Here is a 286915-nt window from a genome sequence, read left to right as displayed (position 1 = left end):
GATGGGTGGCATCGTAAAGGCTTCCAGGGATCTTTATTTGGCCAGGACTTCAGGACAGACGTTCCCTGAGGAAATGACAACTGAGGCATGACCTGGAGTGGGCACAGGAGCTAACCGGTGACGAGAAGAGGGAGGGGCGTGCTGGCCGAAGGAGTGTGTCCAAAGGTCCTCCTGGGAAGGAGGCGCGCCCAAGACACGGGTCTAATAACCAAGGCGATGCTAAGGGGGGAAACTGTCATAATTCAAAGAGACTTGGTGGTGTAGTGGTTACGAGTTGGGTTTCTAAACCAAGGTCAGCCCATGGAAGCCCCCAGGAACTCCACGGGAGGAAAATGGGGCTTGCTAACGAGGCACAGTCTCAGAAACCCACGAGCAGTTCTACCCCGTCCTCTAGGGTCGCAATGAGTCTCAATCGACTCAAAGGCAGTGAGTTTTGTTGTTTGTTTTTTAACAGTATTGCTATAGTGCAACCATAGGCAAACTGCCCGGTACAAGAAAAAGAGGGGTCCAGAGTCCGACCCACATAGGAGAGGGATTCAAAAAGTTCATGGAAAAAAATCCATTATCGTCTAATTCCATTTTCCCATGAACTTTTGAAGCTCCTCATATATCAGATTGTCCGATTTATGACAAAGGTGACGACGAAGAGCAATAGAAAAGGGATGCTCTTCAATAAATTGTGCTAAGTCAATTGGATAGCCATATGAAAGAAAAGTATATCTTGACTGCTACTTTATGTCATACATAAAAATCAATTCCAGATGATTTGCAGAGCAAAATGTGAAAAGTTAAACAATAAAGCTTTCAGAGAAACACCTAGAAGGACAGTCTTGTGATCTTGGAATAGGAAAATATGTATTAAACAAGACCCCCAAAAAAGCTAGCTGCAGAAGGGAAAAAAGACTACAAAAGAACAAAGTAAGACCAAGAGCTTCTGCCCCTGATAGACGCCAGCAGGAGTATAGAAAGGCAGCTTAGGGGAGGGAGGAGAGAGAGCTGCAATTCATGTCTAACAACTTGGGATCAGAATATATATATCTTTAAAACACTCCTACAAGTCCATAAGAAAAGGACAATCGAAGGAGAAAAATGGGGAAAGGATTTTAATAGGTACCTCAGAAAAAGCACGCTCAATAAGCCAATATGACAAGATGCCCAACTTCTTGAGCCATCAGAGAAATGAAAATTATATGGAGACTATGATAGGATATAGAGGAAGTCTAAAATTCATAAGAAAAAAAATAACAATTCTGGAAGAGGATGTAGAACAACTGGAGCTGTGGCACGTTGTAGTGGAAATGTGCGGTGGAAGGCTACTTGGCATTGCCCACTAAAGCTAATCATATACACGGCCAATGACCGAGCAATTCTGCTGGGCATGTGCCATATGAAAGATTTAAATAAACGCATGTGTAAAATTGTCATGTTTTTATTGCTGATATAGTAAAAACATCAAAACGATCTGAACTTCCATAAACATTGGAATGGGTAAACTTATCAAATAAATAGCTCCATTGTGTTGTGTACCTGCACTGACAAACTATATTCTCCACTGCCATTGAGTCAATGATGACCCATAGTAACCCCCTGTGGGTTTCTGAAACTGTAATTGTTTACATGGTAGAAAGCCTGGTGCAAATAAAACTGCTACAACAACCACCAGGGATGAATCTCACAATTATTTATGAATTTTTAAAAATTCCAAGGCAAAGGATATTAGGATATATAAGCACAGATAAATATATATGTATATGCAAGGGGGTGCTCCCCCCTTAAAAAAGATGCTCATTTGTTGTTTTGATGTGAGGGGGATAGTGCATTTGGAGTTCATTCCACCAGGTCAGACTGTTAATCAAGCTTTCTATTTAGAGGTTCTAAAAGATTGCATAACAGTGTGTAACAAAGAAGGCCTGATTTGTGGCATACCGGGGGGACTGGTTTTGCCACCACAACAATGCACCTGTTCATGTAGCCATGTCAGTGGGCCACTTTTTGGGGGAAAAACAGCATGCCTCTCTCACCCCATGCACCTTACTCACCTGACCTCCCTCTGTGTGACTTCTTTTTTGTTTCTGAGAATGCAGAAGGACTACAGGGACAGCAATTTGATGACTTAGAAGAAGTAAAGAAAGAAATGAAGGAGGTGTAGTCAGCCACCCAAACAAGTGAATTTGAGAAATGTTTCTAAGAATGGAATCACAGACTTGACCAATGTACTAAGCGTAATGGATAGTACTTTGAAGGTGATAAGGTTGTTTTGTAAAAATAAACAAAACAAAACTTAAATACCTAGCTTTGGGAAAAAATTAGTTTATTTTGGGTCCCCCTCGTATACTCAGAATTGACCTGATGGCAATGAGCTTGTGCTTTTGTTTGTGCCCCTGGCAAAAGAAGACCAGGCAGCTGCTACCTGCAAGGTTGGTGGTTCAAAACCATTAGCAACTCTGAGGGAGAAAAGAGGAGGCTATCTGCTTCCTTAAGATTTATAGTTTCAAAAGAATATATATATATATGCCCCTAATAAAGTGATTTTTTAAAAAGAATATATAAAAATTAATTTACAAAGAGATTTGCATGTACAACTCTTCTGGATGATGTGCTTGGACTATTGCATTGTATGGTATATGAATTAAATGCCAATAAAATGGTTTAAAGTATTAAATGAAAGTTTTAAAAGTATATAACGTGTCACGCATTGTTTTTAAAAGATCTTCAGTTTCAGAAGCCCTCTGTAGGGTTGCCATAAGTCGGAACTGGCTCAGCGGCCATGGGCTTGGTTTGCTTTCACCTTGAGAAAAGACACGTGGGGGTTGTGGAGTTTCGTGATCTTCTGATAGCATAGGAGCATTCCGTTAGTTAACCTTCTTTGAAGCGCCCACCGAGGGTATGGTGACTGTTTCTCCATATATGTTCTACTTCCGCCACATAGCTGTTCGATTGGTGCTGTGTGGAGGCTTGCATGTTGTGCTGACGCTGGGAGCCATCCCCGGTCAGTCAGGTTTCAGCGGGGTTTCCACACTAAGACAGACTAGGAAGAAGGGCCTAAAGATGAACTTTTGACGATTTGCCATCGGAAAACACCTAGGGCTCACAATAAAGTACTGTCCAACATAGTGTGGAAGATGAGCCCCTTGGCTGGAAGATGCGAAAAAGCAGTGTCTCCAACGAAGGATTCGAGCAGACCGTGCATCTTGAGGATGGGCCAGCAGCAGGAAACACTGCATATCATTGTGTATGAGGTGGCCAGGACTCACGATGACGACCGCAACCACAAATGTTATATTGAAATACAAACTTTACAAGAAGGAGTAGGATCAAGATGCGGCCAAGGTGCCTGGAGCAGAACCCATGGAAAGGAAACCATGAGGCTGAAGAGGTAGGAAGGAAACACACACACACGCACGCGCGGTTAAGATCCTAATTGTCAATAAGTTGTACACGTGTAAAAGACTGAATCGGCAAAAGCTGTGTGATAGATATATTTACAACAATGACCCAAAACAAAAAACAAAAGAGCAACTATTGAGGTTGCTTATGTGCAACACAACACTATGAAATCTGGTTCCTTGATTTGGCAGTTTCATGAGACATCCCAAATTAACTGACCTAATATGTTTAGTACTTCTGTTCTGCCTTCCCAGTTTGTGACAGAGTGCCTAGGGTCTTAAAAACGTCCTAGTGACATCCAAGGCACAACGACTGGTTTCTATTCAATTGGCACAGCAGAGGAAGGAAGAAAGTCGCAATGAGGAAGTAGCCTGTGTGACCAATGGCCTCCATAAGCAACTGCATCCTTTATCACGGGGCTAGATGATCCTCATGGGGTCCAGCTGAACAGTCTGAACAAATGTTCTGTCCAATCATCAAAGTGGGGGAAATGTAGAACAGAATTTCAAATTCTCATGCACCCCAGACTTCGTGGATATGGGCTCATGGAGGCTGGATAAACCCCCCAAGACTGTTGTCTGAGATCATCTTTAAGCCTTAAACCAAGATGATCTCCTGAGGTCTCCTTAAAGCAAGCAGGTGTTCAGCTGAACTGCATGATGTTGTTTGAAGATACAGCTGTAGGGGATCAAACGGCCACAGCCATTCAAAATTTAGATAGGAACCGTAGGGGGCAGAGAGCTCATGCCAAGGGAGGGCGAACAACTCCAGGAAGGAAAGTAAGAAACGTTACACAACCCAAAGAAGGCCATCCACATCACTGAACTTACTGTAGGAACTGTTAATTTGCTGCGTTTTTACTATGTGTATTCTCAGCAACAAAAATATATATTTTAATGGTTTTATACTACAGGACTTTGCAGAGACTTGACCTCCAACGTACCATATGCAAAGCCAGGTGAAAGCGACACAGGAGGCTTTAGGAAAAGGAAATTAACCAAAAGCTGGTAGATAAAGCCCTCATCTGCTGTACTTCCGAACCACAGCCCGACACTCGGGATCCACAGAACCTCCGGGAAGTTCAGCCACAGGACGGAGAGCAGAGGTCCCTGCAAAATAACACCTACCTCAGCCGGCCCTTCGAGGCTCTTTGACATAACCACACAAAAGCCATACCTATGCATGCGGGGCTCTCTCAAATCTAAACAGAAAGATAAGATAAAACAGAGAACCCAACATGTATAAAGGGACAACACGGCCCAGAGGCAATAAAGACCGCACGCCAGAGAGAAGAGCGTCTGTAGAGAAACTCATGGGTGTGTTCAGAAAAAATTAAAGAAGCCTTTGAAACAAGACGATACTATCTATTTAAAAAGGAGAAACAGAAAGAACAGAGGAACCAAACATTGAGTTTTTAAACTGAAAAAAATCAATAAAATGAAAAGAGAAATTCAGAGAACTCTCCCAGAACACATGGTCAAGATAAGAGGCAGAAGACATGAGAAGAAAAATAAGCACGTTCTTTAGGAGTATCCTTAACTAATAGTCATTCCAGAATAAAATTCTTTTAAAAACCTGCATTGTGGGGGTGAGTGGGAGGGGGTAATAATTAACAAAAAAAATACAAGAAATTTCCCCACAGTGAAATGACACCATCAAAAGCAATCCCCCATGACTGCTGCACAGAGATAAAGGAGAAACGGTCACAGGTAGACCTGGAGTCGTGAAATGTCAGAACACTAGAAACAGAGAAAAGATGCTCAAAACTCCAGGAGAGGAAAATATGTACAAAGGTCAATTAAGTAGAAAAATGACCTCAAATTTATCAAAAGCAAGAAGTAGACGGGAAATCTCCATAACTGTCAAAATAATTTTCAACGAGAATTTATATGCCCAGTCAAACTACTGGATCAACATAAGGTTAGAAGAAATAGTCTTGTGAAATTTAGTACCAAGGCTCCCTTTGAAAAGAGTGTTACTTGAGAATATGCTCCAGCGAAATGAAAGCATAAACCAATGACACGAAAGGCCTGGCCCCCACATAGCAATGACTCAACCCAGAAAGACAGCAAAAGAAATCCCAGAAGAGAAGCCAGCCCATATGGGACAGGAAGTCTTGTTGAAAGGAAAGATGCAATAGAACACGGAACTACTGAAGACAAATGAAAATATGCTCATGAAAATGATATAAAAAAGGATAATGAAAACCAAAAAATACCCCAAGCGCACTGCCATCGAGTCGATGCACCCTATAGACCATTAGGAATGAAAACCAGCACAGCTCATGGCAAAGAGCGGGCAGAAACTCGAGGGGGCAAGAAGGCTTCAAAAGAGAAAAATATAAGCATCGTATATGAATTTGCTCTGAAATGAACAATATTTGCATAATATTTTTGAGCTAAGCTCTCACCTATCACAACCAAACCCATTGCCTTCAAGTTGGTTCCAATTTAAAGCAACCACATAGGTCTCCATTACCAGGTGTCAGCTCTCTGGAGGCAAACCGCCACGTCTTCCTTCCCCAAAGCAGCTGGTGGGTTTGAACCACGACCCTTTGCTGGCAGCGACTGTAGCCATGGTGCCACCAGGGCTTTGCTAGCATGGCAGGAATCCCATCAACGATGCCCCAAAGACATCAGTCAAGATGTGGGAATGGACACAGACAATTTCAATATTTGTGGATGGCTGTTAAAGATAGCTAAAAGCTTTAGAAGGCGCTTCTAGAACGAGAAACAGGGAGCTCAAGGAAAATGAGTAGAGAGTTATAGTTTTTAACACGTGTGTAAATAATCTTATGTAATTTTTAGAATGATGTTTCGCTCTTATTTCAGAGTAGAAAATGATTGGCAGAGGTTCAGAATAGATGCCAGCAGACAGTGATGACTTGGAGAATATCGCAGCAGGGCAGACAGGACACAATGGTGCTTAGACTAGTTTGGTGGCAATGGATATGAAGAAAGGACACTTTTAGGAGTTCAAATTGACCGGGTTTTATGATGAGCTGGATAAAGTCACGATGAGGAAGATAGGGGCCCAGGGAATAGCAACTAGCTTCTCTTTCATCCATTTGAATGGATCATGACGATATTTACTGAGAGATCCCTGGCAGAGCACCAGTTTGTTAGAAGCTCAAGATGTGCTGTGTTGAACATGCCTTGGTGAGGTCCCTCGGAGACATCAAAGAGAAGATGTTGGGAAGACCCCTGTACACACAGCTCTGAGCTCATCAAATATCCAAGGGTAGGTAGTAATTAAAGCTGTTACTGCAGATGAGATCTCCCAGGGAATAATAAAATTGAGTTAGTGAGCCTGGAACTGAGCTATTGAGTCACTGGACATGGGATCTGATATAACCCCTTGTCACCATGACACAGAGACAGCCCCAACAGGAGCAAATAAGTTTGGGACTGGCCTGCGAGGTGGCAGAATAAGGTACCCTGAACTGTTCATGACCTAATCCCTCCAATAGGATGATTTACATGGAAAAAGAATGTTGTGAATGCAATTAAATGAAGGATCTTGATAAGGGGAGATTATCCTGGGCTACCCAGATGGACCCAAGGATTCTTCTAAAAGGAGGCAGGAGTCAGAGAACATGGCATGACAATATATTGCTGGCTTTGAAGCTGGAAGAGGGCCCACGTCAAGGAAAGCAGGCAGCATTTAGAAGCTGGAAAAGACAAGGAAAGGATTGTCCCTAGAACTTCCAGAAGAAATAGAGCCCAGCCAATACCTTGGAGTTAGCCCAGTGAAACGTCTGACCTCCAGAACAATATCATTATAAAGGTTCATTGTTTAATCCACTAAGTTTGCATTTTGTTGTGGCATTAACAGGAAATGAACACAGGACCTGTCGATGTTGTCACCTCTTGGAGGCCAAAGGTCAGGAAGCATAACTGGTGAGAAGGGAAGGACAGGTGGTACCTTTGGGGGAACTCCAGGAGGGACCTTCCTTAGCTCAGAGTGGGCTTCAGAGGGCCAAAGGAGCAGCTTTCAGATGGCATGATCTGGCAGCAGAAGAAAGATGAGAGACTCTGGAGAAAGCCAGGTGCCATCCAGCAGCCCCTCTCCCAGAGCCTTTTATGCTGTAGGTAAGCCTGGAGTCTATTGCTGAAGATGAAGTGAGCATCGGGTCTTTTGGCCAATGGCAGCCAAACTATGACCTCGAAGATGGATGAGTCAATCCCAGGCTGGTATTTATTTAACAGACAGGGAACTACTGCTTCAAGGGCAGGTCTGTGTCCGAACCATCTCTACAGCTCCTTCCACGGCCAACCATGTGGCAAGTAACCAAGAGTAAGGATAGGGGCCAGCAATGGAGCTCCAAGAAAGAAGATACTTTGGGGCTCTATGCAAATGATCCAACCACATTCCTGGACTTTCTGAATGGAAGATTCCAGAGAGTTCTGTCTTAGCTACTAATATATCTGGATGAGATCCTGAGTGTTTTTATAGACTATATTGCAGAATTCCAAGCCAGGGTTCTCCTAGACTATCTATGGAAGCATGACCTACAGAATAAGCATAGAAGTGACCTTGAGCAAATTTGTCTTGAGGTCTCTGGTTCTCATTCTATTACTCTGTAAAATAGGTCAATAATAATATCAAATCCAAAGAAATTTTTGTGAGGATTAATCGCCCCAAAGAGTATAAAGTGACGGAATATAGTAAGTGTTCAAGGAAGGCTACTATTTTATATCTTTGATGGCTTAGAGAGCAACTTTCTGGATCGCACTTTGGCCTAGCACTATTTGATGCTCCTTAGGCATTGCTATCCTAGAAAGGCAAGTACCTGAGCTGCCTAAAAATGTCTAGGATTGCAGGTGGGCAGACCCAACCTCCCCATTCACCCCACCCCCAAGTTCTCCATTTTTCCAATTCCCACTGTCTGTTGACAAAGTTTCCCAAGAAAATGTGGAAAAACCTAGAAACTACCTCTAAGAGTGACTTCTAAGAAATTACTTCTAAGCTTCTGTGGAGCTGATGGACAAATGAGCAAAGTTTATAATAGTACCTATAATGGTTAAAAATGAAATAAATGCAAGAAAGATGTTGTTTTTAAAAATGGATTTGTTATGTATAATGGAATATATTCATATAAAAAAATCTATGCATTTTCCAAAATTACAGATAAATGGAAATGTATAGATGTTCCTAATATATCATGTTTAAGAAGTCCAATTCTTTTAAGATATAATAGTATGAACCAGTTTGGGCATCTATACCCATATATATAGACTATATAGAATATTATACATACATACGACATATATATGTACACACACATATATCTGATACAGGATTTCAAAGTTAGTGGAAATTTTTGAAAATATTTTGAATTGCAAAACAGTAGAATTGTTTTCACCAACTTTTGAAGCCTCTTGAAATATGTTCGGTGTTGTCAGACTGATCCAACTCAGAGTTGACCCACAATCATCACAATGCCCAGTGCGGTGCCATTCTTACACTCACTGCCATGTTCAAGTCCTGTGTTGGAGCACTCTCTAATCCGTCTTGTTGAATGCCTTCCTCTGCTAGCAAGGACACTGTCCTTTTCCAAGTTGTTAATGAGCCCTCCTTCCATCCTGAGGCCACACAGCCGCTTCTCAGAGTCCAACTTCTCCGACTGTTTGCTCAGGATACAAATTGACTAAGTATGTATGGTGAGAGGACACAACCCTGATGCACACCTTTCCTGATTTCAAACCACACTGTTTCCTGGGTACAGATTCTGCATGCACACAAGGAAGTATTTGGAAATCCCCATTCTTGGCAATGTCACCCACGCTTTGTTGTGATCCATACAGTTGAATATCCTTGTGTAGTCAACTAAACAAAAACAGTATCTTTCTAGTATTTTCTGCCTCTACCCAAGATCCTTCTAATATCAGCAATGATAGCCCTCATTCCATATCCTCTTCTAAATTTGGCTTGACTTTCTGGCAGTTCTTCCCCACTGTACCAGTGTAACCACTGTAAATTTATTCTTTCACTCACTCACTGCCATTGAGTTCATTCCAACTCATGTATGATCCTATAGAACAGGGTAGATCTTCCCCAGTGGGTTCCTGAGGCCGAAAATCTTATGGCAGTAGAAAGCCTCATCTTTCTCCCAAGGAGTGGCTGGTGGTTTTGAATTGCCAACCTTATAGTTAGCAGCCTAATATGTAGCCCACTGTGCCACCAGGACTCCTGATTTATCTTTAGCAAAATTGTATTTGTGTGTGATACTAATGATATTGTTCAATAATTTCCATATTCTGTCAGACCATTTTCTTTGGACACAAGTTTGGGTCTCATCCGGTCACGTGTCCAGATAAAATATCTTGGCATAGAACACTATAACTTAAATTTACTCACTAACTAATGCCAAAGATGAAAAGTAGATTTTTCTGAAGTCTAAAATTGATCAAACATACAGTAGCTCCACAGGAGTAAGATGGGGCTTTCCACTCTCATAAAGAGTAGGGCAGGTCTCAGATCTCATTTATCCAGCAAGATAAACCCCTCAGGACCAATTAGGGAGTACTGATAACAGGAGGGTAGGGGGAAGGTGGGAGTAGAAAGGGGAAACTGATCACAATGATCTACATATAACCTCCCATCTCCCACTGGGGGACAAGCAACAAAAAAAAATGGTGAAGGGAGAAAGTGGTCATTGTAAGGCATGGAAAAATAGTAATTTATAAATTATCAAGGGATCATGGGGTGGGGGGAGGGGACGAAGAGCCGATACCAATGGCTCAAGTTGAAAGAAAATGTTTTGAAAATGACGATGGCAACATATGTACAAATGTGCTTGACACAATGGATGTCAATAAAATGATTTTTTAATTATGCAGCAGAGGCTGTCGCAATAAAGTACAGCAATAAGTACTTACATTTAAAAAGAAGAAAGATCTCTGATTAAACCGCCTAATTTGACAACATCAGGAACTAAAAAGGGAAGAGAAAACTTATCAGAAGAACAGAAATAAACAAAGTAAAAGACAGAGAATCAATAGAATCATTAAAGCCAGAAACTGATTCTTTGACAAGATCAATAAAATTATAAACATTTAGTTATACTGAGGTAGGGAATATACATTAACCCAAAATTTTAAAAAATCAGACAAGGAGACAATACTACTGACCCAATGGAAATAAAGAATTGTGACAGAAGATAATGAATAACTACACAGCAACAAACTAGAAACTTAGATGACATGGACATAGTCTTGGAATCTCACGCCTAACCAAACTGACTCAAGAGGAAATAGAAAGTATCAGCAGACCCATAACAACAAGGGGAGAGATCAAATCAGGGATCACAAAGCTCCCAAGAATAGCAATGACAATAGTCCTGGACCAGGCGGCTTCGCTGCAAGTTCTACCAAACATTTAGAGGCTGAGAAGGAAGGAATACGCCCTAATTCAGCCTATGGTGCAGCCAGACCCTGATACACAAGTCAGACCGAGAAATGACAAAACCCGAAATCCTTAAGAAAATAATCGTGAACAGCGTCCGACAGTGCAATGAAAGTATCACACACCATGACCAAGTAGAATTGATTCCAGGAATACTGGATGGTTCAACATTAGAAATTCAACCAACATAATACACCACGTCAATACTACCACGGAAAAGAGCCACATGATCCCGTGGATGCATGCGGGGCGGCGGGGGGGGGAAGATGGGAGGGGAAGGCATTTGATAAAATTCAATACCTTTTCTTGATGAAAATCCTAAAGATCATTGGAATAGAAGGGAAGTTCTTCCACAAAGTTTGAGGCATCTATGAAAAATCAACAGTCAACATTATATATAATAGAGAAAGACAAGAGTTTTCCCCCTTGAAATTGGGAACGAGAAAAGGGTGCTGACTCTCCCCATTTCTACCCAATATTGTTAGAATTACTAGCCATAGCAAAAAGAAAGAAATAAAAAGTACCTAGATGGGGAAAAGAAGTAAAAAAATGTCTGTTTGTAGATGATATGATTCTATAAATAGAAAGTCCCAAAGAATTCACAAAAAACCTTCTAAAGCTACTAGAGGAATTAGCAAGGTCAACAAGCAAATATCAATTGGTCGCCTCAAAATGAAAAATCTGAAAGGACAGTTAGGGAAACGATGTTGTTTACAATAGCATCTAAGGGAATAAGCTATCCAATAATAAAAGCAACCAGGGGCATGAGGGGTTTATACAATGCAAACTATAAAACATTGCTGAAAGAGATGTTTATATATTTATGTGTGTGTGTACTTGTAGAAATAGAAACATATTCTAGAATTAAATAGACCCCAAATTAGCAATTAGATAATTAACACTTGTTAAGGAACTTCAGATACCATTTATTTTCTTCATTATAGATTTACTGCACTGTCTGAAAATCCTTTTCAGTGTGTATATACTACATTTTAAAAATATAGTATTTTAGACATATAAACAGAATTGACAATATAATGACACATCATGAAGGCGTGCATATGTATCAAGTTAAGCTATTGATTTTCTTTAAAGAATTATTTTAAATTATTTCTGAAGCATCTGTTTATTATTACTATTCAACAATACAGAAGTGTAAAATCTAAACAGTCAACCTCCTGAAACATTGAATTATGAAAATAGAATGAAAAATTCCAAAAAACAATATAAAGAGATAGATAAGTATACTATGTTCCTTTGTAGAAAATCTTAATACCATAAAAATGCCAGTTCTCCCAACATTAATAGATAATGCAATACCATTCAAAGACATGTTGTTAGGAATTGTCATGGCCAGATGAACAAAACACCACCCAGTCCTGCGCCAGCCTCATCACTGTTACGTTTGAGACTCTTGTTGTCACCGCGGGTCTTCCTCTTTTCGTTGACCAAGCATCACGGCCCTGTCCCGGAACCGGGCCCTCCTGAAGACGTGTCCAGAGGACATGAGGCAAAGTCCTCCCATCCTTGCTTTAGAGCATTCTGCTTGCACTTCCTCCAAGAGAAATGTATGTGCTCTTTTCATAGTGCGCGATAAAATCCACAGTCCTCACTGACGCCGTGGCTCAGCTGCCCCATTGAGTCTTCAGGCTTTCTTGTTTCTTAGGCAGCTTTCACGTGCACCAGGCCACTGAAAGTACCACGTCTTGGATGAGTCCATACCTTAGTCCTTTTAGCGTTGTCAAGGGGGCTTTGGCAGCGACTTCGCCAAACGCTGGGCATCCTTTGATTTCTTGACTGGTGCTTCCACAAGCGTTGGTTGTGCATCCAAGAAAGCGAAATCCGTGAGAAGGTCAGTGTGTTCTCATGATTTTATGCATTGGTCCGGGGCTCAGGAGCTTCATTTTCCTTACACGAAGGAGTAATCCATGCTGACGGCGGTTCGTTGATCTTCATCAGTGAATGCTTAGAGTTCTCTTCCTTGTCAGTAAGCAAGGCTGTGTCCTCTGCAGGGGTGAATGAGTTAAGGCTGTTAATGTCTTCCTCCAATCATGAGGCCACATTCCTTCTTCCGTAGTATGGCTTCTCAGAGCGAAGAAGAATGGTGACAGGGTACAACTGGGACACTCACCTCTCCTGATTTTAAATTATACAGCATCCTCTTCAACAGTCATATGGCGGCTTCCGGTCCAGGTGAATGCATAAGCACAATGGAGTGTTCTGGCATGCCCATTCTTTGGAGTTGTGACAGGTAGGTTTTGTGTCAACTGGCTGGGCCAGGACCCTCCGTGGTTTGGCAGAGAGGCCTCTTCCATAAGGGGTAGGTCAGGACCTGATGACTTCTCCTTGAGGGCCTATTTCAAATCTATAAATGAAAACTGGAGAACTGGCTTGCCCCTTTTCCCCACAGCAGGCCTCAATCTTTCATCTGGTTCCTTGGGACTTAAGCTAGTTGCCCAACATGTGGTCTGCCAGCCCTGGGAGCCGTTGGTGGCCTACCATGTTGCCTGCTTTAGATCCACTTAACTCGGCTGCTTTCTCGATATAAATTTCTTTCTTTCTTTTTTAAAAAAATCCCTTTATTGGGAGCTGTTACAGATAATGTAACAATTCACAATTCAATTAGATGAAGCATAATTGTACACTGGCGGCCACCATCCGTTTCAAAACCTTTTCTTTCTTCTTGAAGTCTTTGATATCAGCTCCCCTTACACATTTCTTTCTTGGACATGCCCGAGTGTCGCTGGCTGTGCTTCTCTAGACGACCCCGCCTGACACAGCAACGCCATGCATAGTCCGTTATGAACTACACAGTCAAGTGCCTTTTCATAATAAACAGAGCCCAAGTCAACATCTTGCTGACACTCTCTGCTGTCAGCTAAGAGCACAAGGAAACATCGTTCTGTTCTGTGACATCAGCAGTGAGACCTCTCGTCGCACGTCCTCCTCTAAATCTGGCTTAAAGTTCTGGCTGCTCCCTGTCCATGTTAAGAAATAGAGCACCATGCTGATGACATAAAAGGATAACATAGTTCATGTAAAATAAATGAATGTCCAAAGAGCCAAAATTGTAAGCTTTAAAGGAGGAGAAGCCCTTGTCTTGACTTACCAATATTAAAACTTACCAACACTGTAAGCCATCAGAACCCAGCATATTGCATTATGATCCAGGGATTAGGGAGACATTTTTTGCCCAGACAAGAAATCTAGAATCAGGGAAACAAAGTCATTTTTTACAGTGCATAAAATAGAAATGTGTGTTTCTGTGTGTCAGGGTACATTTCTATATGTAAGCACATCCATGTATTTGCAACTGCTTTCATAAAGATTATAGACAAGAAAACTCTGTGGAGCTGTTCCCTTCTGTAACAGACGGGTCACCATGAATCAGAATGGCAATAGAGTTTGGGTCTTTATAGGCACATAAACATACACACACATCACTCTCACACACACATCTTCAGACATACATCCACTCATTCATATACATACAAACATTGGCATACACCCAGACCCACACAAACACACTCACACATGCGTATGTGCATGCACACACTGCCTGGCATCGGCTTAGATCCTCTTGCTAACTAGCTTGGTGGACGGTTTTGGGCTACTCCATGGGGACTGTGGGCAGCGGGGTTTCAATCCTTTGCCAGCGCTCCCTCCCAGGACAGAGGGTCTGGGGAGGGGTGGGAGCTACTGGGCAGGCGTCTCCTGATTGATGATGTTCTGAGGCCAACATTTGGATCAGCAATATCACCGAGGCCATTAGCTGCCTGGGAATAGCTGTAAAACACGCCTGGCTTGGCACCCTCTGCTCCAGCCATGCTTGCCCCCTGCAGTCACCCTGCCTCCCAGGACAGTTCCTGAATACCAAAGGCAGCGTCTAAGGAGACAAGGACAATAGGAAAGGAACACCCTTAGGACTCCACATGATGAGGGCGGGTGTTCTACGGAGGAGGAGTTGTCTGTAAGCTAAGGCAAATTGGAATACGCTCTGCCAGCACATAGCCACAGCAGGGCCTAAGGGCGTGGAAAGGGCTATGGCTCCTCAAGGAGGGCCTGAGAGAGCTACACACACACACAGGATGCCAGATCCCACCCTGCACACTAAAGCCAGAGCCCAGAAGCTGGTTACGCACGGCTACCTGTGTGGTGTGCATAGGACAATCCTGAGCTCGTAGAGGCTTCAGTGGGCTGGAGGCTCCCCTGTCCCAGGCACCTTGGTGAACTCCCTGGAAGAATCCTACAGAACATTCCTTTCAGTAGCCTCCTGCCCATGCAGAGAGCCTTTGAGTGACACCCTCTGCTGGGCTCAGGACACGGAGGGACAGATCCCCCAGAAATCCTTCTAATCCCAAACTGAAATAGCCAACTCACTGCCATCGAGTTGATGCCAACTCATGGCAACCCCATAGGACCGGCAGAACTGCCCCCATGGGTTTCTCAGGAGCAGAACGCCTCATCCTTCTTCCTGAGAAGAATGGAATTGACCCAGAGAGCTTTTGAAGCTCCCTCCTGGAGGCGCCCAAGCCCGCCTTCCATCCTGAGCAAGGAGCGACACGAATGTTGCTGAGGTGCAAGAGGGCCTGGCGTGGGCAACATGTCGAAGACACCCATGCCAACTGGCAGAAAGGCATGCAGGTGAGTGGTAGGCGGTGAATAATGGCCACACCTGGCAGCTTCAGGACCAGGATTTGGGGGTGTCATTGAGGGCACTGGGGAGCAACAGAACTTCAGGAGAGGAATGATGTACTTTGACTTGATCCCATGTCCCTGGCCACCTCATGTAGCACATGGCTGTTACTGCAATAGAGAAGAGGGGGAGCAAGGGACAGGGACAGGAAAAGAGAGGGAAGCACTTTAGAACATGTCAGAGACTGACTAGCAGCCCCGGTTTGTTCCAAGAACACTGTCTGCAGCCAGGGTTGAACCAAGGGCGCGGGGTTCGTTCATTCATAGGTTGTTCATGTCCAGGAGTGTACAGATCAGTCGAGGGGGAGAAAAGGGAAGTCCAGGGAGCTGGAATCGGCATTGGTAGAGCGCCTGCTGCATGCCAGGCCCAGATTTGGGTAGCCAGCATTTAGGATACCATTTTGGCTTCGCAAGCATCTGGCAGAGGAGGATTTCTGATCCCATTAGACAGCCTGGGAAACTGAGACTGAGTGTAGCTGGGCGGAGGGTAGTGAACATAAGTCTCTTGCACAAGTTCTCATGAAGGGCTCTCGGCCCAGGCGACAGGCTTCATAGTGACAGAGAGCAGGCTGAGGTACTTCAAGGGTAATTTCCATCCTTGTCTTCAGGCCCGGCTAGTTTCTGAAGTTCCCAGAAAGGATGAGACCCTGGGGGATTGGACCAAGGGCCCAGCAGTGCCTCCCCCGCAGCCCGTGATTAATGCCTGACAGTCCCTTCAGTTGCAGGGAACTCATCAGACTAATATTTCCTGATGTGAACTCGGCGTCGCCCTAGAATGAGAAATCCCAGCCCCCTTGGCGTTCTGTGCCCCAGATGAATGGGCTCCCGTCCCGGAGCCTGTGAGTGATGCCGCCCGACAGGGAGGTCGATAAAGGCCCTTCATCAGCAGAACTATGGCCTCTCCCAGCCCTGGCTTCCTCTCCACACTGTTCCCTTGGGGCTGCCTGGCCTGGCCACCGGAGAGAGGGAGAAAGAATCCCCATAAAGTGACGGGTAGGCCTTTCTTTAGCCCTGTGTGCGGAGGGATCAGAGAGAAGGCTGGGTCTGCCTTGATTCTGAAGCTCTGGAGATCCCCACGAGGACAGATGCATGTAGCCTGAGGCTGTGAGCAAACATCTGCTTAAGGCAACCAGGATCTTGAAGTTTTCGTGGAAGGGAAGTGGGCCGTTCGTAACCAATTGGTTCTAGGAATAAAACAAACTGCAAGCTTTCCCAGTGGCAATCACCACCACCACCAAACACACTGCCATCAAGTCAGTGCCGGCTCACAGGATTTCCAAGACTGCAACTGTTTGGGGGAGGAAAAAGCCCAGACTTTCTCCCAAGGAGCGGGTGGTGACTTCGAACTGCCCACCATGCGGATCGCAGTCCAACATGTAAGCCCGACATCGACTGGGCTCCTTGTGGTAGCAATAGATAAGAAACAGAATAACCGGTACTGTTTAATGAGCACTTCGCATGTGCCAGGTATGGGGTATTCCATCTTCACACGATCACATTCAACTTGTACCATGCTACATAGAGCGCAGAGATATTATCTCATTCTGCCCACGAGAAAGGTGAGACCTAGAGCAGGTAAAATGATACCCAGTAAGTGGAAGTGGTGGGGGGATGGACCCCAGATTTCCCTGTCTTCAGACCTGTGCTTTGCACCCCGCAGCATCTAGCCATTGAAGCACCCTCTGGAAACAGTGACTGGCTGGGCTCTGGGCTGAGTGTGGGATGCACGGGACCGGCATGGCCCCTGCTTTCCTGGAGCCTTTTACAGGGGTGATTGGGTACGTGGTTACAGGAAGGAAGCAAAACGGGTGAGTTGTAACAATCAGACAGAGATGGTCTTCTTAAAGCACCGAAACTTCAGGGCGTAGCCAGGGCTATTTGCTGGTGGTTCTGAGATCCACTGGGAAGGGCAGGGAAGGCCTAGCGGGGCTGCCAGGAGCCCATAAGAGGAGAAAGTAGAGGCAAGCTACTGCTGTCCTTCCTCCTAAAGGACCCCTCCTCTTTCGGCAAGTTGCCAGTGGCTTCCTTACTTGTTCAGCTTCTTCAAGCATCAAGTATGAATTTCCTCAGCTCCTCTCAACCGCTCCCCAAGCCCCTCTCCATCCCAGCTCCCGTCTGCTGCTCAACTCTTGCTGAGCCTGACCCGCCCACAATATTCATGCTGACCCTGAGCGCTTATTCCTGAGCCTCACCCCATTCTGAACCCTACCTCATCCTGACCCTTCCTTCACTCTCGACCTGACCCTGGCCAAAGCTCACCCCAATCCTGAAATTTCTCCGGTCTCTGAGCCTCAGTCCCTCCCTGGACATTATCCCTTGTTTATCCCGCTCCAGCTCTCTGCCCCACCACTCCTGATCCATCCCTGCCCATCCCTTACCCATCTCAGATCCTTTCCAACCTTCAGGTGGGCCCTGCTTCTGGAAGGGGGCCAGGGGGTCAAGCTCATGCATGGGTCTAGGAGATGAAGGCATCACCTGCTCAGATTCCTTAGAATTGGTTTTAAAACCAAGGGACCGGAAAGCAGAGGGGATTTCAAAAGGATCACATTCAAATACCAGGTACAAACAAGTTATGGCTTGGGGCATCAGAAGAGCGATCCCCTCAATGGGACAAGGGAGGGTGAAGATGGCCTGAGGGCCTCAGGGTGGGTTTCTAGGACCTGGTGACCCTCCATTCCCTGAGTCGGTTGTGGGTCACCCCCACTGTATCTAGTCGCTGAAGATTAAATAAGCCACCTATGTATGATCTATGCACATCTCTGTCTGTGTCAGTCTTCAACAAGAAGTTGGTAAAAATGTCCCATGGTACCTGGAGGGACAAGGCCACCTTGGAGGGTGGTCAGCCTGGCTCTAACTGGCACAGGCCCCTTGGGAAGCAGTGTGACTCTCAGTGTTCCCAGGCCAGGCATTTGCCCCCACTAGACACCGACAGTGAGCCCCTCAATATGCCCCACTGTCCACTGGGACCCTGACTCAGTGCCAGCTGCCTTTCCTACCCCAACAGCTGTATTTTTCAGGTCCAATATGACAGGCTCAATCTATTCCTGTTATATATTTCTCGGTAAATGGACAAGGTGAAAGCGGTGTCAGCTCAAATCACTATCATGACACTTAATTCTGATTTACTGTACCTTTTGCTGCAATCTTGAAAGGGCCTGCGTCCGGGCAGAGCTGGATTGCCCAGCCAGGCCCCACGGGGTCGACGTTAAGATCAGCTTCAATAAAAGAATTTAGGGGAAGGCAGCCCCAGGTGAGCAGGGGGCAAGCTGGGGCCCAGAGGACGAGCCTGCAGAGATGCCGAAGCGGCTGCACGCCCATGCCCCCTCCCACCGCCTCTTTGTCCCCAGCCCTGTGTGTGCAGCAGCTGGGAGATTTATGGAGGCCCCATAAACGGGTTTTACAGACAGCTGTTAGAGCGTGCGGAGCAAGGCTTGGCTGTCGGGGGACCTCGTCGCAGGCTTACAGCCAAGACACTTAAATATTATGGCTCCCACATATATAAAAAGTGTGCTGCGCCCGTCCTCTGCACCTCCCTTCTGACCCAGGAGTGCCGGCTATGACCAGAGAACAGCCGCGCTCTGCAGACATAGGATGCCTGCAGTTCTTTGGGCTGGCCCCTGCAAGCCAGGCCCCTGCAAGCCAGGCCGAGAGCCTCTGGCAGGGCTGGCAGCACGGGGCAAGGACACTCATCTAGACCCTAGCGCCTGGCATGTGCTGACCCCTCCTGCTCTTGCCCCTGCCCTCCTGGCTTGTGGGGTCCAGAATAGCTCCCCATGGTCTTTTACCTCAGGATCTTGATCCGGCTGTTTCCTGTGCCTTGACATCTGTACCCCTCAGGACCCTCTCCCCCACCTTGGCTTCACCTGACCAGTTGGTACCCACCCTTCCAGAACTTAGCCTGAATTGTTGCTTTCTCAGAGGTATCTTGCTGATCGACTCCAGAAGCAGGTCCCCTGTTAAAGAAGGCTCATAGCTACTCCCCCCAGGACTTCTTCATAACATTTATAACAATTGTAATTAAATAATTATTGGTGTCATTATCTGTTTAATGTCTGTCTTCCCTGCTGGACGATAAACTCAGAGGAAGCAGGGACTGTATCTGAATACATCCCGAGCGCTTTTGCAGGGCCCGGCACTCTAGCAATGCAATGTTCGCTGGATGAATGAATGATGAAGATGCGGTGACAAGTCAACACAACCTTCAGTCACAGCATACGGCAAAATGTGCTCGGTCCCCACCAGTGGCAGAAAAGTCTGTGGGTGTCACGCAAAGGAAAGCCCCTTTGGCAAGGGCGTGCAGCAGCTCCTTCCAGGAAGGTCAATGTCGTGGGTAAGTGCTTTCATTCCAAGGTTGGTCCTTCAGGGTTGAAGCCCCAGCTATGATGCTGAAGATGGCAGGCATTCATTAGGCTAGTCTTTCCATCTTTCCGATCCTCGGCTGGCCCATCTGCAAAATGGGACTGATGATGGTGCTTACTTGATGGGATGAGTGTGAAGGCTCAGTGTGCTTAGCACAAGCCATGTAAGAATTGTTCGTTGCGCCACATTGTTACTGAATATGGCCAGAACTTGATCCTTCTGGGATCAGGGCATGGCATGTGTGGAAGTATTGGTTAGGTGCTGCTGGCTGGATGCTGTCAGGAAGACCTCGTGTACAAAATAGAATTGCTCCAAGGGGTTTTCAAGGCTGGGATCTTTTGGAAACAGATCAATCAGGTATCTTAGTTACCCACCTCTTCTCGAACAGAAATACCACAAGAGGATAACTTTAATATACAAAAATGTATTCTTATCATTTAGGAAGTTCAAAGTCCAAATTAGGAGTCTCAGAGCTAGGGGAAACGTTCCCTCTCTTTCAGCTCTTGAGGAAGGTCCTGGGCTTCTATCAGCATTTGTGGACCCAACATTTCCTCGTCTGCAAAACAGGAATCATAAAAAGTGGTTCAGGTAGTTAATTGTGCCAACCTGGCCGATAAAAACAGGTGGGGTTAATTGAAGGGCAGAGGTATAAATGACTTGGTGAGCCTCACCTTTTAAGTTCTCGGGTCTCTTGCTTTGTGATGGTTGGACCAGGGTGCAGCTGCCTCAGCCAGTGCCCTGCTTCAGCTGGCAAGGCTCACTTCCTGCAAGACATCCCCAAGGAGAAGCCGCATGGACCTACCCCGATGCAGCCCTGGGTGCTGGAGAAGCCGTGTGGAGACCCCTGCCAGCGCTGAGATGCTTACACGCTCACTGACTCGGCTTTCCTCCTGCAGTTGGCATCATTGAGTGTGTTTTGTGAGATGGAGGAGGACTTTGTGGATTGGTGTCAGACATATGGGTTAATGTTGGACTGTGGGCTTGGGCAGCACTGGGTTGGGATGTTTTCTTGATGTGCACTTAACCTTTATATAAAACTCTCTCTTATACATGAGTTTCTGTGGATTTGTTTCTCTAAAGTACCCAGACTAACACAGTGGTTCATGTGAGGTAATATGGGAAATTGTTCACCAATGTCGTCCTCATTGGCCAGCCTGGTCTAAAAGATGGCATGGCTGTTTAAGATTTCATTCTCTTCCCACAAGATCACTGAAGACAAAGTGGGTGCTTAAGCAAATGTGGTAAACAAAGTGTATGGTGCCTGGCTATCAAAAGATATAACATCTGGGGCCTTAAAGGCTTGAAGATAAATAAGCAGCCATCTGGCAGGGAAGCAAATAAGTCCACATGGAAGAAGCACACCAGCCTGTGTGATCATGAGGTGTCAATGGGATCAGGCATCAGGTATCAGAAGACCCAAACAAACAATTATATTGATGTGAATGAGGGGGGTTGGAGTAGAGACTCAAAGCCCATCTGTAGACAATTGGACATCCCCCTACAGAAAGGTTACAAGGAAGGGACGATTCAACCAGGGTGCAGTATAGCTCCGACGAAACACACATCATTTCTCTAGTTCCTGAATGCTTCCTCCCCCTGCCCCACTACCATGACCCAGTTCTACCTTACAAATCCAGCTAGACCACAGTACACACATTGGTACAGATAGGAGCTCTCCACACATGGAATTCAGGACAGAGAAAATCCTCAGAAACAGTAGTGGGAGTAGCAATATCATGAGGGTAGCAGGATGGTGGGGTTGGGGGACTGGGAGAGGGAAAACGGTGGAAACTCATTGCAAGGTTGAATATATAACCCACTCCCCTGGGGGATGAATAACAGAAATGTGGGTGAAGGGAGACAACAGAGAGTGTAAGACGTGAAATAACAATAATATATAATTGATCAAAGATTCACAAGGATGGGAGGGCTGGGAAAGGTGGGGGGGGGGGGGAAGAGGAGCTGATACCAAGGGCTCAAGTAGAAAGAAAAGGTTTGGAAATGTTGATAGCAACAGATGTATAAGTGTGCTTAATAAAATTGAATGATGGATTGTCACAGATTTTTAAGAGCCCCCCAATAAAATGATTAATTAAAAAAATTAGTCAAAAGGTATGAAGACTTATTTTAAGGCCATGATCATTGCCTGTTTTTATTCATGTGTATTCCATCACAGTGAGTCCCCAATTTATAATGGATTCTAGCTTCAATAAATGACACTGTAAAAAAAATTCATTCTATCTTTATGCCTTTAGAGCCCTGGTGGCGTGATGGCTATGCGATAAGCTGCTAACCACAAGGACATCAGTTCAAACCTACCAGCCTCTCTGCAGGAGAAAGATGGGGCTTTCGACTCCCAGAAAGAGTTACAGTCTCGGACACTCACAGGGGTAGTTCTAGCCTATCCCAGGGGGTCACTATGAATCAGCATCAACTGTATGGCAGTGAGTCTGGGTTTTGTTTGGTTTTCGTTTAGTTTTTAAGCTTTTTGTGAGTTGAAAGGGGGCAAAGAAAGCTACTCCGCTCCCTAACTGGGCGCACACTCCCGTGCTCTCGTCATCTGTAGAACAAAGGTAAGCTCGGCTGTTTGAAGTCACCACCGTTCAATCCTTGGCCATATAAAAATGGATTTCCATAAGGGTGTCATTTAGTTAGAGAGGAGTTGGGAAATGGGTTCCCCAAGAGCTTGGAGAACACTGGCCTGGGGCATGTCTGAGGAGTTGGGATCAGAGCCAGAATGAAGGAACATTCCCCATGCCTAGACTAGGAACTCCTCCAAACATGTTCCCAGCATAACCAGCATTTCTACTGAGCTGTGAGTGTCATGTATCTCCTATTCATCTGTGATTGCCCTGTCCCATTTTACTCCTGTGTATTGACTGGGCCTGAGCGGGGGTAGGGGGGGGTTCGGGTACGGTTGGCCTTTTAGGTTCATAGATCATTGAAACATGATGAGCTGGAACTTCAAGTTGCTTCGGCAACCCAAATCACGTTGAAGGTGATCTACACATAGAGGGTGGAGGGGCTGACTGTGTGGCAGACAGAAAAGTCGAGTAGAGTCGATGATTTTGTTGATCACCAAAGCTCCATGACCTTGAAATCAGTCTTGGCCATGTGATTTGCTGTAGCTGCTGGTTTACACTTGGCCACTCGTCCCTCTGGTGTAACAACTAACAAGGTTCCTGATAGACGCTCTTCCAGCAGCCTGAGTTCTAGAAGAAAGGAACTGTGCTGCCAAGTCACTGGTGACATGTGTTGGGCAGGGACAGTGAGTGAAAAATCCACTTTGATCATTGTAAGAAGGTGCGAACTTGAAGTTTGGGTTACTGCTACACAACCTGGTGGATATTGGCTCATAAAATGGTATGCAGACAGCTTAATACAGAGCCTGACTCAATCATTATGTTTCTGTGTGTGTGTGTGTGTTTAGTCTGAAGAATCATATGAAAACCTGGAGACAAAAATACCTCCAGTTTAGTTCAGTCAAGAATTCAGTGTAACTAGAATAAAAGCTACATAAAGGGAGGTGATTCACCATGAAAATTAAAAAGGTTATGAAAGACTTGGAATAGAACCAATATATCTGCTGGGCCTGTTTGGGAAATGCAAACGTATGCCCTCTGTTAACATTCCAAGAGGAGCCCTGGTGATACCGCAGTTACAAGTTAGGCAAGGTCAGCAGTTTGAAACCACCGGCCACTTGGGGAGAAAGATGGAGCTTTCTACTCCTGTAAAGAATTTCCATCTCTGAAACTCACAGGTGCCATTCTACCCTGTCCCAGAGGGTCGCTATGAGTTGGCATCAACTCGATAACAGTGAATGTGGTTTTTTATTTAACATCCCCCAAATAAGCATTAGTGGTTCAGTGGTTAATGGCAAGATCAGTGGTTCAAACCTACCAGGTGCTTCCCAGAAGCAAGATGACTCTGTCTATTCCTGTAAAGACTTCTCACTGCCATAATGCCAACTCATAAGGACCCTCCAGGACAAAGTAGAACTGCCCCCTGTGTTTCAGAGACTATACATTTTTATGGGAGTAGAAAGCCCAGTCTTTTTCCCTCAGAGTGGCTGGTGGTTTTGAATTGCTGACCTTGCAGTTAGCTGCCCAACCCTTAACCACTACACCACCCTAAGGAGCAATTCTACTCTGTCCTATCAGGTTGCTATGAGGCAGAACCAACTGGATGACAGTGGATTTTAATATTCTAGTGGTTCTAAGACCCCATGTCCCCATAGCAAGGGTATTGCTTTTTGTTTTTCTTCCCTCTTGTCTCTGATTCTTCCCCAACTGTACTCCCTCCCTCCTCACATCTACATGTTAAGACTGAGACCCTCGGCCAGCCCCTGCGATTACTGGTGTCTCACAGAGTGAATCAGAAAATCTCATCTGTCCACCAGAGGGAGGACCTGTGTTCCTGGCTGCCGGTCTCTCTCTGACTGCAATGGCACAGCTGAAAGCAGACTGGCCCAAAGCAAGCAGTGTGAAAGGAATAATTGATAGATTTTACTACACCAACATGTAAAACTTCCGAACGACAGCAGACACCATAAACAAGCTGGAAACAAGCTGTACCCTGGGAGAAAATATTTGCCATTTATATAACAGATAAGAGATTAACATCTAGAATATATAAAGAATTCTAACAAATCAATAAGAAAAAGACAAACAGCCCAATAGTACATTGAGCAAATGATTTTTTAAAAAAAGTCAATTTATAGAAAAGGAAATTCAAATGGGCAATAAACTTGAAGAATGTTCAATTTCATGAGTAATCAAGGAAATAAAACATTAAACAACCATGAACTATATTTCATGCATCAGGTTGGCCAAAAAGAAATAATATTAATAGCCGGTGTGAAGACGTGTATAAATTGAGAGGACCACTTTGAAGGCCAGCAGGCTCCCACGTAGTGTCTGTCCTGAAGAAAGCATTTGCACACGAGCACAAGCAGCCGGCGTGAGGATGGGCACTGCTGTGTGGGAGCTCAGAGTAAAACCAGGCAGGTGAGGGAAATGTCCATCCAGAGGGAATGAGCTAATAAACTGTGATATGACCATGCCCCAAATTCTGTGACTCAGAGTTGACTGATGGCAATACATTTGGTTTGATTTATGGACGTACTATGATGTTGAAAAGAATGAGGTAAGATAAGTGACCGCTCACCAAAACATGAAGTGTGACACCTCTTATAGAGACAAAGTGGGAACCACGTGAACCAAAGCCACACTCACTGCCAGAGAGTCCCTGCCGACTCGTAGTGAGCCTCTAGGACAAGGAGAGAGCATGGCCACCTTGGGTTTCGGAGACTGTCCCTCTTTACAGGTGTGGAAAGCCTGACTTCTTCCTACAGAGCATCCGGCGGTTTCAAACCGCAGACCTTGTAGTTAGCAGCTCAACACGTAACCACTGTGCCGCCTGAGCTCCTTGAAAACCACCCACAGGTTTCGAGTTTTTTTTTAAGAGGATAGATGCATCTTTAGAAGATGTGGAAGGATGGTTCAAAAGTAAGTACGAGTAGTAAAGCGTGAGCCTGCAGAACTAGAAGCTGGGTGTTCAGGTGGCAGGAAGGGTCAGAGGAGATGTTGGCTTTCCTGGTAATATTTCTATGCTTTTTTACAGAACAGACAAAGGAGTGGAAATGCATAGACTGCCTGTGTAAGTAGTTGGTTTGTGTAGTAAAAATTAATTATTTACAGAAAAGAACAGACTGTCCGGCAACTCAGGGAATGCCCCTCCACTCACAGAAACGTATTGGTGACCCAGAGCCATATTTCAGCCTGGAGAGGGGAGAGAAGCAGAAGTCTTCAGGAGAAACGGTAACTGACTGACAGCACCAGTATCTCAGTGCCTTAGCACAACAGAAAGGCATTCATCACTCAATGCGCAAGTCAATGCATCTTTGAGAGGACATGATGGCCTGGAGTCTGCTTTGTGTGGTCATTCAGGGATGGAGGTCCTCGCTGTGCTGTTTCTGTCATCTCTGGTCTTCTCTCCTCTGTGCTTGATTGGTGAGTGGGGAACAAGAGAGGCTTCCTCAGAGAATCTAAAAAACTAGGAAAACTAGGCCTGAAAGTAGCCTGTACCTCCTTCCCCTCTACATACATTCCATTGGCAAGAACTTCATCACATGGTCTCCTTTAACTGCAAGGGAGGCTGGGAAATGTAGTCTGTGTGCTCAGGAAGAGAAAACTGGCTTCGTGATGATCCTAGGGAGGCTCTAGCTCCTTATGCTTTTTGTTCAGGACACAGTCCTGCCCACCCTCTCCCTCTACCCAAGCTATTTCCGCCAAGACACACTGGCACTTGTCAGATTAGGACCATCCTCTGAGCCCAGACTCACTGCCCACGTCCTGAAGAGCAGAGGACATTCTCCCCCACCTTATGCCTACATGTCCATGCTATTTCTAGTCTCTGGGGTAACTCCTTTCCTCGGGGCCAAGTTCACATAGTCAGATAGGACTTAGGGAAGTGTATTCCACCAGAAAGCAACAAGAAGCTCTGAGAAGATTGAACAGTGTACGGACATGACAAAATTTGCGCCTCAGAAAGGGATGATGGACTAGCAGAGAGGTGGGGGGCAGAGGCTGTGAAGATGTACCTGCTCTGGTCTCAGTAATGGAAATCTGGGCCACGGCAAGAGATGGGGCTTAGAAGGAAGCCAGGAGCAGACGGAAGAGGTCTTACAGAGGTAGGCACTTTAGGATGCGGGGACAAGGTGGGGACATAGGGGTGCCTCCCAGGTTTGGGGTTTGACCATCTGAAAGGGCTGTGGTTCCTGCCATTAAGAGAGGAAACGGAGTAAGGTAGGGGGCAGGTCGGTGACTCTGTGGATATCCAGAGAGAAATGTCCTATGGGCAATTGAACAAACAGGTGTGGAACTCAGAAGCAAGGTGAAGCTACAAGTAACTATCTAAGGATTATAGATGGTAGCTGAATGAATGGGATCGCTCAGGGTCGGTTGATTGTTGAGGGGCTGGGGGCAGAAGAGAACTTTCCTCAAAACAGGCAAAGAGCTTGTCCTTGTACTTCCCAGGACCTGAACATTGAACTAGATATGGGCTGGTCTCTGATATAGGGCAGAGGAGCTGGACCAACTGAGGGATGCCTTGCAAAGCCTGGCATCTTCCTGGAGGAGGAAGCCATAGGTTGGGCCACGGCCTTTCTGAGAGAGAGTGACTGGGCCCGTGGAATTATAAAACTCTGAGCAGAGCTGTCTTGGGACTGGAATATGGTCAGGGCAGGCAGAACTGGTGTCTTGGGCACATGACTTATGCAGTTGTTGAGAACATCATACTTAGAAACTCCCATGGTCAGTTTGACGCTCTGCTCTTGGCATTTTGAAATCCATAAGAATTGTATCTCCGGACCTGAGTTTTGTAAGTGAAGTCCAATGGGACCATGGAGCACATGCATGAATGGAGGAGTTATACACAATGTGGGCACAGATCCACAGGCTCTTGCCTCTGCATTTGGATATAGCATCATGATGCCTCTTGAGAATAGAATTCAGCGAGACTCAAAACAATTACAAGGCAAGTGTGTTCCCTCGGTGACCGAGCAAGTGGGGTTTCAGAAAGAAACCTTCTCCTCCCATTAGAATCAGGGCTTCCCTTCAAATGCAGGACGGAAGCAATGGCGCTCCCAGAAACTCAAAGGCCCTAAGAGCCCTATCATACCTGTAGCAGTTACATAATCTCCTGTCAACTTGCGAAAGGGGTGGAGTCTAGCCTGTCAATCAGGTCTCAGTTGATGACCTCATTTGGAGGCGAGCGGGAGATGAATACCTCACTGGGCCAGATACACACTCTCTGTGAGACATTCCTGTTGACAAGACGCATGAAGCTATGGTGATGGAGCCAGAGCCCTGGAGCTGGAGGAGCCACATGGGGACCCACACCAGCAACGGAGATGCTTCCATCACCACTGGATCCATAAGACTTTCCACCTATTGGCCTGTGATCCTCCTGTATTCGGCATCATTGCATAGTTGTGTGAGTCTGAAGAGGAATCATGAGACTAATATCAGACTATGAACTAACATCGGACTTATGGACTTGTTCTTGACTGGGCTGGGATGTTTCCTCAATATACAATTAGCCTTTATATAAAGTTCTTTCTTATACACATATGAGTGTCTATGAATTTGTTTTTCTAGTCAACCTGGACTAACGGTTCCCTTTCTTACTGGTAATACTTCTCTGTGCTAGCCAAGGACTTATTCTGAAAATGGTCCCGAGAAAAGACAGAGCAAGGAGAAGCCCTTTCCACGTCCTACCATCAGTACAGCAGAAGTGGAGCACAAATTGGCAAGTAAAATCAAGATACGAGTTTTATGTAACATCTCTACTGTTCTGGTGGGAATAATATGTGTGCGTGTGTGTGTGTATTTATATGAGCCACAACATTTGTGCATAATTTTGCTGATTCTGCATTTGAGTTAACAGCTCATATTTGCATTTAAAGTTGGCATTGTAAAATAAAAAGATGAATGGTGAAAGTCATAATCATAAGTTAAAATTTTAATATTTCTTTACCAAGAGTGACATTAAATCTCAAATTGAAAAGGCTACAGTAAGTCAAGAGAGAGGCTGGGGAGTGGGGTGGGGGGTGGGGAGGTGCGAAGCTTTCTACTTGGATTTTACTACTTAATGTCCCTGGTGGACGGTGGGTTAAGTGGTGGGCTGGAACCACAAGGTCAGCGGTTCCAAATCTCCAGCTGCTCTGAGGGAGAAAGATGAGGCTTTCTGCTCTGGTAAAGAGTTACAGTCTCGGAAGCTCACAGGACAGTCTCCCCTTGTCCTATAGCAGTGGTTCTCAACCTGTTGGGTCGCAACCCCTTAGGGATTGAATGACCCTTTCACAGGGGTTGCCTGATTCATCACAGTATCAAAATGACAGCGATGAAGTAGCAATGAAAATGTTACGGTTGTGGGGTCACCACCACATGAGGAATTGTATGACAGGGTCGCAGCCTGAGGAAGGTTGAGAACCAGTGTCCTAGAGGGTGGCTAGAAGTGGGAACTGACTCGATTGCCGTGAGACTAAGGAAGGCACGTTTTCATTTTATACTGAGCCCTGCCAATTCGGTATGAGCCTTGGGGGCAGGCTTTCACTTGGAATCTCAGGACCCAAAAAGAGGCTGCATCCCAGGAAAGCATTTTGGTTGTCTTGTGCCTGAGCTCTTCTGGAAACTGGCTCTGCTCTCTGTCGCTGACCCGGTACGCAGACTGCCCAGTGGTTAGGAGCTGGATTTTACCCAGTCTGCCTTGATGAAAGCCCCAGCGCATCCTCTGCTGGCTGTGTAGCCTCTCTGGACCTCCCATTTGCAGTCTCTTGAATGGGGATTTAGATAATGGCCTCGCAGGGCTGCCAAGAGTTTGCAACAGCCCTGGGACCCTGTCACCGGGGCTCAGGATCCATGAGCTAGCATTGTTACAGCGGCTCCCTCTCTTACAAATTGTGAGGGTTAAAGATTTGGCCCAACTTGGTCCTGGTGTTGAGGAAGGGGCTGTGTTCAGTGGAGCTCACTCGCCTCCCCTGGGCTGAGCTGGTTCCTGGGTTCTGGCCATGCCTGTGAAGGCCGCAGAGGTCTGGGGGCAGTTTGGGAGGGGTGGGTGAGAGCATCCATTGGTCTCCATGCCCCTGAGTGCATGTTCTGTGGATTACTGTGATTCTGTGTCAGGAACTGTGTGTGTGCCCAGCAGCTGGATGTCTGGCCGTTGGGCACTCTGTTCTTGAATCTGCAGTGACGGGGCTCCTGGGGCTCAGGGTATTGTGTCCAAAGACCTTGACGGTGTTCTGGGCCCACCTAACCCTGCCAGGAGTTTGTCCGTGAGCTGGTTTGTCACTGGGGATGTGGTAGGTCTGGGGGACTGGGATCCGGGCATGTCTAGGTCTTTGTGACTGTGGGTCCTGGCGTGTGCATCTGTAGATCTGAGATCCACCTGTTTCTGGGCCTGTGTCTTGAAGGCAGGATTTGAAGGGAGAGGGGAAGGATCATATTAATTTGCAATGTGAAAGAAGGCAGTGTGTTTACAAGAGCGAAAGAACAGCGGGTTCAACATATGTTGGCGGTGACGGTGAGGGGACAGCTGCTGAGGCTGGGCTGGCTCCAATGTGAATTCTGTGGCATGTTGGTGTCTTCAAAACTGTCACAAAGCCAGAGACAGAAGTAAAACAATGGGGTGGTGGGGGGGAATCTGTGGGTGGGGGTGGGGAGAGGAGGAAGCACTAGGGTCCGGGAGGGTGGAGGCCTCATTCAGGCCTCTTTGTCTCTGAGACATAGCAGAGCCTTTCAGCCCCAGACCCCTTCTGTCTCTCCGCCCAGTACTTCGCAGCTGAAATGGATCTGCAGCCTGAGACCCGGAGCTGTGGGTCGGGTGACTCAAACAGAGCCAGAGCTGTGTACAAGCACTTTACAAGCGTCTTCCCTGTTCCTCCCCCGGACACTGCCAAGGAGTAATGCTCATCCACATTCAAGACTTGAGAACCTGAGAGCCAGTGAGACACAGGGGCTTGTTCAAGGGTACAGCAGACAGGCCTTGCACAGAAGACTATCTGATTATGCCCAGGGTTCCTGGGATGACGTTTAATGAAGAAGCAATGAATGGTACCTGCATGAATGCATGAACTGAATCAAATTGAATGATAACATGTTCTCAGTGGTTTGAGATAGAATCTATGTCCAGACCCTTGTTAATCCTTAGTTTGTCCGTGGCGTCTGTAGCTCCTGCAATCCATGGGACAGATCGTCTTAATCTGCTCTCTTTGGAAAACCAGTGGCTCATGGGAAAGAGGTTGGTAAGGATGAACATCCGGTGAGTTAGGTTCAGCTGCGGCCCAGGCTCGAAATCTAGCTCTGTCTCACCCTTGTTATTGTAGTTTGAAGTCATCAAGTCCATTGCAACCCTGAGGGGCCCCAGGTGACTGAGTGTCCTCAGCCACTGAGGGTGTTCTAGAATGCAGTCTTTACAGGTTGCTCACCCACAGAGCTGCTGGGCGGGTTCCAACTGTCTACCTTTCAATTAGCAGAACACATCACACTGAGCTCGCCTGTGCTTTCCCTTCTTCCCCGCTCTGCTCTTCTTGCCTGCAGTTCCTGTTCCTCCTTGTCCTCTAGTCCACAGGCTTCCACACAGCTCTTCCGGTTTGCCATTTCCGCCCTCAGAAGTACTGGCCCCTTTGGTGGCATGCACATGGTCTTTCTCTTGGTTCTCGTTGTACCTTTTTGTCTGTAAACTCACATTCACCAGGCCTTGTTTTGCCTGGGGGTCCTGGGCACCCAGATGGTGTCAAGGGAGCATTTTAGAGTTTGTCTCCACTGAGGGAGACGTGCCAGGAGCTTGGGGTGCACAGGGCATCCTCGCGTGTTCATTGGTCCCACAGGAAGTGGCTTATTAATTTCTCAGCACAGAACATGGGGCAACCTGGGTCTCCCATTTTCATATCCCATTCCTGATGCCCGTGGATGACAAACCTGTTTGCTTCTTTTGCATGAGAGAATTTTGAAAGGCAGCATCTAGTCTCGCTTATTTGCAAGCATTGCTCTTCCTGGTCTTCATCCTGTCCCCTTGGGCCCATTGGAGCACCTGGAAATATCTTCATAGCTAGTTCCATTTTTTTCTTTCTAAGTTTCACGGTTGTCTGTTTTCCTACCTGCACAGTACTGTGTAGCATCCACTTCTCCTGCACAGATTTCTGTGAGGGTACAACTGCCCTCTGGCTCTGACTGTGTCCACGATCTACACTTCTGATTACAGGACGCTTCTCATCTGGGCCATTGTAGGGTCCACTGCCATTTGTCTGGGTCCTTCATGGATGTGGGGGTATTTGTTTACTTTCCAAATGTTCCTTCTTCTTCTTCTTCATCCTATGCCAATGTGAACAGAACCGGAGCGTGGTGTGTTAGGCTGGGCTGGCTAGCGAAACAAATCCATGACAGCCACAGGGGTCTACGAGCTTTAGATCGGGATGTAATGTGATATCCAGAAAGCATCCGAACCCCAAGGGTCTGATGCTAGCCGGAGCCCTCTTCAGACTCAAGTTACTGCAGGTTGACGATACAGAAATACAAAGCAGGACGCTGCAGAGAGTTCACAGGCTGATGGGTAAAGAGTACCCTGGGTCCAAGGACAGCTGGGACATGGCAGGGCACCTACAGCTCTCTAGGCTGGAGTCCCATAGGAGCCACACAGGGTGCCAGTAAGCAGGGAGGGTGAAGGGCAGGGAGAGTGAGAAGTTCCCAGTGTCTCTCTTATAAAAAGGTCATCCCCTCCCCCAAGGAGGCATCAGCAGGCTGTGACCTGATTAATAGGTTGGATTCCACCCACAGACGTTCACACAAGTGCAAGTGGACATAAAATTTAACTGCCACAAATGGACACTAACTAGAAAGGAGAGCTAGGAAAGGGTCAAGAAATAGTTTATTGAAGCGGAATTGTTAAATGAATGGGCAGCCATTGTTTGGGGAAGACTTGTCACCCAGGCATAGGCAACATGAACACTGTCCTGCTGTTTACTGAGCACAGCAACTCCTTGTTACATGAGGACACGTAGCACTGAATGATGCACTCATTCATGCACTCAACAAATATAGATTGAGCCCTTCTTTCTGCCTGATGATCTTGATCACCTCTCAAAGGTGATGGTGCCCACAATGTGGTGAATGTGAGAGCAAGGGACAATAGAGCAGGTTGAAGAGGCCAATAGGGCCACAACACTCAGGACTTGGTAAGCCATGGAAATGATTATAGACTTTTTACTGAATGCAAGGGGGAGGTACTGATGAGTATTTTAGCGAGGTGATTTATGAGTCAGAATAGGATAGGCTATGATGCAATAACAAATATGCCTTAAAATCTTGGTGACTTACCATAATAGAAGTTTATTTTTCTCTTACATCACAATCTATGTGTGTCTGGAGAATATTCAGTAGATGGTAACTAAAGGACTAAGTCTGCTGCCTTCTGTAGTCTCAAGGTCACCTTGATGTCATCTATCTGGCTGGTCAGGGGAAGATGTGCCAGAGACAGAGCCATATTAGCCTGAACGTAACACAGTCACTTCTGCTCACATTCCATTAACCAGAACTCATCATATGCCCGCCCGAACTATCAGAGTCTGGAAAGTGTAAAGAAGCACACAGACATGCTGACGGTGCAACAGTCTCGACCACAGAGGGCACTGTCATCTGATTGATACTTGTTAGCATGTGGTTACGACATGAAAAATAGAGATCCTCGGTAGTGGAAGTCCAGCTATGATTGGATTCGGGAATTGTGTCTATGTTAGTTTGGGTACTTTAAAGAAACAAACCCACAGAAACATGTATAAGAGTGAGTTTTATATAAAGATTAAGTGTGCATCAAGGAAACATCCCAACTCAATGCTGCCCAAGCCCACAAGTCCAATGTTAACCCATTAACCCATATATACACAAAGTCCTCCTCCAACTCACAAAAACAGATGCAATGATGTCGACTGCAGGAGGAAAGCTGAATCAGTGAGTGTGTAAACATTTCAGCGCTGGCAGGGGTCTCCACACAGCTGCTCCAGCACCCAGGGCTGCATCGGGGTAGGTCCATGCGGCTTCTCCTCGGGGAGGTCTTGCAGGAAGTGAGCCTTGCCAGCTGAAGCGGGGAACTGGCTAAGGCAGCTGCACCCTGGTCCGACCATCAGAAAGCAAGAGACACGAGAACTCAAAAGGTGAGGCTCACTGAGTCATTTATTCCTCTGCCCTTCAATTAACCCCACCTGTGTTTCTCGGCCAGCTTGGCGCAATAAACTAACTACCTCAGTGTCCTAACTCCTTTTGAGCTTGCCCCTCGTGGCTTTAAATGCCGGCCTAATTTGACCTCCTAGAACAAAAAGCAAATATTGGAAGTTGTGGCCTGAAAGGGAGCTCAGAGCAAAGCTGGAGTGAGGCATTCAAACCAGCGGTTTAGTCAAGCAGGCCATGATTTTGAGATTTGGGATTTCGTAGACAGGTACATAAAAATGATAATAATAATTTGGAATTATTAGCACCTACAAAGAAAATAACCAAAAAAGGGTTTGTATGATAAATACATATAATAAAGGGTATCAACATGTACAACATGGATGGAGATACCAGCACAATAAAGAATACATGCACGCATGGACACACTCACACTCTAGCTTGATATGCTCAGGGACTGCACATTAGTTGGCTTCCTACAGTTGCCCACATGGATCGTTTTACTATCATTAAATAAGCGAATCTGTGTTGTGACCCAGGAACCTGGGTGGTTAGACTGCTAACCAAGAGGTTGGTGTTTGAATCACGCTGTGGGAGAAAGACGAGGCAGTCTTCTTCTGTACAGATGTGCAGCCGTGGAAACCATACGGGGCAGCGCTCCTCAGTCCTGGAGGGTCGCTGTAAGAGTTGACTCAGTGGCAGTGGGTTTGGTGTTTGGTTTGAGGGCTACGCTATGACGCACTGTGGAGGTGGCGCTGAGAAGTGGCTTGGTGGCAAATGACTCCCTGCTATACAAAGACTTACCTTTGAGACTTTCAATCCGGGTCACATTTAAAATCAGGGTTGTTTTCTTTAACCATGATTTCTTACTAGACTGTGTCCCTTCCCGGGGCTAGTCACACCAGCCTTTTATTCTAAAACTGCTTATGTGTAGAAAGTGTTTCTCTCCAAAGGGCCCCCTAGAGAATCGTGTGTACACCATATAGTTTAAATTTTAAGTGAGGCCCTTTGAAACATACAAGTCAATTGATCCGTTCTGCCATTTTCTGTGATATGGTAATTGTCAGAAGTGCAATTCCTACCATGCCACATTGTCTTTATTTTTCTCATGTCCTATTTTGTGTCTTATGAACAGGAGTTGGTTCATGAATGGGCATTTGGGCTGCAGGGCTGGATGAGCTGCAGCAGCTAAAGCTCTGGTGGCAGCACGCGGGGCTTAGGCTCCAGTTAGCCATCCGCAGTGCACTCCAAGATGCCCCTGCTAACACCAGGAGGGGTTAAGAATGGGAGGGAATGTTTGGTCAGGCGGAGCCAGACAACTAGGATGCTAATGGCAGAGCAGGTGAAAGAGAGACGAGACAACCATCCTTCCTCCCTAAGCTTGGCGACCAGGCGGGTTGGCAGGAAGATGGACATGGAAGTGGGTTTCAAAACAGTCGTGGAAAAAATACCTTCTTTTTGACTTCCACTTTTCCCAGGGACCCTTCAAAGCGCTCTCGTATAAAGAATCATAGTATCACGTGGCTCATGTTCCCAGGATCCCTCATTTTCCTGGAACAAGTTCTTCCTGTCGGACAATTGTGTTCTTTATTATTCCGACTCCTTAATCGAGCCAGGGGATATTCCTTGACCATTTATAGGCCAATCAGAGTCCTTTCCCAGGGTTTGAACCATGAACTTCAGACAGACAATTCCCATTTTGTCGTGGAAGCAGTGAGAGGTAGACTGCAGCTGTCTGCTTACGTCACAGAAGGAGGCAGGTCTGCGGCAAGCTAAGGGAAGTCTGGGAGGGGCCTGGGTCTTTTGTTTCAGGACATTTTGAATATTATCACTCACCTCGTATTCCTGAGGTACGCACCTCTCAGCTTTAGCTGTGGGTTGGCACAGTGCCCAACCCATGGGAGTAGATCAGTAGATGTGAGCCTGCCCTGGGTCCCTAGTGTATTGAGCCCACACACTAGAAGTGGAAACAGAAACTAGATCTGGCCATTACTGGATCTATCAGATGGGGACTTAGAGATGCTGGCCAGTGTCTGCGGATTACTAGAACTGATGTCATGCCGACTGACCACTGAAGATGCCATCCTCCTGGCCACTTTAGTTTGTGCGGAGGGAGAAGAACAGGAGCCATGACTTCTGTTAGGAATGGAGGAAAAACAAAAGCAGATGGGCAGGGAGGTGGAGCAACAGGAGGGCACGTGACCCTGGAAAAGCCTGGACATTTTCTTATCTTACTACCGATTTCATGAGACTCCCAGGTTGTTCCATAGGATTCTCGTGTGGGGCCAAAACTGAGTGGGAAAGGACATCTGTTCAAGACACAGAAGGACCGCTGACCGGTGGCGTCTGTAGCCTGCCCCCGGGCTGTGAGCATCCTGAGAGCAAAACTGACAGCGCTCGTCTCTTGACATCCAGAAGCCTGACCAGGCCACTCCGGGAGGGACAAAGGGCCTGTCCTCTATAGAATACAGAACTCTGTCTGCCCAAAGTGTGTGTCCCCTGCCCACACACCAACAAAACAAAACAAAAGCTCACTGCCATCCAGTCAATGACCACTCATAGCGAACTTATAACCACTGAAAATGCCAATCAAGAATTTTGTACATAACATTTCAAGCATTTGCTTGGGAGATGTTGCTTTCAGTCACCGTGTGACTTCGGAAAGTCATTTTATCTCTCTAGAGGCTGTTTTTCCATAGCAGTAACACAGGGACCAAAGTCTTATTAATTCATAGGATCAGTGTGGGTGATGGGTGAAATAATTAGTGCAGAAGGGAATAGCCCAATGCTTAGCCCAGAGGATTACACTGTGAATGGAAATTACCACGAGTACGTACCGCCTCCGTTGGGGACTGACGTTGTTCATTCAGAAACAACGTATTGAGTAGCTGTTATGTGTTAGAGAGACAAGGATCCTGAACTGCCGCTTACCATTTAAAGAAAAAGAAATCACTTCAAAATGGCTTTGTGCCAAACTTCCTGGGTGACAGCTCTTCTTGGTTAGAGAGGGCATTGAAAGAGCCTTCCTCTGAGTCTGCCATGTGGCACCCTCGATGCAAGCAAAACAAGTCTGCCTGCTGACTATGGCTCCTCGGTTTGAATATGAAGCACTGTGTTTGTTTCCCACCTGTGCCCAGCCAAGCTCTTGGGAAAGAAAAGCAGGCACGTGTACATACCCACAAGCACGGTAATACCCCCTGCCTGCCTTCTGCTCCGACCAGCATCTGTGTTCAGTTGGAGAGCGCAGCAGAGATGGGAAACGGTGCAGATCAGGGGAAAGTTCTGTTTAGCCAGCAAGACTGATAACGGATGTGATTTTACCCTTGCTGTCTCAAGGTAGAATCAATCCATTCTAGTCCCCACGGATCAATAACAGAGAGCAGCCACAGGAGTAATGATGTATTTATTAATTGAGAGAGCCTTTAGGGAGGCCAAAGGTAAAAACTATGCAGCGGCAAGCGAAGCTTCAGGAAGCTGCTGTTGTTGGTCCTTGACCTAGGTGTGTGAGACCAGGTAAGCCTTGAGCATCTGCTCTCCATTCTCACCCACCTCTTTGAGGAAACAGAAAAAAAAATACTCTGTGACCACCCTCTAGAATTTCATCAGGTGTGAAGTGCACTGGTTTCCCCCTTCATTGTAAAGGTCATATATATTTATTATTTAAAATGCTTGAACACCTAATTGCCTCTTTCCCAGAGAAAAGTACAGTGATTTTTATTGACCTGGCAAATGATCAGTCCCAGGAGGTGATCATGAGGGGCAAAGTCTATTCCCCAGTCTCCTTACCCTTAGGCGTGTCCAGGGCACCCATTTCTGGCCAATGGGACCTTAGCAGGTCTGCTGGGGAGTTTGGGAGAAAGTGCTTTCCCTATACACGTCCTGCTTTGAAAGGAGAGGCCGTGATAGATGAAGCTGGAGAAGTCTTCTGGGCCCATGAGGCAATAAACACAGGAAGAAAAGCCATCAGGCTGAGAAGGTCAGAGGAGCATGGAAGGACCTGCGCTCCTGACGGCTCCTTCTCACACAATGAAAAGAAAGGCAGGTGGTTGTGGTCAGTAAATCAGTGGGTTTTATTTTGTCTACAGAGGATTGGGCTTTCTGTTATTGGCACCTGGTTTTTAATGAAAACAGATATGCTAAATTAGAAAGGATAGGTCTCTAGGTAACTTCTCCTCCCCAGACTTCCCTTTTGCTAAACCATTGCCCTCCACTGGGACGTAGCCATGGTCTCGCTTGATTCAGAGACCAGAAAAAGTTGGACTCACTGAACACAAATGATGGAAAACTGGATGAGCTGCGAGCTGATATCAAGGAAAACACCCACGAAGAGAGCAAAATGCCATTTAAAACAAACCAACCGAAAAAGAAGACTAAAATGATGTCAGCAGAGACGGAAAGTTGTTCTTGAATGTAGAGTGGCTGAAGCAAATAGAAGAAACGATGATGTCACAGAGCTGAAGAGCAGGTACCAAATGGCAGTTGAAGAAAGCAAAGTGTTATAATGAAATGTGTGACGACATGGAATTAGCAAGCCAAAAAGGAAGAACACATGCAGTATTTCCTCAGGCTGAAAGACCTGAAGGGAAAAAATTCAAGCCTTTGGTTGAAATATTGAAGGGAATATTTAATAGGGAAAGAATTAAACCATGTAGGAAATATTAAAAGAAGGTGGTAGTATAGGATAGTGATACCAAAAGGAATCGGTCGCCATTCCACTGTTTGAGGAGATAGAATTTAATCAAGAATGGATGGTACTGAAAGAAGCAGCCCAGGCTGCACTGAAGGCATTGGCCAACAAACCTCCAGGAAGTAAGTGATGAATGCCAATCGAGATGTTCCTACACACCGATGCCATGCTGGATTTTCTCATTCCCCTATGCCAAGACATTTGGAAGCTAACTACTAAGAGATGCACATTTGTGCCCATTTCAAAGGAAGGTGACTCAACAGAGGGCAGATATTTTCAAACAACATCATTAGCATCATATACAGGTAAGATTTTGCCAAAGATAATTTCTAAATGTTTGCCGCAATACATCAAGAGGGACCTGCCAGAGGGTACGAAACAGACTATCATTACTGTCGTTGGACTAATTAAAGCGGAAGGCAGAGAAAGCCAGAAGGATGTTTGCCTGTGTTTCACTGACTTTGAAAAGACATTCAACTGTGTGTGGATCATCATAAGTTATAGATGACACTGTGAGGAACAGGAATTGCAGACCCTTCATTGTGCTCCTGTGGAACCTGCCCACGGACCAAGAGGCGGTCACTCAAACAGAACAAAGGGACACGGTGTGGTCTAAAATCAGAAAAGGTGCGTCTCAGGGTTGTATCCTTTCCATATTTATTCAGGCTGCGTTCTGAGCAAACATGCAGCATTAGGGTTGGAAGAAATCTCAAGAACAACCCGCAATCTTCAGATGACACATCCTTGCTTTGCTGAAAGTGAAGATGACTCGGGGCGCTTACTGGTGAAGATCAAAGGCTACAACTTTCAGGATGAATTACACCTCAATAGGAACAAACAAGCAAATGAGTAAAACAAATCATTAGCATAAATATCATTAGCATATTTATCTTGATCATTAACATAAATATCAAGATACACACAGTGATGAAAGTGGACCACAACAAACGAAGAAAAGATGGACATTGTCCAGGAGCCAAGGGTTTCATTTCACTCAGATCCACAACCAACATGCATGGAAACAGCAGCCAAGAAATCCAGTGATGTACTGCACTGGGCACATCTGCAAAAGTGTCTCAAGAAAGCCAAGATGGCACTCTGAGGACGAAGGGGCACTGGACCCAAGCCATGGCGTATTTTTTTTTAAGTTCAAGGATCGTTTGTTGGCCTTTGGGCGTGTTTTCCAGTCCAGTCTGTTGGGACACCATGCCCTGGCTCCAAAGTCCACCCTCAGCATTCCCCAGGGGACCTTGCCGCTCCATTCCCAGGCTGTTCCGCTGCACTCCCCCAGTGCTTTGCCTCGGTGTGGTGGGATCAGGTCGGGTGCAAGTCCCACACTGTGTCTCCGGTGCTGTCCCCTGCAGGGACAGGGGTCAGTGAGAGGCGTCACGTCTCATGTGGTCCTCTCTGTGGACTGGCTGCTCCAATTGGGGTCATTGTCCTCAAGCCCTGGTGGGTGCCATGGCATTTTTGATGGTCCCACCGGCATGCCAAAGCTGGACAATGGGGAAGGAAGGCTGCAGAAGAGGGGACGTCTTTGAATCACGGTGCTGGAGAAGACTATGAACTACTAGGGGCTACAGGAAGTGAGTGGAGAGAGCCAATTATCTTTTCTTTTTATTTTTCTTTGAACTTTTAAAATCCCTCTGTTCACCATGCACAGGCAGAAGAACAAATAAATCCGTCTTGGAAGAAGTACAGCCAGAATGTTCCTTAGAAGCAAGGATGTCCAGACGTTAAGTTACCTACTTGGGACCTGTTAGCACCAGGAACTAGTCCCTGAAAAAGAACACTGTGCTTGATAAAAGTAGAGGGTCAGAGAAAAACAGAGGGCCCTCAGTGAGATGGCTGGTAGAGTAGTTGGCACAATGGAGTCAAACACTGCATGGCACAGGACCTGCCTGCAGTGTGTTCTGTTGTCTATCTGAGTCACAAATGACCCCATAGTACCTAACAACAACAAACTATTAAAATTCGGTGTGTGCTTTTCCAGGTATTTTATGCATCTGTATTAACACATATAAATAATCACAAATTCATGTGAACTTGATGGGTTCCCATAAGAAGTGTACATTGTTCTGTAACTTGCTTTTTTACTTAACTCTGTACCTTGGACAGAGGAGTGCTAGTGGTGCTCAAATGCTAATCCGAAGGTATGGACCCGTCAGCCACTCCGAGGGAGACCTGCTTCCTTAAAGATTCACACTGCCATTGAGTCCCTTCTAACTCATAGGGATTCTGTTGGACAGGACCCTGGGGGTTTCTGGGACTGTCCCTCTTTAGGGGAGTAAAAAGAAAGCCCCAACTTCCCCAAGTAGCTCCCTGGTAATTTCAAACTGCTGACCTTGGCAGTGGCAGCCCATTGTGTAAAGCACAGCCTTGGAAATCCCATGGGGCAATTCAACTCTGTCCTATAGAATCACTACGAGTCAGAATCAACTCCACAGTAGTAGGTCTGATTTGGAGTTTGTTGTCTATGTAATGGTCTATTTCTATGTCAGCACAGGCAGCTAGCCCCCGAGTTACCAATGCAACCCGCAGGTCAAGACCAGGTGCCCTGGTGGTTTAAAAGAGCCCAGCTACTAACCAGAAGGGCTGGGATTCAAGCCTTCCATCGGTCCTGTGGGAGAAAGATCTATGAGCTGCGTCAGTCAAGATGAACAACCTTGAAAACCCAACGAGGTAGTTCTACTCTGTCCTACAGAGTTCCTCTGAGGCAGAATCAACTCAACAGTCATGAGTCTGGTTGGTTTGGAGGGGTTGATTCAAAATGAGGACAAACGTGCTTCATATAAAAGGGCTAGTATCAGTTGTCCAATAGGCTCGTGTTTAATCAGGAGACTTGCTGTACAGTTTTTAAATGACTCAGTCTTCTCTGGATAGACATTTAGAGCAGGTCCAATATTTTCTCATTATAAGCACTACTAAAACAATCATCCTTGAATTTATATCTGTGCACTTGTTAGATTGTTTACTTTGGATAAATTATTGGACAGGAACAAAGAGTATGTACATGTTCTACGTTGATACATCTGTTTTTAGACAAATATCTTAAACAAGCAAACCAAACCAGTTGCTGTTGAGTAGACTCTGCCTCACAGTGACAGTGGTGCCATGTGTGTCGGAGTAGAACGCTTCTCCATAGGGATTTCCATGGCTGTGGTCTTTCAGCAGTAGATCACCAGGCCTTTCTTCCGAGGTTCCTCTGGGTGGATTTGAACCACCAATTTTTTGGTTAGTAGCTGAGTACTTAACTGGTGGCACCACCCGGGGACCCCAACAAATGTTTACTGAGAGACCAGCGTATATAGTGCAGGTAAGGCTTGGTGAAGCTTCTACTCTGGTAGGGAGACTGACAGTTGAATGGTCAGTTTAAATCGCTCATAAAGGCAAATAGAGACTAGGATCCAATGGTGACGAACTATATGAGGGAACTGAACTGCTGTGGTCTGAAAACAACAGTGGGGAAAGTCCTGAGCGTCTTTCAGCAAAGGCATGACCCGGCGTGTTTCTTTCTTTTGGAATGATCACCATGGTAGCTATTTCCCAGTATTTGGATGGCAGCAAAACTAGGAGACCACGGCCCTTGACATGCTTCAAGTCTTGAACTGAACTTACCTACCTCTGTGGCTCAACTCTCAGCCAAGTGATAGGCAGGCCTGTACGGTGAGCAATTACACCCAGGAGGTACCACCATCACAGGCCAGCCAAAGGGCAGCATTTTTCCAGGGCCAGAGCTTAGGAAACAAGGAGGTAGAGGGAAGAAGGCTGAAGGGAAATAGTGCACGCAGGGAGGAAGTGGGAAGAGGATCATTCATTTTGTGAATTGTAATTCATGTAACTAAACAAAATGTGTGCGGATTGTTGAATGGAAAACCAATTTTCTCTGTAAACTTCCATCAAATAACCATTAAATATACATACATTATAAATATAAAAATAGTTATATTTTATAAATGTATTTTATAGAATATAAAAATGTATAAAATGTGCATTATATAATATATAATGTAAATTATATTACATAAACTATAATATTACATAATAAAAATCTGTAAAATATTGTATATTAGGTATACTTATATATCTACAGATACACATATATATAAGGGGGGGTGACAGTGGTGGAATTTAAATAATTTAACAACTGGTTCGCTGCCCTAATGACTGTTTTAAGTATTAAAAAATTATATACAGAAAGGTAATTTATTATTTCATGCAGTTAATACTTAAGTAAAAACAACAAAAGAGGTACAAAAACTAGATTATAAGAGTATTAAAATAGTAATTAAAATATTTCCATATTCCTTCTTGAATCAAGATCAGACATCCCGCTTTTGGTGGGACAGTCCCAATTTTTAACAATTTTTCCCGTGTCCCGCGGCGTTTTTAAAAGTCTCGATTTTTTGGAAAGCATGCACAACAAGCTAGGGTATGCGGTTTTCGGCTGCCACGTGGCTATTTCGCCAGGCTGTGAGTTTTATCAATGGTGTCCCGCTGGTGTCCCGCTTTACCAAGGTTAAAATCTGGTCGCCTTATTCTTGATGGGCACCCCACTCACAATATTCTTCGCTTTGATCTGAGCGTCATTGGCTGTGTAATTTATCTTTAACCATCTCTAAACTGTAAGGGGAGGACCCCATTCCTTTAGAGGCAGACCCATTAAACGGTAGCCGCTGTGTTGATATATGGGAACAGGCGACTCTCTCCCCTGAATAAATGGTGTACATCTTTGGAAAAACTCCTTTCTTCTGATGAACCTACAGCAATTGTTCTGGCAGTATTTTTAAGCTCTTCAAATTCTTTCAGAAATTGCATCATTTTGGAAATCCTTAGAAAGGTTTCCCCTTAATTGCAATAATCATTAATATCAATTTGGTAATTTAAAATGTCATTAAATACAAGCAATTTTTCTTCAGTGCTTTCCATGGAACTAGGGCTTCTTCAAAATTCCAGTAATCGGGCTCCAAAATCGAGTAATTGTAAAGTATTCCTACCTTGAAAGTGGCGACAACTGACTTTCCAATGTTCACAACCCTAGTCTTGTTGTTATTATTACTTAGCAAACTCAGTATGATGTTTTCGAAAAGTCTTTCCCAGGGAAGCTGGACAAATCTATGGGTTTCTACTAACTTTGTATTTTTGAAGGTTTTTAAGTAAATAAGCCATCAATGTTTTTTTCGTAGGGACCCTTATATTTCTACTGGTTCGTGGTGCTTGGCTTTCAATTGGTTTTCCGATTGGAGAACACCAGCACGCTCCGAATGTCTCATGGGGGCATAACACAAAGCAGAAAGGAATGACAGCGTGTCACCCTCTGGTTGCCTGGCACTTTTTCTCTTAAAGTTACGTGTCTGATCCCTAAGTCACAAGTGCAAAGGAATAAAAACGTAATATTTCCTCAGAAGTATGGCAAGCTTTATGAAATGAATAGATTAATATTGCAGGCATAGTTCTGTCTACTTTTTGATACCTGTGAATGGGATGAACATAGCTACGGTGCTTAGGATACGATGTTGAGCAGGTGACCATTAAAAAATGAGTAAGGGATGTCCATGTGTGCTTTCCATATTGGGTGGCTGCCCAGCCACTAACCTTAGAAAGAATCCTGATTGCAAGTGCCAGTTTAACAACCCGTTCACTGAATTTGACCCAAAAAAGTAGGTATTGCTTCTACAATTGGCTTGGGGGTGCCGGGGAGCAGGTTGAGCTAGCAAGCAGCAAGCAGAGCTGGAGGAAGATCTACACCAGGCCATAAAAATCGCCACGAAAGCAAGGAACAGAACATGAAAAGAGACAAGAACCTTGCCCCAGAGCCAAAAGCCTTCCCATGGTGCTTGTGCCCTGAATGTGGACTTCTGGCTTCTTCAGGGCGAGAAAATTAATTTCTATTTAGTAAAGGGAAAACAACCACAACTAAAATCTTCGAGACTGGATAGTTATTGGAGTGATCTGCACATGAGAATATGGTGGGTTGGAAGAAGGAATTAGGAATCTCCAGACAGTTTAGTGGGTAATAGAAAGTGTGTATGAATAAGGGAATTAATATCTTATAAATGTAGTGGATACTAGTCCATGAGCACCATCACTCTGTCATTAAGGTGACCTAGTGGGTTAAGCATTGGACTGCTAATCACAAGGTTGGTAGTTCAAGCCTGTCTTCTACTCTGAGGGACAAAGATGAGGTTTTCTGCCCCATGTGTTGGAATGGACTCAGTAGTCGTGAGAGTTGTCTTTATTGTTGCTGTTGGGTTACAGTGGAGTGCACTCAGACAGAGCGAAGCTGTGACACAAAACTGCCCAACCCGGCACCAGCTTCGCAACTATTCTTAGGTTCGAGCCCATTGTTGCAGCCACTGTGTCAATCCATCTCATCAAGAACCTTCCCCTTTCTCCAGGGACGGCTCTCTCCTGATAACATGGCCAAAGTCTCATCATCCTTGCCTCTAAGGAGTACTCTGACCATACTTCTTCCCAGACCGATTGTTGGATCTTTGGCAGTCCACAGTACTTTTGATATTTTTCACCAGCAACATAATTCAAATGCATCAATTCTTCGGTCTTCCTTATTCAAGGTCCAACTTCCACATGCATTTAAGGCAGCGGTTCTCAGCCTTCTTAATGCTGTGACCCTTTCATACAGTTCCTCATGTTGCGGTGACCACTCCCCTCCCCAACCATAACATTATTTTTGTTGCTACTTCCTATCTGTTATTTTGCTACTGTTATGAATCAGGCAACCCCTGTGAAAGGGTCATTTGACCCCCAAAGGGGTCACAACCCAGAGGTTGAAAACCGCTGATTTAAGGCAACTGAAAATACCGTAGCTTGGGTCAGGTGCACCTTAGCCCTCAAAGTAACATACTCGCATTTCAACATTTTAAGAGGTTTTGTGTAGCAGATGACTGCTGCTTCCATGATTGTGGATCCAAGCAAGACAAAACTTTTGACATCTTCAATCTGTTCTCTGTTTAGCAAGATGTTACCTATTTGTCTAGTTGTAAAGATTTGGGTTTTCTTTACACTGAGTTGTAATTCACACTGAAGGCAGCAATCCCTGATCTTCATCAGCCGATGCTTCAAGTCCTCCTCACTGTCAGCAAGCAAGGCTGTGTCATCTGCATAGCTCAGGTTGTCAGAAAGCCTTCCTCCAATCCTGATGCCGCATTCTTCTTCATATAAGCCAGCTTCTCTGTTTATTTGCTCGGCGTACAGCTTTAACAAGTATGGTGAGAGGGTACAACTCTGATATCCACCTATCCCGATTTTAAACCACGCAGTATCCCCTTGTTCTCTTCACACAATTGCTTCGAGATCCATGTCTGAACACAACGAAGTGTTCTGGAATTCCCATTCTTCTCCCGGTTATCCATAGTTTGTTATGATCCCCACAGTCAGATACCTTTGTATAGTCAATAAAGCACACGTAAACATCTTTCCAGTATTCTCTCTTTCAGCCAAAATCCATCTGATGTCAGCAATGATATTCCTCGTTCTGTGGCCTCTTCTGAGTCTGGCCTGAACCTCTGGCATCTCCCTGTCAAGGTGCTGCTGAAACCATTGTAGGACGAACTTCAGCAAAATTTTACTGTGTACGATTCAATAATGTTGTCCTATAATTTGAGCATTCTGTTGGGTCATCTTTCTTGGGATGGATACAAATATGGATCTCTTCTGGTCAGGAAGCTGTCTTCCAAATTTCTTGGCATAGACAAGTCAGTGTTTCTAAGGCTTTATCAGTTTGTTAAAACATTTCCATTGGGATTCCATCTGTTGCTGGAGCCTTGTTTCTGGCTAAAGCTTTCAGTGCAGCTTGGACTTCTTCCTTCCGTCGATTGGTTCTTGATCATATGCTGCCTTGTGGAATGGTTGAGTGGTGGCTACTTCTTTTTGGTACCACGATTCTGTGTATATTCTTTCCATCTCCTCTGGATGCTTCGTGCAGTGTTCGATATTTTGCCCATAGAATCTTATACTGTTACACTCTAAACTTGATTTTTTTCTTGAGTTCTTTCAGTTTAAGGTATGCCGAGCGTGTTCTTCCTTTTTGTTTTCTGACTGAGTGAGTGTGAGAGTGAGAGTTAATCTACACTGTTAGCTCATGGCTTTATTTATTATGGTTTTGCATTATATTTTATCATCCATTAGAACAATATTTTTATTCCTCAAATTTTTCATAGGTATTTTCATATATTTGTTTATCAAATTAACATTAAATTTCCCCCATTTTATCCCACCCTATATCCCATATCATAATGGTTCTTCGATATGAATTCCATTAAACTTATAAATTGAGTTAGAGGAGAAGACATTTTAGCAATATTGAGATTTCCTATCCAGGGATTTTGATATTTTTTCCATTTATTAAGGTCTTCTTTTTTATGTTCTTCAGTAAAGTTTTATTGTTTGCTTTCTATGGATGCTGTCATTTCTTAAGTTTATGCTTACATATTATATGGTATTCATTACTAATATGACTATAATCTTTTTCTATTCCCATCATACTTTCAAAATGGAAATTACTGGGATTTCCTGTTGTATTTGGAGCACCCTACAAGGAGTCCTGGTTAGGCATTGGACTGCTAACTGCAAGGTTGACAGTTCAAACCCACAAGCCACCCTGTGGGACAAAGAGGAGGCTATCTGCTCCCATCAAGATTTAGTCTCAGGAAACTCCCCCCAAACAGCTTTACACTGCCCCACATCTTTGCTATGATTCGGAATCTACTCGGTAGTCAGGGATACAAGGAGCCCTGGCGGCTGGCACAAATGCTAACCAAAAGGTCTGAAGTTCAAACCCATCAGCTGCTCTATGGGAGAAAGCCAAGGTTGTCTCGGAAACTCTCTGGGGCAGTTCTAGTCTGTCTGATAGGGTCACTGTGAGTCAGCCATGGGGCTTGGGGTTTTGCTTCACAACTCTATACCTCTCTTCCTGAGTTTGGAACTCAGAATGTATATTCAAGAAAGAGGCATAAAGATGTAAAAATATTGTGTTAGTCTGCGTGAACTAGAGAAACAAGTTCATACACACTCATATGTGTATAAGAAAGAGCTTTACATAAAGAGTAATTGTATATTAAGAAAATATACCAACCGAATTTGGATCAAGTCTGTAAGTCTGATATTAGCTCATATGTCTGATACCAGTCTATAAATTCCTCTTCAGACTCACGCAACACATGCAATGAAGCTGAATGCAGGAAGATCACAGACCAGTGTGTGGAAAGTCTTACGGATCCAGTGGCGGTGGAAGCATTTCAGCACTGGCAGGGGTCTCTATGTGGCTCCTCTAGCCTCAGGACTCTAGGAGCTCCATGTGTCTTGTCAGCAGGAGAATCTGTGTGTATCTGGCCTGCAGTGAGCTATTTATCTCCGTCCTGCCTCCAAATGAGGTCATCAAGCTGTGGCCTGGTTGACAGGCCAAACTCCACTCCATCTCAAGTTGACAGGAGATTATGTAACTGCCACAAATACTACCTTTAATATTGATCAAGGTGATTGGCAAATGTGACTTTTGAGCTTCAGCCAAGTGGACTTCCAGCCAGCTAGCTATCCTCTTGATAATGTGATTTACTGTCCCCTAACCTACCAATGAGTGCCAATGAATTTACAGATTCCCTTATGAACTATCCCTCTACTTCGGGAAAGCATCTGTTTTGTTGTGCTTTACGACAAGGTGGGATGCCAATGGCCAAAGCTTTATTTAGTAGTTTTATAGCAACAGTGCTCATGAGTGAGTTGGTCTACAGAGGCTGATGAGCCCTGGAATTAGGGGGTGGGGAGTAGGGGGGTGGTGGTGGGGTGGAGTATTGTTGGGTCCAATCTTAACTGTTAGGTCAGCAGGGACCGTGGGGTCTCTTGGGCTGGAGTGAGTTGAGTTGAGGGACTGGCCTAGGATTCAGTACGGTTTTGGAGGGCTCTGGGGTCCCTGCAAGAAGCCAGCTTGCAGGGGCGGGGGTAGGGTAACTGAGCACCGCTTAAGAGAGGTCTTGGGACTCGCAGGAGCCTGAGGCTGAGCAGAGGGACTGGTCTAGGGCATCGTGAGGCCTTGGGGAGCCGAGGGGGCTTTGGGTTTCCTGGAAGAGACCAACTTGAGGGGGAGGGCTCCTGCAGGCCTGGGGCCGCCTGCGGGGTCGCAGGGGTCCAGCTAGCGGCGCCCCGAGGCTCCCAGGGCGAGGGTGCGCCGGGCCCTGCCAGGGGCTAACGGGCTGGGTGGCCAGGAGGCCGACAGGCGGCGGCTTCTCGCTCCCTCCTCCCGCCTCCCCCGGAGCCAGAGCCTGGAGGCCAGGAGCCCGGACCGCCGCCGCCACTGCCGCCGCCGCGGCCCGAGGACGGAGCCGCCGCCGCCACCGTTGTCGCCGCCGCCGCCGCCAGGCCGCGCCCAGCCCCTCCCGCCGCCGCCGCCGCCGCTCCCCGGCGAGGCTGCGCTCGAGCTGCGGCGCCGGCTCCCGCCGCCTGGGCCCCGGGCCCGGCCCCTCCCGCGCCGCCCGGGCGATGAGAAGCTGCTTCTGCGTGAGACGGAGCCGGGACCCGCCGCCGCCGCCGCCCCAGCGGGGAACAGTTAAGTGAGGCCCGGGCGCGGAGGCTCGGCCGCGTCGGCCTGCTGCTGGCCGGGCGGCGGGCGCGGGCCCCGGGCCCAGGGGCGGGCGGGCGGGCGGAGCCGGGCCGCGCCGAGGCCTGCGGGCTGGGCGCCCGGCCCGCCGAGAGGCAGGCCGGGCGGGCGGCTGCCCGGGCCTGCGAGCGCCGCGGCCGCCCGGCCCGGGGCTTGGCCTTGCAGCAGGCGGGCAGCTCGGGACCGAGGGTCAGCCCCACCCGCCGGGCCTGGGCAGGTGAGGGGCCTGGGGGAGCCTGGGGACAGTGGCTGGACCCATCTGGCCTGGGGTCCACCTCTCTGTGGTCACGTGGGCGTGCACCAGCGTGCACCTGACTCTGGGGTATCATCTGGCTTGTGGCCTCCTCGGTGACCTGGGTGCAACAGAGAGGACATCCAGGCCCGAGGACCCCTGAGACCCCGAGGATCCACCCAGGAAGGATGGTGGGCATGTTGATGAGAACCCTGCAGTGGGCCTCAGTGCCAGGGAGGCGCGAGTGCCAGGGGTAGGTGCGAAGGTGTAGGGCCACGGGACACAGGACAGGCTCTCCACAGCAAACCGTCAGAGGCAGGCGCAGGTGAAGATAGAGCCACAAGCTTCTTTGTTACCAACACACGCCGGTCCCTATCTAAAGTGTGACTCTTCTCTGCTCCCAGCAGCCTTGGCAGCAGAGGAAGACCACGACAGGGCAATTGGCTCTGGCCGGTCCTCTGCTCCCTGCCCCCACGCAAGGACAAGCCAAGCGCCCACTCAGATTCCTACCACAGAAGCAGACGGCAGGCCGGCTCCTCTTTGGGGGCTTTGTCTCTGGTGGTTCCTCCTCAGTGTAATCTCATTGTACCTTTCTGGACAGCTGGCTGGATCGCATCTCATTTTAGCAGGGCTAGAAGATCTTATCAGCGGCACCGGAGAAAGTCTTAGAAAAATTAGGAGATAGCTCCGTGGAAGGCTGGAGTAACTGTAAATCCAAGTCTGTTTGAAAACGACGGGTGACACCTCTCTTGTGAAATCACATGGGGTATTTTGAGATCTTGTGCCAGACTGGGAATACTGAAGTGTTCTCTGAATACTGGGCATCCAAGAGCTGGGCGCCAAGATCTGTCCCCAGTGGTGCCTGTGGCAGTTATTGGTTGGTTGGACCAGCCACTTCTTTTCACTCCTCTGCTCCTTTTGTCCGGCATCCTTAGTTGGAGTCCGCAGGCCACATTCCTGGTGTATAGTCAAGACATTCTCCTTGCCCTGCCGCCATCCAGCTGGAGGACTGTCCCCGCTTCTAGCTGGACAGTTTCTTGGCACGATACTGCAGTGGAAGGGCTTTAGGACTTGACCTCAGAGTGAGGCCAGGTTTGTTTGTTTTTTACTGTTGGGTAAATTAGCTTTGCTGAACCTCCATTACCTTGCCAGCCAGGTGATGCTAGTGACAGTGTCTGTCACATAGGATCATCTAGTGCTATCCAGTCAGTTCTGATTCATAGAGACCCTATCAGTTAGGGCAGAACTGCCCCCGTGGGTTTATGAGACTGCATCTCTATGGGAGTAGACAGCCTCATCTCTTCCCGAAGGGTTGGCTGCTGGATGTGCACCTCAGACCTTGCGGCTAGCATCTCTGCGTGTAGCTGACGGTGCCTCCAGGGTACCTTCTACAGGACTGTAGAGAGACGTATATGAAAGAGTGCAAGGAAAATGCTTAGCTCAGCGCCTGCCATGTGGACAGTGGTCCAGAGAAGCTAGTGGCTATTATTAAGGGTTTTTGTTGACCAGGTAATCAGAGAAGTGGATTCAACTTGTAAATTATTTTTCTGCTTGTTTCTGTTATTATTGAGCTCTTGTCAGAAGAACTAGGAAATGGCAGTCTAGTCAAAAGAACAGTGGACTTGGCTTCAGGACTTGGGCTTTGAACCTCTTAGAAAATCTTGGACGAGTTGTGGAATTCGTGGAACGTCTCGTGACACCCATTTGTAAAAGCGACTTAAGAAACTCACACCATAAGGTAGTCCGGAAGGCTGAATAAGATGGTGTATGTGGCTGTGCTCAGTACAGTCAGGGATGGAGGTCCCCCCTAAATCAGGGTTGTGTGGGCCCGCCACACAATTGGGGGGGTGTCTTTATGACAAAAAGAACATCTTATAAAATCATAAGACCTTATGAACCCATGGACCAAGCCTGTCCCAGGGCCTTGGCTGGGGCACATGCAAGAGAGGGGTCCCGAAGCTTAGGTTCTGTTCAGTGGCCTTGCAGCATCTCTGAACCCATGCGGTGGAGACCCCTCTGCCTTAGGCTGCGAGTGCCGAGTGCTTCCTGCTCAAGGAGCGATGATATCCTTACCACCCCGGAAAGTAATACCTGTGTTGGAGTACAGAATGAGAAGCATCAAAGGTGTCATGATGATGATGACGATAACAAATGACTACATGGCTGGATGTGGTCGGGCCCAGAACACCATTTAGTTGGCTGCGGTTGAGCGAGCGGAGTCTCCTTTGCTAGTTGGGGTGTGGAAGAGGAGACTTGGGTCCCTGAATGAGCTGCCTTTCCCTAGCCTGGTCCCGTTCTCTGGGAGGCCCTCCGTGGCCAACGTTTCACTGGCCCTGGTGGCTTGCCTTGGCCGTCTGCTCGCCGGGCTGCCCTTGGGGACTGTGGTTTGCCTGCACTGTCTGGGCTGTTTTGCAAGGGGTTTGCCTGCAACAGATGGCCTCCCTCCAGCTGCTTGGGAGGCCGGGGCCACTGTGGGGTGTGCTGAACATTCTCTCCCTTGTCGGAGACATCCTGTGGGCATGTGTTCGGTTTACTCAACATACTTCTGGCGACATGCAGAGCTTGTCCAGGCTGAAATGTGAGAGGCCCGTGGGCCTGGAGCCCAGGGGTCACACACAGGAGCTTTGTCGCTCCTGCTCTGCTGAGGCCTGGAGGCCCTTTTGGGTGGACTTGTGGCTAGAAGCAGCACCAGTTCTCTTTCATCTGCTCGCATGCTCGCTCTCTCTGTATCGCCGTATCCGTGGACAACTGGAATGCAAAGGGAATGGAAGTTTCCCACTGACTTTGGAAGCCATTTTCATATATGTGAGCATACATAGCATCGACATGTGTGTGGTGTATGTGTATGTGTATACCATCTTATTTGTTTGTCAGATACTGGTCAGCAGAGCAGAATGTTCAAAAGACGATCCTCTGATCCTTTAGACGAGAGGGATCAATGATTCCTAAATGAGCGAAATGTGCCTGGGGTGTCGATGAAATTACAGATTCCAGGGCCCCACATCCACACCTCACTGAGCGGAACCTTGGGGTTGGGGTGGTGGGCTTTTCCTGTTGCATACGCCACACCTTGGGTTGTACTTACGTTTGCTGAAGCGAGAGCTACCCTTCCCCCAAGCCCAACCAAGTCGATGCCCACTCAGAGTGACCCTGATAGGCCAGAACTGCCCCTGTGGGTTTCTGAGACTAATTCTAATTTTTTATTAAAATATAATTTTATTAGGGGCGCTTATAACAGTCCATACATCAATTGTATCAAGCATATTTGTTCACTTGTTGCCATCATTATTTTCTATACATCTACTTCCTATTGAGCTCTTGGTATTAGCTCCCCCCCTCCCGCCGTGACCTCTTGATAAATTATTATTTTCATTTCTTACACTGACCGCTGTCTACCTTCCGCCATGGTTTCTGTTGTTCGTCCCCCTGGGGTCAGGGTGTGTGGTTATGTGTCGCTCATTGTGATCTGAGACTCGTGTAAGAGCCCCGCCTCTCTCCCTTGGAGTGCCTGGTGTTTTAAAACTGCTGACCTTGCAGTTTGCAGCCCAACTCAAAGCACCAACTGCCAGGGCTCCTTTTAGATGCTTTATGTCTATGAGAACTCCGTAGCGGAAATTTCGGGATCCATCATTTCAATTCTATAGTGATAGAAGCTTAAGGCCCAGCTTAGTTAACTTGCTTTGGAGGGTCCCGCAGCTGTAAACTTGAATCCAACCTGGGGTTCAAGCTTGAACCCCAGGGACATCAAAGCTTGTGTTCTTTTCGTTCCTTTGCTTTTTGTTCAGTCCTCCCACTGAGCTCACGCCAGCGGAGGCCCCGGAGGGCCGGGGTTTGAGGAGGTAAAATGGGATGAAAGAAAACCTGCATGGGAATTGCTTTCTCCCGATGCCTGGGGTTCTTTCTCCTTCTGTAGATAGCCGTCCTTGCTTCCTAAAACCCCAAACCCACAGCCACCAAGGCCACTCTGACTCAGAACGCCCCGATATCGGGCTTCCTGGACTATCCATCTTTGTGGGAGCTGAGAGCCTCACCTTTCCCTCTGGGAGCGATTTGTGGGCCTTGAGCAGCTGACCTTGCCGTCAGCAACCAAGGGTTGTACACGACACCACCAGAGCGCCTTACATCATTGCGTAGGCCTCAGCAATGGAGAACTGCCGGTGAGCGTTTGTTTCGTTATGTTCTGTTCGTTTGTTTGCCTAACCCTTTCCAGCCCAGCCGCAACTCGCCATTCCCAAGCAAGCCATGTGTTCTCACAGCACGTTGCTGTGTCTCCGGAGTACCTCCCTGCTCCTCTCTCAGACGAGGCCAGCGGGAGTGCCATCCCTCCTCTTCCATCTCCCTGACTCCCCAGGCAGCAGTCTCATTCTTACAGGGTGTTTCTCCAGCCTGTGAACTCCTCAGGTGGAAAGCTGGGCCCTGTTTGTCGCTGCATCACTGGACACAGTGGTCCCTGCCCTGGGCTACACATTATCCAGTCCCAGCCCCAACACAGATGAGTGGACACAGAACCTGGCGAGTTGGGAAGGGGGGGGGGGGTAGCTGTCATTTTAAAACCTCCCCAGGGGATCTCCAGAGGTCCTCTGCTTGTACCAGGCACTCAGCCAGTCCCAGTTGAACAGAATCAAGCCCATGCCTGAAACTGGGAAATGGTATACTCCCCCCTCTGTTCTGCTTGCTGCAGTTGGCTCACTCCTGGGGTTGTGGTGTTTATCCTAAGTGGGCCTCTTGCTGGAAGGGGCCTGACTGGTCTGGTCTCACTTATGCACTTCCGCTTCATGTGCCTTCCCTAATCCAATAGAATACATTGCGTTTTAAAGGAGGATAAGAATTTAATTTATCTACCCATTCATCTGCCCACCCCCTCATCCATCCATCCATCCATGCATCCATCCATGCATCCATCCATCCATCCATCCATCCATCCATCCATCCATCCATCCATATCATCCATTTATTCAGTACCACTGTGAGCTATACACTATAGTGGGCATAAAACCTGTGAAGAACTTACATATATCCTGCTAGGGAAAGTGTGTGCCGTGATTGTTGTTTGGTGCTGTGTGAGTCTGGGTAGACCAGAGAAACAAATCCAGGGAGACTCATATGTGTGTAAGAGAGAACTTTATATACAAGAGCAATTGAATATTGAGAAAACAGCCCCGTCCAGATCAAGTCCATAAGTCTGATGTTAGCCCATATGGTCGATACCAATCTATAAAGCCCTCGTCAGACTCGTGAAACACAGGCATTGATGCCGAGTGCAGGAAGATCACGGACCAGTGGGTGGGAAGTCTTGTGGATCCCGTGGCGGTGGAAGCATCTCAGTGCTGACAGGGGTCTCCACGTGGCTTCTTCAGCTCCAGGGCTCTAGCACAACTCCATGTGTCTTGTCAACAGGAATGTCTCTGCAGGGAGTGTGTCTGTGTCCCACCGCCAGCTAGCTGTTTATCACCACCGTGGCTCCAAATGAGGTCATCAAGCTGCAACCCGATGGACAGGCTAAACTCCACCCCTTCACTCTTAAGTCTCAAATTCACAACAGACTATGTAGCTACCACAGGTGCCATTGACTTGGCTCTGACCTCTAGTGAGCCTGCGCACCCAGAACAAAACACTGCCCAGCCCTGGGTCATCCTCACAGTTGTAGCTGGGCTTGTGGAGGGCCGTGCTCTTTGTTGGACTGTCAGGATTCTGAGGGAGAGCATCTGTTGGATGCAAGTGGGCAAGATTGGGGGGGGGGGCTGGGGACGTGACCAAGGTTTTGACTGGGGAGGTAAGTGGGTGCTTTTGAATGGGGAGGTAAATTGGTTGACCTGTGGCATGGAGGCGAGGACCTTGGATGACTCGTTCCTAGGCTGGTGCTTGGGCTTTTTATGTGAGCTGATTGAGACCATAAATGATTGCTGAAAATCTCCCACACTGAACACTCTTTCTGGAAGAAAAGGCATCCTCAGTAGCTCCTTCTCAGGGTCTTCAGCCTCTGGTTAGGCTTTGTTCCTTTAACAACTAGTGATGATTGGGCCATTTTCTTCCTTCAAGACAGTATTATTTCCCCATCCTCCCTGTACCTGCAGGGTAAATATTCTGGTTCTACAAACAAGGCTCTGACCAGATTAAATGTTAAATGACCAGATTAAGAACCCACCAAGTGAGTACTGAAACAGGAAGTACGGATTCCAGGCCCGCCCGCCCTCCCCTATCTCAGTTGGCTCGGGCCTCTTCTCCACGGAAGATTAGCTGCGGGTTCCCTCACTCCATTCATTTGCTCCTTGGATCGCTCATCCAACATTGGGGAGCACATTGGATCACAGCCAAAGATTACCTTCTGGAGAAATTCAGTGCGATGACACACAGGGTTACCATGAGTAAGAATGGGCTCGACCCCAGGGAGTTTTTTCTTTGGTTTCTGTTTCCCCTGGCCCGTCGACAAAAGTCTGTTGAAGGAGAGGACGTGGGCCGCTCTCACGAAGCTGTACAGCCTCGGGTACCTGAAGGAGCAGTTCTCTGTCCCGTTGGGACGCTGTGGGTCAGAATCAACTTGCTGGCAGTGGGTTTGGTTGATTTTTTTTTTTTTTGTACTCAAAATTTAGATTGTGGACCATCCAGTTACACATCACCGGAAGCTTGCTGAAAATCCAGGTTCTCGGGCGCCACCCAGACTTATTCAATCAGTGTTTCTCGAGGTGGGATTCAGGGGTCTGTTTTCACAGCCTCTCTAGGCGTGCTCAAAGGACTGCTCCAGAAGGTAGAACTTTTTCTTGACAGCCTTGTCGTGCCCTCAGCACAGAGCACCAAAGTGCTCCATCGACATTTACGGCCACACTGCCCTGAAGTCCCGGGTCATCTTACGTAGTAGGAATGTGGGAGCTTACTTTGGGGAAGGAAGGCAAGGCCAGCCAAATTTGAGGTACTCATAGGTCAATGTGCCACCAGAAGTGTACCTCTGAGTTTCAGGGCTGCAGAGGTATTTTGGAAGGATACAGCAACCAAATGCAAAAAAAAAAAAAAAAAAAAAATGAACTCTCAAGGCAGGTGTAAAAGTCAGGGAGGGCTGTGGACAGGCAGTGGGGCTGTGGACAGGCCATGCGTGGCTGACTTGAAGTCAGGTCTAAAGTAAGACTGGTCTGATGATTCTGGCCTGTGGACCCAGTGATAGGCCATTACATGCAATCAAGACATTTTCTCTCTGCAGGCTCAGTGGCCATTTAGGACCATGGTGCCACTCATCTTAGATCACTGAACACTCTTGTGGCTCCCTGGGAGTGGTTTCTTTTGCAAGGCAACATGGTCCTAGATGTGGCACTTGCCTTCTGATGGGGCCCTCTTTTTTCCCCTGTTACCCAGGGGACAACCCAACACAGCCAGGCAAGGCCTGATGGGAGTAGGCAAGGATACCCCTCATTCAGGGTGGGCTTCACACGTGTACCGGAGAGTTTGGCTTCCCTCCCGAGAGGCCCTGGTGTCATCAGACTCCAGTCAGTAAGGTGCAGGGCTTGGCCAAGGCGGCACTGTGCCTTTCCATGCCACATTCATTTCTGGGGCATGGGTTTCAAGATCTGGCCACAGAAACCTGAGCCCTTAGGCCTGCCACATGTAATTTATGGGAAGTTTTATGTTTGGTGATGAAATGGTTAATATAAATCCAAGTGTAGGATGGATTGAATTGTCATATTACTATACCACAATAATAATACAAGGTTCTTGTATCAGGAGAAACAGACATTTACTAGGGCAAAAGGATGTGCTTGCAATTGTTAGTTTTCCCACCAGGAAAATCCTTTGTGATCTACAAGCACTTAGAAAAACATTTGCTTTAGTTTCCCCAATAACTGACTGGCCCTCCCAGAATTCCAGGGCCCAATGCTACCAGAGTGCTTTACAAGCTATGAAGTGACCAGATTTTAACATTGGTAAAGCAGGACACCATTGATAAAACTCATATCCTGGAGAAATAGCCACAGGGCAGCCGAAACCCGTGTACCCTGGCTTGTCGGGCATTCTTTCCAAAAATCGGGATTTTTAAAAAATGCCTCAGGACGCGGGAAAAACTGTTAAAAATCAGGACTGTCCGCCAAAAGCGGGACATCTGGTCACCTTATACAAGCAGGAAGTCCCAGCCTTCTCCCTATATTTTGAATGGCAGACTAAAGGAGGTGGAGATTTTGCAGAATGGTAGGATTGGGCCAAGCTGAACCTAAGTCAGAGTTGTGCAGATCAAAGTGCAGGAGGCACGGGGACACTTCTGAGATCCAACAGTGGCCACCCCACAGCCTGGGCAGTTGTCCCCCACAATGGCCCTAGAGCTGGCTGGCTGTTCTCCTGGGTGCTATGTGAACCTTGCCCTCAATTTGCTGCACGGCCTCCCTACCCCCACCCCCGGAACCTTTGCTGCATGGAACTTCATGAAGGTACCCCAGTTTGTGGGTTTGTATGCACCGGGCTGTGTACTGGGGGAGCCTGGCCACAGGCTCCCTCCAGTGAGAACCAGACAGTGTCCTCCTGTCCCTTGCTTGCAATGTGTTAGCAGAAAGATGTCAGTACCCAGAGCTGCATGGGTTCCCGCAGGCCATTGCTGGGCTTGGGAAACTGGCAGAGATTTGGCCCAGGATGGGCAGGGCTGCAGCTGGTGGGGGTGGGGTGGGGGGAGCAGCCCGTTTCCAATGGCGACCCTGCTCTTGAGCTTTTTCCCACAGCAATTGAAATATTCACTCACTTCCCTTCTCCAGCCCCACAAGCTGGTAGATGAGGGCAGACAGTTTATGTCTTTTGTGCCCTTGACTTTGGATTTAAAACCAGCAGATCACAAGTTGGTTCTTCTGTGGGGACTTAATTAACCCACTGGTTTTGTCATTTCAATTACAGTAGCCCTATTTAACCTTCCTTCCCCCACCCTGCCTAAAGTAATTTGAAATTACTCTCCACAAAAGTTGTGTGCAAAACGTGCCTTTAGCCTTGGCAGCAGCTAGGTCCCTCTTCTGACTCCCCACTGCAGGGAGGGAGGCCGCTGTGGCCTCATCCTTCTGCCGCATCTCCTTTGAAGACAGTGCCCCTGCTGCTGTCGCCCTCACCCCTCCCCCGCCACCCACAAACACTTTAAACTCCGCAGCCCGTACCCCACCGCTATAAGGGGCTCAGGGAGAGGAGTCCGAGTTTTGTTAGCTGGGTTTTGATTGCAGTACGGGAGTTGATAAAACGAGATAAACTCCAGGCTCATGAGGGCTGTGGAAATTAAACAGAGATGATATCAAAGTTCCCCTGAGTTTTCAACTGTGATACAGTAGCTTAGCTTTCTCCCAGACTGGGGCCGGGAGGCTCGCCTTTGATTGTGAAACAATGTTCAACATCAGTTAAACCCAGCACTGCTGACTTTTAGGGATTAAGCACACTGTTATAGTAATTCTTTGATCAGCTACAAGGGAGCAGTGCGCTGTCTGTATAAAGGGGTGCTTTATAGTTAAAGTTCATTTCTCTATGAACCTGGGCTGACAGCATCAGTGAGGGGCTGCAGTGCTGGGAGCCAGGGCCCCCCTGAAGCATTCTGTTTGCAGCATGACTAGCAACAGCAGGCTGCAGGCTTCCTCCCACCAAGCACCATTGCATAGTATTCATTGAGCATGGCATGTTGGGAAAGTCTTCCTTCATCCGAATCCTTTCCCTTTTAATCCCAGTACACACATAGGCATGCACACCAATACAGGTGGGGTGTGTGTGTGTGTGTGTGTGTGCATGTCTGTCTCCTGTTTTGTGGTGGAATTCTTGGCGCAGACAAGAACAGGAACAGGATGTGCAGTCGGGGGAGATACTGGGATGAGGAATGGGAGCGATGACCTGTGAGATGAAAGAGGACTAGCTCAAGGTCCAGAGCCCTGGTGGCGTAGTGATTACAAGTTTGGCTGTGATCCTCAAGGTTAGCAGTTCAAAACCACCAGCCACTCCCCAGGAGAAACACTGGGCTTTCTATTTCTGTAAAGAGTTTCAGTCTCTGGGAAACTCACAGAGGGGCCCTTCTACTCTGTCCTGCAGGGTCTCCGTTTAGACCCAATGTCAGTGAACGTGAGAGAGAGAGAGAACGCGCTCAAGGTCAATATCACCAATGACATTTCCCCAGGCCCACCATGCACCCTCTCCACTGGCATTTGTGGAGAACCGAGTTTGAGTCCATGTCCCCTTAGGTTAACCTTAACCTTCTGAGAAATCTCCACCTGCAGTACTTGGTCATAGAAAACTCTGGGGCAGTCTTTGGCTTTTCAGATCTGTCCCTGCTTGCAGGCGCAGCCTGGAGGACAGAAGCTACCTCAAACTGCCCTCCCTGGGGGTGGGCTGCCTGTTGACCGAGCATGGCCCGGTGCTGTAGATCAGCCTGTTCCCTCCGGTGCCGTGCTCAGAGCTCCCTCATTAGGCCTAAATTTACCTCTGTCCTACACAAACATAGCCTTAGCTCATTTTTATTGTTGTAAATTATTTATGAGGGAAATGTTGAATCTTGAAACTGAGGTGTGAGGAAAATTAATCCCATGTTACTTTTATCTTTCTGTACTTTACTCCTGCTGGCTTGACTTATTGGGCTATGGCTAGAGACCGCAGAGCAGTGGCATTTTAAAGCATCATTAGTGGTTGACGCTGCCTTGGATGGGACCCTGACTTCCCTCTTGGTCGCCTGAGGGAAAGCCAACCAGGCTGAGGAGGCTCGGCTGACCCCCTGATACTAAGCCCCTCAATGTTCTCACCCATAAAATGGGAATAACAGCACTTACCTAACCACCTCCTAGGTTTGGTCTGAGCATCCACTGAGATGAAGCACAAGAAAGCTTTTGGAGAATTATTGCAAAGTGCCCTACAAAACACCAAACCAAATCCAACTCACTGCCATCAAGTCAATTCTGACTCACGTCGAACACAGACAACAAGGTAAAACTGACCCTGTGGGTTTCTAAGACTAACTCTCTACTAGAGTTCGTAAAGAAACCTCATCTTTCTCCCTCCATGTGGCTGGTGGTTTCGAACTTTGGACCATGTGGTTAACAGACAAACACATAACCATTACACCACCAGAGCCAGGGAAGCTTGATAGATAGTGTGTTTTGTGTGGAGGCCGGGTTTTGGAAGCGGATGTTGGGTGAGACGTGCCAAGGTTGGAACCAAGGGTTGTTGCCAGGAGGCCTTGGCGACTCCGTCCATACCACCTCTTGACAGACGCGTTAATGTCGATTTTAAATGCCCTGCTCCCTTCTCCACCTCTCCCTCCTCGCTGGCTCCCATTAATGGCCTCTTCTCCCTCTGGCAAGGGCCTGGCCTGTGACCCTGGGCGGGCGCACGCTCCGCAATGCCATCCCTTCTGGCCGGAGGCTCCACACGGTCCGGAAAGCGTGGAGTGCGAGTTAATAAATGGCCTTTTGTTAGGAAGGTCAATTGAAGTGACGGTAGAGACGCTGTTAAAAGTAATTTGCAGTCAGAAAATATGTAATTCAGGGCAAGCTTCTTTGAGTGATTGCCTCTGCCATGGATATCTTGGGCGGTTCTCATGAAAAGCTTCCTTAGCTGGCACTGGTGCTTCCTCGGCGACAGCGGAGCCCAGCCGCAGCCCGGGCCACGAGGAGTCATTTGTCTGTATTTCACAAAGGCTGCCTTGATCCCCAGGGTACAGCTCCTGGGGCGGGGCGATGCGGGGGGGGGTGGGGGTGGGGGGGGCAGGCCTGCATCTGGGATGCTCTGTGCTAACTCTCTGTATGCCAGGCCTCACCCAGCAGGCTGGGGGCCGAGCAGGCCCAGGCCCGGGCCGCTGCCTCCTTTGTCTGCCGCGGCTGGGAGGCAGCCTGCAGCCATCTTGAGGTGTGCTGCTGGGCTGCTTTCTCTGGTGCATTCTGGGAGCAGCATCGCTCCTCTGCGAGTACGTTTCCCGGACTGCAATTGATATCAGTATGCTTCAGAGCGAACGAGGAGCGCCGAGGATATTGTGACCCGAGGACACGAATCTATCAGCAAATAAAATCTCACTTATTCCAATGCTTTCTCCTCCTCTCTTCCCTCTCCTTCTTTCTGAGAAGGGGAGAGGCAGTAGTACTATCTTGATGGGGGAAATCCACCTCACATGTTCTTTATTAAATACACAGCATGATATTTTAGCACTGGCAACATTGGTACATTCTGTTAATGAGTTGCTAATTGCAAAGCATTTCGGTAACCAACAGCAGATACTGATATTTTGCAAATGGCAGCAATTACCAAAGACAGGGGATTTTTTTTCACGTGAAGATGCTTTTTGATCAGGGCTTGCTTTCGATTGGGCGGAGGTGGATAATTTAATTAGACGCCCCCTTCTTTGGGGGCCGTGCACACATACTCATGCAGTCAATAGATACACACTGCATACTGTGTACCGAAAGCACCGAGCCCCGAACTTGATGGAGACAGCCTGGACATGAGCGATGACAGCAGAAACCGACGCTGTGGTGCCTCTGGGTGGCCTACCTGCTGCCCTGGCCTCCCAGTAGCTCATGTGCAGTGGAATTAAGTAATGCAAAATTTTGTTGAGACTTTGTTTTAAATAGAAGCCCATGGTGCTGCTGGTGCCAGGCGCTTCCTGGCTTCGATCAGAGGTTGGCTTCTGTGTTTGGACTAATCTGTTCCTGGAGCGCGCTCTGGGTTCCAGGAGACGCTGACTACCACGTGGGTGACAAGCACACAGTGTTGTGATTGTTCCCAGTTAGGAGGTTACCATCGTTTCTTAATGGCCTCTGCCTTTTCTGATCATCTCCTGAGCAGTGAGGCTATTCCTCTTGCCCGCCTGGTTAGGCAGCCTGTTTGGTTTGCTTTCGAAGCCGGGACCAGCCTTGAGAGCCCTGCCAGTGGAATTTAATTGCTGTGGAAGAGGGTAGAATTTCACTCGCTCTTTCCCCCAGGTTGCCCCTTTCAAAGTGCTTGAGATCATTTACATAAGGTGTTGCCTTTTTTATTTGCTTTCTGGTACCTGGCCACTCTGGCCGCCCGGCCCCAACGCTCCCTATATTCCTCCTGTCTCCTCTAGTTGCATCAAGAGGCAGTCAGCAGCAGAATAATAATTCGGCCCCCCTCCCTTTTTCTCCCCAAGTGCCCAGCAAGAATTATGGTCATTGTTCGTGTTTAGCTTTGAGTAAATGCCCACACGACCTGGGGGTTTAAACACACAGAAGGATCCGCCAGGCCTGCAGGAACTGGTTTCCGAGCACGTTTCTGAGCAAGTTCTTCTGGGGGCCCCCGTGTATTCTAAACCTGGATGGTGTCATCAGCAGTGTGTTTAGTGCCTGCTGCATGCCAGAAACAGCTTCAGGCCCTTCAGTTACATGGACTCGCTCCGGCCTTAAGATAGCTCCTCAAGTGTCTCTGTATCTCAGCCTCTTTTTGTAGATGGAAGAACCGAGGCTCCAACAGGTGAAATCACTTGTTCAGTCACTAGCTAGTGTCGCCGAGCCTGGATTTGGACACCCTGCCCACGCCTCCATATGTGACTGCCAAGATCCTCGCTCTTTTGCTAAGTTTCCACCTGCTAAGTAGTCTAACCTTGGTCTTGGTAGAGGCTGTGGAGTCAGAGGGCTGCGTCTCCACCAAGAGGGAATGCGAGGGAAAGAATCGGAAGGGGTTGGTAGATTTCGTCCTGGCGGGTGTAGCCTCCGAGAAGCTGCTGGTAAGGGTCAGAAATCAGGCAGTTGGACTGTAAAGTGGAAGCAATTAGCTCCAGGATTTGAGTGAACATCACCTCCTTCGAGCAGGGACCAGCCCACAATAGCTACGTTCCTCCACCAGTTTTCACAGCTAACTTCGGAAAAGCAGGGGCCAGAGGTGGTTTGAATTCTTGATCCCAGGACAGGGTTGGCCCCTTCACCCAGACCATGTCCTAGCCCAGGACATTGGCCCCAAGATTCTGGTTCTGTCTGAAATTTTGCTTTGCTCCCTTTCAACGCTAAATGTGAACGCTGTGCTTTCTTTTTCCTTCTCTGAACCAGGACCAGTCCACCATGCCTGAAGTCAAGGACCTTTCTGAAGCCTTGCCAGAAACATCAATGGACCCCATCACGGGAGTGGGGGTGGTGGCTTCTAGGAACAGAGCCCCGACAGGCTATGACGTAGTAAGTCAAGATCCTAGTTTGTACTTTTAAAATTTAACTCCTGTTTCCAAGATATTCTCCACCTTGGGTGTGAGGTGTGGCTGCAGCGGTTAGGTGCCTCACGTGGATCCCCATCCATGGCGACGGACCGAACAGGACTAAGTGGAATGCCCCCCGAGGGCTTTCTAGGGATGTGATCTTGATGGGAACGGATCTCCAGGTCTCTCCCAGGTCTCTCCCAGGAACTGCAAGATAGGCTTGGCCCACCAACCTTGCAGTGGACAGCCTGAAGCTTAACATAGGGCTGGGTGTGTCCTGGTTTGGGAGTCAGAAGACCTCCTGGAGTGGCAGCTGTCTGGGCTGCCCTCTGGCCTTGCCGTGGCTATGTTACTTGACCCCGTGTAGTGGTCATTCTCATCTTCTGGAAAAGTACTGCGTGGGCTAATTGATCCCGAAGCGACTTTTATTTCTGATACCTTGTGAACAGGACCCAAGAGTCTGTGACAGACCTACACATAGGTGATCTCCACTTTTGCTGATAAAGAGCCCCAAACCTTCCATAGCACTAATCCTCCCGAGTGGGGAAGCAGCCCCGCCCCCCTGGCTGACCCCACCCAGCAGGTGGGCGGAGCTCTGCCCTGCTCCCCTGAGCAGCAGACAGCAGTTACTGTTATGGCAACAGGTAACTTCTGCTTTGGGTGGGCCTTGGAAACTAGAGCAGCTTTCCCACTGCCCCCAGTCAGTCCATTGTGGATCACGGTGGCCCTGTAGGGCAGAGGAGAACCTCTCCTCGCAGTTTCCCACACTGGAACTCTTTGTGGGAGCAAACGACCCTATCTTCGCTCCCTCCGGAGGAGGAGGAGCAGCTGGTGGGATCAATCAATGGGCCTTGAGGCAGACAGCCCAACACCTAACCCGTGCGGGGGCCAGGGCTCCTTGGGGCCATTAACAGTGCCTATTAATTGTCACGTATTCTGAGGCACTGAGTTATCTTCCTTCCGCTGGCCTCGTTTTTCTTGATGGCAGCATTTTACTCGCACTCACTGAAAATGTGTCCCAACAGTGCACCTGCCACCTGACCGGAACGCTCTGCTTCTAGGGATGGGAGGGAAGCCCTGGGCAGGCAGGGTTCCCTAACCTTGGCCTCTGGACACCGTGGACCAGATATTTCTTTGTAGTGGGGACTGCCCTGTGCTCTGTAGGAGATTTCACAGGGATCCTGGCCTCTGCTAGATGCCTGTGGCATCGCCCCTCTAGCTGTAACAACCAAACATGTCTCCTGACACTGCCATAGTCCCTAGGAGGAGGACGCTGTGGGAGAAGCCAACCTCACCTAACCTCCCCCCCCTCCCCCGCCTGTGTAGCAGCCGATATAGACGGGCTCACTCATTGAGGGGTGCGGTGTGAGGGAAGAAAAGCCGGTTCAAATGTTCCCCATCACTTTCCTCACTGTTCGAAAGCTTATAAGCAGTTTTAAGAGTGAAAGAATGGGGAATCTTTTCTGACAAAGATGTGAGTCTTACCTGCTGCTTGACTTCAAAGCACTGTTTGAACTTATCACTTTCCATAAAATAGAATCATTAGGAATGGCTTTGTGCCATAAAACTCTTGGGGAAGCTAATAAAAATGTTCCTGATTTGAGAAGCCAAAGTGTCTTTTGATGAATTAGAGATGAAGTAGCAAGTCGTGAATCAAGGCTGGGAGCGCATGCTGAGTGGGAGGGCGGGCTGCGGGGGGTGTCTCTCCCTCTCTCTCAGGAGGGCTCCCGCCAGCAGTTGAACCCCAGGGCATGCTGTTGGGCGCCCTCTCAAGGGGCTCTGGTGTGGAGCGCAGCTCTCATGTTCTGTGTGTGCCTCGGGGTCATGTGGCCTGCTCTGCGAGGGGGCGGTCGGTGGCCTTTGAGAGTCTGGTTTTCCTGAAAGTCTCACTAAGTCTGACAGGGGCAGAATCTATCCCTATCATTTTCTCCTAACATCGCGCTCAGGGCGGGAGGGCAGAGTGTCAAATGAGTAAAATTAATAAGCACATTCCATGATTATGCCGCACCATGCCTGATCATGAAAGGTGAGCAGGGCAAGGGGCCAGCCTGGCAATTACCCAGCCTCTGGGAGGCCAGAGCCGAGTGTCCGCGAGCTCCCTCTAAAAGCCCTTTCAGGCAAAGTGGTGGGAGTTCTTCTTTACCCTGACCTTTGAACGCTTCTCAGAGAAGCATCTTGTTCCCTAGGGGCCTGATCCCAAGTTCAAGGGGAATGGGCTGGGGGGAGGAGGAGAGACACGTCCCGTTTCTTTCATCTGGAGTGGTGCATGAAGGCGACATTCCGCCCGAAGATACAAGGCGCTTTATGGTGACCAGGCTGTGAGAGCAACGTGCAGACAAGGGCTCAGCTGGAGGACGACGCCCAGCTGCGGGGTCTGGCGAGACCTGTATGTGTGGCACCCACTGTAGGATTAATCCCTATCTGTGCAGCAACACCTTAAAACCCTGCTCTCTCCCAACCCAGCGAGCTCAGCCCCCACCAGCTGCTGACCGAGTCACACAACTGTTGTCCAGTGAACGTTGGCCCCGCCGCAGTTAGAAACAGTAAGATGCCAAATGTTCCTCCCTAAAAATCACACTGAATTACATGCCTTCTCTCCAGGTCAGGGAAAGCTTCTTAGGCTAAACCCAAATAAACTCACTGCCATAAAGTCAATTCCAATTCATAGCGACCCTAGAGGACAGGGTAGAACTGCCCCTCTGAGTTTCCCAGACTATAGCTCTTTGTGGGAGTAGAAAGCCCCTCTTTCTCCCGCTGAGAGGCTGGCGGTTTCTAGTGGCTGATCTTGTGGTTAGCAGCCCAATGTGTAACCACTGTGGGACCAGGGCTCCTGCCAGCTAAGAGGCAGGCGAGGGGTTATTTATTAAATATCTCTATTTCTATTATTTTCTCTGAAACAACTCCCCCCCCCCCCCACACACACACATTTCCTATTGGTTGTGGGGGTGATTGCCAGAGGGTGGGGTGGATCGCAAGCGCCCTTGAAATGAATGCCACGGTGTCTGGCATGGGGAGTGTTGCAGTGAACTGGCCTGGTTGAAGGCCATGCTCGCTATTTTATCACATATGTGTGATCAGTTTTCAAAGAATCGAATGCTACAAGAGGCATGTCATGCCAAAACTCCCCCTGACCCTCATTTAATCTTTGATTTTGGAGTCACCTGGGACTTGGCAGATCTAAGGGTCATCACATTGGGCCATGCAAATCACCATTGCTGGATGAACATCTCTGTATTTCCAGCGAATGGCTTTTACCCTACATTCACTTACCTTCCTAAACAAGCATTTATAATTCAGCAACCAAACCCACAAGACTACATTTTTGAGATGACTCTTTCCAAGAAAGAAAATATGATTTTCCTCGATAATATGTATGTGTGTGTGTGTGTGTGTGTGTATCTCTAGACTTCAACTGTGAAGAGAAAGTGAAAATAAGCATACGCACCACTAGGTCTTAATTTTAAAATGATTATTTCTTCAGCCTTTTGATTTTGAGCACCTATTAGGTGCCAGCATGAGAAAGGCCAGGCTTTCTACTCCTGAAAAGAGTTACAATCCCAGAAACCCACAGGGGCAGTTCGACACTGTCCTATCAGGTGGCTATGAGGTGGCATCAACTTGATGGCAGTGAGTTTGGTCTCCTTGGTTTACCAGGTTCCAGCTAGGCTCTGGTGTTACAGTGGTAAACCAAAGCCTAGGTAGGCCCTACATTTAGGAAGCTTACAATGACGGGAGAAAGAAAGATCACCAAATGATCGCACAGATAGTGTAACATACTATGATGGTCTGCAGGGAAGTGCTTACACATCACTTATCTTCAGCATCTGGCCACCTCGAATGCTCAGTCCCTGATTTTGACAGCAGGAGCCCCTTGAAGTTGTTCCCTTCCTGCCTAACCCGCCTGGCCGAGTGTCTGCCGTCCAGCTTGTTCTAAGAGTCCCCCAGGGAAGTTCATTAAGTGGACTCAGGGTGATTCCATTCCGGCCTTGCTCCCCTCCTGTTGTCCCCCAGTTGTTCTTGTTGGTGCCATCCCTGAGCCCTCCCCTCGAGTCATGTAGCTCCCTTCCTGGCCTGGCAGCTGCTGCTCCCATCTTTGGCCTACCTTTCGTCCTCCCGGAGTCCTGGTACCATAGTGGTTACATGTTAGGCTGCTAACCACAAGATTGGAAGTTCTAGACCATCATCCAGCTCTTCGGGAGAGAGACAGGGCTTTCTACTCTCGTAAAGAGTGGCTTATTGGGGCTCCAGAAGGGGAGCTTGGAGGGCAATGGGGAGCTCATAATGAGGACGAGGAGGAAGAAAATGTTCTAGAACTGATATTGATGATGAATACTCAACTCTTTTTAATACGACTGAACTATGGACATGTGTGACATGTATTACATCTCAATGGCACCATTATTTTAAATTATACTCTCGGAAACTCACAGGAGCAGGTCTGCCCTGCCCCATTGGGTCACGATGAGTCAGAATTGACTTGATGGCCATGAGTTTGGTTTTCATTCCTGCAATCCACGAAGGCCCAAGGGCTGTTACACCTTAGAGTCCAGGACAAAAAGAATCTTAGCCTCAGAAGGAGATTTCTTTTTTCCCCTTTTCCTCACTCCAACCTAAAAGCACCCCCATTTCCTTCCTGAGAAATTCCACCCTGCACACAAGAGTCCTTTTGGCCCTGTGACCTGAAGAGACAATGACTGGTTCCAAATTTAGGTGAGGCGCTCCTGAGACTCAGTAGGCCTCAGAATCATGGCAGGGGCCTGTTGACACGCAGGTTGCTGGGCCCCACCCCCAGTGTTTCGGGGCGGGGTCTGGGATGGGCCCCATGGCATGCACGTCTAACCAATCCCAGGCAGCAATGTTGCTCTCAGCAAAGCCATTCTTGGTCTGAGTGCGTGCGGATGCCGAGTATGTGGAAAGGCAACCAGAGGAAGCCAGTGACGTCAGGTATACACAGTGAAAAAATTCGCTTTTTTTCGTCTACTGCATGCTTGTCCAGAGATGAGAAACTCAAGTGTTGGTCACCAAAAAAAAATCTACTTCAGGAAGGGCCGTGCCAGCTTGTCTGCTTGTTTTACAGCCTCTCCTGGTGTGGAGTCAAACAGTCATTTGGAATGTGTGTGTGTGTGTGTGTGTGTGTGTTCATTTGTGTGCATGTGTGTTGTTGATACCTTTCCCTCTGTAGGGAAGTTTCGGTTTACAGAACAATTGGGGAGAAAGTGCAAGCTTCACACGTGCCGTTTTTTCCCCTTCACGGTTTCTCTCTTGGTAACAGCTTGCATTGACGTGGCATGTAGTTGACAACTGAAGATCCAATATTGATACCTTATTATTACCCCTCCAGTCCACAAGGGTTCATGATAGTGTACAGGTCTGTGGGTTTTGACAGATGTAGAATATCATGTAGGATAGTAATAGAATCATACAGAACTGTGTCATTGCCTGAAAGTGCTCTAGGAGCCCTGGTGGCCTAGTGGGTTGCGTGTTGGGCTACAACTAACTGCAAGGACAACCGTTTGAAGCCACCAGCTGTCTGGGGAGAAAGAGGGGGCTTTCTGCTCCTGTAACAGTTACACAGGGACCGTTCTGCGCTGTCCTTCAGGGCTGCGATGAGTTGGAATCATCTTGACGGCAGTGAGTCGGTTTGCTTTTGGTGGGAACGTGCTCTGTGCGCCACGCAGCCATCCCCTCCTTTCCTTCTCAACTGGCACCCACTGACCTTGGGAGCGTCTTTATAATGATTAAAAAGTTGGAATCAGACAGCATGTCGCTATTCAGACTGGCTTCTTTCACTTGGTAGCATGCACTTCTCGTTCCTCTGTGTCTTTTTGCCCTTTGATAGTTCATTTCCCTTTATTGCTGAATAGACTCCATTGTATGTTTGTAACCAAAACATATTTGTCCATTTATCTGTTTGAGGGCATCTTGCTTGTTTCTAATGTTTGGCAAGTATTAATACAGCTGCTGTATATGTTTGCATGCAGGTTTTTGAATGGGCTTCAGTTTTCAGATCGTTTGGGTACATAGCTAGGAGATGATTGCTGGGTCATATGGTAGACTCATCTTTAGCTTTAAATTCCATGTGTGTGTGGATACCATTTTTAAATGGGATGCACTGTTCACACTCTCTTGTAGCTTTTTTAATCTTTTTTCATTGTGGCTCTCATTCTCTATCAGTACATACATAACATCTTATCCTTTTAATGAAAAATGTTTCATCATTATCTGACTTACCGAAATTTGGCTAACAGCCCCATCTTGAAGGACAGTTAGGTCGATTCTGTTCTTTTTCTTCCTCATTCTGAACACTATCCTTTAGCACAGCCCATCCTTCCTTAGCATGATGGTCCTCTTGGCTCCACTGAAGAATTTCATAGGCTGGAATTGCTGGGTCAAGAGTATTCACATTTTAAATATGATAGATATTACCAAATTGCCTTCCAGAAAGGTTGTGACATTTTGTCAGTTTATATGCCCACTGATGGTGTGATTGGAAGGGGTTTTAGGGGAGGTTTGACTTGATTGAGCTTCCCTTTCCCCTGAGCTTTGAGCTTGATTTTACCTCCTATCTTTCTGTCTCACTGCTTCTTCACAGTTGGGCATGTTTATAAAGCGAATGCCTGGTTGAAAATATTCACGCTTGTTTCAGCGGCAGACACGGACCTTGCCCTCAAGAAGTCTCCCATCTCATAACCAAACACAGACCCCAAGTCCACTTTGGTTCGGCATACTTAATTTCAATGTACTTCAAACTCTTTCTCTAGTTTCATTGAACCTCTGTTTTCTCATTTTTGGGATAAGTGGGAACTTTGTACTTTCATGCCTTTGAACCTGCTTTCCCTGTGCTTTCAGAATGCTTGCCTGCCCATGTACACACACACACACACACACACACACACACACACTGTTAAATTTTTACTCATCTGTCCAAACCCAGGCCAAATATCTTATTATTGAAAATTTTCATGACCATGTATGTATTCACGTTTGGGTTTCACAAATGCTTATTGGCCGTCTAGTGCTTCGCAGGGCACTGGGAATCCGGCATTCTGTGAGGTGGAAGGTGAGAGGTGGGGATGGAATCGCGGTGGGAAGGCGCAGGTCAGCTTGCCGTGATGAGGACTCTGGCTCCTACCCTAGGGGAGTGGGAACCATTACTTTTCCTCCCCTCTGAGATGTATTGACTTGTTTTCTGCTCTGACTTAAACAAACAAACTTGTTAAGAACATGCACAACAAAGCATACACTAGCTCAACAAGTTCTACACATACAATACGGTAACATTGATCACGGTCTTCAAATTGTGCAACTGTCGTGGCCCTCCCCTTCCTCTTTGTTTCTTCTCTATTGACACAGACTTGCGTGTCCCTAGATTCCATCTAATCTTCTGAATAGCTGTTAACAGTTTGGCCCATTGAGTAATTCTTTAAAGAGCACAGTGGCCAGAAAGACCGTCTGGACTAGTTAAGCCGGACTGTTGCTTGGTTTAAAGAAGCTTTCGGGGGACACTTTTGGTTGATGGCTTCAGGGTTAAAGATTATCTCAGGGCAGTAGCTTCAGGGGTTCATCCAGGCTCCATGGCTGCCATTAAGAGAGGCAAAGGGGTTCCCATTCGGATTTCTGTTGCTCAAAGACCACCGTGCAGTGAGGAGAGTCCTGGAGATGATAGACACGCGCAGATAGATAGATGCGTTTGAAGGCCCTGCAGTAGTGCAGGGAGAGAGGCAGCAGCCCCAGCCAGGGCATTGGCAATGGACAGGGACAAAAGTGATGAGATCTCAGGGACATCGAAGAATTAGATAGGACAGCAGAGGTGAGCAAAAGGAAGGATCAGGGCCTTGCAAGGATATCTTGCTGGGCAGCCGGGGAGATGCTGATGCTCGTTTGTGAGGTTGGAACTTAGACAACCAGGCAGGGTTGGTCATGGGAGCAAAGTGATTAGTTCCCTTTGGGACACATTGAGTTCAATGTGTATGTGTGGTGTCTAGTTAGAGGGGTCAAGAGAGGCCAGAAGGTCTAGGTGTTGCTAAATGATGGGGCTTTCCAATGGTTCATGGGAAACTGCATTAAAAGATAATGGACTTTTTCCTTGACCTTCTCGAAAGCCCCTCACATAGGAGGAGTAATGGGCCTAACACATCATCTAAAGGAACCAGAAGATACAGAGTTTGGTCGTGCCAGACTCCACGTCAGAACGTCAGGATCCTATGGAGTACGCTGGCGAAGGGCGGGGGCGAAAGGGGAGTCTTCACCAAAGGGTCCTGAGGTGCGCTTCCAGATGCACGTAGAAACGTATCAGGAAACTTAGGGAAAAGGAGGATTTCTAGAAGGAGCAGTGATTTGAACAGAGATAATGTTGGGCATTGGTAATGGTCCGAGTTGGCTTAGGGTAAATAAAATGAGGTTTAATTTAAGTAAAATAGAAGGTTCCTGTTGTGAACTTCGTGGGTGCAACTTCATGGCGGGTAAGCAGAGAGGAAACTCGGGCTGTGTTGAAGACTAAGTGGAAAGTGGTGAGGGGAGGCTGGGACTGGACACAGCTTTTGGCAGAAGACAAGTGGAGAGAGAAGGTAGTAACTAGAAGATGACCTATTGGTTGGGAGCCTCTTTTTCGTGGTTTACAGGTAAGGAAGTTCGGAATACATTTAGTTGCTGATGGGGAGGAATTTACCGCGAGGCAGGGCCAAAGAGACTGGAGTGACAGGGAGTGCTTGATAAACCCAGGCCCACCCATGAGAGGACAGAGAAGTTGGGATCCAGAGTCCATTCATATTGAGACCCAAGAGGTTATATGAGTGTCAATCTTGGTCTTTCCTGTTACCGTGTGCTGGGAAGCCAGCCTTGGTCATCTCTGACCCCCGAGGGTGTGTCAGGTGACAACACCTGGATGCTTCCTTCTCACTGCTCCTTACTTTCTTTGTCCTCTCCCGGGTCTCCCATCGCCTTTTCAACACCGCTTTTTGTTTCTGAACCTCGACAATACAACATTTCTTAAAACTTTTCTTGGGATTGCTGTGTCCCCGTGAGTCCATTTCAATTCATCGGGACCCTGTGACAGAGTAGAACTGCTCCATAGAGCAGTTTGATCTTTCTGGGGGACAGATTGATGGACCACTGCTCTTGTGGAGTGGCTGGTGGTTTTGATCAACCCAAACCCAAACCAAACCATTGCCACTGAGTTCATTCCAACTGAGAGCAACCCAATAGGACAGAGTAGAACTGCCCCGCAAGATTTCCCAGGCTGTAAATCTTTGCAGAAGCATCTCATCTCCTCTTGAGAGGAACTGCTAATATCTCACATAACAATCTAAAACTTAACCCTGTGTACCACCACCAAATCCACCGCCACCAAGTCCAGGTTGACACACAGTGACCTTATACAGGGTTTCCAAGACCCGTCTGTACAGAAGCAGACAGCCTCGTTCTCTCAGAGTGGCTGGTGGGTTTGGACTGCCAAGACCCATGGAATTTCATTATGCCCAAAATGGATTTAATGCATCAGATGCTGCAACTATCCAATATGAGGGACTGTAGAGCTCCTTTGAGCTCCTCTCTGGGCCACTACACTGGTTACAGGGGGCAGAGGGAGGGAGAGATTAAAATCATAAGCCTGCAAAGGAGGCCTTCCTTTCTAAGCACCTAAGTGGAAAATGCTACAGAACCCCACTTATTAAATACTGATGAACCTTTAGATTAGCTACCATGTTTGCATATTACATAAGGAATGCAACAACCAATCCCATCATTGTGGGAAGCAACATGAGAATGCATGTCAATGCAAAAATGAAAAATCAATCTGACAATGATGACAGTCTTATTAAAGCATATGGTAGATATTAAATGGAAACTGTGGGGTATAACCATCAGCTGTTTGGTTCGGTGGTAGCTGGCACGTGGACCTCCCCAAAGCTGCCGTTGTGGTGGGAGACCGAGAGCAGGGCCAGGAAGAAGAAACCACGCCGGTGCTTCAAGGGCCAGGCAAGCGCTAGGCAAGTGCAAGACCCACAGTCTCCTGAAGCTGACCCATCCTGAAACTGCCTCCACTGAGCAAATGCAGAAACCAGGGCAGCAGCTTGCTCCGGCTGAAGGCAGTTCCCTGTGCACGTGGCTGTGCTGTCCAGTGCTCCTGCGGAAATGAGCAGACTTGAGTCCTGTCTCACACAGATTGGTTTATTTTTGGAGCCAGAGCTTGTTTTGATAAAAGGCACCAGGTGTTCCTCCTTTTTGTTTTGTTAGAAAATACATTAAAGTGAGATTTACTGGAAATGCGGAAAGTGGTTTTATGACCAGCCCTGAGGCCTTTGTTTCCTGTGGACAAGATTAGCAAATATTAGTTAACTCTCCTGTGTCTTCCCTCCACGGCCCCCTTTGTCTTGCCAAGTCCTGACCCCAAGGGAGTAGAGCCATGCTTCAGGAGCATGCGAGATCCTCTGCCGAGGGCCTGGCCTCGGGAAGTGTGCAAGCGGCAAATGTCAGCTGGTCTTAGCATGAGGCCACCCCATCGTGGTGCAGTATGCCCGGAGGTGCTTCCTGAGGGGCTGGCTTGTATCTGCCACTCCTCCCTCCCCTGCCTTTCATGGGCTTTGAGCTTTGACCCAAGAATGTGATTCCAAGTCTACCCCAGAGTTGCTTCATTGTGCAAGTCGAATGGACTGGAAATGGGGTGGGGTGGGGTCCGGGTTGGGGGGGGAGGGGCGTGGAGACCATGGTGTTCTGGTACTTCTCCTTGTTCAGCCAAACTTCCCACTCATGGTTTAGAAAAGCTTCCAACACCAGGGGCAATAAGACCTCGAGGCACTAGATTAATGGGAATACTTATGTCTTCTTTTCATTTTTCGGTCAATTAAGGCAAAATTCACATAACAGACAACCCTTTTAAATTGCACAATTAAGTGGCATTTCAAGTATTTACAGTGTTGTGCAAATATCCCCTTTCTCTGGGTCAAAGCATGTCAGCACTCGAGAACACCCCCTACTCCATGACTAGTCACTTCCCACTCTCCCCTGCCCTGGCCTCCTGGTACCCACCAGTCTGCTCCGTATCCCTCTGGTTCTGTCTGACTATCTCATGTAAAAGGAATCCTACAATGGGCGACCTTTCACGTGTAGCCTTTTCCCTTAGCATGATGTTGCAGCACGTATCCGCGCCTCATTCCTTTGGATAGCTGAATAGTATTCCAGTGCTTGAGTATGCTGCATTCTATTAATCAGGAAATGAGTTGATGTATGTTGGGGTTGTTTACACCTTTGGTTAGATTTCTCCAGTGACACCATTTGGGCCTGGAGATTTTCTTTTGGAAAGGAGACCCAGATTACTGCTGGGGTTGAGGGGGCCACTCCCTAATAGGCCCTTATATCCACCTCTTTGGAAAGACTGCCTTCTTGTAGCCCCCACTGATACCATAGGCTGTCAAGAGCCTGGGATACCTGGATAGTAGCCTGGTTCATGCTCCCCTCAGGGTGTCCACTGGCACTGGTAGGGGTGGGCGGTCTTATTACAGCACAGTGGCGTGAAAGTACAGGCCTTACTTGGCCTTCTCTGACACTGGGCGGGCAGGGATGTGGGGGTACCTTATTACAGCCTAGTGAGGATATAATTCTAAGCCCCCACTCAGGCTTTCTGGTATTCCCCTAGTGTTTGACAGGAGTAGATTGATATTAATTGTCTTAATAATTTCTATCTTGCTTAGATTGGCTTTTTCCTGGACTTTGGCTAGAGAGAGCTGGCCTTTGCCAGGACTTTTTGTTGCGTGGACATTGATTTTTTTTCCAGTTACAGGCTTGACTTCTTTAGTCTGATATGTGTGGACAAGAAGAGCTTACGGAACTAACTGCCGCTGCTGCTCCTTGGGTCGTATGTTTGTTCCACAGACAATGGCTGGGCTTTTCAGTTGTACTTAATGGAAGCAATAGGAAAACAGATGCTTCCATCTTCCTGGAAGCAAATGCTTGATCTGCTATACAGTTATGTTAATTCAGGATTAACCGGAGAATATGTTTATTTTCATGCCTGAGAATATGTTTATTTTCTTTTTTTTTTTTTGTTGAGAATATGTTTATTTTCATGCGTGTCAGAAGAAGTCTTTCAACAAGAAATCTTTCCAAACTATTTACATTTCAGCCATCACAAAAGTATTTCTAAACATTTGGAAAGTTAAATCAATTTAGGTCAAAGGGAAAATAAAATATACTTAAAGATTATTTAGAATGAAGAATACTAATTGGTTATATTTATTATTTAGAGAATGAAAAACTAATGAGTATGTCTATAGCTGTACTCAAGGCAAATTCATGGTCTTCATGAGTTTTTCCCAATGTTTTCATTTCATTTTAGCATAGCATGTGACTAAGCACTGGGACTCTCGATCCTAGCTGCTTATGGCTAATTATTGATATATTTCAGAATAGCTGTGTGACCATAAGACAGTTGATTGCCCCTCTTTTCCTCAATTTCTTTATACCTACAATGAGGAAAATGTATCTACCGCAGAGGCCTCTTTACAGAAATAAATGACTTAATATAAGAAAACTACTCAGACTGGCATCTGGCCCTTAGAAAGCATCATGTAAGACTTTGTCATCATTGTTAGCAAATAAAAAAGAATGAAAATGAAATAATTACTCTCAAGTAGCTAGCAAAAATACATGGAAGGAAATAAAAAAACCAGAATTCGACTCAAGATATGGGGAGGAAGATAAGTGAAATCTGATTTTTTAGAGAACAAAACAAAACACAATCTATGAGGGTGAGTAAAAAAGAGAATCCTTGGATGCGTAATGGGTTACATGTTGGGCTGCTAACCAAAGGTCAGCAGTTCAAATCCACCAACCACGCTGAAAGAGAAAGATGAGACTTTCTACTCCTATAAAGATATTCATTCTCAGAAACCACAGAGGTAGTTCTACTGTGTAGGGTCACTATGGGTCTGAATCAACTTCCTGGCAGTAAAATTAGTGAAGTCAAAAGCTATATCCTCTAGAGTTCAGCTCATACATGTATGGACTTATTCCAAACAAAATGCGTTTAAACATGTCTTTGTGATCAGTGGTTGGCTGCAGACAAATTCTCTCAGTAATGTACTTGTCTTCATTTTGTGCCTGCCCCCAAAAGGTCCAATCAAACAGTGACTTCTGAGGTCATCGACTAGGCCAGTTACATTCAAGGCAGAGAGGTCAGCTCAGAAAGTTACAATGATTGTTTTGCTTGTTTGAAAATCATGATGACTTGGGTGATTTCTGGGAGTGGTGTCCAGCGACAGCACTTTTCCCAATCGTAACTGCCTCCAGGCAGCATCACCTCACACTGTCAGGTCCCTTCTACATTGTGTAACTCTCCTACAGCTCCAAAAGATGGCAAGCTTCATGGTGAGCGTGATGGAGCTGATTTAATCTCGATTATTGGCATTGCTATTGTGAATGGTACCGGTTATTGGTTATTGTTTGTACATTTTGTGTAATGGAAATATTATTTTTGTAGGCCCGTATAACATACGTGAGAGTTTGTCATCATCGTTAGTAAGTGAAATGAAAGAAATTTGTGTGTGTGTGTGTGTGTGTGTGTGTGTGTGTGTGTGTATCGTGCCCCATCACCTCATTGCATTTCTTGTTGTATCTGATTTATCCCCTTCTTTTCTGTTTTCATGACCCTGTGCACCACAGTTCAGCATGGCCGGTTTGCATGGTTTATGCAGTGGGAAGTTATGTGCTCACAAGTTCCAGTCTGTTACTGGAGAGGAACAGAGGAAACAGAAAGCTCGGGAAGAGATCGACCCAGTGACTAGACAAATATCTTCCAGCTCGATTCTTTGTCAAGGCCTGTTGAATTGACTTCTGGTGGCTCTCCCTAGCTCCATTCTAACCACTGCTAGTCTTACTTTATTGCCAGTAGACTCTTTTAAGAGAAAACAGCTCATTCACTTGCTTAGAATTGTTCTCTGGTTATGAGGGCAATGAATGTACAAATGTGCTTTACACAATTGATGTATGTATGGATTGTGATTAGAGTTCTATGAGCCCCTAATAAAATGATTTTTTTTAAAAAAGAATTGTTCTCTGATTCTCCCTTTTTGGATTCAAAGGCAAATTCACTAGACTCTAACTTCCGTTAGGGGTCAGGTCTATTTTATCCACCATTAAATGCCTAGCACGTGACACGCTGTAGGTGTTTATCAACTGGATGAACTTCCATGATCAAGAACCTTCCTTGATCTACCCCTTGCCTACCTTTCTCGTCTTCATTTTGCCCACTTGAACTCAGCTTGGTTCCCTGAATGTGCTGTTGTCAGCCTGGGCCTTTGCGCATGCAAGGCGTTCTCCCCCCTCCTTGTACAACTGAGTTCTGGTTCCTTGTGTTTTCATAGTGCCTTTCTTTTCTTTCTTTTTTTAATAAATAAATATTTATTTATTTATTATTTTTAGATCATTTTATTGAGGGCTCATACAATTCTTGTTACAATCCATACATACATCCCTTGTGTCAAGCACATGTGTACATTTGTTGCCATCATCATTCTCACAACATTTGCCTTCTACTTGAGCCCTTAATATCCGCTGCTCATTTTCCCCCTCCCTCTCCACTCCCCCTGCCTCATGAACCCTTCATAATTTATAAATTATTATTCTTTTGTCATATGTTACCCTTCTCTGCTGGCCATCCCCCAGGGAGGAGCCTATACGTAGATCTTGTATCGGTTCCCCCTTTCTTCCCCACGTTCACTCCACCCTCCAGGCTTCGCCACTCTCACCACTGGTCCTGGAGGAGTCATCTGCCCTGGATTCCCTGTGTTTCCAGTTGCTATCTGTACCTATATACGTCCTCTGGTCTAGCCAGATTTGTAAGGCAGAATTGGGATCACAATAGTGGAGGGGAGGAAGCATTTAAGAACTAGAGGAAAGTTATATGTTTCATCGTTGCTACCCTGAACCCTGACTGGTTCATCTCCTCCCCACGACCCTTCAGTAAGGGGGTGTCTGGTTGGCTACCGATTGGGCTTTGAGTCTCCACTCTGCACTCACCCACATTTACAATGACATGATTTTTTTGTTCTTTGATGCTTGATACCTGTTCCCTTCGACAGCTCGTGATCGCACAGGCTAGTGTGCTTCCATGTGGGCTTTGTTGTTTCTGAACTAGATGGCCACTTGTTTATCTTCAAGCCTTTAAGACCCCAGATGCTATATCTTTTGATAGCCGGGCACCATCAGCTTTCTTCACCACATTTGTTTATGCACACATTTGTCTTCAGTGATTTTTAGTTCTTTGATGTTTGATAACTGGTCCCTTCTACACCTCATGGTCAGACAGGCTGGTGTGCTTCTTCCATGTGGGCTTTGATGCTTCTCAGCTCGATGGCTACTTGTTTATCTTCAAGTCTTTAAGACCCCAGACGCTATATCTTTTGATAGCTGGGGATAGTGCCTTTACTTTCATCCATTGTAGCTCTTATCACTTTTTAGCTACAGTTGTAGGCTAGGTGTGGACTAAGGCCCCTGGAGAGCAACAGCTGTGTCTTAGGCATTGTGGTTCCCACAATGTCCAGCACAGTGCCTGGGTGCATATTTATTACACCAGACATGCAGTGAGCGTTTGTTGAATTGAATTAGCTGGTGCTTTCTATGTCTAGGTTATTGGATGCCAACATCTAGCTGAGTTATGTTTGTGTTAAACATGAATTGAAATGCAATCACAGCTGGCAGTGTGGTTAGAGAGCTGAGTCATAGAGTCAATAAGATGGGTGACTGAGTCACGAGCACCAGTTCGTCGCCTTGACTCTCTTGCCTCCTGTCATTGAGTGTGACTCATGAGCAGCCCTAGTTCAAGTTGTCTCTCTTAAACCCCATCATTTTAACTCGTCCCATCCTCTTTGTCTTGTTGGGTCTCTTCTGGGGCCCCTGTGCTTCAAACCAGCAAGGAGCCCCGAGCTCAACCTTGTAGTTGGTTGGCTCCAGGAGGAGGCTGTACTTCACACGCTGGATGATCTGTCTAGAGAGTCAGCAGTGCTCCTGATCCACCCAGGACAAAATTGACTGGCGATTGATTACTCTGTGCAAGGAACAAACCCAGCTGCCAACCAAAAGGTCGGCAGTTCAAACCCACCGGGCACCCTGTGGGAGAAAAGTATGACAGTGCATTCCTGCAGAGATGGCAGGCTTGGAACCCTTAGAGGGAAGTCTGACTATGGCCACTCTGGCTTGATGGCAGCAGTTTGGGGGTTGTAGATCCCTGGTACTGCAGACCAAGAGGTCAACGGGTTGAAAACACCTCCTGCCCCAAAGTCGATCCTCAAAAGAAAGATCTTGCAATCGGCCCCTGTTAAATCCAAATCCAAACCCAAACTTCTTGGCTTGGAGGCGACTCCAGCTCATAGTGAGTCTAGAGGACAGAGTAGAGCTGCCCCGCGGGCTTTCCGAAGCTGGAAATGTTGACAGCATCCCCCGCCGCGTTTCTCATGTCGAGCGGCTGGTGGGTTGGAATCGCCACCTTTCCAGTTAGCAGCCGAGCACCTAACTGGGGCACCACTGGGGCGCCTTGCAAGCCCGATGGGGCAGCTCACCGGGGTGAGGGCAGTGTTTGAGAATTTGAGGTTTGTGGTGCTAAGGCAGTTTTTACCTTGTACCCCAGCCACCCGGGGAGCTTTGCCTGGCGACTCTGCCAGTTGTTTTCCTAGAAAATATACTCGACGAAAGGACTCTGTGAAGTTACTATTCGAATCTCATTTTGCAATTAAGTGAGTGACACCCCAGAGAACTCAGGGGCCCATGAGGTGAGATCAAGCTCAAGGCCCCTGCCTGTGGGTTGACTGCCACTGAATGCCACCTGCTGATTCACCTTACCTACAGGGCTCTTCTGAGCAAGGCAAGGGGCCTTGCTTGTGATTGCATATGCTGAAGCGAGTGGGCAGTGCCTTGCACCTCCTGAGTGCTTAGTAAATATTTGCTGAAAGAAAAGTAAAGATTTGGGACCTGGGGAGGTGACTTGAAGCCTAGGGATGGCTGCACATGTAGGTAAACTGCTTCAGGCCAGGTCAGCCTGCATCCCTGGGCATGAAAGACCAGCGGTGCTTCTGGTACATCAAGCTGGTAATGAGTCCCTCCGTGCCAGTGACTGTGCAAAGCAGCCTGTTTGTGTTGCCTGCCTCCTCACAGTGAAACCGAAGAGCTGGGATGCGCAAGCGTGCCACCTTTGACAGGATGGCGTCTTCCCTGCTTCCAGTGAACAGGAACTAGCTGAGTATTCCTCAGTTTCCAGACTTTGCTCTGTTCTAGCAGCTCCACAAAGCCATCTATTGTTTCCATTTCACGGCTACAAAAAAAAAACCAACTGGGATGTAGAAACGTTAGGGGACTTAGGAAGGTCACACAGCTCCAAAGGGGTGACGCCAGGACTCGGGCCCACTGAAAGCCCTTCTCTTAACTGCTGCAGGATGCTGTTATCCGGGTCAGATTAACCTTTCCGATTCCAGCCAGAAAGGGTGCCGTTGTCAGCGGGGCCATAGAGGGTGGTCTCAGGAAACAGATCGGGACCGTAGACGCGTCTCGCTTCACCACTCCCCTGCTACGCGGTAGTAGCTTCCTCTGTAATGAAATGCTCACTGGTTCTCGGGATGCTGGGTCGGTGCAGAAAGGACTCGAGAGGCCTGCGCTCCCAGCGTTGGGAAAACTAAAAACACCTTCATGGCCTTGAAAATCCTGTCAAAGCTCATCTCAGGAAGCCCAAATCACAGAGAATCATAAAATAAAAAAGTAAAAACACTGCCTTTCTTTGCCGCACACACTGTTGATGGTTTGCAAGTCCCATTCTATCTAGCCTGGTTTTTAATCTCCCCTTTTGTACATATATCTTTGTTTTTAACTACACAAGGAAGAGTAACCTTTTTCTTGATTATTAAAGAATTCAAATAACACAGACACGCCTCAAGTACCCTTCCGCTCTAGCCATGCTTCCGCGCCTCATCATAGACACCCTGATCATTTTCCTCTTGTCCCCCTGCCGCTCTTTTCCTCTGGGTTGACTAAGTGGACGGCTTCTAGAAAGAGGCCCTTGAGATCTGTGTTTTCAGTATAAACTAGGCAAGGTCACCCACTCTTGGTTTCTCTGGAATCTAGGTGCACAGGCTGTAAAGTTCTTTCTAGAAGTCCAGGTCATCATCCGCAGTCCGTGTGTTCCGTGCTTGTGGGGGTTTTATATATTTGTTTTCTCATTGCCATTGAGTCCATGCAGGCTCATAGTGACCCCATGGACTGGATAGAACTGCCCCAGTGAGTTTCAGAGACCGTCCCCCATTACAGCAGTCGAGGAAGGTGAATTCCGTTCCTGTCAACGTGAAGGCTTTTCCCCAGCTTTCTTCCCAAAATAAAGTCTTTGTCTGTGCCTCTTTGGCAAGATTTCCAGATTTAGTCAATAACAGTGCAGGATGGCGGTGCAATTTGCATTTCAGATAACCAACATGTATAGGTACTTTTCAGTATCCGTGTGTCCCATGCTACTTGACCTTGAGTCATCGTTTTCCAGTATTACTTGAACTTTAGTGCAAGTTTGTCCTATAAGATTTGGAACATGCTGGCACTTAGATTTTACAAATGCAACATTGCAAACACACCTACTCCTCCTTCCTGACCACTGCGTGATCCCAGATTGTGAATGTCCTTCTTTGTCTGCCTTCCCCCGCCAGCAAGCACAGAGCCAGGGGGCTTCCGTGGGGAGAAGGGCCGTGCTTTCTCCCACCCTGTCCAGACTCACAAGTTGCCCTCTCTGTGCTGCCGTGTCCAAGGCAGCTGTGCATCAGGTAGAATGAGTTGTCTCGTGCCACCCCTGATGTGCCAGACCTGAGTCTTTTTGCTCTTCTCACACTGGACATTCTTTTAATTGGTCCTCCAGCCACTTGGCCAACATCTGACTGTACGCTGCAATCGGGGCTTTGTGTTATGTTTCTGAACAACGCCCACCAAATAAAACAGGGCTCTTACTCTTAGACATGGAGAGAGTAAAGAATCCCTAGCATTTTGCTGAGCATCTGCCACGGGCCAGGTCTTATACTAAGTGTTTTAAAAACCAGAGCGCTCCAGAGAGATATAATTCACATATCATAACGTGCACTCCTTTAAAGAACACAGTTCAGAGGTTTTAGTATATTTACAGAGTTGTGTAATCCTCACCCATCACATAAATTTCAGATCATTTTTATGTCTATACCTTCCCCCACCACCCCACACACATATAAGAATCTCCATATGTATTAGCAGTCACTTCCTGCTATGGATTGAATGGTTCCCCCCACCCCCAAATATGTGTTATAAATCCTAACCGCTATGCTTTTGCTTATGATCCCATTTGGGACTGGGCTGTGTGTGCCATGTTAATGAGGCGGGATTGGGGTAGGGTGCATTTGGATCAGTCTCTTGCAAAATATCCAAGGAGCAGATTAAGCAAGTAGAGATGGGAGAAGATCAATGCCAAGCCACATGGAGATCTCCAAGGAGCCAGGAGCACAAGCTAGAGACAGAAGCACCCTCCCTCAGAGCCGACGGAAAGAGAGCCTTGTCCTCAAGCAGGCACCTGAACCCCTCCTTCTAGCCTCCTGCACTGTGGGAAGTTAGATGGCTGTTTGTGAAAGTCATCCACTTGGGCTGTTTTTGTTATCACAGCTCTAGGTAAGGGAGACACTACTCATTTCCCCGTCAGCTCTTGGCAACTGATAATCTACTTCCTGTCGATGGATTTGCCTCCTCTGGGCCTGCATTACATACCTAGGATCACATATTTTGTATATGACTTCTTCTGCCTAGCTTCTTTCACATGGCATCATGTTTCTAAGGCTTATCCATGCTCATACCACGCAGTATTAGTACTTTGTTTCTTTTTATGGTTGAGTAATATTCCCCTGCATGGATATACCACATTTGATTTACCCATTCATCAGTTGATGGCCATCTGGGTTGGTTCCACCCTTTGGCTGTTGTAAAGAATGCTGCTGTAAGCATTCATATACAGCCATGCTTGCTTAACATGCCTACTGGCAACGGCCAGCTGCGTGCAGTTCATCATCCCACAGATTTGTTTTTGTGAAAGGGAAGCAGCTCTCCTTTTGTCCACTCAGACCTCAGACCTCGATTCTGGTAGCACCGCACCCTAGGCGGGATATAGGTGAGCAAAGGTCAGGCCTGTGAGTATGGGTTCTCGGGCAGGTGGGCACTGACAGCAGGGCTCTGAGGAGCCAAGGCCGCTTTTACTGCTCAGGCAGAAGGCGAGGATGGGCACCCTCCGCTCCGTCCTGCTCTCCTCTTGCTCTCCTCCAGCTACTGCACTCGGGGGCCCTGTTCCCCAGGCTCTGTCAGCAGCTCCAGCAGCAGCAGCGGCAATGACAGGGGTGATCGGAAGCATTCTTCCATAAGGCTTTTTGGTTTGTGCTGTTTATTGACCTTTCCATTGTGATTTGAGTGGAAGATTACAGAGCAAAAGAGTTTTCCATTCGACAGTTCATACACGGTTTCTTCCCTAACACAGATCCCAATCCCCACAATGTAACAGCATGCTTCCCACTTCCTCCCTGCGTGTCCTGGTTCTATGCATCCTTCTTCCTTGCCCTTTCCTGCCTTCTGGGAGTTGTCCCTGGACAGACGTTGCTCTGTGGCTCTCAAAGCTGATGGTTCTGAGGACGGTGTGCCACCCTGGTGTTGCTGTGCCTCTTACAGGCCTGGAGGGTCCTTGCTGAGCGTCGACTCGTGGGGGTTAGTGTGGTTTGAAGCGTGGAGGGTGATGACGGCACGTAGTCTGTCTGTGGGGTTCCACCAGTCCTGACCAGCAAGGAAGCCTGGTCTCTGTGACTTTGAGTTTTGTTTACATTACCCTCTCACCCCCCACTCTGTCCAGAACCTTCTACTGGAATCCCTTATCAGAGGTGTCGGTAGCAATCGCCAGGCACCCTCTAGTTCTTTTGGTCTCAAGATTATGGAATCCGATTGTTTTCTGCATCTTTGGTTTTCTTTACTCATTTTGCTCTTGACAGGAGAGACGAGTGGCTGCACTTTAGTGGTTACTTACAAGTTTAGAGACCCCAGTGGCCAGTCACCAAAGGGGCACGTAGAGGAGTGTCTCTATGGACCAGGGCTACTTGATCTTGGTGTCCCCGGAGGGAGACCATCCCATAAGGTTTTACTGTGGCCTTCACAGACTATCCAAAACCTGTAACATCCTATTTCACACAACTTCTCGTGAGCATTAAGTGATGCAGACCTGTATGTAGTAGTCTTTGTGTTCATGTTTCTTGAGAATACTACCCAAGAGAGAGATTGCAGGGTCTCATGGTAACTCTGTGTTTAACCTTTTGAAGAACAACCTGACTTTTCTATTTTCCATTCCCTCCAACAATATAGGAGTCTCTACATCCTCCCCAACACTTGTTATTATTCATTTTTGTTTTGTTTTTAAGTTTTACTCACCCTAGAGGCTACATGGGGAGAAAGATGGGGCTTTCTATCCCCATAAAGAGTTACAGTCTTGGAAACGCACTGGGGCAGTCCTGTCCTGTGCTGTAGGATAGTTAAGAATCGGAGTGCAGAGAGTTTTTAAAGTGGCGATTCATTATGGCACAATCATTTTTTGCATGTTCTATCTTCTCATTCTCTCAAGAAATCCTCAGCGGTAGGTATTATTATTATTTCTATGTTTTAAATGAGGCTCAGAGACGTGAAGGGCCACTTGGGGAGACCCTCCATATGTAAATGGCAGAGCTAGGACTTGAACTTAAATTTTTAATCCCAAAAGCCAAGTTCTTTGCTCTGTCGTGTGACTTCCTCTGGATTGAAGTTGGTTCCAACACGAGATGCTGTTGGGAAGGAGAGCTGTTGGGCTGCCTCTAATCAGTTTTATCAGGAGAGTTTTCCAGCGGCAGGGTCCCTTCCGCCGGAGTAATGTTTCAGCACAGCAAAGATGCTAGCGGGAACAACACAGGCAAAGAGTAGAGCAGAAAGTTTGGGGTACACTGAGGCTAGGGATGCTGGAGAAGTGCATGACGCTGCAGGAATGGGCCATCCATGATGTTCCCGAGAGAACGACCCAGAGTCCGAGGGAGATACAGCTGACTCGGGTGCAGAGACATGCATTTCGTTCCTTTTCCTTAAATAAAATAAATAAATAATGATTCCAGCTTAAGATCTATGGCAAATGTCAGCTTCCATATCAGAATATGAAATGGTGCAGATCACGAGTTCCTAGGCCCGTCACCCAATGAGCGAAAGGTTTTCTTTCACTTTACACCTTTCAAAAGCCGGGGACCACCTCTCCTGTGCTCTGTGCCATGCCCAAGTTGCCTCTGATAAAGTGTTGAAGTGGCTCCGTGTTTGGCCCCTGCCTGACTTGAGTCAAGTGTTTGTGTTTCCACACCTAGCACCAGTCCTTTGAACTCCATTCCTGTTCATGGCGGCAGCCAGATATTTCCCCAGGAATTTCTGCAGATTTCCTGACCCCTTTGATTGCGCTCTGTCTGCTGAATATACCTTTGGAATGTGGCGGGCTCTCTTAAAAACGCCAGAGTGTCGAGGGGATGATGAAACTGGTGGTGAGCAGCGCTTTTCAAGAGCTTCTCTTTGGGCCAGGACCTGACAGTGGCAACGATTTACTGCACAGCCACTCTGGAGAAGGCTCAGTGGGCCGCTGATTTACACAGTATTTCTCAAGTTTAAATCCAGGAGATTTTCACTCCGCACCCCATCAAAGGAAGTCTCCTAAATTGTTGCTTTACTTAGCATAACGTGATGTGTGTTCCTCACCAAAGCGTGCCAACGGGCCATTCGAGAAAAAGAATAGCCATCGTGTCAACTCTGTGTTGAGTTTGCCACAGTGATGTGAAGTTTCCAGTTGTTACCCAAAGGCTGAGAACCAGGGTCATTCCTCTGCCTAGCAAGTCCCTCTTCTCTCGCAGAGGCTCCAGCATCTGTGGAAGAAGCGCTAGGAGAGAGAGAGAGAGAGAGAGAGAGAGAGAGAGAGAGAGAGAGAGAGAGAGTCCAGGCGTACATGTGCCCATGGAACAGACTCCGGAAGCATGGCAGCTACTAGTCACAAAAATTGGCCATGCCCACTGCATTTGGGGAACAAACACCAACCCACATCACTGCCATTGAGAGTGCTGCCACCAAAGGAAGGGTAGACCCGTGGAGTTCTGACACTAACTCTTTAAAGGGAGTAGAAAGCCGTGTCTTTTCTCTCACAAAGCAGGCTACAAATAATTCAACGTTGAAATGGGCAGGAGGTGGCAATTCTTAAGATGATGCACTGAGCTCAATGGATTAAATCCTGGAAAGTGCATTTTAAAAAGTTCTCTCAACTTTTTTGAGGGAGCTAGCAGGGTAGGTGGCTTTCCATATCTTTCTCATGATTGACTCATTCATTCCTTCACCCCATTTTGATGGAGCACATGCGTATAGGGCACTGTGCTGAGTGCAGGGGATAAAATGGCCATCAGAACAGGTAGCTCTTCCTCCTTCCGAAGCCCGGCAGAGGGCCAGTGCACAAAGGTCATGAGGGGCCGTAGTTTGCACTTGGAAGTGCAGTGCTGGGAGAAAAGAGAGGAATTGAATGTAGTCACCAAATTCCAGGATGGCATCCCAGGGGAGCAGAGGTTCGAGCTGGGTCCCGATATGCCCATTTCAAGCCTGTAGCCTACCACTTCCAATAGTAGAGTCTGCTCGCAGGCCAGATGTTCTCGCCTCTGAATGCCTTCATTTCTGGAGTGCTCACGAGCTGGCACGGGGCAGGTGCTCGACTTGCGTCATCTCCTCTTCCCTCTGTGATGACCTCCGGAGGAAGCTGGCACCATGTCCACTTTACAGGTGAGAGAGGAACTGGCTCAAGCCAGCCATCATCAAGTTTCAGATTCAGGTTTGCCTTTCCACTTCACCCAGCCTGTGGTGCCTGTGGGTTAGGCATCTCCCTGCTAGCCCAAGGTGTTGGGCTGTCAACTCCCCAGCTGCTCCTCTGGAGAAAGAGGATGCTGTCTTCTCCCAGGAAGTCTTGCATCAGTCTCAGAGGCCCCATAGAGGGTTGCTCTGAGTAGAAGAGACTGGATGGCAGCGGGTTGATGCTGCACCGTGAGGAGTCCTTGTGATTTAATGGTGAAGCGCTTGGTTGATTCAAACCCACCAGCTGTTTGGTAGGAGAAAAGGCCTGGCAGTCTGCTCCCATAAAGACTCCCACTGCTCCCACTACCATCAAGTTAACTCCAACTCATAGCTGCCCCGTGTAGAGTGTCCAAGGCCATACATCATCATAGGTCAAGACAGCCTCATCTTTCTCCCAAAGAGCAAGTGATGGGTTTGGACCACCAACCTTGTGGTTGGTTGTCCCTGACAACACCACAGCCTCGGAAATCATAATCTCCCCTATGTTGGCATTGACTCAGTGGTAAACAATTGCAGGGCACATAGATAACTTCTCCCCACTCCCTCCACCTCTCCTTTCTTTAACCTTTAGGATGGGGGGTGGTGAGGGTGGGAGGGGCTGCACTGTCCATGGAGAGGGAGTTTTTGCAGAGGTGCCCTTGGGAGGGAAGAGGGAGTGGACTCTGACTTGAGACAGTTGCAGTGTCTTCACATTGAATTGTGAATTCTCAGCCACCACCTGAGTTAAGTCACCTTTTCAGACTAATAGCAATTAGAAGTCAAGATGGGAAGAATTTAGTCTATTCGAACCATTATATTAAAACAAAAAACACAAGAGCACCGTGGGTGGCTGAAGCAAGGCTAGGGACTCACAGGAAGGTAGAGGGACGCTCCCTGAGCTGCGTGTAAGCACGTGGCTTCTTTCCTCTTTAACCCTCTCATTGGTACACAATCCACACAGCCTACGATTCAGTGGTTCAGTCGTATCAAGAGCTGTACCATCATTGCCACAATCAGTTCTAGAACATCTTCTTTCTTGTACTCGGTTATTAGCTCCCTATCCCCCCAACCTCCACTGCTACCCCCCCCAAACCTTTAATCCAGTTACTGTCTCTATAAAGTCACCCCTCCTGGATCTCATATACCTAAAAATATACAAAAAAGCCAACAACAATAACAAAAATAAAACAGAAAAACCTCAATCGAAAAGAAAGCCAAATATTTTTTTGAACGTCGAATAGACATTTAATGAAATTAAAGGAATTATTGCCAAAGTATTTTGAGAGTGATAAGAGCTGAGATGATCTAATCTTTGATACATTTTGAATCATTCATAGAACAAATGCAAAGACGTTGTGATTTGTCTGTTAGCCCAGAAGGATCCGGAACAGACCGGGGGTTGCTGGAGGTCGAACTGCCTGCCACCCTCTGTCCTTCGTGTTAGTCTTCAAGTTCTTCCCAATTCAAAATCCAAAAAGGGGATTTGGCCAGGTCTGACTGCCTCTCTTCCAGGAGTCTCAGCCAAAATCTTCTTGGCTCCTCCCATAATTTGGGGAGCATTCATATGGTCCTATTCTCCACCCAAAAAGGGGTGGGGGGCGTGCCAGAAGCGGTCCAAGTTGGGGAAATGCTGGGGTGGAGGTCTCGTGGTGGTTGCGAGCTCCTCAGTGACTCCGTGATTTTCGACCCTTGAGCATGTGGCAGAGGATGACCTGGACACCGGCCGCTGTGCTCAGACGCCGGAAACACCCGTGCTTGTGTTTGCGCTTGATATTGCTCGGCTGGTACTCGTTCCCGCGCGCCTTGCCCCGGGCTGGCTGCAGAGTGGGGAGGCCCCAGGCACCCGGGGGTCCCAGCCGCGCCCGAGGCTGGAGCAACCTGCCCCCCAGCAGTGTCGTCAACCTGGCAGCGAGGCCGCACAGGGACCCCAAAGACCCGGTCAAGGCAGCCATGTCCAGCGGCAGGTCACGCCGTTCAAGTCTCCCAAGAAAGCCAAATATTATTAAAAACTACAACAACTTTAAAATGAGTGAAAAGGGACATCAGATGATGTGGTGTGAAACTTTAACCTAACTACATCTGCCGTAGTCGGCCTTGCAGTGTGCTCACATCCCCCGCCTGTAGTCAGGGGGCATCCACTGGAGGCTTTTCCAGAGGGCGGGACTCCTTAGTCCCTGGACACTAAAGACAAGGAACGGAGTCTTTATTTTTGTGTGTGTCCTCGACTGAGCCATAAAGTGGCTACGGGAGTCGTCTTTCTACTCCAGTCCGTGGTGCTGGTTCCTCCGGAGCAGATCCAGCCTGCGGGCTGCAGCTCCGGGTGAGCCTGCTTTCTGCCCACTTCGCCTCCCTCCTGCCCTGCCTGGCTTGCTCTCTCTTCTGGCTTCCTGCTCTGATCACACAGTCTTCCTCCTGGGAAAATGAGTTGTAGCCTTAGGGAAAAACTGGGCCTTCTGGTTGTCAGATTTTAGTATTTCATTTGACAAGGGTGGGTGGACTTCATGGGGGGGGGGCTGCCCAGGGGAGGGGCAGGCCCACACTTCGCCCTCCTTCCTTTCACGCTCCTCTGAGACCCTCTTACTAGAGCCAGGGATCCTTTATACAGAAGTGATCATTCTAGCCGTGGGTGGAAGAGGGGCTCTTCCTGGAAAACCCTGGATACCCTTCCTTTCCCGGTGGAGGTGAAAGACGCCCTGTGCTGCTAAGGCTTGTGGTTCTGTGGCTTTCCTTCAGGTGCCCCCAAGGCTGGCTCTAGTTCAAAGTTCCAGAAACGGTGCGTTTAGGAGAGAAATGCTTTGCAGGGGCGTCAGAAAGTTTGTGGGGAAATGGAATTGACAGATAAGGCTCCCTCATCAGGTATCAGGCACCATCAGAACAAAAAATTATATCATAGTGAATGAGGTGGGGAGTACGGAGTGGAGACCCAAAGCCCATTTGTAGGCCACTGAATAACCCCTTGCAGAAGGGTGTCAGGGAGAAGAGGAGCCAGTCAGGGTGCAGTGTAGCAACGATGAAACATACAACTTTCCTCTAGTTCCTAAATGCTTCCTCCTCCCCACTATCATGATCCCAATTCTACATTACAAATCTGGCTAGACCAGAGGATGTACACTGGTACAGATAGGGAATCCAGGGTGGACCATCACTTCAGGACCAGTGGTGTGAGTGACTATACTGGGAGGGCGGAGGGAGGGTGGGTTGGAAAGGGGGAACCGATTACAAGGATCTACATGTGACCTCCTCCCTGGGGGACGGACAACAGAAAAGTGGGTGAAGGGAGACATCGGACAGGGCAAGGTATGACAAAATATTAATTTATAAATTATCAAGGGTTCTTGAGGGAGGGGGTAACAGGGAGGGAGGGGAAAATGAGCCGATGCCAGGGGCTTAGGTGGAGAGCAAATGTTTTGAGAATGATGAGGGCAATGAATGTACAAATGTGCTTTACACAATTGACGTATGTATGGATTGCGTTAAGAGTTGTATGAGCCCCAAATAAAACGATTTTTTAAAAAAGATAAGGCTCCCTTACTGGTTCCTTCAGCTTTCTTCCTTTTACCTCTAATGGGTCTGAAATCGGGGTGCGTCTTGAATAGACATACACATTCTGATATGGTGGTATTTCCCTCCTCCCTTCTTGCCTCTTCCTGGGGGATGGATTCCCCAAAAGACTATCTCTTACCATTCAGGACATACAGTGAAAACAAGAGTCTTTTAAAACATGGAGCCCCTTGGGAGAGCACAACTAAACGAATCCCCAGGAATGCTGCAGTGGGACCCACCGCCTTAAACCCCACATTATCCAGAAACAATGCAAGGCCCGCGGGGGCGGGGCGGGGGCGGGGCCCTGACAGGGAGGGCGCAATCCCTGCTTCCTCCTGCTTTGACTTGTGTTGTTTTCTGTGGGGGTGACATATTTGAGCAAGCCGTTCCTAAAAGGATCCCTCTTGCCATTCCTCCTCCAGCTTTGAGGTCACGCATATTAGCATATTTAGCAAGAGAAGCTTTCCTTTCCGTTGTGGGATTTGCTGGTGTGCGATCGTTCCTCTGAAGAAAGCCCTTTCCTCGTGCAAGTTGGTCCTGCAGCCTTTCTGAGGCAGCATCAGAGGGGGCGGCGGGCTCGGCTCCTTGGGGAGGTCCTGGCAGCACTTGGGCACACGCTCTGCTGGGGTCCGCACCCCTCAGCCTCTGCACACCTCACGGTCCACGGCACTGGGGACTCCCTGCGGAATTACGGTGGGTCCTCTGTGTAAATAACACAGGTGCGTCTAGCTGTTTGTCAGAATGGCTGGAAGCTTGTCAGATCAAGGACTGGCCTCCCCAAATCCAAATCTCAAAAAGGACAACCAAGAGGCCGTCCGAAAGCTCTTTGCTTGAAGGCTACCTTCAGAGTGTGGCCTGAAGTGTAGCACTCACTGCTCCCCCACTTTTCCTGGCTGCCCCCACCCCATCCCTTAATCATGTTGGCTGCAGGTGGAAGGTTGACTAAGGGACACGATATCGTTGTCATATTAGAAAGCCGACCAGGCCGTGACAGTCCATTAATGGATCAGTCTGGAGAAAAACTGGAAAGCCACCCTCCTCTTCCCCTCTTACACCAGCTCACTGTGCATGCCTGTCCCATAAAGCATTGCTCCTCACACTAATCATAGCACTCCCCCCATCCACCCCTCAGCCGGGCCCCTTAAGACTCCAGTCCTAGTTTCAGCCTTGAACGAGAATATTCCTTCCGCAGCGTGTGAGAAGGTGGCTTCTAAGTGAGACTCTGAACAAGGAGCTAAGCCTTTGATTTTTCTATCATGGTCTAGTTTCTGACTCTCAGAGTCTGTGCCAGGAGCTCACGGTGAAGCACAAGCCTTCCTGGTGGCCCCGACAGTGGGTTCTCGTGGACCTGAACACTCGTCCTGGTCCCCAGGCCTCAGAGCAGGAGGCCACGTCACTGTCCCCACAGGCGCTGCCCCTCTCAGGTGGCATTTCACACCCCATTGGACTTCTTGCTGCCCCTTGTACTGTCCCCCAAGCAAGTGTAACGAGCAACGTCCTGTGCTGACTCTCCAGCCTGCCTGGTCCGTTACAACAAAAGTTGCTCTTTTCTCATTAGAACCGCTTTGTCAGGGTGTCTTTAATCAAGGGCTTCCCAAGGGACAGTATTTTTAGAAGTTGTATTTTTCACACTCGCTCCCTTCCCCTTTTGGAAATGTTCTTCCCGGGGCCGAGTGAAAGGAACTAATGAGATGCCAGGAGAGTTGGGGCCAGTGTTAATTGGAGCAGGTCTGAAGGAAGCCGCTCACACCCCTTAAGCCATCCTGCTTACCTTGTGGTCCCTTTCTGTCTCTGTGCAGGTTGCCCAGACAGCAGATGGTGTGGACGCTGACCTCTGGAAAGACGGCTTATTTAAGTCCAAGGTTACCAGATACTTGTGTTTCACAAGATCATTTTCCAAAGAAAATGTAAGTCGAGCAGTGGCTCCCATTTGCTGAGTGAGCACGTATAATTTACATCCTTGTTTCATGTGTGTGTGTGTGAGTGAGTGAGTGTGTGTGTGAGTGTGTGTGAGTGTGTGTGTGTGTGAGTGTGAGTGAGTGTGTGTGTGTGTGTGTGTGTGTGTGTGCTGGTTTGGTTGTGGTGCTTTAATTATCTTCACGGTCATATCAGCTTATCTTTGGTTTCCAGGATGTGAGCAGACTCAGCAGCGCACACCGTGTTTCATTTACTAACAGTATTATTAGCCACATACCCAAGTGTACAGTGAATCCCATTAAAATGCCTGTTCTCAAAAGGAAATTTCCCTCTCAGCTCTCATTTGCGTACCTTTCCCCCAAGCCACAAATCACTGTGTCGTGGAATGTTCTGGTGAAGCTTGAGGCACAGCTGGTCCAGCGGAAGCCTTCCAAGAGGAGGATCCGAGTGCCTGGCCCTGTCTAAAGACATTGGTTTTGTTTCCAGTCTCTCTCACTCTCTGTCTACACACACACACACACACACACACACACACACACACACACACACACACGAGCCTGTCTATGACATATGACAGCTGGTTGGTTTTACAAGTGGAGATCTGAGTGTGCAGACTTCTTTTAGTGTGCTGTTGTTAATACTTGGGCACATCCCTTTGAGAATTTGAAAAGATTCTGTGTTAAGCTGGGTTTCCTAGAAAAACAAACTAGTGACCCTCATCTAGGTAAAAGAAAGAACTTGCTCTTCAAGACATGATTGTATATCGAGAAGGCGTCCCAGCCCAGTTAAACGCAAGTCTCTCAGTCCGATGCTCTTCAGATGCACACAGCTGCAGGCCGGTGACGCAGAAAGCTGGAGTGGGAAGCAGGGAGACCGCAGGCTGGGGGGTGCAGCGGCATCTGGATTCACGGTTGGTGGGAACATGGCAGGGCGGCGACAGGTCTCAGTGTCCGTCAGACAGCTCACATGGGGCTCCCTCTGGAGCCCCAGCAAGGATGAAGACAAAGGGCCAGTGAAAGAGAGAGAGAAGTGCCCAGTTTCTCTCTTCTAAAAAGGCTATACCTTCCAAGAAGCACCGCATCAGGCTGTGACCATGATCGACAGGCTGGCCTCCACCTCTGCAAGTGCAAGTTGACCTAACAGCTACCTGCCAGGGATCCCTGCTGAGGCCAACAGCTGGCTTAGGAAAAAGGGAACTCCCTGTGGTGAGGCTCCATTACCTTCTGAGGCCAATCTAGCTTGTCCAGTGCTCAGAAGAGTTTAAGTGAATGTCCAAGGTCACTGTCGTATCATTGTCCCTGCCTCCACCCCCACCCCCACCCCATAGAGAGAGCCGTTTTCACTTTCAGGTTGTGACATTTGATCTTTGACTTAGGTCTCTTGAGTATCAACTTTTGCTTTCTGAAATATTTTTCTTTAATTTGTTTTCACAAATTTCATTTTAACGGTAATGCACGTTCTTGGTTTTAAAACATAAATGCAATATCTCTAGTTCCAAGGTATCCAAGGGGAAAGTAACAGCCTTTCTCTCCACCAATAGCCCCCACAGGCCTGTGTCCTCAACTAGCAGACAGCACCTACTTTTAGGGCTATGGAAATTTGCCCTGACTTTAAGAAAAAAGACGAAACCAAAGGGAACTTGCAACAGTTCTTCACTATCATCTTCACTTGCTGCAGGTGCAGCTTGTAAGTCATTGAAGGCTTTTCTTGCCTGGAAGGCAGGTACTTACAGTTTGTGGGCACCTGGTCCCCCTGAGCTACAGACACAGGAGTGGATGGCCCAGTGGCCCGGGGCCTATGGGTGCTGGCTGTTGCCAAATCCTGAGTAGGGGCAGTCTAGAGGTAGTAAGTGTAGAAGTAGGCTTCTCTGGCACGCATTCTCCCATCAGTCCACGGACTGTTGTTCTTTGTGATGCTTTACTGGGAGATCGTTCCTAATATATTCAGGCCTAAGGGAGAAGCCTTAATCCCCACCCCCACCCCCACCCCACTCCCATAATTTCAGGAGTAGTAGATGCTTAATGGCAAGTACTGAGTTTTGTAACAGAGTAGGGGGTGTCCTGGTGTTAAAACACAGAAAACCTTTATAAAGGGTTTTTAAAAAAAAATTTTTTTTAGGCACTATAGCTTACTGTGGAGCCCTGGTAGCAGAGTGATTACACATTGGGCTGCTAACCGAAAGGTCAGCAGTTCAAAACCACCAGCTCCTCTGCAGGAGAAAGATGAGGCTTGCTACTCCTGTGAAGATTCCGTTTCAGAAGCTCCCGGGGACAGTTCTATAGGTAGCTATGAGTTGGAATGATCTTGAAGCAGTGAGTTTGGTTTTTGGTTCATAGCTTGCTGAGTGGCAGATGGATCCCATTATTTCTTGTCCAGATGACAGTGGCATGCTTACAGTGTCCTTGCTAGTTGCCATCCAGTCTTTTCCGATCCGTGCCTCAGGAGAGCTGGGCGCTAGAGGGTGTTCAAGGCGGTGACCTCTGAGAGCAGAGCACTAGGCGCGTTCTCTGAGAAAGCGCTGAGTAGGATCAAATGGCCAAGCCTTTAGCCAGTACTTGAATGAGAGCTTAACCATTTGTGCCACCGAAAGATTCCTAAAAATACTTTTGTGATGGTTCCAGCAGAGCTCTGGGACTCATTGTCCTGTCAGCAAACAGCTCCACATTAGGGAGCCCAGGCCCCACGGTGCCCACGTGGTACACTCTCCCAGCCCCTTGGTCCCTAGAGTCAACCTAAACTTTTCTGAATTCACTTTTAGCTTTTGTAATCTCTCCTCTGCTCGTGGGCTGCCTCTTTCTACAGAAGGTCAGTGCATTCATGGCCACACAGGGCCACAGGGATGGACTCCTGTGTTCACACCGTCTCCACCCTAAGTGGCCCCCTGGGAGTCACTACTGCTCTCTGCTTACTTGGCCTCTGTCTTCCCTGACTGAAGAGGCTTCCTATGGGAAATAGGAGGGCAGCCACAGTCTCTGTGATTGGTGTATTCGTTTTGTTGGACTTTTCTCCAAAGGCTGTAGCCTAGAAGAAGCCAGCATGCCTGTGAACAATGGCAGGTCTAAACATGGCAAAAGCCCCTGGTACATGTTCATTTGGGGTGTTACGGTCAAGTTCAGTCTAGAAAATGTGTTTACCGAATGCTGGCATTGTGTGTCTTCTTATCCCTGAGCTGGACAAGCCAGGAGTAGGCAGAGATGAAGGCATGTAAAGGGACCAGGGCAAGGGCCAGGGGCTGGAATCTGTGCCTTATTTGTTTGGAAGCAGGGGAATAAGGGCATTTTGTGTTCAGAAAGTGAATGACAGGACGGACCTACAGCAGGCCCCAAATGCTCTAGATCCAGGAGGAGGGGGAGGCTCCACTTGCCAGTCCAGGGGCGGAACAGGATGTCCTATGGTCCTGTCTCTCTATCTGAGCCAGGACTTCGCATAACATTTTTTTTAAAGCTGTACAGGGAGGGACATGGGATCTCAAGACTAGACAGATTCTTAATTAGGTGTCGTGAGCCTCCCAATGTAGGAGTTTGGGGAGACTCCTTAGGAACCTAAATTTCTTTTCCCCAATAATGCTATTAATCTAGGAACCTGGCTTTGGAGTGACATTGCTTCCTGTGGAAGGGACGAGATTAATTGCACTTTTCATGCCTTGTACTTTCTGCATTACCTGTAATAATAATGTACATAGATTAGGTAGGGAGGATATTAAACAGAAGGATTTATGAACATTTGAATATTAAGTTGGTTATCTGTGGCTACCTTAAATGCAAGGTTGTCAAAAATAATTACAGTATACTAGCAAATACTGGCTACCAGAGACAATATAAATACCCCGAGTCAGTGCACCTCGGGCTTCTGGCATGAATCATTTGCTCAACAAGGATTGGGAATACGTTCTTCATATTTATGAGGAGGAAATGAACGAGAGCCTGGGATGGGGTGGGGGAGGGGAGAGGAACAAGTGAAATTAATGGTGTCACAGACCTGCTGTGTGAAACCAGTGCGGCGGCGGCTCAGTGCAAGGAGGGCCCTCCCGGACTGCGGGAGGCTTGGACAGCGCAGCCTCCGCTTTGTATGCACGGGCCGGCCCTTCCCGCTTCCCTTAATGGCCACACCACTGACGCGCTGGTGATCAGGGACATTTTCAGAGAGCGTGGAGGGTGAGGTCGCTAAGTGGTTTGCAGTTGACTTCTGGAAAGCCCAACATGTCAAGCAGAAGACATGTGAGAAGGAGATTGATGAATGCCCATCCATCTGCAGGGCAGGGAAACATACCCAGTTGTTCATTTCTCAACCCAGAAAGCAGTGATGACATGGAAAAGCGACTACCAGGGGGGGGGGGGATTTATGATCGATTAGATCAGGCACTTCTGCCAGCAGCTGATGTTTGCTGGTTAGCATACCAAGTCCAAGTCCCTCCTGCCCAGGCAGATGCGTAGTTCACCAGAGAGGAGCCTCCACTTCCCACTTGCCGCGCTGTGCAGGGCCTTGGCTTCCTGAGACCCAGACAGCTGAACCGTGGCCGTGTGGATTGTTGGCCGGCCTCACCGCCCTCTCTGGGAGAAAGCAGTGCTTTGTGATTACACAGCCCTCCTAGCAACTGGCCTTAGGCGACAAATGCCGTTCTGACCTTTGCCGCTGAATCCAAGAGTGTATTTCATTTGTGAAGTGGGACTTACCAGGAAGGAATCATGAGCATCTACTACAGGCCGAGTGAGGCTCAGGTTCACGGCAGGAACAGATGTGGCCGTTGCCCTCACGTTTCTTGGAGGCTAGGAAGGAGGCAAAGACTAAACAAGTAATCGCACAGACTGAGAAGAAGAGTAGAGTACGCCGGGGAGAATAGCGTGCAAGAGTTAGGGGTCCTGTTGGCATTTTTTATGTCCAGGAGGTCGGTGACTTGGTTCCCCTGTGCCCAGAGAGAGGAGGAGGAGGAGGAGCTTCATTTGCTAAGCAAACCAGAAAGAAAGGCCTGAGGACAGGAGCTCACATGCAAAGTGATGGGCTGCCCAACTGGCTGTTGCCCAGGGAAGCAGGACAAGCCAGCTGAGAGAGTGCTCCTGCTGGCCTTTATCAACAAGAAGCTTCTGGAAACGGGGCATGTGACGTGCCCGGCAGCAGGGATTCAGGATTGGAACCCATAATTCTTTCCTTAACTGGCTCTGACTAGAGAGAAGGAGCGCTAAGCCTCCAATTACTCAGAAGGTTCTAATGAAATCTCTAAGTAAGACGGCCCCGTGTATTTAAGTTCAGCTTAGCAGCTCATTGCCAACGCAAGACTCAGCTGTGAGTGGCAGCACGTTTGCCGAGAATTCGCTCTCGCAATTAGAGAATGGTGTGCTATCGCGGCGAGCTATTTCCATCCTGGTTATGGCTACCGCGAAAGAGAAACTCTAAGAGGCCCTTTGTGCACGTCATTTTAGAAGATGTGTTATACGGAGGCAGCAGGGCTTTCCCTCTGTGTGAGTTTATGATTCTTGGGATTTTGTAAAATGGATCTAGCCACTGAAGTGTATGTCAGTATGCTGACTGGTGATCATTCAGAAGGATGATTGGTTCTCTGCTGGATTTAGATGCACCCACCCCCCCCAACACACACGCGCCCAGGAGCTCCACAAGGATTTTCTCTGCCCCTAAGTTCCGGCGCTGATCCTCAGACTGAGTGGCAGCCTGGGTCTAGGCTCTGTCTGCACAGCCACCCACTGCTAGGCTGGGTCTCTGGGCCCCCACCGTCTAGGAGCTGCTCATCCGGGTAACCCAGGCCAAGTCGAAGTGCGTTTCTTTGAAGTGCCACAGATAAAGCTCCTTCCCAGGAGCCCTGGAGCCCCTGTGTGATGGCTGGGGACATGACGTGGCACCTACTCTAATTAACCTGCTCTCGCAAAGCTCCACAAGTCACCGTGCTACGTATGCATCTTGAAGTCAAAATGGCAAAGTGACCACAGTCGTGGCTTAGATTAATAGTGTCTCTTTCCTTTCTTCCCAAGAGTCACTTAGGGAACGTGTTAGTGGATATGAAGCTCATTGACATCAAGGACACCCTGCCCGTGGGCTTCATCCCAATCCAGGAGACGGTGGACACACGTGAGTCACCCTTGGTCCTGCTCAGCACAGTGAGCGTTTATGTCCTGCAGGTAGATTTCTTTTTCACAGGGGTTTTCCTTCAGAAGTAAGGGCGCCACAGTGTCCCATGGTCAAAAGAAACAAGCCACGCTCACTACCACTGCTCGATGCTGACTCATAGCGGCCCTCCACAGCAGGGGCTAAAACTGCCGCCTGTAACTGTGACCGGAGCAGAACGCCTCATCTTTCTTCTGCAGGCTGCCTGGGAGTTTCCAACTGTTGACCTTGTGGCTAGCAGCCACTGCACGACACTCCCAGGGCAATTTGCTCTTAGCATGGCGCTCCCCAGAGACGCCACTGAAGTGGCTTCCCAGAAACAAAAGGGCGAACCTGGTTATAGTGCCTCTTTAGTCCGTCCTCCGGTTCCCCCAAAACTACACGGCACGAGACCTAGAAGAAAAAGAAAGAGAAGAGAAATCAATCAAATGATGTCCAGGGAATACAAGTGCAACACCACTGCCAGTTTGGGCTCTTTAACTGACCAGAAAATCCAGAACCAGCCAGACCACCAGGTGGAGCACACAGAAGATGGTTTGACCAGATGTCCTGGCCATGGGGAAGCAGGAGCTCCGAGGTCTCTGCCACACACACCAGTGAAGAAATAGTGCGGGACGTCTCTGGACATTTGTGCCTCTTCATTTCAACATGGAGAACTTACAGTGTTCTTTCCTTTTTAATTACTTGTTAGTCCACTTAAGCATACCCCCTAGAGTCAAGCCATACAGGAAAGAGAATCGGGCTACGTGGTTGGCTTGTGAAATCCTGCATCTCATTCTCTGTCGCAAATACTTTTTTCGATAATTGATCCTGTTGTAGACCTCTTGCTTTCTGCTGGCTCTTTGTTTGCTTGCTTTACATTTTTTAAACTAGATTTCACACAGACCAGGCTACCCCTATCTAGGCAGAGCCCCATACCTGTTATCTTAAATGAGTAGACTCCATTGTGTAATGCATTTTTCCAAGAGGACATCAAAAAGTTTGTGGCAATTTTTCAGTATCCTCTAGTTGAACTTTTCCACGAACTGTTTGAAGTCCCCTTGTATTTTTAAGTGGTCTTGCTCCCTTTGGGACATTGGGTTGCCTTTAGTGGTTTGTCGGAGCCCCAGTGGCGTCACGGCTTTGGGTTGGGCTGCTAACCACAAGGTCAGTAGTTTGGAACCCCTAGCTGCTGGGAAGGAGAAAGACAAGAACTTCTATTCCTGTAGAGTCGCAGTCTCAGAAACCCACAGGGGCAGTTGGACCCTGTCCTACAGGGTCACTAGGAGTCGGAATCCACTTGATGGCAGTGAGTTTGGTTTGGCCTTTTGGTGCAGTGTGTGTATGTATTGACTGCTAATCATAATGCCTAAGGCTTAGCGTGTATTGACTGTGTGCTGAGCCCGATGATAGCTACTTTACATACGACTGTATGCTCTCAAGATGATGTCAAGTCACCGCAACCCTACAGGATAGAGGAGAACTGCCCCCACGGGGTTTCCCAGGCTGAAACCACAGGCCTTACCCCCCACGGGGCAGCTGGTGGGTTCCAACCGTCGCCCTTTCATTTCGCAGTGGAGTGCTTAACCCCCGCGCCACAAGGATTCCATCGAACCTTCGGAAGGCCTTATTTACAAGTGGAAGTTATCAGCCGCTATTTCCCTTAGGTGGAAACTGAGGCACATAAACTTCTTTGGGATTAAAGAACTAGCCCAGGCCACACATGCAGAAGGGGAGAGTAAGAACGGGGACTAGAATGCACGCAAGGCTTCCTGGCGGCTCCTGCACTCTTACCCACAATGCCATGCCTGTTATCCGCCATCTACTCCCTTTGCAGATACGCTGTACTTACAGGCGTTGCTGATGTTTTTGTTAGGTGCCCCCGACTCTTAGCACCCCTTTGTACCACAGAACAAAGCGGCTGCCCTGCACCATCCTTCCACCAGTTGGCTCTGTTGGCGCCCATTGTTTTAGCTGCAGCGTCAGTCCATCTTATTGGTTGATGGTCTTCTCCTCTCTCACCGACCTTCTACTTTACAAGCCTAGGGCTTTGGAAGCAACCACTTCACGGACGTGTAATCTGCATATCATGCAATTTTCCCATTTAAAGTGTCCAATTCCATTTTAGTCTATTCACAGAGTTGAACAGCCAGCCCCATAATCCATTGTAGAATATTTCATCCCCCTGAGAACCATGCCCCCCATACCTGGGCTCACTGACTGCTGCCCCATACCTGGGCTCACTGACTGCTGCCCCATACCTGGGCTGACTGACTGCTGCCCCATACCTGGGCTCACTGACTGTTGCCCCCATACCTGGGCTGACAGACTGCTGCCCCCATACCTGGGCTCACTGACTGCTGCCCCATACCTGGGGCTGACTGACTGCTGCCCCATACCTGGGATGACTGACTGCTGCCCCATACCTGGGATGACTGACTGCTGCCCCCATACCTGTGCTCACTGACTGCTGCCCCCATACCTGGGCTCACTGACTGCTGCCCCATACCTGGGCTGACTGACTGCTGCCCCCATACCTGGGCTCACTGACTGCTGCCCCATACCTGGGCTCACTGACTGCTGCCCCATACCTGGGGCTGACTGACTGCTGCCCCATACCTGGGATGACTGACTGCTGCCCCATACCTGGGATGACTGACTGCTGCCCCCATACCTGTGCTCACTGACTGCTGCCCCCATACCTGGGCTCACTGACTGCTGCCCCATACCTGGGCTGACTGACTGCTGCCCCCATACCTGGGCTCACTGACTGCTGCCCCATACCTGGGCTCACTGACTGCTGCCCCATACCTGGGCTCACTGACTGCTGCCCCATACCTGGGCTCACTGACTGCTGCCCCATACCTGGGCTCACTGACTGCTGCCCCATACCTGGGCTCACTGACTGCTGCACTCAGGGCCTTCGGAGGCCGGGCCATCAATACTCTTCCAGATGCCTGGTCACACAAGGAGGGTGGGCTCAGGGTGGTCTGTCTCTCCATTTTAGTTGCCGACTCACTTCCCGGAAGCTTTTACCCAGAGAGGGCAAAGCCCAGTTTGACCAGACACACCACGTGGTCAGGTCTGTGCAGTGTGAGAGCAGTTGCGGCCCTGGTTTTATAAAGTCAGCAACAAAGACGAGATTCCTGTCATTAATTTAAAGTGCAGTTTGCTTGCTGCAACCCATAGCACTTAAACATGGGGAGACTGTTTGTTTTAGTAAAGCGCTCTGTACTTTCTGTGTTCATTAGCATGACTGAACACATTCCTATTGACTCTGTATAATATGTTTACTTAACATTAGGCCTGCTTAAGCAAGTGTAATTAGTGGCTCCATTTCCTACCCCGAGTTTGCTGTAGAGAAAGGACGAGAAGGGTGTAGCAAACACAACAAAAGACCTGCATCAGAATTTACCTGGAGGAAAGCTTTTCTCCGCTTCATACTTTCAAAGGCCCGATCTCATCAACTAATAGTTTAATGTTTGAAGGATATCGCCTCTGCCTTGTTAGAGACCATCATATTTTGGGTCTGGATTCAGAACATTATTAGCCACAGCTTGCAGGTCTGTTCAAGCCTCCAGACTATTCGCCTGTGAAACAAAACCACAAAGTTTCTGGGAAAACCTCCAAAAGACTCAAAACCCATTCCCTCTCTGCTCCCATACCCCCCAAAACCAACTACTACCCGCAAGATAACACCAACGATTTGAATTACTTTCATGGTAAAACCATCCAAAATCATCTAATAAGTGGGAGGACGGGATTACCCTCCCCCTTCCCATCCTCCTCTGATTTGAAGGTACTGTTGAGTCTGTTGTGTTAGCTCATTTTCATATTTCCTGCCACAGAACTGAAAGCTCTTGAAAGTCAACACCAAAAACTAAGATAAAGCATGTGCCAGAAACTTACTTGTAATAATGATGATGATAAGAACAAGTCTAGCCATTCTTTCTTGAACACTTAGTGGTGGCACACATGGTTAAGCACTCCACTTCTAACTAAAAGGTTTGTGGTTTGCATCTACTTAGCGGTGCCGCACAAGAAAGGCCTGGTCATCCCCCCTGAAAGTCTGTAGCCATTGAAAACCCTGTGGAGTGAGGCTGTGCTGTGAAACCCATGGGGTTGCCAGGAGTCAGGACCAGCCCAGTGGCGGTCACATTTGGCCTCCACCCTTCCTGTGGGGTGTGATCCCAAGAGCTCCTTTACCGATCATGAAATGAAGGGTCATAGAAGTCACACTTAAGGACCCAATGTCAGAAAACGATGAAGTTGGAATTCCAACTCAGATCTGCCTAATTCATGAGACTGATGGCAGTTGATAGAAACTCATGCTTAAAAGCATAAATGAACCAACAAAGAGCATTTGACTGGTCACAACTGGGGGTTGCAATGGTGCCAGCTCTTCGTTCGAACGCTCGGTAAGAGAAAAGAACCACATACCGATCTTTCCTTCCCTGTACAAACCACGCAGGGAGACGGAAACTGAAGAGGGCAGACTTTTTCATTTCAGCAGGAAAACACTCTGGCTAATCCATGCAGAAGGAAAGACAGAATTTTAAAACTTGCCATACTGCAACCTTTTGTGGACGTGTGGGTCAGTCATCGGGGGTGAGGAACCGCTCAGGGAAGGCGTTGGGAGGTTGCGCCCATGTGGTCAGGCCCCAGCAAGAGTGACACAGGCCTTCTGACTTGATGTCATAACAGGGGTCCTCAAACTTTTTAAACAGGGGGCCAGTTCACTATCCCTCAGACCCATTGGAGGGCTGGACTATAGTTTTAAAAAAAACTATGAACAAATTCTTATGCACACTGCACATATATTATTTTGAAGTAAAAACCAAAATTGGGCAAAAATACCCAGCCGGCCGGATAAATGTCCTCAGCGGGCCGCATGTGGCCCGTGGGCTGTAGTTTGAGGACCCCAGCCATAAGAAGTACAGGAACCCCTTATGAAGTGTTTGAGCCCAAAGTGTCGCACCTGAATCTTGTCAAGCCTTCAGCTCCAGCCCCCAGTTTATATGGCATGCAAGGCCAAAGCAGGGTGGGGTGGTTGGGGAAGGGCAGTTAGTGAGTCAATTTGGCATAGTGGTTTAAGCATTGGGCTGCTAACTACAAGGTCAGCAGTTTGAATCCAGCAGCCACTCCGAGGGAAAAAGTTGAGGCTTTCCATTCCATCAAAGAGTTCCAGTCTTGGAAAGCCCCAGGGGCAGTTCTGTCCTCTCCTACAGGATCTCTGTGGGTCAGCATCAACTTGAGGGCAGTGAAATCAGTGCCCTGAAGGAAAAAGGACAAGGCTCTGTGGGCGAGAGGTGCCTGCAGAATACAAAGGGTTTCAGAGCTAAACCGCAAAGTGCAGCATGGACACATTGCCTAACTCCTGATCCAGACACGCCAACAGTAAAAGGACACTGTGGAGATTCAGGAAGGACATTGGAATCTAGCCTTATCCATTGGATGGTATTAAGGAACGATAACTAACGGTGTGTCACCTACTGAGGTGTTTATGGTGACATGACCTGGTCATCAGGGACTCATTTTAAATACTCCAGCAAAAACAAAGGAGTGGGAGTCAGGGGGTGGAGGGGCCATGCATGTGGCCATTGCTGGTAGTGGTCCAAACGTGGAACTATCAGGACCCAGAGTGGGTAGGTAAGGTGCCTGGTGGCTTGGGCAAGTAAGAGGAGATTTGGGTCATGGTGCTTGGGAAGCAGGCCGGGGGCTCATTAGGAGGCTGCCCTTCTTTGAAGAGGTACGGGTACTCCTGGGAGCCCCTGCTTGGCAGGGGGTGTTTGAGGGCAGCCACTGACCGATGCCTGTTCTGTAATGGCAGCCTGCCCACTGTGGCCCTAAGGTTGGCGGGGCAGGTAGAGCCCAGCCCTGCTGTTGGGGTCCAGATGGACAGTCCCTTCCACTGCGGAGCAGGCAAGGTGATAGGGAGCCAGGGTGAGATCTGGGCGTCTGTGGAACCCTCAGACCTTCTCTGTGTCCTGTTCTTCAGAGGAAGTGGCTTTCCGCAAGAAGAGGCTATGCATTAAGTTTATCCCACGGGACTCAACTGAGGCTGCCGTCTGTGACATTCGAATCATGGGCCGGACCAAGCAGGCGCCCCCTCAGTACACTTTTATCGGGTAAGTCTTCACAACACAGAGCTCATTCGCGTCTCACAGGGAGGAAGTTGGAGAACTTTCAGAGAGGCCCAGAGGCTCTTTGTGGTCTCAGTCTCTCTCTCTCTCTCTCTCTCTCTCTCTCTCTCTCTCTCTCTCTCTCTCTCTCTCTCCAGTCTCTCTGGCCCTCGCTCTCATCACTGCTCTTCCCACTTATGTTGCAGCAGGTCCAAGAGGCCATGGTTGCAGACCTCCCATGCCTTTGTTCATACAGTTTGCTCCTCCCCCTGTCCCGAGTGCTTATTCTCTAAGCTCCTCTGGAGCCTTCTCAGATGCCTCAACATCAAGATCAGCTCTTGTTGATACTCCTGGGCCTCCACTCTCCACAATGTTTATTCACCCACTTGGATGGTCTTAAAGGAGCTCTGGTGGTGTAGTGGTTATGAATTGGACTGCTAACTGAAAGGCCAGCAGGTCGAAACCACCAGCCAGCTCCAACAGAGAAAAAATTACTCTCATAAAGAGTTACAGCCTCAGAAACTCACGGGGACAGTTCTACCGTGTTCTGTAGGGTCACTCTGAGTTACAGTTGACTTGATGGCAGTGAGTCGATTTGCTTTTGAATGGGTGAGAGTTTGACTGCTAAGTGCAGGGCTGATGCTTCAAATCCGCCAGCCACACCACAGGAGGAATCTCCTCCCTTAAAGATTTATAGCCTCAGAAACCCTCTAGAGAAGTGGTTCTCAACCTGTGGGTCATACCCCTTTGGGGGTTGACTGACCCTTTCACAAGGGCCACCCGATTCAGAACAGTAGCAAAATTACAGTTATGGTTGGGGGGTCACCACAGCATGAGGAACTGTATGAAAGGGTCACGGCCATAGGAAGGTTGGAACCACTGCTCTATAGAGTCTATGCGTTGGAAGTGACCTGGTGGCCATGGGCTTGGTTTTTCTTTTTCTTTTTTTAAAACCATTTTATTAGGGGCTCATACAACTCTTATCACAATCCATACATGCATCAATTGTGTAAAGCACATGTGTACATTCATTGTCCTCATCATTCTCAAAACATTTGCTCTCCACTTAATCCTCTGGCATCAGTTCCTCATTTTCTCCCCTCCCTCCCCCCTGCCCCTGGACCCTTGATAATTTATAAATTATTATTCTGTCTTATCTTGCCCTGTCCGACATCTCCCTTCACCCCCTTTTCTGTTGTCCGTCCCCCAAGGAGGTCACATGTAGATCCTTGTAATTGGTTCCCCCTTTCTAACTCACCATCTCTCTGCCCTCCCAGTATCGCCACTCACACCCCTGGTCCTGAAGGGATCATCCACTCTGAATTCCCTGTGTTTCCCGTTCCTATCTGTACCAGTGTACATCTTCTGGTCTAGCCAGATTTGTAAGGTAGAATTCAGGTCATGATAATGGGGCAGAGGGGAAGCATTTAGGAACTAGAGGAAAGTTGTATGCTTCGTTGTTGCTACACTGCACCCTGACCTACTTGTCTCCTCATGGGCTTGGGTTTTTCATTTTTGTCCCATTGGACTGAAGATACTGGGTGAATTGGTGAAGATAAGCAAGGATCCACCTCTCATGGGTTTTATGTTCTAAAAGGGAGAGACAAGCAATAAGCAGGAAATAAATCAGACAATGTATCTAGTCGGAAGGAGCCCTGGTGGTCTAGTGGGCTCCGCGCTGGGCTGCGGGCCATGAGGTCAATAGTTCAAAAAACAAGCTCTTCTACTCCTGTAAGAGCGAGTCTCAGAAATGCACCCTGTCCTGCAGCGCTGCCCCGAGTCGGACTCGACTCGATGCCAGTGAGTCTGAGTGAGGTCATGGGGAGATGAAGCACAGCCGTGGCATGTCAGCTGCTCTGGCTGGGCTGGTCAGGAAAGGGTGACATTTGAGTAGAAACCTACATGTCAAGAGGAAACCAGCCAGGCAAAGATCTGAAGACGGAGCCTTAGTCTAGATAGAGCAGACAAGCAAGTATAACACTGGGAATGAACCTGGTGTTTTTGGAAAACAGACCAGTGTGACTGGGGAACCAGCCAGGGAAAGAATGTCAGGGATGAGAGGCCACCTGAAGGGACCCAGTGGCAGTTGAACTTTTCTCCTGGGTGCACTGGAAAGGCGTTGGTGGGCAATAAGGAAGAAGTGAATATCACATGATTACATGGTAACTCCGCGAACACTTCTTGGTCTGGTGCAAACCTTTCCTGGCCACTAGTAAACTAGAGCTTAGATCTGGGTTCTTACATGCCGTGTCGTTTCCACCCTGTTTTCAGAGCGCAGGGGCTGGTGTTATATTTGCTTCATAAGCTGCTTCATAGGACACTTAGCCTCTCATGCCAGGCTCTTTTGATCATAAGTGACAGGAAGCTCAGCCTACTGGCTGGAACAAAAAGAATTTATTGGCTGACGTGGATTCAGGGGAGGGGGTAAGATTGGTTTCAGGGGTGGATGGATTGAGATGCTCAGAGAAGGTCACAAGGATCCAGTTTCTCCATCTCTACTTTCTCGCTGCAGTTCTGCCAAGGTGGCTCCATTCTAAGTCACATTTTCCCCAGGGGGTGCATGGCAGTACAATCGCTCGCCTACTGCCCATGCAGGCTCAGGTTCTCCGGGCAAGAACAAGTCTATGTGCCTGATAATGCAAAGGAAAGTTCTGAAATCCAGTCCCACTGGTCTTCCTCATTTCAGCTAGGGTCTTGTGTACTCTGTTGGGAAATATCATTCTGTAGTCAGCCAGACCTGAACTGGCAAGCTGGCAATAGATTGATTAAGATAGATAGATAGATAGATAGATAGATAGATAGATAGATAGATAGATAGATAGATAATCAGAAGTGGATGATGCTAGCTATCAGAACAGTAGCCAATTTCACTATGATCAGTTAATAGACTTTTGAGTCTGCCCTGTCATTTCATGTGGGAGGTGGTGCTTCATCCCCCAGCTATTCTTTCCAGGCACCGAGTTTGTCACTGTGGTTCCCAGGGATGGGTCCTCCTTCCCTTTTGAGGTTGGCATCCTGGATCTGGTCTGTGCTCTGTTTGGATGGTTGGTCTTTTGAGCCCGGAGCCTCTTTTGTCTTGACTTTATCAGCCAGAGCCTTTCCTCTGACACTGGCCACGATTCAGGCAAATAGACAAGAGCTGTAGCATTTTCTTGAAGCAGTTAGTAGCAGGTATCACAGAAAGACATGCTTTTTAGCATGGCCCTTGGACATTTTCTTGAGATTCTTTAGTGATGGAATCTGGCTGCTCTGTCTCAAGAATCTCTGCTTCTTTGGACCTCTGTGATCATTTCCTTCATACTTGCTCCAAAAACCTGTTTTACCACATTGTTTAATTATGTAAACAGGATTATAGGAGTAGGAAACAATTAAGAGAACAACCATAGTTCCAGTGCCTTAGAAGCAGCTGTTTCTTTTTGGTTTTGTTTTTATAAATCATTTTATTGGGGCTCATACAACTCTTATCACAGTCCATACATACATCAGTTGAGTAAAGCACCCTTATACATTCATTGCCCTCATCATTCTCAAAAGTCACCTTCCACTTGGGTTCCTGGAATCAGCTCATTTTCCTTTTTTCTCTCCCCCTCCCTCCCCACTCCCCCATCCCTCATGAGCCCTTAATAATTTATAAATTATTATTTTATCTTATCTTACACTGCCCGACATCTCTCTTCACCCACTTTCCTGTTGTCCATCCCCCAGAGAGGAGGTTAAATGTAGATCCCTGAGATCAGTTCCCCGTTCCTATACCCCCTTCCCTCCCAGTATCGCCACTCTCACCGTTGGTCCTGAGGGGTTCATCTGTCCTAGATTCCCTGTGTTTCCAGATCCCAAATGTACCGCTGTGCATCCTCTGGTCTAACCAGGTTTGCAAGGTAGAGTTGGGATCATGATAGTTGGAGGGGAAGAAACGTTCAAGAACTAGAGGAAGGTTGTGAGTTTCATTATTGCTACACTGAACCCTGAGTGACTCATCTCCTCCCTACTACCCCTCTGCAAGGGATGTCCAGCTGTCTACAGATGGGCATTGGGTCCCCATCATGCACTCCCCTCATTCACGATGATATGATTTTTTTTCCCTGCCTTTGTTGCTTGAAATCTGGTCCCTTCGGCCCTTCATGATCACACACGTTGGTGTGCTGAGAAGCAGCTGTTTACATGCAAACAGTAGAAACCAACAGTTTAGTTCAGAGCTTTTAAAGTCTCATTTCAGTTATTATGCATATTTTTAATGACAAATAATACCATTTTTAAAGTGATCTAAAATTCTAAAGAATAGATTTTTACCACGTCTTGATCATCAAAACTAGAAACCTTTTGCTTTTGAATCCTGTTGAAAAGGTTGCTGAATAAAATACGTTTTCGTTTCATCTTGGCACAACAATCCTTTCCCAGATGTGGGGGGATATCCAGTGTTATTTTTAAGGAAGAAAAGAGAATTCAGTCCTCAGAACTCGAAGTCACTTGTTCTTTGAAAGTGGCACAATTCCACACGCATGCTTGGCACATCAGCCGGAGAAACAGAAGCCTTGGGCTCAGAATGGCGCCTCGGAGGCCTGAAGCCTTGGAGCCACTGACGAAGATGCAGTGGACACAGGGAAGCTGGCTGGACCCGTGCTCTAGTAGACTTCATTGTGGTTTCAGAGCAGATCTTATGGTGTGCTGCACAGCCTACTAGAAGTGACCACAGAGGATATCTGTTTCCAAGTTCCAAAGAGAGGACAACCTTCTCCACCAGACCTGAAGGACCCAGGTCTATGGAGCAGTGGAGAAGGTCAAAGCCAGAGGGGGCTGAGACCACCCTGCTGCCATCCTGAAGGGAGGACCTGCCTCAGTCACTCACAACTGTGAGATAGGGCCCGGTAGTCGTGAGCATCTGAGACCCTCTGGGGGGTCCTTTCTTAGTTGAGGTGGTTGGTGAGGCATGTACCTGGGGCTTTGTGGTTTGAAGATGCCCCGGAAACACAGCAGGAGATTTGTTGACCTTGAGGATGAAGCCAATCGTAGGTAACATCTTCGCTTTAAGGGACTCTCTCTTGAAATAATCAGTCCTCGGGAGGCACGAACATTTCGAACTCAACTCTTCACCTACCCACCAGTGGCTCAGTGGCAGAAAGGCTTGGTGACCCACTTGCACAGCGATTAGGGCCAAGCAGACCCCATGAAGCAGCTCTGCTCTGTAGCACATGGGGTCGCTGGCAGTCCAATTGAACTCGGTGGCTGTGGGCTTGGGGTTTGTTGTTTGGATCCTGAAATGGGTGCGTGTTGTAGAGTAGGGCAAGCCTGATTCTTCTCCTGGTGGAAAACCAGGCATGCCTGTCTCTCAGTCCGTTTACCCATCTGCCTCATCCCAATTCCACAAAGGATTTGAAGTAGATGACCACACACATAAACACCTCCTACAACGCAGTGGCAAAGAACATTAAAAAAGTAAGCCAAGAAGCATGGCAGTCGGAATAAATTTCTCATCGTGAAGAAGATGGCTGGGCCGACAAGTCCTGCCTCGATAAGAGAGTTGCCCTCCCACTAGACCCCGAACCTCCCAGGAGACCCAGAGAACACCGGAGGGTGATGTTGGTGATCGTGTGTGGGCAGGGATTGAGTACAGGCCTCTGCTTCTTGACGCTTTCAAATGAGTTGGTCTGCTTTGTCACTGTGGCAAGTGCTTTGGGGTCAAAGCTGCACCTTAAAGATCTCTCTTTTCTCCTGAAGGGAACTGAACAACATGGGGATCTGGTATCGAATGGGCCGAGTACCAAGGAATCATGATTCATCTCAACCCACGACGCCTTCCCAGTCATCCGCTGCTTCCACTCCAGCCCCCAACCTCCCCAGGTGAGGCCTTGCCCTCAGTGCCCCTTGCTGTCCCCTCATGCCACAGCTGTGTGGTCTGGAGTCCCCGTGTCACGTTTCCGAGTACCTTCACAGAACACCTGCAGCATCTAGCTGAAAACCCAACCAGGCAATCTCTCCTTTGAGAAGGTTGTGACGAGACCGTGCATGTGTCCAGGCCATTCTCGATTGTTTTGTACATATTCTGCCGGCCCCTGCGGTAGGAGTGGAGACAGCCCCAAACCGCCTACCGCAAAGGGCTCAGGGCTCCACACACAGAGAAGACAGGCTTGGTAGCCGTGTAGTTTGGGGTCAGAGGCCTGAAGAAGGTGGGATTTCTCCTCTGCCTCGATCGGCAGCTCACTTGGAGCCCAGGAAGGCTGGTAAGTAACTATGCTCATTTTCACAGGGTTTCTTTTCTCAGAGAGCCAAATCGATTTAAACAATGGGTGCTTGGGGCACGAGAGAGTCGTGGGGAGCTTTTCAGAGATGTGTGTTTTAATAATCGTCACCACAAAGGAACCTGGCCAAGGAACTGGCTTATCTCTACAGCCGGTTCAGGCACAGTAAAGGTAACAGCAGCTCCTACGTCGTCGCAGAAAGCAGATGGTAAGAACAGTCTCTGGTGACAAAGAGCCTGGCATCGCCAGGAGCACACTGACGGCAAGGAGCACACGGCAGTGATGGACCGAGTTTGAGAAAAGGCATTAAAAAGTAAATAATCTAAGTAAGAATGGGTGAGACAGCATCTTGGAGGGTCTGATGTGTGAGAATGAGCCTAGAAGCTTCCATGTCAAGGAACAACACTTAGCAGGCTCTGTCTGGAATAGGGGAGTGAAGGGGGCACCAGCGACTTCCTCCTCCAGGCCACACCAAGCCCACACCCCGCCCTCGGGCGGCAGCAAGTTGGGGTGCACCAGCTCTCAAGCTGTTCTTCGGCACACAGCACCCTCCCCACCCTCCACTACGTGCTGTCGTGAGCCGCCACCCAGAGGACACTATCCTTGGGAAAACCCCTCCTATTAAAACTATCTGGACCCAGCGTGAGAAAGACTTTGAGAGTTTCAGGCGGTTCCCGGGCTGGTGAGCGTCAGGTCCTACTCTCCAAATGTTTTCAGTTCCACTCTGGCATATAAAGACAGGAGTGGCCACGAGCTTCCCGGGGATGCAGGCTTGGGCAGCTGGGCTGCTTTTGTGCTCCAAGCATGAGCATGGCTCAGGTGCACACTGGCCTGTTCCTTTCTCATGGACAAGAACCCGTCACAGCTGGGCGCTGGAGAGCACTGCTGAGGGTCACCGGCACCTGGGCTTACCGTCTGTAAGCCCAGCCCTGTCACCTGTACTCAGGCCCATCGTCCATGCAAAGGTCAGCTCAAGTCCACTTTGTCTGCCCAGGGTCAGTGTAAGCCCATCATCAGCCAGCACTCACGGTCATTGGTTGTTGTCTTGGGCGTCTGAAAGTCCTTGTTGCCTGGAAGTAGTCACAGTTGCCTCCTGTTGCCCATGTATGATCTGAGGTGGTCAGAAGTAAGTCCCACCACAGGGCAGGCGAGAACATCCCATTGGATGGAGAAAGAACAGTGCTGATCCTTGCAGCCGAAGCGTGGAGCTTGATCTCCCAGGGCTCTTCTGACGCTGAGGAGATGGTCACTGGCGTCTGAACAAAGGGCCTGTGTGTTTGATAAGCTCCTGTTTGAAGGTTTATGGTTTACAGTGGCTGCAGGGAAATTGCACCCGTTCTGTTTTACTTGCCAAATAAAACAAATGTCAAAATAGTCAACATAAAATGTGTTCTAATTTGGCTGAGTTAAGCCAGCCAGTATGCAGTGGGATAATTGAATGTTACATTAAGGCTTCCCAGTAAAAGCCCCTGGTCTGCCCCAAGCTTGCCTCTCTTGTACAGGTAGCTAATCTACGGGTCGTGTACCCGCACCTACGTTAGGCTCCTAACTCATTCACCGTTTGTTTTGTTTTCTCTGTTGTTGTTAGGGCTTTTGTTTTCCTTTTTGCGTAATTAGATTTTTTTTAATGAAATTCTAATGATTGACTCGAGTGTTAGGATTCATTCCCTCACTGCCTTTGAGTCAATTCTGACTTATGACCCTGTGGGGCGGGGTTGAACTGCCCTGTGGGTTTCCAAGAATGTAGCTCTACCAGGAGTAGAAAGCCTCGTCTTTCTCCCTCCGAGTGGCTGGTGGTTTCTAACTGCTGACCTCCCGGTTAGCAGCACAATGCATAACCACGACGGCTGGCCACTTAAAATGCCACGTGATGCTAATCATCTCCACAGGAGCAGTTGTCCCTCCAGTCGGGACGGACGAGGAAGGGAGGGGCAGCAGCTCCCGGAGAGACTCAAACTGCCCGTGAGCAGACACTTGGCCAGGCACCGAGTTTTAACCACAGCCTCACAGCACTGGAGCTCAGTGAAATGGCAATGGGCCCTCCCAGTTCACGCCGTATTATTCCGAGGTCAGCTGCAGCCTAGGTGCAGATTTTCCACTGGGTGGGAGGTGGACGACCCTAACCACCCCAGATTGTTGTTCAAGGGTCAACTGTGCCTTCTTTCCATAGATGCAATGAAAATCCAGCTCCTTTTAAAATTAGGAATCCGTGCAGTGAGTGTGAGTTTCCTGGGACTGGTGAAAGTTGCCAGTTGATTGCAGAAACCATCCACCTGCTCTTGTCCTCCCCGCTTCAGATCTGACCTTGGCGCATCCCTCAATAAGTTCCCTGGTTTATGAGCCGTACGATCAAGGCCAGGCTTCTCCGGAAGGCAGGTCAAGGGGAGCTTTGACGTTCAGCTCCCCAGATTTCTCTCCTGTCTCTCAACCTCCAACTTCAAACTTGAGGCTGTAGCTCCCCTTCCTGTTTTCTGCTCCTGTGTCCTTGACACGTTGATCCGTATGCATCAAAGGCATCTTGCACCCCTGCCTGACTCCTCCCAGGCCATCCTTTAGATTTCTGCTCAGATGTTCCTCTTCCAGAAAGCCTTCCAGAAATCCCTTGGGTCTGCACCTATGCTGGACTCTTCTCTCTGAGCATGGCCATCATTATGTGCCAGGTGCCGTGGGCATCTCTCGCACCTGCAGTTCTCCCAGAAAGTGGGCACAGGCTCTAGCACTCTGCCCAGACCTAGGCACATGAAAATAATCACTTAGAATCGAAGTTTCTGGAGCAGGCCAGGACCCCGAGCCTCAGCCGCTCCAGACTTACACCTGGTCGCTGAGAGCAAGAGTCATTCAAGTCTGTAAAAGAGTCATAGACTCGAAAGTAATTCAAAGGCAGAAACCCCTTCTCCGGTGAGCAAACATTCACAGCGCTGTCTTCAAGTCCTCTTCTAAACTTGTGGTTTGGGTGCGAGTTTACAGAGAAAATCCGTTTTCCATTCAGTGATTCGCACACATTTTCTTTCCTGCCATTGGCTGCAGTCCCCCCACTGTAACAGTGAAAGTGCTTCTCCCTGCCCTTTCCAGACAAACTCTTCCAGCCAACCCTGGATCCAGGGCATCCCCACGCATACCGGATCAAAGTGATGCCTGGCCCTGTGGTACAGGACCATTTTGATCCAGACAGCGTTCGTGGTCTGATTTGGGGGAAGAAGATTGCCAGGTCTGTCTCCCTAGTCTGTCTTAGTGTGGAAGCTCCGCCAAAGCCTGTTCAGTGTCATAGCAGCCCACAAGCCTCCACTGACAGGTGAGATGCATCATCCGGGACCCGATCCTGGGTCTCCCACATGGAAGGCAGGGATTCTACCGCTCAACAGCCGATGCTGTTTCACATAGGTGATGGCATATTGTATAATAGCAGGCTTGCATTCTGCTGGGGTTTTCTTTTACGTGATATAAGCCACAAGCAGAAGAAACACTTCTTAAACTGTGGTCTTTGTGTAAACAGGGATCCAGTTGCTCAGGCCAAGGCTTGAGTGGGAAGAACAGTGACCCAGCGCCCTCTACTGACCAAACTGGGAAGCGGCTGGGAGGTGGAATGGGGTGCTGGTTCCCTGCAAATCCTCCAGACTAAGGAGGAACATTGCTAACCTGCCTTTGGCTTCTGTCTCAGAAACTAAATGTTTCTGGCACCATTATTTCAATGTTGTCACATGAGCTGTTATCCCCAACTTTGTTTGAGAGGAAAGGAACATTCGGTGGCCCTCATGGACCTGGCAGGCCTTCTTTCTCTCACCAGAGGTGGGTATCCCCCTAAGAGTCAGCCCCGCTGATGCTGCCAGAGGTGCCTGTAGTCGAACTGGCTATGCGGTGGCCTTTCAGAGGGGGCCGGCCCTGGTGAATGGACTGTTGAGAGAGGTTGATGGCAAAGACGCAGCTTCCCCCTTGCTCAGTGAGTCTTCTCCCACGCACACTGCGCATGCACGCTCCCTGGAAGTTTCTAAGTGAAGAAAGGCTCATCCCTGCTTCCAGCAGCCGGGATCCTCTGTGTTCCCTGTGGGCAGGCAGCAGTCAGGCCACACCACGCACAGCCCCTCCGACAGCCTGGCCTGCAGCTCTGTCAGCAGCATGGGCCCAGCCTGGCAGGGAGGTCCCATCCCATCTCCCCATCTCTCGCCCAACTGGCCTGCTTATAAGTCAGCCTGTGCATGTGAGCAGCCCCTGGGGTTCGTCGTTGGCATTTCCTGGTTCTCTGGAGCCTCGCTGGGGGCAGAGGTGGGCAGAGAAGGCTGCGTCCAGAGCAGGCTCTGCCCTCCTCTCTTATGCTGGCTCTCACACGTGGTGCTGCTGGGAAGGAAAGATGCTGCTGCAGCCAGAGCATATGTTTGGGAAAGCTCTGGAAAGGAGGACTCACCGCTGACCAAGCAGCAGGGCCCACCCGGGGAGGGAGGAGGCCCCCGGTGCCCTGCTGGCCCGGGCCTGCTGACGAGTGGCATGCATCGTCGGCTGGATAAAGACATCAGAGACATGCTTATCAAATTTGCAGATGACACCGAGTCATTAGGGAGAGCTGATGTGCTGAAAGACAGAATCAATACTCCGAGTCTCCTGCACAGGGCAGAATGAGACCCAGCTGCAGCCGAGAGGTGGGAGGTGATGGGTGTACACAGAAGGTCACCACCGCCACCATTGAAGTACAGAACATCAGTGGCCATCGGGACCCATGTCAGGGTCCCTGGCTTGGTAGCAGTTTGTGTGAAGTGATGAGGATAGTTGGGAGGTAGGTGTTGTTCGGGGCAGCGGGCGTATCCCACTGTGTCCCTGCCAGGCCTCCTGCTGAGCACCCCTAGGATCTGCGTGCACTGCACCCTCGAGTGGCGACCGAGGAGAGGCCCGGTAGTGTACTGCAGATGTTCAAATGGCCAATGTGTAGACAACAGAGGAGGAACGTCTTAGGTGGGGGAGTAGGGAGCTCTTAAGACAAGCATAGATCAGGTGGACTTGAGTTTAGCATTAAAAATAAAAATCACGTTACAACTTTCCAAAGATTAAAACTTCGACGTCATTGAAGAAGCTGGCTTCAGGGGCGACGAGCCCCCATTGCTGGAGGCACACAAGCATTGGGGTTTTTCAGGGCTTCGGTGGGGTTGAGGTAAATTGAGGGGCCATGGAGTCACCGACCGACTCAGCGGCCCCATGTGCCCTGAGGAGAGGACCGTGCTCCCGGGGTGTAGACGCCAGTCTCCCAGCCTTCCCTCCCAGGTGCCCCTCGGGGCACTTGAACCCCCATCCTTTGGTCTAGCAGCCAAGCACATTGACCACTTGCTTCCATCCGGGACGCCAGTGCTGCTTATACCGTGTTTTCAAAACATGTCCTTTTGACAGCCCCCGCCCGACCTGCAGACTGAGATCAAGAGACCTCCAGGCTAGGGATGCAGATATTTTGCCAAGGGAACTTGCCACCAAGACCTCCTCACGCTGCTCTCTGGACGTGATGGCACTTGCAGCCCTGACCATCTGTCACTCACCAGGCAGTGGGTCATCCAGAAGGCCTGGCTGCCTGGTGATGAGACTCCCCACTCCTGTGTGCCTGGGACCCTCTGCAGGGCTGACACCATGAGTGGCCCCAGGGTTGGCACCCACAATCTGACCATTGTGTGTGTGTGTGTGTGTGTGTGTGTGTGTGTGTGTGTGTGTGTCCCTTTCTGAGTCAATAGTTAACTGGATTCCAGAGAGCTGGGGTTTCCAAAGCACTCAGGTCTATGTGGACACTGGGATGTGTGTGTGGGGGGAGTTCAGTGGCAACTTCGGTCCCAGACCTTGAGTTGTGCCCAGAAAGAAACAGCCGTCCGAACCACTTTCCACAGCCCTCAGTCCGTGGGCACGCGGGGGCATCCTGTGACACCGGCCTTTCCCTCGGAGTCACACGGCATACCACTCCCTGCACCCTCTACCTGCCACCATGGCCCGTGAGGGGCAGCCCCCCAGGACCCTCCTCCAGGTATCAGTCCAGGGCCCCAGGCTTTCCTTCAGAGGTGGGGGGACCCTCCTCTGAATTGTTCAGTCATCTTGCAGTAATTTGTCAGCTTCCAGCAAATTGTCACTCACAGGTTCCGAAGTATGTTTCCTGGTGACAGACATAATTGTACTTAACTTTTTGCATGGATGTTATCAATCTGTGACAGATACTCTGGGAAATGGGGCACTTTTGAGTGTAGAAGATCTGTCACATGCATTTGGTCTTCCTCGCAGGGACATGAGGTTCAGTCACAGCTTTTGCCTGCCGATGTCAGGTTTTGAGAACATCGAACCTCGCTGACCTCAAAAAGCGCTCCGTCACTCCGCTTCCAGGCCTGTCATCGGAAAGGTTAATGGCTCTTCCTGAAAGAGAGAAGCTGGGCTTTGGTGGTTTGTACGTGCACAAGCTTGACACCCATCACGGCCATTGTCAGAAGCCCACAGGCCCCCCATTCCCTCCAGGCCTCTCTGATCCCACCTCCCTGCCCACCACAGCCCAGGCACCGCTGCTGCCTGATCAACTCGGAAAATAAGTCGGCAACCGGAGCTAGAGCCCGAGGTCACCAGCTAGCATCCTCTCGTCGGCCCTGACAGTCCTCAGGCTGCCTTCTGTCAGCTTTCAATTATAAGATGGTCTCTGGGATGCAGATTATATCTGCCACCTGCGCTGCTGTTGCAAGGCTTGAATGAAAGGCCGGGAACGGCCCAGCACGGGAGGGTGAGTCTTCCTTCCCCACTCAGCTGTTTGCTCCCGTTCCCAGTCTGCCTTATTGCTGGAGGCACTGGCCTGTGAGAAGGCCCAGCAGCTTCTCCTCAGTGATCACTAAGGAGGAGGAGGAGGAGGCTTAGCCCGGGCCACCCCCGAACAAGGAGGTCAGTGTTTGGGAGAAGGCCAAAGGACTTCCGGGAATTCCATTTCAGAGCTGAAAGCTCCAGCTTAGTAGAAGGTTCATCTTTGATTAGGGCGAGGTCCTTCAGGGTAGCCATGATCTTTTTTCTCTTTTTTTGATTTAGAGATGATCTGGGGGGAGATTTGGGGAGAGAGAGTGGGGGTCCTGGGAGCTGCTATGGCTCCCGCCCTGGCATGACCAGGTCCAGGCGGGCCTGGCTTCACAGAGGATAATTGAGTCCCTTTTCCTTCGCACTAAACTCACATGTGTTGTTGTGGAACTCTGAAGACATGGTCCCTTGATGTGACGCTCGCTCCTTTGAAGACGGAGGCTTCAGTGCAGTTGTGGGGTTTTGTTTCCATTTGGGGCTCCCACTGGGCTGGTGGACATTTGAATCAGCCCCTCTCTGATAGTAGTGCCCCCCTCCACTCCAGTCAAAATGACCAGCAGCCAGAGGGCGTCTCGGAAAAGAGCCCTTGGGAGGGGGAGGACCAAAGTGAGTGAGGGCGGGGTTCCTGCACCCCTGGTATTATTTAAACCCCATGCTGATTGTCCTTGTGGGTAACTTCAAAGTCTGAGGCTGCCTGCCATCCATTCCACTGATGTCCCCAGGCACGGAGACCCTCTTTCCTCAGTCTGGAACCTTCGCTCGCTTTCTGGGATCTATCTGCCCACATCATCTGACCCTTCCCTTAATTGGATGAGTCTCCTCCTGGCTCCTGAGCATTTGCTTATCATTCCACGAGTACATCTGGACACTTAATCTCATGCCAGCCCTTCCCATCTGAGAGGGAAACTGGGCTCCAGAGGGCTCCGGACTGGTCTTTGTAGTCTCTAGACCTGTTGCAGCTCTTGCCTCTCCTAGAAAGCGTTGCTTTCTCCACTGCCTCTCCTCCAGGTGCCTGCAATATGGGGTTCAACAGCTCGAATTTCCCTGTCCCTGCAGCATAACTAACGTTGATAGTTTATTGAAACAAGGATTCTCGGGCTTCCTGGAACTTGACGGCCCCAGAAAGGCCTAAAAAACAAAACAAAACCTCGCTGCCATCGAGTCGATGCCAACTCATAATGACCCTACAGGACAGGGTAGAACCACCTCGTTGGGTTTCCGAGACTCTAACTCTTTAAGAGAGTAGAAAACCTCGTCTTTCTCCTATGGAACGCCTGGTGGTTTAGAACTGCTGACCCTGCGGTTAGCAGCACAATGTGTAACCACTCCACCACCCGGGCTCCTTCAGAAGAGACTAGTTACCCCAAAATAGCATTGATGATGATGATATTGCCACACTGTGCGTTGAAATGTAGCACGTCTGTTCAACCATGCCATCTCATTCAATGCAGTGAATGTTTTGTGGAAATTTTATGGCCCAGAGATGGTAAGAGCTCTGAATTCCAGGTGTCTGGCACATGGTAGACACCCAGAAAAAGTGACTGGCTGTATAAAGTGAAATGGTTTGATGCATAAGTCCAGGAATCATATATTCTCCATCTATTCTTGGCACCGGCCCATCTACCCATCTGATTGTCTTAGACCCTTAGATCGCGTTCACTGAGACTCCAGGCACCATAACTAGTGCTTTCCAAATAGTAAGTCACTTTGGCCTAATCACACAGGCCTGTGAGTCTGGCGCTGTTATCGTCCCCGCCTTATGATGCATAAACTGAGATCGAGGTGGTTAAAGTAACTGCCCAAAGTCACAGACCTAGTAAGTGTCTCAGCCTGGATTTGAACCAAAGCAGCCACTCAGGAACTGCTTGGGGAACTCGGAGCATTGGGTCTCCAGGTTCTAGTTGTGGATGAGCTATCTTCAGGGTGCACAGAGGTATGCTTGTGGTCACAGGGTCACTGCACATTGGTCATTTCATTGGGAACACAGCCCACCCAGGAAGCCAGCTCTCTTCACCTGCATCCCCTCCGTTCCCTGACCAACAGCTCCATGGGGCAGGACTTTCCTAGAGGGATGGGAAGTTAGGGACATGCCGCCCAAACACTCTGCACTCTGGTGCTTGCAGGGAGACCTATAGGGTGCTGGCCGGAGTCCAGTCCACTCGAGTGGGGGATGATGGCCGAGCAAAGCATGTGGAGGCCAGACACACTAGAGGGCCCAGCCTCCCAGCGCCCCTCTTATGGCTTCAAAGCTGCCGGTGAAGCAGGGTTACAAGCAGTTTGATTTATTCAGGTGATTACGAGGGTGGTGTGAAAGAGACCTACGGAGTGAGGTTATTTGAATATCTTCAAAATGCTTTTGAACAGATCTCTGACTGCCTTTGTCACCGAATCAAACTTAGTTCTGGTGTCAGGGTAATTTTGAAGGCAGAAATTTCATTAGAATGCAGTTTGGTATTGTTAGATATGAATGATGAGTTGAGGCTGAGCAGTACACTTTTTGATATTAATTTTTAATATGGCTTCTTGGGAAGCCAGACCTTCTATTTAATGAAGAATTGACTATTAGTCAATACAGCTTCCACCTCTAAGCGGGCCTTCCTTGCGTTCACGCTCACACATCAGATTTTGACAAGGTATTTGCTGCTTGTAAAAGCGTTATCTTTGTAATTGTTGTGACTTTGTGAGTGTCTTATTTTTCTTGGTGGTTATGGTGGTTAGGTGTGCTTTTATTATTTTTTTCTAGTCTGGAGAAGCAGGGTTATAAATGTGGAATTATTTCCCACTGTGCCTGGTTCTCCAGTGTGTGAGGGCTCTTTGTGCACTTGGCTTAAGCTCCAGGGTTTGGCGAAAGGCCTTTTTCAGGATTATGAAAGTAGTTTTTTGTGTGTCAGAACAGATTTATCAGTTCACTTTAGGGCTGTTTTGTGAACCAGACCATTTAAAAAAGGATATTTTACCTTTTATCAGAGTGGAAGCTGACAGTCTATTTGGAAGTCGCTCCATGGAATATTTCATCTATGTCTTTCAGTGTAAATCTACTTGCCAAACAAAGTAAAAATGGGAATTAAGCTGGTGATGTGTTCTGGGCTTCAACTGCGCCCCCGCTCTGGGCTGCTGTACTCTACGGCAGGGTTCCGATGATTGATTTGGATATTTAATAAAATCCTGTGCTGAGAGTAACTTTTAAAAGCCCAGCCACGTTTAAAAGCCACCTTTACTTGGGCAGGGTATTTGCACGTGTAGAGGTGGATGAGCTTGAACCTGAGTAGCCTTCTTGATTAACAGATGTTTTCTTTCTAGTTGGATAGCACTATTAATCATTATTTTTATTAGAATAAGCCCAGTCCTCACCATTAGTTCAGCGACAGTTTCTGTAGCTTCTCATATCATTGTTTGAATCTCCATGGATAATACTGTTCTTGTTGGACCAGATGAAAACGTGGACGTTTAGGGAGAAGGACCATATAAGGGTTAGATCAGTGGTTCTCAACCTGTGGGTCGCAACGCCTTTGGGGGTTGAACGACCCTTTCACAGGGGTCGCCTAATTCATAACAGTAGTAAAATGACAGTGATGAAGTAGCAATGAAAATAATGTTATGGTTGGGGGGTCACCACCACATGAGGAGCTGTATTAAAGGGTCGTGGCCTGAGGAAGGTTGAGAACCCTGGTCTAGAGGAACCTGCGTTTGAGCTCAGGTGCCGCCCTCCCACCCTGCCCACCATTAGGGAGCCTGGAGGCTTCCAGAGTTTAGGACTCTCTTCTCTAGTATTGCCAGCAGCCACTCAGCCAGCCAGCCAGCCGCCCTGGCCTTGGTCAGACCAAATTATAGCAGCAATGATTCCACACGGTAGCCCACATGTCTCACCTCCTTATTCGTCATTGCTGCATTTTGCTAAACAAATTGTTTTCCAGGGCTTTTCAGATGGATTGAGCAAGAAGGCAAAGAATTTTGCCTTGGGCCCTTTGTTGGGGGGATGAGGTGAGGGGGAGTTGGTTCTCAGCTCAAAGCCATTCAAGCTGTGCCCGCTCGCTCTCAGCACAGCCCCTTTTATGGCGCTGGGTCTGGCAGGCCTGCTGTTTTCTTAGGCTGGAAGAAGATGAAAAGCTAGCGGTGCGCATATGGTCCTGGTTTTTGAAAGTAAGGTCAGTGAGGTTTAGGGACTCTTTAAATATTTTAATTTATAAGATTAGACTAGCTCATCTGGAATGGTGGGTGGGGCTGCCCTCAGTCCCAGACTGTGCTTCGACTTCTTTCTTTCTTTCTTCTTTTTTTCTCATTGCAAGAGTTCAAATGTAATAAAACTTAACTGTTGTGAACGGATACCGTGATGTGGCATTCTTCGTCTCACGTCACCAGTGACTTAAACAACAGCAGATTGGTACATGGCTGGTAACTCAAGGAGACATTTCCATAACTCAATTAAAACTTTCAACCTTGAGTTTAGACAGCCATCTAAAGTGTTCATTTGGATAGGCTGAAACTCAACAGAAGTGTGTGTTTTCAGTTCAGACAGCGCCATAGTGTGCCCTCCTTCCCCCCTTGAACTGTGGCTGGTAAATGACATGATAATTATTTTTCTTGATTCCAAGATATTTACAGAAGCCCAGATTATGAGCAGCTGTCTAGGCCAGCCTCGGTGTCAGTACGGGGCAGCTGATGGAGGGGACACATTGACGCCTCCCTGGGCTTGAGTCCCCCTTGCCTCTCAGAGTGCCTAACCGTTTATGCATTTCACAGCAAGGAGAGACGCAGTGCACTCGGCCGTCAGTATGAACGGGAGATGCCTGGGGAGGGAGACCTGTCATCACCACCATTGCAGAAGGACTGGAGGAGGGACAGTGGCCCTGACTATTTTTTTTAAGTCTCTGCCCTTTTCCTAAGGCGCTCTGCATTCATTAAAACACCCGGGCTGCTAACTGAAGCCACCAGGCAATCCACCAGAGGACGGTGAGGCAGTCTGCTTCAGGAAAGATTTACAACCTTGGAAACCCCTATGGGGCAGTTCCTCTGCCCTGTAAGGGTCACAGTGAGTCAGAATCCAATCCGCAGCATCCGGATAGGTTCGCTTGGCCCTACTCCCTCCGCTGCGCCAGCCGGGCCTCTGGGCCCAGTGGCACTTCCCATCAGGTACTGTCCACTTTGTTGCTCAAGTGCACAAGCGATGTGTCACTTGAGAGCAGATGGTCATTGATAAGCAGTATTTGGAACTGCCGGATCGTGCGCATGCCTGCGTGTGTGTGAGAGACAGACAAACATAAACCAACCAGACCCACGGCCGTGGAGTCCGTTCTGACCAGCAAGGACGCTACAGAACAGAGGAGTGTGTGCCGCAGGGACCCCCCGGCTGCAAGTCTCTCGGAAGCAGACTGCCTCTCTTTCTTCGGAAAGACTGCCGACCTTTCCATTCACAGCCGAGCGCGTAACCACTGCACCCCTGGAGCCCCGGGGGTGGCGCACGGGGCTCTCCGAAGTGACAGATCCCGACTGCCCCCCCCCCCCAGCTGCCGGCCGGGCTTGCCGCGTGGCTGTCTTTAATCACCGAGAGGGTGGTGACAGCGTGCTGGAAGCCCGTCCTCGTCCTCCTGGAACTCATTAGTATTATTAACCAAGCCCGTGTTGTAAATTGTTGATTTTTTTTTAACTGCTTGGAAAAAATTTCTCTAATTATTTCATTTTTTTCGTACTTGAGCCAATATATATGTAGAGAGGGAGAGAGAGAGGTGTGTGTGTGTACTTGTCAAACATTCTGAAACCATGTTCCGAAGCCCTGACTTCCGATCCCACTGGGCGTGCACTCTGAGCGGCTGTGCTTCATGAAGTTGGGGTCCTCACTCGGCACTCTTGGGCCGTGGGGTGGGCACAGAATGAGAACCCCAAAACCGTCGAAGGTGGTTGAAAGAAAGGATTGGCATTCTCATCTGTTAATGCACATTGTTATTCTTTAACATTAAAATTCCACTAAAGTACTAATAATTACTGTTAATATCTTTCGATGGAAACTTGCAGTAAAGGAGCAGTAGTAGAAACAGTATTTAAGGGAGAGCTGCCGGCATGATAAGAATGCAAATAAGTTTCATTAGCCTAATGATTGTGCCGTCGCCATGGTTGTGCGGCGGCAGTGTTGTGAATATGTCATCCGGCACCCGTGAATTTGGAAAGTGTGTCAAAACACAACTTCAATTAGTTTGCTCTAATTATGGCTCTGGAGAGTTTGTAACTACATCACTCCTCATTAAAAGAGATTTTCTTATATGGATTAATGTAATATACAAAGGAAACTTTCGAAGTTCCCGAAGCCATTTGCTCACACGATGAGCAGGCGAGGCAGCGCGGCGCTGACGGATTCGGGGTCTCCTCCTCCCGCCAGCGGGGCCCAGGCTGTGCTGCGGGGGTGGGGGGTGGGGGGCGCCGTGCCTCTGTCCGGTAATCGGCTTCTTGCTGCGAGTGGCCATAGTCAATGGAGCTTGGACGATTCTCACAAGAGGGTAATTGAACCCATCTCAAGCTTTTAAGAGAAAATTGCTAATCTGAAACTATCGGGTTGCCCCTCATTTCCTAGCCTCTCTGTGGACGCGGGAAGCAGGATTTCTAAGCCTGCCACGGCCAAGTGCCGTGTGGAAGCTGCCCTTGGCCCTGTGGGGGGCACTTTGGGGCTGCTGATGGTGGAATCGTTAGGCTTTGGGCCACGTAGAATCACATGGCCTAGGTGAAGCGTGAACAAGAAGGCCTCAAGGCAGCGGGTCTCAACCTGTGGGTCACAACCCCTTTGGGGTCCAACGACCCTTTCACAGAGGTCACCCGATCCGTAGCAGTACCAAATGACAGTGATGAAGTAGCCACGAAAACAATGTTACGGTTGGGGGTCAGCCCCACGTGAGGCACTCTCTGAAAGGGCCGCGGCCTGAGGGAATGTTACCTTCCATCTAAACTGACCTGGAGTGATAGCAAATGCGTTACTACGCCCTCGCCATTTTGAAAGACAAATTCCTATCTTCTCCTCCTGCTGCTGGCTCTCCCCTCCCGTGGGACACGGACGCAGGCCACAGCCTCCCGGAATGCCCCTCTGGGGGCTCTCGGTGGTGGTTTTGAAGCCAGGGCTTCAATTTCAGAATGCCGTCTGAGCCCCCCGGCACCCACCCACTGCATTTGCACAGTTGAGCCTATTTCTAAAATACAGCTGTGAAGATACTTTTGAGTTCTCTTTGACGTCATGTTCTGTAGGGGTGGGGTGGGGGGGGGCGGTGTTGAGTAAGTAAGGTGGGCCTTCCTTCCACCACCCACAAGCAGTGTGGCCTTGAGCAGGTCGCCCAGTTCTCTGGAGCCTGGAGAGTACGGGAGCGTGAAATCAGGGAAAGCCCCAGGCCGGCTCACAGCGAGCGTGCGTGCGCCCAGCTTGCCCCCTCCTTGACCAGCGTTTGGTGCAAACTTTAGCCTGAGAGCTTGCGGAGGCCACAGTTTAGCGCTTTTCTGCCCCAGCTGTGCCCCATCGGCAATCGCAGGAGCAAGCTTCCTCCCCAGCAGAGCAGGGACGGGCCTCGCTGTGCCCGCAGGTGAGCAGCTGGTAAGGGGTTAAGACAGCAACTGTGTAAGTCTTCCAGGCTTTCTCCCAGTTCTGCGATAATTTGATGAAGAACTTCACCCTAATTAAATATTCAAATTAGGAATAAGTGTCAATATGGCTTCCCATTGCCTGGAATGATGATTAATTGTATTCAAAACTCTAGTGGCCCGCTGTAATCTAAAGCAAACTGTTGTTCTTGATTATTTCTGTACCGCACTTGCCATGTTTTTGTTTTAAGATTTAAACTAGTAATTGATTTGCCATATGCTGTAGAGCTGCGTGTACTGTAAAGCTATGCGTTTAGGCGCGTCGCGGGGGCGGGGTTGGATGGTGATGGCCTCAGTTTTCCCCCCACTTCCCTTGTCTAATGCAGAGTGGTTTGCTGTGTGCATGTGTGTGTCTGTGTGTGTGTGCATGTGTGTCTGTGTGTGTGTGTGTGCGTGTGCGTGCGTGCGTGTGTGTCTGTGTGTGCGTGCATGCGTGTGTGTCTGTGTGTGTGCGTGCATGTGTGTGTCTGTGTGTGTGCATGCGTGTGTGTGTGCGTGCGTGCGTGTGTGTGTCTGTGTGTGTGCGTGCGTGCGTGCATGTGTGTGTCTGTGTGTGTGCGTGCGTGTGTGTCTGTGTGTGTGCATGCGCGTGTGTGTGCGTGCGTGCGTGTGTCTGTGTCTGTGCGTGCACGTGTGTGTGCGTGCGTGTGTGTGTGTGTTGCCCAGGAGGAAAGCACATTAAATTGTCAGGCTGGTGGGTTGAAGTTACACTGAGCGTGGCAAAGGGGCTGCTCGATGGAAGATGAACAGGTATGCATTTACACTTTGCGCCTTGCTTTGCCTGAGCTCGGCAGCACAGCAGTGTGCAAAGAGCAGGCGCTCAAACACTCTTGCCTTTTCTGTGGCTCGGCGCCCTTAGGCAAGTTCCTTAACTTCTCAGAACCTCCTTTCCCTCTTCTGTAGGAAAATCTTTACATGCTGGATGGTGATTAGAAGCAAGTGTGAAGCATGAAGACCAGCACAAGTGCTCAGCTACGTGGTGATTGCTCTAGAGACACCGTCTGTCTCCACGAGGAAGCCACTCCTGACCATCTGTGTGTGGCCTGGGTCTCGCTGTGTCCCATCCCTCGTGTCATTGTTGTGACTAGTGAATTCTCGGTTCATTGCTCAGGCTTCTTCTGCCCCTACGGCTTCCTTCTCCCTTTGCTCCTCCGTCCCGGGATTCTGCACAGGACCCAGTGGGATGCCAGGTGTGTGGTAGGCTCTCAGAAGATGTTTGAAACTTTGGATTGTTTGTTGACTTTGGTTTTTCCATCCCATTGTTGTAAAATAGAAGTTTATAATCTTACAGTCTTTTATTTGCATCCCGACGATAGAGCTTTTTGCTGTGGGATATAGGAAATCGGTGTGTTGATTTTCAGTTACTGGCTGATAAAATCCTAAAGGGGAAGATCCAAGTCACATCTGTTTTTCGATCTGTCCCGGGCCCAAGCACAGGGCTTGGCACGCAGTAAGCTAGCTCACAAACAGGAGAGAAGTGAGTCACCAACCACACACGAATGACAGTAGCCAGGTACGTCAGTTGATGCCTCTGTTCCTTCCCCCCTTGAATGAGAGCGGCCGTACCGGGTGGATTTGGAATGAAGTTTTCCAGGCTTGGGCAGTGAGGGCTTCTGAGACAGTGGCTACCATCCCATAGAAAATCAGTCCAGCTTAGGTTTTATAAAGCCTCCTTTGTCTTTGCTGGTGTCAGGTACAACACAACACAAAGTCTCGCCTGGCTTTCAGAAAAGGCAATGAAGTTCACAAGCAATGATTTCTTTCTGAGCTTGGCTCCCGAATCACTGGGAAAAGAAAAGGCTCCTCACAGAACAAAGTGCTGGAGCCTAGGGTCATTCAAATAGTGGACTCTGTTTCAGGGGAACCGGGCTGCAGGAAAAAATGACAGGCTTTCCTTGCAGCTTGGGGTCTTCAGAGATGGGAGCATGACTCAGAGCGCAGTTGGGAAGCTCCAGAGACCTGGAGCAGGAGCCCCGGCTGTGAAGCCTTGGAAGAGGGTGCTGGTGCTGTCAGGCCCTTCCAGCTGAACGCGACTCATTTTAATTACCTTCCAGGACGCTCCAAGACCTGAGCATATGGTCCTTAAGAAATCGGATTCCCCAAACTGTCAGCGAGCGTGGGCAATGGTCAGGGACCTCTTTCTGACACCGTTGACCAGCCTAGGAGAGCGGATGCTCTAGAAGGTGCTTATTAAAATGCCAGCAGGTGCAAGGCAGGTCTCCTTCCCTGTGGCTCCCTCACCCTGCTTGTGCCAGGTGTTTTATAAGAGCCTTTTTCTTCATTAAACGGCATTCATTAAGCACGTCCTTACACCTGGCACAGAAGCTGTGCGTCACAGATGACTTCTTCCCAATGGTGTTCTGCAGGAGCAGAACGGAGTTTCATTTTCCCATTCGCTGTATCCTTGCCCTTCTAACTCAATTATTACTGCTTCTTGCATATTCATTTCCCCTCTTCTACCCCATGGACTCTCCATTGCCCGTCACCTGTGGTCCTTGTCCACCAGACGGCGCAGTTCCGTGTAGCTGGAAGGCAAAATGCTGCTTTAGCAAGAACTATTACCTCAGCGCTTTGGAACGCGCGACGTCTTCTTAGTGCTCCCCAAAACTTTGAAAATACGTTTTCTTCTGTTTGTTGGCGTCTTTTTTTTTAACCTGGCAAAAAGAAAGAAAATTTCTCATGGGAGAAGGTAATGTTTTTTAAAAATCTTTTAAAGGGTAAAGGCCAGAGGGGACGACCAGCACACGCAGTTCAGAGACTTGAACTGTCAGCATCGTGAGTGCCATCCCTGGTCCCAGCCCAGGACCACCACTGCCGTGTGTGTGTGTGTGTGTGTGTGTGTGTGTGTGTTCAACAGCTGAGTCTTTGCGACTTGCCATTCTAATATAAGCATGCCTGACTCATTCCTTCTGCTTACCCTAGCCTAGTTTCCTAAGGAATCAACGAACATTCCACATGGCATCCAGGTTCCTCTTATTCATGGTCATTAAGGCTTTCCCCAATTTGTTGCTACCGCAGACACCACAAAGGACCTGGTTTTCTGCTCTTTCTTTCAGCAGCGAAGCTCACACTCAGGACACAGCTCTGCATCCTAAGCAGTTCGCTCAGTATCACATCATCAGCAACTGGAGCTGCCCCCCCCCCCCCAAACGCCTGCCGATCTCATTTTCTGTCTGCGTAAAATGACCTTCTCTGCGTTATTTCAAGAGCCCTGCTGGCATAGTGGTGACATACGGGGCTGCGATCTGAAAGGTCAGCAGTTTGAAACCACCAGCAGCTCCTCGGGACAAAAGTGGGGCTTTCTACTCCTGTGAAGAGTTGCAGCCTTGGAGACTCAAAGGGAAGTGGTGTGCTACATGTATGTTTAACCACTTGAGGAACTTGAAACGTGTTTCCGCAGTGAGGTGGTGGCGCCAGTCTCCACGCCAGCAGCTCTGCGTGAGAATTCCCGTTGCTCTAGATCCCTGCCCACACTTATAGGTTCAGTGTGTTTCATTGCGTCCTTTCCCGAAAATGTGTAGTGCTGTTTCATTGTGGGTTTAGTGTGCATTTTATGACAGCATCTTTTGAAGAGCAAGTGTTTCTGCTGTTGATATAGCATAATTTATTGATTTTTCCTTATATTCTGTGTGCTTTCTTGTGTCCTGTTTAAGGAATCTTTGCCAACTCCAAAGCCATAAAGATTTTCTTCTCGGAAGCGTATAATTTTCATTTAATCTATTTCAAATGAATATTTGTACATACGATATGAGGTAAGGGGCAAAGTTATTTATTTTTTTCTTTCCACTGTCCCTTGTTCCAGTTTTGTTCATTGGAAAGATTGCCTCTTTCCCCCATTGGATTGTCTTGGCATCTTTGTTGAAAATCAATTGGGTATATATGTGTGGGTCTATTTCTAGGCTATCTTTTTTATTCCATTGATCTATAGGTCTATCTTTATGCCAATACCACACTGTCTTGATTACTGTACCTTTTATAGCAAGTCTTGAAATCAGGATTTATTTAGTGGTGGGGTCTCTTTATTGATTTTGCTTGTAATGTTGGGAGGCCGATTGTTTTCTGTATCTAAGTCTTTCTCTTTTTTCTAAGTCTTTCTGCAGTTTCTTCCCCACACCTAGAATATTTAGGTGAGTCTTTGGTCTCCATATGCACCAGATTTTTCCATCCTCCTCCTCATCTCTCTGTTCTTTCTTTTTTTCTCTAAATTCTGGAAAACCTTTTGGGGTTCAAACCCTCGCTGTTACTGATCCCGTTTTCCATTTTATGAAATGCATGCCTTATTTCAAATGCAGGTCTTTTTCTATATCCTACAACAGCACCAACTTCTTTCGGAGACTGGCTCTTCAGCCCCTTCCAGGTAATGTTCTTTTCCCTTGTTGTTTAATAAAGGCCCACATGAGGATCTGTATTTCTAGACTGGGAATTGGCCAAAAGAAAAGATGAGCTGCCGTGTTCTTCTCTCGCCCTGCTCCCACGTAGGTGCCCTTCGTTTAGTAGGTGCTGTTCTGAAACGTCATTAGAGTTCCCGGCTCACATTAGCTTCCCTTCAATCCCCGCTGCCAGGAGGCTGGCTCAAGTCCTCACTGGCCCTCCACGGCATAAAATCCTGGTTTCTTTGGAGGCCGTTTATCATGTCTCCCTCCTAATTTGAAGGGTTGCCATCTTTAAACTACTGGCTCTTTAGATAAGTGAGAGGAAAGAGTGAATCGGCGAATGCCATCCCGTTTTATGTGTGAGAATACACCGTTTGCATTCCTAGTGCAAATTCATCCTCTCATGGTCTCACAAATACAGGTCTGTGTTCTGTGGGTATTTCACCAGGGACGGTCAAGAAAAGGGGTCTGAATATGCCGAGGGAACTTTCTAGTGGCCTGTATACCAGGACCTGATCCAGAGCTGCTACAACCAAATACCTGGCTCTTCTCCGTTCGCTGGCTTATCTGTGCAGGTGGCACTTTCTTGTCGTGTGTTATACCTTTTAATCTAGACTCATTCAAAGGCTTCAAGTCCTGGGCCTTCTGAACATCATCGTTTTACCCCTGCCATTCTTCTTCGCTAGAATAATGCTGGGCCTCTCTCGGGTCATTTTGTATTTTTGCTTCTGCTCTGATCTTCCTTCCCTGGGTTGTGTCATCCATGGTGACCATTCTGCCACTTGCCATTAAGTGGGTTCAGGTCAGTGAATCATGGGTGAAAGCAAGAACCTTCGGCCGCCTTGGGCTGCTTTATTCCTGAACTAAATTCTTACAAATAGTCACTGGCCTGGTGGCCTAGCAAAATGAATATTATCTTTCTCCTCGTTGTGACAGTTTGGGTGTCTTTTGATTTTAAGGTGTCTCTTTCTTTCATGCTTTAACCAAAAGTAGGGTTGAGACTAACGCTTTTATTCTGACGCCCGTGAACTTCCTGGTGTTGTCTTGGGCCTAGGGGCATTGAGCACATTGTGTCAGGGCACCAGTTTCAGCAGTCTTTGGACCTTTCTGAAAAACACCAGAGGCGTTTGTTTGTTTTAAATGAGGGTTATCTTTATCTATATTTGCTGTCTTAGAAAGTAGAACTAAGATAAAGGATGAAGTCAAGAACAGGCGTGCCCACGACAGCAGGATGGGACCATTATCGCCCAGCATGTGGCTTCTGGAAAAATTCTTCTGGGTGCTTGTGAGAGAATGGGGGTGAAAAGGGCAACTGACATCTTTGTGTTTCATGACCCTACTGTGACCTTGCAGACTCCCTGAAAGATTCTTGAGGACCCCCGCAGACCAGACATCCCCGGACCACGCTGTAAAGCTGCGACCCCCGAGGGTGGTTTGTAGAAGATCCACTTAACCCAAGCGTACAGCCCTAGACAGTAGGATGGGAGTTGTACTTGCGAGCCATAGAGGGCTGTTTCTGTTGTTGTTTGCAAACGTGGGTGGGAATGTGGAGGGGACATCAAAGCAATGTCTGTCTCTGCCCAGGAGTCTTATTCAGCCTCACATCACCCTCCCTGAAGCTTCCCTTCGAGGGTCGGAGAGGACGGCAGCCCTCGTGTTGCCTGGGCAGAGCCGCCCTCATTGTATGTGGCCACTGGGTCCAGAAGATGAATGGCAACATTTTAAAAATTCACACAGACCTAGAATCAGCACTAGAAAATACGGATTTAAATGAACAAGGAGAAGCAGAATCCCATCAAAGGAAATAAATTGTGCTGGTGACTATCGTCACATAATAAAATGTATTCTATAACCGAAGGGCTTTTATACGGAGCTGTCTTCGGCTTCGTGGTCATGTTAATTGAATAAGGAGCCCAGACTGACTTAGGGGGAAAAATGAAACTTCCCTTAGCGTCCGGTTAGCCAGAGCCATTGTCGCCAGCATGCCCAGTGCTGGCCTATTTGTTACAGAACAACTAGTCCCTCCTGCGGAGACGCCGTGATGGCCGCCCGGAGCAGCCCCATATCTCAACCCTGGCTCTCCGGGGTGCTTCTGAGGGCGGGGGAGGTGGAGAGGAGCCTGGTAAGGCACCTGCAGGGTTTAAGCCCATTCTTGTTGGAATTCTCTACTTACCACACTCTTTTTTAATAATAGCAAATCAGTCAAGAATAAAGTCAGTCATGGGCCTCTCATGGCCACTCCATTGGTCCAGGGGCCCGAGACCTGCTGGGGCGCTATCAGAAGGCTTCCATCATCTAGAAGCCTCCGTGAGTGGAGGTGGTTTCAGGGAAGCTTTAGGTCTGCTTACCTGAGCCTGCTGATAATCTTTAAAAGCTACATCACACTCCTCTGCTTAGGGAGTAATGAACTTGGGGGCCCTCGGGGCGCCAGTGTCCATCATTCTCATTTCAGGTGAACACCTGCTCGTTCTGGTAACTCCTGTGGCTTGGAAACTTGAAGAAAGCCCAGCGTGTATTGAACACAATCTAGGGAAGCACCTAGCTTCTTCTCTGCCTCCTTCTGGATGGCCCCTTCAGGATGGCCAGTTTCATGGATAAGATAGTCCCTTAGCTTTGTTAAATGAATAGACGTTAGGAGAAAAGCCCCAAAAGTGTTGAGTTAACTTGTCGCCAGTCCAAGCTTAAAAATAAGTGTACCTTTTCCGTGAAATATCCGTCTGCTGTGGCTAGTGTCATTGTGCGGGCCCTGACTCACAGTGACCACAGCTTCAGGCCGTGCTCACTCGTCCCCAATCGCTGCTGTGTCCCTCCACCTCCTTGAGGGCCTGTCTCTTTCTCACTGACCCTCTACTTCACCAAGCATGATGTCCAGGGACTGGTCCCCCTAATAACGTCTCCACAGCACACGCGATGAAGTCCCCCTGCCCTCACTCTTCAGAAGCATTCTGGCTGCACTTAGTTCTTTCGAGAGAGATTTGTCCCATCTTCTGGCAGCCCATGGCATACTCGGTGTTCTTTGCCAACATCATACTTCTGTTGCGTCAATTCTTCTCGGCTCTTCCTTATTCATTGTCCAATAGTTCTGTGTAGCAGAGGAGATGGAAATGCCATGGTGTGGGTCTCGTGCACCTTAGTCTTAAAAATGGCATCTTTGCTCGCTGACACTTTAAAAGAGCTCTCCTGCAGCAGATTGGCCTATGCCACCGTCGTTTGATGTCCTCGCTGCTGCTGCCATGGGTGGTGATCATGGGCCCAAATGAAATTAAATCTCGATGACTCGTTTTCGCCATTTTTCATGATATGCTTTTGGGGCCCAGTGGAGCATTTTGATTCTCTCTGTGTTGAGGTGTCATCCATACTGAATCTTTGATCTTCATCAGTAGGTGATTCAAGCCTATTAGCTTTCAGCAAACAAGGTGGAATGATGTGCACAGCATAGGTCTTCCGTGGTCCTGATACTGTGTTCTTCTTTAGATCGCCTTAGCAAGCAAATTGAACAAACATAAGGAACGTATATAACCCTGACACACCCCTTTCTTGATTTTAAACCATGCAGTTTTCCCTGATTCTGTTCAAACAGCGACCTCTGGTCTATGTGCAGGATCTGTGTGAGCACAATCACGCTAAGTGTTCTGGAATTCCCTATTCTTCACGATATTGTCCTCAATGTTTCGTGATCTACCCAGCTGAATGCCGTTTCATAGTCAGCGAAACACAGGGGGACAGCCTCTTCCTGGGACATTATGCTTGCAGCCAAGATGCATCGGTTATCAGCAAATGCTATCCCTTGTTCCACCCCCTCTTCTCAGTCGGCTAGGATTTCTGGCGGGCCTTGTCCAAGTACTGCTATAACCTCTTTTAATTATCTTCAGCAAAACTTATTTGCATGCGATATTATTGATGTCAAGTCGATGTGGACATCCAGTGACTCGATAGGATGGAGGAGAACGGCCCCTGTGGCTGTCTGAGGCTGCTGGTCCTCACGGGAGCAGAGCCTCATCGTTCACCCATGGAGCAGCCGGTGGGTTCAGCTTCACAGGTAGAAGCCCATAGCATAGCCCAACACACCACCAGAACGCCTGTAGAAGTAAGGTAGTTGACCAAACGCCAAAACCAAACTCACTGCCATCGGGTCGATTCTGATGTGGAGCAACCCTCTAGAACAGAGTGGAACTGCCCCAGGGGGTTTCCAAGACTGTAAGACCATCACAAAACCCTGGACTCTGCGTGTAGGATGCAACCCAGACTGCCTCACAGCTGTGCCACATTCAGCTCGTCCAGGTTGACCAGCGAAGTGTTGGTGTCTCTGTTGCAGGAGCCTTGTCCTGCAGGGAGCCCTCACAAGGAGAACGCTCAAGTAACGACAGTGGTGGCAGGGATGGGAATCACAGCCAAAGCACCTACTCTGCTCACCATGTGGCAAATTCTTCGCCAACTGCTCTGCGGTCCTGGTGGCGAGGTGTGCGTCCGGAAGGAGCACCCCTTTGGAGGGCCACCTAGCTACCAGGTCTAGGTCTAGGGCCGATTCTCCTAAGCCCTACAGCTATTTGCCACACCAAGACCATGATTGGACATGTTTGAGAGGAAAACAATACACAGGGCCAAATAAACATGACAGGTGAGCACCTGTAAGTTTCCAGGGCCACAGAGCTAGCGGGGGCGGCAACGTTGTGTCCCGTTGGGTCCCAGCCAGCATTGGTTTCGAAAGGCTGGACAGTGCAGTCTTAGTTGAGAAATTTCACCCTATCTGGTGAGAGATCGGGGTGCCTTTAAAATAGCAGTCACCTCCAGTATACACACAGACTCGCCTTTTTGTTCACTGTTCGCTTTCTCCGTATCAGCTTTACCTCTGAGACCTGTTTCCTGTTCTCTTAGATGGGGATCATGATCCCCCCCGCCCCAAACAAAAGAGTTGCTGAGTAGGTCAGGGTGATCTATGTGGGTGAACCCAGCCCAATGCCTGGCATGTGGACCTCCACCAAGTGTCACGTGGCTAGAATCTCGTTTGCGCTGCCATTCTCCATCTGTCTGTCACGTTCGGGCTAATCTGACCCCAGAGCACCCCTGGGCCACTTCTCCTGCAGCAGGCAGCTTCTTTATTTGATCTAACTTCAGGTGATCCGTGCCCCCAGCCCAAGGTTTTGCCCTCCTGCCCTCACATCCCCTGCGCCTACCTTGGTCCAGGAACAGCAGAAGCGAAGATGCGAAGCAGCGACTAACAGCAAAGGGAACCCCCCTTCCCCGAGGCCCTTCTGCCAGCCATGCGGCCGTGCCCACTCTCTGCTCTTTGCACACTGCCCGGCGCGCTCTTGCGTCAGCACCTACTTTAGGTGGAGCTCTTGGGGGGGGAGGCGTGCTTTCAATTCAGCATACTCCCCGTGAACAATGACTCTGTTAAGGATGCAGGCGTGCCTTCGACTCCCTGTTAGTGTTATACTTACCTGCACGAAGGACATTGTGTCAGCAACTCTATCCGCGCCGTCCTCCTACGCCCTTGCCCCTGGGAAAGTGCTTGCTGCGGCGGCCATTGATTTCTTCTTTCATCACACCTGTTGTCCTCCACAGCCCAGAGGGCTGGGAAACACGGGAGGGTGCCATAGAGGGACCCTGACGTCTAATTGGGGAAGCACACTCACAAAAAGGAAAGGCTGGACGCTCACAGTGGTTCATGTTCTAAAAGGCCCAGGGGGGCTAGTAGACAGAAGGTCAGCACTTGAATTGCCCCGCCGGTAACTGTCGACTCTACAGAACCGCTCTGGGAACTGGGGTGGACGAAACGAATGAGTGTCGCCCTGCTCCTGAGGACATGGTCCTGCTAGAGGCTTGCATAAAATTATACTGGGTGCCTGGAGCCTGAGAGGCTGTGCAGACACCCATCCAGCCCGGGACAAGCCCAGGAAAGAGACTCTTACCAAAGAGGAGAGGCCTAGGCATGGGTCTTGAAGGATGAAAAGGAGGTTGGGGCCTAGGTAAGGACTGAATGGAGGTCCAGGAACAGAGGGGGCTAGGAAACCACAGCGTATTCAGAGATTCACACACCTGTCTGACCCCTGGCGGAGAGGAAAGCGGAGTAGGCGGTGACAGAGACAAGGCTAGAGAGGTAAGGTGGGTCTAGTGTGTGCCTTGGGTCAAAAGCAGGGTACAGACTTAGATCTGGGGAGTATGGAGCGAGAAGAGAGCTAAGCTAGAATCCTAGCAAACAGGACCCTTTAAAAGAGCAAAGGAGGGGGACCCCAGAAGGAACCTGCTGTGGAGGAAGAAGGGGAAATGCCGGCACCAAGGGAGAGAGGAGCGGGCCAGAGTGTGTTCAGCGGGGCTGGAAGTCCATGTCCTGGAGAGGAAGCAAGAAAGTCCAGAGGCTAGAAGTGCATCTTGAATGGAGCACCTGAGGGGCCGGGGCCAGCTGCCTGGATCTCTCTGCTACCCGTGTGCCCCAGTGCTGTCCCCATGCAGAAGGTCTGTATCTTTCCCACAGGGCCCGTCACTCGGACCGAAGGGCTAAGGCAGGTGCCATCGTATGCAGGTACATGATTCTCTCGGTCATGCCTTGCTCCTGCTGGGCCTGCCCACTCCAGCAGCTCAGCTTTGCTTCCTTGATCTTTGGCAGGCAGGACAAATCCCTCAGGACAGAGTTCCAACTGGTGTTCCAACGCCCACTTCCCGCCTGCACCCACACACTGTCTGGCCTTCTAGGCTCTGGCCATGCTGGTCTCCTTGGGTCTTCCCACTGGCCAGGCGCCCTGCTGCCTTGCCGACTTCCCTGGGAGCCTCTGAGGTGTCTCCCTCCTCCCTGCTGACCTTGCTGCCTCGTGTCTGTGCTCAGCCGCCTCCTTGGTGTCACCTCTTCAAGACAGTCTTCCAGTGCGCCCTCCCACTCATAGCTCTCAGCCCTCCGGCCTGCAAGATGGGCCTACGTCGGTAAACAAGGGTTTGTGTAAGCCGGTGGCCATCTTCCTGCCTGTCCCTCACTAGAGGGTGAACTCTGAGGCAGGGTCCCTGCAGGGTCTTCGCAGATGTGGGCCTGGAGCTGGTCTATTTGATCACCAAGTGGTGGGGCCGGGCCCCATGCACCCCTTGTGTTCCTGGCTGCCACCTTTGCCACCCCTCCAGCTCTGCCCATCTGCTGAAGATCTGTGATTGCCCGCCGCCCCGGTGAGCCTCCCTGCAGGCCTCCAGACCCCACAGTGACTGCCGCCCACCCAGATTGCCCTTAGTTTGTTGGATATACCTTTTCTTTGGGCTTTTTAAAGGCTTAGGAATCTAAAGAGGTTGTCATCTGAAGCTCAACTGTTGCCCTGTCACCTAGAAAAGCCCCCATCAGTCTAGTGAATGCAATATCATCCCTGCCCTGGGCCCAGCTCATGGACCAGCCGCCTGTGTGCCCACACTGGCCCCAATGCTCAGCAGACCCCACACTCACAGGGCCCGGTGCTGATCTCAATGCCTTGCCATTCTTACTTGTTAAACAAGGGCCCCTCGTTTTCATTTTACACTGGGCCCCCCAAATGGTGTAGCCGGCCCTGCACCTAGCTCCCAAGGGTGCTGTGAGAGAAAGCGTGTGCCTGCCCGGAGCCTGGTGGGGGGAGTGCCCATTGCATGGTCACTGACCGTCACTGTAGTTCTGCTCGAGCCCAACCACAGGCAGTAATCCATTCTTCTGTCTGCCCAGCTTTCCTGACTTAAGTGCTGTGATCAGGACCATCGATTAGTCAGCTGCTTCACCCTCTTGTGCAGCTGCGGCCTCTCCTCCGCTGGGTTCCAAGTGCAGCTCCCAGGGGACCACTGTGAGGCTGTACAGTACACAAGTCCCCAGGTGACTCTCTGTCATCATCTGTGGAGCAGAGTTTGGGAGCCTCCATCCTAGGCTCAGCTCCACCTTCTTGGGATGGCATGCAGCGGCCTTTCCCGCCTGCCTCTGTGTGTGCCCCAACCCCACAGCAAGCGGTGCTCTCCCTGACTACCTGGTGAGCGCCTCTGACCTGCGTTCTCTCTTTACCAGTGCCCTCCTCTGAGAAAGTGTCACCAGACCCCCCACCCTCTTCCACAGATCATGCTGCTCCATCCCCCCACCCCTGCCCTGCCCAGTGTTTCCTTCCTTCCCAGCACATGGCCTGCCCCGCTGGGGTCTGCTCCTGACCTGCATCCCCCGGGAGCTCTGTGAGGACACTCACCTCTGTTCTTGTAGTCAGCAGCGGTTATGAACAAGTGTGGCTACGCCACCCATTGGACACCCCAGCCTGAGCTCAGCACGTGGTCAGTGCTCAGGGAAGCCCACTAATCGGGTCAGCCCACAGGCCTTGGCCATTAAAGCTCACACGGCCTACCAGTAAACCAAAGGCCTTTCCAGCCCAGTGCTTGTCTTGTCCCTGCAACTAAGGTGACCAGATGCCCTGCTTTGGGCGGGATAGTCCCGATTTTTAACAATTTTTCTCACGTCCCGCGGCATTTTTAAAAAGTCCCGATTTTTGGAAAGAATGCCCGACAAGCCAGGTATACGGTTTTCGGCTGCCATGTGGTTCTTTCGCCAGGCTGTGAGTTTTATCAATGGTGTCCCGCTGGTGTCCCGCTTTACCAAGGTTAAAATCTGGCCGCGGCTTCCAGCTCTGTCTGGCCCCAGAGCCTTTCCTCCCAGGAGACCAGACACATTGGAATCATTCCAGAAGTTCTGTGTTTATCGGATGGAAAAGAACATTTGTAAATGAGAGCTTTCTGCGTGTGTGATGCGTCTTCCCCCCCTGCCTTTGGAGACAGCCAGGAGGTGACCAAAGCCTAGGCCACTGTGCTATTTCAAAGCAGCTCCTGGTTAAAACAGTGAGGGGCGGGCTTCGCTCCTCCAGACCTGTGAGGTTTTACATACTTTTCCTACTAGCTTAATCTTACTCTCAGCTGCTGATGACCGCACCAATGGATGATCTCCTTCTGATTAAACACCCCCTGGTGCTGGGTTTTCATCGTGAGTCTTCTGGCCCACGTCTGTGCCCTAGAAGGTATCAGTGGATCCAGGAAGGTACTTTGCTGAGCACCTACTATGTGCTTCAGGCTGAGGGCGAACAAGCTTCCTGATTGGCAGAGGCTGTCCCTTGCCTGGACTCCCATGGCATGGAGACCATGGGTGGGTAATGAAACCAAGACGACAGAGGCCTGTGGCTCTCATGGGTGTGTTCTGTCCAGTGGGCAGAGAAGTGCATTAAACTACCCCCCTCCCCCCACACACACATACACCTTCCTGGAGCGCCTTGGATACGCCGTGAGACCTGAGGAAGCCTTTCTTCCTCCTGGATGTCCTTCCCAGAATGCAGCACGGTGGCTGCTACAGGGCAGAGCCCCCTGGGAGGAGAAGGGCTGGCGAAGTTGATGCTGGAGAAGGTGGCGGTGCACCAGGAGCACCCACTCTTCCTGCTGTCTGCAGCCGTGTGGCTTCCGGCACCGGGTGCCTTCTCAGGAGGGGAATGCCCCACGCACCCGCTAACCTGCCATTCTCCTCTGTCTCTCTCTCAGGCACATCTCCCTAACGCTCCCTGCTACCTTCCGAGGCAGGAACAGCACTCGGACCGACTATGAGTACCAGCACTCCAATCTGTATGCTATATCAGGTATGTGCGAGCCACTGGGTCCTGCCCCTACCCCGATGCTCCCTGGCTCCTCCTGGCATCTGCCTCGCTTTGCTCTGCTCCCCATGCAAAAGACCGGAGCTTCCCAGGGCCAGCCTTCCCTGTCCTTCTTGTCACCATGGCACTTAGAGATGGGCTAGACACTCGGCATGCTTTAGAACAAATGATGAAAACCAGCGTGGAGATTTCACACACTTGAAGGGCGGTTTCCAGAGAGTAGTCGCCAACCTGCCAGGTTCTGAGGCGGCTTCTCTCCGGGGAACCAGCGCAGCGGAGCGCAGAGTGGAGCGCAGCTCTGCTGCCCTCCAGGACCCAGCTCTGTCCCGTCCTCTCATTTCTCAAAGCCAGGTTTGTGGTGAGAGGGTTTGTTGACTGGCTCCCTGGCTCATGGACTCAGCATGTAAGTCTGTGATTTCTGAGCTTGGCCTTGAAATTGATCGTGTTACCTTGGCAGGGACTTCATCAGTCCTGGTATTCCTCTTCACCTTCACCTGGGGAAGGGAAAACTCCCCTGCCTTGTTACAGACTGGAGATTCATTATGTGCTTGGCGGTGCAGGGGACTGGCTACGAGCTGAGGAAGCCCACAAACTCACCTCCGGTTACACCAGGCCGCCGGTCAGGGGTGCTTGCGTGTGAGGGGGGAAGTGGCAAATCAGTGCCATTTACGCGTGCACGTCCTTAATGGTGAGTGGCACTTTGAACACGGGAACATGGCAGTCATTCATGTACCATAATGAATCAGTTATTTAAAAGGTAATCTTTTTTTCTTCTTCTTCCTCTTCTTCTACAAATTGCAACTTCGGGTTACTAAATGGATGAAATAGAACAATGGCATAATTTATGTCAGTATTCGTTTTACTTGTTATGATCACTCCCTAATAGGTTTGGAAGTAGAAGCAAAAACCAGTTCCTTCATTTCTGGGCAGCACTCGCTCCTGCTGTGGGAGCAAGCAGCTCTTCAACCCTGGGCCCTGGCCGCACGCCAGGAGCCCGGCCCTTAAAGGGTCGAAGGGACGTGTTTGTCCCAGGAAAGCCTTTTGGGGAGAATTTCTTTTGTGCTGTGGCTATTTCAGTCGCGCGACAGGGAGCGGAAGAAATATGGCCAGATGACGTATTGTGTAGAAACATTGACTATTTCCCCAGGCGCTTAGGGGCAGAGTGCTACAAAGCGGGCCTAGGCAACCCCAGGGGGCCGCCCTGCTCAGAGGGCACAGAAGGAAAGCACGTGCGAACACGTGACTTCTTTCTCCAGTCTGCAAATCTTTCCCAGCCACGCCGCAGTCTGTTTGCCAATGGCTTTCCAGGCTGTGGAAGTCTCCCTGCAGAGAAAGGCCGGCCCAGTGCAGCCACTGCGGGTTTGGCAAGAAGGTTCCTGTCTACCTCTGGACTGCCGTACCCTCAGCCCATGGCTGTGATGAGGTGTTGTCTGCGTTCATTTCAGCTGTGCATGTAGCGGAGGAACAGCCTCAGGACCCAGGGGAAGCCATCCAGGAACTTCCTGTTACATGTATGTAAGTGGCAGCCAATTGGATTTCCTCTTCCAAGCGGAGATTGTTGAGGCAGCAGCCCACTGGCAGCAGGGAGCTCGGGCCAACTCTGCTGGGCAGGCCCCACCTTGCTCTGCCAGGGCTCAGGCTGCTCAACTGTGGGGCTGCCAGACAGAGCCTGTGGGACCCGCTGGCTCCACCAGGCCTGCAAGCCCAGCACTGGGCAGCTGGGAAGGTTGCCTTCCTGCCTGCCTGTCCACCCACCCACCAGCAGCCTGCCTGTGAGTCATTCTGGTTAGAAGGGAGCAGAGACCCTGCCCACCTCGCTCTGGGATCTCAGTTCGGTATTACGAAGTTTGAGTTTGCAGAGGTTCGTTCCAAAAGCAGTTAAGGCCAAGTATGCCCCAGCCCCAAGCCCTTGCCCAGTACTTGGTACTGTGAGAGTTGGCATTCAGCAGGTAATGAAATGAATCACAGACTCGCTCCCTCTGGCTCTGACAGGTGCTCCCTGCAGACTCCAGGGGCTAAGCCTTTGGTACAAGCATCTGGCATGCCTGTGTCATGCTGAAGACATTTGATAACCGCTCCCTTAGCTCACAGTCCCTTCCCAAGATAAGTGCATTATCAGAACAATGTAATCAGATTTGAAAAAAAATCCGGCCTTTAGTTTGCATGCACACCCACTCCGCAATGACTCCCTCCTTGTTGGGCATTCTGTACTCCTGACCATAGCGAACACCCCACTCTCGGACTGTTTGTGCATTTGTCCCGTGGATGTCTGGCAGTAGCCAGCGCCGGAGTGTCAGGCTGGGATGGTTAAGGTTTAGTGGGAGCACCATAAGAGAGGTGGTGACAGGAAGGGAAATTGTTACTGCCACCTGAGGGCTGGGCCAGCAGGTCGTGGAGCACAGAGAGCCGAGGGGAGGGGCTGGAGCGCAAGAGGGGGAGGAGGGACAAGAGGAGGAAGGTGGGACACACAAGCATGTAGGGCAGCTGCACATCTGATGTGGGACATGAGTATTCATCGACGCAACAGCATAGGCCCTGCAGAGGGACGTACCTGGCCTCCCCTTTCTGTACAGAGCGCTGCTCAGGCATCGCAGGTAGGACCCTTGCCCAGCTTCCACGCCCACAAGTGTGCAGAGCAGGAGATCCCACGGCTTGGAAACCTTGCATCCCAGCCTCCCAGTGTTATCTTCACCAGACTGAGCAGCCAGAGCTGGCCCGTGAACTTCAAGCACCATTTTGGTTAGACCCAAAACAAACAAACAAGTCACCTCACTGCCAACAAATCTATTCCAACTCACAGTGACCCCATAAGACAGGGTAGAACTGCTCCTCTGAGTTTCCGAGACTCTGAACTCTTTACAGAAACAGGAGTAGAAAGCCTCATCTTGCTCCCACAGGGCAGCTGGTGGTATAGAACTTCTGACCTTCCGTTTAGCAGCCTAATGCATAACCACTACATCACCAGGGCTCCTTTGGTTAGGCCTGGGCTACCATAATATTTGTATAATGTCACTTTTACCTTGTGACCTGGTCTCTGAAACCTTGACACATCCCTGTAGCCTGCAACAACGTCCAGTCCACCCACTGCCTGTGTTTATATGGCTCAGGAGCTAGAAAAGGCCCCTCGATTTTTAAATGCTTGGAAAAAATCAGAGGTATAATATTTATTGGCACATAAAAATTATGTGAATTTCAAATTTCAGTACCGATAACAACGCTTTATTAGAACACAGCTATGGTCCTTCCTCTGCAGACTGTCTATAACTGTTTCCACATCAGCATGGCAGAGTTGAGCAACTTCCACGAAGACCTCCACTACCGTCCAGCTATTCCAAAGTCACTGTGACCCCTCAGAGGGCTTCTGAGGCTGTACCTCTTTATGGGAGCGAATAGCCTCGTCTTCCTCCCACAGAGTGGCCGATGGGCTCGAACTGCTGGCCGTGCTGTCAGCAATCCAGTGCTCCCCAGACAGCATCCCCAGGAAAAAGATGAACTATGTAGCCCCTTTGTGGGGAAGCTTGCTGACCCCTGGGCTGTGCCCTAAGCATGTTAGAACCACCATATTTCCGGTCCTTGCTCTTCTCCCAGCTGTGGCTCTCCTGGAAATGAGCATCAGCGTGTTGCTTCTCAGCATGTGCCTTTGGCCCCTGGAGCACGCGTTCACCCTCTAACCTTCTTGAAGGGCTGTCTCCGGGGCATCTCTAAATTCAGCCACCCACCCTCCTACCCCTCACCAGACTTTTAATGGCCAGCAGTGTTCTTTCTAAGAGAACCTTCTCTTTCCAGAGATCCAGATTGTGACCTTTTCCCTTATAGTTAGTTACCTTATAACTACAGAAAAAGTTTCTTGTATGACTTTTTATTTATTCTCTAATTATTCAGAAAAGACTTAAGGTAACTTCAGAAATGTGTTAACAAATTGAAAGTGTAAACAGGGATATAAACGGTGAAGGGAACAATAGGACACCAAAGTAGGGAGCGGCTGTGGGCGGGGTTTTGCAAGAAGAGGGTGCGGCTTTGGAGTCAGAGGGCGACCTGAGCCCTGGTGGCGCTGTGGGTTAGGCATTGGGCTTTTCACCACAAGGCCAGTGGCTCAACCTATCAGCTGTTCCAGCCAGAGCCCTGGAGCTAGAGGAGCCACATGGAAAGCACTGGAATGCTTCCACCACCACTGGATCCACAAGACTTTCCACCCACTGGCGGACGATCTTCCTGCTTTCAGTGTCTTTGCTTGAATTGAAGAGGAATTTATAGACTGGTATCAGACATATGGGGTAATATCGGGCTTAAGGACTTGATCTAGACTGGGCTGGGATGTTTTCTTAATATACAATTGCTCTTTGATATGACGCTCTCTCTTACACACACATGAGTGTCTCTGGATTTGTTTCTCTAGGCCACCGGACAAACCCAGAAGAAGAGGCTCAGTCACAATGAGCTCCATGTGGCAATTTCCTTACCTTGAAGTGTTTCTTGTCAGCGTTAGGGCAGGTTTCACTTAACGAGCAGGTGATTATAGATAGAGGACTCCACGCTGGGCTGTTCCTCCTGTTGTTGATGATTTAAATTCCCTAGTGCAGAATGTTAACCAGAGAGCTGCCCCTTTCCTCTCTCTTGAAGAAGCACTCTCATGTAGGGACATGAGGCAAACTCATGCTGAGAGAGGCATCGATAGAACCAAGACTCTCCACGCACCCTGACTCAGGGGGAAGCACAGTGCTGGAGGCCACACCAGGTAGGGCGAGGCTCTGCCTTTGTATGGAGTCGGGTTGCCGACTGATAGCTTCGCCCATCCATCAGCCAGTCTCTCGGCCACATGGTCGATTTTGAGAAGGCTAGAGGGCACGGGAGACCTTACCTGGAACTGTCCTTGGGCCGACTGGGAGTGTATACACCAGGCCGTTAGTTTCAGTTTGGGCTTTTGGCAAGGCTGGGGCTGTCGTTTTCAGTGTGGGTTGTTCTCAGTTTGCTGTCCCATTGTTGGAATGGCTCTCCCACGACCCTCCACAGGGCCCTCCCAGAAACGAGTCCCCTGAACATGTCTAACACCAAGCCGGGCTGAGCACAGCAGGACCATGCCCATCATCTTAGAAGAGGGGGTTCTGGGTAGAAAAGGGGGTTCTGGTTCTAACACAGAGCCACATGTGGGCCTGCGACTGTGACACCAGACTGGGAAAGCACAGCGCAATTTAAAATAATTAATGATTTTGGACTATCAGCTTTCGCCATGCAGTTTTAATCTAGTCCTCATTGAAGTTGGAAGATGGACATTTAATTATCAGTGTTACGAATTTCATGATTTATATATTTCATCCAACCGGATAAAATTTCTGCCACTAGCTCTTCATCTTATTATGGGTGGAAAAATCTTTACGTAGGCCACAATGCGAGCATTTCAAAACTCGTCCGAAGCATACCAAACACCTGCAAACCTATTTTCCTCTCATCTGTAGCTATTACGTTGTTTTCTACCTTTAAATTGGAACGAGAGAGAGAGAAACTCACCTGGGCAATAAGGAATAGTCAATGGTGTTCTATTTTTCATGGTGACAAAGCTTTGCAAGCCTGGACTTGAAGGCCGAGAGACTCACACCTGAGCCGGGGGCATGGCTGGCAACGGTGTTTGGGCCAGCAGTGTTCCCTGGGCAGTCGTGGGCTGCAGACTCAGCTCTCCATCCTGTGTGCCTGGGAGCCTGGGTTTGCCCTTCTGCTCCACATCTGGTGGCGGGGGTGGTGGTGGGGGGTCTCCTAGTGGAACCTCCAGCAGCATGAGTCCACTTCTGCATCTGCAGGTTGCCCGTGGCCTTCATCTTTCCTGCCCCTGCTCTTGTGGGTGGATGTGGCCTTGTACCTCAGAGCCCTGCTCCCCTAGCCCCTCTGCTGGGGTTTCCCCTGGACCGCCTCAGACAGACTGGAGAAGGTGGTGGGTGAGCGTATGGGAGGGAACCGAGGATCTGGCAGGCAGTTTGGTGTCGCCACCGGTAATAGCAGGCAGGGGGATTTCCTGAATGAAGTGGAAAAAAGACTCCCCCCCCCCCGCATCATAATGGTACTCCAGGAGGAAATAAGTCACTTTAAAGGCATATAAATTTTTATCTTCACGTGTAAACAGCCATTGCTTTCCTCGTCTCTCCATCTATTCTTGCCCTGACTGACAACAAAATATAGCATGAAGAAAAATATAATAAGAAAGAGAAGAAATGAATGGAAGTGGACAGGGAATTGATCGCATGGTGTATTTGTATATCCTGATGTAAAAGGTGCAGTTGACAGGTGGCCAGGTTTGCTCTGTACACAACCATGTGTGTGCTGTCAGGCGCACGCACGCTGCCTTGTTTCGATTGATGAATTGCCTGCTTTCTTGATTAAACCTTCCGTCACTTAAGAAACAAAAAGCCTGTGTTTAGATGGCAGAGTGGGACATGTCAAAAAAATCTGTCTCCTTTACCTTTGTGCAGATGTTGGGCACAGACTGTGGCATGTATTATTGAAATGAATGTGGCATTTACTGTGCATTTATTCCTTTCCTGGGAGAAAGGCCTGTAAATTATATGCTAATAATAAGCTTTAACCCTTTCGAAATGCAAAAGATTTAAGAGTACAAATATTCATGTAGGCCTGCCTAATTGGATGTGCTTGTATACACCCACGGTGGTGGCTGTGTCACTGAAGCTAATGAACAGCGTGTGCAGGCAAGCACACGGTGGCACCTGGGGAGCCCGCGCCTCCCCAGGGTGAGGGTCCTGCCGTGTGAGTTCTACCACTAAGGTTTCTCTGTCTCTCTCTCTGCCTCTCTCCCACCCCCCGCCTGGATGCCCTTTCTGTGAACCGAGCCCAAAGTCATGTCCAGGCCCACCTGGAAGCTAACCGTACAGGGTGGCCTTTCCTGACTGATCCTGCATCACTGCTCATGGGGCTGCGCCCACGCACCCTGCAGCTGCCTGGCTGGCTCGTTGAGCTTGGGTCTCACAGGCTTGATGCCTAGCCTTTACTTGGCTCTCCTTTTTTGAACCAACTTTTCTCTCCCCAAACCAGACGTTCAGGTGGCCAGAGCACACCCGGCCCGGCCCATTGCCGACCGTTCACTGGGACCTCGCCTTGGCAGGTGCTGAGCAGGTCCATGGGCACCTCACTCCTACACTTCTGCTGCTCTTCGTCGTCACTCATGCCCCACCAGCCGAGTGCCACTTCTGACAGACACCGAGGGCCGCCGTGTGCCTGGCTGCACAGTGGGGCTCCGATGCGTGTGTTCAGAATCCTGGCTCCGACACTTGTCACTGCGCTCCTCAGCAAACAGCCCCAGAGGTTGTGCATTGCCCCACACCTGGAGAGATGCCCAGAAAGATGTGCAAAGGCCAGCCCTGGATGCTAACCCACAACTGGGCTTCATCACTACTGGACGCTCCTGCTAGCTCAGCAGGCGACATCAGGGCATGCTGTGAACTGGGCAGGCGCCCCCCAGGCAATGAGGTGGGGTTGGATGTGCAGCGATGGGATCAAAGTAGGAAGGGGCCCCAAGGCGTGTTGACAAAGATGCACTGTGACCCCTGGCCCAGTGTGGCCCTCTGATCTTGGCTCTGTGCTCCTAGACTGCGTGATGATCAATAAGATTACATCTCTGAGTGTGCAGAGAAAGTTTCCCCTTCCACTCAGGGGCATGTGCAATCGAAGGCTCTGTGGCAGGCGTGGCTTTGAGTGGCGCCCCTGGCAATGCCAAATGCTCAGTCAGGCATCATCACTTAGAAACGAGGCTGGTTTCTTTCCCTGGCAACCAACCCGCAGCAAGGGGACAGAGCTGCAGCCGCGGCAGGAATGCGAGGTGCCCTGGGCAGAGCAAGCTGGCAACTTCTCTGAAGCCTTCCAGTGTGCGTTTTGTTTTTCTGGACTCGAGGAAAGTGTTAAGAGGGGGCTTTGTGCTGCAGGCCCTGTGCTCTCTGGGTAGGAAGAAATTAAGACATTTTCCAGTTTCATCGTCATGGAAATTAAAATATATATTATTAGGTAACAGCTACTTAGGCGCTCGTAAGAAGAGTGGCCAGCCCCCTTCCCTCTGGACTTTCATTCTCTATTTGGTTGCTAAGTAGGTTCGAATAGAGGCAGCACTGCTTAATGGGCCACATCTCCTTCTGAAATCTCCAGGTAAGTCAGCAAGGGCAATGGAAAGAACTAGACAGAAGCCAGGAACGCTCTTCCCCCACTAGCCAAGTGCTAGCAGATAGCGCTGGGCCTTTCTGGATCTGCAGTCCCTGCCTCTCAATCGTCTCAATTACTATCGCTTTAAAATAGCATGGCCCTGCTAGCATGTATGGGAAGCTTCCCTCTGTCAAGCACTGTCTGACTCACCTCTCTGGGCACGGGCTCTTGTGTGACGCAGCTTGGGATATAGGAGATTCTGTCAGAAAATGGGCGGTTATTGCCCCAGGACTTCACAGCCACACCATCCGAACACGGTTCCTAACTTGGAAGTTGCTGAGCACACGACCATGTAGAGCAGGGGTCCTCAAATTTTTTCAACAGGGGGCCAGTTCACTGTCCCTCAGACCCGTTAGAGGGCCGGATTATAGTTTAAAAAAAAACAAAAACTATGAACAAATTCCTATGCACACTGCGCATATCTTATTTTGAAGTAAAAAAACCAAACAGGGCAAAAACACCCGGCGGGCTGGATAAATGTCCTCGGCGGGATGCATGTGGCCCACTGGCCGTAGTTTGAGGACGCCTGAAAGAAAGAAAGAAAAAAATCTCTAGAGCCTTTTTTGCCCTCCTGGTGTCTGGAGGAGCAATCCCCCCACTCTACATCATCGTTCCCCTTACCAGGATGCAGCTCCATGTAGACCAGCACCCTGGGCCTTTCTGCAGACCTGGCCAGAGAGGTGCTGCCCACCAAGGGACCCGCTCCATGCCAGCTCTTCGTCCACTCACCCCGCACAAGGTCAAGAGGCTGGTTGGCCAAACTCTCCTGCCTATGAGCAGTTTGTATGGAATTAGCCAGTCTCTCTGCCTCTCGCTCTCCTGCAATTAAGGCAGCTTCTTTCATTTACACACATGCAGGAAGTTGAAGTTGGTTTTGCCTTCATTAAAATGGATTTTAATAAAACCTAACTTTCCTTGAGCAATTATTGGGTCCAAGACTCTGTAATAAGCACTTTCATTGATCACCACAAATCCTCACCAAGGATGCCGTCCAGCCTCTCTTTACAGTATGTTCTCTTACTGCTCTTGTCCCTGTTTTACAGGTGAGGAAACTGAGGGTTGGGGCAATCACGGCTTACCTAACGTTGCATTGCTAGTAAGAGACAGAACTGAGATGGGAACCCAGGTCACTGAGCCCAGCCCCTGAGTGCTAGCCCCCTGTACTGAGATGTTTCTCAAGCTCAGGTTGTGCGTGTCCATTTCTCTCCCCTCATCAAGCCCAGCATTGAAAAGGGCCCACCCCATCTCTGGCCCGTAGGGTGGCATACATCCCTGGGAGTGTATCGTGGCAAGCCTAAATCACATATGAGCTTCCTTAATCGCTGAACAGCTCTGGTACCTTGTCAGAGTGAGGCCTTTGCCACTCGACTGACGGCAATCGCCAAGCCCCAAGGGCCGCTTCATGTTGATGGGACTCCCATAGGCTCTCTAATGTGAAGCACAGCCTTCGTTTAAATCGTAGCTTCCTCACTGATTATTAATAGCTCTGTGCCTCCATTTCCTTGTCTGTAAAATGGGATTGTCAGAAAATTGAGGTAATGGTTACAACCAAGTCTGATATATGGGGGAAAACTTTACTGCCATTGAGTCAATCAATTCCACTCATATCAACCCGATATTGGGTTTCCAAAGATATAACTCTCTAAGGGAGCAGACAGCCTCATCTTTCTTCCTTGGAGCAGCTGGTAAATTTGAACCTCTGACCTTATGGTTACCAGTTCAACACTTACCCAACAGCAGTCCCAGTGCTCCTTACACTATAGATAGTTTCCCACCCATGAAAGGGAATATGGCAGGTACCCTGTCATCAGGGGGTGGCTACCACTGATCTTGCTGTTGGAGATCTTTGTCCAGATGTCAGGGGCCTTGGTGCCATTGCCACGGCCTTCTCTCAGCCCTGCAGTGACTGTGGCCAGCGTAGGCCCACAATTCATTTTTGGGGACTGAACCTGTGATGTTCCTCTCGCCTGCCTGAGCTCTCCCCATAACCTACTGACTGGCAGGCGTCCCTTGAAATTTGGAGTCATCTTGCTGCAATCCTGCCGCTCCTGCTTTCAAGCTGCTCTTGCTAGGTTGGACCTCTGAGGAGGCCAGCCCCTGGTGAAACCAAGCCCAAGGTTATGAGCCATCCCAGACCCTGCCCCTTCCTTGCCGGCTATGACCCATCAGGCTCCCAGCCTTAGCTTGCACTGCCCAGCCCGAGCCTCGCTGAGTGACGGCAATACCAATTAAAGATCCGATCCCAGGTCAGCGTCCTTCACACTCATGGCTTCATCTGTAAAGATTTGGGCATTGGAAGAACTTGGGGAGAAGTCAGACAGACATACAACATTTGGTGATTAGGTCCGAAACTCTCCTTTTGTCCCCCACATAATGCGCACCACCTCCCTTTGTGTCAGAACAAATACATCTAACTGTTACCATCAGGACAAAAGAAATCCTGATCCATTGCAGAACAATGAAGCCACCTTTCCTGTGGACAGAATACCGGAATCCATCTATTGTCCCACATTTGTTTGGGGTCTGAATACTGAGCACTTTCTTCGCACTCTTGTATTAATGACCAATGACAGGTCTAAACCGGTTATGTTTAAAAAAACAAAACAAAAAAAACCCTGAAGGGCTGCAGCCTGGAGTTTGGTTGGAATGTATTTATCACAAATCCCAGAGAACGAAGCTCCGTGTCCCCCAGATTTGTCTGACAACTGTCTCTGAGACAGTGAGTGATGCCGAACGCGCGTCCAAGGTTGAGATCCTTTGTTCGAGAGTGGTTTCTCACGCCTGGCTTGTTTTATAGCACCGACGATCTCATGATCCACTGGCAAGGCAGCATCCATAATTTTGAATGAGAGTGTAAAGCTTGCCTCGTCTGCCCGAAGCATCGCTCCCGGTGACATACTTGGAAGTACTTAATCGCTCGCTACCTAGAGGCAATCAGTGCACCCATCTTATGTCCCCGTTGCCTTGCATGTTTACCTTAAATACGTCCCATGCAAAGGAAGCGCCAGTCTCACTCCTATCAGAAGCTTCTATGGCTCATGCCTTGCACAGCCCTGGCTTGCCATTAGCCTGGCAAAGGTGAACGGTGCCTTTTGTAGGCCCAAGATGGGCAACTGCTCTGCCCAGTAAGTCCCTTGGCTATTGAGCTTCATATAAAACTGCCTGTCCGATGGGTTTCCCAGTTCTAAGAAAGCAGATTATTCTTGGACTACGGTGTCTTTCTCTCCGCTGGCATTCTGGGCCCATCCTGTGAGGGTGCAGGGGTAGTGCCTAATGCCCAGTCACAGGCTTGGCACACAGAAAGGCAGGCAAGGATCCAGGCTGGTGGGTTGATTCTTGAGAGGGATTTGGTTTGGGAGTCACCAACCCTCTCTTTGGTATCGGCCATTTCTAGGTGCATGAATTTTGATAACTTATATAATCAATCTCTCTCCTCTCTCTCTCTCTCTCCCCCCCCACCCGCCTCCCTCCCTATCTGTAAAGTAGGGTTAATTATGTTGTTTCAAGGACCAGCCATATGTATGTGGAATGCCTGGTGCCCAGAGATGGCCCCGGAAATGGTGCCTGCTGGGACTCATAATTCCAGCAAGAGGCCTGTCAAGAAGCTGGGGTGCTGTTCCCCTTACAATATGAGCCACCCCACCAGACCCCTCCCAGCTAAAGATGCAGACAGGACAAGTGAAGGGGCAACAGCCAGAGGTATACGAACTCATACCTGGAGGGCCTTTAGGTGTGATGTGAAGGTGAGCCCTCCCCTTCCTAATCCGGATGCCAGGAATTGCTTGAGATGGTAGTTCACGAATGGACAACGCCATTCTACAGGGAACCCGTCACCAATAAATCAACCTTAGATGTTCTCTCCCTTTTTACCAAATCCACTCTGGTTTCAGAAAGGGCCCTAAGCCCTCTGAGCAGGTCACTGTCTGCATTGTCCTCTGTCACCTTTCCTTTGGCTTGCCACTCTTCCTTTTGTAATTCTTCTTCCTACTCCTTCACACACATGTACACTCACACACACACACACACACACACACACACACCCATCCCACCAGCCCCAGAACCCTGAAGTAAAAAGGTAAAAAGGGGGTTGCAGGTGGGGTTGTACCAGAATCCTTATGTAACTGAGCCAGAACTTAGCTTAAGTGTACCAGACCATCATGCCACCCACAAAGCCGACCACTTAGCAACTCCTGCTCCCCAGCTGGCTGCCAGGCCCTTGCTACGGCGGCCAGGGCAGCCACACACACACGGGTCCTGTACATTCCACTCCGGGTTTGAGAGTAAATCCCACAACTTTCTTAGACACCGGCGGCTCAGTACTGGGGCAGCCACGGCCACCATAACGTGTAAGGCTTTCGACACGAAGGGGCTGCTTCTTTCTTCAGGCAGCGATTTTCAAAAAGAGATTGTACCTTTTATTTGGATTTAATGAGGACAGACATTTTAATCAGAGGTTAGTCATTTATTTTTGAAAACTATTGTTTTGATTCATCATTTTTGCAGATAATTAAATGGTTCAGTTGGCACAGTGTGTCTACTTTATTAAAACAGGTCATTTCGGGAGGGGGAAGAGATGCTATTTTTTGGATCACTGCACAGGGATTGCTTTTATCTTCATCTTCAAGCCTAGTTTCTGGTGGATTTTAGCGCAAGGCTCTCTGGTGATCAGACCTTCAGTGCCCTCTCTGGTCGGGCGGGGGCTGCCCTCCGATGGCTGGGGTGTTAGTCCAAACACCCTTTGAAACGGGAGAGGAAGAGTAAAGTCTGCGCCGCTGCCTTTTAGGAAATCTCACGGGTTTTAATTGGATTGGGGAAAAGCGCCTACAAGTTATGAACTTTGTGGAGCAGCCTCTCTTCGGCTGAAAGCAGATTAATTGTAGCCCTCGCAGTGGGTGGAGTTTAAAAGTCAATTACCGCTTGTCCTATTATAATTTACACACCCAGGATTTGAAAAAGTCTGTCACTTCGTCTCGGAATGAAAAGGTTACATGTACCGGTGTAAGTCTGCCTATGACGTTTCATTTGTAAATGCTTTAGCTGCATGTGTTTGTATGTGCGCAACTTGTAGCTGCGGACCTGTAAGAGAACACTTCCCGGGAGCAAGCTGCCTTACCGAGAGTAACCTTTACGGGTTCCTTCTTTAAGTACATAATGGCCCTTTGTCTGGCAGGTTCAACCCACTTGTGGGCACAGTGTGCGGGCCCCTGCAGAGCCCTAAGGAAGACTGTGTTCGTGGGTCATGAACCAGGAAGGGAACAGCCCACTGGGGGGTCGGTAAAGATAAAATTGCTTACAACGTTTGCTTTCTTGGATTTTTCCCCCATGTTTGTGTCCTGAATCCGTTAATTCACTCATTAAGAGGATTTATTTTAGGTGGACCAATTAAAACTTTGGAAGCTAATTTTTTTTTTGCTGAGTCGGGCAGACCTCTGAAAACACAATTTATAACATGGCTTCTGCCCTTCTCCGCAGAGAGCTGGCTGAGCACGCTGTAACCCCTGGGCGCTGAAGAAGTAAAACATTGCTCTTCTTTGTCCTGCACCTCCGCAGAGGCTAAGCTGCCTTGTGGGTGGGTGGGTTTCTCCTAGGCTTCCCATTGTCTTAGGGTGAATTGGCAAGTCTGAAAAGCCAAGTCCAGCCCCACCCAGCCCAGCCTGGGAGTGGCACGCTGTATTTGTTTGCTTGCATAAAACCATAGTTTAATTTTTTTAATAGGAAGCTGCTGTGTAGTTTGGATATTTAAACAGTTATTAACCGAATGACAATTAACAGATTGCATAGACAGATTTTCTTTTGAAAACCTCTGAAATTGAGTACAGTTTGCAAAACTATCACGGCATAGTAATGACAATGAATTTTGATTTCCCGGAACTGATATTAGACTCCTTATTAAACTATGTGCATCTGCTTTTAATTTACTCCAAATAATTGGAAAATGCAATGAAGCTTTCCAATTAAAGCACGGCTTTATGCTGTTTAATAATACCCCCATAATATTATAGCTTATGAAGTGACAGGTGAGTTGGTGTATGAATAAAACATAAAGGCAGCAATAAGGGACAGAAAACCGGAGACAGTTGTGGGGATTTTAAATGCTGGATGTAATTTGCATATATTAATCTCTTCTTTTCAGCCTTATCAGGCGTTCTTCAGTATTTGAAGTTAAAATAGCATTGACAGGCGGGAGTACGCTTAGTTTTTTCAAGGATTTATTACTTGTATAATTTCTGATCTTTAATAAGCAGATATGACTGATCCTCATAGTTCTATAGAAATCGGTTAATTGTTCCAGATGGCGTGTACTGATTATGCAAAATTACTTTTCACACCATTTTTTTTGTGATGGAGTTTGGAGTAAAATTAAATTTTTTATAGCCTTCTTATCATGCTGTTTTACAGTGGTTTTCCCACAGAAGTTGAATTTAATCTACTCTATTACATTGACCAGCAGAGTTATTCTAATGTAGCATTTTGTGATTTGACAAAGAATAATAGAACACATTGCTCATTGTTCATTACTCTGTCCCTACTGAAAAGGAGCGCCTATGTGGCGAACATAGCCGTTATTCACGAAGAATGCCTAATTCGCACCGTTAGAATTACAAAGTTGTACTGTGAAGTAGTTCCTTTTGGAGAGAGACTATCTCAGAAGAGCAAAGGGAAATAGACATATTGGAGGAGGAGTCATCTTTTAATGACGAGTGTGTTTCAATTGTGCTACTTTTTCTTCCCTTGGGGAGAAACAGAAAGAGCAAGGGGAAAAATACAAAAACCAGATCTCCTCCTATTAAGGGAGGTGTCGCTGGTTGCCTTGTCTTGATTTACGTAATCCCAGAAGATGGCTTTCGTAACTGAATCGCATTCCTAAAAGGTAGCTACACTTCGGTGTAAAGTATCAAGCTGCTTCACACCCACCCCACCCCCAAAAGTCCAGAAGGAGGCCGGCCCCTAACATTTCCTACAGTGGCGTCTGTTCGTGGCAAAGCACCTGTGCCTGGCACGCCTGCCCGCCAGCGGCTTCCATCCTGGCTCGTCTCTGTCCAGGTTCTCAGCTAACTCTCTCACAGTTGGGTTGGTGGTCGCACTTAAGTACTCAGCAGATTCACCCCCAAAGCGGAATTGGAGCACGGTTACCCTTGATCCGGGGGTAGATGTCATTTCATTCCTTTAGGAGAACTGCTCCGGGGAGCAGCATTGGAGGAAGGGGGAGGGGGCAGGGCAGCGGGGGGAGGGGGGGTTGCTGTGGATCGCTTCTTCTGTTGCACCCAAATGCCCGCTTGGCTTTTTAGCGTTCTCAACAAAGCCGATAAAACTATAGGAAAAATATTTCCACGAATATGGTTTGAAGTGTGACTTAGTTTCCAAAGAAACCGCCATGCGCTGTGTCTTATTAGGATTTTTCTAGAAGACTCGGAAGGACTGGAATAGTTCTATTTTAAACAGCAGAATCACTCACACGGCTCGTCAGGTGGTGCCTCCTGTTCCAGGGACTTTCAGCCCCCGCAACCACACCTTCCCACAGGCAGGCCTTCTAGCGCGCTGCCTGGAGGAGGATTTGGATCTGTTGAAAGGGCTCAATGCCCTCTACCCGCAGCCCCGGGGCAGCCCAACTTACAAAAATAATAATTTTAAAAAACCCTTTCCCAGCAGCACAGAGTGCTTCCTGCCGAGAGGGCCTCTGGGGGGGGAAGCATCTCTGTGGGTCTCTGTTGTGGCAGACTCTGGGGCTGACCAAGACCCCAGAACTCCTCAGACCTCTGGGAGCAGAGTGTGTGTCCCATTGGGGTGGTAGGGCAGGGGTGTGACCATTGCCGGGGTGTGGGATCCCCTGAGGAAGCCGCCATACTGAATGAATTAGAGACTGAGTTAGGCTTTCCCACTGCCAGGCTCTACCCGTCTGCTGGGTGTGCACTGCATTCTGTCCTCCTGTTCATAATGTGCTGGTTACATTTGATTGTGTCTCTAGTCTGATTGTGAAAGAACTGTCATCACGAGGTAAGCGCATTTGGCTTCCTATAAAATCCACTGTTGGTGAGTCAATTCTGCCTCAAGAGCCACCCTCTCGGCAGCCTAGAACTAACTGCTCCCCGTGGGTTTCAAGGCCGCGAATCCTGTGGAAACAAGACTGTCCCATCTTTTCCCATGGAGCCGCTGGTGGGGTACAACCAGCGACCTTTCGGGTAGCTGTGGAGGACTCCAGCCTCCGCCGCTGGTGGACCTCTTCTAGTAGGGTGCTTCCTGAAGCCAAACAAAGACATACGAGTGGACGCCCAGAGCCCTGCCAGCCTGCGGTCCCTGCTAAACCCTGTGCTGGCGCTTCCCGCACGGTCCTCAAACCCTTGACACCTGCGCAAACTCCAAACTGCTTCCGTGCAAAGGAAGAGGGTGTGCAAGAGGGACATAAATCAGACATGATTAAAAATATTTGTTCTAATGCAGTAATAATTTGGTAGTAATGCTTTCATCAGTATAGCTTAAGGCTACATTAAGTGGACAGACTTTATATGGATTCTCTAATTTTAATCTTCAAAATGCTATCTAATGTCTCATTAAGACTTGCATATAATGTATCTTAAGTACAGTCATTAAATATAGTTTAGGGAGATTTATATTCAGATATTGCTTAAAGATGTTTTAATAGGCCCATTTACTCTGATGATATTAATGAGCTCTTAATACAGACTAAGCGTCTAAAACTAGTGGATAAGACTCCCAGCCTGAACCCAACAACTTGGAATTAGTGCCCGGTTTGGACAAGTGCCTGGAGTTCCATCCTACGGACACTCCTGAGGCAGTGCAAGCCCCTCAGTGGAGCCCAAGGTTTCCAAAAGCCACCTCCTGCCCCTTGGTCTGACTGCTGACCTCATAGGACATCGTTCCTCCCAGGCCCTTTCTGCCCCAACAGTGCACCGGGCCTGTGCTGACTTGGGCCAAACTGTCAGTCTCCAAAGTCCTCCGGGACATGTGTAGGCTCCTTGCAGCACCGCTGGGGCACACGAGGGGTTAAAGGAGGCTGCTGCTGTGCTTCTGGGGTAAGCATCTGCCAGGTAAGGTGCGCACAGTCTGGCATCGTTATGTGAACAGCTTCGATCTGCCATAAGTGAACGGTAAGGGGTCACATGGGTGTGCTCCCATCGTTCAGGAAGCCGGAGTGACTGAAATCTGTGTAATAAAGTAGTCCTGCTAATTCAAAATTGGAAAGGGAGGGCGGGGTGGGGGGTGCCCAGCAGGAATCTTTGCACAGCCCGCACGCCGTGCACAGTTGCTCCCCGGGCCCCACTTTCAAAGATGTAGCAAGAATCTGGGCATTGGTATTTCCTTTTCTTTCAGAGAGAAATATTGAAAAGCATACTTTTTGGTTTCAATTATTTTAAGGGAAGGAGGGGTGGGGAGAAGAAGGACCTGTGAGTTCAGAGGCTTTTCTAATTACTAAATTGGTTTGTTATAAAAAGATAATAGCAAATTTCTTCTTGTGATAATTGGGCATTTCTTCCCTGTAGGCTGATGCCGGCACAGCGCGTGCGCGCACAATGAGTTGTCGTTTGAAAAGCCGTAACTAGCTAATAGCAGCTCCAGTGTCATCAGAGAGTAATGGTGTGCTGATTAGCATAATTAATGACAAATGGTGGTGCGGAATTGGTGGATTGGTTTAGCGGATGATGAATGCAGCGAGGCCTGGGCTGGGGCCTGCCAACGAGGCCTCGCTGGCTGTCAGCCCTTCTGCTCTCGCCGAGACAGCCTTCATTAGTCACGATGGGAGGTGCCAGTTTGTATCCCGTGTGAAGCACAGAAAACTTAATAATCTCAGCAAATGTAGCTTCCCTTCTTCCTCTGCGTTTCCTCGCAAAAGTCCCTTTCCCCTCTTTTCCTTGCGGCTGAACCATTAAGACACAGCGACTCTTACCGGACCCCTTTGAGGCAGCTGCAGGGGAGACAAAGGTATCGAGCTGGGTAGAGGACAGGCCACGGGCAGAGCTGCCCGGGGATTGAATTAGCCCCTTCTAGAAGCCCCGTCTTGTGAACTCTTGTGCATTTGTGTACTTCGAAGGGGAACGAGATGAACTCAGTAAGCTGTGCGATTTCTCCAGAAATCAGACTTCGTGCATTTATCCTTGACTTGATTAATCAGGCTGATTTGCATTCGCAAATGAGACTGATAAAAATGGATTTACCTTTTAACCTTTAGAAAGGGGAAAAGTATTTCTCTGCAAGATTTCTCAGGCTCTCTTCCCTTCACCGATAAGAAACAATTCTTTTATCAATAAAGATGAAAATCCTTAATTTGCATTAGTGAATGAGACTAATTATTATATAGTTAATTAGCATCTGGAAATGAGGATTATCTTAATTACAAAGCACAATTTCCCTAATAGCTACAAAACTGTAAGTTTGATCCATGTGGAAATTGGTAACTATTATTATGTAATTAGTGATAGCATTAATAGTACAGAGTATTTAGACATAATTTGCATGTGCAAATATCAGTTACCTGAGCCAAACAAGTGGACCATTAATGATCATGCTATGGACAGAACTGATGGATAGTTCTAGATCCCTGTCTCAAAACTTTAGGTAGAGTGGCGGTGTCAGCTTGGACTATTAATAATTAAGTGGTGAGAATGGAGTTTTCTCTGCTGCAGAAACAAAGATGTTGACCCGTTGGTCCTTCTTGCTGCTCACCTTCTCACCTACCCTTTGCCAGATACCTGTCTGAGGTACCTCACACGGGCTGGAATAGAAGCCTCCCTGAAGCCCACCTCAGGGCTGGGGTTCCAACTGAGCTCGAATCTGCCCATCAGTTCCTATCCGATCCCAATACAAAGCTTGTTGCTAGAAAGAACAGCTCATTAATACATTTAATGAGAAAGAGATTCGAACTTTTTCCTAAGTTACCAAAGTCATTGTAGAAAAGTTGGAAAATACACAGACATACAGGGAAGAAAATGGGTATGACTCAACCCCATACCCAGAGAGGCAGTCTTTGGCGTATTCCTTGCAACATTTATTTGTCCTGCATGTTTGTTTACATGTCACCGTATATTTCTACCTAATTATCCATCCTGGCTGTTGTTGTTTTTTGTGTGTGTGTATGGTTTTTTGTATTAGATTTGTTAAGGTATAATGTACGTTATATGAATACAGTCCAACAGAACTTGACCCAGCCAGACAGCTATGTGACCTCCCACTACGAAGTCCAGGGTATTTCCCTCATCCGAGAAGTGCTCACCTGTTCCCAGTCAGCCGCTTGCCGCACGCAGTTGCTGGTTTGTTTGTTGGTGTCCTTGTGCCTTACCTGGACTATTCTGTACATGGCACCCGGTATGTGGCCTTTTGTGCCACCCAGCATGGGTCCTGAGGTTCATCCATGGTGTTGAGTGTATCCGTGGCTTGCTCCTTTTTATCGCTGACAATGGCCAGCCTGCTTTGAGAGAGACCTGGTCATGCATCTCAGTGACTGTTCTTTTATTTTTTTTGAGGGGAGAGTAAGAAGAGAATTGTTTGTTTAGTTATGGTAGTTTTTAAAAATTGCCAATTAGTCGTGTTAGTTACATTAGCCATGTTGTATAACCATCACCCTATTCCTTTCCCAAGTTCCTCCTCACCCCAAACGAAACTCTCCATTCCCACCCCAGCCCCTGGGGATCATGAATAAACACTTGGCTCTTTGCAGTTGATTATTTATCTAAATGCAATCATTCAATATGTTTCCTGTTAGGTCTGGCTTATCTTGCTCGGCTTCATGTTTTCAAGGTTCGTCCAAGTCCTGGCATGTCTCAGAACCTGGGTTCTATTCTCTGGCTACACTACATGGCATGTATCTATTCATCTGCGTTTGTGTTATTTCCACCGTTGAGGCTCATGACTGGCGTTGCAGGTTCTGTGGATGTCAGCCCAGCACAGAGCCCTGGTGGCACTGTGGGTCCAGCATCGGGCTGTTCACGACATGTCTTCAGGAGGAAGAGGAGGCTCTCTGTTCCTGTGAAGGTTTATAACCTCAGAGACTGTCCAGAGTTGCGATGAACTGGCAGTGAAATCAGTTTGGGTTTGGAACACTGGTCTGCGTGTCTGTTTGCCCCTCAGACTGATGTAATGGCTCCACGATCCTCCATCATAGAGACAGAACGTGCCTTATCTAACTGTCTTGGTGGGTAGTTACATTTGGGGTTTGTCTTTTTATTATTAAAGTGTTACTTTGGTAAATATTCTTTTAGATAAGCCTTTGCTCATTATGGCAAGTATACATTGTTTAGCATTTTCAGACATAATAGTTGGATACCTTTACACTTCCACACATGAAGGCTGATTTGTCTTTTCTAAAGCCTTGCTAACTGGCTGTGATTCTCGACGGTCCTTTCCAATTTGAAAGGTGAGGTGGCATCTCTCTGTTTTCATTTACATTTCCTTGATGATTCGTGAGGATGTACGTTTGTGACATATTTATCGGCCATTTTGAGTCCTCGAGTCCTCTGTACCTGCTGTTTGATTGAAGTCTTTTGCTTTGCTGTGGCTTGAGCTGCAGAGTCCGTGTGTAGCAGAGCTTGGTTGTTGGTGTGTTCTCAGTGACTGCTGCCTCGTTCCAGTTTGGTCTTGCCCTTCCCTTTGTCTTGTACCATTCACATCACATTTTAAAACGGGAGTATCATCTTTCAATGTATCTAGATGCCTTTTCTTTTTTTACATTTAAATCTAAAATTCACCTCATTTCTTAAGGTTGTGTTTTCCCAAATTATTTCTCATTGTCCCTTTATCATTTATTAATAAATTAATTTTGTGGTGTTTCTCTTTTTGTAGTTAAATGCTCTACCACTGAGCTATCCCCCCAAGGTTTTCCTTTCTTTTAACAGCTCATTTGAAAAGGAAAACCATTTGCTAGAAGCCTTATTTTGTGTTCTATGATGTTTTATGGCCTCTTCTTCTGCATACAATGACGACTGCATGTTCTTAGAGGATCACACTTGTCATTTCTCTTATTACTTATGATTGTTTTCAAAATGTTCTTGGTCGTACTTGCTCAAATTTTTTTTAGTCCCCACTTGAAATTTACAATTACTTATTTTAAGTTATAAGGAAAAAGTTAGAATTTTGACCGAAAAAACATAGACGTTAATTTGGGGACCGTGGGCATCTTTAACATACTTGATCTTGCCTCCCAAGAATAATATAGTGTGATTCTCCATTTATTCGAATTTTGATAACATTTGATAAAATATTATCATTTTCCCTTCATTTTCTGTTTAGTTAATTCCTAGATTATGTTTTCCCCTTTCCCACTTTTGCCTATCATATGTATGTGATACCAACATCCGATAGAAATAGAGGTAATTTTTGTCTGACGAATACATTTATATCTCATTTATTTTTCTTACATTGGATTGTTGATCAGAACTTCTAAAACAGCCATTCATGGCAGTGGGTTTTCTGTTTATTTTCTTGTCCCTGAGTTTAATGAGGAATTTCTCTAGTGCTTTACTGGCAAGTGCAATATTGGTTTACAATCCGAGAGAATCTGACCATGTTAGAGAAATACTTTTTCTACTCCTTTTAAGCGTTGGTTTTAGTTTTTCAATTTAAATTCAGGCACTAATCTGAATTTCATGTAAAAAATTCACAATATATCAATGCAGTATTGTATTTCATAATCACTTAATTTATTGAAACAAATACTTATATTTGGTGACTTAGCATCTTGAAAATTATTGGCATAGTTCTGAAGTAAGTGCTACTTCACCATGGCTTATTGTTCTTTAAATAAAGCACTCGATTTGAGCAGCTGCTGTCTAAATTAGCACCCTGGTATTTACATAAGTGAGATTTGGCGAAAATGCTTATCAAAATATTATTTTTGTGATCTTGGACCTACTCATGCCCTGTGCATCGAGTCCCTCTGACTCACAGCAAGCCTGTAGGACAGAGGAGAAGTGCCCATAGGATTGCTAAGGCGCCTCATCCTTCCAGAAGCAAGCCGCCGCCTCTTTCTCCCGCAGATGCTCTGCGGCTGGTTGGAGGCTCCCATCCCAGGGGGCGCCGCCAAGCTCTTAGCAAGTGCCTCGTAGCATTTTCCTGGATACGAAGGGAATGCACAGCAGTCAAAACCAAACCCAGCTGGAAACATTGGGGAGCTAGAGATCTGTAGTTTGGGGGGAAAGGAAAAGTCTCGTGATTTCTTTCACAGTTCCTGCTTGCTGTGTGTTTTTTTAAGCTTTCTCTGGTTGTGTGTGTGTGTGTGTGTGTGTGTGTGTGTGTGTGTGTGTGTTGGTTTTGCCATTTCTGTTTTCTTTGAAAGAAAAGACACCAGCCACTTTACTTGATTTTTCAAGCTTACTGGTATAAAACTATTTCTGGGAGTCTCTTCTGATATTAAAATCAACAAGCCAGGTGGTGTGGTAGTGAAAGCGCCCAACTAGTAAGCATTATGTCAGTGGTCTGAACTCACCAGCCCCTCTCAGAGGAAGACGGGACCCACTGCTTCCATCAAGATGGACGGCCTTGGCAGCAGTCTGGGCAGCCGCCTGGGTCCTCCAGGGCGGTCCCAGTCAGAGCCAACTGGACAGCGTTGGTAGTGTGCCGTCAAATATACTCCCAATACGACGCCCCCTCTCCGCTGTTCTCCTTCCGAGAGATGTGCTGGCATTAGTCCTCTCCTCAAATCGCCCATTTTAAATTTATTTGCACAACCGTTAGGCTTTTGTTTTATGTTTTATCCCTCCATCTTTACTAGTTCCTTTTTTTTCCACTTCCCCCCTTTAAAAATTTATTTTTAATTAAAATTTTTTTTTCTTTCTTCTCTACTTTCTTTTAATCCACCCCTTCCCCACCAGTCACTTCTTGGGTTGAATAGTTACCAGTACCTCATTTGTTTCTGCTCCTTTCTTACTGTTGCTAAAAGCAATTAAGGCAACATTAAATATCCCCGAATATAAGTATTCAGTGACATTCTATGCTTCGGTATGTTGCACACTTGTAAATATACAGTAATTTTAGTTTTGATTGCCTCTTTTAACTCAAGTGTTAGAAAATGCTTTGTTTTAGCGCAATTGACTCTTGTCTAGCCTTTTCTTATTAATATGTAGTGTTTTTGCATAGTGCTCAGAGGCTTTATTTTCAATTCTTAAAATTATATCCAGAGTTCCTTGGTGATCTAATCTGTGATCAGTTTTGATCAATGTTCTGTGGACTCCTGACACCATGTCTTCCTTGTGTTTAAAATATGTAAGCATACTTACATCTTATCACCCTTTGGTCTTACAGGATGGACGGACAAACAGTGATAGTTCTGGTTGGTTTGTTTTTAACCAATGGGAGGAAAAAAAGAAAAGCCTGTAAATAGTTCAAGGTCTGTTTGTTGGCCTTTAGGAGAGTTTTCCGGTTGAGTTTGATGGGGTGCCACGCCCTGGCCCAATGTCTATTTTTGGCCCTCCCTCGGGACTTCCTTGCTCTGCTCCCCTTGCTGTTCTGTCTAGCTTTTAGTGTCTCATCGATTTCTTCTTATGGCATTATCATTTTGAGCATAAAGCCAAGAAAGCCAAACCCACTGCCTTCGAATCCATTCCATTTCCTAGAAATCTCATAGGACAGAGTAGAGCTGCCCCACAGGGTTCCCAAGGGGCCCTCTTCGTGGATGCAGACTGCCACCTCTTTCTCCCATGGAACAGCTGGTGAGTTCAATACCTTTCCGTGGCCACCAGAAAACCTAATTTTGAGCACAGGTTTTTCATTTGCTTGGTTCAGTGTAGTCTGTGGAGTCTTTGAGATTCACGATTCACACTGACTTCCAGGACCCTTTTACAGGGGACCACGGTGAGTCACTCTTCCCTCTGGCCAGGTGAAGTTCCCCTTGTAAGCTTTTGTTGGGGGTGTTCCTCTTGCCCCAGAGGGCTCTCCTAATCCCCCCACACACACCCTTGCCATCCTCCCCTGCAGCATTGTAGCCCCAGCTCTTCCCAAAATGAGCCCTGCTGACTTCTCTTTTCTGGGGGCTTCTATGACCACCTTGGGGCCTCCTTGGGCCTCAGGCATTGGCACACATCTCTGGAGGGGCCCCGTAAACACAGCAGCCACCCTGGATCAGCTCTGTTTATCCCAGAGGAAACACTCCAGCCCTGCTCATCTCTCTGTGCCTTGTTATCAACGTGGGCCACTGCAGCCCCTACAGGATGCCGTTTTTAGAGTTCATCATGAGATATCAACTAGCTCATTTTGAGATTTTACTTCAAGAACCTTTTCTTGAAAAGTTTTCGTTAAAGTGAATACTGCAGCTGTATCTGAAGACCTCCCCACATTCTCCACAGATCCTCCAGGACCCACACAGGTGCCCTTGGTATAGAGGCACCTGGCTTTGAGACTGCTTGTCCTCCACACTGGGAGTGATCCCAGCCGCTTGCTGACTCTCTGAAACACATTGTCCTCCCGTGTCGAGCAGGCCTCTTCTGCCGACCTCACAAGGGAACCGACTGACAACTGCATAATAAGAACGTTCAGTCTTTCAGCAAGCCGCGTCGGAGCAGCCCCTTTGTGTCAAGCCCAGGGCCCACCTCTGCTAGATAATGGTGCGTGGCGCCTGGCAGGGAGCGTGGCTTGGCCCACACCCTGTTGTGGAGTGACCCGCCCTGGTGGCATCGTGGGGGACATGCTGGACTGCCAACTGCACAGTCAAGAACTTCTCTGTGGGAGAAAGACGCGGCTTTCAGCTCCCATGCAGATCCACCATCTCAGAAACCCGCGGTGCTGTGCTATCCTGCCCTGTAGGTCCACTCCGTGTCAGGACCAGCTTGATGACAGTGGGTTGGGTTTGGGTTTGAGCTGGCGCTGTAGAAATTCAAATGCGAACAGTGGACATCCGCTTTGCCCTTCATGTTGTCAAAGGCGGGTCATGGGCGAAGGCTTTGTGGCTGCAGGCTCGTGGCTTCATCCCCCACAGCTCTATCCTGGCTGGTGAGGGTGGGGCCCAGAGAGCACCAGACCTTTCTTTCTCTCTCTGCCCGCCAACTGGCACTGTTTGCTGGCTGGCTTCCTGCTATTCCCACGGATTCGGGGGAGACTTCTGCTTCTCATGTCCAGAGGGAGGCAGAGAGTCATTCTTCATGGGTAAGGACAGTTCTGAATCTGGGGGAACTTTAGCGACTTCCTACCTTTCCTGCCCAGAGACAGAAGCACATTTCTGAACCTGGACAGGGCTGGCCTTGGCCGGGGGGACACTGCAAGCCCTGGGGGTGGCTGTGCTCAGGTTGGGCCGACTGTTGTGTCCTGACCCACCGGGAAGAGCAGGCCTCCCTTGGCCAGCCTCACCATGCAGAAGCCACTAAGTGCACTGTGTTAAGTCATGTTCATGCGCGAGCTCAGTTGATCCTCCCCACGTCCCTGTGAAGGATGAGCGCCACTGTGGTCCCCGCTCCACTCTGCAAGAAGTGGGATCTCAAGGTCTCACAGATGGTAGATCATGACGGTGTCCCCTCCAGCCTTCATCATGCCCTCCACGGACACTGCTGTAGCCATTCACTCACTGCTGCTTATGGTATGTGTCTGCCTCCCTTACAGGGCCTGGCCTTGGGGCCTCCCTGCATGGCGGCAGAGTGGCCTGTGAGGGTCCTGGAGTCACATGCATCTCGTTGTCTGGCCAAGAGCCTGACCCAGGGCCAAATCAGTGGTGCTGCAGCTGCTGCAGCAGAGGAGTGGGACAGGAAGTCTCCCTCGGGGAGGAGCACTGCTGGGGGCTCTGCCCCTCTTGTGTTGAGTGGAGACCCCCGCCTCCCTGGGAAGGCAGGCCCGGCTCCCAGGGCAGTAGTGGGCAAATTCCATTTGCTCTCATTAGGCACCTAACTAATGATCGGCTGAGCTTGCAGACCTGCCAGGGGACTGGTGGACCCTCCCGCTTGCTCCCAGAGCAGTCTGGGAAGCTAGTCTTGCTGGGGGTGGCACAGATGGCAAGCCCAAACGACAAAGTAAACTCCAATATGTCTTGGAGACATTGTCAGCCTGCAGCTTATTTGTCATGTCACGGCAGCCTCCCTCCTTACGCCCGCCCCTCTCCCCGGGTGAGGATTATTTACAGAAAACTGCTTTTGATTATAGGGGGGGAGGGTACCAAGATGGAGGGGTGCCAGAACAGACGCTGGCCACTTCCTTTGGTATTTGGTGAATGAATAACAACAACAAGCACTTAGCTGGCCCTTCCTCACGGAGTCCAGCCCCTGCTCTGAGTGCTGGGCACAGACCATCTCTTCTACCCTCCTCAGACCCCAGAGGCATCACCAGGAATCCAGTGCACAGCTGCAGAAACGGGGCACAGAGAGCTGAGGTGGCTCACTGCAGCCACGCGGCTGATGAGGACCAAGCTGAGTTTGCAGCCCAGGCAGGCTCCCCGCATCCAGTATTCAGTGAAGGCTGGGTGGGCACTGCCCCCTTGCCCACCACTCTAGGAAAACAGCAGCGGGACCCCGGGCCCTGTGGGAGCAAACCAGCTATGCCTCTTGACCCAAAGCTAAGGACCTCTGGGAGTTTGTCCTTTCTCGTCCAGTGGCAAGGCCTATGGGAAGAGGCTGTGGCAGTGCTGGGCAGGACAGAAAAGCAGTGAGCTCCACGCCCTTTCCCTGCAGAGCTCTGATCCCTGATGAGCAGGTCAGGGGGTGGGCCACGGGACCTGGCAGGCTGTCTCCCCAGCTCTTCCAGCTACACTGCAGCTAAACACAAGGATAGGGTGAGAGAGAGAGAAACAGAGGCAAGCAAAGCCACCACCAAGGACTGCGGTGAGAGAGTCAGAGGAAGCTTGGCTGGGGGCCTGGCCCGGGGTGGGCGGAAGAATGGGCTGGGGACACAGTGAGGAGGAGTCTTCTGAGAAACCTGCCCCCTCTGAGGTGGTCCACGTACTGTGGGTGTGAAGTCGTTGGAGAAGCATGTCTGTGTGTCCTGATGCTCCGAGGAGGAGTTTTGCAGGCTGGGCCACAGGAAACCGCGGGAGCAGTGGACTCCAGCCTAGGACAACAGTCAAGGTCATACCCAGAGCTGTAGGTCGTGGGAGGTCACGCACACTGCAGAGAGAGGGGCAGATGGTAGAAAAGGGGGGCTCTGCAGCCGGACGGCCCTTGTCCCTTGCCAGCAATAAGTGGGAAGCGAGAAGGCTGGCCGGCCCTGGGCTGGGTTTCCAGGACATGCATCATTTGAAAAAGATGTATTTATCTTGGTGATTTGGCTTTCAAGATGCTCCAGAACTCGGCCCCTGGTCGCAGGTAAACAAGAGGAAGCCAGGTGGAGAGGCTCCAAGCAGACTAGCATCACCGTGGGGTTGGTCCTGGACTGTTTGCCAAGGCCCTGTGTGAATTCCATGTAGGCCTCTTGATTTAGGACCCCTGCAGGTTATGACATTCCCTGTGGCCATTCTTCAGCCCCACTTACTGGTTTGGGGCACACTGCTGTATGATAAAGCCCCCCTCATGGTGAGGCCTTGTTCAGATGTGGGAGGTGTCCGTGACCATGGGGGTGACTTCTTTCCCTCTGACAGATGAAAAAAGGGAACGCTGTCATCTCTGGCATGCCCAGTGCCACCATTGTGCACACACGTGCAGTTGTATGCACACAGCCATGGCTCCCCCAAAGGGGAGCCCCAAGTACAATCTGCATTTTAAAACATGGACACAGCCCAGTTTCTGGAGTTGAGACATTGGCCTTTCAGCCCCTCTTGGATGAAACACCAAGGCTGTGCTCCATCCCAGCCTCTCTGCTTCCTCCTGGGGACAGAGCAGCAAAGAACCCACACAGTCTTAGGCCTGTAGGCACTTAGGCTCTGTGAGTCTGCTTTGGCTGGCACTGCCAGCACCCAGATGAGGCACCCTACCAGCTGAACAGGCCCCGGGGGTTGGTCTGGGAGCCAGTGGGAAGGTGTCCCTCCTCCGAGTACAGTCCACGTGGTGAGTCAAGGCAGGCAGCCTAATGGCTGACATTCTGTGGGGCCCCTCAACCTGCTTGAATGCACTGGAAATTGGTGTCTTCCTTGGACTGACAAAAATAGCAAGGCAGATGCTCAGCGACTACCCCAGCAGAGGGGTGTCTTAAGGACCCAGTGGGCCCACCACCCTGGCACCTTTCATCTCTGTGACGTGATGGGTGGGGAGGCTCTAGAGATGGAATAACTGGGCGATCTCCATAGCTTGATAGGGTGGGGGACGAAGGAACATTTAAAGGGACTTCGCAGCTGTTGGCACTCTCTTGGCCGCCATGCCATGCCATGCCCGCAGCTCACCCGGGGTCAGGGGAGGAGGGCTGTAGGCCAAGGTGGTTTCATCTTAGAAACCCCACACGCAAGCCCTATCTCCACCCCCCAAGATAAGTTGCTGGGCTCGCCAGGTCAGCCTGGTGTCACGTGGGGACAAAGCCCTGGCCTCCCGGGATGGTGGCAAGGGGGTAAAAGGGAGTAGACACAGCGTGTGCGTTGCTGCCTCGGGAATGTGCGATGCTGCTGAAATCCCACCTTCTTCGAGTCCCTAGGTTTTATTGAGCATCTGTGTTTGCCTGCGTCTGTGCAGGCGTCATGTACCCAGTACCCAGGGAAGGTGCTGACTCCCTGGAAGGGCACCCCTGGGACAACCCGGGATAGCCTGCCCCCCCTCCTGGCCCCCGTGGAGCACCAGAAGCGTGGGGAGATGGAGGGTCCAAAAGGGGCAGGGGCCCAGAGAGGGGCTCCGGGGGGCTCAGAACGAGAAGCCTGAGGAGACGCAGAGGGAACCACAGGCCTGGGCGCTGGCTAAGTGGCCAGCCTGCAGCACCTCCCGCCGGTCCCCGCGGTGGTTTAAACCCCTCTCCCTGTGCTGAGAAATAGCCTCTCGCCTTTTATTTTCAAACTTCAAAGATGACTTTTGAAATAAAGTTGAGGGTTTGGGGTTGAGTTTTTTTTCCCTGATGAAATTCCAAAGGTTTTACACATGTGTGAAGGGAGGGGTTTGGCTTTTAAAATGTGTTTGCCCTGCCCCTTGGTCCCATTAACTACGGCAGCTTTGCGACTGCTTTGACTTTGTTCTTTTAACTATCACACACCAGCCCGCTGACCGCCCGATATTGAGCTGTTCCAGCCTCCCCCTCCCCACTCCCGTCTAATGTCGGTTCAGCTGGCGCCTGGTGAGGTAAAATGGATTTCTAAAGTATTATTAGTATTGAAAGAAACCGTCCCCCTTAGGCCCTGTTCGCAGGGCTTCAGCCGCTCCCCCTGCACTCGCCAGCCTGGGTGCGTGAGAGCCTCAGCACGCTGGCCTAGGGAGATCTCTGGTCATAGCCAAGAAGAATTGACCTTGTGAGAGCAAAGATACGTTTGCGTCTGGGGCCCGGGGCAGTGAGGTGGCCAACGCCCACTGCTTTCTCACACGCTATAATTCCGGCTCGTAGCAACCCCGTGGGATTCCCAGCCAGAGCATTTGGGGTGTGGGTATTTGGGCCACTAAAGAATGCCCCATGCTCTGCGGTGTTGTTTGTTTGTTGCTGTGGTGGCGTTGATTCTAGAACAGAGGTCAGCAAACTTTTGAGGTGGAAGGACCCTTCCTGTCCCTCACAATAATTTGCAAATGATTCTGAGCCGTAAGTATCTTTTCACAAACCAATGAAATCACCATTACCTGAAACTGTTCTTTGCCTTTGGTCTGTTTGTTTTTCTTCGGAGCCACATGTACGGACAGAAAGAGCCGCAGGTGGCTCGAGAGCCGCATTGTGCCGACCCCTGCTCTAGAATAATAAATCCCCAGTAGGTCACCTTGAGCATCTCTTACCAATAAAATAACTTGACTGCTGAGACGTTGGCAGGAAACTCCCTCAGGAGACCCCCAAACACAACGGAACCCACTAGCATCACATTCATGCCGACCGTGGGTCTCTGAGACCATCCCTCTCCTTGGCAGGGTCTCCTGAGGTGTGAGCGGTAGGTGGTTTTGAACTGCAGACCTTGCGTTCACAGCGTAACGCGTAGCCACTCTGCCACCGGGGCTCCCCAACTCTCCAAATTCAAATGGCTCTTTAGCGTGTAATTTCCCAACATAGCAAAGGAATGTGAAAGTGAACGGTTTAGGGGTTAACCTTTAGGATGAATGATTCATTTTAAAAGAAAGCTGAAGTCATTTCTAAAGTTATTTATACATAAACTTGTCACTAAAATAAATTCCTCCCCATATTACATCACTGTTAATAATAAATTTAACGACAAATTCTCTTTATGCAAAAAGAATTGTGCCAAGACTCAAGGTTTCTGGTGGGATTTTTTTTTTCCATTTTAAACTGGGCTGCCAATATTCTCGCCCCTTCTTGCTCCAACCTCAGGGTGTTCAGAATGCTGCCGTCCACCTAGCTGAATCATAAACACTGCTCTCGAGCACAGGGGGACAAGGCCCAGGTCGCCGCTCTGGCCACCGTGACCTCGGAAGCGTCCTTCTCCGGCCAGGCAGTGCGGTCTGAAGAGGTGTTTTCTTCCGTTCCACCGCGTGTCCTGCGCCCGCTTCTGCCAGGGTGCAATGGCTTCACCTCCAGCAGCACCCTCTGGTAGGGCCCAGCGTGGAACTTCCATTTCTGCAGGGGCCCGCCTCTCCACCTGCTTCCATTCTGGACGTGCTGATGCGGGCCCTGGCTGTCTCCCGGACGCTGTCTCCGTGGACAAGCGTGTGCTTTTTCCACCGCCACGGAGGCTTCCTCTCTAACTTGGTGAGCCCGTGTCACGCTGTCGGAGCACCTGCCGCGACAGGCCACACATCCCCCCTAAAGCACAAATGCTGTGGGCTCACCCCTCGCCGTGCAAGCTCAGCCGTGGCCTCCTGCGGCACTCCACTCTGTGCCCAGACTCCTTTCCTTGGCCTCCACCCCGGTCAGGCTCCTTTATTTTCTCAGACCTTCCTGACTGCGGCATCACTTCCATCATAGCCACCAGCCATGATGGGGGGCGTTTAAAAATAAACAGACCCTCGGCCCAAAGTCTTCCACTGCATTTGTAGGAGACCGGTGAGGCTGGGATTCAGAAGGGTGAGGGTCTGGCCAAGCTTGCTCAACGGCTGAGCGCCCCCCTCAGGCATACCTGCCAAAGAAGTAAGATTGAGGCCATAGCACATTCCCAGTATGTTGTCAGGGCTTCCAGAATGTTCACCAAGAGCAGAAGCCAAGGGTGCTTCTTCTCAGCTACCGCAGGAAGGCATACTCCGGGTACAAGGATGCAGCGCCCTCCAGGTCTGCCTTCTCCGCATTCTGTCATATCCGCCGACAAGCCTCAGACTGAAAGTCAATGGGAAGGGGGGCTGTGTGGCCTCTCGTGCTGTTCTGGCAGGGAGCAGTGCTGTACGCGGCGGGTTGCACCCGTGTCTCCTGGCCACTGTGATTTTGCAGCAAGAACCTTGGAAGCTACCGTCTGCCTCCACAGCCTCTGGCATCGATGAAGCCATGGCTTAGTGCTTGTCCAGCAGCCTGGGTGCAATCAGGTTGAGGCAAGTCAGCAGGCTGACCACCCACCTCTGCCCCCCCCACCCCACCCTACAAATGCCACACACACAATCTGAGACCTAAACAAGCCAAACAAAACCCTGGTGCTTTCAAAGTATGTCTGTCAAAAGATAGCTTGGGAACCCTCACAATCAAGCCAGAAGCAAAGTTAGTGGACATTTTCCCCGCAGCCTCTGAGCCCCTGGCGCCCCCCACCTTGCACATTGTTTAGCTGTCCCCGGCCTGTGGGTCCACACGCCCTCTCAGGCCTCTGATCAGACTGTTTTCCCACTGACACAGCACAGGATTAAGTCGTAGTCCGGAGGCCCCTATTCCACGCCCGATTCTGTTACTGGCGCACTGGGTAGCATTGAGCACGCAGTGAACCTCTCTGTGCTCCCATGAAGTCCTGGCGAAACGGGAGTAAGCCCTGCCCCATACAGCCATGAGCTGACGCTCCCCGAGTGGACCGATGGGCGCGACGTCCTCAAGTTACAAGGCACCGCAGGTGCTCACGCTGGGGTCCGTGTGTGTAATAAATCTAGACGAGGGCTGGTTGCACCTTGACACGTATTTCTTTAAATATTTCTTTAAATTGTCGAGGGGTGTAAAGAACTTGGCTTTCGGAGCTAAACAGATAAGAATACAAATATTGGCTTCCCTCTGACGAACAGCATGGCTCCCTCGTCTCTCACAGCCACAGAACAAGGCAATCCTGTGTACCTTGCAGGGCGTAACAACACGGGATGTGTCTAGCGTGGCGCTTGGCCCAGAATCAAAGTCTTTTGCTGGGTGCCAGCGGCGGCCATGCTACAGTACGACCTGTCACTGCGATGCGTAGTCCTCACGGGTAAAGAAGAGTCCTGTGTGTGTGAGAAGTCTTTGCTTTACAGCTCCAGACCATGCAGGGCTCCCCCAAGCCCCGCGCTGGCATCGAGCCCAAAGTAGTGTGTCTCTTGGCGTTACTGAAGGCTTGGGACCGGGGTTTAGCATTTTTAACAAGCACCCCCAAGCTATTCTTTGGTACTTGGCCGTTGGCGACCCTGTAGTTTAGAGAGAAGGGCTACTTCTTCTGGAATGTGGGGGCCAGCTTCAAGGCACAGGTCAATTCTGAGCAGTCTTTTCCGTCTTGCCCTCCTCTCTCCCTCCCCTGGCCCACCAGCTCTCCCAGTTTTGCCACTTGTTCTCTGAGGGTTGAAATGGTCAGCTCCTCTCAACCACCTCCTGCCCCGGGGGGGGGGGGGGGGGCTGGCTTCACCGTGTGGTTGCCCGTGTGGACAATGGCTTCCTCTGCCATTCGGGGTTCTGCCTTAGCCTTTGTGTCATCCGTCTCAGCTGCTCCAGAGGGTCCTGCCTGACTCCTCGAGGGAACCCTAGGAGTTCCCCGGATGAGACTAGTAATGCAGTCCGGTGCCTCTAAATCTGACAGAACCCTACCTAGATGCTTTGGCTCAGTGTGACTCTACCTGAGGACCCCCCCCCACCCCAGGTAGGGACTGCACCTTCCCACTGGGGAAGGTCCAGGGTGGAGGACACCCCGGATTCTGGGAAAGCCCAGCCGAGACACAGGCAGCCTGGGCTCCAGCTCAGTCTCTTCTTGTCGGATATCCCTACGGAAGACAAGGCTTCTCAGGCCACAGTGCTCCCCTTGGGAGAACGCAGGCCTTCCACAAAATAAGCAACCTAAACTAGCCCTCTGCCTCGGTCTCTCCTGCCCCCTCCTCCTTGCTTGTCCTCAGAGGCTTTCTTGCAGTCCCCTCAGCTCCGAGCCACGCGTCCCCTTTCCCTGCCCGCCCCATCTGTCACGGCAGCCACAGCCTGGACCTCTCTTTCTGAATCCACCTACGTGAAAAGATGGAGCCCCAGCGTAGCTAATGTCAGGTCTAGACTGGGACTCATTCCCAAAGCCCAGCATATGAAGGACTGTGGAGTGAGTGAGTCAGTCAGTCAGTCAGACCGACCAACCGGGCCATGCGAGTTTCATGCATTCAGGACACGGGTCCTGAGGACAATGGAAGGAGGCAGGGGCTAGAGTCCAGAAAGGCCTCTGGGTAGAAGGGAGGGGCGGGCACTGTAGTGTACTGGGAAAGACTGGGTTCTGGAGGCCCAGGGATCAGCCCACCTCAGCCTCGTGCTAGCCTTCCGCTTTTGCGCTGGTCATCCACCGTGCTTTTTCTTTCCTGGTAAAATGCGAGCCACCTGCCTGCCCGCACAGAAGAGCCCCCGTGGTGTCGTGGTTATGCCTGGGGCTGCTAGCTGCAAGGTTGGCACTTCGAAACCACCAGGAGAAAGATGGGCATCTTCCACTCCCCAAAAGAGTTCGCCTCGGAAACTCACGGGAGCAGGTCTGCCCTGCCTTATAGGGTCGCTATGAGTTGGCACCGACTCGATAGCAGTGAATTTGGGTTCAAGGGGCACCAGCATGCAGCCCTACGTGACTCATGGGGTTGCTGTGAGGATGAGTCCATCAGGAGCACACAAAGCTCCTTGGATGGAGCTTGGCACAGGCCCGGGGTTTGTTAACGGATCTGGTACCATCACTACCGTCTTCATGGCAGAGAAAAGGCCTGGGGACGCCTCCCTTACTGCCCCCAGACTCCTAGAAGGGAGTCTTTTCACTGCGGTTGGGGACACAGAGGGGACATGGGTCTGCCCGTTCCCCTGAGTCTTGGAGGTCCTAGGCAACAAGGCCTTGCTGGCCCCTCCTGCCGTGGTTTTGAGGAGCGGCCCAGTGGGTGGGGTGGGAGACGTGGGGCGGCAGTGCAGCCCCCACTTAAACGTCTGCAGGCTAGTGGCTCTTCAGGGAGTGCCCTCTACTGTCTTCGAGTCACACTGGTTGGGAGTCGTTTGCATAGATTCCCAAGTTTGTAATTAAAAGGACTGAGAAACAATTTTCACTATAAATAAAGAAGAGCTGAACAGGAAGTCTCTTTGAAGCAGAAGTTGTGCTGTGAGCCATGTAGAGAAAGTATTCTGTCATCCACCCAGCAGCGTTATCTCAAGATTTGGGAGGAACGAAAGGGAGCAGCTTTTCTACTCACCCAGCAAGTTTTTCTTTTCTTTTCTTTCTTTTTCTAAGTTCCTAATATCATTTCACAGTTAAAGGTGACAGCAATATCTTTAACGTTTCTCTATTGGATTAATAACGTTTAATGTTCAAAGCAATAAAGCGAAATGCTTTCGTGAGGGTGCTTTGTGTCACTGGTGGAAAATGGGAGGAAGGAGAAGACCACACGCACAGTAATAGCTGTCGGGCGCCATAAACTCAAAGCAGGAGTCTGGCTGTGGAGGTGGTTTCTTGGAGCGGCTGGGTGTGCGACACCCCTCGCCCGGCCGGGCCCACCCTCCCCAGGAGAAGGATGAGTGCTGGTGGCAGAGGGAGAGCAGGAGCCCGCGCCCACTCTGCCAGCCATTCATCTCTACCCAGCAGCGGAATATGACAATGTTAGCATTTTTCATTTCCCTGACGTTACCATTAATAAAGCAATGATCCAAAAGGGGCTTTGCTGAGTCTGTTCTTTATGCTCCCATCACTCACGACGAGATAATTTCACACAGGATCGTTTTAAAATTAAATGACGATAAAAACGCTCTGCTGTTCTGTGTTCACCAGTTCATAGAAGTCTATCAAGTCATTAATGTGTCATGACAAACTGCTCGATGGATACAAGAGTAATTAATTATTTGAATAAATAACAAGTTGAACTTGGGGCTTTGAACCACCGTGACATGTGCATCCCATTAAGGGCGCCTTGGAACCTGTTCAGGGCACTGGTATGAAGAGTTAAAAGGCAGGCCAGGGTCTGGGAAATGAGGGAAAACAATTCCGTAAATGCAGGGTACTGTTTTGCAGGCGGGGAAGCCAAAGTGTCGCTTCTGCGTGCCCACACTGAGCTCAGTGTTAGAAGTTCCCTGGCAGCGGCCACTTTGAGACACTACTTGATCAGTGCTGATTTCAGAGAACAATTATACAGATTCTTATCATCGCCATTAATTTCTGCATATTTTTCAAGATAATTACAGCAATTATTATTTAGATGTCCCTTTTATATGCCCATTGTCGAAAGGAACAAGTGCTTATTATATCGCACAGTTCAGAGAACCCTGGATTACAATTCTCTGTCATCTCAGCACGCATCCCTTCAGGTCGTGTTGTCTCTGAAAGGTCCTCGGCTCTAGAGACGAGAGTCGTGCTAGCAGGCTCTATTATTCGGCTTTACGGTTGAGCTTCGACAGCAGGCGGCGTGGATGGCTGAATTGTTCATTCATCGGGCTCCGCCGGCATTACTGTCAGGTGGCAGGAGATATACATGGCACATTCAGTCAGAGACGGGCGGCAGCCCCACACCTGTCCCCCCCCACCCCCCAAAGGCTTACAAAGCGAGCTAACAACCAATATTTAGAGGTTACATTTTTTGTGTGGGGCATGCCCTTTAAAGGTTACTGTTGAGTCTGAAATCTGGTCACTTCTGGCATTGAGCTCCGTAGACACGGCACGAGAGGGAAGGGCGCCCACACTCCGGGGAACTTGCCCGGCCTCATAGATGGCAGGTCACCGAGCCGCTCTCTCTCAGCTGCCCCCTTCCCCTCATCTTGCCCATTGAAGCCGAGTGTGAGGTCACGGTCTGTGCTGCGTCCCCCAGGGAGGGTCCCTGGAAGCTGCCCCCGTGTGTGTGCATCTGGTGTGTGTGCAGTTCTGTGGTTTGCCATCGGATCTCTTTGGACTCATAGCAACACACGTGTTGTGTGGTTGTTAGCTGCTGTCGAGTCAATTCTGACTCTGATCGACCCTGGAACCGCCTCCCAGTGTGGCCATCCTCATAGTTGGGGGCACGTGTGAGCCTGTTGCTGCAGTCGCTGTGTCAGTTCCTAGAACAGAGAGTCTTCCTCGTTGTCCCTCACCTTCTGCTTTACCAAGCATGATCTTCCCTCCCCACCCCTGCCCCCGAGACTGGTCTCTGATTACTGATTACCGATCGCCCTGCGATCCACAAAGCCTGCAATTCGAAACCACCAGCCACTCTGCAGGAGAGAGACAGGGCTCTCTACGCCTTTAAACCGTTTACAGTCTTGGAAATTCACAGGGACAGTTGTACCCTGTCCTATATGATGCCCACTATATATTTACTTATTCACACACACTTTCAAAAGCTTTCTAGAGAAGTCTAGCTTATAATGAAATGAATCTGATTTTTGTGATCATCGCTCTTAAAAGTTGCATGTCAGCCTTCGACAGACGTGATAGGATGGCTTTGTCTCTGGCTTTGGGGGGAAGTCGCAGTTCACTGAAGTCATGCGAACTTCCATCACCCTTTCTGGGACTGTAGTGAGAAGAATGTGTGAGGGGTCCCCTGGTTACTGTTTCATCCTCTCCCCCACCCCCTACCCCTTAGTAATAAGCACATCTTGAGCAACTTAACTGCTTGCTTAATCCCTGTCTCACCTCACTTTTAAATGCATAAATTTATCTCTTGGTCCCCTTGAAATTCCTTTAGGCCTACCCCTTCCCGCAGGAGAAAGATGGGGCTTTCTACCCCCCCGTAAGGGGTACAGTCTCACAAACCCACAAGGGCAGTTGTCCCTTCTCCCACAGGCCGATAGGAGTCGGCTGTAGCCCCGTGACAGGGAGAAAGAAGAGATCCCTTCCTGCTGCGTTTTCCAGAGGGTGTAACTGATACCTTCACCCACGGCTTCCATGTTACTGAGCCACATCCCACCCTGAGGCCTAAGCAGGAGGAGCCCTCTACTGGCCTCCTTCAGCCACACTTGACCTCTCAGGGTAAAGAACTCTTCAAGGGCAAAGGGAATACCTACGTGGGCTCCACCCCTCCTCAGCCTCCATCACCTTCTGTGGTGCCTGGTGCTGCCAAAGCTGTAGCTGGGATGACCCTTAGCCCACAATCGGGGCCTTTGCTGGCCGCTTCTGTGGCTGTTTCCTCCCGAAGGCACAATGCACTGCTGGGGTTTGAACTCCTAAGTCTAAGTTGGCCAAGAGATGACAGCCTAGAAAGCCCAAGTTCATGTTCAGGAGGGTCCAGGTGGTACAGGAGAGAGTCTGGGGGAGGAGTAGGCTAGGATTCTCTTCCTAGGCCGTTGTGGATCACCGAGGAATCCAGGGATTGTTATGAAGTATATTCAAGATAGAAAAATTAAAAGCTTTTATTACATAATTGTGTAAGTATTTGATTGTGTCTACAATTTTTTAATATTTAGACGTAGTAGGTGGCGACTGCTTGTACACTTTCTCTGGGCGCCAGTGTTAGGGACAGGATGAGTAAATCGAGGGGGTACCTTTCAGCCTTCATTTGATCCATCAGCCACATTTGAGAAAGTTAGAGCATCCTTTCTCCCTATATAAAAACATCCTACCGGTGGCCCAGCAGAATACCCAGATTATAGAGCAATGTCATTGATATCACATGCAAGTGCAATTTTGCTGAAGCTCATCCAACAATGGTGGTAGTAGCACATTGACAGGGAGCTGCCAGAGGTTCGGGCCAGATTCAGAAGAGGACATGGAACAAGGAATATCATTGCTGACGTCAGATGGTCTTGGCTAAAAGCAGCGAATGCCAGAAAGATGTTTGCTTGTGTTTTATTGACTATGCAAAGGTATTCAACTGTGTAGATTGTGACAAACCATGGGTAGCCTGGAGAAGAGTGGACATTCCAGAACACTTCCTTGTGCTCATGCAGAACCTGCACACAGACCAAGAAGCAGTTGGGTGAACAACACAAGGGAGCACTGCGTGCCTTAAAATCAGGAAAGATGTGCGGCAGAGTTGAACCTCGTGACATATTCCATCGATATGCTGAGAAAATCATCAGAGAAGCTGGCTTAAATGAAGAAGAATGTGGCATCAGGATTAAAGGAAGGCTTATTAACAACCTGAGGTATGCAGATGACACAGCCTTGCTTGCTGACAGTGAGGAAGACCAGAAGTACAGTGATGAAGATGACGGATTGCAGCCTTCAGTAGGGATTACAACTCAATGTAAAGGAGACCGAAATCCTCCCAATGGAACCAATAGGCAGCATCATGATACGTAGCGAAGATTGAAGTTGTCTGAGATTTTGTCTTGCTTGGATCCACAACCAGTGCTCATGGAAGCAGCGGTCAGGAGATCCAGGAGCACCGTTGGTTAGGCCAGCCTGCTGCATGAGTGTTGGAAAGCAGGGATGTTCCTCGAGGGCTCACGTGACCTCCTCTGCATGTGAAGCTGAACATTGGGTCAAGCAGGCCAACGCCGAGGTGACGTGTTCGGATTGTGGAGCTGGAGAAGAGGACTGAGAGTGCCTGGGCTGCTGAGAAAGACATACGGACCCGTCTTGGAAGAAGGGCGACCACCGGGCTCCTTGGGGGCAGGATGGCGAGACTGCTCCGTCTTACGGACTTTGGTCGTGTTGGCAGAAGAGACCAGCCCCTGGAGAAGTAGAAGGGGAGCAAGAAAGGAAGGCCTTCGATGAGATGGATTGGCAACAGTGGCTGGTGGTTTCGTACTGCTGACCTCTGGTTAGCAGCCCAACACGAAACCCCTCTATGTCACCAGGACTGCTACATGCCTCTAGACATACATGTAAGTGTGCACATATAGACAGAGACAGGACATGTGAACATATGTTACACTTACATATGAGGACCTTCAGTGTTAGTCTAGCCTCGCATTATAAGTTATTTGCTCTTCTCGATGACGCTGTCAGCTTCGCTTTGTCAGCCTGAACAGTAAATCCTGGCATCCCTCAGCGCCTGCCTCTCCTCTCACTTTCCTTCCCGGATACCTCATCTTCTCCTGTGACCCCAGCCGTCACCACACAGGTAACTCCCGCAGCCCCATTTATCTAGGAAGCTTGCCAACCAGCCGTGCATTCCTGGCCATGATGTTCCAGCCCGTGTCGCTCGGTTTCTTCCCCTGGTTGCTGCGCAGCCTCTTCAACCCACCAGCTCGGACCAGATGGACACACCAGCTTCTTCCTCTGCTTCTGCTCCACTGCCCCCCCCCCCCCCGCCCCACCATTCTCCCAGTGGTTTTTGCCAAGAGCCCCGAGTCACTCTAGAATCTCCCTCCTCCTCCCCACCCCAAAGCCAGTCACCGGGCTCTCGATCCTTCCGTCTAAATAGCCTCAGGCCGGTTCCTTTTTCCTCACTCTTCCTGACAGGAAGTCAAGCCACCAGCACCTCACACCTGATTTCCCTGCCCTGGCATCCCGCCTTGAACTTTGTTCCCTTCAGAGGTTTCTAAATGAGGACATTCCTAAAACGTAACTCTGGTGATGTTTTCTCCCGCTCAGAAGCCTTCAGTGGCTCCCCCGATGCTGTCTAGGCATTGGCGACGCTAACGGAGGCCCATTTGGCTCTGGCCCTGGGTTGTCTCCCAGCCTTATTTCTGTCCAGACTGAGGTTGATCTACAGGCGCTGGAAGTTAATTCTACTGTAATGTCATTTTTATTAAAACCATAAATGTATACAAAATAAAAGCCTATGTTTCAATACCTGCATACACATATGTAAATGCATAGGAAATTGGCTGGGACCAGGGCTGCCCTGATGGGCGCACTGGGGCCTAGAGCTTTAGGTCAGCTCTACTATCGGAATTGTTTCTTAAAGAGCTCAGACTCACTCCTTTGGGGGTAAAGTGTGTGTGAGTGCGTGCACAAGGCCAGCAGTTCAACTCCACCAGCTGTTCCTCGGGTAAAAGAGGAGGCTCTCTGCTCCATGAAGATTCACAACCTCGGAACCTCAAAGGGGCAGTTCTATTCTGCTCCGTGGGGTCCTGGTGCATCAGAATAGGCTTAATGCGCAGTGAGTTAGGCACAGTTTAATAACGTGAGGGAATGGGTTTCCAGAAAGTACAAGAGACCCTGAATGAGAAAGTGTGCTTCACTGCCTGTGGCACCCCAGTTGCATCTGATGCTTGGCCAGCGGAGGAGGCTGGCTCAGCAGTTACAGATGGTGCTTAACACGGCTGTGTAATGAAACAGCGACCAAAATGAGACTGCCTGCCTCCAGAGCTTCGGCATGGCTCCAAGCGCCCCCGTACCGTCGTTGGAAAGCTCCTTTGCTTCTGCTTTCCATTCCTTGTGTTCAAAGCCCCTTTCGGGGGGTCTTGTTCTCACGGAGGCGTTTCCTTGTGTGTACACCGAGGACAGCAGGGCTGGCTACAGTAACCCCTCGCTCCTTATCGCTTACTCATAGAGAAAAGCGCCGCCTACTTGAACTTTTATGTCTTCATTGGCCAAGGGGAAGTTGGTGGCTGCCCTCAACTGTCAAACGCTCCTGAGGTTGAGATCTTCAAGGACACATTTCTCCCAGAGGCATCAGACGTCCTTGCTCCCCTGCTGGATTTTCTCATCCATGTGAGCGGTTCAGCTGCACATGGCCAAACCTCTGTGGGCTCGCCACCTCCCTGCTCTGTAGTCTTCAGAGAACTGCCCTGCAGTTTCTGTGGGTTCTGTGGCACAGTGCCGCCAGGCCTGCGAGGAGGAGGAGGAGGAGGAGGAGGAGGAGGAGGAGGAGGAGGCAGGGCTGGAGGACCTACCGTTTCTCTCAGGATGCACAGGACTGGGGAGGGGAAGTGGGTCACAGGACTGCCTTTCAAAAGCAGAGGCTTCCAATTGGTCCATTCCAGTTCAAACCCCCTACTGAGAATTTGCATTTCTACCCCTAGATATACTGAATCAGAATTTGCATTTTAACAAGATGGTGAACTGTAATGAACCGGTTCAGAACCCCGCTTTAAAGGAGCAATTGTTGTCAAGTGTTCTGTAGGAAGAAGGTGGGGCAGAGGGAGAGAAATGAGCACGCGCGCGCGTGTGTGTGTGTGTGTGTGTGTGTGTGTAAAAAGCGGCTTTCTAATCCTGGTGCCAAACAGAACCTCCGAGAATACTTGTCCGTGGTCCAAGGCACCTTTATTTTGAAGTCTTTCCCCTGCTCTGACCTGGGCGAGTGACCTCCTGATACCCAGGGGCAATGTTCTTCACTTTGTTTTTTGGACTGTTTTCCAGGGCATGTTAAGCCCATGCGAGCCAAACTTGACCTGTAACCCCAGAGATGGCAAGAGCGAGCTGTAATCTGGGTGACAACGCGCTAGCCCTCAGCAAGCCTGGCTTCCACACCCCTGCCAGCCTTCTGGTTGGGACTCAGGACAGCCCAGGGCTTGGGTGACTTCAGGCAGACGCACTTCCCTTTTCCCTTTGAAGCAATATAAAAGCATAAACGGACCTACCGTGGAAGGGGTTGTCCTCTAGGGTTTCGACAGGAATAGCAGCAGCAGTTATGGCGCAGGGAGCTTGTACCCTGGATGTGTTACATTCTTGTCTCATTTCAACTCCCGAGCAATCCCAGGAGCCACGGCGTTCCCGGAGAGCCTGCCGTGGGCAAGGCCCCCATCCCGTCTCCTGTTTCCTGTCAACAGTGTACAGTGCAGACTTGAGTAGCCTGATTGTTTTGTTTGTTTGCTTGTTTTTTTATTAAAAGATCATCTTATTGGGGCTCTAGCAGCTCTTATAACAGCCCATACATCAATTGTTTCAAGCATATTTGTACATATGTTGCCATCATTATTTTCTAAACATTTATTTTCTATGGAGACCTTGGTATCAGCTCCTCTTTATTCCCTCCCCCCTGACCCCTTGATAAATTATTACTATTTTCACATATTTACGCCAACACTTTCTCCCTTCCCTTCCCTCACAGCTTCTGTTGTTCATCCCTGATTGGGGGGGGGGGGTTCCTCCTTCCCCTCTTCTCCCTACCTTCCCCCTGCCCTCCTGGTATTGTTACTCCCATTCCTATTCCTGGATTCCATGTGTGTCGTGAGCGCTTATGTGCACCTGTGCACATGCCCTGGTCTACCCACAGTGAAAGGCAGGCCTGGGGTCATGATAGTGGGGAGTGAGGAAGCCTCAGGGAACCAGAGAAATGTCATGTGTTTCTTTAGAGCTATACTGTATCCTGGTTGACTCATTCCTTCCTTGTGACCCTTCTGAGAGGGGATGTCCCATTATCTATAGGTGGGTTTGGGGTCTCTGCTCCAACCCCCCCTCATTCTCAACAATATGGATTTTTTGTTTGTTTGTTTGTTTTGGGTCTTCTGATGCCTTTTAGCTGATCCGGTCCACACCTTATGATCGCACAGATGGGTGGGCTTCTTCCATGTGGGCTTGTTGCTTCTCTGCTAGATGGCTGCTTGTTTAACTTCAAGTCTTTAAGACCCCAGACACTATATCTCTTGATAGCCGGGCACGATCAGCTTTCTTCACCACATTAGCTTATGCACACATTTTGTCTGAAGCCATCGTGCCGGGAGGGTGAGCATCACGGAATGTCACATTAGAACAGTGTTCTTGTGTTGAGGGAGAGCTTGAGCAGAGGCCTGAAGTCCATCCACTTCCTCAGTATATTGCCATATAAATAGATGTACTTAGGCCAATACCTCTACTTTCATGAATTATTGTATTTCCATATGGACACACCTATGCTTAGTCCTCTATCCATAGCTTTGCTTCCTAGATCTTTCCTCTGTTTCCTTTCACCTTCCTCCTGCCCCACCACCATGCTCACCCTTCTTCTGCCTCTCAGTACTTCCTCTCAGCTACACTGCTATTTCCCAGAGTAGCCTTATGTTTTAACCACCGAAAATCTGACTTGGAGGTGACGTCACCTGCCAAGAGCCCTGCTTGAATGCATGGCCGAGCCTGGTGGTGTGGTACTTCTGGGCCATCTGACCTCAGGGCAGGGTTCCCCAACCTCCCATGGGTGGGACTGGGGGTGTGGGGCAGGGGGTGGGTGGGGGTAAGCACTGTGGCTGAAAAACCACAGCTTTTGGCTTATGAATAGCATGGCAAAACAGATGGCCCTGGGGATCTAGCCAGAGGTGTTGGCCTTGTGTAAGCTCAATTGGAATGTCACCAAGAAGACAGCTCTGGGGGTTTCGGCAAACACCTTCCAAGGAATCCCCCCAAAGCGAATTTGCCAGAAAAGCCGGGCAAGCTCTGTGGCTTGGTTTGAAAATGAGTTTTGAGACGTGGTTGCATGGTCTTGAGTCATTGGCATTCTTCCCGTCACAAATTGGAAAGGACCATTGGAGCACAGCAGGAACGGGGAGGCCAGGGCCCAGGGGTCACTGCTGAGTTACAGCTCTGAGCCCCGGGCATGTACACCGAATTAAAGGCCTCCCACTACTCCAACTGCATTTAATTTTATTCTGAAATTTTCTACCTGCCAATAAGCCACGTGGCCCACCATACTCTCCTCAAGGACTTTTGAAAGTCAAGTTCACTGAACACCGTTTGAGGATGTTATACTGGTAACCACCAAAGTCCTGGTAATGAGGTCATTTGTAGGGGTTTTTATTAAACCACACGACTTTATGACTCTATCAAACAGGTTGCCATTCATACATAAGTTGATTCAAGTATGCCCTCCCCTTTCTGTTCATTGAGATATCTGTGAAAGAAGGGAGGTGGTGGCCCTGGGCTACCGTGGATATTCCAAGGATGCTCCTGGGTCTGGTGCCCTTGGACCTGGGCTGGTAGCCGCTGGGTGATGAGCCCTCAGGCATCGTGTGTGTGGGTTGGGGGGGGGGGGCAGAATCATGGGAGGGCTCTGGGGGATTGCCTTGGCAAGTGAAATTATAGTTCCCAGGCAAAGGGAGGACACAAGAGCTGTAATCTCCTCCTGTTGCCAGGCAATGTTCTACAGATTCATGGCTGAGCTGTCTGCACAAGCAGGAGTCCCATTTTATGTCCAAACAAATGCAGCGTGCAAATTGGACTGCTTCCCGAAGAACAGCAGAGGCAGGTACTCGGGTCACTTGGCAGCCTTCCCCCCACTTTTTTCTTTAAAATAGGGGGTGGGATTAATACAGCAGCGGATTAGAGCTTTATTTGTTTAAACCGTGCAGGATCTGTAAGCATTCACAATCCTCTTGACTTGTAGAGCCGGATTGTCAAAAGAACAGCTGAATGAGCTCATTGTTTCCTGGGTTTTTTCTTTAATGTATTTTCCAAACAGTCTGGTGACAGGCCTGACACACTGATTCCTATGTACTCGCACTTCAGTCTGGGATTACAGCATTAATAACAGAGTTCCATGCATCATGCCATTTTTAAGCATGATCGTTATGATAAAGGGCATATACTTAATTACAGGCCTGCTTAATTACAGCTCTGTTGAAGCTCGTTTGTTTAGGAGAATGCTAATTGCGCTACAGAGCCCACAGCACATCCTTGCTTTCATCTGCTCTACGTTGTCACGTATCAGCATTTTATTAAAATTGCCACGGAAAAAGAAGAAAGACCTGACCTCATACTGGGAGCAACTGTGCCTGGCCGGCCAATGGCCCGTGGTCAGAGCTCGGGCTCTGTGTACGGGGTGGGCAGGGGTCGGGGAGAGGTCCCGGTCCTGAATGTTCCTGTCTCATAGCAGCCCATTCTGCAGACCAGGTAACCTAGGCTCAGAGATGGAGGTGGCCCATAGGCATCCATCGCCCGCTGAGTGGGAATTAAAGCTCAGCTCTAATCAACTCCTGGGCCTTTCCGTTTCCCGCCACACCCCACTGCCATGCTGCCACAGCCAGATCGGGCCTGAAGCCTGGCTCATTTGGGGGATCAAGCTACATAAGCAACCCCTAAGTCCCACTTGCCTTAGAGTCAGCGTGTGTGTGTGTGTGTGTGTGTGTGTGTGTGTGTGTGTGACAGTCTGCATGACCATGTCCACAGCTTCTACGTGCACAGTTCGGTGACACTGATGACGCCCCCCGCCCATGCATTCCTGGCCTCGCATCATGCTCCGCACAGTGAGTGCCCCCACCGATCTCAAACCCGCTGCCCCAAAGCGTCCCGCCTAACCTTTGAGTTGGCATTGTCGCTTTGATCTCGAAGAGATCATTCTTTACAAAGAGTGCTGCAAGCAGACATATTTTACTAATGAAAAGTAGCTGGGGTCTGGCCCAACAAAGACTTCAAACCAAAAAAAGCCCCTCACTGCCATCGAGTTGATGCCCACTCACACTGAGGACACTCATACTATAGGACAGAGAAAACTGCCTCTGAGTGTTCCAGTCTGGAGAAGCCCCGGTTTCCTCCCTCGGAGCAGCTGGTGGTTTCCAATTGCAGACCTTAAGGATGGCAGCCCGAGGCATACCCACTGTGCCACCAGGGCTCCTGACAAGGGCTTCAGGGGATTGTGTTTAAGGTGAAATGTTTAAAGATTAGTTCAGGGCCATAGTTTGGGGGGTTCGTCCAGCCTCAAAGGCTCTACAAAGTCTGGATTCTGTTGTCCTCACTCTCTTTCAGGCCAGCGCTCGGGCAGAAGCTCCATTCTCGCTCACTCTTGGAGGGGTCTTCTTTAGGTCCAACTAGGACCCGAGGGGTCCAGAGAGGGGGCCGCTGGGGCCGCTGATGGTACAAACCCACCAGCCACTCTGCAGGAGGAAGCTATGTCTCAGCTTCTGTACACATTGCCAGTCTTGGAACGAACCCTATAGAGCAAGTCTCTTCTGACCTGCAGGATTGCTATGAGCCAGTATCAACTCAGTAGCAACAGGTGTTTGGTGTTTTGAGGGGTTTTGGTTTGGTGCTAATGAGGAAAGAAAATGGGCCCCATCCTTACTTCCAGGTTGTGAGCATAGACGGGGCAAGCTGTGTCACTGTGAGAGCCCATGTTCAAACCCCAGGTTGGTGGGAGGGCAATGACTTGGACTCGGCATTAGACTCAATACGAAATCGCACCGTCACTTGGCTGTCAAAGGCAGGAGCGGGCACAAAACACAGGCCGCTGCTAGGAAAAGGAAGAATAGAAGGAAACATAGCCACCCGTGAGAAGCCAGGACAGAAACGATTTATAAACAACCTCTTCGGGAACATGTGAAGTACGTGTGCCATTGATGTCAAGAACTGTTTGTTGAACCCAAGCAAGCAGAGTGCAAATAGATGTTGTCGACGGGGACGGGCAGCCCACAGATCAGCTTTCTAACCAGCACACCTCCACCACTTCCCCAGCAAGTTGGCTGTTGGCCTGGGCCCTTGTTGCCCCTCCGCTTGTTCTCCTTCCTGCTGGAGCAGAGTCGGCCCCCTGTATCTCCCCTGGAGAAGACAGTCTTCCCTCTGCGTGGCCGATCCAATCCCTCGTGCTGTGACAGCTCTGGAAACATTTGAGTATCTCATCTGACATTTAATTGGGTTCACCTTCAAGTCTTCTCTCCCCTGGTCCAGGTCCCCTCTCTTGCTGTATCGGGCACAGTGCTAGGCTCTTGGGGGTGCAGCATGACGGGATGATGAACAGAAGGCTGGATCATACCTTCCTGGAGCATCCAGCCTGCTGGCCTCTCCTTTTGCTCGTGTGTTCTTCTCCAGAAAGGTCTCCATGCCAGCCCGGTGCTCCTCACTGGGACTCCCTTTAGTCTACCCTGGATGACCCTCTGCGAAGGCAGTCGTGGCGGTGAGCACTGCACCCGAGCTCAGAGAAGCTTATCCTGGGCATCAGGACTGGCCGCCTCTAGCTCACCATGGCTCCTTCCCTCACCCATGATGCTGAAAGGTCAAATCATATTATTGGATTATTCAACTACCACTTCCAAGTCTTTGTATCTTCTTTTATCCACACATCTTTCATTTCATCTAATAGAGTACATGTTTTGAACCTAGAACACAGGGCTTTATTTTGGCCTCCAATAAATTCCATGTGTCAAACTTAACCCCCAGCCCCAAATTGGTGAGATCATCATCCAGCTTGTAGGCGGCCCTCCAAGCCCTCCATCAGCCAAGGAGTCTGTTACCTGCTACGCGTGCTTCCCAGATCTTCCCGCCAGTCCTTTGATACAGTCCTGGGAACCTCCAGAGAGTCCTCCCTGAGTCAACAGCAATCTGCTAATCATCTTCCTGAGCATCTCGTCCATTCATTCACGAGTTCGCCTGATGGCCATGATTCAGCCATTATTGACCCATATCGTCCATGTGGATAGCGTGAGAAATTCTGTCAAATGTCGTCTGGCTACTATAATCTTGGTTGCACCACAGCTTTTTGGAATAAAGAACAATGTAGTCAGAAGATTATCTGTGTGGCAAACGCTTACTGACTCCTGATGATTCCTGCTCCCGTTTGAAGGGACTCCCAGTGTTGAAGAGCAGCTCGTCCATGATGAGAAACCCCTGCCTCCCAAGACTTCAGCCCAAAGACGTCCATCCACTCATCTCTCTTTCCCCTGAATTTGTTCAAACCTGTTTTCTACACACACAACTGGGCCCAGCATCCAATCAAGAATCTCATCCCAAGGTTCTATCGATCACTTCACCAGAAACCACCTTCACATGACTGGGCTTAACTAAGACTGCAAGCATTCTCTCCGTCACCCCTCCACTGCTAAGCGCAGTCAGGAGGGCTAGGGCCCCCAGCAGGTCCTGAAGGCCACCCTCGGCGCTGTCTCTTGCTCGTCCGTCTCGGGAGTGCAGCTGCCCTATGTTCTCCAGAGGGGCTGAAGTACTCCCGCGAGAGGGTGTTGGTCACCATATCTTCTCAGAAGCCCCAAATACTAAGGAGATCTTTCACGCAGCAAAGGCAGGAAGAGTCGTGAATAACCAATGGCGTCCATGTGTGTGTGTGTGTGTGTGTGTGTGTGTTCTGAAGATGTGCTTATTGAAATTCCCAAGGCACCATGTAAGTGTCCTGTGGTTGGGGGCAGGGGAAAGGGGGAAAGAGGCCTCTGATATGGACCTGCCTTTTGTCTAATGGTCAGAGAGAAGTCGTGAGCAGGTGGGCGTAAGTGTGTGCAAAGAGCAGAATGTGATAAGGGCCATGGCAGAGGTGACCATATGGGGCTGTGGGAATTCAGAGAACAGGTCAAGTGGGCTATGTTTGCCATCGGGCACGCAGTCTCAGATGGCCAGGAGGAGGATGGGGCATTCACATTAAGTGAGATGATAGTGTGTCTGATAGTGTTTTTATTCACACCCATATTTCTTGGTCCATGTGTTTCATCAAGTAGAGGTGACTTAGGGAAGTCATGGTAATGGTAGTCTGAAGCATAAAGGGCCGTGGTAGAGGTTCCACAGACACAGTAAAAAGCAGATTTGTTCTAAGAATTTCGATCCCTACCTAATAGAAGGGGCAAGTTTTCGAGAGTCACTGCTTCCTGCCGGTGTGGCCTCTGTCAGCTCCAGACCGTCTCCAAGTCCCTGCTTCCTGGTCAGAAAGTCTGTGAGTGCTTGGCTCAGTGGCCCCAGGAGGGTCTGCAGGTCTATGTGCTGTGGCAGCTGGTGTGGTGGGGCGCAGCCTGTCGGGAAGGGGATCGTGCTCTGGAAGGATCCTGAGCAGGACTCGCTTCTCCATCTCTTGTGCCTCTCCAGGATCCTCTGTTCATTGATCCCGCACCCCGCCTCCCCCAGTCAGTGAGCACGCATGACTAGTGCTCAGAGACGTCAGTAGTGTGTTTGAGGCTGAGATAAGATCATGTGGGACTTACTTCCTCCTCTCTAGGAAATTCTCACACTGCTATCAATCCTTGGCCTGTTATCTTCTGCACAGTTCACGACAGGTTGCAGGGGACACCACGATGGGAAAGGGCCTCTGACCACAGCTGGCTCCATCAAAGCCAGGTGGTCAAGTTTTGGGCAGTGGCCATCTAAGGAGAAAGAGAAGCTTCCAGGGCAGCAGCTGGAGCCAGCTGAGCCTCGTCTTTTGCTTCAAGCTTGCAATATTTTTTCTCAGAAATAAATTATGAATGTAGCTCAAAGTGAACCATTTGGCTCATCTTGCTGATAACAGAGGATTTCTACCAAATGTCTTTTCTTTCCCTTTCTTAATTTTTTTCCCTTTGCCCCTGCTTTTGCTTCTGCCTCTGCCTCCCCCCCACCCCCACCCCACTCCACCCTGCTTAGGACTAAAAATACTTTCCACCCATTACATTCCAGAGAAGCCTCCACATTAGAAGTCCTTCAGGGAAGCAAAGAAGGCCATTTCCCAGTGAACTCACACACCAGGGCTTCCAATCTGCTCACTTGACTTCTTCCAAAAGCCACAATTTTCCAGAAAACCACCATCCTCCAGGAAGTCCCTGGGTGAGGCCAACAGGGAAGCACTTAGCTACTAACTGTGAGTTTGGAGGCTGTCCTGTACCTGGAGGTGCCTAGGAAGAAAGGGCTGGCAGTCTGCTTGCGAGCAATCTTCCACTGAACACCCTGTGAAGCACAGCTCTTCTCTGACACATCAGAGGCACCTGAGTGAGAATGAAGAGCACCTGGTTTGGTTGTATTATCACCCACAGGATGAGATTCCCACCACTGACCGCTGGCCTCTAGGTACCAGCCTAAGTAGCCGGGACCAGAGTGGCCAAGGTTGGCTTTGCTCATTCCTGACGTGGCTCAGACCTAGGACTCAGCCTCATGGCCTAGAGAGTTACATGTTGGGCTGCTAACCTCTAGGTCAGCAGTTTGAAACCACCAGTCACTTGGAGGGAGAAAAACAAGGCTTTCTACTCCAGTAAAGAATTGCAGTGTGGAAACCCACAGGGGCAGTTCTGCTCTGCCCTAGAGTAGCACTGTGATTCAGAACTTACTTCCCAGCAGTGACTTTTGATGAGAAGCAGCCAGACACCAGGAGGCAAGGCTTCCCATCTTAGGAGCCAATGCTCTGCCTTGTGTCTTGTCAAACATGGCCCACTCTCCAAGGTGCTGGGGTCCCACCATGGAGTGTGGCATTGGACTGGCTCTCATATCATCCTTAACCGAAGGTGTTCGTCCCGGGAAAGTGAGCAGAGCGGAGCCACAATCTGGCTGTGCCCACACCGTGCCCTTGATGAGGATGACCAGAGGACACCTTTGGGAGCGGGAAGGGGTTGTGAAGTGGAAGATGGTTTGTTCTGTTTTTCCCACATCTCGTGGCTACCTATTGGACCCTGGGCTTGTCACATGATTTCATATGTAGTCGTTTCCATACCCTTTGTCCCCATGTTTCCTGTTTAGACCAGTGAGCCCTGGAAGCCACCCTGAAGCTCCAGGGCTGAGTGAATGAGAGTCAAGAGCATGGCTAGGCAGGTGCTGCAAACACCGGCTAGCTCTCAGACATTCTCAGTGTGAACAGTGCCCCCTGGATCTGAAGTCACAGCTGAGAATCAAACCCAATCTGTGTGACTCCATACGTTACTCCTCCCTTCCAGGTAGAATTGTCCCCATAGACCAGACTAACCTTAGCTTTGCTGTTAACTGCCATCAAGGTTACCATGACTCACAGTGACTCCATGCTCAGCCCTGTGATCAGTTGTGGATAGGACTGTTGTCATCTGTAGAGTTTTCATTGGCTGGTTTCTGGAAGCAGGTCTCCAGGCCTTTCTTCTGAGCCTGTCTTAGTCCCCACTGAAACCTGTTCGGCTTCACGGCAAGTCTCCAGGAACAGACAGTGGTCGTTGCACATGACAGACGTTGTCCAGGAATCAAACCTGGGTCTCCTATGTGAAAGGCAAGAGTTCCACCACGGAACCACTGCGCCCACAGCTAGCCTCTGCCAACTGTCTAGCGAGCCCCCTTTCTGCCTACATCCTCCCTGTTCACTCTGCCTGTGCTGTGCCCCTGTCTCAGCCTCTCCTTGATTCCCACTGCTCAATCATCTGAATCCCGGCTCCTTGGCACGAGCTCTGGGCCTCCTCACCACTCCCAAAGCTCCCTTCTGCTTACCCACCTGCTGTTGAGGGACATGCAGGGCAGCTCTCCGCCTTGCCCTGTCCAGGCTGTGCCCTAGGTGCCGAGGGCTGCCGTGAGCGCACACCCATGTGTCTTCAATGCCCTGTTCTCTTCTCTCTCTTGCAGCAATGGATGGTGTACCGTTTATGATCTCAGAGAAGTTTTCTTGCGTTCCAGAAAGTGTAAGTTGAAGCATGTTGCCCTTCCCGCCGCCATCCCAGCCCCTTCCCTTGTGATTTTCCCTGCAAGCCGGGCCCACCTCCACCTTCCAGTGACTGCCAACCAACGGGTGGGGGTGGAGTGGGCGTCTTCAGCCAGTGTGGCACCTCGTAGGGGCTTGAGAGGGGAGAGGAAAACTGAGTGAGGGTTGGGAGAAGAGCGAGACAGACTAACAGACAAGCCCCGACCTGGCTGAGCGGCTTGATTTCAGACCTGATGGCATTGGACTGAGTCCCAGGGGTTTTCCATGGCCTCCTTCTCTGGCTTGTATTTCCCGATGGCAGTATAGGCAGACCCGAGCCTGCCTGGGCGCCTGGCGCCATTGCTGCGTTCCTGCGCAGGCAGCACACAGGTGGGGGGGGGTGTCTCCCCCACTGAGAGGAGCGCAGCCCCGAGCTAGCTGTCTGTGGCACGGGTGCCGGGTGCTGCTGAGGGGCTATGCATGCAGTGGGGGGACCTGCTGGGGGCCTGCTCTCTGCCCCCAGCACAGCAGGCCAGCGGCCCCCTCCTCAGCCCTCCAGACCCGGGCTGGGCGGCTCAGCAGACTTGCTCCTGGCTTTCATCCTCTCGGAGAAGTTTGCTAATCATGTGAAGGCCCAGCTTGGGCATCGTCCGTGTTTTTCTTGGAGCCAGCGTAGAGGCGCCGGCTCGCGATTCGACCTGCTCTGTAGTTCCCATCCCCATGAACTATAATAGGCCTCCTCGGAACCCTCTGGTAAGCAGCTTAATCTTGAAAAATGCTTGTGACGCGACATGCGGAGCGTGAGTAACTTCAGCAGGCTTCCCTGGCCGCGTTGCCATGGCGACGCTGGCGCCTCTCCCGCCCGCTCCCTCGCCGAGGCTGCGGTGTCCTGCGTCCCAGTTCCAATCGGGAAAGTTTAGTGGGGTCGTTAGAGCCTAATGACACAACAGCTGGGCCTCTGCTGGATCCCGGGCAGCGCGGCCGAGTGGGCAGGCGGCCGCGGAGCCCCCGCCACTCGGCCTGGCAGCGCGGAGAGCGCCAACCTGTTTTGTGGCTGCTGGCAGATCAGCTCCAGGAGCTTGTGTCTGATTCGTGGCCCCGTCCCAAGATTGCTCTTGCGGACGGACCAACGCGCGGCTGCCCGGAGCTGCCGACTCAGCAAGTGCCCACGGCGCTTGCCAGCCCAGCGCAGCCCCTCGTTCGCTCCTCCAACAGCCGGGCGGGATGGATCGCTCGCCCACGCTGCCGTCTAGCCGGGGAGGAAATCGTGAAGTGACCGAAGCTGAGCCTGCTGGCAAAACCTGGATCCTGCAAGTACCCTCCGGCCGAGTTCAGCCTGGCTCTCTATCCCTGCGCTGCCTCCAGGGCGGCAGCTCCCTGCCACCACGGCCCTGGCCCTGGGGTTCTGTCGGAGATGCTGGGGTTTCGCCCGTTCATCCCAGGCCACCATGCAGACTGGAAGAGGCTGATGGGGGACCCACAGGGAGCCGTGACCTCCCAGGCAGGGGGCCCTGTACCCCGACATGCCTATGATTCAGCACATCTCCTATGGGCCCGCAGCTAGTGCTCCCTGTGTTTGATGAGTGTATTTTTTCCACACATAACATGCATAACAGGCAGAGGGAATGAGCGCTTCAGGGAGTTGTGCGATTTGCAAAGAGCATGTCTCACATGCACTGTCTACTTAAAAAGACTCAAATCTATTGGAAAGCCAGCATTTTCTTACAAAAGGCCCCCATCTTCATGAAATTATAGAGTCACCCATTAAAATGCAGTGTTACGCCCCTCCCCAGCCACCGTCAAGTTCTGAAGTGAACATTTAGGAGAGCTATTTCACTCACCCTGCATTTTCAAAGACATGGAATTCTCCCAACTCCTCCCTGGATAAGCGGTGGAAGCCTCGCCAGTCTGGCTGCTTGGGATGCCCTGCCTCCTTGTCCCTTCTAGACCATGGTGAGGGGCGGGCTCTTGCAGTCGCATGGAAAGCTGGACGAATCCTCCAGCTGTCTCACTGGTTGTGGCTCCAGGGGTGTGGTAGTCAAAGGACCGCACAGTGCCCGCAGCCCAGAAGACCCTGACTGGGGGCCAGCAGTCATGTGTTCTGGAAGCGTGTTCTCTGTTCTAACCACAGAAAGAGAGGAGTCCCTGAGTGGTGTCAGTGGCTAGACTGCTAGCCAAAAGGTTGGGGTGTGAACCCACCTCAAGACCTCCTTGGAATAGAAACCTGGCACGCTGTTTCGCAAAGGCTTCAGCCTCCGCTGCCCCGTAGAGCACAGCATCACCCACCCACCCACCCACCTACACACACACACACACACACATAACCAAACAATCAAGTCGATGCTGACTCTTAGTGACCCTATAGGACAGGGTAGAACTGCCCCTGTGTTTTCTGAGACCGTCACTCGTCATGGGGGTAGAAAGCCTCTTCTTTCTCCCACAGAGCAGCTGGTGGTTTCAAACTGCTGCCCTTGTGGTTCACAGCCCAACTCGTAATAGACTCCACTACCAGGGCTCTGACACCCATAGGGTTCCACTCCCTCGCAACCACCCAGAGCAGCAAAACAACTAGAGTCACACCTCCGTGTTTCCATATTTCCTCATGTTCTGTTCAAAAGGAGTGGCAACCGCACTAGACACACACACCCCTCCCTGGGGCGGGGTGAGACCTCGTGGTGATGCCCACGGGAAAGAGCCTTGCCCAGCCTTTGAAGAAAGTGCCTTGTTCTGTGCTTGCAGATGCAGCCCTTTGACCTCTTGGGAATCACCATCAAATCTCTGGCAGAAATTGAAAAAGAGGTGCGTAAGCTACCCAGAGCTGGGATAGGGAAGGAGAGGGGAGGGAGGGCCCCCGGCTTGCTCACCAGCCATGCCAGCCCCACTAGGGATCTGTGCAGAAGTAAGCAAGACCTACCAGCAGGGGCGCCCTTCCACAAGAACGATTTCACTAGCTGGCCTTCAGAGAAAGCAGCTCAGTGTATTTAGTTGTTTGACTCAGATCGGTCTGTCGCCTCCTGGCCTTCTCTAAGCCACGTGGTTTTAAGTGACAGAAGAAACAACCCTGCATCATTCTTTAAAAATACCTCCACTTGCTCGAGGGGAGAGCAGGTTGGTGGGCAGGGAGTCAACAACACCCTCCTCTTCCTCCCCTTCCTCCTCCTGTTGTACTATTTCCCCACTAAGAGCTTCTTGAGACTGCCCACACCCCACAGGCAGACAGGACGGCCATGGCACAGGCTGCTGTTCTCACGAGGTCCCACTTGGCAGCCCGGTTTGAAATCGTGTGAAGGTTTTCCTAATAAAAACAGAGAGAGAGAGAGAGAAGCGAGAGCTGTGCAGAAGAGAGGGGCGGTGATGGCCTCAAATGGGGGGGTCAGCGGGGTCACCGTTCCCCTTCCTCGCAGGGCGGCGTTAGCGCTGCGTCTCTCTTTATGTATAGAAGGTCGTTAGGCAGTCACGTGCCTGCAGCCGCCTCTCCTCGGAGAGGCACATTTGTCTCAAAGATGGAAATGGTGGAACCATTTCAATATTCTCAGTTCCTCTGGGTTTTCTCTTGTGTACCCAGCTCGAAGAAGCGGGGTGCGTGATTGAAAGACGGCTGAAATCAAGGAAAATTGAATCAATGTAGTACAACAAATTTTCCAGCCTGTCATGGCAAAAACAAGACAAAAAAGTCCCTCTTTGTCTTTGGTTTTCTGTAAATCAAAACAATGAACCTGATTGTCATATAGAGATTTTCTTTTTCTTTTTTTTTTTTTTGGCAATTTAGAGGGGAAATGGCTGGGCTGCTCTGCTAGAAACCACACCTGTGCAGAAATGCCCTGTCTCTCTCCAAAGCAGGGGAGCCATGGGAGGCCCCAAGGGGCTGGGCTGGAAGGAGCTGCCTGCTTGTGAGCACCGCCCTGGCCGGGGGGGACGGCTGGGTGGGAGCTTGTGGGTCTTCGTGGAAGTCTGTGGAGGGTGGCCTGCTCTGGCTGCAGGGGACAAAGCAAAGGCAGACCCTGAACCCATTGAAGATGGAAAAACTCAGAGACGGATGTCTGTCCCAACTAACCCACCACGGCCTAGGGGTAAGTCACACCCCGTCTCTGTTTAAAAGAGGGGCAAGAGTCACCCCATCTCCTGTGTGAGGGGGAGCCCTGGTGGTGCCGTGGTTTTGCGTTGGGCTGCAAGATGAAAGCTTTCCCATCTCGGAACCTCACAGAGGCAGTTCTGCTCTGCCCTCCAGGGGCGCCGTGAGTCAGGCCCGGCTCAGTGGCAGTGAGTCTGCTTTGTTCTGTGTAATGAATATATGTAAACAGTGCGGGCAGGCAGTGTGGGCTGCGTCACCGGTGGTTGGGTGTTGCTGAAGTGATGTGAGGGCGTAGCCTTGAATAGCAAGCTTCTGCTGACCTCCCTGTAGACCGTGAAAGCAGCAACTCTGTGGGACTCAGGGGGTCAGTCTGGGCTGACCAAGGGGGAACCACTCCCCGCCTTTCATGGACAGGAATGAAGGTCCTGAGAGGTGAAGTAACTTGCCCAAGATAAGATGCAGACCCAGCCGTGCTGTGCTTCAAACTCCCTCCACTGTGACTTGAAGCCCACGGCATGCTATCCCTCTAGTGGCGCGTCTGGAGACAGAGTGACCTCTGTCACAAAGCCTTCAAGTTACTGGGATGGAGGAAAGTAAGTAATTAAGGGTTCCAGTGTCGGTCCAGTGCCCATGGTAAGAATGACCATAAGCCGACCTAAGGAGTAAAATCTGACCCCAATCGATCCACTCCTCACTTGCTGACACAGGTAGGTTCTAAAGACCAGGTCATAGCCTGCACTCACTGCCATGTCAGCTTTCCAAGACTAACTCTATGCAGGAACGGATGGTCTCATCTTTCTCCCCAGGAGTGGCTGGTAGGTTTGAACCAATGACCTTGGGGTTAACTGCCTGATGCCTCACCCACAGTTACCACCAGGATTCCAAAAGGAGCCCCGGTAGTTATGCAGAATTTGGCATGATGCAAAAACAGTGTGGGGGGGGTGGGGCTGGCGGGTGTTGTTTTCAGGCCATCCATTTGTCCAATTTTAATTTGGAGAACATTATCATAGTAACAATAACAGCTGAGATAAACTGATGCGTTCATCACTGGGACGCGTGTAGTTATGGATTATTCTTCTGCAGAGATGGAGGCTTGGAAGAGACAAAGCTGTGTAGAGCAGGGCTGCGGCTGGAGGGTTCAGATTTGCCCACTGCAATGTGCCCTCTGCTTTCTTGACCGTGGCATTGATCTTGATCGATGAGCATTGATTGTGAATGCAAGTAAAAGGAGGCCCCTGCGCTCTCTTTCTCTCCGCCATTTACCATGCTGTTGCTCATCGGTCCAGCTGGGAAGGGTTTGTTTTGTTTTGTTTTGTTTTGTTTTTTACACTGAGGCATCATTCAGACTGAAGGCTATAGAGTCCGATCCTCGTGACTAAGTGCTTCAAGTCCTCTCAGCTTTCGGCCAGCAAAGTTGTGTCCTGTGAGTGTTACAGGTTGTTCATTACTCTTGCTCCCCTCCTGATGCCACGTTCTTCTTCCTGTAGTCCAGCTTCTTGGATTATTTGCTCAGCATTCCAACCACCAAACGCACTGCTCTGGGGTCTCTCGTGACTCGAAGGCGCCTTATGGAGGGTCTCTGAGACTGAGCATTTTGGAAGAAGGCAGCCCTATCTTTCTGCTGTTCTTTGGGCTGACCGTCCAATGCTCATCCGTTGACAAAGTATGATGAAAGGGTACAAGACACTTTCCCTGATTTTAAACCGTCCCGTATCCCGTGTATACTACTGTCTCTTGGTACAGGTTCCACGTGACCACGTGAAGTGTTCTAGGATTCCCAATCTTTACAAAGTCATCCATTGCTTGTTAGGTCCCACAGTCTAATGCCTTTACATGGGCAATAAAACACAAGTAAACATCTTGCTAGTGTTGTCTGTTTTCAGCTAAGATCCATCTGACACCAGCAGTGGTCTCCCTTGCTCCGTGTCCTCTTCTGAAACGGTCTTGAATTTCAGGCTGCCCCCTCTATGTACAGCTGCAACCTTGTGCAGACTTTTACTTGCATGTGATAGTAGTGATGTCGTTCAATAACTTCCCGTTCTGTTGAGCACCTCTTTCTCTGGAGTGCGCACACGGATGGGTCCTTTGCAATCAGTGGGCCAAGCACTCCCAGCACTACCTCGATTTGTTGAAAACACTTCCACATGTACTCTGCTCATTTCTGGAGGCTTGCTTCTTGCCGATGCTTTCAGTACAACTTGGGCTTCTGTCTTCAGTACCGTCAGTCCTTGATCATGTGCTGCACTCTGAGATGCTTGAAGGTTGACCATTTCATTTGGGTCCAGTGACTCTGTGTGTTCCTCCCATCTTCTTTTGATGGTTCCTACATGATTCAGTATTTTGCTTATAGAATCCTTCAAAAGTGAAGCTCGTGCCTTAGAATTTTTCTTCCGTTCTCTCAGCTAGCAAAACACCCAGGATGTTCTTCCCTGTGGGTTTTCCAACTCCAGTCTTTGCATATTTCATGATGATGTTTTACTTTGCCCAAATCAAGCTGCCCTTTCAGAATTTCTGTTCAGTTCTTTTACTGTAAGTGGCTTAGAACAGTGCCTACACTGTGGTTACTGCTCAGCGAGTGTTAGGTGCTGTGATTGTTGTTGTTGTTTTCTTCGGCCACGAGTAAGGGAGTGAGAATCAGGGTGAATCCCTCCCCTTGTTAGCACCGCAGGCTGCCCAGTCATTGATGTCTGTGTAACATCACCATAGTGGATAAAATTTCGCTTTGTTTTGCGTTTTTAGTGATGGGCTTAAAAGCACATCTGTGTTCTTTCTTGAAGGAAAATAAAGAGGAATTAAAGAAAATGGGGAGAAATAAGGAGCAATTGGATGCTTCAGAAAGGGTGTTTCTTAGCTACTTAGTGCCGCGGTAACAGAAAGAGCACAAGTGGGTAGCTTTGGCGAGCAAATCCTCACAGGTCAGGAGACTAGAAGCTTGAATTCAGGGTGTCGGAGACCTTCTGTGTGTCAGTGCTAGAAGAAGGTCCTTGTCTCTTTGAACTTCCGCTCGGGGGTAATCTTCACGTGCCTTGACATCACTCCTGCGTTTCTGCTTCCCTAATCTCGTTTCCCTCTCAAGAAGAAATTGACTCAGAAAGAAATGACCCTCCGCACCAAGCCAAACTCACTGCCATCGAGCCACTGCTGATTCATAGCGACCCCCTGTGGGTTTCTGAGACTGTCACTGTTTAGGGGAGTAGAAAGCCTAGACTCTTTGCCACAGCGCTGCTGGTGGTTTTGAACTGCTGACCGCGAGGATTGCAGCCAGGCACAGCCCTGTCTTACATAACAAAGAAAACTCATTCCCAAATGGGATTTATAACCACAGATATAGAGGCTGGAATTGACAGCACAAATAGTGGGGAGGAGACATGATTCATAATCCATAATCGATCCATAATCTTCTATCTTTGGGTTGGTTAGAGGTAAACCAAGAAAATGGAGTGCACATAACTTATTTAGGAAGGAGACCTTGTGGAAGACAAAAAAAAAAATCATCATATCCTTACCACATGCAAAACTTACCTACCCCATCACATCATCTCAAAAGTTGTAAGCCTCCTCCAAATGCCAAATCGAATCTTCTGGATCTTGTAAATCAAATAGAGGTGAGACTCAAGGCACCTTCACCCTCGTCGCCCGAGAGTCTGTGAAAGCTAGAATGCAGGCCATCTGTCTCCAGAACAATCAATCAAGTCCAAAAGCCAGCAGAACCAAGTACATTAGCTCCTGAGGCTTGCAAATACTCTTCGGTTCTCTGGGACCATCGAGGCAACGGCCCACCCTCCAGACTCTGCGTGTTGACCACATGCACTGGCTTCTGGATGGAGGGCCCTCAGCCCTGGGCTTCATTTGCCTCCCACACCCTCTGGGGTGACAGCTCTGCTCCTTTGGCGCTAGGCAGCCCCGTTCTCTTAATCCATCTGAGTGGCCACCTCACCCCTTTGGTCTATTGGGCATGGCGGCCCCACTCCCTCAGCCTTGGTTTCTGGTCCCATCCCCCAACACAGTTTAATGGCAGCCCTGACTACACTGAGCTGGTGTAGAGCCAGCTCTGAAAAACTGGGGGGCTGTGACCTCGTCCTTTAAAACCAAGAAGGCCCTCCTTCCTGCGCGCCTGCTAACCATTCTGTTGATCCCCAGACTTTGGGCGGGGATGAGCCTTGTCTTTTCTTGGAGGACAACAGATGTAGCTCCTTTGGCCTGTTTCCTGCCTGTAGACTCCAGGAGTCAGACAGTGTCCTTTGCCCTTGTTCTGGTTTGATCCCCTTCCATCTGAGCTGATGGGGGGTTTGCTAAGGTAGTTGGTTAGATGCTCGCTTTACCCAGTCATGTCCTTGGTGAAAATCCTGGGACACGTGTCCTTCATCTGTACAAGAGAAGTTTCCCAAAATTTAACTGTTGTTTAATTTGTGCACAGGTAGTATTTAAAGCCATGTCTTCCCTCTTGCAGTACCTGTAGGCAGCAGCCAGGGGGACCCACAGGGCCCCTGGAAGGTCTTGCCCAGGACTCCGTACAGCCAAATAGTCAAGCTTACCGCTTCTCAAACATCTCCGCATAATTTAGACACGTCCTTTGTCCTACACAGGAAACCCACCCTCTCTGTTGCCTAACCCCATGGTCTTCATTTCCCATTGAACCTCACCAGAAGAACATTGAATGCCCACATTTCTACCAGCGTTCTGTTTCTAAGGCCTCATCGGAATCACATTTGTCGTCCTTCATTCTACCAATAGATTCAAGACAATCTAGGCTTTTACTGATAACCCACTGCCATTGACGCAACACCAGCTCACAGAAACCCTATAGGACAAAGCAGAACTGCTCCACAGCGTCTGAGACTGTAAACCTTTATGTTCCCGTGGAGCAGTTGGTGGCTTTGAACCATCAACCTCGAGGTTAGCATCCAACACTGACCCCACTGCACCACCAGGGTTCCTATTACCCTTCGGTGCTTTAGAACTCGTCCAGCCTGTGTTGTTGATGCTCAGTGCCACGGAGTCTGTTCCAACCCACAGCGACCCCATATTCAAGAGAACAAAACACCGCCGGGCCTGCACCATCCTCACAGTCATTCCTGTGCCGGGGCCCATTGCCCTGCCCACTGGGTCAGTCCATCTTGTTGAGGGCCTTCCTCTGTTTCGCTGCGCCTCCTGACGTCCTTCTCCAGGAGCTAGTCTTTCCCGACAGGAAGTCCAAAGTATGGAAGACAAAGACCTGCCACCCTTGCCTCTAAGGAGCGCTCTTCTTCCAAGCCAGAGTCGTTTGCCCTTTCAGCATCCATGTGTCGTCAACATTCTTCCCCAGCTCCCCGAGCAGACATGCCGATTCTTCTTCAGGCTTCCTGACGCAGTGTCTAATGTGCACATGCAGATGAGGCCATTGGAGATACCATGGGCCAGGTGCACCTTAGGCCTCGAAGTAACACCCTTACTTTCAGTACTTGAAAGAGGTCTTGTGCAGGAGATTCACTGAATGCAGTATATCTTTGATCTCTTGACTGCTGCTTCCATGAGCTTTGGTTGGACCTCAAAGCAAGACAGAATCCTTGTTGACCGGAACCTTTTCTCCATGTATCACTACCCTGGCCCAATTCCAAAACTACTTACACGTTTTAACTGTCTATTCAAGAAGCACCCCACTCCTTGTAACAAACTCTTAGTTATCTAGTACTGTTATCATAGAAATGCCATAAATGGGTGAGTTTAACAAACAGAAGTTTATTTTCTTACAGTTTAGGAAGTGAGAAGTCTGAATTCAGGGTGTCGGCTCTCAGGGAAGGTTTTTGTCTGTGTAAACTGTGGAGAAGAGTCCTTGTATCTTTGCGCTTCTGCTCCAGGCTAATCTGCTAATCCCCATCGTTACTTTGTCCCTTGCTTTCTAAATCTGTTTGTTTTTTTTAATCTCAGAAGAAATTGGCTCAAGATTCACCCTATACTAACGCTGATATTCACATAGCAAAGACAGCCCATTCCCAAATGAGATTATAACCACAGCCATAGTGCCCAGGATGGACGACACGCATTTTGGGGTGAAGCAAACTCAATCTATGACAGAGTGCGGACCCATAACAAATATGAACACAGGAAAGTTATGGAATCCCTCCTTGGGGGTTTCAGAGTGACTTGCACCAGCCATTTGAGTGTCTTCAATGGTGGCGGTGTCTTCTTGCTTGTATGCCAGTGCATGCGGGCCTCCTTCTGTGACAGTGGCAAAGGCCTCTCCTCAGAAACAAGCTTGAAAGCTGTACCTTTGAGCCACTACACTGGGGTGGCTTGCTGGCAGTGTCATGCTGTGGCCCACTGGTCTTTGCTCTCGGGATCCAGTGCTGAGCCCCTGGGGCAGGTCAAGTGGCCCTTTGGTCAGGATATAGCGTTTCTTCACAAGGTCACTCACAAGTCCCATTGCCACTTGATGAAGCAGGAAGGACATCCTTGTGCTTAGAGGGGGAACTGAGAACCAAGAGATCTTGGCTAGGCAATATGCTTTGTTTACTGTGAACTCTTGTATTTCACACCAAAAGAGTATCTTGGAGTAAACCACAGGCAGGGAGGCTGCCTCTACATTTGGCGGGCTCTTGAGTTTCTGTACCCCTTGTCCCTCCTGAGCCTCTCCTGGTGCTGCCCATCCACAGAGGAAACCTGGCCGGAAGTTGAGTGACATGCAAGAATCCCACAGCAGCAATTGAGCCACCCACTTGGGATGCCCCAGAGCTAAAAGGCACAGGGGTGCCCGTGGCCTGACAGAATCCACGGCAGGGATTAAACGGCCCCAGCTTTGAAAGGAGGCAGCGTTGGTTCTACTTTGCCATTGCTTGTCCTTCATGGCTTTTCTTCCAGCGTCAGCTTGACCTACCCTGCCGCAAGGGAATTTCTGAATTTAAGTCAGTGTCCCACTGCCACCAGATAGTCTCGGGGACTGGTTTCCCCTCCCCACCACCCATAGGACGAACCCCATGACCCTGTCGAGTTGAGCACGGTGGTTAGGGAGCAGAAGAGCCTAAAATACATGCCAGTCACCAAAGGGAGAAGGCCAGGGTAGCTGCCCAGGGTCTCCCTAGACAGCAAGGACCCAAAGCAGACCCACGCATGCTCAAGCCCAGGCAGTGCTGCCCGGTGCTGAGGAGCAGAGAGAGAGAGACAAGGGGTCACAGGATACTTCTCGCCCCCCCCCCCCAAATCCTAAAGGGAAGTGTCACTCTCAGTCCCAGTAGCCAGAGCCACCTGAATGCAGCACACTCGTGCCGGCAGCAGGGCGGAGCACACATACCAGAAGTTAGTGACCGAACACATACAGGGACATGCGCTGACCGTGTCAATGCCGGCGGTGACTTGGTTCAGTGGAGCCAGCACAGGCTTTGAGCCGGGATCCCTGGGGCAGGGAATGAAGTCAGCCACTCAGTTTGGGTCCTGGGGAAGTTCCTGAGCTTCCCTCCCCACCGCAGGCTCCTTCTGTGAGCTGCTCCCCACATCCAACCCCCCCCCCCCCACCGCTTCCCTGTGGGAGCAGCTGGTTGCCCGCAGGGCCCTGGTCACAGTGCCTTGGCTGCTGCCATAGGAGCAGTGGGGCCTCAGGTTGCTTCCAAGAGGGTGAGGTTTTAGCAACACATCTAGGAAAGTGCACATTTTAAGGTCAAAGTCAGCACGTGTGCCACTGAGCAGATGAAACAAGGATGCAATCATTGGAGAAGCAAACCCCGCGCACCTCAAAACAGTCCAGAGATTCGGTTTGTTGAAAAAGAACCGGCTGATTCGTAAAGAGGCCGAAGCTTCCGTGTTTGTCACTCCCTGGTGCCCGGCGGGAGTCCCAGCCTCTGTCCTGACCCCTGCCAGTGCCTATCGTAGTCCTCCCACAGCCTGGGTCCCCACCCCACTGCCCCTGGGCCTTTGCCATCGCCCCAGGGCAGAGAGGAATCCATCTGAGGAAGAGAAAGCAAATTGTCCCCTCATCTCCCCAGGAGGCGAGGAGGGAACAAAGAAGGGGACTGGCCAGAGGGGCAGGGAGCGCAACTTTTCCTGGGCCTGTCCCTGGCCAGCTCCTGTCCCAGTCACCCCCAGGAGTCTGGACAGCCACGAGGTGGCTCTGCAGCAGGGTAGCAAGTGGACCCGCCCCGCTAGGGCTGCGTCCCCAAGAAGCCTGCATTGTCCTCCCCGCTGCCTGAACAAAAGCCACTCTCCGCTCGGAGCTGGGGAACAGTCATTCCGGAGCCGTGATGAAGCATCTTCTCTCGGAGTGAGAAGATGGGCATATAAATATTCTCCATCTCTGCCACTTTTTATTTCCCTTGTAAGCACTCTGCCCCATTTCTCCAACTGATGGATTCCCCTCGCCAGCCAGGGTGGGAGTTCCAGGCTTCTGCAATAATCCCGGAGCCTCTGTGCCTTTTCCTGGGGGCCTGGCCGCCCTCTCTCCCCACCCACGACCCCACCCTACCCTGTGGCCCATCCAGCCCCAGCCTCCCGCCTCACCAACCCTTGTCTCAAGGAAGAATAGGCTAGGCACAGCAGCCTGGATGACAGACTGCATGGTGCATGCATAACCACCGCCAAGCCGCTGGAGAACCAGCCTGAGGAGTGGCAGCGGGGAGTGAGAAATCCCTCGGGCCTTCCAGCCGCCTGCTGCCCCTCACCCTTCCCTGCACTGGGTGCCACAGCCCAAACACAGCACCCAGAAGCGCATTCACTCCCCACACTTACACACCAGCCTCCATTTTCACGCGGCTCGAAAGCTGAAAGACGAGGGAGAGTCTAATTAGTAAGGGACGGTCTGATATTAATCACTCCCTTAAAATTGACAAGGGAGGCAGTTCATTTAACCACTTAATTGCTACAGGTTTTTATGGGCCGCTGTGAGCAGACATATTTAATGAAGAAGTTATAAATCTGAGGGAGCTTAAAATTTTAATTTTATACCTAAATATTTTCCTTGTTCTCATGTTTCTAGTCAATTCTCCCGAGTGCAGTCACGTGGGATGTTCCTTAAATGAACATATTTGCTAACTGGCGTGATTTCAGTTTTTAAAACATTGGTTCCAGCAATTAGGCATTTTTTTTCAGTTCCCAAATGACTAGAGAAATTCGTCTTGATTATAATTGCTCCTAGCCACGCATATCTAATTTGTGTCTTTTTAAGTGTTAATTAGTAAACAGTTTGAGCTGACGTCTTTATGTGTTTGTGTGTTGAAAAATGGGGCTCGCCGCTTATTTAGCTTGGGGCCGATTCTCGTGGCGCCGGCGGCATGACATGGAGGTGAACTTAATGAAAAACGCATTTGGCAGTGTGAGGTGAAGAGAGATTTTCGACACAACTTTTGGACATCCGCTTGAGAGGGCTCCTTCAACTCTGGGAGCTCTGGGTGGATTGGGGACTTCGATACTAAAGAAGGGGGGGAAAGTGCAAAAGAATTTTGTTTCCATAATGAAATGGCAGAGTCCCAATTTTTTTAAAGCAGGAATGTTCATATCCCAGCACAATTGTTCGTTCTCTCTGCTTTCTGCAGAGTTCATTGTGCTTATTAATGTGAAGCGCATTTGGTGGAGGGAAGACGTTGCGGCGGCACGTGTGGTCCCTGCGCTCCATCTAGTGGTCAAAGCTTAAACTGCACCAGGATAAGGCGCTTTCTGCGAGCCCGCGTTGACCAGGGTTCGCTCCATCAAGAGGGAACCTTGGTGGCATGGTGGTTTCTGTGCGGGGGCTGACAGCTGGAAGCTCAGCAGTTTGAAACCACCAGCTGCCCCACAGGAGAAAGACGAGGCTTTCTATTCCCATGAAGAGCTGTGGTCTCATCAACCTGCAGGAGCCCTTCCACCCTGCCCCATAGGGTCACCATGAGTCAGAATTGGCTTGGTGGCAGTGAGTTTGCTTTTCTACCCAAAGAACCCTGGCCACTCTGTGGTAAAGGCACTCTGCCCCTAGCAGGAAGGTGCCTGTGATTCGAACTCACCAGCCGAGGAAGTGGCCGTCCCCTTCTATAACGATTTACCATCTGAACCCCACAGGGGCAGTTCTCTGTCCTATGGAGTCAGAGTCACTATGAGTCTGAATTGACTCCTGGCAGCGGGTTTGGTTGGGGGTCTGGGCCGCTCTACCTTACAAGGTTCAACATTTTCATCATCCAGAATCCTTTTTGCTGTCCTTATTTTCACAGTCTAGAAGCTGATGCTCGGGGTGTGGGCGCGGGGAATCTGCTTATAATAATTATGAAAATATACAATTAAAAATAGACATTAACCTGGGCTGTTGGGCTTTTCTATATTGTTCAAAGACACAGAGCTGCCAGCTGCAATTTTACAGTGATATCACTCCGAGTCTAGATCCTCTCAGCCTAAAACAAAGAAATCTAAGGAATTCATCAAGGAAGGGTCTTTCTGCAAAGCCACAAACAATGGCATCGTTTGAAATAAGGAAAATCTCTTGGAGATCCCCCGCTCCCAGACTCCAGGAGTCTGACCACAGGTCAGGAACCGCTGCTCTGCACCGTGGACAAGATGAGCGATCGCCCCGTACGGTGTGCAGGATTCGGGTGCCGTTTATCATCATAAGCAGTGACGCTGCCAATTGGGATTGATTTCTTTTTTAATATTTAATGTTTTCCTCCTGAGTACAAAGGTTGCCTGTGTCTCTGAAAATGCAAAAGGTGGGGAAAAATGCAAAGTAAAAGGTAGAAGTCGCCCATAGCCCCACTGCTCAGATAAAACCCACGCACGCACACCCCCCACGTTAGCTGGGCTCTGTTCCTCCCGCTCTCTAACTCCACCCTCACTGAGACGCCTGGCTCTCAGACTGCTCTCCCACATTCCTTTTAATATCGGTATGTTGTTCTCTTCTACGATCATGCCATAATTTATTTAACCGAGACACTCCCGGCTGGCTTGGAAGTGGTTTCCAATTATTCCTCATTCTACCACGGCAAGAAATGTCCTTGCACGTGCTCTTGTCTGTGTCTTTCTTAAGAGTATCTATCAATATTTTGCCTCCCAAAAAGCTTGTGCCCCTTAAACTCCCACCAGTGGTATGGGCCAGAACCTGCCGTCTGCATCCTCACTCTAGCTAAGCAGCGCTAGTATTTTTATTCGTTGTTTGATGAGTCATCTTTATTTTTTAAAGTTGGCGTTTTTTCATATTCTTATCGGCCATTTGAATTTCCTCTGTGTCCTTTGCCCGATTTTTTTATTGTCTGGTTTATCTTTATGCATTTATTTTTTAGAGCAGTTTATATTTCCGTGATAACAACCTTCTCTCAGTCTCTCATTCTCACACACATATGAACTAGTGTCCTTTCGTCATGTTCATGGGATGTTAGAGAAAAAGTTTTCAATTTTCTGTGGGCAAGTTTTTATTCTTTGTTTTGATGTTTTCTTTATCCTCATGCCATCCTTAGAGTGTTCAAGTTGCTTACTTAGAAGATAGAAAATAACACACCCCTATGTTTTCTACTCTTTGATATTTTAATATAGTATGAACTACTGGTGTTTTTCCAGTGCCGAAGCCATGAGCACTGTATTAGAAGGTAGGAACAAGGACTAGCTCTGTGTTGTCGGCAGGTGTGATTAGTCAGGTTTCTTCGATTTATTAGGCTTCATTCTCCTCCAGTGAAGTTTGCTGCTGCTTTTTTCACGTAGTTTCCTATATCTTGACTCCGCACTTCCATATTACTCTATTTTCTATTGACACACTGCTTTAAATCTTATAGCTTTATAATAAGCTTTAACACAGGATTAGCTTCCCCCTGTTAATTCCCCTTTCTGGAATTTTAAAAATTGTGTTTGCTTGATTTTCGACCACCTGCCCTTGACTCCTGGCTGGGGGGGGGGGGAGTGGCAAAGAAAGGTCTGAAGAATCCATTGTAGCTGGTTGTTGTTTGTGTTGACTTCGCTAAAACAGAAGTATCGGCCTCTACAGGATGAAGAGCGCCTCTACAGCCAAGAGCAAGGGACTGCTTCTTGTTTACCGGGGCCTGGGGGTCTGTATCTCCTCACAGAATGGGTCATTCCTAGATGTCTTATGGAATCATTGTCCTTGTCCATGGAATCGCCTCTCCCACTACCTTTCCGTGGTTTGTATCAGGGCTGCGAACTGGTTCAGCCCGTGTGACCTCCTGCTGAGACTGCCCCTTTCCACTCCAGGTATACTGGATCAGATGCTACATTTTAACACGACAGCCCCTCCCCACCCCTCGGCCCCTGATTCATATGTCTACACGTAAGGACACATAAGAATTACCTTGGGATTTATTCTGATTCAGTGGGGGTGGAAATGAGGAGTCTCTGACGGGCTGAACCAGAGTGAACCACCTGGAAGCCTTGGTTTGTATTTGCAGAAGCTGGTGATGCTGCAGAGCTTTCTCGGAGTTGGTCACCTTGGTCACCCACAGGACTTCCCTTACTGATCCTAACGTCTTTCCATTGTTCCACGTTGATGTCCCAGGCAGGCAGTTCTGTCATCCTTACCTTCCCCACCCCCTCTTCCTTTGTGCCTTTGTCTGGGGACCTCTGGGCTGGCACTTCCCAGCCCCGGGCCACCTCGTGTCACTCATAGCGGAAGGGGAAGTTTGCAGTTCAAAATTACCTCATCATGCCGCATCTTGGCTCGCCGCATACAGACATCTTTTTATCATGTTAAAAAATTAGCCATCTATTCCTGCTTTTCTAAATGTTTTTATCAGGAATGGATGGTGGCATTTGACAAATGTCTTTTAATCATCTGTTGAGATGATCGTATATTTTTCTCCATGGGCACATGAATACAGTGAATTATATTAATAGAGTGCCTGACGCTGAGAGCCTGAGATCCTCCCCCACCCTTCTGCCCCTTTGGTTTTTGTTGGCCGCAGTGCAGGCTAAACAGCACCCTGGGCGTTCCTCACACCAACCTGAGAACATGGTTGGTCCCGCTGACCCAGCTGGATCAGACGTGATGAGTGCAGTCAGTTACCTGCCCTGGTCACCTGGTCTGCCTACTCTTGCTAAAAGAAAGTCAAGATGAATCCGTGGTGTTTTGCAAGTTCTTCAGAAGAGGATGTTTTTCTAACCTTTCTTTCTTAGGACCTGGGAACTTTTAAGTTTTACGTAAACGTGTGTGTGCATGTGTGTTTGTGCGTGTGTGTGTGTGTGTGTTTGTGTGTGTGTGTGTGTAAGGACTGTGAGAAGATTCCTGCTGTTGTGAGAGACCATCAAGTTGGTTCCGGCCCATAGCGACCCCATGCACAACAGAACAAAGCACCGTCTGGTTCTGCGCCCTCCTCACGAGTGCCCCTTGTCCCTGCGCCCCTTGTTGCAGCCCCTTCATCTTTGTCACTGCCCCTCCATGTTCGCCAGCAGGTGTCCTCCCCTAGGGACTGGTCTGTCCTGACACTGTGGCCAACGTATGTTCGACACCTCTGGGGGCACTCTGGGGGCACTCTGGCTGTACTTCTTCCAAGAAGATCCGCTGGCCCTTTTAGCAGTCCCTGGCACCTTCAGTGGTCTTCTTATTAGCACCACACTCTAAGCAACTGAGCTAAGCGGCCAGCCACTCAATATTCTCCTTAGAAAAGATTGCTCGCATGTATGTATGCACAGAATGAGCATAAATAAGAGACATAGGGTGGGGGAGCACCTTTCCGGAGTGACCTCCCCCCTGCCCACCACCTCTCCCCATGCCCCAGTCTCGGGTTTTTCACCCAGAAACCAGGCGTGGAGAGAAAGTGTCAATGGAAACACATTACATGAAAAAAGACAGTGGCCTTGAATCGATGCCGACTGATGTGGGCCCTGTGTAAGGTTGCGTGACTGTAACTCCTTATGGGGCAGCTGATGGACTCGAACCCCCAGTGCCGTGGTTTATAGTTCTACCCCTGAGCCCTGTGACCACAGCGGGCCTTGTAGGACATAAACCAACGAAGAGGGAGAGACCCATGAAGTCCCCAGTCCTTCAGCAAGGTTGACCAGCTTAGGGAGGGCCAGCCAGAGGCCAGTATCGGACAGTGAGTGCAGGGCCGGCTGCTGTCTGCCGCTGGCCCCGGGGCCCGGCCAGGACAGGCGCTGGACAGGAGGTGCAAGGGGAGCAAAGGCATTGAGTGTCTTTATTGGACGAGGCAGCAAGCAGTCTTCTTTCCTCCACATGATGGGCTGCCCGCCAGTTTCTCTTGAAACATGCATGGCCTTCGCAGCCTATTTTTCATGCCCTGCTTCCTGGGCATAAGAACTATCTCACTGTCTTGCGAATTTGTTCCTATCACCAAGGCCCCCCCACACACACACACACACCAATCACAGTGATTGAGTGGCAGTTGACACCTGCCATACTGGGCCACTTTTAGGGAGTGGTGAGGACTGTGATAAAGTGACCCCACAGACCCCCACCCCCTAAAGGCCGCAGCCTCTGATGGCCACTGTGCGAATGCAGGATTTGCCTCATCCCCCGTGTCTTCAATAGAATCTGCACAATGTTGGTGTTTTCGGCAAAGTCTCAGCTTCTGCATGTCGATAACTTGTTACTTTAATTGCCATGCAGGCCCACACTGTGATCGGTGGGTAGAGACACAGATACCAATCACACCCAGACCTCCATTTCAGAGTTTGCGGTTCACTGTGCTGCCGGGCTGAGCACCCAGCTCAGGGCTTGGCAAGCATGAGCTGCGATGCTCCTGGATGGGGTTCTTCACATAGTTCTGCCCAGAAACGGTGGGAGTCCCCGGGGCCCCAGCCCAGGCCCAGCTGTGAGAGGACTGCCATGCTGCTGCCTCCACCAGGGACTGAAAAACAGACCACCAGCACCACCTGCCCCTACCCTACTTGAGCTCTCCTTTACATTGGGCTATTCCTAGAGCATGATCTCTCTCACTCACCCCTTCCTTAGAGCCTCCTGTCCTCTGCATCTGCTCATCCATCCATCCATCCATCCACTTACCCACCCCCCCTCATTCATCTGTTCACCCATCCATCATTCTTCTCTTCTGGACCATGACCTCCACCAGGCTCAGGAGCTACAAGCGGCCGAGACACCGCCCCGACCCTGCACTTGGCACTAGAGGCCGTCGAGTCTGTCCCGACTCACAGCCACCCTGTGTGCAGCAGAGGACGCCCGCCCAGTCCTGCGCCGTCCTCGCAAGGGTTCTATGTCCGAGCCCATCAATGCAGCCACTGCGTGCATCCACCTTGTCTAAGGCCGCCTTCCTTTTCGCTGCCCCTCTACTGCCCCAAGCACGAGGCCCTTCTCCGGGGACTGGTCTCTCCTGACAATATATCCAACGTTCCGAGACAAAGTCTTGCCGTCCTGGCCTCTAAGGAGCATTCTAGCTGTACTTCTTCCGAGACAGATTTGTCGTTGCGGTAGCCGACGGGACTTTAACTCAACTGCATCAATTCTGCTTTGGTCTTCCTTACTCAAGGTCCGACTTCCACATGCATGTGACGTCATTGAAAATCCTGTGGCTGGGGTCAAGCGCACCTTAGTCCTCAAAGTAACCACCTTGCTTTTCAACACTTGAAGGAGGTCTTAGGCAGCACTTTTACCCGGCGTCAGGCATCATTTGATCTCTTGACTGCTGCGTCCATGAGCACTGACTGGATCCAAGCAAGACAAATCCTTGACAACTTCAGTCTTTTCTCCGATTATCACGAAGAGCATATCGGTCCAATTGTGAAGATTTCCGCTTTCTTTACATTAAGTTGTAATCCACAGTGAAGGCTTCACTCCTTGACCTTCATCAGCAAGAGCTTCAAGTACGCTCCCTTTCAGGAAACAAGATGGTGTCGTCTGTGTTCCACAGGTTAGAGTAAGCCTCCCGCCAATCCTGCTGACACAGTCCTCTCCTCCCATCATCCAGCTTCTCTGGTTATTTGCTCAGCATACAGATTGAGCAACACAGTGAGAGGGCACAAACCTTTCTGATTCAGAAATCATTCCTTGTTCACACCACTGCCTCTTGGTTCATGTTGCAAGTTCTGCAGGAACACAGAGAAGTGTTCTGGAAATTCCATGCTTGTCAAGGTGGTCCACAGTTTATAATGGTCTGCACAGTCAAGTGCCTTCGGAGAGTCAATAAAACACAAGTAAACATTTTTTCTGGTATTCCCGCCTTTCAGCCAAGCCCATCCGACATCAGAAATGTTATCCCTTGTTCCACATGCTCTTCTGAATCCGGCCTGAACCTCTTGCAGCTCCCTGTCAATGTACTGTGGTTGGGTGAGCTTCAGGAAACTTACTTACATCAGATATCACTGATATGATTCTCTGACTTAAGCACGCTGTTGTAAAAATATGACTGTCTTCCAGCCAGTTAGCTGAGTAGTTTTCCTCCACATTTCCCGGCAGACAAGAGAGTGCCCCACTGGTGTCCCCTCCATCCATCCCTGCAGCCTTGTTTGGGGCTGCTGCTTTCCGTGTGGCTTGAGTTTCTTCCCTCAGTACCATTGATCCTTGCTCGAATGTTCCCTCCTGACATGGTAGAATGTCAACTGGTTCATCTGGGCACCGGGACTCTGTATTCTTGACATCCTCTGCTGATGCTTCCTGCATCGTTCAATTTTTTGCCCCTAGAATCTCTCAGTATTGCAACTTGAGGCTTGAGATTTTTCCTGCGTTATTTCCGTTTAAGGAATGTTCTTTCTTTTTGGTTTTCGAATTTCTAAAGCTGCCTTTTGGAATTTTCTGTTCAACTCTGACTTCATTATGTCTTCCAGTGGCCTTCGCCACTCTGGTGAAGAGCAAATGTCAGAGTCTCTTCTGACATCCACTTTGATGTTTTCGCTCTTTCCTGTCTGTTTAGTTAACTCTGCTTTCTTCATGAATGATGTTCGTGCTGTCCTCCCACGGCTCTTCATGTCTCTGTCCTAAGTAGTCAATGTGTCAAATCTGTTCTCAAAAGTCAGGTGGGAGAGACCCGGGGTCTTAATTTTGGCTCTATTGGATTTGTTTTATTTTCGTCAGCTTCAACCTGACTTTACCAATGAGCCGCTGGTGGTCTGTCCCAGGCTCAGCCCCTGGCTTGATTTAAGCTGCTGCTACTAAGCTTCTTGGTCATCTCTTCTCACTGAAGTGGTCAGCTTGATTTCTGTGTATTCCACCTGGGGAAGCCCATCGGTGTCGTCACTGTTTATGTTGTTTAAAAAAATACCAAAACAAAGCATTTCCCATGAAGAAGTCACTGGTCTTGCAAAAGTCTGTCATGCAATCTCCAGCTTCATTTCTACCGCCAAGAGCATATTTTCCACCTACTGCCCTTTCTTCTTTGCTTCTGTCTGTTGCATTCCAGTTGGCAATAATTGTCAAGCATTTGGAGTGCATGTCGATCAATTTCCACGGGAGGCGTTGGTAGAAATCTTCGATTCATTCTTCGCTGGCTTTGCTGGTTAGCGCATGAATTTGAATAACAGTTGTATTAACGGAATCCCCTTGCAGGCAGGCAGATGTAATCCTATCACAGACAGCACGGTACTTCGAGATACATCTTGAGATGTCCTTCTGAAGATGAACCCAATGCCATTCCTCTTGCCTTTGTCATTCCCAGCCTCACAACAGGACTTTCTAATTCAAAGTGGCCGACACAAGTCCCTTTCAGCGCGCCAGCACATAGGTTATCGGGTTTTTTTCTCCTTTGCCCATGAAACTTTATTTTTTAAAATCATTTTTATTGGGGGCTCTTACAGCTCTTCTAACATTCCATACACCAATTTTTGAAGCATATTTGTCCATATGTTGCCATCATCATTTTCTGAACTTTTACTTTCTATTTGAGCCCTTGGTATCAGCTCTCCTGTTTTCCCTGCCCCCTCCTACCTTCGTGACCCCTTGATAACTTATAAATTATTATTGTTTTCATGTCGGACACTGACCACTGCCTCCCTTCACCCATGTTTCTCTTGTTATTCCCCTTGGGTCGGGGTGGGGAGGGGCGTCTAAGAATTATGCATCGATCATTGCTGTGGGTTTCCCTGGGATATCGATCTCTATGCATTCCGCTTCAGTTTTGCAGACTTCCAATTTTCCTGGATTCATTCTTCCTACATTCCAACTTCCGATGATTAGCAGATGTTTCAGCTGTTTCTCCTGACCTTGCGTCTCCTGCCCCCACAGCAAGTGGAAGCCCCGCAGGCTTTGCCCCCACAGGTTTCCCGCTTCACGCCATCGTGGTTGGCCTGTGCCCTGAGGGACTCCTCCTCTGGCGCGCTCTCTGGCAGTGTCCCGCCGATATTCATTGGCCCTTCAGCATCTGACAAGATTCCAGTGCCGTTCATAGCGTTTCCGGTGGCTCCAAGGCGGCCAGTCTATTCCACCTTCGTTGGCTTTTCTTAATCTGGAAGCTCTGCTAGAACCTGTCCACCTTGGGTGGCCCTGCTGCTGTTTGCAAAGACTAGTGACAGCACCCAGCATCGCAGCACACGCAGATTGCCACAGTAAGACAACCTGACAGGACACTATGGGCTCTGAGCCCAAGGGAGGGAGGAACATGTCCCCAAACAAGTGCCCCTTTAGCTGGGCCTTAAAGGACAAATAGGCTATTGCCACTCAAGGGAGCAAGACTGTTGTAGGCCAAGGGAACGGTGCATGGGAAGGCACAAAGGTGTGAATGGCCCGGAACACTGGAGAAGTGTGTGGGGTGGGGAGTAGATTAGACAATGCAGTGGGGAAGGTCTTCCTTTCTGGCTCTGGATCCGAGGTGCCCTGTGAGCGGGGAGAAGGAGGGGCTTTCAGGTGCTGAGCAGGGAGACAGGCAGCTCCCTCGGGACATTAGGTGGCCCTTGAGGCAGCACCTGCAGCATCACCATCTCCTGGTGGCCGTCCTGGCCAGAAGCAGGAAACCTCTGCCGTTTCCAGCCCAGGAGGTAGAGGAGAGAGGAAGGTGGGTGTTCAAGGGAGTGATGGAAACTCTTGATACCGTTTCCAGGGCCCCCTCCATGCCGGGCTGCATCCTGGCATTGGTGTCACACTGTGGAGACGTGGCCCAGACAGACATGGTTCCTGAAGTGCATGAGCTTGTGGGGCCGATGGGGGGGCCCAGAGAGGCTCGGGGGTTACAGCTCCTGAGCCCAGTGGGAAAGCCAAGTGGAAACAGAGATGAGGCTCGCAGGATTCTCGCCCGCCAACCCCACTGTGGGGGTGACAGGCAGTGTGGAAGGAGTGAAAGGAGCTGACACAGAGCCACCTGGCATCCCAGCTGTGCCCCGGGCTCCTGGGCTCTGAAACCAGTTTGCTCGCTTGTGCTGGGGAGGTGTCGTGGGGGACCCAGGCAGCGTACTGTCCCCACTGTGGAGACCGGCAACTCTGGCGACTCCTTCCCCCATGCTCCCCACCCCTGCCCAGCTCACCAACCTCGTTAAATGAGGGGTCGGCTGCTGTGTTATGCGAGGAGGGTGGGCCTGGCTCCCATGAGTGGTGCCCAGGCTGGCTGAGAAGACCCTCTCTCTCGGAAGGCACCCTCGGGCTGCCTGCCTTTCATCTGGATCCCCAGGTGCCCCTGGGGTTGTGCCATCCAGGTATGCAAATAGGACCACACAGCCTCACATGCCTCCAGCCTACTGTCCCCACTGGCCCTCAGTCCCCCAACCCGACTGTGGGACACGCTCAGCTTCCTCTGGGGGGCGCCTGCCCACGAGGACTTGAAGTAGGATGTCTGGGGAGGAGCTGAGGATCTGTCTTACAATCCCCCCACTGTGGCCCTTTGTGGTAGACGCTGTCCCACCTCTCCCTGCATGCCCAGGGGCTGGCTGCTGCCAGGCTTCTGGAGACGGAAGAGCAGGACACAGAGCCTGACTCCGGGTGGGGGGGCGGATACATCCTGGAGCAGAAGTTCTCGGCCTGCTGAGTCATCACCAACCCAGAGACCCAGAGCAGCATTGCAGTTGGTGGGGGGGGGGCGGCACATGCTCTGGAGCACCAAGCAGGCCAGGGGCTACTGGGCAGAAGCAGCAGGACTTGTGGAGGTTCCTTTGAAAACACTCACCCCCCACCCCTTCTAACCACCAGGCCCGGCTCACTGCCCACCCTTGGGACCCTCCAAAACTTCCCAAGCCCCTCTTTAATATTCACCCGCCCCCGTGCTTGACTGCTCCTCCTGACCTATAGAAACAAACAAACAAGTAAATCCCTTGTCGTCAGTTTAATTCTGACTGAAGCTCCATAGGATTTCTGAGACTGTAAATCTTTACCTGAGCTCAGAGCCTCCTCTTTCTCCCAAGATGCAGCCTGTGGGTTGGAACCACTGGCCTTGTGGGTAGCAGGCTAATGCTTAACCCACTGCATGACTACGGCACCTTCCTTGGCCTCTAGTGAGCCTTGTCTACCAGCTTGGGCCCGACCTCTGAGACCCCACGCACTGCCCTCTGGAAGACTCTTCTCAGGTGCAGACTCCCACGATCGATGGGAGGGCCAGGCAGTGTTCACTCAGCTCCCAGCTGTCCAGTTCCCAACTGTCTGTCTGACCCCAGTTCTGCAGTGCACTGTGTCATTGTGAGAGAATCAACCTGATGACATTGGTCTTGGTTTCTGGGGTGCAGACAATTGTCCCGGTGTCCCTTTCCAAGCCCGAGCTGAGCCCACACCTCTGTGGCCTAGTCCAGCCCCACTCCACTCAGCCTGTGACCTTGGCGAGCCAGCTTTCCCCTGGTCTTCTGTCCTCTGCAGAATGACAGTTCCCTGCCAGCCCTTCTCTGGAGCCTCTGATTGGCTCAATGGTCACTAGACACAGAGCTTTAAAATCAGAAGCATGTGCCTACCTTATTTACCCTCTAATACAAAACCCGCTGCCGTCGAGTCAATTCTGACCCATAACAACCCTGTGGGACAGAGTAGAACAGCCCCTGTGTGTGTGGGAGGCTGTAGAGCTTCACAGGGGTAGAGCACCGCCTCGTTTCTCGCCCTCGGAGCAGCTGGCAGTTTCAAAGGGCTGACTGTGCGGTTACCAGCCCAATGTGTAACCCTCCACCACCAGGGCTCCACCATGCGTGACGTCACTTCAAACAGCATGTTTAACCGTATCTCTGTCATCAGTGGATGGCTGTACACAAGTTCTCCCTGTAATAATCCGCGTCTTATTCTATTCGGGTGCCTTCAAAAAACGATAGAAATGAACGTCCGGTCAAAAGAATGGCCTCTGAGGGGTTCCGCTCAAACAAGTTCTCTGCCACGGCGACCCTGCGGGACAGAGTGGGCCTGCCCCATCTGTAGATTTTTACAGGAGCAGACAGCTTGTCTTCCTCCCTCAGAGCAGAACCCCCAACCTGAGGGTAACAGCTCAGCACCCACCCCACGTAGCCACCAGGGGCTTCAGAGTCTGGATTTGAATTCCCCAAGGGAGTCACGGGTCATTCCGTTGCTCCCCAACGGCTTTGAAGCTCCTTTCGTAGTTAGTGAAAGCTTGCCAATCAGACAGTGATTCTCCACGCTGCTGAAGCACTGAAATCACCTGAGAGGCTTTGCAAACTAGCTAATGGCCGCCACCCCGGTGCCACTGAAACACCAGCCACCTCGCGGGTGGGACACGGGCATCACCGAGTTCGGTTAACCAGGCTCCCTGGACTGGCAGGCCACGCTCCGGGTTTCAAGGGGCCTTCACAGAAATGGCCGTGGCTGCTTCTTGGCAGACCAGGCAGAGTCCGTGGCTCCCTTTCGACCCACAGGGCTGCGTGTGTCTCCGAAGGACCGGAAGCCGGCCTAATCATGCAGAAAGCCTTTGACGGCCTGCTCTCAACACTCAGGTGTGAGACACACCGGGCGCTGCTGCAAACCACCAGCAGCAGCGCCTCCCACCCTAAGCAAAGCCCCTGACAATGAAGTCTCTTTCCTGCTGCGGCCTGGGGCTTCCAAGGGGCTGCAGTGGTGACCAGTGCCCACCAGAGGGCGCCCTGGCACAGCGCTGCTCAGCCGGGCTCAGCTCTGGGAAGTGAAACCCAAATGCTTTTTAATTGAAAAAATTTTTAATTCAAAAAGGATTTGCTGTTTGTACTCGAGTGCGGGTTTTCCTTATTCGGGAGTCTAATGTCTTGAGTAAACAGATATCTGGACCCAAATCCACCTTCAAAGGCACTGACTGTTTGCCCAAGGGGGTGAGAGGACGGTCCAGAAGCAGCCGAGTCCCTTGGGCAAACACTTCAGGGACAAGCAATCGCCTGCAGAGGACGGCATCTGTGGGAAGGGTGAGCCTCGGCCTAAGGGGGATTATGTCGGGGGACACAGATGGAAATTGCATGTGAGGAGTTAGGGGAGACAAAAGGCGGGCCCAGTGCCTTGCTCCAGCCTCCCGAGAACCTAAGGAGAAAAAGCCCCAAGAAAGCAGCGCACACTGGGTCAGGGGTGGGCCTGGTCTCCACAGCCCTGGGGTGCTTGGGCGGCCACAGGGGAAGGCAAACGTGTTCGCAGCTTCTCCCCACCCACCCCCTCTGACCCAAGTCCAAGAAGAACAGGAATTGAGCAGGTCATCCTTGAAGGCCTGGAGACTCCCCATCCCTGCAGGTGCCCGGTCCCAGCACCTGCCCACAAAAACTCTTGTCTCCACGCCTCACTGAGGCACGTTAGCTCCAGCAGCTCGCTGCCTGCCCAGCCTCACCTTACACCCGACTCCCACCCAAAAGCCCAGTGTCCTCTTCTAGAGCCACCCTGTAGCAGAGGTGACCACAGCTGAGAGCTGCCCCCCATACTGGGCACCACCACAGTTGGCAGTCAACACTGGCTTTTTCCCCCACTCTGAGGAGTTGCTGGGCCCTGGCTGACTTCCCAGGTGTCCCACACATCTAGTATGGAGCTCCCCAGCCCCCATCTCCAAAGCCCGTTGCCCAGCCTGCTTCCCTACCAGGGCCCCAATCTCCTTTCTCCCCCCATCAGCGCCCTGATCCCACTTTCATGTGGTCTCTTGACTGCTCTCGGCCAATGTCCACATTCCTCCGCTGGTCCTGAGGGAAAATGCAGAGCCTCAGTCCCTTCCACATACCCCCAACACCCGAGCTGCCAGGCCAGTCACCCCCAGGCCCCCAGGACTGGTGTTCCCGTCAGAGGCAGAGCAGCACCTTTTGCCCTGGCTGTCGCCCCTGAAGAGCAGCCCCATGACCCTCACCAGGCCCACATTGCCACCACTCTCCAACTCCCACCCCAGAACCGCCCCTGCCGCTGTCTCCAGGTGTTTGGGGTGCTCAGGCCCAGGGTCTCTGCTGTCTCCCAGGGCCACCTCCTCGCCATCCTTGGACCACACCGCACAGTCGCCCCCTTCCTCCTGTCTTGTGATCCTGTGTGCTTCTCCTGATCCCTCACCCCCTGGGCTCTCGTGGTGGTTGATGGTCTAACTACCCTTTCAGTTGTTGCCATGCATACAGGGGACCTCTGCTGTTCTTCTGGTTATAGAGTATGCTGGGCCCTACCCGCCCCTCCCACCCCCACCCCCTGCCACCTCCCACACCCTCCCGTCCCCAGCCTACCACCCCTGCCCTGGCTTCTGGAACCCACGGTGCACCCCCAGTGAGCTTTGTGGCACAGTCTGGAGAGCCTCCTCCTCCTCCAAGGGGCTTTGGCTCTTGGCTGGGGGTGGGGGAGGGGAAGACGGGGGTGGGGGGGTGGGGGGATGGAATGATGGAGCGCTGGGCGGAGAAAAGGAATTTCGAGTGGGGAAAGGCCTCAGCTTTGCTATTGTGAGTGGTACCCTCCCCCCAAGCAAGGCTGAAAGCCAGTGATCAGCAAGATCACACACACACACACTCACAGCTGTGTGCCTGGTCAGGCCCGTCTGCTCTCAGAGCCCGCTCTCTGGGTGCCTCTGCGCTGCTGGCCTCTGTTCTGTTGCTCAGTCACGCTCCCCTTCTGCCCAAGAGGCCGCTTCTCCAGCTGCTCGTTGCCAGCCAGTGAGGCCTGGGCAGCGGGCTGCATGGGTCCCTGCCCCAGCCAGCGTGCGGAAAGCCTAGGAGGGAGCGCATTTGCCCCTAACCTGCCTGCACATACCCAGGTAGCCACGAGGTGGCAGCATTGCCCCAGGCTTTGCCCAGATCTCTCGGTCTGGCTCCACGTGACAAATTCATTGAGTGAGTGCTTGATGCCAGGGGGAGAATCATCCCCACCTCCCACCAGAAGTAAAGACCACCATCTCGTTCTAGAATTCACTCGGGTTCAGAGGAAGAAAGGCCTGCTGAAGATCACCCAGGGACATCAAGCCCTTCCCCTTCTCACAGACAACTCAGATGCCACCCAGGGGCACCTGGAGCCAGCGTCCTCCCTCCCCCTGCCCAACACCCCCTGGCCCTGCACCTCCAGTGTGTGCAGGACAGGACCCCATGAGGCTGCCCACCCCACTGCTCACACACAGATGGGCCATTCAGGAGCCCAGCAGAGGACAGTCTGTCTGTCCCAGGTCTGCCCTGGGGACTCTCAGGGAGGTAGGCAGGCTGTAGCACTGGGCATGGACAGTCTGCTGTCTGGCCCCTGCTCTCGCCTGCCTCGTTAGGAGAACAACCCATGGGAAACCCCAGCTTCCCTGCCCCCTCTAATGGCATGGAGGCCCTGTTCTGGGCCCTGGCTGCTCAGCATGGCTCCCCTGCTCACCTTGCCCACTCCTGCCTGTAACCCACAGCTCACTTGGGGTGGCCAAGAGGAGCCTCCAGGGAGGAGGTGGGCAGAACACCCACAGCCGCCCTGTGGGTGGGTTCCTGAGATACCCCTGTCTCCTGGTGCCAGCCTGCTGGCAGGCGTGGGGCTGCCCCTCTGAGAGGGCCTCGTGTGGTAGCAGAGGTGGGCAGGGACAGCTCCACCACCGTCTCTTTCATGTGTGGATGCCCTGGGACACGTGTTTCTGTTTGGTTTCATGTTTTGCTGGGAATTGGGTGGCCGTGTATAGAGCAGCTTGTCAGATTTGTGTTCAGCAGTTCCTACATCATCTTGTGTGTCTGTCGTAATCCCCTCCACGAACCATCACTTACTTACCCCTCTGCCTCTCTGTGCCCTCTTTCCAGCCTCCTCTCTCCTAACCCTGCTGAGTTTGTCCTGGGGCAGCGTTGCCCCTTTGATCTTAATGGCTGGTGCATTAAGAGGTGCATCTACCTCTGTTATTTGGTCCTCTTATTGTGTGGCTGACATCTGAGCTACCTGGGGGAGTGTGCCTGTGTAGTTCTAGCCCTGAGGGATGAGTGAGGATCATAGTCTTTCTTGAGGAGATGGGGGGAGGGGGGTAAGATGTTCTACCAGTCTCTGTCTGACCAGCCAAGCCAGCCTGGTCTCTTTTAGGATTTTGAGTTCCGTCCCCATCTTCCCCCCACTCGGTGCAGGACCTTCTAATGTGCTGCTTCTCCGAGCAGTTGGTGGTGGTAGCCAGGCACCATCTAGTTCATCTGGTCTCAGGGTGGTGGAGACTGTTGCTTGGTGATCTGTTGGTCCTGTGGACTCACTGTGTCCACAGGCCTTTTGACTAGCATCACTCTTCTTCGGGCAGGGCACACCAGTAGGTCACAGAACCTCAGATGGCCAGTCCTGAGTTTCTGAGCCCCAGTGGCCAGTCACCAAAGCCAGATGTAACACAGACACTGTCTCAGAATGATGTCCTGGTGTCTTCTGAGACTGTGAGCCCACCCGGTTCTTCCCGTTGCTTTAGAAGTGTGAAGACCATGCGCCTGATCCAAGCCCCCCCCCCTCCTCAAACCCTGTAACCATGGGGCTTCTTTGGTAGGGAGCCCACCCAGGCCATTTCTCACACACCTCCAGCCTCCAGGCCCTCTGTGCCAGGGCTAGCCGTACCTCACTGGTGCCCGCACCCACTCTTTGGCCGGGAATGCACCTGCCCACACTGGGTGGTAAGATCCCACCTGACCACCCAGAAAAATCACAGCCGCACTCCCCCCAACACACACACACACCGCCACCGCCACCACCATCCCAGTGCCTGCCCCTTCTCTGCATCCCTGTTGCACCTGGAGCTGCCTCCTCGGGGTCAGCGTCAGGTGAGCCTGGTTCCTAAGCGCGAGGCTCAGGCTCCTGCTGGGTTCTTGAAGGATAGGGCCGGCCGGGGACAGCTGTTTCATGCTCCTGGCTGTGGTGTGTCTTCAGGGAATCCCAGGTGCCTGCCACAGTCGGTGCCCAAGGAACGCCAAGCCAGCTGGGCCACACCAGGTGACAGAAGGAGAGGGTCCCTTAAGCCTTGTGGCCAAGGCTCAGCTTCAAGCCAGATGAGGGTAGTGCCCCAGAACTGCTGCTTGTTAGCCATGTGATACAGGAGGCTGTTCGTCACGTGCTGGCACCATGGCCTTGGGCATGTGCAGGCACCGTGAGAGATGCCACTGTCCTAGACTCCAGTGCTGGCCCACGCCTCCACACTCACAGTGGCCGCATGAAGGTGGACAGCACCTGTCTCGGCCTGAGGCCTGTTGGGGTCTCTCCAGTCCCCCATGGACTGACTGTGCCTCTGTGTGTCACCCTCCACAGTATGAGTACAGCTTCCGCACGGAGCAGAGCGCTGCTGCCAGGCTCCCGCCCAGCCCCACCCGGTGTCAGCAGATCCCGCAGTCCTGAGGAGCAGCTTACCAGACTACTGAACGTGCCCGGTCGGGGCTGCCTGCGGCCACCGTCCTCCCCACCTGTCCCTGCCCCAGATGGAACCCGCTGGCCCTCCCTCCCACCCCCCGACTGTGGCCTCGTCTGGAAGGCTCTGGACTTTGAAGCAGTCGCGCTCTTCATCATCAGCTTGCCCGACGTGACACCCCAGCCCCTGGGGCCCTGTTCATAACCGCCACTAATCTGCGTGTGCTGTAGTGACCAGCGGCCCCTAACCTGTCTGCGTAATGACCAGTCACCTGGAGATGCCTACCCACTCCCTCCCTTCTGACGCCTCCCCAGGAGACCCCACCAAGATGCTGCTTCCTGGGGTTGACTCTGTACTGGGCCCTGCAGCCACACAGATGGTCCCAGACTCCAGGCTAACCAGGACCAAGCACCCCAAGCTCTCAAGGCAACCCTGGAAGGACACAGTGGGGAGAAATCAGTGGCCCCTGGAGGGGACCAAGCCTACCCTCGGCTCTAAGGAGCCGCCCTGGGGCTGTCATGGGGCAGGAAGCGGTGCTCGCAGACCTCCTCCCTGAGGGCTACTGCCCACGTGCTCTGGTCCCTCCCTGCCCCGGGACTTGACCGCCTATGTGCCAACAGCAGCTCCAACTGCCTCAGCCCGGGCCCTGACCCCTGTGTCCCCAGGGACAGGCCCTCCAGAGCCTGGGGAGAGCACCAGAGTGTGTAGTCACCCCACCTCGGAGGGCACCCCGCCCAGCGGGGCCCTGGTGTTTTGATGGCATCTCTTAACAGGCACGCGTCCCTGTGCAAATGAACAAGGCCCAGCCGACCGGGTCACCACATGTGAGCCAGACTGATGGTCCTACCAGGAAAGTCCACTGAGGTGCCAAGTGGACTCGAGCCCCTAGGCCAGGAGTGGCCACAGCACGCGCCCCAGGCCCCTTTCCACCCTTGGTTGTGCTCTGCACTGTCCCGCTGCTGGGGAGCTGCCTCTAAGCCACCGAGCCTTGGTATCTGAACTCCGGGGGCCCCGATGGCCAGATCCCCCCAGAGGGTGGGGCAGGGGACAGCCAGTGACGCCCCCTCACTCACTCCATGGTTCGGAGCCCCTCTCTGTGGTTCCCATGAGGGCAGAGCCGGCCAGCTGGGCAGCACAGGGGGAGGGCTGGCCGCTTGCTGAGAGGCAGGGCTGTGGTGAAAAATACCTCACGGGGCGCAGCCTCGGCCTCCATGGTCCCGCCTCCTGGCGGCCTGCTGCCCTTCCTTCTGGCCAATGTGCTGGGTCCAGCCGAGACTCGGCACCCCCCACACCCCCCGAGTTCTGGGTGCTCAGAAGCAGCCTTCCCTGAGGATGAATATCTGGGGCGGGCCTCTCTGCTCCATGAGGAGTTAAAATCTCCAAAACCCATGGGTTGGGCTCGCAGAGACCCAGAGGCCACCCGGTGGCGGTGGGTGTGGGTTGGCTTGGGGGCACCCCTGGTTACACACTCAGCCACTGACGGGGACGGGGGGGGGGGGGGGGACGGGCTGGCTGTGCAAACACACCTGGGAATCAGGGCCTGGCAGCCTGACTTCAGGAAAGGTCGCAGTCCTGGGACCCTACGAGGACAGTTCTCCCCTGACCCGCAGTTGCCCTGTGTCGGGTCAGCTTGGCAGCAGTGAGTGCTGGGACTGGGCTTGGTGGGCAGGGCCGCTCGGGAGCCATGTTCCCTGTTGCTTTTTGGATGGGGATGGTTGGTCCAGAGCCAGGTGATGGTGAGGGAGAAAAAATGGTATCCGGCCAGCGGGGAGCAGGCCTCTGGTCACCCCTGCTAGCTCATGCCCTGTGTCTGTCACACGGGGGGGGGGGGGGGGACCCTCAGCAGTTTGGACGGGCCCAGAAGGTTCAACAGTAATGACCTTGTCAGTGAGCACGGAGGTGCATGTTGCAGTTGGATGGGGTAGGGGGTGGGGCCGCGGGAGCGGAGGCCTGCTCTCATGTGAGCCTTGATTACAGACTAGCCCCCACAGGCCATGTTCATCCTGCTCAGACCCCTAAAAAGGGCAGTCGAGCATGGGTAGCTCACTGGGGCGAGGTCCTCCGTAGCATGACAGAATTAGCTGAAGTGCAACCTTGACTGTGAACGTGGTAGTCAGTGGCAGCTTCCCACGGTGAGCAGCGCCGTGTTGGGGACTCACTGGTGTCTGTGGTAGAGTTTAGGCTGCTCCCAACCCTGCGTTTGTCTACCTCGGGAGAGGAGCAATGTGGGGCGTGTGTGCCTGCGCATGTGTGCGCACCCACCCATTGGTGCCAGGCCGCACTCTGCAGGACTCCAGTCCAGTGATCCCTGGAGCCTCGGCTCACACAAGGAATTTGTGAGACTTCTTCTTTGGGAAAGTGTTTTTCTTCTCAGACTGGTCCACGGTGGGGAGGGAAGGGCAGGGTTTTCTGGGAAGTGTGAAGACATTGGCCTTGCCCTTGGATCCCCGTGTTCCCAGCAGGCTCCCCTGTCCAGAGCCCTTCCCCCACCCTGCCCTGCAGAGAAGACTGGAACCTTACCTGGTGCCCCTACTTCCCCTCAGCAAAGCCAACACACCTCTCCCGGGGCCTTGAGCCTGGCCCAGAGGAGCAGAGCAGGGGCAATCACTCCAGTCCACTGGCAAGCCCAGAATAGAGCCTCTGCCCCGTCCCAAATCCACGAACCAGGGCCAGCCTCGCTACTTGGAGAGAGGGGAACCCTGGTGGCCAGGGTGAGCAGATGATGGCCAAGGCCATTGGGCACAGCAGAACCAGCAGCCCTGCTTGTCCTCTGTCCCCTTGGAGCAGAAGGGCAGGTGGGATGAAAGAATTGGACTTGTTTTCGGCATGACTCCTGCCGGGCTCGTTAAGCACAGTCTCTCCTGTCAGGCCACCCACCACGTTTTTTAACCCAGTACTGGGTGTTCCTTGCCCTTGTTACAGATGGAGAAACTATGATACAGGGGCCATGGCGCTGGGCTGCCCCTTGGCAAAGAAAGGACTTGACATTCAGCCCAAAGTTTTGTCTGGCCCCAGAGCCCCTGTGACCTTTAGCCCTGTCATCAGCACATACCCACACTGACCCGCTGTTTCCATCCTGGAAGGGGCTTCCTGCCCCTGGGAAGAGGCCTGCTCCAGGCTGGCATTGGGGTACAGCCACAGCCCAATCAGTGATGCTGGGCAGACCACGGGCACCATTCTCCACCAGCAAGAGCTTCAAGCCTGGGGATCCTCAGGTCTAGGGGCTCCCCAAGGTCCTTGGACTGCCCCTTTCCTGGGGGCTCCCAGCAGCCCCTTTGCCTCCCTGAGAATCGGGTGGGCCTGAGTAGGGGGGCAACATGGGCCCATGACAGAGCCACCTAGAGGTGCAGGGCGGCTGAGCTTGTCCACCGAGGGTCACTGCTGACCTTGGCCCTGGAGCCCGGCCCTCGCTCTCGGGGCTCCTTCCTCTGTGAACCATGCGTGCAGCCCCAGGGGCCTAAGGTCCTCATGGTGAGAAGGGGCTTCGGTTGGCCTCACACTGGGAGCGAACCTGGGGTGGAGCGGCCGGCTGTGCGTGCAAGGTGGCCCTTGCTATGTGTATTTATTGGAGGTGACTCATCCGTGGCAAAGGGGAGTTTCATCGTGTGATTGTCTGTATACTTAATATAATTTGTTAAATAAACGTTTGTTTTAACCTCTTTTCCTGTTGACTGCTGTCGTGTCTCAGATATCACCAGAGGTCAGTGTGCCTCCGGGAATGCCCCCAGGCTCTGGCCTCACGGCCACCCCAATCCCAGGGCTGGGCCAGCTGCAGCTCTTGGGAAGCAGGTGGCCACCTCCCGGCCTGTCACCTTCCAGAAAGAGTCATGGGCTTCTCTGTGCCCGTTTAGACAGTTGCTTACCAGCCAGAAGCATGGGGATCACTCTCTGGAAACCGCCTCAGGAAAGCCCCTGGGAGCAGAAAAGCCGGTGACTGTGACAGACATGGATGTGAGACACCCTTTAGCAGGGCTGCCCTCTCTCTGCAGAGATGCTCTTTCATCTCCTCCCGGCAGGGCACACAGGCTGCTGGGTGGAGCAGCAGCCTCTACTGGACTCAGTTCCTTAGCCCCACCCCCCACGCACCCTCCCCGCCAGGATTTGGTCCTCTCGCACCTGCTTGCAAAATGCCACTCCAAATGCAGGGTCAGGAGCCCCAGGGCCCCAGGCTGCTTGGAGCAATGACCAGTCCAGGTGTCACTGTCAAAGCCTCCTTCCTGTGGGGCCTTTGCCTTGGGGGCGGGGAGGCGAGAGATTGCAGTCCAGCCCCTCCGAAGGCGCCCTGGCAGCCCCGCCCCACCCCGCCCAGTTGCTGAGAGCAGTGCCTACCACTCAGGGACCATGAGGGTCCAGATGAGCGTCCTCCCCGCTGGCCCTGCCTCCCTTCCCCAGGCCCAGCCTCTCCCCGCAGGGAGCTCATGGGTCTTTTTCCCACAGGTGAAGAAAGGCGAGCTGGAGGACTTGGAGAATGCCAGCAGGGTGAGGCCAGAGGAACGTGCAGCGTGGAATTTGAAGAGCTGAGTTCAAATCCTGGTTGGGACACTAACTGATCATGTGGCTCTGGACGGGGACTGGCCCCTAGTGCTGTTTGGCTTCAGAATGGGGGTCTTCACACCCCCACCACGGCTTCCCCTGCAAAGGCCCCGTGAGGCGATGTGCCATCTTCCTTCCGAGGCCTGGGGCCCATGTGAGCCTCAAGCATGCAGTACGGAACCCCCCACCCCCACTCTGGAGAAACCCAGGAAGTGCAAAGAGGGCAAGGGCTCTTGACCTTGGAGACCTCTCTTTTTGAGAAAAGCCTCACACTGCCTGGGAAGGCAGGTGGGCCAGGACCACCTTGCAGGGCCCAGGGGTGCCTCAGAGAGACTCTTGGGCTGTGAGGGACCAAACTCCACACATAGTAACCTAAGCCGGGGACACAGGCCCAGAGCATCCCGGGAGTCACCAGGCAGGATACAGCCCGCCTCGGAGGGTTCGCCAGTAGGCATCCCCTCTCCATCTCCTACAGTGCCCTCTCTGCCTCTGTCACATGTCTGCTTGGGCCTCCATCTCTCCAACTCTGGCTCGCAGCTCCTGGTCCCTGCAGACATCGGAAGCTGGTGGGAGGGGGCTCTGTGCACAGTGTCTACTCCCCTGCCCCCCCCCCCCCCCGGTGGGGAGTGGAGCAGATCTTCTCTTCAAAGGTTAGATGCCTGGGACTTAGCTGAAGAGAGGCAAGACAGGGTAAGGAGCTAGGCCACACACACTCCTCCCCCGGGGGACGGAAAGGAGCAGGACTCTGGGTGATGGACTCCAGCTCTGTGATGTGGGGTAAAGCCAGTGAGGTCGGGGGGGGGACCTTCATTCATTCAGTGCCATTTAACTCCTCCACTTCAGATGCTCCCTGGCACCCAAGGGTGAAGCCTGAAATCCGAATCGCTCAGGATCCCATCCGTCCTTCCCCCGTGTGTTCCCAGCCGCCCGCCCACGACTCCCCTTCCTGGAGTTTCCGTGCTTCTCCAAGCCCCTGGCTCATTGAGGCCGCTTGGCCTTGGCACACACCCTTCCCTCTGCCTACAATGCCTCCCCCCTACATTTCTGCCATGAGAGCCCCTCCTCTGTGGAGTATGTCTTGAGCCCTTGGAGGCAAACGTCAGGATCCCCCCTCCCCCTTTTCGGGTGACATGTTGCTGCTCTGGAGCCCTCTGACCTCTGCGTTGGAGCACGCGCTCTGTGAGGAAGGGGGCCGCATCCCCACCCCCACCCCCGCGTGCACAGAGCACAGGCACAGGCCCACAGGGCTTCGCAGCATAGGCAAACGTTGCTTGCTGTGGATGAGGTAGACAGAGAGGCTGAACTCAATTGCTAAAGGACCTAGGAAGGACAGGACCCCAGGGGTCCTTGGCTGTGAAGCTGTGATCACCTCTGGGATCACAATGTCCCAGCTGTAGGCCTCCCTGGACAACTCCTGATGCATGCAGGCCTCAAAGAGAACCAGAGGCAAGAGGAGGGGCCCTTGTCCGGCTGGTCTCTGCAGTCTCACTGCCCGGTGTAGGGACCAATGAAGTGAAGGTTGTGTTGATGCGGCTCAGGAGGAGGCAGGGAAGGAGAGAGGTTAGCAGGTCAGAGCCCCTCCCTCACCCCACCCCCACGGTATTGAAACGGCAAAACACTCAGGGGTGAGAGGCTCACGGGGCAGGGTGAGGAGTAGCTGGGTGCCACTGAGAAGGGAAGGAGCAGGAAACATTCTGTCACCAGGTCAGTGTGTTGTCTTTGTGTTGTTTTGCCGCGCTGATTTCTAAGGTCCGCTGCAACGGCTACGCAGGCCTCATAGACACAAGTCATGATTAAAAGTTTATCGGGGAAGTTCACAGGCTGTCATCCATGGCAGGGAGAAATGGTCAGAGCAGACCATGTTCAGAATTGTGGGGAGTCTGCTGATCAATGTTCAAAGGACACCCCACTCTGCTAGAAGCCTCAACCTGAAGGCATTCTGCTCCACTTCCATAAGTCCAGCTTCCCCCAATGAAGTGCTCAGTCCTTTTTCCCCAATTAAGTGCCCAGAGGCGCCCCACTCCACAAGCCAGCCTCCTGCACTAAGCGCTCAGTGTTCCTTGCTCCGTGGGTTGGGAAACTCATCACTCTGTACCATGCTCTGGCTCCTCTGATGACAGAGCTGTCATCTGGATCCAGGGGGCTCACTGCACAGGGATGCCAGGTCCAGAGAACTCACTTGACTCCTGGCTCTTGCCAGACTAATGAGATCCCTCCTTCTGCTTCTCAAGGGGCTGATTTTATATATAGAGGACAGCACTCCAGGGAATCCTGTTTTTAATTGCTCACAAGTGAATCCTTCGTCCAGATCATGCAGGCAAACAGCATTTGGAGGAGTTAGAGACTTGGGCTAGAAGAGCCACATTAAGTCATTCACTTCCCCTGTCCCCTGGCTCTCCCCACACTGCCCCAGGTTGGTCATGTTCACCCTTTCACCACTGTGAGGGAAGCAGTGGCCAGCATAAGGGGGATGCCACCGGAACCCATAGGAGGCTCTGGAGCAGCAGGTGCCCCTTGAGCTCCTGTGTTCCTTCTCCTCACCCCAAGTTAGTACACCTAGAGAGGCACGCTCTTGAGAAAGATGATACGAAGGCTGAGGGTTCCCTGAGGCTCTAGACCTCCTGGTTGGGGAGGGCACATGGCAAACACTAGCAGCACAGGTTGGCACCCTGGAGACACATCCTGCCCTACCCTCCTTGTCCTTTGCCTGCACTTTTTAAAAACTCCTCTGGCGGGAGTCACAAATTGACAAGTGGGATATACTGGGCTAGAACCCAAATTTCCAGCAACGAACGAATGGATCAAAAACGGTGGTACATCCATACAATGGAGTACTACACATCCCTAAAAAGCAGCGATGAACGCATGAAGCACATTGCCGCATGGGAAGAACTGGAGGAAACCATGCTAAGAGCAGTAAGCCAAACATGAAAGGACAAGTACAACTGAGACCAGCTTACAAAACGGGGCATAGGGGAAAGCTCCTATATGCACACATCCCTGGAGCGAGGTCCAGGTACTATGGCAGGGGCCAAACCCAACCCAGGAATACATATGGCAGCCAACTAAATAGGAGGGGCACAGAAAGAGTTAAAAAAAGACATGGATAGCGGGGGAGCAGGGCACTAATCCACCCAAGGGGAGGGTATTGTTTGTATCTCCACAGAAGAGGAAGAGAGAAACCAGGTTTCAACCTGATGCTCCAAGATATGAATACAACATTACTGGCATATACCAGGGGACCAACTGTGGGGCTAGCCCCAATTCCAACTATGTGGACACACACACGCACCCCAGAAGAATGCACTTCAGAGGACAGCACTGAAGTTACAGTCTGGGGAGCGGGGCATGTCTGATTAGAACACACAGGAGAAATGGAGAGGAATGGAGAGTGAGGGGAACACATCCTGGTCCACCAAACCCCGAGGATGATATTCCTGCTCAGAGCAGCCAATGCACAGAGAGGACCATAAGACCGGCTCCACCATGAAACATGAACCTCACTGAACCATAGCGCTACACACTGGAGACACAGTGTGGAAACTGTGCCCAATCTGACCCCATCATGCTGGGGTGAAATACTAAGGGTATGCAACAGAGCAGCAAGGGGAGCAAAGTGATGAAATCCCTGGGGAACACCAAAAATAGACGTGGGAGACAGAGTGTGGCACCCTCTCAGACTTGACCGGAAAACGCTCGTAAAGGCCAGCAAATAAACCTTGACGTATTTATAGGCTTTTCCATCTTTGTCAGTGGCTTTCTTTTTGTTGTTCTTATTTTGTTTGGGAGTTTTGGGGTTTTTTTGTTATTATTGTTTTGGTGGTTTTGACTTCCTTTGTTGTTTTATTTGGCTTTGCCTGTATTTTTTTTTTTTTTTTGCTCTTATTAATGTCTCTGCATGTCTATCTAGATAAGGTAGGAGAGATAAGCAATTTGGAACTGAAAAGACTGGTACTGATGGTTCTGGGGGTGTGGAATACAGAAGAAGGGCAGGTGGGAGAAAGGAAGGAGGTGGGAAAAGCAACCCAGGAACAAGGGAACAACAAGTGAACTAAAATCAATGGAGAGTGGGCATAGGATGCCTAATGGGGCTTAATCAAGGGCAATGTAGCAGCCAGGAATTACCAAACCTGAATGAAGGCCAAACATGATGGTGGGACAAAAGGAAAGTAAGAGAAAATAGAGAAAAGAACTAGGAGGAAAAGGGCACTTAAAGAGGTCTAAATCCAGACATGTACATATGCAAATATATTTTTATATAACAAGAGGGGAATAGAACTATGTACTCATATCTATATGTTAAAAATTAAGGTTTCAGATAGATATTGGGCCTTGACTCAAGTACTCCCTCAACACAAGAGCACTTTGTTCTAACAATCCGGCATTCTGTGATGCTCATCTTCCCGACACGATCACTGAAGACAAATGTGTGCATAAGCAAATGTGGTGAAGAAAGATGATGGAGCCCAGCTATCAAAAGATATAGCATCTAGGGTCTTTAAGGCTTGAAGACAAACAAGCGATCATCTATCTGAGAAACAACAAAGCCCACATGAAAGAAACACACCAGAATGTGTGATCGTGAGGTGTTGTTAGAATCAGGTATCAGGCATCTAAGACCCAGAACAAAAGCATACCCAATGTGAATTGGGTTAAGGGGATGTGGAGTAGAGACACAAAGCCCATTTGTAGACAATTGGACAGCCTCTCACAGAATGGTCACAGGGAAGAGATGAGTCAGTCAGGGTGCAGTATAGCACTGATGAAACACACAACTTTTCTCGAGTTCTTTAATGCTTCTTTCCCCCCACTATTATGACCTCAATTCTACCTTACCAATCAGATTAGACCAGAACATGCACACTGCTACAGATAAGAGCCTGCAACATAGGGAATCCAGGATAGATAAACCTCTCAGGGCCAACAAGGAGAATAGAGATACCAGGAGGGTAAGGAGAAGGTGGGGGGAGAAAGGGGGAATTGACCACAAGGATCAACTATAACCCCCTCCCAGGGGAACGAACAACAGAAAAGTGGGTAAAGGGTGACAGAGGACTATGTGAGAGATGAAAATAATCTATAACTTATCAAGAGTTCATGAGGAGGAAGGGGGAAGTGAGGAGCTGATATCAAGGGCTCAAGTATAAATAAAATGCTTTGGAAAATAAAACATCAAAAACTCCTCCACCCAGACCACTTTCATCAGGCATCAGTGGGATTGAAAGCATCGCTGGTGAAGCCAAGGTGCTGAGGCTGAGCTCTGGGCTCACACCACTCTCCCCACTTGCACATGACCAGCCAGCAGAGCTGACGGTCCCCAGCAAGGATGAGCTCACAGAGGCTCACCAGAAGAGCTCGGGCCAGCCAACAGACGCCAGGAAGCTGCACAACTGGCACAAGGAGGAGCAGTATTCCTAGATCGGGCAGAAAGTGGCTGAAAAGAAACTAAACGCGTCCTGTCCAGAAGGTCTGGAAAGACAATGGGGACACAAGTCGTTCTGAACAAGAGCCAAATGGCATACTAGGAGAGGGGTGGGGGTGGGGTGCAGGGGAACCATGCTTAAAATAACGAACTCTAATTGGAGTTGGCTAACAAAATGATATGGCCAAAGAGTCACTGGATTGCTAAACTGAAGGATTCTTCTAGAACACCGCTGGAAGGGATAGAGGGACGGTGAGAGCATCAGAAAGGTTACGATACGGAGGGACTACAGTAGAACCTAAGCACCCATCGATTGTCTCCGTGTCTTCGGGTGCCCATAGCACACCCCAAAGAAGGTCTTGGACCTTCTGGACTTGCTGAGTGGACTTGCTGAGCCATGAAGGCCAAGTCTGGTCAGCATTCATTAATAATTCCAAAGGGCTTTGGAAAGTCCACGTGGCAACTTTACATCGGCCAGCAAGGTCCGAAAGTTCCAGTTGCTCCTTCCCATGTTTGATACTGTCAGGCTTCTCACAAGGAAGGATTCTGGTCTATGTGACATTGTATCGCATTGTACTGGAGCCGGATTTCCTGGCTTCCTAATGAGGTGGAGCTCCAGGCCCTGTGTTTATTGGTCATTTGCATATCCTTTGTGAAGGCTTGTTATTTAAGTCTGTGCTCATTTTCCTATCAGGTTATCTGTCCTTTCCTGCCAATTTCTTTCTCTCTCCTCCATGTAAGCCCTTTATCTTACAGACGTGCTCCCACTCTGTGGCTGGACTCTTCATTCTCATAATGAGATCTCCTAACAAACAGAAGCTATCAATATAGTTCAATTCATCAACCCTTTCTTTTATAGTTCGTGCGTCCCCGGTTTGTATTGAAAAGTTGTTGCCCATCTTCTCAATCCCTTAAAAGATGGTTTTTACATTTTGTCCAGGCCCTTCCCTTATCACAGTAAACTTTTTGGTGTTCTCACCACCATCCTGCACCCAGGGGTCCTCTACCTTAGAAGATGAGGAAACCAAGACTCCAGAGGGCACCTGAGAGCACACAGCCAATGAAGGACAGTTTAAAGCACCCACCTCAAGCCTGCCCACCTCCAGCCAGTGCTGGGTCTGAACACAGCCTCAGTCACGTCTGCCCAAGAGTGGGGGGGGGGGGTTCTATTATGTGACAGCTAAGACAGGGATGACTCCTCAGATCACACAGGCCTGGGTTCCAGACCCAGCCCTGTCATTTCCCCTAGATGTGACCCTGAGACTCAGCCACCAACCACACAGGGCGCCTCCCAAGAGAAGCTGAGGCCAGACCCCTAGCATGCTCGGCCTATGGCCCGTCACCGTGCTGGCAGTATCCAGCAGAGCATAGTTGGCCATGAGGTGACCCCAGAAGGCCCAGAATGGTCCACTGAAGGCCCCGTGCCCTTGATCACAGTATGGGAGTTGCACATGGACGCTCTGCGTTCTCCGGCTGGATTTTCCCAGAAAGGTCCTCCTTTGGGAGAATGTGCTTCTAGGCTAAGTCCCGGTCCTCCTTCAGACGGCAGCTGCCCCTTATCCCCCTAGAAATGCCTGCTGGCGTCCTGGGGACCACACGCCCTCCCCGTCCCCCCTCCCCTCCGTCCACACTGGGTGGAACCTCCTGGGAGCGAGGACAGCTCTCGCAGCTCCCCAAAGGGGCAGACCCTCCTTGGAATGGCATTCCACCGCTCTGGTCTCTTGCTCTCTCTGGACCCCTTTCTCTTCTATAAAATGAGAGCCGGCCTAAGACACCCTTCCCTCCCCCTTTGCAAGGTGGTTGCAAAGGTTCAGTGTAAAGTGCTGAGCTCCAGGCTGGTCAGGGTCAGACCCTCTTCCCTAGGGACCCAGCCAGGCTCCTGCCCCCCATGCCCGACCCACTCCCTGGGGCAACTGCTCTTTACCACTCTGGATGCAGTGGTCTCGCAGGGGCGCTCAGGCGGCCTCTCCCAGGGCATGACCTCAGTCTCTGTGGAACTCCTTAAAGAAAGTGGGGACTTCAATCCATAGGGTGGGGGGGGGGGAGGCTGTAGACGTTGTCTGAAGGAAAATCAGGTACAGCAAGGGCCTCTGCACTCCCCAACCCCACCCCACAATCGTGGGGAAGATGGGGTCTGAAAGGACTCGGGACTTGGACCATTCCAGTCACCTGGAGAGGCCCTAGCATGGCTCTCAGACTGAACCTTGCCAGGTGTGCTGGGCAAGTCACTCCACCAGCGTTCAGTTTCTACTTCCGCATCTGCCAAATGGGCACCGCGACTTTGGGAGGTTGTGGATAGGTGAAAGGAGGCCTTAACTTGCTCCTCGGCAAGCTGTTTCCATCTGTGAATACGGACGGACACCCCCAAGGCTGAGCCTGCTCCCCCACACACACGCTGGGCAAAGGCCCTCAAGTCCACAGCCCCTGTCCTGTGCCCCAGACTCCCATGGCTTCTGGCCACCCAGTCAGGAAGCTAGTGGTGTCATAGAAATGACTTGGCGCTCCCACAGTGGGCCCTGGCTTGAACTGGGACTCGCTGTGGGGCCCACAGGGGTTTGGGGCCTGGGGCTCAGAGACAGTGTCGCCCTTCCCCCAGTGCCTGGTGGTCTTCAGGGACCCCTCCGGCCAAGGCAGCAGGCATAAACACTCGGCTTTTTGACACTATCCAGAAAATGAAAATGTCCCGGGCGCCTAATCCTTCCCTTCCTTTTGGCAACTCAACCCCCCCCCCCAACCCCTGAACCAGGGCCAAGAATCTGAGCACACTGCGAGCATCCAGTCAAGGCCTCCTGCAAAGCCAGCCTCAGGGGCTGATGGGAAAGCAGCGGCCTAGGGTCAGATGTGGTCTTGCCAGGTATAAAGTGGCCCCTGAACCTCACCTCCCCACATCCCAACATGCCTGCAGAGTGGCCTGACACAAAGGCACACCCCCCTCACGGCCAAACACCGACTTCCTCCCCAAGCTGGGCTGCTCTCCTCTCCTCTCCTCTCCTCTCCCCTCCCAAAATATTTGGAATGGTCTTTGACTGAAATGAGATTAATCCTCAGTTCCCTGACAGTGTCTTTGGGCATGTGTTTTTATAACCTCCCTTTCAAATGAGAACCATTTGTCTCCGGGAAGCTGGGGAGGCCCAGCCCCAACTGCTGGGCCAGACATCACCGGCACCTGATTGAATGTCAAGGTCAGTGCGAGGGGGGAGAACCAAGGCGAGGGCAGGATGTAAAGCAGCAATGACCTGCCCCTTGCTGGAGCTCTGCCCCCCAGCCCCTCCATGCCACCCCTGGTCTCCATCGCCATCTCCCTCTCCAAAGGAACTTGACTCCAAAACCTGACTCTACCTGGGATCGGCCACTTGCCCGAAGCCTCACTTTCCTCACCTGTAGAATGGGAGCCCCGGGCCTCCCCTCCCAGAGTCCTTGCCTGGTACAAATGGTTCAAGTTTGAAGTGTCAGGGGAAAGGCCTGGTGCTCCACTTCTGAGCCATCCATTAGGGAAAACCCTACGGAGCCCAGTTCTCCTGACACACCGGGGGTTACGAGTCGCAACTGACTTGGCAGAAACCAGTCTGCTGTTTGGTTGATCATCTGGGTGATGCGCCAGCACAGTGCCTGAAGACAGTACGCCCCCTAGATGTCGAATGGGAGTTTTGGATACCATCTGGGCTCCCTATGAACTCGCTGGCAGAAGGACAGGGTCCTCCCAGACCTAGCTTCCCACCGCCTGCAAATGGCCATCCTGAAGGCCTGTGCTAGCACTTTCATCTTGGAGAGAGCCAATTTTATAGGTGTTACAGTCTCGGTCTCTTTAATTAACTCTAAGGCTCCCTCCTCTCAGCCCCTACCCACACTGCGACACCCCCACCCCCAGTCCTGTTTGAAGTTTGCCACCACCACCCACCCCCTCCCTCTTCCTGCTGCGCTGGCTTGCCCAACCAACTACAGACCCTTCGGGCTCAGCTGGCAGGGGTTTATTGGAAGAGAATTTCAATCATGAGGTCTTGGCTCAAACTTGTCGCTTCCCAAAAGAATCTCCCCCGAAGTTTGAGACTTGTGGAATTTAGGCACGAAGGGGGGATTCTTGCCTGATCTCACAATTCCGAATTCCACCTGGGCCTGTTGAGATTTCCCCGGCCCCTCGCTGGGAGGAGGGTGACGGACGCAGCGCAGCAAGACACAGGCGGGCTCCAGGGACTGCACCGAGGTACTGGGGGTGGCACGCCTGGACCGACGGGAACTGAGTAGAGATAGCGTTTCCTCCTTCACGGCCACCATCCGGCCCCCGACACTTCTGTGCAGGTGCCAGAATGCCTGTGGGTGTTGGGGCTGCGAACAGCCTGCGCCCTGGAGCTGCGCCCCAGAGCCACTGGGACGGACCCTTCTCTTAAGCTGAGTTGCCAGCCTCCCCACAGGCATTCTGGGCAGCTTCTCCTCGGAGAAGCAGCCCACGCCCTGCTACGGGAGCCACGCCAAGAAGGTCCCAGAACAGAGGCTCCAGAGCCCTGCCTTTTTGGGCAGGGCTGATGCGTTCCATCTCCTGGGGAGATCTTGGGGGAGGGGGCCTGCCGTGGCCCTTGGGAGACAAAGCATCTTTTGCAGTTTTGCGGAAAGCCTCCCACTTCTTGCTTGAAAGGGGCACACACAGAAACGCCCCGGGCGACCACAGCGGGCGCGGCGCGGAGGGAGGAGAGCGCACCGGCTGGGGCGTCCCCGAGCACGACCGCGCGCGCGGTGCGCGAGTCCCGCCGGCCCCGGCCGGGCCAGCCCGCAGCCCGCTTTGAAGCCGGGGCGCAGCGGCGGAGCTGGGCGGAGCGGGCGGGCGCGGGCGGCCTCCCCCTGCGCGGCGCGCAGATCGCCCGAGATAAAGAACCGCAGCCTCGCCCAGCTGGGGCGGAATCGCTCTTTTCAAAAGCCCTTTCAGATGGTTTCACTTCTCGGCCCCGCTTTGTGGAGAGATGTAAAAATTTCAAACCACCGCAAAGTAAACATTTCAAAACTCGGCTTCTCCCCGCCGCCGCCCCCGCCCCACCCCAACCTTTCAGAACCAGTCACATGTAAAACAAAACAAAACAAAAATCCCTCGAATTCCAACTCTTCCCTTCCTTTGCACGCTTTGGATTGGCGTGTTTGTCATTAATTTCGCCGCAAAACCAGGTAACGCTGGTGTTTGCGAGTCGTGTTTCCCGGGCGGGAAATCGGTTTGTTATTTGGTGAGATGTAGCAGATAAGTCGATGTCTTGTCAAAATCAAGCAGGTTTTCTCTATTAGGGTGAAATCGTAACGAACTCATCTGCTTCTAATATTCATAAAGAGAAGAGAGACCATTAATTCCGCGGCTTGTGAATAAAACCATCTGTGATTTCTTCCCATTTGATGGGGTTTTTGGTTTTAATATACATTTTTCACAAATAAGCGCAGAGATTTTTTGGTGAGAATGTCACATGCAGGATCTCATAAAGAAAGAATGCGGAGGGAGGAAAATGAAATGTTTTGTTAGCTAAGTAATTTCTCACCTTCGGGCGCACGGAACATTAGGTGCCAGAATCGGCCGCTCCTCGCTAATGCGATCCTCGACACGTTACAAGGCCAAGCGTGTCCATCCTGAGGTTTGCTTTCCTTGGGGAATTACACAGTTCCTTTAACCTAATCGGTCCTGACACTTGAATTATAATATTATGAGCTTCTTCAGGGAAGTAAAACGGTAGTTGCCTGCTTAAAAGCAAATCGGAAGTTAATAAAGTAGACAAAACGTCGAGGAAGAGGCGCTAATCGAATCATGGTGTCATTCTCTAGAGGAAACAGTCAGGCTGGTTTCGGGGTGTGTTTTTTTCTCCAGTGGGAATCTTGGGTGCCTAATGACATTTTCCTGTCCAGTGGGAGGCGGGGCGGTGGTTATTTTGAACTCTGAAACTGAACTTGATTAAACCCCAAACTGTGAGCCCTTACCGGGTGGGACCACTGGGGGACTTTGACTTCTGGGTGTCGGAGCTTAATTAAAATATTCATCCAGCTGCTCTCCCCTCGCCAAGGAGGCCCAGAGGAATTAAACCAATAAGCTTAATTCTATTAGTTCACCTGCCTGTGCACAAGGAGGCGAGAGGAACATTTACTGGTTCGGGGGTGGGGGGGGTGGGGGGTGGATATTGTTTTTCTTATCAGAACCACCCTGCAAACTAGAGAGTCTCACGAAACGCTCAGGGGCGATTTGGAATCTCTCTTCCAAGAAAAAATGGAAATAAATGCCAAGCAAGTCACATTAAGGATTTTTATGGGTGTGTGTGTGTGCATACTGTGGTTTACGTATCATTAAGACTCATCTGTCCCATTGGCCAACTTCTCTGCACCAACGGAAGCCTCCGCTGAGCCTGTCTGTCCCATCTCTCTCGTCTCATGAAAGCCTGCACGCTCTCTGTGTAAAGCAGACTTCCCCCAATTTGATGGGCGACAAAACTGAGGCTCCGTGTCCTGAAGCCACTTGGAAGCCACATCTCTCACACCACCGAGTCTAGGCTCTGAACCTCGAGTAATAAGGGGTTGACAGTGTGGGTTTCCCCTTGGTTTCCATTTCAACCTTGTGTCTTGCTATGCACATACCTAATATAAAATTCACATGCCCAAAAGCTATTCAAAGGGGAAGCGCTGTCACCCATTCACCCCTACCCCACCACTGTTCACCTCCCCTAAGGCAGCCACTGTGGACAGTTTCAGGTGTCACTCTCCAGAGTCTCACCAATAGCAGCAAAGGAAAGGGCTTCAAAAAGCTCACGGAAAGATGAAATTCAAAGATACTGGAATTATACCAAAAACAGCCCCCGTGTGTATATATTTGCTTTTCTAAGGTCCGTATGGTAGCATTACCAGGTATATGGTCCTGAAGCCTGCTTTTCGTCTTGCCTTTTGCTCCCCCATTTAATACTATATCTGGATAAGTTCTTCATCCCGTCTCTCTTAAGACTGCATGGCATTTTATTCCATAGACCCAGGCGGTTGATCCATACAAGACTGCTGGCACTCAATGGTTTCTGATTCGTGAAAATAGCAATTTACTGTGGTTCAACCTTATGCCATCCTTTATGTCCCCGATCTCCTGTGATGGGTCCCCACCTTTTATACTGGAAAAAAAAAAATCCGCTCGGGATGAGTCTCCTTGACTCACAGTGACGGGATAAAGGTCTAGCAAATTTTTTACCTGTGACCTTGAGTAAGCTACGCCCTTGCTCTTGGCCCCTGTTTCTGTCTGTCAATGAAATGAAGTGGCTGTCTGCATTGGATAATTAGTGCTGCCCAGGCTGGATAATTATGGCTGCCCACCATAAACTCATGAATATAACCACGGCTTTGGTGGAGGGGGAGGGGGCGGTGGCACGAAAACAAATGTTTTCCACCCAACGCTAACGAACTCCCTGCTGGCTGGATTTGTCAGCCGGGGAATGAGACGTTTCCCTGTGATCAATACAAATGGAATAGAAACCTAGCCCCAGCCGCCGCCGCTGCAGCAAGGCTTGGGCTTTAATAAGGGGACCTCCAGAGGATACTGCATTCCTATGACAACGGTGGACAGACCTGGATTTTTAGGTCCGAACCGGTTTAATTCAAAGGTCTGCAGCTGGGGCCAGGCTGGGCATAGGGTGGGGATCTGGGGGCTAGAACCAAGCTGCTCCTCAGAGGTTGCTGCACATACCAGCGGCTGGCTGGCTGTCCCGACCCATTGCCTGCCCTTGGCCCCTGTGGGCCAGCTGCTCGTGAAGCTCGTCAGCAGTGGAGTCGACCCAGCCTATCAGACAGCGGTGATGCACAGCCACAGCTCCGGTTATTGACGGCTTGCCACGGTCCCCACCGGCTCTAGGATGACTTCTGATTGCCTCAAGCCTGATCTGATACCCAGACAGAGGTAGCAGCAAGCGCAAGCAACTGTATTGGCAGCCTCTTTCCTTGTTATAAATTACCGCCGCCCCCCCCCCCCCCGCACCCACCGCAAAGGAGCAATACCCAGAGTTGGTCACTGCTTGAAGGGGGAGCTACGAGCGACCCAGGACAAACTAGAGGTTCTGAAAACACAATTCCATGGGTTCTGTCTCTCAGTTCTTCTGCCTCTTTTAAAAGGAGCTACTGATACGGACCACGGTGTGTGGGGAAAACTGCAGAGACGGAAGACAGCTGGCGTTGAGGGAGATGGCCGCCACCAGAGGTGACTCCCAGGGATTTGGTACCTGACACTATGGTTGGTGTGCTCTGTGTGCAATAAATCCTGTTTTAAAATATCTGTTCATGGAGTGCTTTATTCTGAAAAATAATAATTCCTTTGATTGCTGGTGTTGTCAAATCCTCTTTCAAGTCGGTGGATTGCTTCTGGAAGTAGGATCTTCAGGGTTTATTAAGAGATGTGACAATATCGAAGAATAGATCAATATGTTTGTTTCCATTGGGAAATCTCACCACCCCATCTTACTCTCTGGAAAGGGGTTTGTCCTTTAAACAAAAACAAACAAAAATTGGAGAAGAAAGGGAAGTGCTTAGTCTACTTGGACTACACAGCAGTGGATTTGGTCCTTTGGCTGTTTAACCACTGAATTCATCCTTCAGAAATGTCAATGCCACAATGGACTTGCCTACAAAGTTTCCAGAGGTGACTCATGCAATTGCCTCGCCCAAAGCCCTTAAAGTCGGTCACAAGGGTGCCTGGAGGAGGGCACTGGGGGCACAGGGACAGGTTCCATTCAGAGACACGCTAGCATCCCACTTGTGGGCACCTGCAGGCCCTCTGCTAAGAGTAAGTGGCCAGACTTTGGCTCAAAACTAATCTTATCCAAGGCTTGCTGGCAAGAGGTCAGGAGGCGAGCCTTCCAGAATGTGATCTTGGGGGAGAGCTGAAGCAGGCAGAGAATATAACCAGTTGGAAAAGGGTCAGGAAAGGAGAGAGGGAGGGAGAATCAAGGCAAAATTAAATTTTCACAATTAAGTATATTCCGCCCCCCTTTTTTTATTTAGTTAATTTCCAACCGCTCACGTTTATTGCACATTAATTATGCATACAGCTTTTGTGTGACTTAAAAAGTGAAGAATGGGATCCTTATCCCTTCATGGAGGATCTGGCTGCTGCACAGGAGGACTGGGGGGAGGGGCGGGAGGGGGGGGAAGCGGCGGGAGCATAAGGTCAGAGAGGGCAGGAGCCCAGTCTGCTGCTTAGAAGGGCCAGCACCTGGGCCAAAGTCACTGGGGCTGGAACTGGATTGCCCGGCCGCTCCCCTGCCAGGGCTCTCACTCAGACCCCTCCACTGTTACTTTCCCATAACAGGGTAGGGACCCAAGTGCCAGGGAGGCTAGAGGTTTGGCTGGAAGTGTTTCTGGGGCAGGACCCCAAACTAATCTGTGGTCAGCCACTGCCCAGCTTGTCCTTGTCAGTATTTGTGTGCAAAGTCATTGGCCTGGATCTGGAGTTAGGATAAGATGGGACAGATAAGGCTCTGGGGAAACGCTGCCCCCCCCCTCCTGCTAAGGAATGAGTAGCCCCCACGCAAGGACCTTAACTGGATTGGGAAAGGATTCTTCTAAGACTTCCAACCCCAAGGCCAGCCTCAGACTCCTCTTGGTCTCTGGAGGGGCCGGGCACATGGCTTCTTTGCCAGCTTGTTCTGTGACATTGGCCTATGGACACAGTGCCCTCTGTGTGCCTTCTCAGAACCAGCGTGAACACCCCTTCTTGATACCTGGAAACCCTGGGCACCCATCTTCTGTGGGGTCAGGGGGACTCCCTGAACCGCTGCTCCCACTTCCCAGCCACGAGAGGGTCCCCAGGCCCAGCAAGCCCGCGATGAAACGCTGTGCCTTCACCAGTCAAGAGCCCAGTTCCAGCCAGGAGAGACCTTTGGGGGTGGGAGCAAAGTTGCCCCCATTGGAGCAAGACCCTCAGACTCTGCTTGAGGCCCATCTGCAGGAGCTTGCGCTGCCTTCCACCGCCCTGACGACACTGCCACCTGAGCAGGGTGCAGAGCAGTCGCCCCATTTCTTGCTCAGGATCTGAGCAGACAGACCTGGGGCCCAACCCCAGGTCCTCATGCCCGGGCAAGCTCCACTAAGGTGGCCCGCCCCCTCCAGGCCCAGACTCCTCATCTGAACGTGGGGAATCAGAACCAGGCCAACGGTCTCGAGGTCTGGGTGGATCGTGCCTCCAAAGCACCCACTCAGGGTAAGCACTCCTAAAATGGGTGCTCAGAAGAGCCCCCAGCATGGCAAACCATTTCACAGTTGAAGAAACTGAGCCCCTTAGAGAAGGATGGCCTGGCCCGGCTGTGGGAGGCAGAGCCAGCTGTGTGACTGCCGGGGTCCTCCTTTGGGTCCACATCCCTCAGCTCACCAGGGCCTGAAGCCGGCCCCTCTTCCGCTGGACTTACCCTGGTAGGGGACCAGGCGAGGAGCAGGGCGTTCATGCTGGCCGGTGACAGGCTCATCAGGGAGGAAGGCTGGCTGATAAACTGCTGGGAGGGGCCCCCTGCCTCAGGCTGCCCTTGGTGACACCCACAACCCGGTGAAGGAGACTGCAGCAGCCTCAGAAACAAAGCCCAGTGGGGTGCTGTCACATGGGAGATGAAAGCCACCAGCAGCAAGCCAGGGGCCCACCCAAGCTCAGTCACCGAGGCTGAGAGCGGGCACGGTGTCACACTGCCCTCGCAGGACCCCCGCCCAGGTGCCCCCCCTGCGTGTCACAGTCCTGGCATAGACGCCTCACCCTCTCTGCTCCCTCCTGTAGCCTCCCCACCCTGTCCGGCCCTAAGTCTGCGACAAACTTTAAAATGAAAACTTCACAGTAAAGACTTCAGGCGTGCATAATAATAAACAGCATGTTTAACATTTATTACTCCGTGCTCTGACAAACGAAAATGTGAAAACATGCCAAAATTCGGGTTTCATAAAACGTTTCATCAAGTCCTTTCCTCTGACAAAGTGCCTCCATGTCGTCCCCGGGGGGCGAGGCCACTTCGAATGCAGAGCCGCTTCCAGAGACTCACCTCCCCAGCCCCCCAAAGTGCGTCCAGGGCCCCAGTGGGCTCGCTGAGATGCTCCGCCTTTTCTACTAAGCGTTGGTGGTCAGTCTCGCCAGGCAGGGGTCCGTGAGGGGAGCCCCTCTAAGCAGAGAACCTGGCAAGGCTGCCAGCCACCAGCACCAACAGGCCGCCTCTGCCAGCACTTGGGGCATAGCCCCTCACCCTCAACAGGGTACCCCAGGCCCACAGCCTTCACAGGGCCGGGGCCGCAGGTCCCTCACGAGAGGGCTTCAAGAGTTCATGGGAGGACGGAACTGAAAGAGAGTGGGCTTTTCTCCTGTGAACTTTTCAAAGCCGCTGCTCTTACATGGACACGCATGGAAATGTACACCCTAGACACGGTCTCACACACCGCACTGCACACGCGCGCATGCACACATGTGTCTGCATGCATAGACCACGCCCCTGGGCGACATGATCACACACACCAGCAAACACAGAGGTTCCCAGCTGGACATTGTCGTGCCCTGTGTGCATGCGTGTGTACACGGGTGGGTGTGCACTCTTTCCTGCACACCCCCTCAGAGGCACCCTCAACGCACACCCACACCCACCTAGTAGCCATAGGAGAGTTTTCTGGATCCTTGGGCATCACGGCGAGAGCCTCCCGAGGGCCCATCTCTGCCCAACAAGGTGGGCGTATTTTAACTGGTGAATCCCTTTTCCCCAAGCCCCCGAGTCCCTGTGTCCAGACAGGGGCGAGAGGTGGCCAGTCTCTATGCTGGCATAGCGGGCCCGGCAGTGTGCTCCGAGGCCCTTAGTGCCCATTCCGTCAGCAAATCCTTCCCCAGCACTGAGTCTGCCTCTGCCTGCATGGGGCTCCCAGACTGTAATCTGCCTTTCTCCCTCCCGGGCTCCCTCCCAGGGAGACTTCTGAAAGGGCTACTCAGCTGGCATGTCAGTGTTGACAGCGGCCTTGTTGATAGTGGCCACAGGCTGGAAGCACCCAGATGTCCTGCAGTAGGTGCCCGGTCAACGAACCACAGCGCATCTGTAGACCGGAGTGTGATCCCGTGCGACAATGGAGCGACTTAGCAGGTCACCACAAGACCTGGAGGAAGCTGGCTGCAGAGCGCTAAGGGAAAGACACCGGTTTGCAGATACTGCCTGCTGTCTGAGGACAACTAAATGACATTCTAGAAAAGGTTGAAAACCGAGTCGTTGCGAAGGGTAGGGGCCAGTGACAGGCAGAGGCCGGGCGTTTTTAGGGCCATGAATCAATCCTGTATGACCCTGTGATGACAGATACAGGACATGATGCATCTGTCCACCCACAGAAGTACCCAACATAAAGAGTGAGTATTCACATAAGCTACATTCTGTAGTGAATATTAGTGCATCTGATGTCGGCCCGTCGATGGGGACACCAGTTCCAGATCCTCATAATAAACCGCGAGGGAGGGGTGGGTTGTGAGAGCAGCCAGGGTTCCAGCATGGTTTCTCTATATGCCTGAAACGGCGTTTTTAAGAAAAGATGCCCTGCCTCTTGTTTGTCCTGTTGCAGTAACAGCTGTTACATGCTGCCCCGTCCTCACAGAGATGGATGGACATGCTGACTGTCAGGTTGGCCTCAAACCCACACCTGTGTGGACAGAGTAGAGCCAGGTAACGTTCCACTCTGTTATATATTACATCACCCAGAGGCAGAGCCAGCTCAACACCACCTTATCCAAGACTACGGTCACAATCTCTCCCTCTCCCCTTACCATCAAGCGTCTTCAAAGTGGCGGTGATATTCTGGGCTGGGAGGAGAACACCTGTATTCGTCAGAGATGCACACGACTAAAGGACTTAGGGAAGAAGCCTGGAGATTATACAGACACAGCCCATTCGGCACACGGTGCCAAGGGGGTGTCGAACGGAGAGGGTAAGGTCTGTGCAAACTCCTTGCAACTCATTCCACTTTCTATATGTTTGACTATTTTTTTATAATAAAAAGTTGGGAGGAAAACTTTTCCTCTCCCCGATGCCTCTCGAATCACAAACGGGACCCAGCACATCTGGCCTGTTCCAAAGCAGAGCTGCCCCCGGTGCAAGGGAATCGACACTCAGCTCTCCCCACAACTGCCAGATGACCCTGGGAATGGCTTCCTGGGTCATGGCTACCCCAACATTCTCTGTGTCCCCCACCCCTCGTGCTCCCCAAACCCTCCCGGACACAAAGAGGACTGGCACCAGATGGCAAGCATGAAGCCCTCCTGGTGATGCGTCCACCCCAGGCTAACCCAGCAGCTGCATAGCACAGCTGAGCCGCAGCTCATTGACGCCAGCACCCCTCCTCAAGCACAGGGACCACCTCTGCCCGGCCCGCTGCTGCTGCTGCTGCTGCTGCTGCTGCTGCTGCTGCTGCTTCCCCAGCCCAGAGCCTGGCACCCCGTGGACACTGGGTGGAAGGGATTCTGCCGAACTTCACAGAGATGCTCCAGTGGGGGCAAGAAAAGCGGGGAGGTGCCGTCAGTGCCTCCGGTGTGGGCACACCTGCTGCCCTACCTGGGAGGCAGCAGCTGCATATGAGCAGCATGGGAGAGAAGGCTGTGGAGCCCCAACGGAAAGGCCTGAAGAGCTGAGCCCGGAGATCAGAGATGCGGAGGCCGGCGGGTCAGAAGACGAGGAAGGGTGGGGGCAGCCAGCAGGCCTGGGCCAGGGTGTCTGGGTGGTTCTCTCTGGAAGTGCCTTGGCACCCAAGAGCTCTGGGGAATGAATGCATCCAGACAGGCAGCCTCCAGCCACTCCTGGAGGCAGTGTCCTCACCTGAGGAGGAACTGCCTGAGAAGGGGGTTTGCTTAAGCATCTGAGAGCAAAGGCTAATGGTCCTTCTGGGGGCATGAAGGCACTGGTCCCCCTGTCCAAAACCTGCCTTGGGGACCTCTCTGAACACTGCATCCTGGGGCCGGGGGCAGGTGGCCAGGGAGCACCTCAGAGATGCAGGCCTTGAGCCTCCAGGACCCTGTTGCCTTTCTGGCCATGGCCTTGCAGAAAGCCCAGTCCCCGTCAAGAAGATCCGAGGGAGGGACTGTGCAGATGTCTGCGTGGCAAGGGGAGAGGTCAGTGGTGATGTCCTGGGTGGTGGACTAACAGGCCTAGTTCCAATCCGTCTCTGGCAAGCCAGTCGTCTAACTCTCCCCAAGCTTCCACTTGCTGTTCTGTAAAGGGGTCACCGCAGTCGGCAACAGCAACAGGCCGTTGTCAAAGCCTCGGCATGGCAAGGGCAAGCCGTCAGCGCTGTCCCCTCAGCCTGTGGCGATCCCAACGCCCGGGGGTCCCCGTGGATGGTGGGATTGGCTGAGATGGTGAGATTGGCTGAGATGATGGGATTGGCCGGTGGACCCAGGCAATTGGCAACTCAATCGGATTACTGAGCCCCATCAACTCCCCCTCCTCACCAACTCCCTGTGGCCTGGGCCAGCGTCCGGCCTGCAGGAGGTGAGGTGCCTGAACGGCCAAGGAGGACACCAGAGACCCTGGCCCCGCTCTGTTTGCATGAAAGAGCCCCACCACCACAGGGTTCAAAAGGAACCAGGGAAATCTGGTAACTCGTCCCAGACGGTCTGTCCACTTTATCAAAGCTGATTTCAGGGAGCAGGGCTCCCACCAGGAGAGGCCACCACCTCATTAGGAAGCTCTGGGAACGATGAAAAGGCCAGGCCGCCACGCACATCCCTGGCACAATTAGGCCTTGTCCCTCTGCCTTCAAAGGCAATCTCGTGTGTGTGTGTGTGTGTGTGTGTGTGTGTGTGTGTGTGACTCTGTCTTTCTGCTGCGTCTCTTCTCTCCCTCGGTCTCCCCTCCACCCATTCTTAATCCCTCTCAGCACCAAGCTACCCTGCATATCACCAATGCCCTATCCTCAGCGCACTGGGGCACCCAGAGCTGACAGAAATACCCTGAGAGACATTGCCTGCATGATCTCCAAAGAGGCCCCATAGTGCTCGCCTGGGTGCCCAGTGGAGCCAAAGGAATAGTGTCATAGCCGGCACGGATTCAACTCAGCCTCTCCCCGGACAAGTGCAGAATGCAAACTATTCCCCGAGAGCAAAGGCCCGGCTCTGGTTTCCGGATGCCTCTAAGCCCAGATTTTTCTCCCAATCCCCACAGCAGCCTCCCCCGCCTGCGCTGTGGAATGTCTCCTACCCGAGTCCGGAGCTATAGGCAGACAGTAACACATTCTTCCCCGAGTTGGGAATGCTGGAGGGCCTGGCTGGAGAGGGTTCCTGTTCTCAGGTGACAGGGGCCCAGGCCGGGACTGCACCACGGGCCTGCCCAGGTCTGCCACCGCCACTGGCCGGGCCCCTGGCACAGCAGAGTCCCCTGGAGCAGCCCTGGCAATTATCTCAGGGGACCCTCGTGTCGCTTTAAGTGAGACGGCACATTCTCAATACTTGTTTTTGTCATAACAGCAGAGGAAGCAGGGTCTGAGCAATATTTTCAAAATTAGAAACAGTCTTGGGTCCCAGCCGCTTGCTGATGGTACTTGGGTATTAATCCATTAAGGCAATCAAAAGAGCTTAAATAAAAGTCTGAAGTCGGCAATATACATGTCAATGAACAAGCGGTAAAACTTCCTGAGAAGGTGATTTCAAAGCCCTATTGCCCACGCTTGGCAAATTGCATATTTAATTATTTTGTCATTCCCCCCACCCCTCTCTAATCTTTGGGGACAAGGCCTTGGGACATGCGAAACCAGTTAGGGTAATTAAGGTGCGCTGGAATGAGGTGTCGGTTGATTTCTCAGAGAGAAAGCTTCTAACCCTCCTCTAAGCTGGTATGAGGCGGGCGCAGGCCCCGAAGGCAGACGGCCTTGTAATGTCTGCCTCTTGACTGAGAGGTCAAAGGTCTCTTGCTCCTTTCAAGATGTTTGTAGAATTTGTTTCCCAATTATACCACATTTGCGCACTGGGACATCCTAGTTAACTCTTCGGTGGCACCCCTGGAATTGAGCCGTAATTGACATCAAGGCGCGCTCCTGGGCAGGCCGGGATGCCGCTCTGGGGTGCTCGCTCAGCGCAAAGAGCCTAGATAGAGCTGGAAAACGGGTGCAGGCTCAAGGTCCAGTGAGGCCCCTTCTGGGCCCAGCTGTGCGCTCAAGGGCGCAGGACCCGTCCCGTCCTCAGCCATCTCGAATTTGGGGACACTCCTCTGGGTTCGCTCCCTGTGTGCCCGTGTCTTTTCAAAATGCTGCATCTTAAGAGCAGAGTCTGGCTGCCGCTGAAGACCATTCTATAAGGAAATCACACCAGACACAGTATTTCCCCACCTAGGATTATATTTCTCCTGGTCCAGAAAGATTTTTTAAAAATCTATCCAGTAATTGGGGAAAGTGGGGAAAAATGGGCCAAGATTTAAAGCTTCGGCTACCGGATTTCAAAACTACATATGATCAGAAAAGCACATCAGTGTGTGACCAAAATGTGATCTTATTTCAAAGAAAAGCTAACAGACGATTTCTTGTACATTTCATTACATTTTTACTCATTGATTTCAATGCATACATATTCAGTTGACCTCTCTAAGCTCCCCAAACATTTCTGTGACCCGATTCCTTACTTCAGACCATTTGTCCTTTGCATCTTGAATGTAGCTTAAAGAAGTGGAGGTGGGACGGGGAGTGGTGAGGGGAGGGAAGAAATGAAGAGAAAAAAAGAAAAATAGAGAAGGACTTTCTTCATGGGCAAATGCAGTAGCCCCTTTAGGAAAAAAAAATGTATTGAAAAGCCCTTCAACCATCTGAAAATACCATGCCGACGATCTGAGGTATGAGCCACGTATTCTAAGGGCCGCTTCTGGAACTGGGGCTGAGGCTGCTGCCTTTCTTCTCCCTTCGGTGCTGTCACTGAGTCCTCGCCAGTGTGACATGGAGTCAACAAGAGCCCTCCGGAGCCTGAGGGAAGCGCTTCCAACCCCACCGAGGCTGCCTTCCATCTCCCTCCAGAGAAAGCAGACACACAGAGCTCGGCAGCACGGCCTCCCTCTTCAGGATTCCCATTCCCGATAAAGACACCGCCCCGAGCATTCCCCAAGCCTCCTTCAGAGATATCTTATCAAAAGAAAGATGTCACAGCTGTAATTTCTGCTTTTAACAGCAGGCAAAGGTGGCCGTGGCCTTCCCATGTCCCCACAGGCTAAGAGCAAGTAGTTCCAACCTGGGGCTCTGCTTCCACAGAAGGAATCCAGAAAGTTCTCCCTGGGAGGAGGCAAAAACCACCCTTTGGAGTGGCTTCCCTGGTTGCAGAAATAAAAATTCAGGATCCTCTGATGAAATTTTAATTTCAGATCAACAACTAATATGCGTGTGTATATATATACACATACACATATATACTCTCTCTCTCTCTCTCTCTCTCTATATATATATATATATATACTTACACAGTATATACAGGGACATGCTTATACTAAATATATGTACACATATGTATCATAAGTATGTCCCAAAGATTATATGGAACATGCATATACTAAACTATTCACTATTAATCTACAATGCAAATGAAATGGAGAAGCAGCTTATAGTTGACCTGGCAGCCCTAACTGAGTTTCCAAACGTGAAGGGCTTCAGAAAATTACTGGAAAATTTCCATTACCTTTTTCATTTCAATTTTCTCCCCATAAACTTCTAAAACCCCCTTATTGGGTCACTATGACCTGGTATCGGCTTGATGGCAGTGAGTTTGGTTGGTGTGTGTGTGTGTGTGTGTGTATGTGTGTGTGTGTGTGTAGGGTAGGGGTGTGTGTGTGTGTAGGGTTAGGTGTGCGTATAGGGTTGGGTGTGTGTATAGGGTTGTGTGTATAGGGTTGGGTGTGTGTATAGGGTTGTGTGTGTAGGGCTGGTGTGTGGGGGGGTTGGAATGTGTGTATGTGTACGGTAGGTGTTTGTGTATAAGGTTGGGTTTATAGGGTTGGGTGTGGGTGTGTAGGGGTGTGTGTGTAGGGTTGGGTGTGTGTAGGGTTGGGTGTGCATATAGGGTTGGGTGTGCATATAGGGTTGTGTGTGTATATAGGGTTGGGTGTGCGTATAGCATTGGGTGTGTGTAGGGTTGGTGTGTGGGGGGGTTGGAATGTGTGTATGTGTACGGTAGGTATTTGTGTATAGGGTTGGGTTTATAGGGTTGGGTTGCATATAGGGTTGTGTGTGTATAGGGTTGTGTGTGTATAGGGTTGGGTGTGTATATAGGGTTGGGTGTGTGTGTAGGGTTAGTGTGGGGGGTTGGAATGTGTGTATGTATAGGGTAGGTGTTTGTGTATAGGGTTGGGTTTATAGGGTTGGGTGTGTGTATAGGGTTGGGTGTGGGTGTGTAGGGGTGTGTGTGTTGGGGGGGTGAGTGTGTATGCACACGTGCGCATAGGGCCGAGTTGATCAAGCTAGGCAGGACCATTCCAATGTCTCCATGCAGCAAGGAGCACACCTAGCACGCAGTCACAGCACTTTAGACTGAGCTGGGAGCAGTGAGTTCCCAGCCATTTGCTTGCCAGGGGGCTCCCACAGGCCTACCTCTCTCTTCTCTCTGCACCCCACTTTCCTCCCCATGAACTGGGGAGCCTGAGCTAAATAAGTCTGAGATGGGAAAGAAGGGGCAAGCCAGGGAGCCTGCCACAGCTCTCTTCAGAGGCCCCTGCTTGGTGACCCTGTCGCCGCCCTCCCAGGGACCTAAGGCTCTGACAAAAGAAGCTCCAGGCTGGGCCACCCAGCCAGCAGGCGGGTGGGTGCTTCAGACACCCCGGAGACGTTAGCTGGTTTCTTCTATGACCCTGGAGTTGTGGTTGTGGGAAAGGGTCAGGGTGGTGTGAGGCCTTCAAACCCTTCGCTGCAGTGCAGAGGCTTGTGTTCCAATGAGCTATGGGAGGGACTAACTTTCAAGGGGCCTTGGCAATGGAAGGGCTTGACTTATGGGCCTCGCTGTGTCTGTGTCACAAGCCTCTGAGACAGGGCGTTTCTCAGCTCTCTCATCCTGCAAGGCTCAAGTCTTCAACCCGAAACTGGAGACTACGTGCCCTAAGACCCAGTTAGGAGCTGCTGCCCTCTTCCTGGAGCTCCTCCGGGCTCCTCCACACTTGCGGCCCTAGCAGTTCCCTCAGCCAGTTCTTCTTCCTATCCCTCCTAACTCCCTCCTGCTGCAGGAGACACCCCCTTTGGTCCCGCTGGGCCTCCAGGGAGACCAAGAACAGCTGGTCAGCATCTGGTGCTCTCCATTAGCCAGGGCCCCTGCCCCCAGGGCCTTCCGCTCCCCGGGCAGAATAATCCCACTTCCTCTAACCTTTCCGCTGGGTCCCGACTTGGGGTCTTTCATCATGTCTGCCGCTGCCTCTGAAGCTGCTCCAGGCACCCTGGCCCTCCTCTGATGGCCAGCCTGACCAGTGGGGGCAGGGGCAAGGGGTAACTGACCCCTCTCCACTCCCAGCTCAGAAAAGTGGGGGTCGGGGACAGCCATTTCTGGGGGAAGGAGGCAGATGTCAGGACCATGCTAGACCCCATCATCACCAGGTGAAGCCTGGCCTGGGGCCGGGAACATAGGGCCACTGCCCTCCCTGAAGGTTAGTGGCCCTTGACCACTGCTGTTCGTCCTACCCCGCAGACGCTTGCTCACTGGACGGCCTTGGGCAAATGACCTCACCCCTTAAAGGTCAGCTTTCTGTAAGGAAGCAGGTGAGAAGATGGAGAACTGAGACCCACCCGCCCTGGCAGCGCAGTCTACCCTTGGGACCTGCATCCTTGCTCCTTTGCTTTGCTGCAGGGATGGAGGAATGCACTTACAAACTAGGCCGAGTTAGTGTTTCCTCCTCACCTCCTCCAGAACCCATGGAGGGGGTCTCCTCCTTCCAAAAGCCTCCATAGTGCCAGGGTGGGGTCTCTGCTGGCCCCAAAGCCCAAGGAAGGCAGACTCCCTCTCTGAGCAGTCCCAAGGTGGGCAGTGTGCCCCGCGGGCTCATGTGGGCAGAATGGGCAAGACCAGTGCAGCAAGCTGCCCACCCTCAGCGTTTATACGTGTGAACGCAACACCAATTTCACAGAGGCCGTCACAGCTCAGAGGGCCCTCACCCCCAAATGCCCATCGTTCAGGGTCACGGGCTGTCTGTCACGTCCCGATATGGCTCACTGCACCACCCAAGGCCTGGTTCTCAAAGGCCTCCAGACACTCGTGCTGTGCCAAGGGGCTGTGAGCCCTGCCCCTGTCTTCAGCAGTCCCCCCACCTCCCCTGGCCAGCCACTGTGGTCCCCTGAGGAGCGGGGGCCTGTGCTCCATCCTGCGTGGGGCCCGGGTGAGAGAAAAGCGGGCCACACCCACGCCCAGCTCGCACCCCTCCAGGAGTGGGGTATTCTCAACTCACTGGGAAGAATCCCCGAGACCAGAGAGAGACGTCTCTGCAGCGCACAGTGCTCACTACAGCTCCCCGAGAAGTCCCCCTGACTTAGCCACCGCTGGGTCTTCTAGCAACTGTTTTTCAGCTCAGGACATCGCCCTTAAACTAGGCAAAAACACATTCTGCACCAATGGCAAGGAAGAGAGGCCGACTGTCCACCCCAGCCACCCCAGGTACAAAGAACTCTGAAAGTCAAATGTCTCCATTGTCGAGGTTCCCCGCCAGCCGATCAGAATCAGGCGACTCTCCCAAAACAAAAAAGCAGAGAAACTCCGCATGAGCCCAAGAACGGGGCGTGCGTGCGGCTCCTGCCAAGGTGACCAGAGCCCAGGGCAGAATGTTCCTGGCATGGAATGGTGGCAAGCCCCTCCTCCCCACCCCACCCCCAGCTCGGTCCAGGGAAGTTTGAGGCACGAGAACTTACCTGTGGGTGTCCCCAGGTGCAGGTGGGACCCGGGCCGGTCACCCCAGGGCTGGCCCACGGAGGTGCAGGCGCGGCGCGTGGAGGCCCATATGGACAGGTGCGCCGGCCCCTCTCTCTCTCTGAGGCGCTACCTGCGGTTTACTGGACGTTTATTAGAAGCCCACGCAATATCATGAAGCACCTGCAGGCAATAAAAACCCTTACATGTGTGAGGCCTTGAGGAAATTAACGGCCCCTCCCTGGGGATGCATATTTTGTGAAGATGTTTATTACAGATGAAGTGCTCCCGGGGTGGAACATTAACAAGTTGTAGAGTGATAAAAGGATTCTTAGCCTTTCTCCGTGACAGCAGTAGGAAGAAGGCTTTAGCGGAATCTATAAAAGGCCCACTTCCTAATGAATTTTCTTAGCTCTTTATTAATAGGCGTGGCCCTGTGGAGTCGGGGTCGGAGGTCTGCTGGACCACTGAATAAAGACAGGGGAGCCAAAGAGGGGTGGTGGCCTAGACTGGATGACAAAAGGCATGAACGGGTGTGGGGGACCCTCGAAGACCATTGGGGAGCAGGCACAAGTGAGGAGTGCACGTGAGCCCAGGAAGCTCACTCCCTGTCCCCCTCCAGATGATGGGGTGAGTCAGACCAAAAAGGCAGGTCCCTTTTTAACCCCCTGCTCCCCGCTCCAGCCTGCAGGCCATTACCGAGATGAAAGCCCAAGAATGCCTTTGGACCAGGACTGCGGAATCTAATTGAATTATATGAACGCAGTTAAACGTCTGCTTCAGAGAGGCAGGGCTCACTTTCAAGACTGGATGCTTCGGGAGTTAATGGGCTATTTGAACAATATAGGCCAAGAGCCTGAACACAGGTGGGCTGTGTTAATCACTTTATTTAGGCCCGCTTTTTTCCCCCCTTTGAGGTGCACAAGCCTTCCATTAATGCATTCATTAGAGTTTATGGCTGGGCTCTGCTTTTCCCCTAATGACATTGTCCAGACCCATTCCTCAGCTAATGGAGGCCAGCTGCCCAGCCGCCCCGCCCCGGCCTCAGGACCCCATGCCACCAGGATTAGCGGCTGAGGCTAGGACTGGACCTGGACAGGACTCAGGAGGATTCTATTTGGGTGGAGGCATTTGGCACCCTGCCCAGCAGCTGCAGCAGGCGGGGTGGGGGCGGGCAGAAAGCCCCAGTCTTTGGACTCAGCCACTCCCTCCCCTGGACCCATGAAGGGGCTTCTATCCCCATGCCCACCTGGGAGCCTCTGCCTCCCACCAAGGGGCTGGATGTAACCTGTGCCCCAGATAGTCTCCTGTCTCCCTGCCCCACTTGTTGCTGACCATCCGCCAGAAGAGCCCACCCTAGTGCTCGCGGGCCCACCTCCTCCTGAGCCTGTCCACACACAGCCTCCCCAAAGAAGTCTTCCCTCCCCTGCCTCAGTGTGCCCACAGCCTCTTCTCAGTGCCTTCCTGGGAGCCTGCTCATTTTCTGCCGGGACCAGTTCCCAAGGATGTTTGCCTGATAGCCGCTCCGGTCCCTCTCAAAGCCATGAAAGCCTTGTGGGGCTGAGCCTGACAGCCGCTCCGGTCCCTCTCAAAGCTATGAAAGCCTTGTGGGGCTGAGCCGCACTCGCTGTTGTTATGAAAAACGGCAACCACACACCATCGGCTCCTACTGGCCGTCGTTTGCAGGATGCAGGGCGCTTGACAAGCAATTAGCGCATTACTTCTCCACAGCAAGCGGGGAGGGAGGGTTTACGGCCCCATTTCGCAGACAAGGAAAACCGAGGCTCAGGGATGAAAAGTTACAGCCAACTCCTTCATCGACCAACTAGGTGAGCTCGCTTGCCTTTCGTGACAGCAGCACCCGCATCCTGGGAGCGAGGCGGCCGTGTGCTGGCATTGGCTCACACCAGTAGCTCACAGGGGCCGCTTAGTCAATAAATGTTCAGGAATTCATGTGAGCTGGTTGTTGAGTATGGCCATGATCAGGAAATAACATATCAATCTTCAACTGAATGCTAGGATTGCTCTCTGTTAGGTACCGTCAAGTCAGGTCCGACCACAGCCACCCCACAGGTCGCAGAACAAACACTGCCCGGTGCTGCAAGCCATCCTCACAATTGTTGCCATGTCCAGGCCCATTGTTGCAGCCACTGTGCCAGTCCATCTCCTGAGGGGGCTTCCCCTTGTTTGCTGCCCTTCCATCTTACCCACCACACCACACTTCCCAGGCATGGGTCTCTCCTGACAACATGCCCAAAGCACATGAGACCAGGACTCACCACTCTCGCTACTAAGGTGTACCCTTCTAAGCTGCCCTTCCTCCAAGACAGACAGACCTGCTGGTCCTTTGGGCGGTCCGTGGTCCTTCCAGTGTTCTTCGCCAGCCCTGCGATTCAAATGCACCAATTCTTCTGCCGGTTTCCCGATTCCGGGTCCGACTTTCACATGCAGAAGAGGCGAAGGAAAACACCACGGCTTGGGTCAGGCTCACACCTCAGCCCTCAACGCCACGTCCTTGCTTGTCAACATCCGAAAGAGGTCTCATGCCGCAGATTGGCACGATGCAAGACACCATGCGCTTCCTCGACGATGCGAGCCCTGGTCGTAAAGGCGAGGGTATGAAACACTCGAAGCTCATCGACGGCACAGCACCTGCTCGTGACTGGGTGGGACTGAGGGGTCGATGCAGAAATCTACCCAGAGCGCTGAGCACCAGCAAGCCAAACCTAAAGCAACACCAGAAGATTCCAACACATGGTGACCTCGCGGGCGACAGGGTAGAGCTACGTTCTCCACAGAGGCTTTCCCAGCTGTCATTGTTGCAGAAGAGGAACCCCAGGCCTGTCCCCACTAGGGGACACCAAATGGCCAGCCTGACGAGCCGCTGTCCTTAGATGCTCTCGAGCCCGTCTTGCTTTCTAGCAACCCCGAGTGCCAGAGAAGAGCTGCCCCTGCAGGGTTCTCTTGACTGCAGTCTGTGTAGAAGCAGATTGCCAGGCCTTTCTCCCACCGATCCTGAAGCAGGTTTGAACTGCCAAACTTTCCTCACCATTTGTGCCACCCAGAGACCGTGGCACCCACTAAGCCCTCAGTAAAAGGCTGTTTGGATCCAGATGGTGAGGGAGGTCATGATGGTGACAAGATGATTGATGGCGGGTCCCCCAAATTCCAACCTCAAAGCCTCTCTCGCCAGCAGGAAGTTTGATCCTGAGCGCCAGACCTATCTATCTCACCCTAACTTCTGAGACACCTCCACTAAGGTGCACCCTCAGTTTGGACACGTCCCTGCCGCGTGGATGCCCAGACCAATAAACTGCATCTCCGTCTGTCTTAGTTCGTCCCCCTCTCTCACTCCCCACAATCAGTCCTTTGCTCAGAGCTCTAGCCTGCGCTGGGGAACTCCATCTGACTGGCCACTGAGCTCCCTCCTCCCTCTCCAGTTCTGGCAGGCACCATGACCACTGCCAGACATAAATCTGACCCGGTGATGTTTCCTGGCTCCCGACCAAGTCCACAAGAAGGTCTGAGCATCTCGGGCCTCATCCTTGGCTCCCCTGGGTGCAGTGATTCCAGAGCAGACTTTTGCTGGGGCCTCCCTGCCTGCTGGGGCCTCCCTGCCTGCTGGGGCAGTCCACTGTTCTCCAGCCTCTCCCTTGCTACCTCTCATAGGTGCCTTCTGCCCTCTTTCTGGAGCATGCTCTTCTAGGTGGTATTCTGGGCACTGGGGCTACAGGAGTAAATTGAGGCAAAGCCCCTGATCTCTTGAACTCCCCTTATAGCAGACAAGCACATCTATTAGATGATTCATATCTCCCCCATTGTGAATGGGAATCTTTATAGCTATCAAAATGTTCATCTTCTCCACCAAACCAAAATGCAAACCTGCAGCCATCAAGTTGATTCAGATTGACAGTGATCTGGTGTAGAGTTTCTGAAGTGCGTCCATCTTTTCAGGAGCCGAGATCCTCGTTTTTCTCTTGCTGAATTGTACCTCTCACCTTGCAGCTAGTCCAGCATGCAGTGGACACTGCCACCAGGGGTCAGGACCAAAGTCCCTGCCATTGAGCCTGTTCCAACTCACAGTGACCCCAGAGGACAGATAGAACTGCCCCTGTGGGTTTTGGAGGCTGTCACTTTTTATGGGAGTAGAAAGTCTCCTCTTTCTCCCATGGAGAAGCTGGTGTTTTTGAACTGCTGACCTTGTGGTTAGCAGCCAACTGGTAACCACTATGCCACAGGGGACCTCCTAAGGCCCTATGGTAATCTATGGATTTAACACAATTATAAACAAAGTTTGATAATAAAATAATTCTGAAGTTCATTTGGAAGAACTGGCATTAGAAATGCCAGGACATTTTTTAAAAAGTAGTATTAATGAAGCTTTGCCTCTAAGTTGATAAAATAGATTGTAAAGCTCCAGTAATTAAATAGGGAAGATGCTTGCAGAGAAAGACGAGCACGCCAAGGAAATAGACTCAAAGACAATAAGAAATTAATACAGAAAAGTATACATTCCAAATGGATGAGGACGTAATGGATTTAAAAATAAACAGTGTGTTAACCCTGTGGAGTGCAAACTGATAACACGCTCAGCTGCATAACCACAAGGTTGGAGCCCTGGTGGCATAGTGGGTTATGCACTGGGCTGCTAACCACAAGGTCAGCAGTTCAAAACCACCAGCCACTCCTCAGGAGCTAAGATGAGGTTTTCTACTCGCAGTTAGTTAGTTTCAGAATCCCAAAGGAGCAATTTTTACCCTGTCCTATAGGGTCACTATGCACCAGAATTGACCTGATGGCAGTGGATTTGGTGTTTTTTAGAGACACCCAAATTATATACTCAAAAAAAAAATCACCCGTTAAAAACACTGCGGTCATGAGAGGTGCACAGGAAAGGTAAACAACAAAGACAAATGCTATGACCTACACACTCCTGTAAAACCAATAATAACACTCTACACATAGACACTCAGGCAGACAGGCACTGGACAGGTATGGGTAAGCAGATAAGACTGTACACACAACCATATATGAGAGGCCTTCAAATAGTTCATGGAAACAATTAAATGGCATGATAATAGATTTTTTCCATGACCCTTTTGAAGACCCTTGAGGTAGTTAGTTTATTGTGCCAACCTGGCTGATAAACACAGGTGGGGTTAATTGAAAGGCGGAGGGATAAATGGCTCAGTGAGCCTCGCCTTTCTAGTTCTAGGGTCTCTTGCTTTCTAGTAGTCGGGCCAGGGTGCAGCTGCCTTAGCCAGTTCCCTGCTTTAGCTGGCCAGGCTCACTTCCTGCAAGACATCCCTAAGGAGAAGCCACATGGACCTACCCCGATGCAGCCCTGGGTGCTGGAGCAGCCGTGTGGAGATCCCTGCCAGCCCTGAGATGATTACCCTTTCACTAGCTCGGCTTTCCTCCTGCAGGCGGCATCATTGCATCTGTTTTGTGAGATGGAGGAGGACTTTGTGGACTGGTGTTGGACATATGGGCTAATGGGTTAATGCTGGACTGTGGGCTTGGGCAGCACTGGGTTGGGATGGTTCCTTGATGCACACTTACCCTTTATATAAAGCTCTCTCTTATACAGGAGTTTCTGTGGATTTGTTTCTCTAAAGTACCCAGACTAACACACTCCATATCACAGTACCTGAATTCTTCACTTGTACAGAATCAATGCTTCGTCGCTGGTCGTGTTTGACTTACATTAGTCAAGATTCTAGCAAATGACATTACCTAATGCGGTGCTGTGTGGATGCAGGGAGTAGGCCCTTGAAACCACTGCTGGTGCAGGAGTCGATTGGTGCAGCCTTCGGGGAACCAGTCCCTGGGGGCACACATAGTTTACTCTTTGCTACCAACCTAAGGTTGGCAGACCAAACACAGTGTCACGGAAGAAAAGCCGAATGGTCCTGTCTATCAAGACTACAGCCCAGAAAACCCTCTGGGGTCGTTCTACAATGCACACCTGGGGTCTTCGTGGGTTGGACTTGGTCTGGCCATGAATTTGGAGCTCTCTTGTGTTTGTGTTGGGCTAGGGGAGACAGCATTTAGAAATAATCTAGCATTTCCACTTGTAGGAATCTATCGTGAAGACATAGATAAGACACCAGAATGCGCAGTGAAGCACTGCTTATGAACCAGGAGACAGAGTTAAATTACTGGAGACTTATCCTTAGAAGCACTAGGAAGAACAGGAGATCTGGAAAAGTACTTTGCTCTGTAAACTTTCACCTGCATCAGCCAAACCGACATGTTGGAAGGAAGGGAGGAAGAAGAGGGAGAAAGTAAAGAGGAAAGATGACTGAGGCACGTGGTTAGACTTTGACGAGCACAGGGTTCACGTGACTTGTAATTAACTCAGGGGCAACTGATTTGCTTTGTCTGACCCACCCTCCAGCCCAGCCTGCGACTCCCTGGACTTGGGGTCTGCTGTCAATAGTGGCACCTGGATGGACTCACAGTGGCCCTAAATCTGGGGGCAGTGTTTACCAGCCCAGTGACGTCTCGGCACGCAAAGCATTTCGTGAATGGACCCACCTCACCACCCCAAAGTCAAATTCACGGTGTCCAGCTCCCTGGAATCCCACTAAGCTTCTCACATCCGGGCCCCTTCACGTGTTCTGCACGTACTGCTCCCCTCCCCTCCTCTCCTGACCATCTTCCATACATTACCTCCCAACACACTTGCCCCCGTGGACAGTGGGAGTTTCATCATCTGGTGTCAGCTTGTGGAGGGGTGGAGTCTAGCCTGTCAATCAGGTTGCAGCTTGATGACCTCATTTGGAGGCGCTAAGGAGATAAATAGCTCGCTGGAGGCGGGACACAGGCTCACTGCCTGTGAGACATGCTTGTTGACAGGACGCATGGAGCTACACTGGTGCAGTCAGAGCCCTGGCACTGGTGGAGACCCACACAAACCCTGAGAAGTGTCCACCATCACTGGATCCACAAGACTTTCCACCCCCTGGCCTGTGATCTTCCTGCACTCAGCGTCATTGCATGGCTGCGTGAGTCTAAGGAATTTATGGGCTAGTGTTAACATACGGGGTAAGATTGGACTTATGGATTTGATCTGGACTGTGCCGGAATGGTTTCTTAATGTATAATTGCTCTTTGAGATAAAGCTCTTTCTTATACACATATGAGTGTCTCTATGCATGTGTTTCTCTAGTCTACACAGATTAACACAGACGACAACCCCAGATGTGCCAAGAAGCCCCTCCTTAGCAAGGAGGGTGTGGAAGTCACCTGAAAATGCCCTGTGCCCCATCCTCGTCTTTCAGAGACAGTTTCTCTCCCTGCCCTAGCCTCTGATCGCTTCTCCCAGTCTGAGCAGATGGCTGGCTGCCCTGAAGCGGCTGCCTGAATGCTGTGGAGGCCCATTCGGAAGACAGGATGCTAGGAAATGATTCCTGGGCCCACCCTGACGACCCCCTCCCACCCACCAACCACACACACCCCAAGGATCCTACACCTTAAGAAGAAATCATCAAAGCCCCCATCAGAAGAATGCCCTCCTTGGCCCACCAGGGCTGAAGTAGACCCAAAGGCCCCAATGGCTCAGAGGCTGCATGGGGTGGCCCTTTGGAGCTCGGGTCATCCTCGGTGGCCCCTCACCTGGCCTCCCTTAGGGCCTGGGTCCCTACAAATCCAATGACCCATGTGTCTATTTCCTAGAGAGCTATAACACAGTGCCACCTGCCTGTGAGCCTCAGTTCAGTGACTCTAGTCTCAGAGGGGAAATCTTGTTGTCACCTCACCATGGCCTTTCTGTCTTCACCTCAGAGCCCCTTCTCTGCCCAACCACAGGGGCCTTTCCAGACCCTCACCCTCACGCACTCCCAGCTCCCCTACGTCTCCTGAGCCAGCGCGTTCTCCTCGCCAGAACTCCAGGTGAGAACTCCCCTTGGACTGTCGGGTCCAAATTCATGCCTACCTCATCCCTCCACCATGGGTTGCCTTGAACCTCCAGTCTCTGGCCACCTCTCTTGCTGGCCCTAGCTCCTCAGAGGCCCCCTTCTCTGTCATCTTTCTCTTTCTTCACTGGCCATGGTCCTAGTCAGATCTCTCTCTGACTTTTTACCACTCAGACTCCTGGGCCTGCTTAGTGCCTGGCACACAGGCAAATGCTGGATCAATGGATGATGGATGGATGGTAGGATGGGTGGATAGATAAGATGGGTGCATGGATAGATGGATGATGGATGGAGAGATGGGTGGAGGGGTAAATGGAGAGATAGATGGATGGGAGGATGGATGGATAGAAGGATAGATGGACGGGTTGACTGAAGGATGGTAGATGGGTGGGTGAGTGAAGTGGCTTCATTAAAATAGATTGGATCTCTCGTTCTGGCTGGTGTGCAGCCACTGTGGGAAACTGCTTGGCAGTTCTCAGAAAGTTCAGCATCAAGCTGCCATATGACCCAGCAATTCTGTTCCAGATGTTTGCCCCAAAGACCAGAAGGCAGGTACTCAACGGAGACATGGTCCCCAATGTTCCCTGCAGCACTTCCTCCCTGGCTGAGGGTGGAAACAAGTTCAAGGTTCAGGAGCAGATGAAGGGAGGAGCGACACGCAGACCATCCCTCCCTGTCTCAACTCAGCCATGGAGAGAGGGGGCATTCAGATGCGTACACAGGTGAACCTGGAAAGCATGAGGGGGCGTGAACTAAGTCCAACACTGAAGGACATGCGTTTGAGGTCCCCACTTCGATGACCTACGGAGGACAGGCAAATGTAAAGAAACTGGAGTGCGTGGGTGGCTCTCAGGGAAGGTGGGCGGAGGAGGGGGGTGATTGCGTAGGGGACCCTGAGCTTCTGCTAAGGGTGATGGGGAAATCAGAAAAGAGATGGTGTCATGGTTTCCCAGCATGACGAATGGTACCCATGTCACCGAATTGGACAGGTGAGCGTTCGACGAGGCACATTCTTCCTCATAGATATGCTTTTATCGCTCCACATGCTGTAAAAACGGGTTTCACCCTTGGGAGCACTGCTCTATTCTTGAATTCCCGGCAGATAGACAGCACAGCAGGCCAGGTAGGTGACATAGTTAGGGTCCGAAGATGGGTCCCAGTCAAGTGCCCTCCACGGGGGCTGGACGAGCAAACGTAGGCGGCAGTCCCCTTTCTGTGTGAGTGAACAGAGTGAGGATCAGGGGTGGTGGGGGGCACGGTGCCGGGGAAGATGGCACCCTGTACCTGCACGGAGAGCCAGCAGGGTTCGCTGTGGGGCATCGGGTTGGGGAACCAAGTGCGCGCACAGGGCTGGTATCAGATGTCCCTTCGTTTCTAAATTCCCTTTGAGCCTCCTGACCTGTAACATAGTTTCAATGATTAAACTGACATTCAATGGCTTTGAGGGTGTTAGATCGTAGGGTGGGATCCAGGCGGGGAGTCTTAGCACTGGCTTTGCTGTCTGGCCTGGGGTGGGGTGGGGTGGAGGCTACAGTGAATGAGGTACCTCCACGGGCTTGGCTTTGCCAGACTCTGGACCTCCCTGAGGGGGCCTGAAGGGTGGGGTTGGAGGGAGACTCTCTCCTGAGAAGGGCCTGGGACTGGCATCGATCACTTTGCTTATCCAGACAGGGTAGGCTCTGTTCCTCAGGGACACGCTGATGCTCCAGGGAGGAAACTGAGGCACGAAGAGGGAAATTGTTGCCCGCCAGGTCCCTCACCAGCATGAAGAAATCGGTACCAAACTCAGGCACACCTGTCTCCTGCCTTCCTCCCTGCTGCCCTAATCAGGTGCCCCTGGGAGCCCCGCTAGGTGCCAGTCCTGGCCTGGCTCTGGGGACTTGAGTATATTTCAGAGGAGAGGGAGAAGGGACAGCTTGGACTGGGGATGGATGGACAAGTTGAAATGTGCCTTTAAAGGAACCAAAAGCCCACTGCCACCCGACCCATGGTGACTCTACAGGAACACATAGGATGGCCCCCGTGGGGCTCCCAAGGCTGTACTTCTTGATGGGAGCAGAAAGCCTCAGAGAGTCTCAACGTTCTCCCTCGGAACAGTTGGTGGGTCTGAACACCTAACCTTGTGGGTAGCAACCTGACACTTCACCCTCTAGGATAGGGGCATAGGCAAAGTAAGGGGGTAAGGGGGGGCTGCAGAGTGGGCTGCTGAGCTTGCCAGTATCCAGACTCCCTGCCCCTCTGGATTCTGACTGAGCAGAGGTGGAGGGTGCCTGCTTCCCAAGCTCCAGCATCGGGGGTCCAGCAGCAACATAGGAGCACGAGAGGGGCTGGGCGGCTGGATGGACTGGGAAACATGCCGGAGTGCCAGGCCGAGAGCCAACCCATGAACAAAGATGCCCCAGGGTGCTGCAAGGATGGGGGCACAGAGCTGGAGGGGGCAGGGCTTTGTAGGGGCAGCAGCTGCCTCCCTGGCCACCGCCTGCTCTGGTGGGCGATGGGCAGGCTGATATCAGCGGCAGTGGGCCAGCTGGGGGGCTCTCTGTGGTCCTCCCCCCAGAGTTCTTTATCGGCAGGCTGCGCCGTCGCCTGGGAGCCCGCTGCAGCCGCTCCCGTATTGCTGCGAGGATTATCAGAGAGATTGGAGTCTTTTTAATTAAATCCAAGCCAAATGCAATTCTGTGCCTGATCTGAGAAGCCCATTCAGTACCCTGTCGCTGCCTCTGATAGCTTTGTCTCACGGGCCCTGCTATCAGCCCACCTATCTGGTGTCACCCCCATCCCAGCAAGCAGCAGCACCTGGGGGATGAACTCGGAGTCCCACTCCAGTGTGTGGGGGCCAGCCCGGGGGCTTCCAGGACACGTGTCCTGAGCCGGAAAGGCAGGCACTGGAGCCTCTCTCCTTGTCCGTGGGCAGCACCGTCCTCCGGAGCTGTGGCCCTGACACCCCATTTCCATGCTTCTGACAGCAGCACTGGAGTAAGAGGGCCGCAATTGGCATTTCCTAGTGTCTCATTCACGACCCGCCCCCACACAGACTTGGGGGGTAGCTGCCTTTCTGTCCCCCGTTTCTTGAGGCAGACAAGAAAGATCAGAGAGGGCTCCCTGCCTGGGTCTCCCCACCTCTCTGTGCCTCCAAAGGGAGGCAAGCCTGCTCGCCTGACAGGCGGCCTGGGAGCGGGAAGCAATCATGGGGTCAAGCTCAGGGGCTCAGGGTTGGTTCACACTGCGGACAGAGGACAAAATTAACTCGATAAATAACGCGTGCATGGGGGGGAGGGGGCGGGGAGGGGGCGTTTCAGAAACCCCGGCAGTTGCTGGCACCCACGCCTGTGTGCCACCGTCATGGGGTGAAGTTTTCATTGACGGCCCCCCCACCCGGGCCACAGCCACTGTGCAGAGGGGGAGGAGGAGACGGACCCCAACAGCTCGGGCTCATTTTAATTAGATCTGTCTGTTATCGTAGCCTATTGTTGTGGAAGGAGGCCCGTTAGCAGCTGCTGGGAAACCACGCAGCCAGCCGCTGTGCACACCCAGGTCCTGGCACCCCAGAGTCCCTCAGCCCTGTCCACCAGAGAGAAACCCTGGGCACAGACACACACTCACCAGCACTCCTGGACACCAGACAAGTCTCTGACACCTAAAGCTCTTGCTGAGCCTGGGAGCACTCCGCACGCACTTCCAGGGGATGGAAAGAGCGGCCTCGGGGGTCAGAGAAACCTGGCTAGCTCTCCTGCCAGGGTCCCTTGCTTGCTGGGTGACCCTAGGACAGCAGCTGCATCTCTCAGGCAATGGTTAGACTTGAAGCTCCGGTGCAGTGATACCGCCCCTGGTCGAGGGAGGTGCTACCCCAACTTTCCAGATGGGAAACAACAGGCCCCGAAAAGACCTGGCGCAGTTCACTCTGCTCAGGTACCTGGTACCCCAGATGGCACTGTCTGTATCAAAAACCATAAAGGACCACTGTCTCAGTTTTCCCACCTGGCAAGTGAAAATCTTACCCTAGGCCTAGATGGGGCAGTGAAGGAATGGAGAAGACGTGCTGGCCATTTTTCATTATGCTTCGTAATGTGAGGCCCGCTAAGGTTTGGAGCCCCATTTTCTAGAGGAGGAAACTGAGCATCTGGCCCCGTTGCCCCTTGTCCGGTCCCCACTCCCTCACCCAGACATCCCCCTACACCTGACAACATGACTGTTTCTCGCCACCTCCTCCCCCCCACCCCCCTGCTCTTCCATCTTGCCTCCAGCAGGACCTTGGCTCCAGGGTTCTTGGTAAGACCATGTGTGGTTGATTTTTACTTGGTTCTGCAATTAAATCAGGAGAGTCTGGGAAGAAACCTGCAATGATTCACAATCCAGCGCATATCAGTGCTATATACGTATAAGGGGATACTCCTTTCTGTCGTTTCCCTGCTTGCTCGTTCATTCATTCATTCATTCACCGAGTAAGAATTCAGTGAGCAGCTATTCTAGGGAAAGGAGCCCTGGTGGTGTCGTGGGTTACACGTTGGGCTGCGAACCACAAGGACAGCAGTTTGAAACCACCAGCTGCTCTGAGGGAGGAAGATGAGGCTCTCTACTCTCATAAAGAGTTCAAGTCTCAGAACCCCACAGGGGAGTTCTACCCTGTCCTGTAGGGTCGCTATGAGTTGCAAAAGGCTCTATGGTGGTGAGTTTAGATTTTACTCCGGGTTGCTGGCCTCAGTGCTCATGGAAGGAGTCAGCTGTCACAAGGACCGGCACAGGGACACCACTGAATCCCAAGTGTAGATTGTGCTGCAGCGTTTGCTCAACAGCCTTCACTGGGGTCACTGACCCAACCTGGGCCAGAGCAGAAGGACTTACCGCTCGCTTCACCTGAGCCCAGATGCTGCGTTACATATCTGTAATGGATGGGGGGGGGGTGTTTTAGGATGTTTTCTAGAACCCACCTCTGACCACATCTTGTCACTGCATCTCTGTCCCAGCCTCAAGGCACCTGCACTCTGCTGTGTCTTCCACAGCTTTGCATTGGCCTTGCACTCTGCCTGGGGTGCTCTGCCCTCTCAGCCTCCAAGGCCCAGGGCTCTTGTCCCTTCCCAGTGTATTAGAGCTTAGGCTATAGAAAGCTACCATTCACAGTGAGTAGTCCATTTGCAGAGTACCCCCCCCAAAAGTGGATTAAGCTTCCACTGAATTCCTTCTGACCGTTAGGCTTGGACATGAGCAGTCTGGCCCCCAGGCAGAGTGCACTCAAAGGTAGATTGCCACCACCCCCCTAGCCAGCTCAGGGAGAGGTAGTCTCTCTCTGGGACTTGCCTGATTACCATAACTGGGGTCACATAGACCTGAGACACACCCTGACTGCCTTGGTTGGAAGCCCTGGACCTGCCTTGTAAACTCTTTGGTCTGGCATAATATGTGTCTCAACCATGGTCCCGTTTCCATTTCTGCCATCCCAACTACAACTGTGATGTATTGATCTGCTGCCAATCCTGATTCTGTGAGGACTCCCTTCGTCCTCCCATGTTCCGTTGAAGGCCTGGGTCCATCCCTTGGGTGCCATAAAGACCGTGCTAGTGAAGGGTAAGGAGCCTCATCCAATTAGGTGCTGTTGCCTTTGTCTTGTCTAAAACTTAACAAATGTCCTCCTTAAGTTATTTTGAGATTTAGGGTCTCTTGTACCCTCCACCACCAGATGCCCCCCTGCCTCGGGTCAGGCACCTTCCCCGACCCTGTGTCTCCCCCTTTCCCTAACTGTCCTCCAGGTCATCTTCCCCATGGTCAAGGCTCCAGGCCCAGCTAAAGGTCTGGAGTCATGTGGCTGAGAAACCAGACACAGTTCATTTCAGTTGCCCTGAGTCATGAGGCCTTGACCTGGTCACCAGCAGGGGGATGAGTGACAGCCCCTCCCCAGCCTCTGCACTGAGCAGCACAAAGAGAACTTCAGCTTCTTCCTCCCAGTCCAGACCAGGCGGCCAGACTGGCAGGTCCTTCCCTGGGCCAGCCTCCCAGCCTGGGCTCCTCACTGTCCATGTTCTGCAGTTATGGCTTAGGGGATTGCATTCTGGGTGGGAATTGCACCCGTGGTCCCAATTCATGTCCTCATGTCCTTGTCCAGTGATTCATAGTCCCCTCCTACCTTGACTTCACCCTCAGCCAGGTAGTTTTTCCTCCAAGCGTGATACCCTCCCTTGGAGGCTTGGGGTGTGCCTGGGAAGCTGCATTTGCCCCCCTGGGATTGCTCCCCTGCCTCACCCCAAGGACAGACTCAAGGCTGGACTACTGCAGGGGTGTGAGAGGCAAGCAGGACAGTCAAGGTGCTGGGCTGGGGGCACCCTAGACCAGCCAGCCACCAGCAAAGTCCCCAAGTGGATGAAGCTTCCATTGAATACCAACTGGTCACATCACATGAGTGATCAACAGAAGCACCTGGGAGAAATAATAGTCACTAGGTTTAGGGGATTATTTGTTACCTAGCAGTCACAAACTAGCTCAAACACTCCATGTGTACAGACACCAAATGCAGTCCTTAAAGAGGAGGCAGCTCTGTATGTTCTGACATGGCCAAGTCTCTGGGACAGATGAGTAAAGTCAAACCAACCCTCGGCCGTGGAGCCAATATTGACTCACCGCGATCCTGTAGGGCAGAGCAGATCCGCCCTGTGGGTTTCCGAGACGGGAACCCTCTGCAGGCATAGAAAGCCTCGCTGTCCTCCCGCGGAGCGGCCGGTGGTTTCCGATCGCTGATCTGGTACTTGGCAGCACTGGCGTAACCACTACAGCACCAGGGCTCTAGAGCAGCGGTTCTCCACCTTCAGGATGCCATGACCTTGTCAGAGAGTTCCTCCTGTGGCGGTGACCCCCAATCATAACGCTGTTTTCCTTGCTACTTCGTAACTGTCAGTTTGCTACTGTTATGAATCGTCATGTAAAGATCTGATACACAGGATGTATTTTCATAGTTACAAATTGAGCACCATTAAACAAAACATAGCGATTAATCACAAAACAATGTGAAATTACATACTGTGAAATATTTACGTGTTTTCCGATGGTCTTAGGCAGCCCTTGTGAATGAGTCATTCGACCCCCAAAGGGGTCGCGATCCACAGGTTGAGAACTGCTGCTCTAGCTAGATGGTTACGATACCCAAGAGAAAAGGGACATAGGTACTGTATACCGAATGTATTGTGACACGTTGGGGGTGGGGAGGTGCAGGGAATGAGAAATACCAGGTAGTTACAGTCTATAAACCCTCTCGGAATGGCTATTGATATCTGAGAGACTCTGTTTCCAGAGCTGCTGTCATAAGACACCACTATGTGGGAGGGGACAAAGAATCGAAATGTGTAGTCTCGGGGTTCTGGAAGGGAGGCCCCCGAGATCAGGTGGGTGCCTGTGTTAGTTCTTCTGAGGCTGCCGGGGAGCTGCTGCGGGCCTCTCTGCCGGCTGGCTTCCAGCACAGCACGTGGCAGGCTTTCTCCACCGTCTGGGTCTCTTCCCTTCTCTTAATTAATAAGGACATCAGTCACGCAGGATTAGGACACACCCTGCTCCAGCATGACCCCTTGTTAACCTAACTGATAACACCGTCAAAGGCCCAGTCTCCAAACAGGTACTGAGGCCTCAGGACTCAGCATCCCGGGAGCAGAGGCTGCCTCCCAGGAAGGGAGCTGAGCGGCTGGGAGCACCCGGAGAAGGGAGGAGCGAGCGCGTGCTGTCTTGCGAATGTCGTGCCACGTGTCTTTTACAACCAATTAAAACACATGGCCAGCACGGTACTGTTACTGATGCAATCTGATGAGACTCTGGACAACTACACAGAGTAGGCTTTTCTTTAAATATCAAAATAAACAAGAAGATGACGTTCAAGTCAGATCAAGAGCGAAGGCTCACAGGGTTAAAAGCCTTCAGATTCCTCACCTGTCAGAGATCAACAGGGGGCCAAGGGGCTAGAAAAGGAGGACAAGTAACCCTGAGGAGACATGGACCATCCGTGACATCCAAGTCCATTTGAATAAAACCGCCAATCGCATTGAAGACGTGGGTAACACTGGTTCTGGTGCTGTTGTTTCCATGTGCTCTTGGGGTGGCTGAAGCTGGGGCACCTATGCAGCAACCCAGAAAGAATCCTGGGCGTCAGAGGGAGGTGGAACTGGGTTCAAGTCCCAACCCCACCGCTTTTGGGCTAGGTGATTTTGGCAAGTGGCTTCCCCTCTTGGAGACCCCCCGCCCACCCCCACCTGGTTCTTTACTTATACATAGAGGATGAGAGCGCCCTGGGCAAAACTGAGAATAAGACCAATTAACTGTCCTTCACCCAGTAGGTGCTCAGCTCCTCGACCTCGAGTTCTGGCTACCCCAAGGATCCTGTATCCCCACCACCACATCTCCACCACCACCCAGTGTGGCCCTGACCAGCTCTGGCCTCCAGCTTAGCCAGAAAGTCTGAACGTAGTGGACCTTGGGGAAAGGGGTCCCTCTCAAAGGTCCACATCCCCACAGCCCCCCTCCACCTCCTGCTAGCCAGTTCGAGCACCTGAAGCCACGTGGGCACTCCCGGCTCAGGTTCGGGTTGGGTGTTTTATGACCCCTAATCCTCACTTGGCAGAAAGGGTCTGGCTGATGGCCCAGAGAGTGGCTGGAGGGTCTGCCAAGGAAAGATTCATGGACACTGCCAACCGCCGCCCTGAGATAAATCTCAGTCGGGGAGGGAGATGGGATGCAGGATGCAGGACCCAGAAGGGCAGCCCTGGTCTTCTGCAGTGAGGGGCCTCTTGCCGTGGGGTAGGGGTGGGGGGCAGGGGTGGGGAGCTGGCTCCCCCCAGCTCAAGCCTACTTGTTTTACAAGGGAGGTCACTTCAGTCCCATAGAGGCCTGCCCTGAGTCCTGTTTTGTACACCCCATCCTGGCCCAAAGAACCTGGTCAATGCGTGGGGACACAACCTGTGCTGTGGCCATCTTGAAATTCTCCATCGCTCTCGAGCCAGGACCCTTGTGTTTTCATCATCATTGCCTAAAAAAGATAAGTAAATAAACCCAAGCCCACGGCCCCGGACTCAATGCAGACTCTCGGCAAGCATGCAGGGCCGTGCACAATGGCCCCATAGGATTCCCAACACCACCACCTTCATGGAAGCTGACTGCCTTGGTGGAGTAGCTGGCGGGCTCGAACCACTGACCTTCAGTTAGCAGTCAAACCCTTCACCCCCATGCCACCAGGCTACTACATTTAACGTCCCCCAAACCAAACTCACTGCCCACCAAGTCTGTTCCAACTCCTAGCGAGCCTACAGGGCAGGTATAACTACCTCTGTGGGTTTCCAAGACTGTAACTCTTGCCAGGAATAGAGAGCCTTGGCTTTCTCCCATGGAGCAACTGGTGGTTTCAAACTGCTGGCCTTTTGGTTAGCAGCCCAATGCATAACCACTAAGCCACCAGGGCCCCTCGTTTAACACCGAATCCCACAACCAGCTCAGCCTGTCCAGGAGAGACTGTGGACACCTGGTGTTTCCACCCTCTCTCCAGCAAGTGTGTATCCAGTCACTACCTACACATCTCCAGGGATGAGGCGCTCACCACCTCCTGGGCCAGCCTATGGAGGCCACTGGGAGGTGGCTAACAGCTCAGGTTGAAAGCTCTTTCCCAGAGTCATGAAAGGGGGTGGGCCCAGAGTTCCTCTCATTCCACCAGAGCTCCCACTGACTAACCCTTATATCTCAGTTTCCTCGTGTGAAAATGAGGCTAATAATAGGGCCTCTGGCAGGTGCAATGAGATGGTGCTTATGTCCTGCCTGGCACATCCTGCCTTTTGTGCTTAATGATGCCCAAATCCATTGCCATCGAGAGAAATCCTGCAGGACCCGGTGGAAGCCATAGGAGCGCTAAGGCTGCACATCTTTATGAAAGCAGACTGCTTCATCATTCTCCCGGGAAGTGGCTGGTGGCTTCCAGTGACCCACCCTCCTTATAGAAGTCAATGGTTGACCGCTACATCATCAGGGCTCCTTAATTACCGATAGCCCTTAAATACTAATATAAACGACTTCCTTTCTGCAGGCCAGGGCAAAGGTGAGGGCTATGGTGAGGGCGTGGAAGAAGGCGCACCACACCACATGCACACACAAGAGTTCGAAGGCCAGGGCTACCTCCTTCCACTCCACTTTCCCTCCTCCCAACTCAGCCCCTCTAACCTGCGAGCACCACCTGAGCTCCACCCAGCAGGTGCCTTGTTCTCTGCTGCCATCTGCTGGCAATCTTCAGGCACTGCACCCCAATGATCTCCACACTGCTGACAGACCAAGTTTCGTGTGTTTTTCTTAATAATTAGAAGATCATATAATCGTTTGGGAAGGATCTACTGAGCACTTACTCTGTGCCAGGGACTGGAGATGTTTCTGTGAATTTTAGAGATTTTTTCCTTCTTAGCCATGACATCATAGTAGGCGATAAAGATAATATTAAAAACTCCAAATTAAAAACAAAAAACTGTCAACTTGATGCTGACTCCCAGTGACCCTCTAGGACATCCACGGTAGAGCTGGTCCTGGGAGTTTCTGGGACTGTAACTCTTTTGGGGTGAAGAAAGGCCTGTATTTCTCCCTCAGAGCCGCTGGTAGTTTCAAACTGCTGACCTTGCGGAGCATCTCAGCCCAGTTTGAAACCGCTATGCCACCGTGGCTCCCAATCAAGAGAAGCAAACATCTGGTTTCTGCTGGAAGTCCTGTGAAAAGAATTAAACCCACTGTGTCGAGTCTATTCCAACTCATAATGGCCCCATTACATAGGTTGTCTGAGGCTGTAAATCTTTACAGCGGTAGAGAGCCTCAACTTTCTCCCTCGGGTGGTTTGAACTGCCGACCTTGTAGGCTGTCAGGTAAGCGTTGAACTCAGAGGGTGGGGCATGGAGCCAGCAGACTCAGAGGGTGGGGCATGGAGCCAGCAGACTCTTGGAGAAGCTGACAGGAGCCCAAAGGACACTGCCTGGACCGGAGGCAGGTAATCAAGAGGCCAAAGGTCATCAGGTGACTGGGCAGGGGCACCAGTCCCATCAACCTGGCTTCCCAGCCTCAGTTTCTGCATCTGGAGAATGGGAACAATCACAGCTGCCTCTCAGCTCAGTGTTCTTGTGAAGACTCAAAGCGGTTCTAGAGGGGAGAATGTATATACTTCTTGGTGTGGACTGATGTTCTGGGCAAGAGCTCTACTAGGCCTTTCTATGCATCCTCTCGCTGAGTCCCCAGATAAATCCTGCCAGGTGGGTGCTGTGATCACTGCTGTTTCTGTTGGGAGCCAGGCTGTTGAGTCAATCCTGACTCTCAACTATCATGATCACAGCAGAACCAAGCGCGGCCCGGCCCCACACACCATCCTTGAAATCTTCTCTGTGCTAGAGCTCCCACTGGACAAATGGGGAAAGCAAGAGCCAAATGACTAGTCCAAGGTGACACGGAAAGTAAAGGCCGGAGGGACCGGAATAGCTGCACATCTGAGACCACCGCCTCAGCATCTCGCCTTCCAGCAGGACCCCACCCCCCTGACCCCCGTCCCGCTCCAAGAGTCTCTTCACTCCAAGAGTGAACACTGTCCACCTTTCCCATTGTAACCACCTGGGGAAAGAAGGTAGGCCGCCCCTGGCCTCCTTGCTCCATTGCCTCAGGGAAGCACTGTGAGCACAATTCTCCGCCAACCTGCTGCCCAGCCACCTTGTATGTTCAGGAGACTTCAGCGTGAACGCTCAGCCAGTCCTGTCCCCACCCAGGGGGACCCTGACTACACTGCCTGTTCGCTCGGTGCCTCTGTTCTCTCCTTTTTCCGCAGAACAGGCAGGCTCATTGGAAGGAGTAGCAGTTACATAATCTGGTGTCAACTTGCGAAGGGGTGGAGTCTGGCCTGTCAATCAGGTCACAGCTTGGTGACCTCATTTAGAGGCATCAGGGAGATAAATAGCTCACTGGAGGCCAGATACACACAGACTCTCTGCTTTGTCTTCCTGCTGACAAGACATATGGAGCTACACTAGAGCCCTGGGCTGGAGGAGCCACATGGAGACCCCTGCCAGCACTGAGATGCTTCCACCACCACTGGATCCACCACTGGACTTTCCACCCACTGGCCTAACCTGTGATCTTCGGCATCATTGCATGTGTTGCGTGAGTCTAAAGAGGAATTTATAGATTGGTATTGGACATATGAGCTAATATCAGACTTATGGAGTTGATCTGGACTGGGCCGGGATGTTTTCTCAATATTCAATTGCTCTTTGATATGAAGCTCTTTCTTATACACATATGAGTGTCTATGAATTTGTTTCTCTAGTCAGCCCAGACTCACACAGAAGGTTTGTGAAAATACCAGACATGAGGAAGCTTCAAAAATCGTGAAAAGCAGGGGTTAGCCGAACATTTTTCATTAATTTTCTCTTTTCTTCCACACAACAGCCCTGTAAATAGGATGACTGACTCATCTGGTATGTCCGGAACTTTCTGAATCTCGGCCCTCAATGTCCTACAACTCAGTAATGTCCTTTGTGCCAGGTCACCCTGCTGGTAGATAAAAATACTTTCTCCATTTTCCTGGAGACGAGACTGAAACTGAGAGTTTCCAGGAAGGTTACCGAGAACTATGGCCTCAGAGCCACACTGTGGTTGGTTCCTGTGGACAGTGGAGTCATGGAAGGTTCGGGACAGACCCAGGATCTCACTATCTGTCACAGCAAACCCGTGCCAGCTAGACCTGGCCAGTAACTCACCTGAGAGGCACGCCATGTGGATGCAAAGGAAAATGCCCTTCCACCTTCCCCCCTTTGTGTAGGTTTCTGCTTCGAAGCTGTGAATGTCCCAGAGAGTTCTATATGGGGTCAAGGCCGTAAAGACTCAGACTTCCAAGTGGGACTGTGGACCCTCCCCCCGAGGGCCCCTGGTAGGTGTGCACCCACTTTCAGATAACGGAGAGTCCCCAGTGGAGCTAGAGGAGGCCACCGGTTCATCTGGAAGGCCGGGTCCTGGGGTGTGACCGCTCATGGACAGATGAGTCTGGGGCAGATGCCAGCCCATGCCTCCTTTCTCAGTTACTATTCACTGACTTGTACCCAAACACGTGTTCATGCAGGCACCGGACAAGAAAACCAAACAGTGTATTGCATGTGCCAACCTGAAGCAAAAGAGCCCTTTAACGTGTGAAAGAGCAACGACAACAAAAATGTCCCTTTAAGGACTCAGATGCCCCTCAGCCAGACCGCAGCGTTTCCGGTTGCCCAATGTGCACGTGGAAAGCGGGCAGTCAAGAAGGAAGAAGGAACTCGGGTCCCCTCGCTGCCATCGTCCCCCGGGACAGGGTAGGATCGCGTGTGGGATCCTGGGAGAGTGAGGAGGAAGAGGGCTGCGTCACAGGGTCGATGAAGAGGATCCGAAGGAGAACGCAGAAATCTGTCTCGGAAAACGCTCCTTTGGACACGTTATCAGGAGGCCCCATCCCTGCAAAACAGCGTCAGCCATCTGTGTTCCAACGTTCATCGCGGCAGAGTTCACAGTCGTGAGGAGTTGGAAACAACCCAAATTGCCATCAACAGACGAATGGATTAAAACACTGTGGTACATACATACAATGGAGTACTATGCCTCGCTAAAAAGCAGTGATGAACGCATGACGCATGTAGCCGCATGGGAAGAACTGGAGGAAGTAAGCCAAGCACAAAAGGACAAGTATAACATGAGTCTGCTGAGGTAAGTTTATATATATAGAAAAAAGAGAACAGAAAGGTAAGTGCAAAAGGGGCACAGGGAAAAGGCTACTGTATACAAACACTCCAGGGGTGAGGTCCAGGTAGTATGGCCGGGGCCAGACCAAATCCAGGGGTACATATGGTAGCCAACTAAAAAGGGGGTGGAGGGAGGAAAGGATAAAGAAAGAAAAAGATGTGTGATGGGCGAATAGGGCACTGATGCACACATGGGGAGGGGATTGTTTGTGTCTCCACAGGGAAAGAGGGACCAGATATAAATCAGTGCCAGACGAATGCAGTGTGCCCGCAAGGAGTGGGGAGCCAGTGGAGGGCCCTGAGGGCTCGGCCCCCAAACTAGCTACGTGTACAACTGTCCCTCCTCCCAGAAGAATTTACTTGAGAGAACGGCATTGAAGCTGCAGCTAGGGGAGAGGGGCATGTTCGATCAGAGCAAATGGGAGCAAATGAAGGGAGAGGAAGAGATAGTGGAGCACATCCTGGCCCATCAGTCCTGGAGGACGATATTCCCGCTCTGAACAGCCAATGAACAGAGTGGACAATATGTCTGATCCCACTACGAGACACACCATCCCTTGATGGCCCAGGGCCCTAAGGGGGACAACACTGGAGACTCAGTGTCGGGACTGGACCAGACTGACCCTGTGACACTGAGGCAAACCACTAAAAGCGCGCGACACAGCAACGGTGGGAGCAGAGCAGGGAGCCCCCCAGGGAGTACAAAGGACAGACTCTGGGACAAAAGCATGATACTCCATTGGACCTGACTGAAGGACACGCCTAGAGATCAAAAATCAGACCTTGATCTATTTACAGTTTTTTCTTTCTAACTTTTTCTTCTTTTAATTAATTTATTCTTCTATGGGTAATTGGTTTCCTTTTTTGCTGTCATTGCTGTGTTCTCATTCATCACCTATCTTGCTTTGCCTTGATTTTTGGAGCATATTATTATCTCTACAGATCGATCTAGATAAGACAGACTGGATGAATAGTCTGGAGGAGAAAACAATGGGAGAAATGGTTCCAGGTGGACACGGGAGAGGGGGAGGAGAGGGTAAGGAGGTGGTGCTGACCAACCCAGGGACAGGGGAGCAATAAGTGATCCAAAAGGAGGGTGGGAGAGGCCTGGTAGGGAGTCAGCAAGGGCAAGGTAACCGAGACAAGAGGAAAGTAAAGTGGGACAAGAGGAAAGTAAAGTGGGACAAGAGGAAAGTAAAAGGAAATAGAGGAAAGAAATAGGTGACAAAGGTATTTATAGAGGTCTAAAGACTGGAATGTACATATGTAAATATATTTATATAAGAGTGTAGGGAAACAGATCTATGTGCATATATTTATAGGTTTAGTACTAAGGCAGCAGATGGACATTGGGCCTCCACTCAAGCACTTACTCAATGCAAGAACACATTGTTCTATTAAGTTGGCATTCCAGGATGCTCACCTTCCCTACACAATTGCTGAAGAAAAATGTGTACATAAGCAAATGTGGTGAAGAAAGCTGACGGTGCCCGGCTATCAAAAGATATAGCATCTGGGGTATTAAAGGCTTGAAGATAAACAAGCGGCCATCTAACTGAGAAGCAACAAAGCCCACATGGAAGAAGTACACCAGCCTGTCTGACCACAAGGTACAGAAGGGACCAGTTATCAGACATCAAAGAACTGAAAAATCATATCAGTGGGTGCCCACCTCCCTGATATAATCAATGAAGACAAACGTGTGCATAAGCAAATGTGTGCATAAGCAATTGAAGAAAGCTGATGGTGTCTGGCTATCAAAAGATATAGCATCTGGGGTCTTAAAGGCTCAAAGATAAACCAGTGGCCATCTAGTTCAGAAGCAAGAAAGCCCACGTGGAAGAAGTACACCAGCCCGTGTGACCACAAGCTGTTGAAGGGATCAGGTATCAAGCATCAAGGAACAAAAAATCATATCATTGTAAATGTGGGTGAGTGCAGAGTGGAGACTCAAAGCCCATCGGTAGCCAACCAGACACCCCCTTACTGAAGGGTTGTGGGGAAGAGATGAGCCAGTCAGGGTGCAGGGTAGCAACTATGAAGCATATAACTTTCCTCTAGTTCTGAAATGCTTCCTCCCCCCCCACTATCATGATCCGAATTCTACCTTACGAATCTGGCTAGACCAGAGGATGTACATAGGTACAGATAGCAACTGGAAACAGAATCCAGGACAGATGACTCCTCAAGGACCAGTGGTGAGAGTGGCGATGCCTGGAGGGTGGAGAGAATGTGGAATAGAAAGCAGGAACTGATTACAAGAATCTACGTATAGCCTCCTCCCTGGGGGATGGACAGCAGAGAAGAGGGCAGGGGGAGACGTCAGACAGTATAACATATGACAAAATAATAATAATTTATGAACGATGATGGGTTCATGAGGTAGGGGGGAGTGGGGAGGGAGGGGGAAATGAGTAGCAGATATTAAGGGCTCAAGTAGAAGGCAAATGTTTTGAGAATGATGATGGCAACAAATGTACATATGTTCTTAGCACAATGGATGTATGTATGGATAATGATAAAAATTGTACAAGCCCCCAATAAAATGATTTTTTTAAATATCATTTAAAAAATGTCAGCAACAGAAGGAAGCCCTCAGGGAGATGGAGTGACACAGTGGCTGCAACAATGGGCCCAAATGTGGCAACGAGGGTGAGGACAGGGTAGGACCACGGGATGTTTCACTCTGTTGGGCCTGACAGAACCGGGCAGTCGGCCCCGATCTGATGGTTCCTGAGAACAAGACTCACTGAGCGAGTCTGTAGATACACTAGATTCTCACTGTAGCTCCGTGAGGGATGGCCCATTTTGCAGGTGATTAAATGAAAGTCAAAGAGAGGCTGTAAGGTGCATCCAGTCACAGCAGATGGATTCTGGGCTCCCACTTAACTAGCCCCAAGCCAAGAGCAGTTGGTTCTTATAACACGGCCCTGCTCTACACTCACCTTCATGAAGAAATCACCGAAGATACAGGTGCTATGGCAAAGCATGGTGAAGAAAGCAGATGGTGTCTGCCTATCAATCAGAATAGTGTCTGGGTATTTTTTTAATAAATCATTTTATTGGAGACTCTTAAAGCTCTTAGAACAATTCATACATCAGTTGTATCAAGCACATTTGTACATATGTGGCCATCATCATTTTCAAAACATTTTCTTTCTACTTGACCCTTTAGGATCAGCTCCTCTTTTTCCCTCCCTCTCCCACCCTTGTGGCCCTTGATAAATTAGAAATGATTATTATTTGCATATTTTACACTGTTTTCTGTCTCCCTTCACCCATATTTCTGTTGTTTGTCCCCCTAGGAGGGGGGTGTTATGCGTCGATCATTGTGATCAGTTCCCCTTTCTCCCCCTTCTCCCCCCACCTTCCCCCTACCTCATGATATCACTACTCCCAGGACTGCTCCTGAGGGGGTTATCTGTTCTAGTTCCATGTGTTGAGGGCTCTTATCTGTACCAGTGTACGTGCTTCGGTCTAGCTGGATTTGTAAGGTAGAAGTGGAGTCATGATAGGGGGTTTTGGGGGGAGGAAGCACCAAAGAACTAGAGGAAGGCCGTGTGCTTCATCAGTGCTATACTGCACCCTGGCTGACTCATGCCTTCCTCGTGACCCTTCTGTGATGGGATGTTCAATTGTCTACAGATGACCTCTGGGTCTCCACTCTGACTCCCCTCGTTCGCATTGATATGATTGTTTGTTTTGGGTCTTCTGATGCCTGATACCTGCTCCTGTGGACACCTCGTGGTCACACAGGCTGGTGTGCTTCTTCCATGTGGGCTTTGTTGTTTCCCTGGTAGGTGGCCGCTTGTTCACCTTCAAGCCTTTAAGTATATGGGGTCTTAAAGACTTCATTCAAACAAGCAGCCATCTAAGTGAGGCATCAACTAAGTCCAGTGGGAGAAGCACAGCAGTCTGTGTGATCCAAAGATGACCAGTACAAAATCCAAATATGACGATGGGAAAAGTAGCAGAGCTGAAATTGTCAACACCCAATTTGTGGAAGGCTACAGAGAACAATGGGAGCCCCACATCCATCTGCAGCGTATCTAGTCAGATCAAGGCTCTGGCAGGTCACCTCTGCCATAGCCAGGGACTCGGACGGCTTTACTACCAGACCAAGATGATTGGAAATCTGATTATGGTGGATAGAACCATGTATAATGGGATAGTTGGTCAGTCCACCGCCCTCTTGACCCAACCTGAATTTGCTCTAGGCTCAAGTATTTCTCACTTGGTCCACAATAGAAATTACTTCTCTGGATTTTTTAATACTGTTGGCAGTTTTTTGGACTCTTTATTTTTGTCTGCATATTATTATTATTTCTGTTTTGTTTTGATGCTTTATTGTTTCTGTTGAGTGTCCCAGTTTATGAAGCACCGGAGTGGAAGCACAGAGCCAATAGCTGATGCAATGGTTTGGGGGGATGGGGTAGGGAGGGAGAGGAAACCAGGGAGCAGACAGATGAGAGAACACTAGAACTGATTGCGATGATGTCTATAAAACTCTTAAAAAGCAGTTTAACTATGGAATGTGAATACTATATCAAAGAAAACTACTAAAAAAAAGGAAGAAACCATATTTGACCAATGGATGAAGGAGGAAGAGCTTTTGCTTAGGGAACATTGGGTTTATGTTAATGTTAGTGGAATAATTGGGAAACGGTTATCAATAATGGTTGTACAACACAAAGAGTGTATTCAATGACACTGAATTATACACATAGAAGTTGTTGAGTTGGAGGATGTTTTATTATGAATATTTTGGCCACAATTAATCATAATTACACAAATCACAGTGGATTGTGGGAATGATTGTAGGCTCTTCTTGATGTGCTTACACTGGTGAATTTCATGATGTGTGGATGAAGTGCCAGTAAAACTGTTCAACTTTTTTGAAAAGTTTGCGCCCGGTCATTCAGCGGGATCAGACCAGGGATCAGACCCCAGATCCTACAGCCAAAGCCACAGAACCTCCAAGGGTGTGGGAGGCGCGCCACCAGCAGGACTCATCTATCAATGAGCTCTAGAAAAGGCAGGACAGCAAGAGGTCTCCGCGGGGGTGCCCAGGCAGCGATGCGCGAGCATGTGGGGGCAGAGGGATGCGTGCTCGGAACTGGCCAGAGGCAGGTGGGTGGGAAAAGCAGAAGCAGTGATAGCCCCTCACTCAAGAGAGGCCAGCGTTCCAGAGGGGACGACGGTTCACAGTGTTGACAGTAGCGCAAAAGATGTCCTCCGTGCTTGGGGCTCTAGCAAACGCTGGACCCCGCAGTGAGGGGGGGAGCTGGAGTGGAGGGCCCAGGGGGCTCAGGCAGCTCTGCCTGGGCTGTGCAACAGGGGGCCGGGGGACCTGGGGACCAGGGGCTGCTGCGGAAACGACGGGATGCAGAGCAGCAGGGTGAGGATGCAGGACGCCCTGGGCAGGCAAGGAGGTGCACACTCCCAGGTGGGGGCTGACCTCGAACAAGAAGAGGGACAGCTCCTGGACTGGACAGGGAGGAGGACAAAGGTGGGGGACTACAAGGGAGCCTCCCCTATTTCCTCCAGGGAGGAACTGGCGCCCACAACAGCTGGAGCTGCGGGGCGGTGGGCGAGATGGTGGGAATCTCCTGGGGCGTGGAGGGGGAGCCTCAGGCAACCGTGATGGTGGGAGCGGGGTCCTGCAATGAGTCCTGATGGAGCTGGGCTTGTGAGGCGCTGGCCAGGTGGCAGATGGCAGACAGAGAGTGCACCTGCGCCCCGTCACTGTACAGGTCCCGCCATTCCCTCGAGGGTGCTTCACTGGACCAGAGACAGCTGTGGCCCCCGTGACCCGGGCGAAGTCCGGTGGCCACACTGGGCTGGGCGAGCTCGGAGAAAGAAAGGCTGCCTGGAGGAGGGGTGCAGGGGGCTGGTCCGGAGGCGCGGCCGGAGTTGGCAGGAAAGTCGGATGGGGCGTTAGGCTCTCTCGCTGTCAGCACGGGGCCTCGGACCTGAAGCTGGCCGCTCGGGTCGTGAAAGCGCCCCCTGGAGGGCAGGAGGGCTGCACCGGGACACGGGCGGGGCGGGGCGGGGAAGGGCGGGGCCTGGCGGGGCGGGGCCACAGATGGGAAGCAGGTGGGGGGTGGGGTGGGAGACGAGAGACAGATTAGGCCTGGACAGGGAGGAAACAGGGAACAAGATGGGAGATAAGATTTCAAAGGCGCGTTAGCTGGTGGCAGGCAGCCTGGCAGCTCGAGCATTGTGAGCCCGCTCCTGGGCGGGGCTGGAGGCGGGGGAGGAGCCGGAGGAAGAGGAGGGGTGGCCGCCAGCAGGGGCAGCTCCTGGTCCAGGGTCTCTGGATCAGGCTCCCTGGAGTCCTGGCCTGCTGTGTTCCCAACACCGTCCTGCTGTCACAGTTATGTCCCCACCACATTCCACTGTGTCCCCGACTCTGTCCAGTTAAGGTACACACACACACACACACACACACACACACACACAGACTAGCTGTATCTTCCCATCAGCTGCCCCTCTCTGCCCTTGCCCAGAGGCCCAGCTCACAGCTCTGAGCAGTGAGCATCCCGGTGCAGTAAGAAGGCCAGTGCTGGTCCCAGTCTGGCAGGCCATCGGCATAGGCTCACCTTGATGTCCCACCCCAGCCCTATCGCTAGAGGCAGACAGACCCCGAAGGGAATGACTGGAAGGACCACTTGGTGGGGGGCAACATACAAAGCTTGTCCTTAAGCTGCATGTTACCCCAGACCCCTGTCCACACCTCACCCCAGGTGACCTTCAGGTGGCTCTAGGGGCACAGAGGCAGGTGAATCTGGATGCAGCCCTAGAACCCCCTCTTCCACTCCTCTGCACCAGGAAGGCTGGCTGACACCAGCTCCAGCCCTGACTTGCTGGGGGCCTTTTGAGCAGGTGGTTCAACTTCAGAGCACCCTATGGACTGATGTGAGCAGTCACAAGTGCTCAGTGCACAACAGAGTCACACCTTCCCCACCCCATCACCTCCATGGTTCTACTGGAGGTAATGGAAGGACAGGGGAGGGGGCAGGCACAAGAAGGTAAACCGAATAGCAGCAGGCAAGGTGGGCGCCCAGGGTGATCTCTGGCATAGGCCCTGAGTTGAAAGGTCAACTATGGTTTCTCCCCCATTAATGCCTTTGTGCCGCTGATCAGGTGGGTGACCACCGGCCCAAAGAGAGTCCCATATACAGCTTGCTCTCAACTCTCAGGGACCATGACAATGATGCGACTCCAGTGGATGGAGTCAGTGAGGACTCCCTGTTTGGCCAGTGAGTCCAATGCTTTTATTCTACAGCTGGTACAACCTGAGCCCCAGGGGGAACCGCTTAAGCCTGCGGTGGGGCCGGCAGGCATCTCTGGGCTCTGTCCCAGGTGCTAGGGATGAAGCGAAGAGCAGGCAAATCAAGGACCCTCCATACAGAGCTGTGTTCTAGGAAGAGGGGGCCAGGGAGGAAGCAGGAGGTAAACAAAGACACAATAGGTTAGATAGTGCTGAGCCCCCCAAATAAATGGGGCAGGGAAGGAGGGGCGGGACAGATGGGTGGGGTTACAAGGAGATTATAAACAGGGAACCAGGGAGAAGGATGGCAAAGATGAGATTTGAGCAGGGGATTGAAGTGGGGTGGGGGGAGATCCTGTGGATATCTGGGGACAGGCTTTGAGGAGGGACCATGCCCCATCCCACCCCCACCCTATTCCAGGAAGGTGGCCCCTGGAGCCAGGGCCAGAGCACAACAGGCTCAGAGAGGAACGGGGTCGGGTGGTGTGGGACTTTGTGGATCATGGGAAGGACAGTGGTTTTGACCCTGAATGGTGTGGGGGATGCTGGGAATTGTGAGCAGAGAGGCAACGTGAGTTGACTGGAGGTTTAAGAGGCCACGTGAGTTGACTGGAGGTTTAAGAGGCCCAGTCTGTTGGCTGCACAGAGGAAGCCAAGGGCCCAAGAGGAAGCCCAGGAAGACTGCCATCTCTCAGGCAAAAGATGGTGGTGGTGGTGGTGGTGGCTGGAGCAAAGGGTAGAAGGGAAGCAGAGCGGACGGGGGTGATGAGGTACGCTGGGAGGGTGAGACTGGAAGATTTTGTGAGTTGGGATGGGGTGCGAGGGAAAGAAGCATTAACAGGGTCTGAGGCAGGGATGGCTGTGGAAGGACCAACTGGGAGCTGGGAGGCGGCGGGGGTGGGAGACACTGCGGGGTGAGTTTTGACCCATTCAGTCGGTCTCTGCATTGATCTATTAAGCCTGGGCTCTGTTATAAGCCTTGCTCCACGTCCTTCGTCCACTCTTCCCAGGACCACTCATGTGCTCCTTTTTGGAGCCAAGGGTGGGCACTGGTAGTCAGGCACCCTCTAGTTCTCCTGCTGATGCCACCCCTAGAAAATGTAGACTGACTTCATGTTAAAGTGATTTCTCTCGGCGAGTACTGGTCTACCACACTTATCTGTCATTCCCACCCGGTCACCGAGGGTCCGACTGGAGCACATCCTGACTTGCGTCCCCAGCCTACATCCCTTCGTCCGAGTTGCCGAGGGTCCTCTCTGTGGCCACTGGCTCTGCAGGTTTCAGAGTCGGTCCTACATGGGTGTCAGGAGCCAGAGAGGCTCCCGCAGCCTGGCCCAATATTTGCTGAAGGTCAACAGAGGATCCACGAAAACCACAGCCATGCGTCCGTCCTTTCTGAAAGGATTCCTCAAGGTGGCTCAGTGGGTCAGAGATCTCGGGCAACGGTGGTGTATCTTGCCTGCTGTGAGGAAATGACTGAGCATTCCCGTCTCAGATCCCAGGTCAAATGTCAGCTCCTCAAAGATGTCATCGTGGGTGCTCATGAGCACGATGATGCTGCGCATTCTCTGGTCTCTGTTCCTTCCAGCCTCTGCCTGGACTGGGATTCCCAGTCACGCAGGTACTTTGTCCAACTCCGCGTGGGTGGTCTGCCTTCAACCCAATGACTCCACCCACTCCATGGGGCGTCCGTTCCCAGTATCTGCACCCTGTCTGGGCACACTCTCAACAACACACAGCCATCCAATCCACTCTGACTCATGGCGACCCTAGGGGACAGGGCGGGACTGCCTCTGTGGGTTTCCCAGACTGTCGACCGTTACAGGAGTAGAAAGCTCATCTTTCCCGAGACGAGCGGCTGGTGGTTTCAAACTGCTGACCTATCTGGCTAGTGGCCCAACACATTCTCACTACCTCACCGGGGCTCCTGTCTCTGGGCACACTGGTGCTCAGTAATGATTGGGTGAGGAAGGAGTAAGCCCTGACTGCACCTGTCTGCCCCGCTTCCAGAAAGTTAGACTGAGAAACCGGGACTCTCGAGTGATCGGTGGGAAGGAACCTATTTAGAACAAATCAGCCAATGAGCCAAAGAGTCTATTCTGGGGAGAAGGATCTGCTCTTTTTAAAAATAAATAAATAAATAGCAGGCTACATTGGACGCATTGTTGGGAGAAACCAGTCCCTGGAGAAGGACATCGTGTTTGATCGAGGAGAGGGAGAGGGGAAAGAGGAAGGATGGACTGACAGTGGTTGCAACAAGAGACGCCGCCGTTGTGTGGCTGGCCCAGGGCCGGGCAGAGTTCCATTCTGGTGCACATACGGTCGCTACGAATCAGAACGACTTGGCGGTTATCTACCAACATTCACCATCTTTCCAGTCCATCCTCATTCGACCTGTTCCACCCAGCTGAGCGGGGTCAACTCAGAAGTGACCTGGAAGGATGCCAGTCCCAGAGGGCTCTCAGCAGCTCTGGAGGCAGATCACTGGTGGGTTACACACGCGCTGCTGATTGCAAAGTGGGCAGTTCAAATGTGCCAGCCGCTCCTCAGGAGAAAGATGAAGCCCTTCTGTCCCTCTAAAAACTGAGGGTCTTGGGACCCCACCATTCCGCTCTGTGCTCTCGGGTCACCACGAGTCAGCATTGACTCAGTGGCAGTGAGTTTTTACAGGGGCCAGCCATCACTCCCCTGAAGCTTCCATCATCTTGAGCTCTTCAAACCAGCGGGCAACATTGAGAAGTCCTGCCAGGCCCCAGAGAGCGGCCGGGCACTCAGAGTGGAGGCGCGGGCTTCCCTTGGCGGAGTGGGAGAGGCAAGCTTCTCAGGCACCAAGAAAGTGCTGTGTCTCCATGATCTCCTTCCCCAGCTTCCCCCTGTAGCTTCCCCATGAGCTCAGGGCTGGCATTCACCCAGACACCGCAGGCAGGGCCGCCTGGCACACACAGCACCAACACCATCATCTATTATTTTCCCACCTGTGACCCGGAACTTGCCTTCCTCCTCAGACCTGTGAGGCAAGCGCTGCTCGTCCCGCATGGACCACGTGTGCCCAAAGGGAGAGAGTCTGGAGCAAAGGTTCTCAGGCCAGAGCCCTGTGGCCCTCTGGGGGACAGTTGGCGCGATGTTTGCAGCCTTTTTTGATGGTCTCAATGATGAGGCGTAAGTACCACTGGCATCAAGTGGGTAGACCCCAACAGGCTTTGTCCCCAAGTGTCAAGAACCCAACAAAGAAACCGGGGTCTAGAAGTTGAAGATCATGCACGGATGCCCTCAGCCCCCCAGAGGCTGTCGGGGGTTTGAATGCTGGACCACCATATAGTAGCTGTGTCTCCTGCCTTAGCAAGTGGAGTTTCCTCTTCTGAGCCTCAGTTGCCTGAACTATAAATTGAAGAGAATAGCGCCCCCCCCCCTTTCACTTGCAAGAGAATTAGAAGAGCTGCTTCAGACCCAGGTCCTTTTCAAAGAGCCAATGCTCCAGGAGGCGGGTGACCCAAGAACGGTGGTCTCTACCACTTCTGACGGGGCACTGAGGGGGCTGTAGGTGACCCTCACAGGCTGCCGGTACCCTGCATGCCACCCCACACTCTACGACCCACAATGCTTGGGGCGGGAGAGTTGTAAATCTGTAACTTGGGGGACAGAGGGTTCCTCCAAGGATCAAGAAGAAGGATCTGTATCTCCATGGCCCTAGAAGGGTCCCCCTCCCAGGGGGTCCCCAGCCCCTATGAGAGGGCAGCTGTGTATTCCATTGGCCACACGCACCTACCACCCCGAGAACATCACAGCGTGGGGACGGGCAGCTCCCTGGGCAGGTCTAAGGGATGGTGACCATATCAAGAGCGCACAAAGGACACACAGCACCCAGAGGACCCACCGTTCACAGCAGGTCTCTAGCATACATGGCACATACGGAGACCATGCCAAGTCTGACCACATAGAAAGTCCCCAACCCAAAACCAAACCCACTGCCTCCCAGTCAATCCCCACCCCTGGGGATCCACTTGGACAGAGTAGACCTGCCCCACAAAGTTTCCAAGGTGGCACCTCTCTGCAGAAGCAGACTGCCCCATCTGGCTCCTGCGGAGGGGGCTAGTGAGCTTGTGCCGCTCACCTTTCGGTTAGCAGCTAAGCACTAAGTACCAGTGGCCCACAGGCCTATGCCTGGAAGCAGGCAGCGTTAGCCGCACAGAATGAAGTTGCAGGCGCCCAGGCCAGATCGCCAGCACGCACGGGACCTGCAGTCCTCAAGCTGCATCCAAGCCCCAGAGAGGACGCCTGCCCCAAAGGGCCCGCTGTGAGGAACTCCGCTCAGAGAAGCTACGGCACATGGAAAGCAGAGAAGGAAGAAAATCCATTTGGGGCCAAGAGCTTTGTCTGAACTTTGTCCTTTTCTCAAGCAAAAGAAAATATTATTTCACCCTCTAAAGAACCACACATAATAACAGGCGAAATGTCAAGACCAATGTTGATATAAACCCCCAAGGAAAACAAACATCTCCGTACCTTCTCCGGGGCCTCCCCACCTCACCCTGCTCAGCTAGTTTAAACAGAACTAGCAGTGAGCAGAGGAGAGGCAGGGAAGCGGGAAGAGCCTGCCTGGCTAGGGAGAGCTGTGAGGGAGGCCGGGCCAAGGTCAGGATGAAGAGCCGTCTGGGAACCAGGGCCTGGCCTGAGAAGATCATACCGGCCTGGCCAGCAGTTAAGTGCTCAGGTTGTTTGCAAAGCTGTGTGACTTTGGACAAATAGGCCGGCCTCTCTGTTCCTCCTTGGCAAATGACAGAGGGGGCATGACAGAGAATCGTGCAGGTAAGGCTCCAGCTCCCTGCCTGGCACATGTACTGAACAAAGATGGCTATTACTGCTGATCTTTTTCCTCTGCCCAGCTGGGCCGCCCACTGGGCATGAGCCCGCCTGGGAGGTCCTGAGGCTGCAGCGTGGCAGGAGTCAACAGTGGGGAAGCACCACTCTGTGCCTAGCACTGGCCTGTTTCTTTAGGTCCCAGAGAGTTAGCATACGGCCCAATGTGCAGTGAAACGCTGGCCCAGCCATTCTATGTAAACCACTATTGAAACTCTGCAGCCCTGCCTGCTGGGGATTATCCTCTTTGCGCTGGAAGAGAAAACGGTGGTTTGGAGAGGTGATGGGACTCCCTGAAGGTCACCCAGCCAAGAAGAAGGGCCTGGATTTAAAAGTCAGGTCTGTCTGTTCCAAAAGCTACAGGCAGGAATGGTTTCCAAGCTTAGACAGAAAGTTGGAAGCCTGGTTGTGGGCCTGGAGTTCACAGAGCTGTCTGCACCCCAGGATGTACGCAGGGAGAGTTCGTTAGGTTGACCAAAGTCGTCTGAAGTAGTCTAAAGTCAAAGCCGCAAAGGGCCAGCTCCTGCCGATTGGCCCTCCCACTTCCGCCCAGCGCTGTGTGTGTGTATGTGTCTTTTTCTTGTCTCTTTTGGACTCTAATATTGAAGTAAACCCAACAAATATTTGTTGAGTTCCTCTCTGGGCTGAGGACCAGGAATCCAAAGTTAAGTATTCTCTGGGAATCTCCTAGTCCAGTGTGTGTTGGAGCTGGGGATAGGGACAGGCAGATACAAGACAATTACAACATAAGCAATACTCACTGTGCCGGGTACATGCCTCAGGGAACCAAAGGGAGAGGATGTGTGAGTTCAGACTTGAAGGTGAACACTAGGGCATCTGGAGGAGCGGTGAGCAAGGGTGCTCGAGACAGGAGCAGCCTGTATAGAAGCTCAGAGACACGAAACCAAGTATTAGGGGCAGCAAGAGAGGTCTGTTAACTGCACCAAGATCACACAACTAGA

At 50.6% G+C, this 286915-nt stretch overlaps 1 protein-coding gene across 2 annotated transcripts; it reads left to right on the top strand.

The window, feature by feature from the left end:
• The first annotated feature begins 48190 nt into the window (after window positions 1-48190).
• Window positions 48191-222882, top strand: MVB12B (multivesicular body subunit 12B). 2 transcript variants are annotated; one of them, XM_075560771.1, is made up of 10 exons: window positions 48194-48816; window positions 63080-63202; window positions 92433-92540; window positions 98532-98628; window positions 104642-104771; window positions 110481-110603; window positions 139267-139361; window positions 190801-190856; window positions 193595-193654; window positions 221296-222881. In XM_075560771.1, the coding sequence occupies exons 1-10, from the start codon at window positions 48751-48753 to the stop codon at window positions 221380-221382; spliced, it is 945 nt and encodes a 314-aa protein (XP_075416886.1). In that variant the 5' UTR covers window positions 48194-48750; the 3' UTR covers window positions 221383-222881. The 2 variants fall into 2 exon arrangements, with proteins under 2 accessions (XP_075416887.1, XP_075416886.1); XM_075560772.1 differs by lacking the exon at window positions 63080-63202 and having other exon boundaries at window positions 48191-48816; window positions 221296-222882.
• Window positions 222883-286915: the final 64033 nt, after the last annotated feature.

This window comes from Tenrec ecaudatus, chromosome 10 (assembly GCF_050624435.1).
Source record: "Tenrec ecaudatus isolate mTenEca1 chromosome 10, mTenEca1.hap1, whole genome shotgun sequence".
NCBI classification, from domain to species: Eukaryota; Metazoa; Chordata; class Mammalia; order Afrosoricida; family Tenrecidae; genus Tenrec; species Tenrec ecaudatus.
This window is presented reverse-complemented; position numbering and strand designations above follow the sequence as displayed.

Coding starts and splice junctions, on each gene's coding strand:
- MVB12B (XM_075560771.1), top strand. CDS start 48,751: ATGAGAAGCTGCTTCTGCGTGAGACGGAGCCGGGACCCGCCGCCGCCG. Junction 104,772..110,480: donor CCTCAGTACACTTTTATCGG/GTAAGTCTTCAC, acceptor TTTCTCCTGAAG/GGAACTGAACAACATGGGGA. Junction 190,857..193,594: donor TTTCTTGCGTTCCAGAAAGT/GTAAGTTGAAGC, acceptor CTGTGCTTGCAG/ATGCAGCCCTTTGACCTCTT.